Source organism: Onychostoma macrolepis, chromosome 11 (genome assembly GCF_012432095.1).
Source record: "Onychostoma macrolepis isolate SWU-2019 chromosome 11, ASM1243209v1, whole genome shotgun sequence".
Lineage (NCBI taxonomy): Eukaryota > Metazoa > Chordata > Actinopteri > Cypriniformes > Cyprinidae > Onychostoma > Onychostoma macrolepis.
In genome coordinates, this window is record NC_081165.1 from 25,789,854 (window position 1) to 25,997,511 (window position 207,658).

General features: G+C 35.3%; 14 protein-coding genes and 2 long non-coding RNA genes across 26 annotated transcripts in view; 7 read left to right on the plus strand and 9 right to left on the minus strand.

Moving 5' to 3' along the window:
* Positions 1-1,338, minus strand: part of ctns (cystinosin, lysosomal cystine transporter) — a 6,842-nt gene extending 5,504 nt beyond the window's left edge. Inside the window, exons 1-3 of the mRNA XM_058791108.1 lie at positions 1,086-1,338; positions 643-721; positions 452-539 (exon numbers count right to left, since the gene is read on the minus strand). Of these exons, the coding sequence (XP_058647091.1) occupies positions 452-539; positions 643-721; positions 1,086-1,149 (231 nt within the window). The 5' untranslated portion in view covers positions 1,150-1,338. The remainder of the gene's footprint in view (positions 1-451; positions 540-642; positions 722-1,085) is intronic.
* A 12,967-nt stretch (positions 1,339-14,305) lies between these two features.
* ccl25b (chemokine (C-C motif) ligand 25b) lies at positions 14,306-15,805 on the plus strand. Its single transcript, XM_058791698.1, has 4 exons — positions 14,306-14,373; positions 14,496-14,585; positions 15,099-15,213; positions 15,339-15,805. The coding sequence occupies exons 2-4, from the start codon at positions 14,501-14,503 to the stop codon at positions 15,433-15,435; spliced, it is 297 nt and encodes a 98-aa protein (XP_058647681.1). The 5' UTR covers positions 14,306-14,373; positions 14,496-14,500; the 3' UTR covers positions 15,436-15,805.
* Positions 15,806-22,000: 6,195 nt separating this feature from the next.
* LOC131549273 (serine/threonine-protein kinase NIM1) lies at positions 22,001-46,805 on the minus strand. Of its 3 annotated transcripts, none has more exons than XM_058791289.1 (4): positions 46,313-46,805; positions 29,195-29,485; positions 26,930-27,198; positions 22,001-24,647 (listed from the first exon to the last, which is right to left on the minus strand). In XM_058791289.1, the coding sequence occupies exons 2-4, from the start codon at positions 29,322-29,324 to the stop codon at positions 23,895-23,897; spliced, it is 1,152 nt and encodes a 383-aa protein (XP_058647272.1). In that variant the 5' UTR covers positions 29,325-29,485; positions 46,313-46,805; the 3' UTR covers positions 22,001-23,894. The 3 variants fall into 3 exon arrangements, with proteins under 3 accessions (XP_058647272.1, XP_058647270.1, XP_058647271.1); XM_058791287.1 differs by lacking the exon at positions 46,313-46,805 and adding an exon at positions 33,763-33,873; XM_058791288.1 differs by lacking the exon at positions 46,313-46,805 and adding an exon at positions 31,812-33,570.
* pole4 (polymerase (DNA-directed), epsilon 4, accessory subunit) lies at positions 33,789-36,598 on the plus strand. Its single transcript, XM_058791291.1, has 4 exons — positions 33,789-34,166; positions 35,617-35,701; positions 35,805-35,846; positions 36,327-36,598. Exons 1-4 carry the CDS (start codon positions 33,924-33,926, stop codon positions 36,338-36,340), a joined length of 384 nt encoding a protein of 127 aa, XP_058647274.1. The 5' UTR covers positions 33,789-33,923; the 3' UTR covers positions 36,341-36,598.
* Positions 40,631-43,557, plus strand: ccl44 (chemokine (C-C motif) ligand 44). The gene is made up of 5 exons (XM_058791292.1): positions 40,631-40,768; positions 41,126-41,255; positions 41,572-41,719; positions 41,830-41,862; positions 42,725-43,557. The coding sequence occupies exons 1-5, from the start codon at positions 40,708-40,710 to the stop codon at positions 42,731-42,733; spliced, it is 381 nt and encodes a 126-aa protein (XP_058647275.1). The 5' UTR covers positions 40,631-40,707; the 3' UTR covers positions 42,734-43,557.
* Positions 46,806-47,378: 573 nt separating the features above from the next.
* On the minus strand, positions 47,379-67,446 carry slc1a6 (solute carrier family 1 member 6). Of its 3 annotated transcripts, XM_058791285.1 has the most exons (12): positions 66,945-67,446; positions 62,540-62,797; positions 62,278-62,415; positions 59,975-60,182; positions 59,847-59,889; positions 59,041-59,354; positions 56,720-56,953; positions 55,218-55,412; positions 54,966-55,100; positions 50,981-51,016; positions 50,086-50,280; positions 47,379-49,342 (listed from the first exon to the last, which is right to left on the minus strand). In XM_058791285.1, the coding sequence occupies exons 2-12, from the start codon at positions 62,754-62,756 to the stop codon at positions 49,267-49,269; spliced, it is 1,791 nt and encodes a 596-aa protein (XP_058647268.1). In that variant the 5' UTR covers positions 62,757-62,797; positions 66,945-67,446; the 3' UTR covers positions 47,379-49,266. The 3 variants fall into 3 exon arrangements, 2 of the variants coding, with proteins under 2 accessions (XP_058647268.1, XP_058647269.1); XM_058791286.1 differs by lacking the exon at positions 50,981-51,016; XR_009273374.1 differs by lacking the exons at positions 47,379-49,342; positions 50,981-51,016 and having other exon boundaries at positions 50,146-50,280; positions 54,904-55,100.
* Positions 67,447-69,502: 2,056 nt separating this feature from the next.
* On the minus strand, positions 69,503-73,451 carry tax1bp3 (Tax1 (human T-cell leukemia virus type I) binding protein 3). The gene is made up of 4 exons (XM_058791483.1): positions 73,246-73,451; positions 72,329-72,448; positions 72,156-72,233; positions 69,503-70,410 (listed from the first exon to the last, which is right to left on the minus strand). Exons 1-4 carry the CDS (start codon positions 73,282-73,284, stop codon positions 70,270-70,272), a joined length of 378 nt encoding a protein of 125 aa, XP_058647466.1. The 5' UTR covers positions 73,285-73,451; the 3' UTR covers positions 69,503-70,269.
* A 946-nt stretch (positions 73,452-74,397) lies between these two features.
* nr2f6b (nuclear receptor subfamily 2, group F, member 6b) lies at positions 74,398-90,850 on the minus strand. Of its 2 annotated transcripts, none has more exons than XM_058791480.1 (5): positions 90,537-90,850; positions 88,264-88,614; positions 80,069-80,163; positions 77,642-78,217; positions 74,398-75,988 (listed from the first exon to the last, which is right to left on the minus strand). In XM_058791480.1, exons 2-5 carry the CDS (start codon positions 88,530-88,532, stop codon positions 75,714-75,716), a joined length of 1,215 nt encoding a protein of 404 aa, XP_058647463.1. In that variant the 5' UTR covers positions 88,533-88,614; positions 90,537-90,850; the 3' UTR covers positions 74,398-75,713. The 2 variants fall into 2 exon arrangements, with proteins under 2 accessions (XP_058647463.1, XP_058647464.1); XM_058791481.1 differs by lacking the exon at positions 90,537-90,850 and adding an exon at positions 88,693-90,136.
* LOC131549368 (uncharacterized) lies at positions 84,864-88,680 on the plus strand. Its single transcript, XR_009273387.1, has 4 exons — positions 84,864-85,430; positions 85,811-85,898; positions 88,327-88,463; positions 88,551-88,680. It is a non-coding gene; the product is annotated as an uncharacterized LOC131549368 (long non-coding RNA).
* A 4,095-nt stretch (positions 90,851-94,945) lies between the features above and the next one.
* ushbp1 (Usher syndrome 1C binding protein 1) lies at positions 94,946-114,895 on the minus strand. 4 transcript variants are annotated; one of them, XR_009273386.1, is made up of 15 exons: positions 114,755-114,894; positions 111,885-112,006; positions 111,699-111,808; positions 110,277-110,440; positions 109,979-110,188; positions 108,711-108,931; positions 107,498-107,638; positions 107,265-107,332; positions 107,055-107,166; positions 105,324-105,552; positions 103,953-104,111; positions 100,437-100,534; positions 100,231-100,353; positions 97,105-98,986; positions 94,946-96,964 (listed from the first exon to the last, which is right to left on the minus strand). XR_009273386.1 is itself a non-coding variant. In XM_058791475.1 (14 exons), the coding sequence occupies exons 1-14, from the start codon at positions 114,761-114,763 to the stop codon at positions 98,821-98,823; spliced, it is 1,929 nt and encodes a 642-aa protein (XP_058647458.1). In that variant the 5' UTR covers positions 114,764-114,895; the 3' UTR covers positions 94,946-98,820. The 4 variants fall into 4 exon arrangements, 3 of the variants coding, with proteins under 3 accessions (XP_058647458.1, XP_058647457.1, XP_058647459.1); XM_058791475.1 differs by having other exon boundaries at positions 94,946-98,986; positions 111,885-112,003; positions 114,755-114,895; XM_058791474.1 differs by having other exon boundaries at positions 94,946-98,986.
* A 32-nt stretch (positions 114,896-114,927) lies between these two features.
* Positions 114,928-123,096, plus strand: babam1 (BRISC and BRCA1 A complex member 1). Its single transcript, XM_058791484.1, has 11 exons — positions 114,928-115,038; positions 116,018-116,227; positions 116,993-117,391; positions 117,485-117,543; position 117,619; positions 117,992-118,111; positions 119,540-119,618; positions 119,732-119,756; positions 119,846-119,975; positions 121,038-121,124; positions 121,206-123,096. The coding sequence occupies exons 3-11, from the start codon at positions 116,999-117,001 to the stop codon at positions 121,404-121,406; spliced, it is 1,095 nt and encodes a 364-aa protein (XP_058647467.1). The 5' UTR covers positions 114,928-115,038; positions 116,018-116,227; positions 116,993-116,998; the 3' UTR covers positions 121,407-123,096.
* A 998-nt stretch (positions 123,097-124,094) lies between these two features.
* plvapb (plasmalemma vesicle associated protein b) lies at positions 124,095-128,773 on the plus strand. The gene is made up of 5 exons (XM_058791479.1): positions 124,095-124,617; positions 125,931-126,015; positions 126,098-126,786; positions 126,890-126,955; positions 128,246-128,773. The coding sequence occupies exons 1-4, from the start codon at positions 124,228-124,230 to the stop codon at positions 126,944-126,946; spliced, it is 1,221 nt and encodes a 406-aa protein (XP_058647462.1). The 5' UTR covers positions 124,095-124,227; the 3' UTR covers positions 126,947-126,955; positions 128,246-128,773.
* A 3,743-nt stretch (positions 128,774-132,516) lies between these two features.
* Positions 132,517-156,648, minus strand: gtpbp3 (GTP binding protein 3, mitochondrial). Its single transcript, XM_058790987.1, is given in 10 exon segments — positions 132,517-133,660; positions 133,663-133,925; positions 137,697-137,748; positions 137,751-137,831; positions 144,008-144,114; positions 147,269-147,345; positions 151,866-152,056; positions 152,361-152,447; positions 153,470-153,515; positions 156,544-156,648. Coding segments are annotated over 10 exon segments (1,041 nt in total). The 3' UTR covers positions 132,517-133,628.
* ano8b (anoctamin 8b) lies at positions 156,441-201,270 on the plus strand. Of its 3 annotated transcripts, none has more exons than XM_058791471.1 (18): positions 156,441-156,815; positions 165,325-165,435; positions 166,453-166,585; positions 168,180-168,318; positions 170,000-170,096; positions 170,326-170,442; positions 171,923-172,050; positions 172,142-172,303; positions 173,315-173,467; positions 174,034-174,160; positions 174,927-174,982; positions 175,074-175,148; positions 176,320-177,057; positions 177,691-177,702; positions 193,328-193,519; positions 193,628-193,759; positions 195,103-195,213; positions 196,266-201,270. In XM_058791471.1, the coding sequence occupies exons 1-18, from the start codon at positions 156,647-156,649 to the stop codon at positions 196,956-196,958; spliced, it is 3,345 nt and encodes a 1,114-aa protein (XP_058647454.1). In that variant the 5' UTR covers positions 156,441-156,646; the 3' UTR covers positions 196,959-201,270. The 3 variants fall into 3 exon arrangements, with proteins under 3 accessions (XP_058647454.1, XP_058647456.1, XP_058647455.1); XM_058791473.1 differs by having other exon boundaries at positions 166,453-166,552; XM_058791472.1 differs by lacking the exon at positions 177,691-177,702.
* Positions 176,870-178,914, minus strand: LOC131549369 (uncharacterized). Its single transcript, XR_009273389.1, has 3 exons — positions 177,936-178,914; positions 177,685-177,801; positions 176,870-176,992 (listed from the first exon to the last, which is right to left on the minus strand). It is a non-coding gene; the product is annotated as an uncharacterized LOC131549369 (long non-coding RNA).
* Positions 180,441-189,859, minus strand: LOC131549363 (tripartite motif-containing protein 16-like). The gene is made up of 6 exons (XM_058791478.1): positions 188,042-189,859; positions 187,632-187,727; positions 183,271-183,504; positions 182,762-182,912; positions 182,577-182,624; positions 180,441-181,869 (listed from the first exon to the last, which is right to left on the minus strand). The coding sequence occupies exons 1-6, from the start codon at positions 188,618-188,620 to the stop codon at positions 181,349-181,351; spliced, it is 1,629 nt and encodes a 542-aa protein (XP_058647461.1). The 5' UTR covers positions 188,621-189,859; the 3' UTR covers positions 180,441-181,348.
* Positions 201,271-207,658: the final 6,388 nt, after the last annotated feature.

Genomic DNA, 207,658 nt, shown 5'->3' on the forward strand with positions numbered 1-207,658 from the left:
TATACACATTTATATGATTATATTTTATATTATATATAAATATATTTAATATATAAACATAACATTTTTCTTAAATATATACACATGCATGTGTTTGTATTTATATATACACATAATAAATATGCACAGTACACACACATATATTATGTAAACAAATCTTTTATTTTGGATGCGATTAATTGTTTGACAGCACTAAATATATATATATATATATATATGAGGTGTATGATATATGATTGCTAATATTATAAATCCAAACATAATAAATAAGATTATAAGATCCAATCCAGAATTTAACATGTTCCATATAAAACATCAAAACATACTACAGTAATTCCTATCAGACTAAACTGTAATAACAACAGAAACTTTGTATTCAACATCAAATTTTGAATATGATTAAGTCAGACGGGTGTATTAAAATCTGATAGGTTGAAATAAGTGCACATACCTCATCAGGCAGCAGAATTATTGAAGAGGCATTTTTTGATTTATATGTGATATTGAAATAAACCGTTACAGATGTGTTCAATGGTGAACTGTGAAAATAAAAGTTATATTTAAATGATTACCAAACCATATATTTAATGTTTGCATAGAGAGAAGCAGTGTGAATAGTCCAATCATGGCTTACAATCGTACCTCAGTGTAATGGTGATGTTTTCTGAAGATTGTTCTTGTAGATTCACTATTGCAGGAGCTATGATAGTCACTTCTGCATCTGTAAATATAATGCTATTAACTTTCCTTATTCTTTTCTTGGTAGCACTTTAGACATTCTACTAACAGTAAGTAACTTTGCAACTACATGTCAACTAGCAGTCATTAGAGTGTTAGTAGACTGTCTGTTTAATATCTTCAAACACTTTATTTTGATGTGTCCACAAAATACTGACTATGAGAAACTTTGCAATTATATGTCAACTTATTCTACTAACTCTAAACCTACCCTACTGAGAGTTAGTAGACATGTAGTTGCAAAGTTACTTATAGTTAGTAGAATGTCTAAAGTGGACTCTCGAAATAAAGTGTGACCCTTTTCTTTGTAATCTCTTATTTTTGTATATATAAAACATCATACATACCAGCAAACGCCGCGCGAGCACAAGCAGACAGCGTTATGATAAACAGTAAGACAGCCTGCTTCATCTTCACATTATATTTATAATCCTACACTGTTCGCTCAAGAGCTCTCATTAAAAACAAAGCGAAAATGCGTCCTAACACGCCGAGTAGTGTTTGAAAGACAAATCTGATTAACTACAGATCATCAACTCAAAAAGCGTCAACTCTATTATAGTTCCGCGTGCATTCGACATTTTGGATCACATGACATGGGTCAGCTGACTTCGTTCAATGCGCGCAGTCATAGATATGTAGGTGCCGCCGATAATGCTTTGTGTACTGGCCCCCACTGAAATAATATGTGACCCTGGACCACAAAACCAGTCTTAAAGGGATAGTTCACCCTAAAATGAAAATTCTGTCATCATTTACTCACCCTCAAGTAGTTCCAAACCTGTATGAATTTCTTTGTTCTGCCGAACACAAAGGAAAATATTTTGAAGAAAGTTTGTAACCAAGCTGTTTTGGGGCACCATTGACTTCCATAGTAGGGAGAAAAAAATACTATGGAAGTCAATGGTGCCCCAAAACTGCTCTGTTTCCCACATTCTTCAGAATATCTTCATTCACACAGGTTTGGAACTACCTGATGGTGAGTAAATGATGACACAATTTTCATTTTTGGGTGAACTATCCCTTTAAGTGTAAATTTTTTGAAATTGAGATTTATACATCATCTGAAATCTGAATAAAAACGCTTTCCATTGATGTATGGTTTGTTAGGATCGGACAATATTTGACTGAGATACAACTATTTGAAAATCTGAGGTTGCAAAAAAATCATAATATTGTGAAAATCGCCTTTAAAGTTGTTCAAATTAAGTTCTTAGCAATACATATTACTAATTTTTTATTTTATAGAAATTTACTAAATATCTTCATGGAACGTGATCTTTACCTAATATCCTATTGATGTTTGGCATAAAAGAAAAATGTATAGTTTTGACCCATACAATGTATTTTTGGCTATTGCTACAAATATACCCCAGCGACTTAAGACTGGTTTTGTGGCCCAGGGTCACATATGGTTGGCCATGCACCCAGATGTTTTGCGGTTTAATTGTTTTCATATTAGTCAGTTTATGACAGTTAGTTACGAGAAACGTCATCACATTACATTATCAAGCTTGGAGAAATGCAAAAAAGCCTCTGTGTGTGGTTTAATATGTAAAAGATAAAGCACAATGATGGGTGATTCGTGGCGTTTTGTAAAACCATGAAGGGGTTTATTTTGCTAAATTATAAAGACCATGTGGTTGCATCAGATTATACTCATCAAATAAATACATATGTTGACATTAATACTAGTATGAGTTTAAATTATTTCAGATGATCTGGATATAATCCCTGCTAAGAAAACAGTAGAACCCTGACCAAAACACAATAGAAAATGTAATGCTTTTAATGGTTATAATGGGAATTGTATTGGTTTTAATGGAAACTATAATGGTGTCTACTGGTATGTGATGGATTCTATTGGGGGGGATGATAAATCGTATTGGAAAAATGCCCAAAACACACTAAAAAAAGGAATGTTGTAATGGTTTTACTGGAAAAAGCAAATGGTTTATTTTAACGGAAACCATTGGAATTTCTGTTATGGTTTCTCTTAGGCTTCTATTGTTTTTTTTAGCAGGGATGAAAAGAAAAACTTTTGAGATACAATATAATTAAAAACATTCATACATTAAAACAGAGCAATTTCTCAAATATTTATTAAAATATATATAAATATGTTAATATATATATATATATATATATATATATATATATATATATATATATATATATATATATATATATATATATATATATATATATATATATAACTGCCACCAACTGAATTGCAGTCGTCAAATTAAGTGAATTGAGCTACAAACTCGATCATAATGTACAATATTTAAATCTAACATGTATTTTGAGGTGCAGCTCATCATATTAATGGAGTGTGTTTCACTAGTTAGCAGTAAACTGGTTACCTCACCTGAATTGGTAGGTTTGTGTTGGATGTTATCTTTGGAGTGGAAATATTGATATTTTATTAGTAAACATCATACGTTTTTCACTTATTTTAGTTAATGCCATAAAACTAGCCAGATAAGCCACACTGAAAAAAAAAAAAAAAAAATTAAGGTAAGTGGTCGCAAACAATTTATTTTAGCTATATTTATAGTAGTGTTGGATTACAAATTTATAAAATGTTAAATCTAGGTTCCAATGGCAAACAGTATATAAACTGAAGAAGTTATATACATTGTATTTAGCATTTATGGTGAAGATGATGACATCAGATGAACGATTCTGTTATACAAAGTTTGCACTGGTGTCAAAAATATTCACATTCATTACTCAGGTAGAAGTATAGATACTAGGGTTTAAAAAGACTTCTGTAGAAGTTGAAGTATCAACTCCAGCTTTTTACTCAAGTAAAAGTGTAAAAGTACTGGTTTCAAAACTACTTAAAGTATAAAAGTAAAAGTAATGTAAGGAAATAAATGCCATTAAGGACAAAAGCTTAGGCCGCGCCACAGGGGCCTATTGTGCACTACCCCACCTCCTCAAAAAAACATTTTTCTAAAGGCCATAATGACTATAATGTTATATTAAAATGTTAATGTTGAAAAATTTGGGTTGCACTAGGCTACCTGTTTCAGCCGCATATATGCCCATTAAAAATTAACGCATTTTAGTACAATGCAAATACATTAAAGAACCATATATGTGTACTACTGAGCATTAACGTGTTTCATGGAGCGGAAGATATGATGACTAGTTGCCTATAAGTATTGTAATGGTGCAAAAAGTCAAACTTCAGAGGAATGTCATCATTAACCTTTATTGGAATGTAAATGTACACCCAAGCTTAGCTGCAGGAATCTGTGAGGGCAACGGACAAGAAAATTGCTGTACCCAGGGCAGGCTTAGTCACACTTACCCTTGTATGGTTGTCTATATACAGGGGTGCACATAAGTTTTTCAGCCTGGTTCTCATATGAGAACCTGGAGATTTGGTTTGGTCCTCACACAGGCCATGGCATGTAGTGTGACCCATAAACTATAACTATAAAAAAAATTAATTAATAATAGTGATAATAATATTATTGCACTTTATTTATATATATATATGAATGAATGAATGAGGCATTTATATAGCGCTTTCATGTGTATTGCAATACACCCAAAGCGCTTTACAATCGTGGGGGGTCTCTCCTCAACCACCACCAGTGTGCAGCATCCACTTGGATGATGCGACAGCAGCCACAGGACAACGGCGCCAGTGCGCTCACCACACACCAGCTACAGGTGGAGAGGAGAGAGAGTCATAGAGCCAATCAAGTGGATGGGGATTATTGGGAAGCCATGATTGACAAAGGCCAGTGGAGGGAATTTGGCTTTGTCAAATGTCTCCCATCCAGGTACTGACCAGGCTCAGCCCTGCTTAGCTTCCATGGGCAACCGGTCTTGGGCTGCAGGGTGATATGGCTGTGCGAGCTTTTATTTTGGCGGGTTGCCGGCAAGTAAGTATTATGCGCTTCCGGGTTTAGCGCTGCTGATGGAATGAGACACCCCTCGCTGCAGACTGTAGCGCGGTGACGTCAGGTAGCTACGTCAGGTATATGTTTACCGCGCATGCTCAAAGTGACGTATGGTATGTCTATGACACGCATGCGCATTGCGTGTGTAATTTGCATTACGTGGTGACGGTAGGTGTTTTTGCGTCGTGCGTGACGTAACACGTCATAAAAACGCATGCGCATACTTAACAGAATACTCTAATAAAATGTAAAAGTATTAAGAACCCTAAGGTGGAAAAAAATAAAACAATAAAATGTAATACAGCACATATCCATGATTTTAACCATGTTTCATCTCAGGTAAAATGATACGGAATTACAGAGTTTATTCTGTAATATCTGTGTAGTATTTTATTTACAATTTATTAACATTCTGTTGCACTTTACTTCACTGTGTATATTGTAATATTACCCTTTAACGGCGCCTTATATATTTCTTATTAGACTAGTCAACATTACAAAAGATTACATCAGTCGTCAGCTCTAGTGGCGCAGATGGTAAAACGCGTAATTTTCACATTTTGACGCGATCGACGCAGGTTCGAATCCGCCTTTTAGCAAAGTTTTTTCTCCCTTTTCAAATTTCAAATCACATCAAAAAAGCATTTATTTTCAATAAAAATTAAAGAAATAATCAAAAAGTTGTGAGGGAGGGCTTTATTGTCCCAATAAGGTGATATCCATTTAATAATTTGAATTAAAATTATAATTTACACTCAATACGTTATTATTGCATAACGTTAATGTTTTATAATGTACTACAATACTGAGGTACAGGTAATTACCACTGTTTGCAATAAGTAGTTTAAATAGCAGAAAATCCTGCTATCACGTAGTGCAAATAGCTGCTGCCTTTCTTATTTTAATCTGTCCTCTGTCATGGTTCTTGTTTATTTATTTATTTTGGATAATTTTGGACATTTTCCTTTTGCATTGGCAATTCTGCATGTGAAATATTTAAGACAATAAAGTAGTTTTAAATTCAATTGACTACATACAGTATATTTTCAGTGTCTGCATCCCATTTTATGCATGGTGCCTCCAAAAAAACCAAACTGATAACAGTGATCTTTTTATTATTATTTCAAGAACAAAACAGAAAATATAATTGTATATACAAATATAGATTAAGAGTATATACTATAAACATGACACAGGAGAAAGAAAAATCTGCTCTACTCATTCTGAAATTCACCTCCATCACTGATAAAACAATCAACCGAGCAGTAGCCCTCAAATTCTTTGAATGAATAAAACCCACACAGGACTCCCCTCCTGTCATTCCTGACATACCTAGGTGTGCAGTCTTTAAATACAGTATCTCACTGCACCGTAGGCACTGGGTCAGTGAATACGGCACCCGCACTCCTGTCTGTATTGTGCAGGAAATGCACTCCAGTTCACGACACCTAATTTACATAAAATAGCAAACAATATTAAATCATTTTGAGGAAAGGCAAAAGAGCCATACAAGGAAAATATTTTAAATGTATTTTTAAATATTATAGGATGGTGTTAGAAAAAGAGTGTTGTTTGCTTTGTCTGTAAAGTACCTAAGAGGTTTAATTTATAATCAGCATTAACCAACTAAATTAAAAAAGTTTGTCAAGTCAAAATTTAGGTTGGCTTGGCTTGAGAAAGCATAGCCTGGAACAATTTGAAAGTTTTACAGTTGAGGGCAATACAGTCTATCAGGGGGGAAAAAAAAACAGATAGTTGAGATGAGACAGACAGAAAGATGAGAAGAGACAGACACTCAAATACTTTTTACAGTATTCACTACATGTTAAGGAGTTAAAGAACTATCTGTCTAGACATATGAAGTGGGCCTCTTCTCTGAATTTCGTCTCACTGATAATGTCCCTAAAAGTCATATGAACATGAAGGTAAATTTAAGAGGTAACACTTTACAATAAGGTGTCATTTGTTAACACTAGTTAATGTATTAATTAACATGAACTAACAATGAACAATAAATTTGTTACAGTATCTATTAATTTTTGATAATGTTAATGCAAAAGATGACAAATATGAGAAACATACATACATACACACACACACACACACACACATATATATATATATATATATATAAATGTATGTATGTATGTATTTATTTATTTTTTTGCAATGCATGCAATTCATTACTTTATTAATATAAGTATTTCTGCTCTATTTTAATACATCTTTAAAGGCTAATTTTAGGCGAAATAAGACTTTTAAAGACCAGCAGAATTCCTGTCACGTCGAATACTAACACATATCATAAAACATGTCATAAATGTTTGAAATCGCACACATTTGCAATGACACTCTCTGTGATTATGACCAAAGCATCCTTACAATTAAAAGCCAACACAAACGCACATTTTTAAGAAAACAAAAGTAAGTAAATGTTCTGGAAGTGAATGAACCATTATTGAACCTGCGTATTTACGGTAAATACATAGGTAACGTAGGTACGTGAGGTCACCGCGCTACTGCGCCTGCGTTTTATAGATATACCATACGTCACTTTGCGCATGCGCGGTAAACACATACGTGACGTAGGTACCTGACGTCACCGCGCTACTGCGCCTGCGTTTTATAGATATACCATACGTCACTTTGCGCATGCGCGGTAAACACATACGTGACGTAGGTACCTGACGTCACCGCGCTACAGTCTGCAGCGAGGAGTACTTGGATGGAATTGCGTCACCACTTATGTGCACCCCTGTCATACAATAAACATTAGTGCTGTCAAAATGAATGATTAATCCAAGTGATTAATAAACTCAATCCTGATAACTTCCTGGTTTGTACTATGCTCAATTCTATAGCTAATGGCAACAATGTCACATTTAACTAGAAGATGTAACACACACTTTGGACTCAATGCTGTATGTACAACAACAGGGTAATGTACATCAGTTACATTTCGCTCGAGTTCTCTTCTTGAGTCTCTGCCACAGACATCTTACCTACATACGTCTGCTGTGTCCAGTGTTGGGGGTAACGAGTTACAAAGTTAGTATAGCCTACTTATCACAACATTGTCAATTGCAAACACTAATTTATTCAAACGTCTCTCTACCGAACTACTTACTGTAGCTTAATTTGCGGAGGACGAAGAGAAAGCACCCGTTTGATAAATGAGCCAGTAGTGGAGAAATAATAACTTTAAAGGTGCTGTATGTAGGATTTTGACTCTACTAAAGCATAAAAATACCATAATATGTTTGCAGATATTTAAGAAACATGCTTAACATACTTGTTTATCTGAAAAACAATTCTACAGTCAGTTATTCTCCTTTGAAAATGCGCATTCCGGCCCGGAATGTCTGTGTTTGTTATGGTTTGTGAAACCCGCCCACTGCCAGTTTACCCAATTGTATTTCGGCACCCCGGGTTGCCAGTTGTTGGAAAACACAGCGTATTTAATTTCATTCATTGGCATGTGCGCTCGTTCCTGTTGGTGTCGTTAATCTGGCAACCTGAGTCTGAGGAGGAGGGGCCGGGTGAAAAAAACCGTCTCCAATATTTTGAATTTGGACTGCAATACCTAGTTCAACCACTCGGTGTCAATCCTACATACAGCACCTTTAAAGAAATAATATTTTTTGAGTAACGACCCCAGAGTCCTTGCTAAAGTGTGAGGTGATTTGTGTCATGTGCAGGTGAGATGGATCGCCTACAAACCAATAGGATGTCGGAATGGTATATGTTTATACTTCTCATCCAACCACAATCAAATTCACTCGATCCGAATGGCGCGATTTATCTGGATAGGTTTTTTTTTTTTTTTGAACGATGACAAGCCAAAATGAAATAGGAGTAACGAGGCTATTTTTAAAATGTAAGGAGTAGAAAGTACAGATAATGGCGTGAAAATGTAAGGAGTAGAAGTAAAAAGTCGGCTGAAAATAATTACTCCAGTAAAGTATAGATACCCAAAATTTCTACTTAAGTAAGGTAACTAAGTATTTGTACTGCTACTTGACACCTCTGAAAGTTTGAAATCGCACACATTTGCAATGACACTCTCTGTGATTATGACCAAAGCATCCTTACAATTAAAAGCCAACACAAACGCACATTTTTAAGAAAACAAAAGTAAGTAAATGTTCTGGAAGTGAATGAACCATTATTGAACCTGCGTATTTACGGTAAATACATAGGTAACGTAGGTACGTGAGGTCACCGCGCTACTGCGCCTGCGTTTTATAGATATACCATACGTCACTTTGCGCATGCGCGGTAAACACATACGTGACGTAGGTACCTGACGTCACCGCGCTACAGTCTGCAGCGAGGAGTACTTGGATGGAATTGCGTCACCACTTATGTGCACCCCTGTCATACAATAAACATTAGTGCTGTCAAAATGAATGATTAATCCAAGTGATTAATAAACTCAATCCTGATAACTTCCTGGTTTGTACTATGCTCAATTCTATAGCTAATGGCAACAATGTCACATTTAACTAGAAGATGTAACACACACTTTGGACTCAATGCTGTATGTACAACAACAGGGTAATGTACATCAGTTACATTTCGCTCGAGTTCTCTTCTTGAGTCTCTGCCACAGACATCTTACCTACATCGTCTGCTGTGTCCAGTGTTGGGGTAACGAGTTACAAAGTTAGTATAGCCTACTTATCACAACATTGTCAATTGCAAACACTAATTTATTCAAACGTCTCTCTACCGAACTACTTACTGTAGCTTAATTTGCGGAGGACTAAGAGAAAGCACCCGTTTGATAAATGAGCCAGTAGTGGAGAAATAATAACTTTAAAGGTGCTGTATGTAGGATTTTGACTCTACTAAAGCATAAAAATACCATAATATGTTTGCAGATATTTAAGAAACATGCTTAACATACTTGTTTATCTGAAAAACAATTCTACAGTCAGTTATTCTCCTTTGAAAATGCGCATTCCGGCCCGGAATGTCTGTGTTTGTTATGGTTTGTGAAACCCGCCCACTGCCAGTTTACCCAATTGTATTTCGCACCCGGTTGCCAGTTGTTGGAAAACACAGCGTATTTAATTTCATTCATTGGCATGTGCGCTCGTTCCTGTTGGTGTCGTTAATCTGGCAACCTGAGTCTGAGGAGGAGGGGCCGGGTGAAAAAACCGTCTCCAATATTTTGAATTTGGACTGCAATACCTAGTTCAACCACTCGGTGTCAATCCTACATACAGCACCTTTAAAGAAATAATATTTTTGAGTAACGACCCCAGAGTCCTTGCTAAAGTGTGAGGTGATTTGTGTCATGTGCAGGTGAGATGGATCGCCTACAAACCAATAGGATGTCGGAATGGTATATGTTTATACTTCTCATCCAACCACAATCAAATTCACTCGATCCGAATGGCGCGATTTATCTGGATAGGTTTTTTTTTTTTTTTGAACGATGACAAGCCAAAATGAAATAGGAGTAACGAGGCTATTTTTAAAATGTAAGGAGTAGAAAGTACAGATAATGGCGTGAAAATGTAAGGAGTAGAAGTAAAAAGTCGGCTGAAAAATAATTACTCCAGTAAAGTATAGATACCCAAAATTTCTACTTAAGTAAGGTAACGAAGTATTTGTACTTCGTTACTTGACACCTCTGAAAGTTTGTAGCAAGAGGTTCCTGCCAATTCCTGTTCTCTTATTGTAAGTAACCGGCCCCAATCTTTGGGCAGTTATGCTGATTGGATTAGGAGTGGTTAAATGGGGCAGGTTGCTATACCTTAATACTTCATTTGCATGCTTTGTTTAAGGTCGTCACCCAGGTGCTTTGTTTCCATTCCTAAGCACTGCCCTCTAAATGTATATAAACTACAATGTATCACTGCTTTACTTAGACTTGGATAGTCTAGAGTAACTTCTATATGAAAGATATCCCAACGTCTCCTGGTCTCTGTTTCGACGAGGAAAAAGTTTCCTACAGTAGGTATAGTGATAATGGGTGAAATGAAGCTTTTCGAAACTCCGAATCCGAGCCATTGCATCTGAAAATGATTCAAAGCGCTCCGAGCTGATCGTGAATCGTTTGATTCAGACCGGGACTTCGGAGTAAAGCCCTGCGTGAGACTGTTTTCTTTATCCTGCTCCCCCTGAATTTCTGACCGCTCCCACAAACATACATACTAATAATGTATAACATAAAACTGTAAATGATTTTCACGCATCAAGGAGCCACTATGCGGGGTATTTAAATCGCTTTTGAATGAGCACTCGCTGTTTACTTTCACTTTTGATTTTGCAATCTCCCACAATCTGTGTAAAGGAAGCATATCTTAAAAGATAAGGTACACTCTCAGAAATAAAGGTACAAAAGCTGTCACTGGGGCGGTACCTTTTCAAAAGCTACATGTTTGTACCTAAAGGGTCCATTTTGGTACCTTAAAGGTACAAATTAGTACTTAAAGTGTACATATTTGAACCTAAATAGGTACAAAAGTGTACCTTTTGAAAAGGTACCGCCCCAGTGACAACTTTTGTACCTTTATTTCTGAGAGTGTATTTGTTATTTGTTGTGTTTATGATTAATGTACATTACAGCGACTGTAAAATATGTATTTTAGGTATGGAAATGACATGAGTTTTTTGGAGCACTTTGGCGTGCTTTGGACTTTGGAGCACAGATTGCAAATCTTTTTATTCAGATCAGAAATTTGGAGCATGGATCATGAATCATTTGATACTTTGTAAATCATTTGATTCAGATCGCAACTTCGGAGCGGGTTCGCTAATTTTTCTTTCCTGATTTTTTTATTTTTTTTATTAACAGAAGAAAACATCAAAGGCAGTAGAGTTATAAAAACAAAAAAGAAAGAAAGAAGGTATAATACAAATCCCTTAAGAAAATTAACTGTTGTTTTACTATTGTAAAAATGTAACCATGTTTGTCTTTTTGTATAAGCACAGTTTTGCTACAAACTATGGTTCGTGTAGCAAAACCATGGTTAATTTGTGGTTACTAAGTTTGTACTAGTAACCGTGTATTGTGTTGTTGTTGTTTTTTTTGCTTTTTGTTTTATTGGAGTATAAACCATGCTAATTTTCATAATCGTTGTGTTGCCAGGTTAACACACACAAAAAAACTGTAATAAACATTTAAAATATAAATATAATAAAACAATTTAAGAGGACACAAGATGAATATGGATGCAGTTTTCACTTTAGGATTAACAGAGCTTTAAATGGTTTCCACGTACTTGTCTAGATCCATTCTGATTAAAGAAAAGATAGGTTTAGAACCAGATTTTTGTTTATGTATGTGAAATTTAGCTAGCAGGAAACACAAATGAATCAAGTTATATTTTCCTATATTCGCTTTTGAGTAAAACAATCCAAAGAAAATATCTTTGAAACAGAAGAAAAGTCACTTACAAAATGAGATTAGATGAAAACATAAAAATGTTAAACTTAAGTTTGCAGATTAACCATTTTTAATAGTGTACCATAGATTTTCATAGTTATTATTTTTGTCTCTAGGGGCCACCCTATTTTGAGGCAGTGCCCCAGCATAGAAAATGCATTGAAAATGCTCTAGATAACTCTAGATGTAACCTAGAAAATTATTGTTTTCCCTAGAAATGCTGTTATGTACATGTATGTACTGTATGTATTTTAGGTGAATTGTTGTTGTTGATGATGATGAATATTATAACCGGAACTTATAATACTTTGATATTGATGTCCATGATTTATATGACTTCTTGTTCTTTAATAAAATAAAAAGTAAAATTAAATAAACACAGTGTATCCAAAAATGCATGTGTTTTAATTCATCCCACGCTCTTTAAATTACTTCAAAATTAAATCAGAATTTCACAATTATTTGATTCCTGATCAGAGTGGAAGTTTGATTGGTTGGAAAGCTTAATTTGAAATTTTGTAATTTTGTAAAAACAGCACAGTTGTTTGTATTTAACACTATTTAATCTTGAATTTCATTAAATTTTGGGAAATGCTGTTATTTATTTTTTTTTTTTTTAATTGTTCTTGATTAATATTATAACTACAACTACAAGTGTATGTATGCTTACTTTGATATTGATGTTCATGGTTAATATGATTCTTGTTATAATAATAATTAAAAGACTGTGTAATTTCTTGCACATTTAATCATGTTTACAGATTTTACAATTGTATTTTATTCGATTTTTGAAGAGTTTACCACAAAAACAAAAAATGAAATATGACTGTGCCTTTAAATGCATTAATTTATGAGTATAAATCCTTTGCATTACTCAGCTCGAAGCAATGCTAAAATAATATGTTCACACTTATTGGGGAGAATAGAGTAAGATGTTTAAATTGTCACATAAATTCTACTGTAGGCCTCAGAAATTAGAGACAGATGAAATCAAGACCTTCTGCAACATAACGACTTAGAAATATGACTATTATGAATTGACTGATGGCATGTCATGAAGAAATAAAATATGCATATCTCTTTTTTGCAGTGTAGTTTGATACTTCTGCAGAATTCTAGAAAACATGGGGAGAACTTTCTTGTGACAAAACAACAAAAAAGGAAAGTTTGCTAAAAGATGAACCAAATGAATCAAGACAACAGTTCTTCATATGGGACTATTTAACATTCCAGCCATCAGTTTTGCTGGGAAACATAAAATGTTGGTCCCCAAAGAAGAGTCTTCTAACGTTCTTTGAAAGCAAAGGGGATGTTCGCTTTGCTAGTAACGAAATCTGACCCTTGCTTTATGCCCTTAAGTGTCAAAACTTGGTCAAGGAGTGGAACTTCATATGAAACACTGCACTTTCTGCAGAATTCCAAGTCTAAAGGTCATGGAAAGGGCCTGGAAACATCGAAGTAAAATGCACCAAAATATGGGATTCTTCCGGTTAAATGCTGTTTATTAAAAATTGGAAATCCCCTATATGCAGCAGAACCGTGCTGTTGACACAACATGAATTGTTGTCAGTCTTACTGACAAAGACCTGCAGAAGATCACTAGCTGTCACAAAAGCAAAGACATCTACATCTCTTCTTAAAGACAAAGACAAAATGCTGCAGTTTAGGTCAGATTCACGGAGGTCAGGTCAAGACCGAGACAGTAAATGGTCATCAGAGTTGAGACATCCATGAGGGAGGAAAAAGATTCAGTCACTTAAACACATACATGTAGCCCTGGATATTTTCAAAAGTGTGCTCAATTTAGGGGAATCTTGTTGCACAATATTGCATTTCATATGTTTGTATTGGCACACAGGCCATAAAAAGTCCTAAAGCAGATGTTTTTTTCGGGGGGGATTTGGCAAAGATGTTGTATTGTGCAATACTAAGCAGGGGTGAGAAATGGGGACCTTAAAAAAAAAAAACCCTCCATTCCCTCCTTCCCCCATGCTGAAACATCTCACTGCTGACCAAATATAGAGGTCTGTCTTTTGAAATATTAGAGATATCGCTTCAGGCATCCTGTTTATGCTTGTCGTGTGGGAACTCTTAAGTCAACTGCAATTTGTCAAAACAATAAAGTCAATCGACGGGATCCATTTTCATATTAACATCTTCATATGCAACAGAATATAAAATCTAGGCAAAATGTGACGGGGGCGTGGCAGAGTCTCAGGTTTTGTTGCTATAAAAAGAGAAACGAGCGAAGCAGAGGAGATGAGAGCAGCTTCAGCCGTGAAGAATAACCTCATTCTTCTGAGAATCACTGAGGTACAGATGAGACATGCAATCTACAGCCATTATTCAGCACTTTACAGCCACGTGTTTTTGGTTAGTGGATGCTCATTATAAAAGGAAAATTGCACTAAACATTTCCCTTTCTTTTCTTGCAGCTCACATGGAAACACAGCATTCAACCATGAAGTTTCAAGTCCTGTTTCTTCTCCTGCTGCTGACTTGCATGTATCCCAGTGTGGCACAAGGTAAGAATTTGGATAATTAAATGAGATGACTTAATAATGTGATATTAATGATGTAATATTAAATATACCATTTCTTTAAATATAACATTTTAATTTTGCACATTTTTGCAAATGTACATTTTTGCTTTTAGATCGTTTTTAAAACATTTCAACATATCTTTTTGTTATTACTGTAAACGCAAGGGTTTAACAGGACAAATAATAAATAAATGATGTATGAAGAAGTATGCATAGATAAATACACTGGGGGAAAAAATTCTAAGCATCTAAATTAACTGGTTTTATTCAAGCCAAAAATATTATTTAAAATCACTGTTTCACCCTAATGTGAAAATAGGGTGCAGGTTACCATTATTTTGATAAACAGCAAAAATAAATTGATTATTGGAGCTTACATGAAAATACGATTTTAGTCTTTCTACTTACAAAATTCTTGATTCATCAATGTGTTCCATACCACTTTTTCAGGGTAGATAGATCAAATGACTAAATATAATTGCGATTTATTCCCAGGTTCCTATGAAAACTGCTGTTTGAAGTATGCGTCTGCAAAGAAGACCATCAGGAGACATGTCACGAGTTACAGAGTGCAAGAAACAGATGGAGGATGTAACATTCCTGCTGTTGTGTGAGTACGACATAAAACACATCAACACAAGCTGGAAGTCCTTTAAACAGCAATTCAATTAAACCGTCACGGTTGTAGATTTATGGATGTCTTTTTCTCATTTTCTTTTTCTGTTTTCCAAACAGCTTGACGCTGAAGAAAACAAGGCTCATCTGTGTTGATCCAAGACTACCTTGGGTAAAAAAATTTATACAGAAAATGAGTGAGAAAAACACTGTGTGAGTTTCAGATGCAGCTCTGACCACGTCACCGCAGACCAAACTGTATTTCAATGCAAAATATGTTTATATCACCCACGCACTAATGTAACAGTATGTAGTTTATACCACTATCAATCCTGCTGATTCATATTTTCTACACCTATGAATTGCTATCTTCATGCAGAGGTTCATAATGAACTGTATTGTATGGTCTGCTTCTGTTCATTGTATTAGAACAATATGAATGTACGAACTGTGAATATTTGCTCTCTTTGCTTCATAATGAATCTTTTTACACTTTATGTATATATATATTTTTCTTTTTTATGTTTTAGTCAAATATAACCTGTGAACAGCATAGCTTACATGTAAGTGATTGTGTGTGGGGGCGTGTGAGAGAGAGAGACTGCATGGGTAAGAGGGCAGTACATATACATTTAATGCATTTTTTATAATAAAGTGTTGCAGTTGTGCATTTAAATTGTCTTGTCATTTTCTTTTGTGTGTTAAAGCCATCTGAACTACTAATCTAGCAAGTGATATCAATTAATAGATCAAAATTAATAATGAATAAAAAATAATAATTGTTATTTTGAACAACAAGGATGCTTAATTGAGCCTATAAATGAGATATTAATTGCTTAATGAGAAAACCTTGGTAGTAAAACAAGTTTGCCTTTCATTACCTCAGAAAATCCATTTGCTCTGTTGGTTCGGTGCCACAGAGCACGTGTTTGTTCTTGTTTAAGCTCTTTGTGATTGATTTAGAGGAGTCTTATCTCTGTATCTTTAAAATGCCAAAGTATCAGTGCGAGGTGTGACAGGTGATGCCTAAACTTGCTGGGATGAGATGAATTACTGAGTCGAGTTTCTCCATTTCACGCCAAATAGCTGCGATTCAAATACTCTGGGTGTAAACCTGTCATCGCATCCATTTAATCTTGCTGTGCGGGCGAAAACCTTATTTGTTAAAACATAATGCATTTCACTATACTATTAAATTCCAATTCCACACGTGACGAGACAATACAAGTCATCTCAAATCATTTGGTCTTTTAATGAAAAAAGAAACCCTTGTGAATAATAAGTGCACTTAACTGTGCTTAATGTGCACTTGCAATGTAAATTATTTTGATGTACTTGCAAATAATATAATATTAATAAAATATAAGTTCACTTACATCGTTAAACTTTCATGACTGTTTCACAGTTAAGTAAAGTGCACTTTGTAATAATGTCAAATTAAAAGTCGTACATCATGATGTTTTAATAATCTTCTGTCATGCTTTAAAACAGCACAATAATTTTGCTGACTGATATACTAGTATATACTGATATACCAAGGCAAATGCATTGTAAAATATAGGCTTTCGAGTTTCAGAAAAAGCACTAAAAAACACTATAAAAGTGTTCCAGGTCTTCAAATAAAAAGATATATGTTGTTTATTTTCTAAAAGCAAATGCATACCAACCCCCCCCATTTGAACTGTTTCAAATTACGTTTTTAGTTATTAGTCCACATCTGTTTTAACAATTTCTCAAATCCATGTGTTAATGTTGGCTCTAAAGCTGATTTTGCCTGGAAATGAAAAGAAGAATGGAAACCAGACAAAGTCAAAGTGTATTGACTTTGAGTGTGTGGGTGCAAAAGTGACCATGCACTGTAATTTTGTACAATCGTAACACAGAGAGAATGATAAATAGTGTTGTTGTTCCAAACCTGAATGACTTTATTTCTTCTGTGGAACACAAAAGAAAAAACCATTACAGTCCAAACAACATCGGTCAGCACAAACTTTCATTCTATGTACATAAACACTGAGACATCTTCTTCATCCGCATCTACACAAGAGAAAGAAAATCAGGTTTGGATCAACAGGCGGGAGAACAAATTATGTCTAAAACATTTTCAGATGTGCTTCTCTCACTCTTTTTTCCATTGTGATCTCTCATACACACATGCAATTAATTGTCATGCTTGGTTCTTCATTAGACGCCCCATACAACGCACAACTACGTCAGTGGCTAAGATTAATCAGAAAGGCAATTAATCAACCATCAGTGAGCATGTCACGCTCAGCCGTCCAAAACTGCTGAATTTGCCTCAGGATAAAAGATATATTTTATAATCTTTGAAATAATTGCACAGTGTACACAGACTGGTTGTACATTTCGATCTGTTTCTCACACACAGCTACCGTATGGCTTTAGGGGACTGGTGTTTATCCATAGTGTAAAATAGAGTTGCATGAACATGTTATGGAACTTTAATGGATTTTTTTTTTCTGGCACTTTAGAGAACCTGGTCACCATAAGCTTTCATTTTATAGAAAATAGTATTTTGATATTGAAAGCCTGTGGTCAGTGTTTTTAAGGAAAAGAGTTGGGTCAATATTCAGCTATACACTTCTTTTGTTGTGTCCCAAGGACAAAAGGTAAGTCAAGAAGCGTTGGGACATAATTGAAAATAATGATTAATAATTACAGAATTTTAAATTTGGGTTTTTGTTGTTGTTGTTGTTTTGTTTGTTTGTTTGTTTGTTTTGTTTTTTAGAATTATCTCTGAAATTATCCTGTTTTTATACACTTTTGCGGCATTAGTTATGGATGTCTTTTTTCCAGTAAAGATTTTTAAAAAGTCCTCATTAAAGACTCATAAGCCAAGAAAAGTGTTTCAAAAATGGACAAAAAGGTACAAAACATTAAACTCCCAAGAAGCATTGCAAATTGTATAATGAACCGAATGTATAAACAAAGGAGAAATGTAACATTATGGATTTAAAAATGTTTATAATGAGACCCGTACATCATCCTCCACTGCATGCAGTTGTTTAATTCGTTCTTGAATGAATCAGCTGTTTGAAGGAATCGGTTGAATGAATGAATGACTCAGTGACTCACTCATTAACACAGTGACTTTGCGCAACCTACTAACGGTTTTTGTTTTATATCGATAGTATCATTTCATTTTTAAAAATATATCACCATTCTTTTTTCTTTTTTTTTTTGTTAAACAAAACAATAATACCCATTAATTTTCATTATTTACTCAATCAAATTATTTCCTTAGAGCAACTTTATGTCATGCCTTTTTAATGTTTGTTTTTCATCAAACACAACAATAATAACTTTATCTTTTGGGAGGTAATTTGGGAGTAATTAATATGATTAATTAATCAGCACATCATGCAATTAATTAGATAAACATTGTATTCGCTTGACCGCCCTTGGAACCTTTTGTATTTCCATCCACACCAAAAGGTGTCAGTATAAAACTGAAGACAACTTTCATATCGGCCATTGTAACATAAATAAACAAAGCCTGAGGCGGGTGTTACGATATATATATGACATGATTCTGTGACTAAGCGGCTTTTGTCACTAAACTGCAAACTTTGCAATGTAGCGTTACCTTTCTCACACTGATATTCAGGGCAGGGCAATATGTCATTAGCGTGTACTAGTTCCACCGACAACTCCAAACTTGTCATTTGCATCATTCATGACTAAGACAATAAAGCGGGTTCTGTTGGCCAGTAGCCATGAGAAATGTTACAAGTGCTTGGAAATGAATAGTGTCGGCCTGTAGCATGGTCTATTTCACATGCTCTTAGCTTGTCTGCGATTACCGATAACAACAGGACCTGTGAACACTCAGACTTGCTGTAACATTTCACTTTTTTAAGTCTTGATATGTGAATTCATTTGTAAAGCATCAACTTTGGATGATTTGCTCATTATGTTCACACAAGGGAGAAAACCCCTAAGATAACTACTTCTCATAAGGGAAATTACATTTGTATGAGTAATGATGGGTACTTTTTCTCACGTTTTGCAGACTCCTGTAGGTCATCCAGATGACACACTATAGTTATGATAAACAATCTCTCATTTATAAACTGAAATTTCCTTTTAGAAAAACATGAGATAAATCACTGACTGAGATAAATGTGCTGAGATATTTATGAAGAAACCATTGCATTCTATTCAAGAGTCAAAGCAGCGACAGCAATCGGATTCAATGAAATGCAGCAATATGCTGAGATTGTTCACCGATCTAAGCGAAGAGGAGACTTTAACCTTGTGCAAAAGAAATACACTTTAGTATCCTCTGAAAAGAGCAAAAAGAATATACTTGCATGTGAACCAAATGTAATGTTTTTTGGATAATTAATTGCATGTCATTTGCAATTAAATGAGTTTAAATTTATATTAAATGCATTTATTAATTAAGAGTGCTTTTTGAATCACGTAGGCTACTTAAGTCTTCTTATGCAGTGTGATAATTACTTTGAAATGGTTAAAGTGTACTGCCAAATACACTGACAAGCATTTATGAATTGCACATTTGTAACGGTGGAATTTGGATTTAGAACAGTTAGAATATATTGACTTTAAATGTAATGTTGAAAACTTACTACAGTTCAAAGGATAAGTATGTGCTTTAGTATGTTATAGTCAAGACATCAAAGGCAACATGCAAGTAATTATTTTTTAAATTTGAAGTAAAAAATGACCGTGATTTTAACGGTAAAAAACTGTCAAAAGGCTACGGTAAAAACCTGTTAAATGGTTAACGGTAAGTTCCCCTAATATATACGGTGAAATACTGTAATAGACATTTCAGACAATTTTACGGTGAAATAACGCTTTTGGAAGTGAAAAAGAATGTAAAATTTACAGGGAAAAACCGTAAATTGACGTTCCCAGAATTCCCTACGTTGCATTTCAAATTTTGTTTGAATTTTATGTTTTTTTCTTTGAAATAACTAGGTTTCTTCTTAGTTTTTTCTTATCAGTTATGTTTATTAGGGTTGTATGTTACATCTAATGTTGTTAAATTAATGTTTATTGCACATTTCAGTTCAATTAGTCTCACCATGATGGTGTTTAGTGCTTGTGTTAATGACACTGTGCACCTTCTATTTATGTTATTATTTAAAAGCTGCTTGTGATGGGCTTTGGTTCATCATGTGACTTTCTCATCACCCTCTGCATTTGGTGGTTATCAGTGTATTTCAAAGGTACAAAACAGATTTCAGTACTTTAATAGGTTGGTATATTAACATTATATCGGTTAAAGAAATTACGGTATTTAACTGTAAATTTAAGTTAAAACCGTAAAACCTAAAATGTTGCTACCGTATTTTTTACGGTAGAATTCCGGCAACCACAGCTGCCAGTTTTTTACCGTAAATTTTACAGAATTTAAAAGTGCACATTTAATACAATTAAGTGCACTTCTTTTCACAAGGGTATAGCTAAATCCCAATGTGCACACTATGTGTGTTGGAGTATGCGATTAACAGATTGTGATGAAGCTAATGATAATGATAAGAGAAATAATAATAAACATATATTATGATAAAAAGACTAATACTGTGGATTAACACTTTGGTAAGCAAATTAGTGATTTTTTCACTTTCTTCAGTATCATTCATAAATAAATAAATAAAGCAGTATGAGGCCCAAGTTTATAAATATTTATTTTATTTATGGTCTATATAGTCTCCTCAGATTTTAGAGAAAGCGCTCTCTATCAGTGAGGTGGTGGAAGTGCATTGTGTTTGAATGTGAGCACAACCAAACAAATCTTATTTTAAGTTCTTATTTTAAATTTGAGGCATCCTATGGTTCAGAAAGGCAGTTTAACAGGATAGAGATCTTGCCCCTTACATATAAGTAGGTTGCACACTAATATCTAAGGATATATCTAAATGGAAAAGAAAAGCTGAATTGTTAATATTGTGAAATATATGGTAGGTGGCAGTTTTGATATCAAAGCACATCAGTGTTCTTTTGTGATCTTCACAAGTCATTGATTGCACTTTTTGGTGCCAAAGCATGTGTGAACAAGTCTGGAATGAGCGGCCAAGAAGAGGATTGCAAAATCCATATCAGACAGCAAACTGCCAATCACTTTGAAGAAACCATGAACGCTGCAAGCACAAACTAGTAGCGTGCAGGAAGTGCACAAGTGTTGCGAAATTGAGGCCAAATGAATTCACAAAGACAGGAAAAGAAACAGTTCGTACCGAGGACAATAAATCTCTGGCATGCTTTGAGCGTCTAAAAAGATTTGAAAGGATGTTTACTCAAGGGTCCTGTTGCTGTGAAGATAGGCTGTTATATGAGAGATGTTTATGATAAGAGAGTCTAAACTTTACATGCTTAACAATAGCCAGGAACATTAAGCCTGTGTTTTTGTGGTTGACTGGGTCAATATAATGCTTGGCTTGAAAAATCTAAGGACAGTTAATCCAGTCCCACATGTATTTGCACTGGAAACCTTATCCAAATTGAGCAATTCAGAGGATCCAGTTAAAAATAAACTCCGTTAATTGGCTGTTTGGATTGGATAGTCCGATGTGTAATTAATCACCAGGGTACATATTTACTATTTGTTTTGTTTGTTTTCCCAATTCATCACAGAACAAGATGCATTGGATTACGTAAGAAAATAAACAACTCTGTGATATACTTTTTGATCAGATGTTGCTCAATGAGATAACCACAGTTTTCATGCATTATAGAGATGTACACAGGTGATATACTGTATATATTTTATTTAAAAATCCAGGTTACATTTCATGCCAAAATAAAATGAAACAATACATGTATTGCATAAAGCTCCTTAAGTTTTTTTTTTCTATGACATTTTCTCATATTATTCTCATATATATCCATATTCAATATACAAAAATATAATACAATGTATTTTCAAGTGGCATCTGAAATTTATGACATAACATTATATGAAATGTTACATATCATATTAGCAATGTACAATACATTTGTCTCAAACAAAAAGCTGTTAATATTAACATGCAATCATGTAACAATAAATCACATGCAATGCTTGACTGTAAATTGATAATTAAACATCATGCTGCAAATGACGCAATGGTATAGTAACAATTTCACATCTATGTCATGTCATTGAGTAATATAAGGTTTAGTAACATGAAATGTATCTCTAAATATGATTTAGAAAGTCGAAGGCATATGTGTGTATCTACAAAACACTATTATGCCTGTAAAAACAGCATCTTGGCAGATCTCCTCCATTCCTGATATGAATGTGCCATGGCTTGTTTCCCTTATCAGGGAAAATAAAGATGATTAATTCTATAGAATACGAAGTAATCGCTGATACCACAAGCTTTTTATAAAGCACCACGCTAATTTAACAGCTGATTAGCGTTTAATCCTTTACATACAGTGCATACATTCAATGAAAACACTGCCTGAGATCAGCTGACGGTGGAGTCCAAAAAATAAGCATCAAATCTGTCAGGCTTTTGTAAAAATACATGTGAACTTTGTTACACAAGCCCAGAACAGCCAGTAACCAGTTCATAGCAAATATTTACTACACTCAACCATCAGCTGTGGCTCCGAAACAAACAACATCTCAAACATTCAAGCATTCAGTGATACAACAATGTATCAAATGTTTTCCTAACCGTTAAGTATTGGCCACATCTCCGTATTCAACTTGGCAACAGTAAATGACCACTTACGGATCGACTGCAAAATAAAATGTGTGCTGCTTATATAAAATGTTTTTATTTGTATATAGGCTGTTGAATGAAAAGCAGCTGTATCAACATATTTCAATGAGGTCTAAAAGTCTGAGACCTTTGTGAAAAGAGTTTATTGTTGTTGAACAAAGCGACATGCAAAATAAACAAGAAGTATTTCAAATTTAAGCAAGTGGTCTCAGACCTTTGGTCCCCACTGAACCCTGCAGATTTTGTAGAATAGAATAAAAAAAAATGCAATGCAACTGATTTATTCTGATTAATTTGAGTATTTTTTTCTATTATAATGATTCAGGCCAGTCCAGAGCTATTCCTTAAAAAAAAAAAAAAGATTCCGCTCATGAGAGCCATTCATTTCAGGAATCAAGATGTCGCACTGTATGATTAATTTCAGGAATTGGGCTACACTTGTTGTGCTGTATTTTGATTTACTAAAAGAAACTAACTCATAAGAGTCATTTGTTTTGGGAATCAGGCAACACACGATTCACTATGTTCTTGATTCATTCAAAAGAACCATCTTGTAAGAACTTTTTGGGAATCGGGCTACATTTGCTGCGCTGTATTTAGATTAATTAAAAACAACAGACTCATAAGAGTCATTTGTTTTGGGAATCGGGCTACAATTGATGCACTGTATGTTTCTGATTCACTAAAAAAGAACCGACTCATCAGAGTCACTCGTTTTGGGAATCAGGCTACACTTGTCGCGCTGTCATTAAATCACTTACAGTACTAGATTCAGCAGCAGATAAACACCAAATAAAGGGAACCTTTTAATTTGGTATATTACAAAAATATGATCAAATGTAAAAGACTGATCTTAGTAATTTTGGTCAATTTGTAATTAATCGCAAAAAACAGCACAATTTCATACATGTAAATTCATTACTTCCTAGAGCATGGCATCAAACCATGAACCATTAAAAGGAGGTCTTCATAAGACGTTACACACTGCAGAAGGATTGTGCTTAGCAGTTGCGTTGTTGGCCCAGTATGTCTTGGTACCAAATTCCTCCGGGTACAGGGCGGAATATCCTACCGCTTCCACGGATCTCCTTTTCTGGATGCGGTGCAGCAGGATACGGTAGATTCCTGTTATTGGGCTGCGACAGTCAGTGCAGGTGTTATTCTGCAGGTGCGTGCCACTGATGCCCAGCTCGCTCAGGGCCGACTTCACTTCCTGTTCCTCCACGCACAGACTCTTTGCAGGGTCCGTCAGGTAATTGGGCGTCGCACTGAAAGCAGGATAGGGTTTGGGGTATTCGATGCCCCTCAGCCAGGAGCATACCATCAGCTGTGACACAGTGGTCCGGTCCACAGGCACAGGTCTCAGCATGCCTTTGATGGCCAGTTGGCAGGAATCAGGGACGTAGGGCGGGATGCTGTACGCCCCCTGCAGGATGCAACGTTTCAGTCGGCCTAAGTTGTCGGCGTAGAAAGGCATGGTGGCGGTTACCATAAAGTAGAGTAGGACGCCCAGCGCCCAGATGTCCACATAACGGCCCACGTAGCTTTTGTCTCTGAACAGCTCAGGGGCCGCATACGGCGGGGAGCCGCAAAACGTGCTCAGAGTTTCAGTCGGCTCACTGACAACACTGAAACCGAAGTCACCTACTTTGATGCAGTAGCATGTGGTGTAAAAAATATTTTCTGCTTTCAGGTCGCGATGGACGATGTTGATTTCATGCTGAAAAACAAACAATGAAATATAAAGATCCATTAGACTGAATTATACCTTGCAAAATGATGTGTATACATATGTATGTGTGACCCTGAACCACAAAACCAGTCATAAGTCATTTTTTGAAGGCTGAATAAAAAAAAGCTTTCCATTGATGTATGGTTTGTTAGGATCGGACAATATTTGGCTGAGATACAACTATTTTAAAATCTGGAATCTGAGGGTGCAAAAAAAATCTAAATACTGAGAAAATCGCCTTTAAATTTGTCCAAATTAAGTCCTTAGCAATGCATATTACTAATCAAAATTTAAGTTTTGATATATTTACAGTTGGAAATTTACAAAATATCTGCATGGAACATGATCTTTACTTAATATCCTAATGATTTTTGGCATAAAAGAAAAATTGATAATTTTGACCCATACAATGTATTGTTGGCTATTGCTACAAATATACCCGTGCTACTTATGACTTACGACTACGTAAATGTAATTCAATGAATTTTGCTGATCAGTCTTAATTAATAACTATATTTATCATACAGGGTTTTGATCTGTCAGTAAAAAAAAAATGTGCATGCATTACAGAATTTAATGAATTTTTATGTTTCTGAAAAAAAGTCACTTCTGCTCAGCAAGGTTGCATTTATTTGATCAAAAATACAGTAAAAACAGAAAAATTGTGTGAAATAATATTACCATTTAAAATAACTGTTTTCTATTTGAATATATTGTAAAATGTCATTTATTGCTGTGATCAAAGCTAAATTTTCAGCATCATTACTCCAGTCTTCAGTGTTACAAAATCCTTCAGAAATCATTCTAATATGCTGATTTGCTGCTCAAGAAACATTTCTGATTATCAATGATGAAAGCAGTTGTGCTGCTTAATATTTTTGTAAAAAAACGTGATGTAGAAACCTTTTTTTTGTTATTTGATGAATAGAAATCTTTTGTACCATTATAAATGTCTTTACTTTTTACTGACACTTTTTATATATTTAATGCTAAAGTATTAAAGGGGTCATATGATGCGATTTCAAGTTTTCCTGTGTTTCGTTGTGAAAGCTAAACTACTTTGTTTGGGTTTCCAAAAGAGGACACAACTAGAAATCAGTGGTTAAGTTGTATTTACAACACTGTTCCAGAACAGTTCAACCCAAATATTAGAGTGTGTGCAGCGCATTTTACAGAGGACTGTTTCCTGAACCTGGGAGTAGCTGCCAGCTGCTCAAAGGCTGTTTCTATAAAGTGGAGCAATTCCATCTTTGCAAGGACAGTCTGGCACTTCTGACTCACAGCCTGTAAGTATGTTTTCTTATTTAAAGAATTTGCCACTGACTATTCAAACACGAGTTTTGAGCTGTGTAGAGTAGTGCTTGTTGTTTGTCGTTTCTCCGATCACAAATGCAGACATGGTAAAAAGACAGTATAAGTCATTATAACCAGTAATTATGTCCCCACTGGATGCAACAAATGCCTCGTTTGTAATGGGTTTTATTGTTTTTGTGTCATCGCGCCGGGACACGGCATCACGATATGGTAAGTGGCGTAACATTTCCGTCTCACGCTTGAGGTATTCAGCCAATCACAACACACTGGATAGCTGGCCAATCAGAGCACGCCTCTCTTCTCATAACGATGAGCTTTGTAAAAATCGGCGCGTTTCAGAAAGGCGGAGCATAGAGGAGCAACAATAATGTACAGTATGTGGAAAATAATGAGTTTTTTTAACCTTAAACCGCATAAACACATTGCATTACACCAAATACACAAAATAATGTTATTTTTAGCAACGTCATATGACCCCATAATATCATTTGAAAACTATCGATCAATCTAAAATATAAAAATTTAAACGGTAATGTAACGTTAGTTAAAATCGGTGAAAATACAGTTGCAATTTTCAGTTAACAAAAACTAGACACCCAATCTACCTCTGACCAGAAATACTGGTAAAAACAAGTTCACCAAAATAATCGAATTGAATTGAAAAAAAATAAAACGACATGTCTCATAATCTATGTTTATACGATTTTTCAACCCATTTAATTAAAACTCAGAAGTACAATTGCTTAGAAAAGTAACAGTGCACCTATTCTCAACAAATCACTGGTATAATTCACGTTTGTAGCATGTGCAGGATGAGTAATGTAGTTTTAATACGGATTTTGAGGGATTTGTTCAAATTGTGAGTGATACAGGAAGCGATGCTTGTCCTCACAAGCAGCATTAATAAACAGGAGCTGTTGTCAGGTCGGACGAGGACAAGGCTGTGCTGCTCTCACCATGTATTTGATGGCTGAGATGATCTGGGCAAAGATGAGCTTGCTTTCCAGGTCTGACAGGCGCCCCCTGCTGGTGATGCGTGAGAACAGGTCTCCTCCGCTGCCGTACTCCATTGCCAGGTACAAATGCTTACTGGTCTCAAGCACCTCGTACAGACGCACAATGTTCGGATGGGAGAGTTTTTCCATGCAGATGATCTCTGAGGTAAATAGATTCTGCGACTTCTTGTTGAGACGCGCCTTATTGAGGATCTTTACAGCAACACGCTCTGTGAGACAGAGAGAGGGAAGTGTGTTAAATCACAGTGAATTATATTTGGAGAAATCCATGTTATTCAAACGTAGCAGGGGAGCTAGTGAAATATTCAAGTGGCCTTTTTACCTTAAAATCTTAGTAAAGGTCTTTAAAAAATATGTGGCAGAATGCTAGAGAGGCCTCCCTGCTGTGCTGCTTTCAAAAGGCATCTCAACCAGCCCACCAAAAATATTAGAGCGATTCACAGAGGGGGTGCTGTAAATCTGATGGATTACATGAGTGGATCAACTCGTGGTCACTGACGTCTACAGACATAGTTCGACTGTGCCGCCTGCTGTCAGGAGCTGCAAACTGACAGATCACAGCAATCCAGAGGGTGTAAAGTAGCAATGAAGCATTGACAGATATTTCTTTTTTTTCCCCCCATATTGTTAAGTACATCTGAGTGTAATGGATTCTAATGAAAGACAAAATGTAAAACGGGGACTTGGTTCTAAGCATTGGTTGTTAACTGGATTTTGAAAATTCATCTGCCAAAAATTGAGTCAGATGAATGACAGCTTGCAGAGAAGAGGGAAGACTGAGTTTAAAGGGATAGTTTACCCAAAATGAACATTTGCTGAACATTTAAGGTCATCAAATATGTAGATGAATTTGTTTCTTTATCAAAACAGCTTTAGAGAAATGTAGCATTCCGTCACTTGCTCAGCAATGGATGCTCTGCAGTGAATGGGTGCCGTCAGAATGAGAGTCCAAACAGCTGATAAAAACTTCACAATAATCCACACCACTTTAGTCCATCAATTAATGTCTTGTGAAGCTAAAAGCTGTGTGGTTGTAAGAGACAAATCCATCATTAAAACGTTTTTAACTTCCAACTAAAATATGAGTCCTCTCTCCACAATATTGCTTTCTCCAGCTATTTGGACTCTTATTCTGATGGCACCCATTCACTGCAGTGGATCCACTGGTGAGCAAGTGATGTAGTTACATTTTCTCATGAGATCAGGTTGGAATTTTCATTTCATTCCAACTATAAAATATCTAGTTCAAACTAAGACTATTTAATGTTATACAAAATAGATACAAATCACTTTTAATACATTTTATTAAATAAGTATCTGATTTACACCTGCAGTGGCCCCATAAAGTATTTGGACATTTTAAATGTCCCTAACATTAAAGATTCAAAATACAGATATCAGTATTATATCACTTATTTGCCAATATGGTCTTGTTTTTACATTTAGACACCATTTCGATTGTTCAATGCACACTTAAAATAACTTTATTAATAAAAAGCAAGCAAATCTCAAAATTGATATATTATGCATACTGTACTTTATGTTGTGATCTCTATTCACTTGCAGCATATAAATGATTAATTATTTATATTAATGATTAATAATATGTCTAACATACATGGCACATTATTTAATTAATCATATTTATTTAATTATCATTAATTATTGAGTAATTGGTATCAGACAGAATTTCAGTAAAGCTAGTACTAGCACACTTTTCAAATAAAACATTCTGACTGCAAAACAAAGGTTTGAGCATTTGCTTTATGATTTGAGCATTGAATTATAGATTTAATTATGGCAGGTTTATACTGGGTTGATAATGAAAATACAAATGATGGGGTTTTTTTGACACTGTTCATGCTTCCCCGAATGAAATTGAGCATTTGATTTCACATTTTAGAAGCCATTTTGAGAGTTTTATTTATTTGGTAATTTGAGCATTTTAATTTAATTTTAATTTTTTTTAGGAAAAAACTTCCATAGTAACTAGCCTCGTATGCCCATTAAAAATGACCTTGCCACTTGTTGGTTAAATGTAATTGCAAACTGCAAAGTTAGCTTGGGAACCGGTATAACTTGTTTCCAAGTGCCACTTGATTTTAATTGATTTATAGTATTTCAGTTCAGATGTTATGGTATAAGTGTTCAAATACTATCTGTGGCCACTCAATGTAGAGTCATTCCACACACTGATCGTCTCACCTTTAGTCAAAGCGTGAACACCCAGTTTGACCTGGGAGAAATTTCCAGTCCCGATTTCTCCTCTGAGTTCATAGAAAGCAATCCTGCGGCCCAGCATAATGTCACTGATGACCTGGTCATTGTGGGACATGTCATACAGGACCCTCTCGAAGGCCGTCTGCTTCGCTCGTTGTTCAGGCGTCAGTGCTGGAGCTTTGCGTGTTTCTGCTTCCTTCTGGGCAGGTTGGGCCGCTGGCTCATTCTTTCCTTTTTTCCCGTGTCGCTTCGCCCAGACATTTAGTGTTTTGGTACCTTGGATGGGACAAATAAAAAAAGAAGACTTAAAATACCAGTCAAAATACTGAGGTTAATAAAAAAGATTGATTAAATGTAATTTTATGGATCCTCTATGATAAGAGTCGTGAAGAGTGTTTTAGGGTCAACTGAGTTCATTTTTAACCTTTAACCTTTCGTACCATTTTGTATTTCAAAGACAACAGTTGAACGCAATTGAGCATATTTTTCAAGTACATGTCTATAAAGAATAAATAATGAGACAATTCATTATTGCAACTAATAGGAGGTTTTGCATGATATTAAAATGGCTCTGGTACTGGCCTCGATGTTCGATTTTCCAGACTATTACAAGCAGATTTCCTACTTCAGTGTCATGATCCCTGTTGACCCCGTCTTTGAAAGGTTAAGCTCCTGTAAACCTTTCCTTCAGCATGGAAGGTCAATGAGAGGAAGTGTCTCAGTCTGCGGAGACTGACACGGCTATTGCTTCACATTTACATTTACCAAACAAACGTCAGGGCCTAATGGTTTTTATTTGTCATTTATTTTAAATATAAATAGTTACTGCATATAAACACTGCATATAAAATCGGTCTTGAAAGCAAAGATTACATGTTATCTTTAGGATCTATTATTTTTATTTAACCAAAAAAGAAAATGAATTTTTAATAAGATAATGTATTTAGGTTGATTCTGTTAAAATATTTGTTTACCTGAATAAAGCTAGTTCATTTAAATGCTACCATTTTTTTTCTACCAAAATCTAGTCACTGTATAAGTAATTTTTTGAGAGAAGTTAAAAATCTAATTCAAATTGATGCATTCAGGTTTTTAAGTTCTCTCAACTATTGTCTTAATAATCAGTTTGAGTTTGTTTGTTCAGTAAAGGCACAATGCCTCATTCAGCCAACAAATTCATCAAGACAGCAACAGATTTCTTGTTCAGCAAATTTTCATGAAGTAACAGTGAATTAATGTATTGTTTTGACAGCTAAGTTAGTGAAGTGAACTATATCTTTCTTTGTTACGGAACAGTAACTAAAACAGTGACAATCAACAAATGTCAAAAATGAGCTCTTACAACAAATAACTAACTATAATGACAAAATAACAGCAAAGGTTTAAATGAAGTTAGCACACAGCAAAACAATAATCTCCTCTAAAAACCATAATTTATTCATGCTGCAATGCATGCTATTAACTTACAAACCCTTAACATTTGTGTTTTAGTTGGGAAAAAATTTGGGGAATTACATCTGTCTGACTCTGGCATGGTTTTTTTAATGTAGTTTCATGAAAATTTCATGTCTTAGTATTTGGGACTCAAAAGGTTTCATAAACTGGAAAATACAGTTGCTTTTTTACAGAGTAGGTTGGTATATTGACATTATGGACCTTTTTTTTTCCTTTTTAAATGTAAGTTTAAATCTAAATCTAATTTAAACACCTAAAATGTTGCTACTTTATTTTTTACAGTGAAGTTCTTGCAACCACAGCTGTTTTACCATTAATTTCACAGATTCTTTTCATTAAAGAACTAATACTAAATGTGAGACTTGCATGGCACCAGCATATTGAAATTACACGTTGAACACCCTTTTGGAATATCACATTTGTCACAGAGTTGTTCTTGTATAAGCCTAATCCATGACTGCATGTCCTTTCTATTTTGGTTAAAATGTCCAGTATGTCTGCGCTAGAGGCGAGATCAGGCTTGTAAGTCTGAATAGGAAAGTCTTTAAGAAGGGTGGATTAGGAACCTCTTTAAGACCATGCATCACAGTTTGCAGACTCAACACACTTCTAAAAATAAACAGGATATCCACTGAACTACTTTCAATATCAGTAACACCAATGCTGCAAGAAAAATAAATAAATAGTTGGGAACGCATAGGACTTCACTTAATGACACTGTTTTCATTAATGACTTTTGATACAATGTTTTGCATTGACGAAAAAAAAAATCTAAATAAGTGTCTTAGATATCACTTAAACTGTACAAAATTACAAATTTTTTTAATGTATCTATTGGACACATGTCTATGAAACCGTTCAACATATTTAACAAACAACAGTGTTTAAGCGCAAGCGTTGACATTAAAGATTTAAAACTTAATATTCAAGATCAAAGAAAAAATGATGACATCTTATGCATACTGTAATTAATATGCAGTTAATATAGGATCACATTCATTTGTAAGAAAAATATCTTTAGAATTGTCTTTTGATATATTATTCATAATCTATGCAACTTAACATAACATGGTCCTACAAGGTGGTGTATTTCAAAATAATTTCAAAACTCTCCCTATACTCTATTCCATGAAGAAATATACTTTACCTGGTAGCTGTGGATCCTTCATGCTGGTGTCTGTATGAATGGACGTAGACAACAGCACGACAACCTCTCACTCTACAGTCTTCAATCCTCCAGCACTCAATCCAATTAGATGGACGTAATAATATCCATTGTAACACACCCCAGTGAAGCTGCGCAAAAGCTGTGTGCAGACAGCCGACTCGTGCAAAAGAATACTATTTTGATGGTAACAACAGCACGGCACTCGATACAGGGAAGACCTGTTCAGTTACGCAGTGATTTTAAACATCTAGTTCAAAACTGTTTTAAACTAATATTTAAACTAGATGATTAAACTGTGTTCAGACGACAAAATATTCTTCACAAAAGTCAGGTTGGGGCAAGCTGTCACATTTTAATTGAAGTCATGCAGTATGAGTATTATATGTTGAATTACACTTGATTACAATGGTTTTATATTTCTGTATTTACCTCATTTATAATTTTTTAATTATAATATTACTGTTTAAAAATGAGCTGAACAGCCCATAATAAACTGAAAAAAATAAATAAATAAATAAAGTATAAAGGCAGGTTCCCATTTTGTGACAGCTCACATATATACTCCAGAACTGTCTTTTTGCTAACCCTTGAATTCCACAAATTCTTCTAAAACTTGTTCTCAGTGTCATATTTCTTGGTCATACGATGGTGGAAAAACGCGTATCACTGCCCCAAGAATGCATAAAGCAGGTCAAATCGAAGGAAAGAAAGGGGGCAAATAAACATGTTTGGTAAATTAAAACGTTTGTGTATCACCCATTATTTTCATTTGTACATTAAATAAATAATTAACCTTAAATAATTAAATGAATAAAAAATCTCTCATGATTTAATCACCCTCAAGTTGTTCCAAACCTGTACGAATTTCTTTCTTCTGTTGAACACAAAAGAAGCTAACCAAACAGTTTCTGGTCCCAATTTATTTATGTATTTTTTAGTGCTGTCAAACGATTTTTGTTTACATAATATATGAGTGTGTACTGTGTATTTATTATGTATACATGAATACAAACACATGCGTGTATATATTTAAGAAAAATATAATGTTTATATATTAAATATATTTATATATGATATAAAAATACAAATGTATATTCATGTAAATATTTTCAAAATATATACTGAATGTGTGTGTATTTATATATACAGAATAAATAAACACAGTACACATGCATACATTACGTAAACAAAAACTTTTAATCGCAATTAATTAATCGCAATTAATTGTTTGACAGCAGTAGTATTTTTCCATACTATAGAAGTCAATGGAGACCAACTGTTAAATGATGGCACACTTCTTTTTTTTTTCTTTTGAAAAACTAATTCCGATACGGGTCATTTTTACCACTTTATGCATTCACGTATGTTTTTGTTGGTTTGTTTGTTTGTTTTTCATTTTATGGTTAATAGCTGTTTTGCAGCCAAGACTACAGGCTATGCACAAACTGACTTTCAAAATAAACCTACGAAAAGAAACCTTCACTGGAATAAAAAAAAAGTGACAACTAGCCCCTATCTCCCATTTACCAAACCAAATAGTTGCCACATCAAAAACGAATTATTCAAAGAATACCACAGTATTCAATGATACCATGGTACTATAATGACAACAAAGCAATGAAAATGAATTCTGGGGAATAATAAGGCATGAGATTAAGTGTACAGTATGGAATGGAATTAAAATAGGCCTTAATCCATTACACTGTTTATTTACTCCAAATTTTACCTTTCCCCTTATCAAATCTTTCTTTTCTTCTTTGTATAATCTTAAGTAGCCTATTAGTGGAGTTTTTACAGAATGTACTTCCTCTGTTGTTACTTAATCAGTTTATCTGAACTGAGGAAACATGTCATCTGTGATCAATTAAAAATCAACCTTCCTTGAAGTGTTTAATTTGTCAACAGCGCTGTTTAATGGACTTTACCTGACCTTTACAGAATGGAATGAGTTGACCCGCGAACATGACGTAGCGCTGTGACGTCTGTTCCGCCGTCCGCCTCGAGCTTGTGTTTACAGTCAGATTTGGCGGGAGAAGATTAGACGCTCCGCTTTCGGTTTGGAACGCGTTCTATTGCGAGCCGCGTGCGTCAATGGCGGCGACTGCGTCTGCAGCTCCCGCGGAGTCGGAGTTGGACCGCAGCGGAGCTGAGGACGAGCCCCGAAGCGCCGAACCGGAGGAGGACGGAGGAAACGGGCAAGCTGGGCCCACCGCGGCCGCGCAGCAGCACCGTCTCGCCAAGCTACCGCTGTCGCGCATCAAAACCCTGATGAAAGCCGATCCGGATGTGAGTCTGGCCAGTCAAGAGTCTGTGTTCATCATAGCTAAAGCCACGGTGAGATACACACACAAACACGTGCTGGATTCATCGCTCTCCACTCCCTTCTTCTGTCTCGCTGCCTATCAGGTCTATTCCGTCTCATTTCTGTAATGCCCATCTTTAATTATTTATATATCTGTCATATCAATTTCTGCTCTCTCAGTTCTGCCCGTCTCTTTGCATGTCAGATACATCAATTGATTATTTAGCATGTATTTTTAATATTTTCTATAAATAATATTGATATATTTTCATTAAATAGTAAGTTTTGTTTATATTTGTTCTAAATTTACCACATTTTCTCTATTAAAATATATATGGATTATTTACACACACAAAAAAAGAACCAAAAGCTGTAAATTAAAGGATTAGTTCACTTCCAGAATAAAAATTTCCTGATAATTTACTCGCCCCCATGTCATCCAAAATGTTCATGTCTTTCTTTCTTCAGTCGCAAAGAAATTAAGGTTTTTGAGGAAAACATTCCAGGATTTTTCTCTTGTGGGCTTCAATGGCGACTAATGGGTTGAAGGTCCAAATTGCAGTTTCAGTGCAGCTTTAAAGGGCTCTACACGATCCCAACCAAAGTGTTCTAGAGAAATAAAAATGTATATATTTTTTTTAACCACAAACAGAAAGAAATGAAGACATGAACATCTTGGATGAGATGGGGGTGAGTAAATTATCAGGAAATTTTATTCTGGAAGTGAACTCTGAAGAGAACAGGTAAAATGTTACTTTTTTAGAAAGCATTACTGATAGTTTGTACTTTTTTTTTTTTTTTTTTTTTTGATGTAAAATTGATGTAATTTATTGCAATTTCAACAAAACCATTTGTATGTTAGCCAGCTAAATTACATGATATTGATGACAAACCAGCAGCATTTGGAACAGAAATACAGAATCGATTACAGAAATGTTTTTAGGGCATAAAAATGGATGTACAGGTTTAGTACTGTCTATCTATCTGTAGTTTTGTTTGTCTGAGGTTCTGGTTGTAAAATTTATATCATTGTAAGACAGTCTCGGGTCACATTTAAACAATATCCCATGAGCAAATGTAATATGACTAAATATTAATAACCAATCACTGCTTTATAAAGGGTGACATGCTCATTAACAGCCAATTGTCTGTAATTGCCTCGGCAATTAAAATTCAGATTAAGTTCTCACAGTGCCAGAAAAGTTTTGACACAAATATTATGTACATAATATGAGAGAGGAGATGATTTGTTAAAAACATTTTAATACTACCGTCTAGGCTTGTCACGTTCATGGACACAGTGCTTGTCTGTCTGGATATTCTGAATTCCAGTTCCAATTAGGGCAGATTTATTGATATATATAAACTTTTTTCACAGGGCCTAGGACAAAATTTATGGATGGCCCCACCTGTACACTCGGGTGGGTAAAGACGACTATAGTACCGTTTTGTTAACTGAGATAATTATTCTTCTGCCCGCAGGAGCTTTTTGTTGAAATGATCGCCAAGGACGCTCTTGTTTATGCACAACAGGGAAAGAGAAAAACCCTTCAACGCAAAGACTTGGGTAAGTTATACGGTAAATTCTAAAATGGTTAAAGTAGAATTTTAAGTAAAAACATCAGTGGTGTTGATGCTGTAATGACTGGTGCTTTTTTCTATTTTGGCAGACAATGCTATTGAAGCAATAGATGAGTTTGCGTTTTTGGAAGGTAAGGGAGTCATAATTTAATGTTATTTCCTGCTGGAAATGGTCTAAAGGAGTGGGAGAATGTTTTATGGATCATTCTGATTGCCTATATTTCTTTCCTCCCTTCAAACCTAATTTTCCAAGAACTGTAAGCCTAAAACCAAACGATATTCTGCCATGGAGTCAGATTATATGTGACCACGAAGACCTTTGATTCTAGGAATTCAGAAATGAAGGCAGTTGGTAATAACATGGCTGTTTCAATAAAGATATACTGCTTTGTTGTCGAGAGTTTGGTTCACTTGGTTTTTGTGAAAGGCCAGCAGTAACCTGCACTAAATCTACTCGCAAAGGTGGTCTGGATATAGTTGATGTGACGGTTCACAGTATGAATGCAATCTGTCCTAAATCATGAGTTAAAATGGTAAATGGTTAAAACTAGTAATTCATCCGTGTGTTTCTTTACATTCATCTATTTGCTTTCTTTGTCACTCTTGTTTAGGAACCCTGGACTGACAGAAAAGGTGCATAAATATGAATATAAAGACTGTCAACAAGTTCTGAATTTGCATTTGAGAACTCAAAAGAGAGGAAAAATGGCTGGAACGTGGGTTTTTTTTTTTTCTCCATTGTGATGTTGGTAATGCTGGTAATTAGCCGTTTGATAAAAATGGAGAGTTGTCTAGGTTGTAAAGTGACAATTGTATTTTTCAATATTCTGGGATTCTTATAACAATGTTGAGTGTTTAAATAAAGTAAAGTTCTTTTATCTTTTTCTAAAGAGTGTTGTGTGTTCATTGCACGAGAGGGGGAAAAAATGATTTGTGCTTCTTTGAGTGTTTCAAACTTTTAATTATTAGCAGTAAGGCTGGTCGGCAGATTATGCTGAATTCTGAATTGTTTTGCCCACTAAGACCAGAAAATAGGCCTTTCTTTTGACCAACATGTGGGGAACCTACAACAGTTTTTGTTTTTACATGCCATTATTCTGGTTGAGCATATTTTAATGATTGGAAATGGAAACATTTAAATTATGGCTTCTCTGTAAACAATAGTAAAAAGTACAGTAAAATGCATGTAGACTTGTCTAAAATGTATGTCCATCCAAAATTAATAACGATTATTCCATTGATAGCAAATAAACTATAATATATTTCATATATTTGATGGCACTAACCTGGCAAACTGCAATCAGTTCTTATTTGAAATTCCTTTTCTTACTGCAAAAACAATTAATTTCAAGAACTGTCGGAAGAACTACTTTTGTGTCATTATGGCACACTTGAAGCCTAAAATGACAAACGGGAACCCTACAGTCTTGTAGACTCGTGGACAATCCAGTGAAAAAGAATAAAAGTCCACAGCCACCATATGTAAACGGTAGCTGAATAGAATAAAATCTGACTGACGCTTGTGACTTGGCAAGCGCTTTGCAGGTTTGTCTTTAATATGGATCAGACGGTCAGTGAAAGGACTATGATCAGTGCGTCGTCTGAGGCTATTCCATAATCAGACTGCCAGTCTACCTCAATATCCAGGACGAAATGGGTATCACTGTTTACCTCTAAATATCTAGGACTTTGTCTTCAGGCACGCAGCTTTAAGACAAGATTTTACATGCCAACTTATCCAAAGATTTTTATGAATCACCAGGTCAGGAGGAACTGAGCAGCATGATCATCGCAGCATAGCATGTGTTTTTCCTGAGATTTAACTAAAGCATGTCCCCAGGGGAAAACAGTCTGACTTGAATGGATAGTTCTGGTGGTCTCGCAGTGTGAGAGATGCTGTCTATCCAGCAGAAATAAAAACGTTGCCAAAAAAAATCGAAAACCAATATTTGATGTTAGTTTAGTTGGCTTTCTGTCTTGATCCAGGACATAAAGTTAATTAATTTTAGATGAAGACAAGCAAGTATGCGAGTCATTACATGAGAAATTTAAGACCGTGATGAAGGACTCTAGTATGCATGCTGAGAATTCTTTGCATAGTTGTTTTTGTGTGGATGGTCTTTTGTAATTTGCTTCAATGACAAGTTAACAGAAGGACGCTGTACTGAAAAGGGACTGAACTCATCAGCTTCAATCTTTGAGATCTTTGTTCTCTGGAGAGCTAAAAGTTCATTAGTGTTCATCAGTATTGCTACTGCTCACACTAAGGGTTACGAATTTGAATAAACCCCTTAACCTGAAGTATTAAATATTCACATTGCATGTTCTTCATTGTTTGTTCTATATTGACACTGCAAATCGTACACTAAGATGCTTCACGATGCCATAGAAGAACCTTTTTGTCTAAATGGTTCCATAAAGAACCTTTAACATCTGAAGAACCTTTCTGTTTCACAAAAGGTTCTTTGTGGTGAAAGAAGGTTCTTCAGATTATATAAAGGTAAGAAAGAGGTGGTTCTTTAAAGGCAAGGCAAGTTTATTTATAAAGCACATTTCATGCACAGTGGTAATTCAAAGTGCTTTACATAAAAGGAAGTGAAATAGTCATTAAAAAAATAATAAAAACAACAATCAAAAATTTATTTAAAAAGAATTTAAAACAGTTAAGAATAGAAAATGATCACTTCGGACGTAGCACATTGCTCATTTAACAAATGCACAGCTAAACAGATGAGTTTTGAGTCTGGATTTAAATGTGGATTTAAAGAACCTTTGACTGAATGGTTCTTTGTGGAACCAAAAATGGTTCTTCTATGGCATCGCTTGAAGAAACTTTTGAAGCACCTTTATTTTTAAGAGTGTAAGGCTTTTGAGAAAAGGGGATTAATTTGTGTGTAATTTGTAATCCATAAAAGCAGACCAGAATGCACTCTTTTGATTAGATGCAGAACAACTTAGTATTCACACTGAAACCTGCTAAAGCATTTAGAACTGCATAGCCACGTCTCTGCATTGCGGCGAGTGTAGCTTAAGCAAAGACCACTTAAATTTTGTTTAGAATATATATAAAATGACACCGCCTGGGCAAAAACATTTTCACCGTCTGGATAAAAAAAAGCAAATACTTAAGATTTTAGAATTGCATTATTATTGCCGTTATTATTATGTTTCTAGCATGTTTTGCAACAATTCTTTTAATCCTAACTAATGCAGTGTGTAGCTTTTCATTTCTTAAACAAACATGCTGGAAGGCATACCCATGTACACATCCATGAAATACAAAGATTCATCAGGCTCAGACTATGAAAGATTGACCACCACATGTCCTGATATTAACCCCGTTGAAAGTCTTTGGAATGTGCTGGAGTTGACTTTACACTGCTGTCCAAATAAAGTTGCACACTAATAATTTGTTGGACTGTCTTTAGCATTGATAACATTTTGAATTTGTTGTGGCATTGTTTTGACAAAGTTATGCAACATCACAACACTTATTTCCATCATAAGTTGCATACATTTTTTGGCCAAGATCTTGAATTTGACAATGGGAGAGTCAAACCACTCTGTAAAGTCACATCCCAAAGTCTTCAAATGGGTTTCAGCTCAGGCCTCTGTGGTGGGCAATTCGTGCATGAAAATGATTCCTCATGCTCACTGAACCACTATTTTACAATTTGGGTCCAATGAATCTTGACATTGTGATCCTGGAATATGTACATGGGTACATCTTCTGACATGCTTGTTTAAGAAATGAAAAGCTACACACTGCATCAGATAGGGTTAAAAAAAATCTAAAGTTTACATCTTGTAATTCTGACACTTTTTCTCCGAACTGCATAATACAACTTTTTTCTCAGAATTGTGAGATTTAAGCTCGCAATTGCGAGTTATAAAGTCAGAATTACAAAATGTAAACATGCATTTGAGAGAAAAAAGTCAGAATTGAGAGACAAAAAGTAGCACAATTACCTTTTTTTTTTTTAATTCACTGGTGGAAACGACTTCCATAAGTTTGATATATTCTGAATTTAGAATATTCTGAATGTAGGTGTTTTCGCTTAACAAACCCGTTATCTGACAAGGACTGCTGAAAAAAACAAAAAAAAAACATGTAAAAGTTGTGTGCATGCCTGTGAACTTGTTCTTGGTTCACAAAATGATCAGAGGTTTCTTTGAGCGGCAGCTGGCATGTTTTCTTCGGTGTGATACCTTAATTGCCAACAAGAAATGCAGGCAAGACGACTGGCCCATGGATGCGAGTGAGGTCATGGACTGGGTATGTTTTCACAGCTGAATTCTTGCACGCCTTACACACCCACCTTGGACACGCAGATGGCATATTTTCAATCTAATGATCCCAGGTATGCCAAAACCATAAAGTCCCAACACAGTTTCTCCACATGACTCAAGAAATGTCTGCACATGAATATCCATATTGATTCCTGATGTTTTGTTAATTCAAATGTTTTCTCACACTCCTCCCTGCAAGTCAGACCTCAGGACTGTATTTCATCATGCTCCAACATTTTGGACTGCAATAAATCATAAGTTTGCAAAAAGTTGGGCATTTTAATGTAAGGTGTTTCCTTCCCTTCAGCATTCGACGTCAGACCCATATATCATTGTGGACTGCTGTTTTTAATCTCGTTTCTTGAAATATCGGAAGAATTCGGTTTGGATTCCTTAATTATTGAGTTGTAAATTCTCAAGTAAACAGGGACAGTGGGCTCGAAATTGCAGCGATTATGCTATGCGTCGCACCAGCGCTCGCACAGCTCAACGTGTTAATTGAAGAGAGTTGTGTTTTTCTCAACAGTGAGGGGAGATGCTACGACTGTGAAAACAGCACACGAGGGGGGGAGCGAGGGAGATTGTGGGTGTGTTAGCGCGTGAGAGAAAAAATAGGGGAAGGGAGGGAGAGAGGAGAGAAATAAAAACAGCACAAGAGGACAGCAGGCAGCACGGAGGAAAAAATCCCTCTGAGGTTCCACCATGTTCCTGCAGACTGTCTCCATCCTCTTCCTCTCGGCCGTCCTCTTCGGCTGCCTGGAAGGTAAGGTGAAACTCTCCCTCGCATCTGATTGCGATGTTGGAACGGGGCGGTTGGGACCAGATCTGGGTGGGAGGGAAAGAGGCATAATGCTATGATAACCAGACCGGTTCAGGAGCTTCGGATGCTGGAGTTTTCACGCATGTCTGAAGATTTGAGGTGTGTTAAAGCATGATGGGAGGCACAGGAAGCTCCAAAAAGGAAAAAAAAGGAGTCCAAATTTGATTACGACACACGATTTCCTCTGCAAACTGTTGAGCAAGCCAGTTGATGCACACAGTTTACCATACTTAAAGATGGGTTCCAGGTGTGTTTCTGTGTTGAATTCTTCTGCTGGTTTGTGATTTCTGTCTATGCCAGGGAAGGGTGTGCAAATGCAGCGAGATGTTCAGTGCTGCATGCAGTACTCTCACGGCAAAGTCCGGACCAAAGATGTCCTGAGGTATGAGAGGCAGACGGAGGGGCCGGATTGCAGCATAAGAGCCATCATGCAAGTATTCCAGGCATCCTGGAGCAATCACAGACATGGAAAATATGCCCTATTAAAGCTCACAGGCATTGCCGTCTAAGCAGGTCAGATTTTTATTACTGAGAGCAGTAATTGTCAGGCAAGTAGAGCAAAAGAATGCACTCAGGCTGGGTGGACAATGCCCAAACTGTTTCTTCACCGAAGCCAATTTGGCCTGGGCTGACTTGAAGCGTAGCAGATTAAGAGATTTGGGATTTGCCGTATGTAAAGAGAGAGGTTTTGGAGGGAGCTCTCGAGATCTTGGCGCTCATGTTCTCGCTTGTTTCAATCATGACAGATTGTACACCAAAAAGGCGGTGAAGTGCGCTGATCCAAGGGACAGGAAGGTGAAGAGGTTACTACGGAAACTGAACCAGAGGCTGGGAGCCAAAGCCCGCAGGACCATGTGGCTACATCCGCATATGAATCTGCCCGTCATGTCGGAGGTAAGATCTGCGTGGATTTAAGGAAGTAACGGCACCATCGGTGTCCAAATAAAACTCTCTATGGTCCAGAAACGGAGTGTCTCGAAGTGTCATTTTCTCTTTATTGACAGGTCGCTGTTGTTAACTCCCAAAAGATGAACAAGGTAAACAAGAATCAGCAGGATGCCATTTCAGTGCAACAGTTCTGGAAGTAAAAATCCCATTCTTTTTTTCCTTCGATAAACTGATTTCTAGCAATAATGTATCAACCCAACAGACCTACCGTAAGCTCAGAGGTTAAGCAGTTATATGATTCTGTATACAGGCACAATCAATATGATTTTAACTTAATATGAAACAAAATTTTCTAATTTGGTAAGTTCCTAGTGAAGAACTACACTACTATAATCCTGATGAGATATCCACCAATCAGTGAAGTCGCCGTTACCATGGAAACAGAAATTTCAATCGTCCAATCCCATGACGAGTTGTATATAAGAATGCATGGATTTATAATTATTCTGACCTAGCCTATATATATATGTAATGACCAATATCAATATCAAGACTACTCAAGCCAATATATTTCCGATATCACCCGATAATGTCTAATATCAGTCGATATGGTATCGTGTCACTAGCTGTGAAAGGCTTAATCGAGTCTACCTACAATTTCAATCAACTTAGATTTCTATATATTTCATATGCTGTGTTTTGCAATACACCTGGTGTTCCATAGGCGATTAATAATTAAGAACTTTATAGTCACTAGTTTTATATTGTACCAGTTTCTGATTCATTTACGCAATTCGTAAAGCTTCATGAGATGAACAGTTCACTCATTCAAAAAATAGTTTTTCTGTACCACTGTCCAGTTTTTTTATTTTTCTTTCAGATTTTCCCTTTTCTGCTTTGAAACTAATTTTATAATCTAGTCTATTCGGTTTATGTTATACTTTCATGTCTTTGTAATCTTTGTGAATAGCCTACTGAAGTAATCACAGTTGTTGTTTTCTTTCCTTTTAGACCAAGTGAATGTTGAAGGAAGACAGGTGATTCATGAAACTCCAGCCTTCTCGCGTGTCACTGTTTTCTTATATGTTCTTATAAGAAAATACATGTAGACTCATAGCATTCACTACCAAACAGTATGTTATCCAGATATATTGTGATATTTAGATGTCCTCTCAAATGACTGTTAATCTATATGCCAAAGTATTCTTCTCTGAGACTTGTCAAAGGTTGTTTATAATCTCTGCAGCTATGTATAGTCTCTATAACTTATACAAGCTCTTCTATAGAGTCCAGTAAGCTGGTATGACTGTTCTCGATCAATTTATAGTGCAATTACAGATTATCTTGTGTATGTTAAAGCACAACTAATTTTTATATATAAAAATAAATGAAAATAGTGAGTATGATTTTGTTTTTTATTAAAACTACTAAACCGCGTTTTTCGCCAGGGTAAAAGTAGGCCACGTTTCACGCCGGTAATTTAGAAGCTGGGTTATCTCAGCTTTTTACCCGGGTTATGAAAGCCTGCTCCGAAGAAGGGTTAAAAGCGCTTTTGCGCAGTGTTTGAATTGCGTTAAAGCTCTTGGGGTTAACCAGAACCCACCCCCCCCACACAAAAAAGTTCACAGCAGTGACAGAAATTAATCTTTTCCAACAAGTTTAAAGTGATTTTTACCTTTTATGGGCATTTCAAAGCCTTTTGTTTTTCTAGAAGTGTGCATTATTTTGCGTCAAATTCTTATATTTAATCAATAAAGTCAATTAGAATAATAAAACATTTGGGGCTGTTACCAAACAAATAAAATCATTATCAACAAAATTCATCTTTGCAATGCAGAGGAAACACAGAAGCTGCATCTGAAGAGGCATTTAGATGTATTTATTTATACACACACTGTAGGACATGAATGCATTTAACCTGCAGTTTACAAATTTTAAATGAAAAGGTACTTTAAATGTGAAATTAAAACCTCCAGTAGGTGTCAGTAAGACACTGTTAATAAGTGAGTCATTGCGACTGAACCGAATCATTTAAACGGTTGATTCATTCAGGAACAAAACACCATCATGTTGCTCAGAGACGAAAAACAGTGCAGTTGCTGTGTTTGGGACAGAGGCGGACAAAGTACACAACTTCCTTACTTGAGTGAAAGTACAGATACCACTGGTCAAATACTACTCCACTACAAGTGAAAGTTGTAAAGACAAATTTTTACTTAAGTAAAAGTACGGAAGTACATGTTTTTAAAAGTACTTAAGTATCAAAAGTAAAAAGTAAATGCATTGTTTTATTGTCGCATTGTTGTATACTTACAATACCTTATGCCACTAATGCAACCTACTGAATACACTGATTAGCTTGTATTATCTTTGGAATTAAGAGCTTTTATGTTACCAAACCTATAGAAATGGAACAACTGAATGAAGATAATCATCTTTATTTTTGTATTTAACACCAGGAGTGTTAACTACATTGAACTCATTTTAATACTTTTTTTAAAGTTACAAAGTTCTTTTTCAAAGAGATATTGAAGTCTATGATATGGTTCATTTTAGGCAAACAAAGCAAACATTGAAAAGAAAACAAACCTTTAGTCTCTTCAGAAAACTGGATCGTACTCTCTCAGTATGGCCACGGGTTTGCAGGTTGCACCAAATAACCATCTTTTGAATTTTGCCATCAACTGATCAGTGTTCATAAAATACTCAGAAATCAGTGAAGTTCACAACATGTGGCTAGGGTTGGGTATTGTTTGAATTTTATCCATTCCGATTCTGATTCTGCTTATTGATTTCAATTCTTATTGATTCCCAGTTTAGATTCCAAAGTTTTCATTTAACGTACTTTTTGATCATTTGTTTGCACAGAAGAAGAAAAAAAGCATTTATGTGCAGTGTTTTGACAATAAAATAATGTTCAGATTCGTATACTTCCCTGACCAGTTTTTAGCAGCAATTTACCAGTAGGCCAAAGTTTATATATATATATATATATATATATATATTAGAAAAGTGAGGGCAGCAATTTTTGACAGATATATTAGCCTACCATTTGTATTGCCATAGTTTAACTACAAAAATCAAACTATAGTTAATATAATGAAACTATGGTAAATTTGTGGTTACTGAAGTTTTACTACAAATAGCATATGGTTACTATAGTGAGATAATAGTAAATTTGTGGATACTGTGATTTTACTGCAAATACCATAGTTATGGTTACTATAGTAAAAACATGGTTAATTTTCCAAAGGGCTTTAAAGAGTTAACACATGCCCTTTTAGAGCGCTTTTAGCTGTACAGTAGCACGGACGTTTACATTAGTTTAGCGGGGAAGATCCCGAGGTTGCCAGATTTGCGCAAAAAAAAAAAAAATCAGCCAAATGTCCATTCAAAGCAAGGCGGAAAACTTCAGGCTTAGAAATACTGTAACACTTGGCAACACAGGAAGGTACTGGCAGATCGCAGGCCGGATTTTCGCAGAAAAAAAGGTTCAGTGAATCTGAAAATGCACACACTGTAAAAACTGCTAATTATAACGACTTTCTACTTGGTGACCTTGATATAAATGTAGTTGAGTAAAAAGTACGATATTTGTCTTTCAAAAGTTAAAGTCGCAAGTTTCCAGAAAAAATAATACTCGAGTAAAGTACAGATACTCAAAAAGTGTACTTAAGTACAATACTCAAGTAAATTTACTTCGTTACTGTCCACCTCTGGTTTGGGATTATTTTTGTTGTCGAAATAGAGCAAAAACAGGCAATATGGTGTCTAAAACGCAAGTCTATTGATATTAACTTGTTTATTGAACTGTTGTATAGGCTAAAATCAGTATCACATTTGTGATTTTTGTGAGAAATGTCACTCTTCGTGTGATATTGATTAACTATATGAAATGATATAGCCTAAATATATACATTTTCTGCCCCCATGTCTTGAATGCATTTTATTAGACTGAATCATGCCGTGAAAGAACACACTCTAAATGAGCACAGTTAGTATAGTTAAGTACTCATAACTCCTGTTATAATCTTTATGATAAATTAATCTCTTTTATCGTACGTCCATCTGCACTTTTGTTGCTTTATGATGAGGGAATTCGCGAGTTTCAGTCTAAACAAAATTCAGCGATGACTAATCTGAACGCCTCTGATTGGCCACTGCATTCCTAAACTCAACAGAATCGTGTGTGATTGGTTATAATGAGCAACGCTGTAAAAATAAAACACGATGTTAACATGAGCTATTTTTAGTCTAAATGTAATACAGCAATCGAATCCTTTCATTTAATTTTCATTCTCACTAGTTTCATGTTTCAAGTATTATAGTTTTATTGAAAAACTAGGGAGGGGACCCCCCAAGTATATTTTTTGGGATGTTATGGGGGGGTCCTAATGCATATGGGAGGTCCTTTTGCGTTTTCAAACGTACAATGTGAAAGGACATGTTAATGATATGTGAATGTTAGAATGGCTAATCCTTAGCAACTTTGGTCATTCATGGAAACGGGTGTTGTAGCCTAAACTAAACAGTCATTTCGCGTTTGAGAGGAAAATGTCAAATAGTTACGTGAAGAGGAGTGAAGACTGTTATTCTTACCTTTATAGTCCACCGAAATGTCCAGTCAGGGTAAATTTGATAAACATAATAGGAGGACAAGCAGTATGCCGTTGTAAAAAACGGTTGCTTGCTGTATTCGTCCAATCAGCAACACGGACCTTGGCGCGAATTTTTAAATAAGAACTTTTGCCGGGGTTTAGGAACATACAGTGTTAAAGTCACTTTATGAATACCCAGGATTAATTGTTAACCTCATGTAAATTATGAGCAGTGTGATATCCCTTTAGCAGGGGTTTAGAATGACCCAGGGTTAATTATTTCACGTGTGAAAAAAATACATATTTGAGCAGCTTTTAGGTTAGATGAGCTTAATGAGATGACTTCTTTGACAACATTAGCATCTTAAAATATTGAGATATAAGATTAGACTTGTTTTACAAATAATTATAATCAAGAATATTAACAAAAATAATTCTATAAGTTTCCAGCATCTCTGCAAAATATTGCAAATAGGCTACCACTACACAACACAACATTATTTACTGACCATATTCATGTGGCTTGTGTCAAAAAATATTTTTCTGTAATGAATAAATCGCTATTATTTTTCCTATAACAGAGCTGAGCTATTGCGCTTTCCAGTGCAAGTAAATTTATACTGAGAGCAACTATAAGGTCATTTTTGTTTGATCAAAAGAAAGAAAGAGAAAAGAAATGTCAGATTCTTTACATTTCATGCAAGTGGCAGACACTTTTATCAAAAGCAACAGCATTCAAGATACTCATTATCAGTTCTTGCTTTCCCTGGGAATCAAACCCATGACTTGGCATTAACAGCACTGTGCGCTGCTATTTGAGTTACAGGAATGATATAGAAAAGTTCCAGTGACATATTTCCAATTTCCATTTTCAAAAGATTGATGAATGATACACATGTCCATCTATCAATTCACAGACACATGCATTCAGGTAAAAATTCCTGAATCCATTACACACCACTAGAGGATGCTGTTTTGTTGATATGCTGTTATTCGGTGACAGTGTTTTGTGGTTTGTTTTCAACAAGAGAACACTGTAAACTGAGTAATTTTATTCCTGAGCCCTTTATTCATCTTAACACCTTCCAGAATTCAAAATACCAAATAATTCAAGTCAAATATATGCCCACACTAGACCATTAACTCAAAAGGGCAAACTCAAAATTAATAAGTGGGTAGTTGACATATCAATGTGTCCTATAATGTGACAGCAAAAATGTAATTTTTTGTGAAAAATTTTTTATTTGTATGTTGTTGTTTTTTCTGCATTTTTGCTGTCACACCATAGGACACAGTCCAATTTTTATTTGTCAACTACCCAAGTACAGTACAGTACAAAATGGTACCATATAAATACTTATTTATAAGTAATATTAAACAACATTACACCATTTTCACATAGTTTGCATTTAAAAGCAATCTCTACTAAAAGTATATACTGTGGATTCAAACTTAAGAGAGAGGATTTTGAAGTGAATCCATTTGACTAATACTGATATGAGACCTTTGGAGACTGTGGTAGATTCAAGTATTTCACACAGACACATGTGCAATACGGGCAGCACAATCTGAGGATATTTATAAAGCTGGCAAATAGATCTCAAAAAATACTTAAAACAACCAGCAAAGCACAACACAAACTGGCTGGAGAACCAGAACACACTAGAATAATCAGTCATATTCCACCACAAAACTAAAATATTATTCCTCATAAACCACTCTTCACAAAAACTTTACACCCTGCTGATGTGTGCCATCAAGAATAAATCCAAACAAATAATGTTAATAAAAGCCATTCTTAAAGGAACAGTACACCCAAAAATGACAATTCTGTCATCATTTACCAAACAGTTGACGGTAGCCATTGACTTCCATAGTATTTTTTCCATACCATGGAAGTCAATGGATAGCGCTGACTTCTGGTTACAAACATTCTTCAAATTATCTTCTTTAGTGTTCAACAGAAGACAGAAACTCATACAGGCCTCATGGAACAAGTGGAGGGTGATTAAATGATGGCAGAATTTTCATTTTTGGATGAACTGTCCCTTTAATAAGGGAGGAATTATACATATGTACTTCACAGTCCATCATGAAACAATAAGGCAAAAGCTAAATTCATCAAAGAAACATTACATAATATAAATAATTGATTACAATATCATATAATAAACATCTACAAAATTAACATCATTGTTAACCTAGATAACAAAACCACAATAAGAACATCAAAGTAACTCAAAAATGTTCCCTTTGTCTCCACATGTATCATCTATGAGTTTGGCATTGTGTGTATGAGGTAATACAGCATTAAGTAATAATGCATGTTTAATGACATCAACCAACTCTAAAACAATATTTATACTTTAAACAATTTACAAAGACCTTGATGTTTTTAACAGTCTCAAATCAGCATTATAAAACTAGCATAGTGTTGTTTTAATTGGGTGCTACTGTGCCTTGGATGTGATTTGTTTCAAAGTAAATTAAAATACTGATGGATAAAACCACAAATCCATCCTGATCTCACAGCAAATTTATATTTTTTACAAGGTGGCTAATTCATACAAATTCGTATGAGCTTGAAAAATCGTACTTATTTCATGAGGTGGCAAATTTGTACAAATGACCACCCCTAACCCCACCTTAAACCTACCCCTCACAGAAAAGCAGTGAGCGTGAGCATGTTCTAATTTTCAGAAAAATGTTTAATATAACAGTGCTTTAAGTGTGAACAAGTTTGCCTCGCATGTTCCAAAAAGTGAAGCTAAAACATTTTGATCGCCATCTGGTATACAGGTCATAAACCACACCCTCTCCATGTAAACAAATGGGATGTAAGCCAAACTTAAAAATCAAATAACACTTGAAATTAATTTTTCCCAGAGATGGTTTCCATCATTTTAGGTAGTTCTTATCATGCTGATATAGACCAATTTGGAGTAGATGTCACAGTTATGTCACCTGCAGCTGTGTGCGCATTGTGGTGGCAGAAAAACACTCGTCACAAGTGGAGGGAAATGGGTAAAATCTATGGAATAAGAGAAAAAAAATGTATTGTTGTAGTGCCTTTGGATGTCAGAATCGGAATGCAAATCATTTTTATAGAATACCGTCGTCAAAGACTAAAGAGACTAATGTTTAAATGGACAGACTATGGACTATACATTTACCTATTTTATCTCAAAATTCTGACTTTTTCTCGCAAATGCAAATTTATATCTTTAGAACTGGATTTAACTCATCAATATCGAGTTTGTAAATTCTGAGGAAAAAATCCAGAACTGTGGGATATAAACTCATGACTTCGTATCAGAATTGTGAGATATAATCTCGGAATTGCGAGAATAAAATCAGAATTTTGAAATATAAATTCAAATATACCTTCTTTTTTTTTTGCTTTTTGTCTTTTATTCCATGGCTTCCATAAACTGCTACTTGAAAACTGTCATTTTCTAGCACCAGATAGTCTCTGCCCACAAAAACCATCATCACTGTTTGCAAACACCGAATTGGTCTATATGTTCAAGTGTTTGTTTTTCTAAAATGGTTGATTTTAGTTAGTTATTTGATGCTATAAAAACGGGGTGTGGTGTCATGATTGAGGGCTTGTGATTGGATCTGTGGGAGCTTGGGTGGGATTTTGATACCGCAGCTCCACCTCATGATCACTACTGGCGCGGGCTCCAACTGAATCACTACTGCACACACTTGGGACCCAAATCTTTTTTTACAGTCCGTTGGTGTGAACTATAAAGATTTGAGGATAATTACATTGTGGTTTCACTGTTGCGATGTTTGAGAGAGTCGTTCTCCTGACAGATCAGCTGGTATGGCTTTTCATTCTCCTCGATCACAGAGTTGCTGATTTCCACATCCTGGTTCTCGAGTTCCTGTCGTGACAGATGCTCAACGATCCCAGCACCGAATGAATCTCCCAGCACGTTGGTGGTGGTCCTGAGTCGATCCCTGAACAACCACACAAAAACATTTACATTAAATCCGTTTTCTTCAGGTGTGAGTGGTGTTTGACCATGAAAAGCTCACCACCGCAATGCTGCTAATATGTTGCTAAGGTGTTTAGAGTGGTTTTTAGCATGTTGCTAGGGTGTTGTGGGTGGTTGCCAGGGTGTTACTATACAGACACTAATGTGTTCTGATTGGTTGAGGCGTTATGAGTGGTTTCTAGCTTGTTATTATGCAGTTTCTAGGGTGTTACTTTGCAGGTGCTAAAGTGTTCAGATTGGTTTTTTGTTTGGTTGTTTGTTGCTATGCAGTTGCTAGGGTGTTGTGGGTGGCTGCCAAGGTGTTGGCAGGCAGTTGCTAGGGTGCTGTATTTGCAGGTGTTAAGGTGTGCTGGGTGATTTAGCATGTTGCTTTGTAGTTTCTAGGGTGTTTCCAAGGTGATGCTATGCAGATGCTAATGTCTTCTAATGGTTTCTCTCATGTTGCTAGGGTGTTAGAATGGTTGCCAAGGTGTTGCTATGCAGGTGATATGGTGTACTGAGTGGTTGAGGCAAGGAATTTTGTACAATGATGTTATGCAGTTGCTAGGGTGATGTGGGTGGTTTCCAAGGTGTTGCTATATAGTTGCTGTTGTGTTGTATGCCATTGCCAAGAAATTCTCTAGGAGGCTTCTAGGGTGGTTGCCAAGGTTTACAAAAAGTACCTGCACTGTGGAAGCGGTCTACAGTGGTTCCAGTACCTAAAAAGCAAAATGTACAGGGATTGGACGATTTTAGACCTGTGGCGCTGACATCCCTAGTTATGAAATGTTTTGAAAGATTAGTTAAGAAAGAAATTATGCAAAGGACACAGAGTTCTTTAGACTCCCTACAATTTGCCTATAGGTCTAAACGAGGGGTAGAGGATGCAGTAGCGACTCTCTTACACTTAGTACTTCAGCATTTGGAAAAGCCGAAAACATTTGTTAAATTACTTTTTATTGATTTTTCATCTGCTTTTAATACTATTCAGCCACATATTTTAGTCGAAAAACTCATAAATGAATTTGGGCTGGATCTTAGTCTTGTAGGATGGATTTTAGATTTCCTCGTGCAGAGAACACAGAGAGTTAAAGTAAATGACTGTTTTTCTAAATGGCTGGTGTCATCTACTGGGTCACCTCAAGGATGTGTCCTTTCTCCTTTATTATTTATCTTGTACACAAATGATTGTAAGAGTAGTTATAGACATAGGCATATTATAAAATTCGCTGATGATTCTGTAATCGTTAGCTTAATGAGTGAGGAGGACTCTATGTATGGTCCTGTGGTTGATGATTTTATTATGTGGTGTCGGAACACCTTCTTACAACTTAATGTTTCTAAAACTAAGGAGATGACTATTGATTTTAACTCTAGGAGGAAATCTACTCACAATAAGCAAACAAGTATAAATGGAGTAGGTGTTGAGATTGTTGAACAGTATAAGTATTTGGGTATTGTTTTGGATAATAAATTGTCCTTTTCTCCCAATACTGATGTTTTGTGTAAGAGGGGGCAGCAAAGATTGTATTGTCTGCGGAAATTAAGGTCATTTAATGTGGACAAAACATTGATGTGCATGTTCTACAGATCTTATATTGAGTCACTGTTATCTTTCTCACTGTTGTGCTGGTTTAACTTTCTAAATGTGAAAAATAAAAATTGTCTTGAGAGGATGGTAAATCAGGGAAATAAAATAACGGGAAGTAAGCAGATGTCTATGGCCCAGTTATATCATAGACAGGTTCTGGGTAAAGCCCAGAGCATTTTGTTAGATGATTCCCACCCAATGTATTATGAGTTTAACCTTCTCCCTTCTGGTATTCGTTATAGAACCCCGACTAGTAAAACAAATCGGTTTAGACATTCATTTATCCCCTCAGCTGTAAAATTTTTAAATTTAAGATAAGGACTTTTTAGGAAGGAAATGGATGGACTTTTGTATTGTGTGTTGTTTATGTGGAATGCTTGTGTGCTGCAACCAAATTGCCTTCGGGAAATGAATAAAGATGAACTGAACTGAACTGAACTGAACTGAAGGTGTTGCTAATCAGTTGCTGGTGTGTTGTGGGTGGTTGCTGAGGTGGTCCCCAGGTGGTTGCTAAAGTGTTGCTATGCAGTTGCTGGTGTGTTGTGGGTGGTTGTCAAGGTGTTGGCAGGTGTTGCTAAGATATTGTTTTTCCAAGTGTTAAGGTGTGCTGGGTCGTTTAGCATGTTGCTATGTAGTTTCTAGGGTGTTATAGGTGGTTTCCAATTTGTTGCTAGGTTGTTGCTATGCAGATGCTAAGGTGTTATGGATGGTTTTTCTCATCTTGCTAGGGTGTTTGGAGTGGTTGTCAATCTGTTACTATACAGGTGCTATGATGTAAAAGTGTTTTTTAACATGTTATGCAGTTGCTAGGGTGATGTGGGTGGTTTCCAAGGCATTCCCTAGGTGGCTTCTATGGTGGTTGCCAAGGTGTTGCTATGCAGTTGCTTGTGTGATGTGTGTTGTTGCCAAGGCATTGCCTATGTGGTTTCTAGGGTGGTTGCCAAGGTGTTGCTATGAATTTGCTTTTGTGTTGAGCTATGGCTAGGTTAGGTTAGGCTTAGGATTAGGGTCACTGCCAATGGTCCCCAGGTGGTTTCTAGGGTGGTTGCCAAGGTGTTGCTATGCAGTTGCTGGTGTGTTATGGGTGGTTGCCAAGGCATTCCCTAGGTGGTTTCTAGGGTGATTAAGTCGGTCTCTTACTGGTCCAAGTCAAAAGTTTTGGGCCCTCCATCAATTACATGGCATGTTTTAGCCTGTTTTTACCAACTGTAAATCACCCTACTGCTTAGAAAAGTAACAGCACACCTTTCCTCAACAAACCACATGAGTTTGAGGCATCATTTGTGTCTGATGCACATTAGCAGGACTGGTTATGTGACTAAATTTAATACTTAAAAGTGTATTTAGAGTTTGTTTAAAGGAGTCCTATTGTGCTTTTACACTGTTTCAGCTTTAGTTACTGTGTAAGACCTGCAAGGCTATACAAAGCTCAAACTCCACTCTAAAAGGAGATATTCTCCTTAACTACAACAAACGGCTTGTTCAAACTACAGCACACTTCTCATTTAAATAATTCCCACCACAAAATATGCAAAAAAGGGGCGAGGCCTTGTTGAGCTGCACAACAGAATATGGCGAAGAAGAGTTGCTTTAGTAGTGTGTTGTTGCCATGAACTGGGTTCATACTGGTATGCCAAAACTGACACCATCGTTAATATTCACAGCTGAGCAGAAGAAACTCGCAGTTATGGTTAGGGGCGTGACATTTTCGGAACGCGCTGTAAGTGGTTTGCCAGTCACAAAACATTGGGTCAGCTAACCAATAAGAGCACATTTCCTATTTCGGAAGGAGGGGTTTCATGAAAACAAGAACTAAACAGGGAAGAGACAGGGAAGGTAAAATATGTGAAAAATAATGTGCTTTTGGAACAATCAAGCAAAAACCTATTTTAGTATCAAGACTTCGCAAAAGAGCATAATAAGACCCCTTTAAAGGCTTATTTCACCAATATATGAAACTTCTGTCATTAATTACTCATCTTCATGTCATTCCAAACCCGTAAGAACTTCGTTCATCTGGAACACAAATTAAGATATTTTTGATGAAATCCAAGAACTTTCTAAAGGTAATAGGCTTTCTTAAAGGTAGTAAAGACATAATTAAAATAGTCCACATGACATCAGTGGTTCATCAGTAATTTAATGAAGCTACGCGAATACTTTTTGTGCACAAAGAAAACAAAAATAACGACTTTATTCAGCAATTTCTTCTCTTCCATGTCAGTCTTCGCCGCGCATTCACAAGAGTAGCACGACGCATACACGTGATGCTGCTGACGCAGAAGGCAGTGTTCTGACATAGAACCCGGATGTGCTGCGCCTTGTTTACAAGCAGAGGAATGCACAGATAGGATGACTTGCAATTTTTTCGTCCAACCTTACTTATTCGAACCAGAATACAGACGATGAACTAAGAGAGATAGACGTTCTATGTCAGAACGCCGGTTCCTGCGTCAGCAGCATCACATGTATGCATCGTGCTACTCTCGTGAACGCGCGGCGAAGACTGACCCGGAAGAGAAGAAATTGTTGAATAAAAGTTGTTATTTTAGTTTTCTTTGTGCACAAGAAGTATTCTCGTAGCTTCATAACATTATGGTTGAACCACTGATGTCACATGGACAATTTTAACCATGTCCTTACTACCTTTCTGGACCTTGAACGTGTCAGTTGCGTTGCTTTCTATGGAGGGCCAGAAAGCTCTTGAATTTCATCGAAAATATCTTAATTTGTGTTCCGAAGATGAACGGAGGTCTTACAGGTTTGGAACGACATGAGGGTGAGTAGTTAATGACAGAATTTTCATTTTTGAGTGAACTATCACTTTAAACAAGCATCAGTAATAGTAATGCTTACATTAGCAAACATCATTAATAATCTGTTAAGTAAAGGAACTTTCTGCATACAAGTCACTGAAGAGAAACGTTTAACATATTCAATACAGTGTTTAGCAATATGAAAGCCGAATGTGTCAACACTCCTTTAGATTAGCGGTCTGCATTATGTATCAATAACCTTTGAGAGAGTGCTCTCTACTGGAGCCGCATGCTTCAGCGTGACATTTGAGAGAGACTCACAGGAACCAGTCCACCGCGATGATCAGTGTAATGTCCTCTGTGGGCAGTCCCACCGATGTCAATACTATCACCATGGTAACCAGCCCAGCCTGAGGGATGCCTGCTGCTCCGATGCTAGCGGCGGTCGCCGTAATGCTGCAGGAAACATGAGGGCTTTTTAATTTGGAGTTTGATGGGAAATAGCCCACAGGAGATATTGTTTGCAATAAGGAGATAAAGACTCCTTCAGAACTTGTGCTGGCCAAAACTAACCTGATGGTGAGGATCTGCCCAAAGTTCAGGTCCATGTCATTGACCTGGGCAATAAAAATGGCCGCCACTGCCTCGTACAGAGCAGTGCCATCCATATTGATTGTGGCTCCAACTGGCAGCACAAAACGTGTCACTCGTTTGTCCACATGGTTGTTTTCTTCAAGACAACGGAAAGTGATGGGCAGGGTGGCAGAGCTGAGGAAGACAAGAAGGTCAACTGAAATTAAGAGTTGAATTACTAAGATGTAATCATCATTGTGCTTTCGGGCACATCAAAAAATTGTTAGATACTTTACATATTTAGGATGGCTAAGTGTAAATAGCTAAATGCTGCAACCTCATGGATTCAGAATGAGAATCTATTCATTAAATTGTGTCTTCTTAAATGTCTCCTAAATGACAAGCAAACTATACAAGGGCAAATGGGGGAAATTAATAATGATATTCAGTACTTGTTATTCAGATCACATGCCAAATATTTTGTTGATGTTTAGCTTTGAGGTCATTTATATGCTAGTGAAGTGTTATTTTAGTATCACTGAGATGCTATTAAATTTTTTGGTAACATTTTGAATTATATATTATTATATTTTATTATATTTTTATATTTTATGATTCCTTCTGATTCTATATTATTTTAGTAATTTTGTTTCATTTTCATTAGTTTTTGTTGTTCTAAAAGTGTCTATATAGTTTTTTTTATATCAGTTTCAGTTTTAGTTATTTTAGCACATCAAGATCAACTAAATGATAATACGAAATTTTGCCTCAGAAACAAGCAGAAATAAAATAAGCTTCCGTTTTTTACATTTTATTTATTTCAGTTAACATTTATTTAATTTAAAAAATGTTTAGGTTTTTACTTTTAATTTTAGTTTACAATAATAACTCCGTAATGGCATAGCGCTAAAATATGACAAAATAAACTTTTAGCTGATATACACAATTAAAATATGAGAGAATATAATTTTATTGATATCATATCATATTAAATTAATATTTACTGTATGTATAATCAAACTATATTATAATAAATTAATAAAAATATGGTTAATCTTGGAAATATTTTTCTAATAAAATGCTATCTAATTCTATAAACTATAAACACTACATACGTCTGCCCAACAATAGCTATAACAAATATTTTATTTACAGATGTACTTTATTCCCTTGTCCAGTCATCAACCGGTTGTGAAGGAAGAAGCTAGAATTTTATTCATCAAATGGCTTGATTTTGTCCTTCAATCAATGTTTATTAAAAGCTACAGGATCCCCTTTCATATGTGCTGTACTATATTGACACATTATTGATACACTATATTGATAAAACCATTCCACGGGGTCTTTAATGTGTATCAGCTAGAAACACCATCTGGTACTGGACCAACTGATCTACTCAACTATCTGTGAGAACAACAACAGACGATTTGCTCTGTATTGTTGCTGTAAGATGTGTAAAGTATACTGAGTTCCCTACATGGAGGTTTACAATACGTTTATACCTGGATGAGGTGCCTAGAGCTGTGATCAGAGCCTGCAGCAGCCCAGCGATGAAGGTGAAAGGGTTCTTCTTGGTCACCACAAAGAAGAGCAGCGGCAGAACGAACAGGCCGTGGATGAGGAGTCCGACAATGACAGAAACCGTGTACATCCCTAACTGTCCGCCCACCTGAGCAAGATCTTTCATCTCAACGATCTTCCCTGCGATCAGGAAGAGGATTCCCACTGGAGCATACCTGCTCAGAAGAGACATTTTACAGCAATTATTTCATAAATGTGACCCTGGACCACAAAACCATTCATAAGGGTCAATTTTCCGAAATTGAGATTTATGCATCATCTGAAAGCTGAATAAGTAATCTTTCCGTTGATGTAATGTTTGTTAGGATCGGACAATTTAAGGCTAAGATACAACTATTTGAAAATCTGGAATCTGAGGGTGCAAAAAAAATCTAAATATTGAGAAAACCGCCTTTAAAGTTGTTCAAATGAAGTTCTTAGCAATCCAATCTTTACTTAATATCCTAATGATTTTTGGCATAAAAGAAAAATCTATAATTTTGACCCATACAATGTATTTTGGTTATTACATTATTTACAAATATACCCCAGCGACTTAAGACTGGTTTTGTGCTCCAGGGTCACAAATAGTACATTTTATACAATTTTGATTTTTTTATTAACTTTACATTTTATTGCATGATATTTGTAATATGCGATATGTGCAATTTGTATTTTAATGTTAACATAAATCCTCATAATAATGAATTTGTATATCATAATAATCAGAAACTTTCTCATGATTCCAAAATAATTTGCCATGATATTTAGAAAATAATATTTAGAAATATACTCATATTTTAACTATAAAAATTAGTGCTGTCAAACGCTTAATCGCATCCAAAATAAAAGTTTTTGTTTACATAATATATGTATGTGTACTGTGTATATTTATTATGTATATATAAATACAAACACATGCATGTATATATTTCAGAAAAATATGTTATGTTTATATATTAAATATATTTATTTATAATATAAATTATATGAATATAAATATAGACATGTAAACACGTACATATTTTCTAAATATATACTGTATGAGTGTGTATTTATATACATATTAAATATACACAGAACACACATATATATTATTCAAACAAAAACTTTTAATCATTTGTCAGCACTAATAAAAATATAAATAATTATGACTTAGCACCTGATTATTTTAAGAACATTTGTCATAATAAAGATAAAGAAAAAATAATAAATAAAAATAACATTTGTCATAATAAAGAAAAATATAGTAGGCTATATTATAATAATGAGAACCTTTCTCATAAAAATTACACTTCCTATGAAACTATATTTATGTCATAATATTTAGGGAAAAATCTCATAATTTCATTATAATGAGAAACTTTCATAATAATGAGTTAGTATGTATAAGTATAAACTGTATAAACTTTCTCATAATTCTCAGTTAAGATGTCATAATGTTAAGAAAACAATTATGATGTAATAAGAAACAATTTCCACTTATTGTATGTATATTAACACTACTAAGACAAAGTTTCTTATCATTATGAGATGTTAAGTCATTATTAGTAATTATGAGTAATGTTCTCATTATTACAAGATACTGAGTCAGAATTAAGAGATGCTTTATTTTATTCTAAATATCATGACATACTGTATTAATGTGTAATTATGAGTTTCTCATTAATATGGCATACTAATCCAAGAAAAAAAAGGAAAAATCATAAAAATAAAACTTTCTTAAAGTTTAAAAAAATTGTATTTACGTTTCATGTCAAAAAAAAAAAACCGTTCATATAATTTTAAGAAACGTTCCTTACACCTTGAATATATTAGAGAGTACACATCTTAATCAGTATTATATATCAAGTTAAAAAAGTATTTTTAACATTTTATTAAATTACATTTTTGGTGAGTCACACCAAATTAATTTTACCATTAATTTCATGTGGCAAACAAGTTTTTCAAATAATAATAAGTAGTAAAACAGTTATGTTTAAAAATTTCAAATTCTTTTATGTGACTTATTTTATCATTATAATAATGTACAGTATCTCACTGGCATCTTTACTTTTTGTTCCCCCAAAAAATTCTAAATAAACTGTACTACAGAAATGAAAAGCATGGTTACTGAAGAGGTGTATTACAGTAAGTTGCTTTTTTTTTGTTTTTTTTAAATAAATTAATAGACAGGACAAAATGCAAGCTCTCTTCTAAATGACTGCCTTACTGTCAATGATTCAGCAGGAAGGTTATCAGAACATCATAATCACACACTAACCAGATAATGATGGCCACCAAGCGCATTATGGCTTCATTCAGGCAGTCAAAGAAGTCCCGGAGAGCCTGGCCCTGCTGTTTCATGTTTCCAATCACTAATCCAAAGCACATGGAGAAGACCACCAACCCTAAGGCGTTCACCCCATTCGAGGAAGCGGAGACAGGCACCACCTCTTCCACCGTCTCCTGGATGGTCTGCAGGACTGTGCTGAAGTTGGACGCTTGGCTGAGGTCCGTAGAGTTAAAGCTGTCTGTCGCATTGACCACGATGGTGACATTTTTGGTCAACACGGTTTTCTTGTATAGTGTTTTGTACTGCAAGAAAAATGGGTGATTAGCATGCACGATATTGGAAAAAAAATAATGTTTGTATTGATTTTCTGCAATATATATTGCGATATGAAAAGTATTGCATTGCTTATTACTAATTACTTTCTAAATCCCATATCAACCTTGACCAGTTGAACAATATAAGGATAAACTGCACTTTTAATTCTTTCAAATATATAATATAAAATTGCATTAATTATTCTTTAACTGTATTTAAAGGGAGATGGTTACATTAAAAGCTTACATTTTAACATTAGATGATAAATTTTGATGTTAACTAGAATTGTTCTATTGGTCTACACAGTATTACATCAGGAGTAACTGTAATTAAATGAAGAATAATCCCTTTCTTTTTGAAGGGAAAGGTACTTAAATTACAGTATTTAATGCATTAGTAATGCATCACACTCAACGCTGATTGTGATATCAATTTTATATCAAACAGCCCTAGTACCAAATCGGAGAGGATTCACAAACCTGTTTAAAGCAGGCCTCAATTAAATTTGGTGGAAACATATTTCTGTAAGAAGAATGAGAAAAATTAGATCCCATAGCATCTAAAAGACAAACAAGCAGCACATCAGTCCAACTAAACTTTTTCCCACCTTATCAGGTCCAGAAAAGCGTCAGCGGCCTGCACCGGCTCAATGCTGCCACTAGAGGCCAATGGACTGTCCCTGCTGCCTTTACCAGGCCTGATAATAATCACCATTACAATACCGATGAAAACCGCTATAAATGTGGTCACCATGTAGTAGACGATGGCCCGGATTCCCATCTTCCCAGAGGCCTTGCTGTCTAAAGAGGAGATTCCTGAAGGCATGCAACAGCAAGAGACAAAAGACCTGTTGTTCAACATTTCTGTGACAATCACACTGTAAATCACCATTTTGATTAAATAGTTTATGGTTAAATAGTTTAACATACTGATAATTGGTCAGTGTTCATTTTTACATATGTGACCCTGGGCCACAAAACCAGTCTTAAGTCGCTGGGGTATATTTGTAGCAATAGCCAAAAATACACTGTATGGGTCAAAATTATAGATTTTTCTTTTGTGGCAAAAATCATTAGTATATTAAGTAAAGATCATGTTCCATGAAGATATTTTGTAAATTTCCTAACATAAATGTATCAAAACTTCATTTTTGATTAGTAATATGCATTGCTAAGAACTTCATTTGGACAACTTTAAAGGTGATTTTCTCAATATTTAGATTTTTTTGCACCCTCAGATTCCAGATTTTCAAATAGTTGTATCTCGGCCAAATTTTGTCCGATCATAACAAACCATACATCAATGGAAAGCTTATTTATTCAGCTTATTTCAGAGGATGTATAAATCTCAATTTTGAAAAATTGACACTTAAGACTGGTTTTGTGGTCCAGGGTCACATATACTGTTTTTTTTTTTAAAGATACTGCATGCATTTCCATTCAAAAGTTTGGGAGCAATAAGATATTTTTTTAAAAGACTTATTTTCTGAAATGTATTTTATCACAAATATAGTAGAACTGTAATATTGCAAAATATTATTACAAATTATAACTGTTTTCTATTTTAATATATTTTAAAATTAATTTATTCCTGATGTAAAGCTGAATTTTCAGCATCATTACTCGAGTTTTCATTGTCACATGATCTTTCAGAAATTATTCTAATATGCTGAAGTGCCGATCTGAATAATGATTCGCAAACCATTATTACAGAGCGTGCATCGCGAATCATTCAGTTCACGAAATGTGATTTGTTGCCATGTTTTGTTGCATAACCAGTTTTACTACAAATACCATGTTACACTATGGTTAGTGTAGCAAAACCATGGTTAATTTGTTTTGTTTTGGAGTGGAGTTGAACTATAGTTTCCAAAGTCAAAGTCCATCACTTGTTATGATTTTCAAGGGTGTAGAGTTTAGTAGAGACGCTATTATATGTCCCCACCAATATGCAGCCACTACTAAATTGTCCCTAGCAATAATTTTGATCAAACAATTAAACATTTGTTGTCTGCCGTTATGTCCCCTCCAATGCCAAAATCAAACCTACGCTCCTGGTGTAAAGTGTTATATATTTTTAGGATTCACTGATGAATAGAAAGTTTAAACGAAAGCATTTATCTGAAACAGAAATCTTGTGACATTGTAAATGTCTTAATGTCTTACTGTTTTTCTGTTACACTTTTGATCAATTTGTTGCATCCTTTCTGACTTAAAAGTAAAGGTATATATATATAGAGAGAGAGAGAGAGAGAGAGAGAAAGTTCATTTAACAATTTTCAAAAATCATGTTTTTTTCATTGTGCATTCCAATTAATCTCAAACTTATTATTTTGTTATTTTGATTAAGTAAAAATAACAAGAAAAATACAGCGAACTAACACAATAAAAACATGATAAAAAACATGATTTTTGAACATTAAAAAAAAAAACTGAGTTATCTGTTTTTCCAAATACACTCTTCATATACAGTGTATATATATATATATATATATATATTTAAATTTGACTAACCCCAAAGGTTAACAGAACTGATTTATATAGTAAAATTGCAGAAAACAAAACCACAGGAAACAGAGACACTGAATGCATAACAATAGTTCAAATATTCTACGCAAAAGAAGAAATTTTGAAGAATTGCTGGTAGCCAATGACCTTCATAGTATGGAAAAAAATGACTATGGAATTCAATCGCTATATTGTCAACTGTTTGGTTACCAGCAATCTTCAAAATATCTTCTTTTATATTCAACAGAAGAAAGAAATACAGATTTGGGGGTGAGAATATGATGACAAAATTTTCCTTTTTGAGTGTTAGCTCATGATACCTAATGCATGAACTAATGTAAAGGAATTTAAAGTGTATTTATAGCGAATGCTCTATAGAGAGTGAAGTGTTTTTCTGGTGTACCTGTGACAAGGCTGGAGACGATGAGTGGTAGAACGAGCATTTGAAGCATTCTCATCAGCAGCTCTCCAGGGAAAGAGAAATACTTGACCTCCCTGATGGACAGGTTATGAGGCCTCAGCGCGAAACCCAGCACCACCCCTATATGCAGTCAAAGAGATGAGAAACGTCATACTTCCCTCCTAAACAATGCCACTATCAACAAAAAACAAGCCCAACATTATGTGTTTTTCCTGCTGTTTTGCCCGTTGGTTTACCCCTTCACCTAAAGCCACAGCAGCCACTGTGAAGATCACAAAGGTGTTCCTCCGCAGGAACTTCTTGACGCTGTCTCGTGTGATGCCGCCCATCTTTCGTCGACTTCCTGACATCTGCTTCTGTAACACTCGGCACAGACGGTGGAGGCCCTCCTCAGCGCGCTGTGGTTTCTCAGAGTCTTCACTCAGAAACAGACTAGTGCTGTTTGGAGGCTTCTCGTTCATAATCAGCTCTAACACATGGTCCAAGAGGGTTTCGTGGGAAACTGTGGCCGAGAAGTCAGAAAGAACGATATCAAGGCTAAAATTCATTCTTTTGTGACTTAAAGTTCACCATCTCTCAAATTGTATCAGTTAAAATTCACACTTTGTGTATTCTACTCTACATCACGATGTGATTCAATGGCAAAATACGAATCGGTCATTGCAGGGTATGAAAAGTGAAAATTCTTTGGTTTTTTGGAACAAAATAAGAAATTTTGAAGAATGTAAGTTGCTCTTTTCCATACAACAAAAGCATAGACTGTATGCTTATAAAGTTTATAAAAATGAAAATATTAAATACAATTATTCTTATTAAATTAAAGTAATATTTAAAAATATTAGTTTTATCATGTTCTCATATTTATTTCATTCATATTTTATTTTACTTTTGTAAAGTCATAATTTTGTTATAATATAATACTGTTTTGATCTGTTTTTCCCGTGGTTACTATTTATGGTGTGATTTTTGTCAATTGTATTAAAACCAGTTAGGATCAATAAACATCACAATATTTATTTATTTATTATTATAATAACAGTAATACTACAGTATACAGAACACACAACAATAATAAAAAAAACACACACACACACACAAAAAATATTGTCCCTGTTTTTTAATCATAGATAATGACAACTTTCAATATTTTGACCAATAAATTAACATACACATTGTTTACATCTTATGGCTATATACTTCAAAAACACTGAGCAATTTAAATCTTAGGAATTATATGCTTTCACTGCCTCACAGTACCCAGATGTTCACTTTCTTTTAAAGAAAAGAAAACTGTAAATTATTTTTTTTATTGTACACAAATACATATTTTAAAGTGCCCCTATTATGGATTTTTGAAAATGACCTTTCATGCAGTGTGTAACACAGCTCTAAGTGAACATGCTGCAAAGTTTTAAATCTGAAAGTACACCATGTATAAAGTTAGTCACTTATACACTTATTATAAAGTTAAAGTTAAAGTTATTTTTTAAATGAATCCCAAGCCGTTTCATGTTGATGTTTCATGGTTTCCCCGGTAACGCTGTACACAAAGCAGCTGCCTCACAAACGCTGCTTTAAATGAAATTGGCCAATCAGACCAATCACCGCAGATTAGCGTCACGCAAAGGAGGGTTTGGAAAAATGAATCGTTAAAGGAATCGTTTGGGAGTCGTTGAGCAAATAAGGTAAAAATAAATGCATATTATAAGACAATGAAAGTGTTTTTGACCTTGCATGCATGTCAGCCTGTTGTTGGGGACTCCCAAAACCAAAATATGAACCTTTCATTACTCATAATAAGGACACTTTAAGAATATAGGTAACCGACCATTTGATGAACCCCACTGAATTCCATTCTATGGAAGTTAATGGGGACCAGCAGCTGTTTGGTAACCAACATCTTCAAAATCTCTTCTTCTGTGATAAAAGCAACTTGAAGGTGAATAAACGATGACAGAAATGTCCTTTTTGGGTGAACTACCCATCACAATTCACAGTTAAGCACTAACTTTGATCTCAACTCGTTTAATGACGTGCTGATGCCATACTGACGAGAGGCTACGGTAATGACATGCTCTAATTGATTATGAAAACTGTAAATGCAAAATAAATGTCATATTGAGGCGCTCACCCAGAAGACAACAAACAAATATCACGTGACTTCCAGATAAGCAGTACACAGTGTCTCCACTGAGACGGTTTCAGACGCACCCCAGGATGGAAGTGAAGGTGTGTAAGCTGCAGGGTTACTCACCACAGCTGACTTGAGCACACATGGGTTAGGTTTTGCATTAGAGGCTGAGTTGGATAATGAACAAACAGCCAAAGAATTCACCGGTGAGGGTCGTAGTGGTTCAACCAGTGCAACTGATACTGATGGTTTTACACCTTGTCTTTTTAGTATGGAAGCACATTTTGCCAGAATAATTTTCTTTGTTTAATATAGTAAAAAAAAAATAAGTAATTTTGACTTCATATCTAACAATGAGACTGTATATCTTGGAAATATAAGCTTAAAAATTGTTACTTTATATATCACAATGTGACTATATCTTTCAGTAGAATCTTTTGTTTCACTATCATGACTATCTCGCAATGTGACTTTATATATTACAATGTTATTTTACATCTCACAATTTTGACTTTCCCATAATATCAACTTTATATTTCATAATGTGTGTTTATATATCACAACTACAACCTTGAAATTGCGTCTTTATATCTTGCAATTTCATTTTCTCAGCATAATTTCAACTTCATATCTCACAATATGACTTTAACACTTTTGCAATTATGACCTTGAATTTGCATCTTTACATCTTGCGATGTTACTTTGTATCTTGCAATTAATTTTCTCTGTATAATTTCATATTCACAATGTGACTTTATATCTTGCAATACTTTTTTCGGCATAATTTCAACTTTATATCTCACAAAGTGACTACATTGTGCATTTACGATCTTGAAATCGTGACTTCATATCTTGCATTACTTTTTTTTCCCACATAATTTCAATTTTATATCTCACCAGGTGACTTTAAAATTTTGAAATTATGACTGAAATTGTTACTTTATATCTTGCAGTTATGACTTTTTCACATATTTTTAATTTTATATTGCATAAAGTGATTTTACATTTTGCTATTATGACTTTGAAATTGTGACTTCATATCTTGCAATATTTTTGCACATAATTTCAACTTTATGTCTCACAATGTTACTTTATATTACATAATTTCTCGCAAAGGCTTTCTTTATTATTTGAAATTGTGACTTGATTTCTCATAGCTGTGGCTATATTTCTCATAGTATTTATTATTTTAAACTTTGTCTGGCAATCACCTTTTTATTTATTGCTCTGATGCAGAAACAGCTTTGCATATTTCAGAAATGGAAAAACTTTTAAAGCAGTTCTATCAAAAATCCAGCAAGGGTATGCAAAATTACTCAGAAAACAGTTTAAAAAAAAGTTTACAAAATTAATATTCCATCATGGCATTCTATCACCGTCATGTCATCCCAAATTTAAATAGTATTTTTTTCCAGTGGAACACAGTATGTTTATCAGAATGTCCAGGTTGCTCATTTCCATACAATGGAAGTGAATGAATATTGTGGCTGTCAAGCTCCAAAGAAAATTACAAAAAGCACTAGAAAAGTGACCTAACTATATGACATGTGCACTATATTCCAAAACATCTGAAGCCATGTAATTCTGCAAAACATCACTGTTTTTGTTCCAAGAAATAAAATAAAATTTGGGTGCATTATTGTTTCAAATCTCAGACCCTTGTGACTCTAGAAAATTACACTGAAATTATGGACTGGCTGACAAAATAATCAACCATCATACAGACCGCTGACCCCAATTAGCCTACTGTTTGTCTAATGTCAGAAAACATTAAAAAATAATACACTCCATAATACACCATCAAGCCAAATTAAATTTGAGTAACTAAATTACTTCTCACCCAGCTCAGAGTTTCCTTTCTAATCTACAGTATAAAACCTCGATATGGGTTCACTCACCACTCATGGTTGCTCTGCAGTGGGTTAATGCTGGAGACTGGACTAAAGTGGTCACAGGTAAAGCTCAACTCGAGCCAAACACACATGAAACAGTTTTTTATACGGCCTGACCTTCTCTCACCCTCCATGTGACCCCATACTGAGTGACAGCAGAGGTACACAACGCACCTTTGGACCTGATCTAGGGCCAGTTTTCCCTCCATTGATCCCTGCTTGATGGTCTGATCACTGATCTTAAATCAGCATAAATACACACATCAACAAACACCCCAGGTGAGCACTACAAAGCTGACCCGCACCATAATCTTTCCACTTTCCAACACTGAAGCAAAAGGTCCGCCCTTGAACCAGAACCTCACACACTCAGGAGAAAACAGAGGCTTGATAACATGTTTGTGAACAGAACAAGTTGTTTTCTGACTACAGGGTTTTTTAGGCATAGCATTAATGTTTGGATGTACATTATGGAGAGACAAACAAACTAAAAGAAGGAAAGAAAGAAATCATATTGACAGTTTGATGCCTCATCCAAAGAGCTAGCTCAGTTAAATATTAGATTCTAATTTAAATAAGGGTGTATTAATGCACTTTGCATTTTAAAACAATAAAACACGACTTACCATGTAGCAGCAGCTCTTCTTGTATCTGATCTCCAGTGCGCGTTCTGGTAAAGTCGCGTGCAGCAGATACGCTATATTCTGCGCTCACAAAGATTTAAGGAAAAGGCGGAGAAAGTGATTTTTGCGTGGGAAGAAGAGGTTACGGATTTTTCCAGTAAGACAAAAAACAACGACCTACTGCCCGACAGCGATAAGAATCGACACGTTAATAAAGTATCATTGGGGGAGGCGTTTAATACTGAGCGATAACACCCGCTGAGCTGGATTCATCTAATGACTGCTCAATGCCAGGGACGCGTTGTCATTTAACAGCGCCTGAAGTTATTACACGTGAAATATGATCTTCATTAAATGATAAATAAGTATGCATTTAAGGTCAAAATGCTTTGTTGCATTGTAGTAGGCTACTACATTGGCAAGAGACAAATATTATGCGTATTTCATTACTATGACAACGTGATTGCTCGCGCGCGCGTGTGTGTGTGTGTGTGTGTGACCTTCTGCTCTGCTCGGATCTACCCACTCACCACCTACACGTGTCTTAGGTCTGTATAAACTCATCTCGCTCTTTTCCTTGCAACTTTCCCCAAGGAATCTGCCATTTTTTGGAGCACATTTATTAAGGGTTCGTTTAATTTTTTATTGTACGTTTGCATTTCTAAAATGATGAAATGCCCAGGTTTTTTTTTTTAAAGGTTATAGGAACGTGTCTTATATTTTTATATTTTACCCAAAATGTAACATTAGCCTATTTGGCGTTTATTTATTTTTATTTTTTGAACGGTCATCAAGTAGCTACAAATAACATCGTTCTGTTTTCTCTCAACATTATGAGAACGTTTATCAAATATTGAGATAAACGTTCCATTAAGAATGTTTCGTAATAGGCCTATAACTTTAAAAAAACAAAAACAAAAAAAAACTTAGTGAAAGTTGTAAGAACGTTCCCTGACAACTTGTAGCAAAACATGTTTTAAGACCATGTGAGAATACATATATGCAAAGACATGTATAGAGCTCTGTGCTCTTCTGTCATAACTTGACATGACAACTAATAAAAAATGTAAATGGAGTTTGGCCTCATCCAATACTCAGTTTTACATTAAAAAAAAAAAAAAAAAAGTATGTTTGCATAGAGAATGGAGAACTGCTTTAATTTCAAATGTTAATGCATCCATTCTTCAGCGAGTGTAAGGACCATAAACATGCCTTTAACATAAAACAGCGCATTTTGCATTTGTGAAAGGTGACAGCAGCAGATTGCATCGCTATGGTAACACAATGTGGCCTGCCAGAGTGTGGGTGGTATGTTGCATACATGATCTCCATTTAGCTACTGTAATTACACACTCAGCTGCTGAGAAACAGGCATGAAACGCATTAGACACAGTTAATATAATTATTAAAAAGTTTGGGTTTACTATTGTAAAGTGTACAAATGAGCTAAGCAGTGACAAATTATTTTCTCAGGAATAAATTACATTTTAAAATATAGTCAGTTGTAATATTTCACAATATTTCTGTTTTTACTGTAGGCTGTTTTTGATCAAATAAAGGCAGCCTTGATGAGACTTACTTCTGACAAGTACTTCAGTTTTAAAGTAAAGAAAAGTTCAAATATAATGTTTTTTCTTCTATTATAAAACTACCTGCATTATTTCTTCCCTCTGACTTGTTTGGCAGTGGGATGTCTTTTATTTTTGTGTCCAAAATGGTGGGGGTTTTTTTTCTTATTGTAGGACCGATTAAATGCAGCTGAATTGATCGGAACATTATATTTTATTCATCTATAATTTCTAATATTTTGCATAATATTTTAATTATCAGTCTTTGTTCACTGAAGTATTTGCACAATAAAAACATTTAATTTTCTGTATGCAGGTGATTACATAAAATCTTGATGCATATTTGAAATCATTAGCAGACTGCTATTTGTTTGCATATGAATACTGAACACTATCAGAAAAAAAAAAAAAAAGGGCAAAAGCTGTCACTGGAGCGGTAACTTATCAAAAGGTACACTTTTGTACTTTTTTTACCCCTAAAAATGCATACTAGTGTCTTAAAAGTACATATTAGTACCTTTTGAAAAGATATTGCCAGTGTGAAGGCTTTTGTACCTTTTTTTTTTTTCTAAGAATAAAAGAACACGTCATAGCTAATTCTGTTTTATTATTTATATGATGAATCCTGTCTAATATGCACTAATATCACACTCTCACCAGTTCCCTAGAATATGGAATGAGTGTTTGAAGACGTGCTGCCCTGTAATTATCGGCAGCCTCACTTTTACAGCACTTTGTGAGTTGCATTATGAGCTACCTGGTTGTATGCTCACCTTTGCCGGCTAACATTAAAGAGATGAAAGTAGCCTGAAGTACAAAACTGCCTGGACAAACAGCAAAAGGTCAGGAAATAGATTTGTTGCTCTGAAATGTCACCATTTTCAAGCTTAATGTGAAGACACAGACATTTACAGCCTGACAAAAGAGACTCGTTAGACAGCAGAGCTGAGACAGTAAACACTCCATTTAGATCATTAAAACACACAAAGCATGTGCAAGAAGATTCCTTTATTCGCTTATGTGAAAATAGATCCTCATACAATCAAACGCCCAAAAAAATCAGTATCAAAAAACACTCAAAAACAGGAAAAAGTATCGCTAAATACAAAACTGCAGTGTTCTCAATTGTGCCAAATGCAGATTCATTTTCTATGGTCAGAGGATGATATTTTGATAGGCTAACATTGTGTTAATTAAATACAAAATCAAAGTTATAAGATGAAGAGCAACAAAAATTCAAAAAGGTCTCCCGAACTAGCAAAATTAGTGGTCATTAAAGTACAACTATATGCTGGCTGTTTCCCACATCACTTGATTCGATAATTAACAGGTGTATAAGTATGTGTACGTGTTAACAAAAAAAAGAGGTGAACAAAACTCACTGTAGCCCTTGAGATCTGTAAATTAAATGATAAGTTCACAGACTCATACATTCAAGAGTATATGTGGTAAAGAGTAGTATTTGGCATAAAGTGTAGCTAAATTTAAAGTAATGTAGCAATTTATGGAATGCAAACCACAATCTTTAGATTGTACTCAGAGCAATCATTCACACATATACTGATTCAGTTAGAGTTCAATACGTCAAAATCATCTTTAACAGAAGTCCTTGTTAGTCCATACTGAGTGTAAAGGTTTCTTGGCATCACTCTTTGGCTGAGGGAGGCTGTTTGTTTTTTATTAGTTAAAACATGCTCTGAACATGTGATTAACCAATAAGGACATTCAATTAGCTCAAATGAGCGCATTTCAAATCTGCATTAGTGTTGCATCATGGACTGTCGGACTACGTTCTCCAGAGATTTTCTAGTGACGAGAAGCCTGACCACATCTTCATTCTTCCTGGTGAGTTTTTTTCGTGCCTGATCATGCGTCACCATGGTCATGTCCCAGCCATTCACCTGAAATTGACGGAGTAAAATAAAAAAATTTCTTTTTCAGAAGCATTCGTGGAACGCAGCCAGACTTTTGATCTTTTCCACATCTTTTAGGCTACGTTTTTCGATTTTGTGTCTATGCATAGCTTAAGACAGAATCATCATTTCTATTCATTTTCCGCCGATTTATGCAATCTGATGAGCATTAGCTGCTTCCAGTGTTGTCTGCCTGCATTTTCTCTTCTCAGAGGAAGCTCTTTCGCTGCTCGTATGCCGCTTTAAAATTACGCATTCATAACCCGCCCTGTCTCCGATGACAAACATCCATTACACTTCCACGTTACATTTCTACAGATGAAACACGAAGCTAATAAACACAATTACGACAGTATATACTTTTTATGTGATTTTCATGAGATTCTGCCTGTTTTTATAGCGATACAGGGGGTTTACAGGAGAAATGCCAAGCAGGTATAAAAGATATACAAGGCTACAAATAACCATTTCATTGACATTATATGACCAAAACACACTTAGGCAAGGAAATTTGGCATTTTTGTTGTTTATGTTCAGATCAAAGTGCAAACAACGTAGAAAATGTATCCGCGTGGATAGCATATGCTGTTTACGTCCAGTGGATACTCTCCATAATGGCGCTAGGGTGACGTGGAGGAGACAAATTACTGATGTCCTTGCTATGTTTCTGGACCTTGATTGTGTAAGGATCCTTGCTGTCTATGAGAAGGTTGGAGAGATCATGGGATGCATCAAAAATATCTTAATGTGTGTTCTGAAGATGAACGAAGGTGAGGGGGCAACATGAGTAATTAATGACAGAATTTTTAATTTTGGGTGAACTATCCCTTTAAGTGACATATCGTTCACAAGCAGTTTTATTGACGTCCTTCCATGAGTGATTACATGAGAGATGATGCATTTCGGTAAGTTTTACTGTATCTTTCAACAATGTTCATGCATGTTTATTTCATGCAATAAATTAAATTAGGGCTGCATGATAAAATCGCATGTGATTGTCATGTGCATCTCATCAGTAAAGCCAGATCTGTGATTCGCAGTAAATCTCCATCACGTGCTTTCAAATGGAGCGGCATTTAATACACAGAGCCGTAGATCACTGACAAGCTACTCAATATCGCATTCATAATCGCAGATGAATCCCCTTAGGACTTAGCTTGTCAGCGAACTATGGCTCTGTGTATTAAATGCCGCTCCATTTGAAAGCACGTGATGGAGATTTACTACTAATCACAGAACCAGCTTTACTGACGAGATGCGCAAGACAATCGCATGTGATTTATCATGCAGCCCTAACTTAAATTAAAAAGTGGAAGAGATTCACTGAAGGAAGTTGGTTCACTCAATATAATTAGTACCTAAAGCAGTGAAAATTGAAAACTTAGAATATATTGCATGAGTCATTGACTACTTTTATGTTGCTTTTTGTTTTATTTTGATGCTTGACAGCATCAATCCTCATTCACGTTAAAAAAAAAAAAAAAAAGAAGACGACGTACAATTTAAAACAACATGTAAAAGTAAAATAAGCAATTGAAAATTGTCCTTTTTTTTTGGTGAACCACTGTTTTAAGAGTCACAAAATGAAGAAAAAAAATTATGATGCCACAGTGCCCTCTAGTGGAGATTAATTTAGTAAAATCAGGAACAGTTTTGTTTTGTGACCTGGACAAACCTTTTCAAATCACTGTGAGAATGTCTTCTAATACGGCTGACAGGTTTGCATTTCTCACCTGCATAATTTTGTCTCCCATCTTGAGACCAGCCACCTCTGCAGGTCCACCTTTAGATATGCGTGTGACATAGATTCCCTGTGACGTTAATAAAGTTAGAGTCACTTCTGAATGACAGAGGAGGAAAAATGCCTCTCTAAATAGAATTAAATGCACCAAACATGATTTTTCACCTTGTCTGTCTTGTCTTCAGAAAACGGATTCTGGCTTGAATCTTGGTCAATTCCCCCTCCAATGCTGAATCCTAATATTAAATTATCACCATCCCGTAGTTTGTGAATCTCAATCCGTTGCTGAAATACAGAGGAAAACATAAGACAGCTGACTTACAAGGCAAGCATAGTAAGTAAGTATGTATATATATAAAAACGTAGTTATCTATATACATAGGCAGCATTTTTGAGAACAATGCACACTAGGTGCTGTCTAGGTAGGCTGCTAACTAGGATTTAGACACATCCTATGGGCAGCAGTTTATGACCATATATGGCAGCACTAACGTTACCTGAACAAGAACATAAACCACACCTACTCACTTCACACCTGAGTGACATCAGAACAGACTGAATATAATACAAAAGAACAATTAAACCCCAATTAAATTCATCATTTAAAATTAATTGGATCCCAAAAGTGACTAGCGTTGTATAAATAACATTTCATTTTAGGGATGCCAAATGAACACATTGGTTTTGCTCTAGTTTACAAGTAAAACGTTTGGTTTCGTTATGTTGTGCCCCACGATAATTTTCCATAATATAAATAAATAAACAAACAAATTGAATAATAAATAAATAAATTATTAACTATTGTTCACTTTGTTCGCCCCTGCTGGCTAACGTTAGCCTAGCATGCTAACCCTTTCCATTACATCAGCTGTTAGCTTAAACTCAAATAAACTTAACCAAACTATCCTGTCAGATTATTGTTGAGAATAAAAACATTTTAAACTAACCTCTTTCCCAGTCAAACGATATAAAATGAATCACTGTCGTTGTAAAAACACTAAAACACCGTACACAAAGCTGAAGGCACTGATGCTAGTAAAGCTTTCCATGCTAAAACGTTCCCACACTAAACGCAAACTCACCACAACAGCTGTGACAGGCTGACCAGGGATGAACGACATTTTCTGCTTCTTATAAAACTTATATTCCCTGTTGGGGCTCTTCGGTGTTTAATTCAGTGATTTTCAGTGATAATAATTCGAGTGGGGGTGTTCGGTTCCTCCCCTTTGGCTCTGTGTCATATTGGGGCTGGGCTGGGCTGGGCTGCGCTACACACCCTGCCCTCGAGTCTACATTACACTTCACTCGTTTTATTCATCCTATTCATTCATTTAATTAATCGGATTTGTCAGCTGACCATGTTTAAATGTTGATGTGACTTATTTATGGGCGGATTTACGAGAAAAACACTGATTTCACTGTCGTTTAAACAAGCACCAGGACTGACTCACCAGCAGATGACGCATTCTGATCAGTATTACGTGACAGTCAAAATATTATTTTTTTTTTTATTAGGCCTTTTTTTTTCGAAGCTGTAAATAAAAATATTTTGGAGTATATTTTGCAAATATATTTTACAAAATATTTCAGTACTTGAAATATTGTACTTGTACTTTATTACTTGCATTGTACTTGTACTTTATTTTCACATTACTTTATTAATTGTGAAACTTGTTGATCTTCTTGTGAAACTTCTTGTTTTTGCCTGCAGTGTTTCCCCTTAAGTTTACTATATAATATCTGGATTTGTATTTAATACTCCCTTTTTATTTTAAAATATTTAAAATTATTTATAATAGCATTATCACACTTTATTATTTTGTTCATTATTCTATTTTTTTTAAACTAACTAAATAAAGTGTAATAATATTATCTCTATTATTTATTAGTTATTTATAGTTATAATATTATATATATATATATATATATGTGTGTGTGTGTGTGTGTGTGTGTGTGTGTATGTATATATGTATATATATATGTATGTATATGTATATATATATTTAATGGGTCACACTATGTGTATCTCCAGGTTCTCTTATGAGAGCCAAGCTGAAAAATGTGCACCTCTGTCTATGACACATGCACAAAGGAGCCACACGTTCGACTTTTTCAATGAACACAGAGAAATTATTTTCATTGAATTCATTGAACTTAATTGCAATGCTTTAATTAACAGAAAGTAATAAAACTCAGTCAAACTGAGTAATATTAACAGAGCAGAAACAAATGAGTAAGATGAACGTAATTTTACTAAGTTAACAGTGCATCATCTTTTACAGTAGTATGACCATTTCTTATAAAGGAACTAGCTTTTTTTTTCTTGGACAGCCTCATCATTGACTGTAATACAAAATTTTCTCCACAAAGCTCATTCAACGTAGATTTATATTATAGATGTAGGAATATATTCTAATATTTAAAAAATGCAGATAATATTATATTATTAAACAAAGGATTTGTAATCACTATTAATTAGTAACAAATGCATAGATGCCTTTTTTATTACATAGATGCCAGTTTTATTAATCTTCTAAATACAATAATCATAGACTTCCGACGAAAAAGGTTGGAACAAATATCCTTTTTTCTTGTTTGCAGTTTTTTTATTTGACAAACACTGCTGAAAATGCAAGTGTGTGGTTTTTTTCATGAACAGTCTTCTTACATAAGAGCTTGTTTGTTTATCATTCTTTTTTATTTTAGTATGCAAAAATACTTGATATTTCCCACAGTCGGCAATGTAAATGTTTATACCATTTCTCCACCCCATTGAAAAATTCACCAGAACTGTTTAAATAGGACAATCAAAGACATGGTCTATGTTCAGAATAGCACACTGCCATACTACTCAATGTTTTTGGTATATAGTATGTATACCGTGCATAGTGTGTAATACCTGGAAGTATTCCGAACACAACCAAAGCACACTGCACAGAATATTGTATCCCATAATGCAGTGTGCCATATTTACACGATAAACATGCAATATAATGAGATCAAAATGTAGCATAGTACTGTTTGGGGTATGTAATATTGCATATTTCATTCTGTTTCACATACTATTCAATATAAAGCAGTAATGTGCAGTATGCAAGTATTCCATTCTAAACATAGCCATTCATTGTTCACCACTGATTTTTCAAGTATATAACCCAACATTTATCTCACAAATGCAGTCTGTTATAAAGATTCTTAATGTGCATCTACACTAGCTTTAAAATAGTTCACTATGCTCTGAAAAAGAAGTTATTATACACTCTTCTTTAAAGCTTTGCATCTGCGTCACATATCAGCTGACTTCTTCAAAATCAGTTTCGCGTCAAATGTTCTTGACAGAATTTGTTGATGCTCATGATGTGAAACATGAGGTATCCTGGTGCTGGATGGCTCATTTAAACTGCATAGGAACATACGTGTCAACCTCTTTTAGACATACAGTATATACACAATCAACAAAACCCAAAACACAACATCTATCCACACGGTTACTGTGGAATCATGGGAGCAGCCTGAGATGGGACACGGGAACAAGTCTCTGATTGTTCATCTACTGTCCAGGCACGTATGGCCAGCTGATAGAGCTTCCAGAGAGCTGCATGTCCCGGATAAGCGTCTCAATGGGTGTCTTGCCAACCAGCCGCATGAAGAAGAGTTGAGAGATGAGGTTGGCGGGAACGGCTCTCAGGGCAGGCAGTCGCAGCAGGAGTCGTCCGAAGCGCTGCGGCTGACCTGGATACTGCATGCGCTCGTACTCGGTCAGGGCCACCTGTGCTTTCTCCTGCAGGCTCTCGATGTGCGCCGGATCTGACAGCCCACACGCGTCTGCAGGAAACAGGACAAAGAGTTTACAACACAGCTGCTGGTGAAATACAAACTGCAAATGCGATGGATATTTAGCAATGTTATTTTCTCTTTGAAAAGCTCCCACTTTGCTTCCTGTCCTCTCTACGCTGTCCTATCAAAGGCAAAAATGCCAAAAAAAAAAAACTTGAATTTTAAAAAGAGTGGCTGTACAAAACCCACTGAAACTAAGGCATTCTGAATTTAGCATGTTGCTATGCCTTTACTAAAATATTCTGAGTGGTTTTAACGTTGCTATGCATTTACTAATGAGTTCTGAGTGGTTTTAGCATGATACTATACTGTTATGAGAGTTATTAGTATTTTGCTTTGCCTTCACTAACATATTCTGGGAGGTTTTGCGTGTTGCTATGCCTTTACTGATGTGTTCTGAGTGGTTTTAGCATCCCTGTTGAAAAAACCAGCATAGGGATGGTATGTGTTTAATAATAATATGAGAGGTTTTAGCATTTTGCTTTGCATGTTCTGAGTGGTTTGACCATTTTTAATGCCTTTAGTAACATGTTCCCAGAGATTTTAGCATTTTGCTTGGTTTTACTAAAATGTCCTGAGTGGTTTTAGCATATTGCTATGTAGAACAATTTAATCATGTTTAGATAGTTTAGATTTTGCTATGTGTTTAATAACGTGTTTTCAGAGGTTTTAGCATGTTGCTATGCCTTTGCTAATATGTTCTCAGAGATTGTACTATACCTTTACTAACATGTTTTGTGAGGCTTAGCATGTTTCTATGCCTTTATTATTGTGTTCTAAGTGGTTTTAGCATGTTGTTATGCCTTTTAATGTGTTCTAAGTGGCTTTAGCGTGTTGTTTTATGTTTACTAATGTGTTCTTAGAGATTGTAGCATGTTTCTATGCCTTTGCTAACATGTTCTGAGTGGTTTTAGCATTTTGTTGTGACTTTTAATGTGTTCTAAGTGGTTTTAGCTTGTTGTTATGCCTTTTAATGTGTTCTAAGCATGGTATGTGTCTAATAATGTTATGAGAGGTTTTAACATTTTGCGTTGCCTTTACGAATATTCTGAGAGGTTTATAATTTTGCTATGCTTTTACTAACATGTTCTGAGTGGTTTTAGCATGTTGTTATGCCTTTAATAACATGCTCTCAGAGATTTTAGCATTTTGCTATGCCTTTGCTAACGTGTTCTGAGTGGTTAGAGCATGTTGCTATGCAAACGTTTTCTGAAAGGCATGTTTATATGCATTTAAGGAGTTCTAAATGGTTTAACTCCTTTGCTGTGTGGTTAGAATGGTCTTAGTGGTTTTTAGTAAGCTACTATGCAATTTCTAGGAAGTTTTGGATGGTTTCAGTGTGGTTCCTCATTGTCTCAAGTCAAAATATGTTACCCTAAAAGTCCAAGTTTCTATGATAATCATAGGCATGGTTATTGTCCCTCTTTCAATATAAGTCTTAGGGATTTTGTTCCATCCAGCAGGCAAAAAGTGTATATTTAATAACTTAAAATATTAGCAAAACTTTCCTCAAATGCATATTCTGTTGTTCAGATTTGTAACCCCAAGTATAAACAACGTAAAAATTATGCATTACTTGATAAAATATTAATTTGAAGCCAGTGCTTTGGAATATATATTTAACACAGGCTCATCACTCACCTGGTGAGAACAGAGCGATGGCTTTCAGACAGCTGTATTCGGCTGAATCCACCTGCAGTCGTGTCAGCTTGTCCACCTGGTCCTGGAAGACCCGCACCTGGTCCATGAAGGACACAACGCGGTCAGCAGGCATGGGGGAGGAATGAAAACCAGCAGCTGCCAGCAGGGGGGCCGTATGCAGTGGCAGAGCAGATTGAGCTGCATTTAGGATGAACAGTTCACTCCAGCTGAGCCTCAGAAGGGCCACCTGCTCCGACACGGGCAGGTCAGGAAAGTAGGGGATATTCCGCACCCACTCGATGGTACTGAAGAGCAGCCGAGCCGCTAGCTCGCATATATTGTCGATGCCCATGACAGAGCTGTTGCCTCCTGAGAGCTGCTGGCCGCACTGGGCTCCGTAGCGACTGTTGGGGTACGGCTCTGCTCTCAGCAGCTGAGAGATGAGTTCAGACACTGGCTGACCGTTGAAGAATTCAGCACCCATGCCATGACCTCCTCCAACATCACCACCTGCTCCAACCATGGAGGCTGGACTGATGCCGGCATGGGAGGGAGGGATTCGACCACGCTGGACCGCTGGAAAATACAAGAAAAAACAACAGATAGAAAGGAAACATCAATATAACGATACAAACAGAAAAAGCCCTTCTGAATGACACAAGTAATATGAAACTAGCAAAGTTATGTGGGAAACGTTTGTTTGGGACAACGTCAGAAATATAAATAAATGGACTACAATACACTGCAATGGTCATTATACACTACAAGTCAAAAGTTTTTAAACAGTAAGATTTTTGAGAGTAACAGTAAGTCTCTTTTGCTCACCAATCTTGCATTTATTTCATCCAAAGTACAGCAAAAAGAGAAAAAAATTGAAATATTTTTACTATTTAAAATAAGGGTTTTCTATTTGAATACATTTCAAAATGTAATTTAAATGTGATTTCAAAGCTGATTTTTTTTGCATCATTACTCTAGTCACGTGATCTTTCATAAATCATTCTAATATTCTGATTTGCTGATCAAAAAACTATTATTATTACTATGCTGAAAACAGCTGAGTAGATTTTTTTCAGGTTTCTTTGATGCATAGAAAGTTCAAAAGGACAGCAATGATTTGAAATAGAAATCTTTTGTAACATTATAAATGTCTCTATCATCACTTTTGATCAATTTAAAGCATCCTTGCTAAATAAAAGTATTAATTTCTATAATTTCTACCCCCCCTCCCCCAAAAAAACAAAATTAAATCAAAAAATAAAATAAAATTATACTGAAATTATACTGATATTTGGATCTTTCTATTTATAAAAAAATACTGAAAAAATTTACTCAACTGTTTTAAATATTGATAATAATAATAATAATAATAATAAATGTTTATTGAACATCAAATCAGCAGCAAATTAGAATGATTTCTAAAGCATCATGTGACACTGAAGACTGGAGTAATGATCCTGAAAATTCAGCTTCGATCACAGGAATAAATTACATTTTAAAATATTTTCAAATAGAAAGCAGTTATTTTAAATAGTAAAAATATTTCATAATTTGCTTGGTGAGCAGAAGAACATTCTTAAAAAAAAAAAAACATTAAACATCTTACGGTTCAAAAACCTTTGACTGGTAGTGTACAATTTAGAGTACATTGTTGCAGGTCCATTAATGATAATTAATAATCATTTCTTCAGAAATATCATATTTATCCATTAGGAAAATACATACTTTAATTTCACAAGTATATTTTCTGCACCGTTTTTTTTTTAGTTTGCTTGAAATTGCCTTACTGTCCCTTAAATTACAGTTTTTACAATGTCCAGTTTTTGAATTGATGAGTCTTGAGTTCAAAATAATGAATAAAAATGTTAGTAAAATGTATTTATAGAATCCAAATACCTTAGAAAAATAGACTGAGTTTAAATGTAATTGTCTTTCAAATGAGAAAATATTTAATTTTACTCATGTCCACAAATATTCTGTCAACTGTTACTAACAAACACCACCCTGAAAACTAACAAATGATTAAATGGTCACAAATGGTCATAAAAACACGTGACCAGCATCATGTGATGCAATATTCTGCTGCAGCAGACATATTGATCACATTATGATGAATGTCTTTCTAATTGTCTTTTTTATGTTATGATATAACAAGGCCAGTTAAGTCTTGCCATTGAAGTTGAGTCAAATATTGTTACCTGTCAACCCACATAGCTTCTACGTAACAGTTGACAAACATTTTTTTCTTTGTAATATCAAAATGGCATTTAATAATTAAGCTTAGCAACTAGCAGATATGTTACACTGATAAAACGTTGTGTTGAGAAAGCACATTGTTTTTACACTTTTCTGATGTGAAATGACTAGAATGACTCATGTATGGTAAAATATTTATTGGTTCATTATTATATTCACTGGTTTGCTGACCTTCTTTCCTCATACCGACCCGGAAACACTTCTTCAGACGGCAGTACTGACACTGGTTACGGTGGTGCTGATCAATCTGACACTCTCTGTTTGACCTGTGAAGACAGTTTAGACACCTTTGAGCCGAGAGAATACATGAGATCATTTAAGATTTATCACTTTTGAAAGATAATGTGCGATCAGTGAAAGGTTGCCAGGTGTGAACATCACTATTTACAGATTGCATGATTAAAAAAGATAAGAATCTTTCAATAAAGTCATGATCATTTCTTTCCTGAATGTTATATGTGAACAAATGTGACCCTGGACCACAAAACCAATCTTAAGTGTACATTTTTCGAAATAAATAAGCTTTCCATTGATGTATGGTTTGTTAGGATCGGACAATATTTGTCTGAGATACAACTATTAGAAAATCTGGAATCTGAGGGTGCAAAAAAATAAAAATATTGAGAAAATCACCTTTAAAGTTGTCCAAATTAAGTTCTTAGCAATGCATATTACTAATCAAAAATGAAGTTTTGATACATTTACGGTAAGAAATGTACAAAATATCTTCATGGAACATGATCTTTACTTAATATCCTAATGATTTTTGGCATAAAAGAAAAATGGATAATTTTGACCCATACAATGTATTTTTGGCTATTGCTACAAATATACCCCAGCGACTTAAGACTGGTTTTGTGCTCCAGGGTCACATATCATAATCTCTGCAGATACTTAACAATTAGGGTTTACATACCAGATTCAAAGTAATTAAAGACACAGTCACCCTTATAAATGAATTAATAAATTATAAATGCATTGTATTGAGTGTCTCCCAATAAACTGACACAATCCCTATAACGAGTACAAATGCAAACTGACAAGAAAAAAATATAAAAAGGCAAGAGTGACTTAACTTCATTGAATGTTGATGAATAAAAATAGAACTGTGAACAAAAGTGAAACCTGTGTGCTTTAAGTAATTTGTGTTATAAAGGTACAAATTCAAACTCAATAACTCTAATAGAAATATATCAGTTGGGCATTTAAATCAAACCAAAAAAGCTGAATGTGAATTAATCTCCGTCCTTTCTGAGCTGTCATGTGTGAAGAGCTCTCCAGTGATTCTCAGGTAAATTATAATCACTTGCGTAACCTTGGCACAAACACAAAGGACACAATTCTGTTCACTCATTCCTAAAGTTCCCATGGCAGCCAGGCTAATGTTAGATCTGCTGTAAGAGGCCAATTATACACAGAACATGCACAATTGTGTTTCGACAGCCATGTCCACATTCAGCTGTAATGGCTGGGTATTCTTCTGGATCGGGAAATGAAAATGTAGCATGTTGCTATTATTGCACACTGTGGATGTTTTTGTCATTCTGTTTGCTCCCAGAAAATCTTATAAATAAGTCAAGCCATCATTAAATCTTACTAACTTAATCAAATATGTGACCCTGGACCACAAAACCAGTCTTAAGTCTCTGGGGTATATTTGTAGCAATAGCCAAAAATACACTGTATGGGTCAAAATTATAGATTTTTCTTTTATGCCAAAAATCATTAGTATATTAAGTAAAGATCATATTCCATGAAGACATTTAGTAAATTTACTACTGTAAGTATATCAAAACTTCATTTTTGATTAGTAATATGCATTGCTAAGAATTCATTTGGACAAATTTAAAGGTGATTTTCTCAATATTTAGATTTTTTTGCACCCTCAGATTCCACATTTTTAAATAGTTGTATCTCAGCCAAATATTGTCCGATCCTAACAAACCATACATCAATGGAAAGCTTATTTATTCAGCTTTTAGATGATGTATAAATCTTAATTTCGAAAAAATTGACTGGTATTGTGGTCCAGGGTCATATATGGCTATGCTTAAAGAAATGGTTTTGACATAAGGTACACATACAAACCATGACCTTCAAAATGTCCTGCTGCGGTCAAAAAGAAACTGATTCATTTGATTAATTTGTTGGTGGTCACCAAGTCATTGTTCTGTAGACTCTCAGCTTCTGTATACTGTGATACATCTTGCTGCTGTTTATTTAGGCGACATGCATTTGAACTTTGCTCAACATGTCACATCGCCAACAGTTCCTGTTACTCGTCTCAATTTTTGAAGAAAATGACAGACTGAAGGTTGCTTCTGTTGCTGTTTGTATGAGTACTTCTAACCAAAAAAAAAACTACTTCTAACCAGCTTGGGGAGGGCTTGTACTGCAAGTTTTTCAAGTTGTACCTGGACAATATGGACAACTGTGTTCAACTAAAAATGTTTTGATGCAAAGTGAAAGAAATTCCTCTTTACTTGCAGGAAACAGCCTACATTTTAACATTAGTAGTAATGTTACCTGATTAACATTATAGCAGGGTTCACAGTGCCCCACTCGCATTTGCAACTGTGTGTGCCAAATGTAAAATGTATTTAGGAGCACGTGTGCCAAAAAAAGAAAATAAAAGTCTAAAAAATTTCTCAAATTTGGCGACAAAATAAATAAATAAACTGCAAAAGAGACTGTTATATATATATATATATATATTCAAAAAAGGCTATGATTTCAATGATTAAATATGTGCACTGCACGTTTCAAAGTCAAATCACGGAGCTGTCACGCGGTTTCAGAGCCGCTTGCAATCAATAACTCGCATTTATGCCAAACTGACTGCAAATGATCTGCTTTTGATTAAATTATGTCAGTGTTCACTTCATTATGTTTATATTGTAATATGTTGTAGAGATGGTTAAGAATTTGAATCTCCCTCACCTGTTTGAAAAAGCAGCCAGCAATGGTAAAGCATTTCAAAATAAGAGTCTAATTTCATATCGTACTGTCACCAACTGAATTGCAGTGGTGAAACTATTTAAAATTTATTAACCGATTTTAATGTGAATTATATTGTATTGTGATGGATGAAATTGAGCTTTTCGAAACTATTAGTTAAACCATTGCATTGCATTGATTCACTGTTTTGAAGCACTCCAATCGGAATTGTGAATCGGAGCGGGTTCGTGAATCATTTGATTAAGATCCGAACTTCGGAGCGGCTTTGTGAATCATTTGGCTAATTGACTAATTGGGGGAGACCAGGTGTGGTTGTAACATGGGGAGAGTTGTAATAACACCATTTCCACCTATCAGGGATAAGCTAGGAGTCCTATGATAATTTCATTATTTACCCACTTTCACCCTGATCTTATGGTTGTCAAGGCTGTAAATAGGTATATGCAGATTTTATAAAGAAAAAACTGAATTTGATGTAAAAATCCATTTTTTTTAACCAAAATTATATTTTACTTAGTAGGCTACTTAAACTGTTGCAGATTAAATCATATAACTTACATTAGAATAAATTGTAGATTCTCAGGCAAAATGTGATGCATTTTTAAACTGCTAATTTCAAACCATAACGCTAATACTTTTACTTTTAGTCATTTAGCAGACGCTTTTATCCAAAGCGACTTACAAATAAGAAAAAGTAACTAAAACTAAAAGTTAAAACTCTATAAATACTACACATGTAAGAAAATAAAGAAATTAAATAAAAATGACAAATGCAATAACATTTCAAAAACTACACATTTAAATGAAAACAAAAAATAAAACTAAAAACAATTAAAATACTAAAACAACAAAAGGTATGAGTATAATAATGATTCTAACATAACATAAAAACAACTACATGTGTATGTACAGCCACACACATATACATATACATACATACACATATAAATAAATTCTATATATATATATTATTTCATTTCCATTTAGTATGTTGAAGTACTAAAATAACTCAAATTAAATAAAACTAAAACTTAATAAATTAAAAAAAAACCTATGCAGACATAATTTTTAAAATGAATAAAATGACAACATTACTATAACTAAAATAGATAACAAATACAAACCAAACTGAATTAGTTTATCAGTAATACTAAAAAAAACACTGAGCCAAAAAAAAAACAGCAGTAACTTACACATAGTAAGAAACGGTTATAAAAACCGAAACAGAAGTGAAACAAGTAGGAAAGAGGAAAAATAAAAAGCGATACTCATAATACAGCTTCTAAACATGGGGTGGGGTAAGTTGTAACACATTTTAGCATTCCCTTACATAGAACTGAGAACTTTCATGTTGTCTATATGTAGCTTTTTTGGTGGAAGTGTTGGTTAAATGTGCCCAATGCAGTTTCTGGATCCACCAAGTCTGCACTCTAGGGTTAAAAACATTGGTTTGTCACCATTGTGACTCTGATTGAGAAAATTCATACATAGACACAATCTCACACACAAATTTGCACAGTTTTTTTGTTAGATCTACATATTCTTTACTTCAGTATGAGTTGAGTGTTCAGTAAGCATAAATACTGTTAAGGAAGTTTCTTCTAGTAGTCTAATTTACACATATATACGCACACACTCCTGCATCGAACAGAAAGCGGTTTTGAGCTGTGGTCATTCGTTGAAAGTACGACATTGTATTGCATTGTTTTTTTCAATAAACCTGTTTTTGTCTGACTGTTACAACTTACCCCAGTATGTGTTGTAACAAAGGCACTCCATGTATTTGATATCAACTTATAAGGGCTGTGATGTTTTTGCAGAGGTTTGAATTGGTGCCTTTTGTAGTGAACAAATGTGACCCTGGACCACAAAACCAGTCTTAAGTGTCTATTTTTCGAAATTGATGTATGGTTTGTTAGGATCAGACAATATTAGGCTGAGATACAACTATCTGAAAATCTGGAATCTGAGGGTGCAAAAAAATCTAAATATTGAGAAAATCACCTTTAAAGTTGTCCAAATGAAGTTCTTCCAGGGGCGGATCTACCGGGGTGGCACGGGTAATAAAAAGCTGTGCCACCCCAGAATTATCACAGAATAAAATATACATGTAAGCAGTGTTTCATGTGATGCTTTTCAGCCGCGGCGATGACAGCGTAATGGAAGATAATGGCAAAAAAAAAACAACAACAAAAAACACGCCTTTCACTAAAGTGTGCACGATGGTTGCACGCGCACGCAGCGCGCCCAGTGTAGTCGGCTTCATTAACAAATGACTCTTATGAGTCGGTTCTTTTTGAGTCAAAAACACAAAGCGCAGCCCATTCACTAACGAATTGTTTTTACTTTTGTTAGTGAATCAGATAATGCTTCTCGGTTTATTCAGAAGTCCTCTGATAAATCTAATCCCGTCCAGATATGTCTGAGATTCATCGTGTAATTGTTTGGTGATCGGTTCTCCGACCGCTCGCTCCACTTTCATCATGGATATAGAGGCCTTTCTGCCACATCGGATCAAACAATAACATGAAATCAGTAAGAAGATGCCGATCACGAAAACTAATAGCAGAGTTAGGTAAGAATTTTGTATTGCAGTTTTCTCGATTGTTAACATAATATAACTGATTTTAGTTGGCCCATTTTCCCAAACCATTAATTCAGTTCTCAAAACAAAGACACATTTCTCAAAAAGTTTAACAAAAAGTATAGGTAGCAAAACTGATGATACCAATCAGAATCTGCATCCTAACAAAGGAGAGAGGAGATAGCTGAACAAATAATATACATGGGTTTTATACTTACACATTCAGTATAATTACAGTACAGTACCAGTACATGATGGAAATTTCACTATTCTATATGTACAGTAAACTGTAACACATGTTGTACACCTTTAAACGTGTGACTGTCAAATTTTATTTGTAACCATTTTTTATGTGTACTGCTTGTTTGCAGAAATGAGATATAGCTAGTCTTGTGGCAGGAGACCAGGAAACTGGGTAACACTTTATTTCGATAGTCCACATTAGACATTCTACTAACAGTAAGTAACTTTGCAACTACATGTCAACTAGCAGTCATTATAGTATTAGTAGACTGGCTGCTTAATATCTTCTAACACTTTATTCTGATGGGTCCACAACATACTGACTATGAGAAACCTTGCAAGTATATGTCAACTTATTCTACTAACCCTAAACCTACCCTACTGAGAGTTAGTAGACATGTAGTTGCAAATTAATGTGAATTATTTGACATGTAGTTACAAAGTTACCTGTAGTTAGTAGAATGTCTAAAGTGGACTATTGAAATAAAGTGTAACCGGAAACTGCTATAGTACTGTATACTGTAATGAAATTTGATCAAATGTGCAGAGGATGCTGATTTCATTTTAAAAAAAATTGTAACTGTACTGTATTGTGGTGCATACCAAGTTCATATGCAATTATTTGGTATTTGAAATTTTCTAGTGTTTTTCATCTACTGCAAGATTACTTTACAGTAGTAAAATTAAAATTATCTGTTCCCAAAATTCAATGCTGAATTATTATTATCATCTGTAATTTAATTTAAGTTGTATACTGTAATAGACATTGAGCTGCAAAAATAATTCCTGAATCCTAAGAGTTTTTGTTAAGCGCTAATGATCTCATGAGTGTTCACTGGGCAGGAAAGTCATCTGTGTATTTGAATTGTGTGTAAGCATTTAAGAATACCTGTAATAAGTAGACTGAAAAGTTTGAAAGATAAATGTATTCTGGCTTGTCTTAAAGTGTTGTTTAAGAAACATAAATAGTTTGGTCAGTTAGATGTTCTAGATGTTTGCTATAATGTTGCTAGTTGGTTGTTAGGATATTCTGGATGGTTGCTAGGCTCTTGTTATGCAGTTGCTGGGGTGTTGCTAGACTACTGATAGTGTGTTCTGGGTGATTACAGACATTCTCACCTCTGGTAATAACAGAAAATCAAACATTGTTTTCAAAACTGATCCAGTTTCAATGCTTTGATATTATTGTATTTCTTTCTAATGTTAGGAAATTCAAAAGTGTTACTCTTAAACTTGCACTAAAACGTGATTTATACCATCTAAGTAGCCTATGTAATATTAATAGAACCGCATGTCTTCTTTAGTGATACAAGCTCAGAAACATTTACATCCTGTTGAAGTTTTTTTATATTGTGTATTCACTTGGTGCCATGATGGATATTGAAATGTTGTAATTTATTTTTCATTTTAAACAGTATAGATGATTACTTAATGGTAATGCAATATTTGTGAACAACTGTGCATGTCAGACAATAAATCCCCCAAAAATATGCAAGGGGGCTTGCTTTGGTGTTGCCACCCCTCATAGACCCCATGCCACCCCTTTGCCACCCTAAAAATTATTTTCTAGATCCGCCCCTGTTCTTAGCAATGCATATTACTAATCGAAAATTAAGTTTTTATACACTTACGGTAAGAAATTTACAAAATATCTTCATGGAACATGATCTTTACTTAATATACTAATGATTTTTGGCATAAAAGAAAAATTTATCATTTTGACCCATACAATGTATTTTTGGCTATTGCTACAAATATACCCCAGCGACTTAAGACTGGTTTTGTGGTCCAGGGTCACAAATGTGTGTATAAACGTGTACTATGTATAAAAGTTTGAGCACTCTAGCTCACAAATTCAGCGAGTTACAGATGTTGGAACAAAAAGTGTTACAACCATACCCGATCTTCCCCTACCGATCTGAAATGATGGTTCACGAATCATTATTCAGATCGGAACTACACAGCGTGGATTGTGAATAATTTAATTTAGATGGGAACTTTGGGAGTGGGTTTGTGAATCTTTTGATTCAGATCGGGACTTCGTTGCGCATATCGTGAATCATTGAATGTGGGTGTGTGAGACTGAAACAAATATTTAAAAAACTAAAGTACTTTTTTTTTCATTGTGCCCCTAAATTGATTTAGGAGCACATGCTCCTTGAGAAAAAAAAGTCAGCGTCAAGCATTTATTATAGCATGATTACTATGATTTATTCATCTCCCTTATTACAGGCTCTGATTCACGAGTATGTAAATGTTCACTTACATACACTGTAATTTATATGTCAGTAAGAGGTTAACAGAGTTCATAGAAAGTTCAGCCAAATTCCTTTGCCAAGCTGCATCTGGAAACAAGGCGTGTGATTGGCTGTTGAGCCTGAGCAGTTGCAAATCTTTTTGCTTATTTAAATATAGATGGCATTGAGCCTTCAGTTTCTTGCTAGAAAACTGACTGTTGTGTTAGTTTGTGGTAATCAAATTTTGCATTTAATTAAAAAAAATTAAAAATGTAAGTGGAAATCATGAACCCGTTTGCTAACCAATGTAAGACAGTGTGATGGATAATATGTGTGTGTCTCACCTGCAGGTGTAGTTGAGGTTCCGTCTGATGCTCCTCTTAAAGAAACTCTTGCACCCTTCGCAGGTGAAAACGCCATAGTGCTTGCCGCTGGATTTGTCCCCACACACCACACAGTCCACCACGCAGGCCTTGTCCTCCTCGCCACCTTCTACATCGCTGTTTCCCGCCCGGGGCGAGCTGCTCTCCTCCTCCCCCCGCAGGTAACCTTTCTCGCCGAGTCCATTAGCGCCGCCGTTGGGGTTGGCCCATCCCCCGCTCACCATGGCCATCTCTGTGTTCACCAGCAGGAGCTGCTTGAGAAACCTTCCCACGTCGAGAATTCACAGCCACCCCGGAGCGAATCCCTAAAAGCTGCAGACAGTAAGCCGAACAAGTCAGACTCGGAGGAGAAACACGCTTAACAGCCCTCTGAAGACCTCCGAGGCTTACCGGGCTGACATGTTTTTGTCATATCACAATCCCTGTTGCTTTTCTTCGTGTACCCTAACCACAAAACGCACTGAAGATCTCAAGATCCCTTTGATTCACAGAGTAGTTCAGAGTTGTACAGCTCACCTCGCCCTTTTCACAGGAAACAATAAATTACACATAAACGCACCCAGACTTCAGGGAAAAGACAAGCTCATCCACATGCTGCACAGCTCTGAGACGTGGATGAAATGAAACTCCTTCTCAGCTCCCAGCCGCTGTGACATTACACCAGGAAAACCTACTCTACATGCCCCCTAGTAACCAACAAGTTAAACCAGTTCCTTCGGTACTGAGAAACATGCGCTCATGTTTAGAAACGTTGAGGGTATTACAGGTCACTTGGGTAGGTTTGACTCAACCTGCCAGTGCGTTTCGTATTTACTAGTTCATGTTTTGGTTAGAAAAATCACAAATGAGATCACTTAGTATCTCTGTTGTTTCTCCTGGACAGCAATGAGATTAAAGGGAGAGCAAATGGAGACTAAGTTAAGCCTCCTGCTTCTCAGATTTTTGCTTCTGTGCAGAACTCCCCTCTAATCTCATAAGTGTCTTCTCTAGTTTCTCAATAATGTGCTCAGAAGATACCACAGTCTGTGAAGTCAAACATTTTCTCATCTAATTCTACCAAGAATTTTATTTTATGGCTTTATGGTTTTATTGTATATCAACTATGGTCTCATTTGTGTAATTTTACCCCTGAGCTAAGGAAGTACCACTCCTGAGCAATAAAATGATCTTCTGAGGTTATCTAAACGTCAAATAATCCAAAAGAAACTGCTTCCTTTAACCCTTGTGTATCCTTAGAGACTTTTTTTGTTGTTGTTGTTGTTAATGCAAACAGCATCAAATTTGCCAAAAATGTGTATTTGTATTGAAATTTTAATATTTAATTGTTATAAATCTATTTTATACTAGGTACAATAAAAAGTTACACTCAGGACCTTAAGGACACAAATATCTCCATTAAAACTGCAATATTTAATCCCAGTGCCATTTAGCTATAAAATCATGCATTCTTTGATTCTGTTGGCAATGCATCGAAATTTGTATTATTTTTATATTTTTTTAAATGTTGAATACTTTCCACCTGACAGCACCATTTTCTGAGGTTTGGCCTATATATAGCAAATACTCATGTTTTTCCTGTTTTCTGCTTAAGCTGAAAAAAGGCCAACTGAAATTGTTAAATGTTAATATATGTTATATATGTTAATATGAGATTATGTAATTATAATTGTGTGGTTGCATTGCTATCAATATCAGGAATGGATTTTTTTCAATGTGACATTGCACACAAAAAAGTAACGTGAAACAGTTAATTAATCACTGACACATCCAAGACTGTAATAATGCATCAAAAAAGCATTTAGTGTGTGGAAAATACATATATATGCATGCTCAGGACTGATGTTAATAAATAAATAAAAATCTGTAAAAAGTGGAAAACAATTGAATAGAATATTTTTATGACTATTTTTCACACTAACATTTTTGTCCTCTAAGGACCTTATATAACTTTTTTATAATTGACACACAAGGGTTAAACTGCTAATAAAGAGCTGCTTCCAAACAGCAGAAAACCACAATGCCAAACATGCAGACAGCAACCTGGCTAATGATAAACAGAGCTCAGCCCCCACCCTGCTCCTCAAGGAGCAAAGTTCAACAAAGTTCCTTGCTCTTTCACTTGGTTAAACAACACAATCCTGCAACTTAGCAGAGAAGCAAGCACCTTTTGGTTGAGCCTCAGTACACTCTGTGCAAATATGAGAGAGAGAGAGAGAGAGAGAGTCCTTCTGTACCTTGTTTCGTCAGTGCCGGTTAGTCCAGCCGTATGGTCTCCGGGGCCTCAGCATTCCCAGGAACCGACCTTAAGCTCTTTTAGCCGTCCGCTGCTTCCCGTGCCCTGCTTTTCTCCATTCATCAGTAAATCATGAGATCCAACGGTCAGGAGAGACAGCTGACCCGAGCGTCTGTGGTGACTGGCCAACAAGCCTCGCTCTGTTCTCTGTGTCTCTGTCTCTGTCTCTCTCTCTCTCTGAGTAGTGGAGGGCGAGCGAGCGTGTGTCTGTGTGTTCAGGGATTTGACACTGCTATTCAAGCCCTCTGGTTGCCATGGTGCCGCCTGCCTTATAAGGGTAATAGAGTCAAAGAGCAGTGAGTGGGCTGTAGCCACTCTACACAAACAACCAGGAATGTGTTACCACACACACGGTTAACCCCTCCAGGGTTGACCATAGGTGCACTTAGCATGCCTCTGAGGGCGGAAAAGACCTACTTAGTGGAGATCTAAATATTAGAAGATGTGTCAGCGTGATTACAATCAAAGAATATGGCAGTTTTACAACTGTAGAAAGTTCCTCACCAAACACGAGCTTGAAAAAAACACTAGCATTTCATCCTGTTTCACCAATCATCGCGTAATATTCTGAAAGAAGTCATTGTTTCATGCGGATGTGTTTTTGTGCTCAGCTGGTTTTAATGTGCTGTATTGAAGAGCTTTGTGCTGTTTTGTTAATCTGATTTAGGGCTGTTTTAGATCACTCTTTTTGTCTTCTCATCTGATTGTTTTGGCTTTTACCCTGTCTTAAAGCAAGCAAAGCTGGTCTTAGTTTGTTTAGGACAGTCTGTGGCCCGAAACTCATCTTAAACCAGCAAACTGCTTCAGATGGTAAAATGTCAGGTGGTACAACCTCCCAAATTTTTATAATTTAAGTATGTTTAACATAAAAAAAAGTTAAACTTCTTAGACATAATGATAACGCTTACATTCAAAAGTGCAAAGAAAATAAGTGTAAAGAGTGTAAAGTGCAGAGAAAATACATTGATTTTTAATTTGATATTATATTAACTTGATACATTATATATTTTTTGTTACTAAAGTTTGTTAAAAGTGGTATAAACATGCATTTTTCATTCCTTTTCTTTACCTCAGACACTCTTAAAAGGCTTCCGTAAGTTATATTCTCTTACACAAACCTGTAAACCAAAATAAGTTGCCAAAACTCATTTACATAAGAAAATGTAAGATTTTTATTCTTATAGATTTTTATTTTGTACTCATACATGTCAATTGCTCCTATAACTTGAAATAATCTTGCGCGTACACACACACAAAACATTATATAATTGATTTTAGCCTTTTAAGTGCCATGGCAAAGCATGCTGGGAAATAGACATCCCAGCCCACTTTCAGTTAAATTTAGTTTAAATGAAAGAAGAAGAAAAAAAAGGTTAATTAAACTCAAAAAATAAGACAATTAAAATTAAGAAGTTTACTTAAGTCAGTTTCATGAACTCAAAGGAAAAATAAAGTTGTAAATAATCATAAAAGTTGATTTGAACTAATTTGTTTAATTCAAGTTTGCCTGACTCAAACCAATGAATTATTTTGAGCATGGAAAGTTACTGCTTTACTGATTTGTTTTATGTATGTATGTATGTATATATATATATATATATATATATTCATATATTATTTTTTCCTTTCCTTTCATTTACACTTAATTTAGGTTTTCCCTATATACTCAAACCAATGAATTCTTGTGAGCATTAGGGTTTACAGTGATTCTTTGTATATTTTTGTCTTTTTCAAGTCATGTTTATTCTTTTCAACCATATGTTTTATCAAAATAACTCACTGCTTTACTGATTTGCATCCTATCAAATCCAGATGGCAGAGATTTTGAGCTGTTTGTCCTGTGCTCTCTGTTTGTTTTCACTCTCTGTGTGTGTTTCCAGGTTTCTGGGGTTGAACTGGTCTTTGATCCGGAATGCAGTCCTTCCTGGATTCTGATCACTTAGTATCTCTACAGTCTCTCTTTCCTACAAATAAAAGTCAAATTATCATAGATGATTTATCTAGTACAGACCATGCAGTCGCAATTCCAGCCCTTTTATTTTAAATTCAATCTTTAAATTCTATTCTGCCCTCAATTCTTTGCTTTTATCATCCGTATTATAGTATATGAGATTACAAAGGTTTTATTCTGATCTGATTTTTCAGGAAAAGGCTTAGTTTCAGCAGTGCTGTGGCCTTACGACATTAGTAGCCCAGACGGCCTGAGCTCTTGTTTAGGTGTCGAGGAATGTTGAAAGTGGGTTTAAACTTTAACCATTTCATAGGTGCAAAAGCATTTGCCCGAGCAGCATGCACTGAACTCTCTCGCCTCTATTGCTCTCTGACCCGTGCGAGAGGTCTGTCTCTCGACGTTGTGGACCTTTGACCTTAACAGAGAGACGGAGCGTCAGACACTGACCAGCACGCCGCAGCGAACATCTGTTGGGCCGCAGCGGAGCACAAATCAACATCCTCCACCCTGAGAAAAACACAGCAAACTGCCCTCATTTGGTGGGAAAGTCACACTTGAGCAATTGTTATTCAAATGAGCTGACCTTAGTATTGATTTCCAGGCTTTTAAAGATGTCTCGCACCAACTAAACATTTAGTCAAGTGTTCTTCTCAGCGTTATTTTAGTGGCTCTGAGATACTATTATAGTTTTTATATTTATATTTTCCATTATAAATGATTTAAGTTTTAGTCGTTTTGTTGTGTCATTTTTATGTCTACATAGTTTATTAATTTTCATTTGAGTTTTAGTTATTCTATTTTAGAATATCTCATTAAACTGAGAAACTGTGCATTGGCAACTAGCTGAAATAGAAAGGTTTTTATATTTTATTTCACCTAAAAATATATTTTTTTTTTATTTCAAGTAACATTTTTTTAATGGTTTTAATTTTAGTTTGTTATAATAACCCTGGTTTCACTAGGTTAAACAAAGGTGGAATAATTTAGCTAATAACTTGCTAATAAAAGCATATACAATTATTATTTAATATATAACCACATTTAAAAAATATATATTTTATTATTAAAATAAAATCAAATTTATTTACATTTCTTCCCTTCTTCTACTTTCCTGCAGTTTTGCTCTTCTATACTGTAAAAATAAATTAATGAATTAAAATACATAAAAATAGGACACAATGTGCTGTATTAATATTAAAGAATTTTCCTTATTGATTTGTTACAGGTGTTTTACCTGAATTTTGCTCTTCATTGTGTTGTTTTTTTAATGGAAATGTATGTAAAATTAATGGATAAACTGGCAGAAGATTATGGTACATTTCCCTTTTCTTTTTTACGGTATAGTTTACGCTTCGTAACAACTACTACAACACTTTTTTCGAACAAACCGTATTTGTTAAATTTGTCACCTGGATGGAATAAATGTATATAAATAGAGACCGATTCTGTTGCAATATTGAAAATGCAGCTGTCAGATTAGCACAAGTGAATAATACCTCACACTAAAAGTACAAAACTACCATTCTGCAGCCTAGACAGAGAAAACAGGGGATGGAGAGCAAAAGGGGAAAGAAAAGGGGTCAACGGGGGTGATAGTATGGGCTCTAATACGCTCAATGAAGACATCTTATTGGGTAAAGGGATTACAAACCTGCTCCCTCCACTGAGAGCCCCGCTGCCTGCTTTCACCTCTAAGATTCTTACTCTTTTAATCCGTCTCTAACTGGAAAAGAGCGTTAGGCTTTTACGTGAGGTCAGTGATTCGGGGTCAGTTGAGGCTGCGTGTGTTTTCAGTCTAAGTTATTTGAAGGGTTAATTCACTGTCAAGATCCAAAAAAGCAAGCTCAATATGAGAGTCATGTCATGTAATTTAGGGTACATTTCACATTAGGAAGAAAGTGTAAAAACAAAATGTTTTTTCAATAAAACAGCCATTGGTTTCAGTGTAACATATTTGCTAGTTGCCAAGTTTAATCACACCATTTTGATATTCACCATTTTGACTCATAATTTCAAAGGTAGGTCTTCTTTGGCCAACCAAATGTTATATTCTTGATGTTATAAATGTTATATGTTACTTGCTATGTTGCTATATTCCTCACATTTTAATATTCATTTGAATTAAAATCATAAAATTATTGCAAACCGGAACAATGCACTCAACCAGCAATTAATAAACACCTTGACAATGGGTCAGTGGAAATCAAATATAGAAAAAATTACATAGTAACATAGTCGACATGAGCAAAATAAAATATTTTCTCGTGAAAGAAAATGAAATGTAAAATTTGTCTATTTTTCTAAGGCATTTAGATTGTAGAAATACATTTAATATATATAATAATTTAATTTAGATAATGTTGACATTATTATTTTGAAGTCAAAAGACTTATCAATTCAAAAAGCAGGCATTGCAAAAACTAATTTAAGAGACATAAAGCCAATTTCAAGCAAGCTGGGGAAAAAAGGGTATGTTTTCTCTTAATATGATATTTCTTAAGAAAATTGTTATATAAACAATTTGATTATCATCAATGGACATGAAAGGTTCCCTAAATTTTAGAATAAGCTTGTGTACTGAAATGATCGGTTTGGACTTTTTTTGCTAAATGTCTCCATTTGAGCTCCATTATAGAATGAAAGTCAAACGGGGTTTGGAACGACATGAGAGTAAGTGCATGTTTCCACTCATTTTTCCACCCTTTAATAGTCTGTTGGACAAGCGAAATGAAAGAGAGAACAGAAAAACCACGTTCAGTCATTTGATCAGGGTCAAACGTCTTTTTTTATCTGAATAGCAGCATGTTATACCACTAAATGTGGAGTGTGAGAGGTTAAGAGTGAAGAAAGGGAGGGCTGGAGGAAACAGAGTACGAGAGGAAAAAGAGAGCATTGACGTCTGTGAGAAAAAGAGCATCGGCCTGCTACAATCCACTCACGCTGTTCAGGGGGAAGCGTATTTAAATGTGACATGATGTTTGGGGTAAATGAGCTGACCTTAACCCTGCGGGTCAGAGCCTGCTGTGTGTGCGTGTGTGCTGTCGAGGAGGGGGCGGGGCCTAATAACCCATCCCCCTGCTGTGATTGACAGCTCCTGTTTTTGTGAGTTTTTTCCCAGGGATCGGAGCATCCCAAAGCTCTTAAAACACTTTACACCACACAGATGCTGCTGGGTTTGCGTGACATGCTCTTCTGTGACATTTGCCTTCACTTTCCATTTCACAGATTGTTGTATTTGAATGAGGGAATTAGTTGATTAGTTCTGTGAGTTAGTTATGAATAACATTGCATGTAAACAGTGCGCATTAAAAGTGCACAATTCCTGACATGGCGAGCATTTACAAAGAGTTATGTCTTAAGTGAGTGGGGAAAAATTATGTATCAATATATTTCTTGCATGAAGAATTGAGGGCTGGATTTGAGGGGTCTAGTTTTGCTCTGGTCCTGACTAGACTTCTGGTTTTAGATGGTTGCTAGTTGTTCGAGGTCAGTGATTTTTTATTTTTTTGACTCCAAGTCCCACTCCCATTTTTTTTTTTTTTTAATTATTATTTTAATCTATTCCTAGTTTCTGTAGTGAAAAAACTACTAAAATAATTCTAATTAAAATTAATTACATTTCAGTTTTTATATTTTCGACCTCTTAATTTACATGGCACTTCTAGTTGTTTGTGATTTTATGGGTAGGGATATATATATATATATATATATTAGGTCTGTCAGTCGATTAAAATTTTTAATCTAATTAATTACATGATGTGTCATAAATTTGACTGTGAAAATACCCACAAAAAATTAATTAAAGCTATTGTTGTGTTAAATGAGAAAGTATTAGACATTACAATTTGTAACTGGCAGGGCCAGTGCATATATATATATTTATATATATATATTTCATTTATTTACATGACTTAGGTGTAGAAATCACACTTTTTAAATTAGTTTTAATCTTCCTCGTACATTCTCAGAAAAAAAGGTACAAAAGCTGTCACTAGGGTTGTACCTTTTTTACCAATAAAGGGGGCATATTAGCACCTTAAAGGTACATATAAATACCTAAAATGTATATCTTAGCACCTAAATGGTACATATTAGTACCATACCGAGATGCTGACCTGTATACCTAAGTCAACAAGACTTTTTTTCACACATTATTTTGTCTCCCAGGTGAAAAATGTGAGTGTGATCACCACAAAATTGAGGGTAATATTTATTAATGATTATGGAGAAACAAGAATGATTATCTCATCATTCAGCATGACGTTTTCATATCACTTCAGCAGTTTGTTGAGGATATAGGAGACGTAATCATTATCTTTATCCAAACGATCACTAAAACTCGGATCTTTCCCAGCAGGCGTGTTCAGGACAGAGTCTGTGTTTATCGTGACCCTGTGACCCCCTTTATTCAGCAGCTCCTGCAACAGAGAGCAAATCCTTTAACCCCGGGGGTGTGACACTCAACCTTTGCCACAGCTGCAGTCAGCTGGCCCAGGCGGCACTGAAAGACATGGATCAGTGAAAGAGAAGACAAACGTGTGAGTCAGGCTCCTCTGACCTCTCTCTCTATTGTGTGTCCCTCCCTTCCCCCCCGTTTCCAGTGTGAGAGCGACGGCGAGGCCGAATCTTCACAGGAAGAGTGATCCGCGCTGGGAAAGACACACCACCTCTGGCACACACTGACCCATTTTCTGTGATCTCTGTTTTCCTGAGACTCACAAGAAAAAAATGCTTTTAAATGAAAATGATTATGCAGCTGCTTTGATCGTGAAGAGGGAATGGACAAAAGGAGGTCAGCATTACAACGCAGTGTTATTTTAGTATCATTGAGCTACTATAATAGTTTCTTCATATTTCAATTACATTTTATTTTTATATTTTCTGATTTTGTGTTCATTTTAGTTCAAGTTTTAGGAATTCTGTTCATTAAAATAAAGTTCCTAATTTGTATTTCAGTTTTAATGCTATGTGTAAACAACGATGTTGTACGTTATGAAAATTGTTTTCTTTGCATTTGTGGAAAGTTTTGTGTACAGATGACAGACGCAGCAGTACAATCCCAATCTTTTTTGCATTCTGTTTATTTTACTGGCGACTGCTTCTTTAATCTCAGGGAGTTCAATGTGGGATTCACAAAACGCTTGCCCTTTAAAGATGGCTCAGTACACAGTTTATTTGGACCAGCTGACTCACAACCTGTGAATATGATAAATAATAGATATTTATATTTTCTATCTAGCATGGCAATGGGCGTATCATTTCTGACACATTGTACACAGTAGAGACCAATCACAACAGAAAGGGCCATCTGACCAATCAGAGCACAGTAGGTTCACAGAAAGGAGGTGTTTAGAGAGGCTAAAACTTTGAACTGCTTCGAAAAAATCATTTGAGAATCGTTAGAATGCCAGGTGATATTTAAACATATTTTGAGAAAACGAAAGCGTTTATGATTTTGCATGCATGTAAGCCTATTATAGGAGATTCCAAAAACAATATTAGGAACCTTAAAAATGGCATAATAGGGGCACTTTAACTAAAATACAATGTTTGTATAGAGATATCTGTCAATGTAATAGCGAATTGTGTTAGATGGACAAAACTGATATAATGTTTTTCTTATGCACATACACCTGTTGTTGTTATTGCTGCCTGCTCTCATACAGCAAACTACCAGGTCACAGTAGTTTTTAAACTACATCAAAACTGTAACTGTTTTATTCATCATAATTTTTTATTTTTTTTTAAATATAACTTTAAAATGATAAACAAAATTTGCATGCAATTTTTCACATATAGGCCTATATATCTGTACAAATAGAAAGGAATAATACTTAAAAGTAAATATTTGTAAAATTATGTACACTGACATGATGATATAGAGATATATTAGTAATATCAAGGACTAGAATAGCTGGCCTTTTCCAATAGCTATACTTACAATCTTTGCACTTGGCTTCACAGCAAAATGGCTAATAAATATTCAGTAAAACTTTTTCACATGGGTGAAAAATATGCCTTCGAAAAGTATTCCTAGGATCAGGTCAGTAACAAAACTTTTGTGTGATGCTGCATCTACACTAACAGAAGTCAGTATAGCCAGCAAACCTATTACCTTATTGCCAAATGGTGCATCCTAGTGCTGCAATTTTAGTTGCAATTTTATTTTTGTAGGTCAATGATGCTAAACCCAGCCTCTCACTCCAAATCAATGTTCATCATTAGCTTTCAGAAATGTTTGTCAATAAAATAATACTAAGAAGGACTGCAGTGTCTAGAGTATTGTCTCCTCTCTCTTCCACTCCATTGCTTCTAGTGTAGCACTTAGCTCGGCCTCTTCTTTAGCATGACGCTCGCTCATGACTGCGATTTGCTTCTCCAGTCGCCACAGCTGCTCCTGGTGCTTCTTTCGAGAACTTCTGTAGGTGCTTGAAGCTTTACTGTTGGAAAAAAATGATTGTGATTATTCTAGCATACATGGTTTGTTGACATATAAGTGTACACAAATAAAGCTAACTTTTTGTAACTATTGTCATTGGTCTTATACAAGTGTGAGCAGGATACAAACCAGCGTCAACTGGAGTTGGACACATTAACAAGGATGCTAAAGACCTCGCTCCCATCCGGGTCACGGCACCAATATAAATTGGTGGTTTTGCACCGTTCCAAATAAGATTCAAATCAACATCGACTGACATGGGAATCAGGCTCACTAACAAGGACTCTAAGGACTGTAACCACTTGAGGCCAGGTGAGTGAGGTTTACCTGCATAGCTTTAATTAAGGCTGCACAATAAAGATTAAATGGTTAATCATGATCATCAAGAGAACATCAACTCGCATAGTTTGCGCACAGATTTAGTCAAAGCGAACAGTGCAAACAACTGTGTCAAAGAAAACACACTGGCTGTTTTACACTTTAATTTGAGCAGAATATCTCAATATAGATCGATAAATGATTGACCAGTGTTTTCAGCTCATCAGCGATTTTTCCTTTATTGCAGAGAGAGTCCATGTGCATGGTTGCCAGGGTGGGAAGATTCAGTTAACCACTGAGCAGGAAGTGTATCGATTGATGAAAAAAGGATTTAAACTCCTGAATCTGGCAACCACACAAGCTTACAGAGGCTTGTTACAAATGCAAGATAATGCAAAGGCCGAATTAAAATTAAACGTTTTTTTAAGATAAATAAACAGTAGACAAAAATCACAAATGATTATGTTTAATAAATCGAGAGATTTGATCTGTACTGAACCAACATTGAACTGACCTGAGTTAAATAATGACTCTATTATGTCTTGCTTATAGCTTATAAACAGCTCAGGACCAACTAAGGACCCGCTTAAACCAGCTCAAACCAGCTACCATGCTTCAAAACATACATCATATGCTGGTCATTTCAACATGGTTTAGAGCTGCTTTACAGCAGAATCTGAACTGTCTTCATAATTGAGTTTCCATAATTGATTCTGCTATTTCCTATTTATCTCTGTGAAGCTTCTTTGACAAAGTCTTCTTTTGTATAAAGGTGACTTGACAGCTCTTATACCAGCTAGCCTCTGTTACATATTTGTCAGAATTGTTGATCATGTGACTATACAAGCTGTTACTATGACAACCATGTGATTATATATGCTCTACTTCTTATGCTAATGATAGCGTTGTGATGTGGTTTTGGATTACGTGTAGTAGCGGGAGAGACGCGCAATCTCCTCTCTGTTGATCCTTCTCTGAGTAGTGCTGTCTGTGAGCGCCGAGTCTAGCGACTCACGTAAAGCTGCCACTCTCTTCCTCAAGGACTGTTCCCTGCAACAGGAAGTAGAACATCCACAGGTCAAGCAATGAGTCTTTTTCCCAAGTGTCTGATGTAGTTTGATGTCTTTTCCTACCTTTGCAGTGCTGCTTGTAGTTCTCTTAGGATAGAGTGATTCCGAGGACCAGGAATTCCCCCTCCACCTTCTAGTTTTGCCAAGTTTTCAGCAATTCTCTACAAACAAGAAAAGGTATACTTTTCAGTGTTCCCGAAGCTTTAAACAGATTAATCATCTGGTAATTTGACACACTGTAACTCACACTTTTCTGTTGACCATCATGCAAACATAATAGTACATTTCCAAACCCAGGGGTGTCCAATTCTGCTTCTGGAGGATGACCTTCCAGCAAAATCTAGTCCTAATTAAACACACCTGTACCAGCTAATCTTGCTGGAAAGTGACCCTCAGGGTCCTAAACAATCAAGAATGAAGATATTACAATGTGCAGGCTATTAAAGTAATATCAGCTTTAAGCTCATTTATGTTATCACTCATAAGTATGATTATAAGTAAATAATAAGTTAAGACATTAGCCTGTAGCCTTCAAATATTGTTCAATTATGTAAACGTTGTTTTATGAATATCAAAGAATTACAGCATTACAGGTAACAGAACAAGTTACAGGTCTATTGCATTTACACTGGTAGACTTAATGCACAGATCTGTTTTAACTAGTGCTGTCAATCGATTAAAAAAAGTAACTAATTAATCGCACATTTTTCTGAAATTAATCGCGATTAATCCCCCCTAACATTAAAGTTTTTAAATATACTTTTATTTTGCAATAATTTCACATTCAATCTTCAAATTAATGTACAAACAACATAAAGACAGTATATTTTTTAATATTTGTTTAATGGCATCTCTTTTTCATTACTGAAGGCCAGTATCACTGATACCAATACTGATTTCTCTATTAAATTGCCCCCCCCCCATATTTACCTATTGACTATAGCCATTCAACATTACAGTATAATTGAGAGATATCAATTTTAACATTTATTAGACTTTTAAAAAATAACTTAACTCTTAAACTTAAAACAATCTTCACATAAACCCATTATTATAAATGTCATATTTACCTGTGCCTTTCAGCAGAAATATACAGAAATTGAAATTGAAGTTATCAAACACTATGAATACTCAATTAAATTTAGATGAATCCTTAAAGCTATAAAAGTAATTTTTTCCTCTTTTTTTGTTTTTGTTTTCTTTGTCCTTTGATGAACAGACATCACAGCAGCTGGTTATTAGGTTATTTTGGCTGTTATTTCTTTAAAAGCTGTGGCTGCTGAACATGACGCGGATCTGACACGCAACGTATTTTCTCTCAACTCTCATCACCTTTTCTGACACACTTCAGGTCTTAAAGTCTCTATTAATGAGCTGACGAGTTGAATCAGGTGTGTTAGATGAGGGAGACAGTGCCTGGGCTGCTCCAGGACAGTTTTGAAAACCATTTTAGAGACATGTTCTTAAATGTGACTCATATAAAATATATTAGGCTACATGCACGCAGCCACGCACAGTTTTAAGGCAGTTTTAATCACCTTTTTGCTAACATCATGACTTAACTGACCACAACATTGCATGCTCGTAGTTTATTTAGCGCTTTGATATGAAATGATACAGGGCACGCTACAGCGTGCAGGCACCTTTGTGCGTGCAATGGAAAAACAGTACCTTTTTAGACTGAATAAATGCACTTCTTGTCAAGAGAAAAAGTGACAGAAACAGCAGTTGTGAGAGGGGTGGCCAACCCTAGCTCGGCCCCTGCGTTAATTGCGTTAAATATTTTTAACGCGTTAAACTGAAAAAATTAATCGCCTGCATTGAGGCTTTCCTGTAGCTCAAATAGTAGAGCATGGCGCTAGCAACGCCAAGATCATGGGTTCGATTCCCAGGGAAAGCAAGAGCTGATCAAATGTAAAAACTGTAACTTGAATGCAATGTAAGTCGCTTTGGATAAAAGCGTCTGCTAAATGCATAAATGTAAAATGCATAAATGCATTAACGCGCTAATTTTGACACCACTAGTTTTGACACATCAGATTGTTTTTGCCCTGTCAGTTGCTGTGGTTATTATGTCAATCATCGCAATTTCAGATTCAGCATGAAAAATAAAACTTTTATTCAAATTATGAATGGGTTTATGCAGAAAGCGAGCAAAGAACGCTCCCTTTATAATCAAATCAGTTCAGCCGCAGCAGGAGCTCATTGACTGAGTGAAAACTCCCGTTTATACTGCACAATAAATCTCTTACTTATATTGTGTTTATACTTTGTTGGTTATAGTGAAACAATTTGTAAGCAGGCATGCTGAACAAACTCAATGGATTCTGACTTAAACACCTCTGATTGGTCATTGGGTTCATGCTCTCAACAAACATGTCTATGATTGGCTACAGAGCTCAACCCTGTTGTAAATAGAAACCATTGATGCTCTTCACACAAGGGAACATTTAAAAGCAGACGCATATAAGCAGGTACCAGATTGGTACTACACTGTAAAAAAAAAAAAAAAAAAGGTGAGCCAACTTAAAATTTTAAGGCAACCAGCTTCAGCAGATTTTTGAGTTTTCTCAACTTGTTGTTTTAAGTTTATACAATAAAAATTTGAGAATCTCCCACAAAAATAAGTTGAGCAAACTCAAAAATCTGCTGAAGCTGGTTGCCTTAAAATTTTAAGTTCTCGCAACTTTTTTTTTTTTACAGTGTATCAGTAACTGTAATCAGGAAAGGCTGTTATAGTTACGTTGGTAACACTTTACAATACGGGTGCACAAATATGCATTAAATAATGCTTAACTAATGTACAGATAATCTAAACTAAACTATATATTAATGATTCTGCATCAGCAACTAATGAACATTCGATATGATTCAAAGATTAAGTAATCAATAAATTGTTATCAGTTAAATGCATCATAATATATTAACTACCTAATAACTTATTTTATTAACTAATGAAGTAAATGCATATGTTAATTACCACATTGGGTCGAAGCCATGCTTTTAAACTTCCAGTTGTCTGCTTTAATTAATCATTAGCTAATGATTTGCTAAGGTATCATTATGTTATGACTTTACTTGTTGAGGCACATGACTATTAACTAATTGTTAAGTAATATGTCATTGTGGTTATAGATTTTGAATTAGTTAGTTAGTCATGTGCCTCAACAAGTATAGGCACACCATAATGATACCCATGCATACTGTATCATAAGCTAATGATTAAAGCAGACAACTGGAAGTTGAAATGCACGCTTGAACCCATTGTGGTAATTAACATTCATTTACACTATTAGTTAATATAATATGTCATTAGGGAATTAATACTTTGACACATTTAACTAATAACAATTTATTGATTACTTAATCTATGAATCATATAGAATGTTCATTTTTGCTGATGCAGCAATTGTTAATAAATGGTTTAGTTCTTCATGAGTTATACATTAACTCTTGATTATCTGTGCATTTGTTAAGCATGAATTAATGCATATTAGTGTCACCATATTGTAAAGTGTTATCGTTACATTTTTAAAATATATCAACTTTTGACACACTAGTCGACACATTTCAAAGCACCTGTTGAGTGGCTCTCCTCTCCCCCAGCTCATCTCGCAGACTGTCCAGGATCAGAGCACCAGCAGAATCCTGGGCACTCTGGACCATCAGCGCCATGTCCAAACACCGCCTCTCTTTCTCCAGGAGCCGCAGATTCCCACGCATCTCTGACATCTCCTCCTGTACAAATTAAATCATGTTATGAGAAACCGTACATTTCAGCTGTAAAGTAATCATGATAAAACTGCATGGCATCACATTCATAACATATATGATTGCATCGTTTGTCCATCCTTAGGGACATTTTTGTCTTTTTCATTTTTGTTTGCCATTTTGGCTGTGTTAACGCAAACAGCATAAATTGTGTAAAAAAAAAAAGTATAATTTTAATATTTCATTTTCTTTCATACATCTCTTTTACACATGATACTGGGTGTATTTTTTGTACCTAAAGGACAAAAATGTCCCCTTTGAAACCCATTAATACTGTAATATTTAATCCCAGTGCTATTTAAGCATATATTCATGCATTCTTTGTTAATAGGCTTTGATTCTGTTGGAAAGGCATACTTTTTTTGCTGTTAACTGCTTCTGCTAAAAAGGCAACTGAATTGAAATTATGTAATTATGATTGTGTGGGTGTATTAGTATCGATATCAGAGTGTGTTTTGCATGTTTGTAAGGAGAAATGTGTGTGTGTGTGTGTGTGTGTGTGTGTGTGCATTTTTGTGACATATGAGGACACAAATTTGTATAATGACATGGGTATGACATAGGTATTACAAGGAGAAAGTGATTTATGAGGACATATCCCCATATTTCAAAAGGCTTATAAATCACACAGAATTAGTTTTTTTTTTTTTTTTAATCTAAAAATGCACAAAGTTTCCTGTAAGGGGTAGGGTTAGGTGTAGGGTTGGTGTAGGGCGATAGAAAATACGGTTTGTACAATATAAAAACAATTAAGCCTATGGAATGTCCCCGCAATTCACAAAAACAAACGTGTGTGTGTGTTAATGTTTTTCCTTTAATCTGACACTGCAAAAAAATAGCCTAATAATGCATCATAATGTTTTTGCTACCCCAGAAAAAAAACTATGCCATAATATATTTAAAATACATTTATTTCATACTAAGTATACTTTAAATCAATTAACATATTTATTGATATATCACTTAAAACTGATATAAATGATCAGGACTGATGTTGGTAAAAAAGATGTCAGTGAAAACAGAAAACAAAATGTTAATATACAATATTTCATGACAATTTATTTGGCATGGAGATTTTGTCCTCTAAGGACCTCTGTGTAACTTTTTTAAACTGACATGCAAGGATTAAAGCTGGTTCTGAATATATAAAATAGGGGTAAACGTTTCATAATGGCTCACCCTGACTGTCACCAGCTCATACAGCAGAGCCGCTTTCTCTTCTTTGGTGTTTTTGGAAAGTGAACTGGTGCGACCTCTGACCCCTGCGAGCGTGCCAGTGTCAGGACTGATTTTGCCCTCTCCTGCTTCGCCCCGCTGCGGGATACACACAGCAGCCCTGTCCTGCTTCAGCCTGGAGATCCTTTGGAGAAGTACGCCAGACTTGTCCTCAAACTCCTTCTCTGACAAGCTGCAGTTTACGGAAAAAGGGAGAGAGGAAGAATGAGAGAGGCTTTTCAGATCTAAGATGACGTCTGTTTCATTATCAGACCAAAATAAGTGGATTGATTGAATTGAATTGGTTTGGGAAGGTAATTACATGTTAAGCCAGTGTAATTAATCTAATTGGGACCGAAAAGCTTTGTTGAGATAATTGAACTCAGATTCAAGCTGCATACCGGTGTCCACTGAAACTAGTAGGTGTGCAGATGAGATATTTATCCATGTAATGCACTAAAGAAACAGAGGGATTATAAAATGGCTACATTTTTAAATTAAGCTTAAAGTTAAGAATTTAAAAAAATATTAATTTTATGCTTTAAAAAAATAACTAGTTGGTAACACTTACTCATGCAAACACATTTTAGTGTCCCAATACTTACATACAGTACTATTCCAACTCACAAGCATGTATTTACTCATATACTCTCAAAGTACTTAGTGCATAGCAGAAGTATGGAATCGGCACACAACCTATAATTTTCAATGCACTAACCTTAATATTGCATGCAACATGGGACAGATATCAAGCAAATTGAGGTGCAACCCCGGATATCTCTGTCTGATTAAGGCCCTTTCTCAAATGCCACCCTAAGCTTATGAGATCCTTCTCAGAGTACTTTGGTGACATATACAGCACCTTTCTGAAACCTAAAATGTCAAATGGGACACCTTACAGTCTTGTGGACATCAACGTGACAAACAAGTTATCTTAAACATCAAGTGCGCAACTTGAGAACGAGCCTGAAATTGTGTCACATTTACTGTTGCTTGATGAAATTTGGTGTGACAAATTATGATGAATGAAATATGGAATAATGCTGCCAAAATAAGCATCCAAAGAAACAAACAAACCCTAAATAACTGCTGTCCAAATATTATAAATAACTGTTTGATACAAAATTTACATAGAAATTCTTCACTGCACTGATTCCAATGGATTACTTGCACTGAGTTTTGTGACACCCTTCCATTTTCAAAGAATTTAATATGCATAGTTGTACCCCCGTTAATGCATTACTGTCTACAATTAAATATGATTAACATTGTTGCATTTCTTTAAGGTAGGTACTGCATTCATTCAGTCTATTTTAAAAGTCTGAAATAAGAGCAACACACACAAGCAAATCCTGTTTATCTGTCAAACTCATTTATGAAAAATTCATGTGAAAAACAGTGTTAATGAGAAGATGAGCACTAGACTGCTGCAGGTTAGTAAGGAAATTCATTTCATTATTATTCGCACATTTGGAAAAGGTTCAGAATCATTCACGTTAATGCAGAGAATGTGATTCATTGCTTTAATCAACTGACAGCCCCAAAACAAAGTAATCTGTGTTCTCCTATGTAACTGTTGGTTTGCATTTAACGCCGTTATCGGAAACACCTAAGCCTTATTAAGAAAGAACGCGGAAATAGTCCATTGAAATTGAGCAACATTACACCTAAAGAGATTGCATATACAACAACAACCTGCTTGGTTTGGTCTCAGCAGTGCCATCTGGTGGACTGGAGGATGACTCGCCTTTGTCCAAATTCTCCTCAGTTGATTTTGAGAGGTCAGGCTGGGGTGTGCTAATTGTTTCTGAAAGAGAAAAACATTGTATTTACACGTGCGTGGTTACAGCTCATGTGCATGTGTTTATGCGCCACATGAGCTGTAATTCAAAGAGTGTGCAGCACCTGCATTCTGTTGTTTTCTGGTTTCGCACAGGGACAGCAGGTCACCGTAAGCCTCCTCACACTCCTCACTGTCAATCAAAGAGCCATTGTCAGCATACCACTCACACACGCCAAAGGTCAAGGTTTACAATGTCAAAAAAAACACTTTCAGGATCAGTTTTAGAAACGACTGTGATATATATAAGAGACAGTGCAATGCAGTGTGAAACAGAGGTGAAGACAGCAGCACACACCAGTATGCCAGAGCCATGTGTAGAGCCGAGCCGTCTGCCTCCTGTCGGCTAAGACTCATGCTCAGCTGCTCCGATTCTCCTTTCCTTCTGACCAGTGCAGCATTCAGTCGCTCGTTCCTAGCTTTCAGACGCTCCAGACACCTGCTCAGAGAAAACACACCTGTCAGAAGAGATCCAGCATTCAAACGTTATTCAATAATTAGGGTTAAGGGGTCGGTGAAATAACAACCAAATTTTGCAAACTTCCCTGGCTCAAACTTTTGAGTTAGTTCGTTTTTAATTAACATAAATAGTGATGAAAGCCAAAATATTACAGTTCACAGAAGTATATTTTTATTTTCTGAGTATCTTCAGAAAATAATCTTCAGAAGAAAAAGAGCCCTTATGGTTCATTTGCAGAGATACAGGGATTTCAATGTGGCTCCTTGAGTAAACTGTTATATTGCACACATTTATAGTGGTCAAAAACCAAATGTGGGTCACTTTGCAAAAAGGAGGAATGTCTGAAAAACAAATAATGTTGAAACTAGAAATGCATCTTTTTTCCCCTCTACCAAACAACTGCATTGAACACACCTGTCCGAGTGCTATAAATATTATTTTTCCAAAGTTTGTGTGCCGGTATTAAAGATATCTTAATATGGTTTGGTTCTTAATACATTTTCCTTTTGAAATTTTCATTTTAAGGCCCTATATGGTTCAATCCCGGAGATATAGGAATCTCAATGTGACCATTTTCAATGGTCGTAAACCAAGTGTGAGTCACTTCCCATACAGCTGATACTTATTGTACATAAAGAAGAATGTCTGAAGAACTAATCATATTGAAAATAGAAATGTAGTTTGTTTCCCTCAATCAAAACAATTGCATAGAACATACTTGTCTGAGTGATAAAAATGCACTGAAATGGTGAACTTGCTCTCATTCATAAGATTCTATATTTGAATCAGTTTCAGGGATATTTGGAAGGGATTCTGTTCATTTTAACAGCTTCTGAAGCTACCAAGATTTCAAACCAACCAGGTAACAACCATCCAGAACACCCTAGCAACTGTATAGCCAATGAGAACACCTTATCTAGACGGACTCAAACCCGTGTCCCCTGCATGAGAACCACAGCTCAATATTTTAGGGGGGGGTTGGTGTTGTTGTCTTTGGACGTATATCATAATCCGAGGTCAGTATAGAGGAATAAAACTATTAATCTCTCACCTCTGCAGCTTTTCGATCTCAGCCTGAAGCACAGAATCAACGGTGCAGGGAGATGAAGGGGAGTCCGGCCTGGAGCTGGGTAGTTTGCGGGACAGCAGCGGGGATCCAGGATATGGAGGAGAGGAAAAGCAAGGGCTTGAAGTTCGACTGGAGGGCAATGACGGACTAACAGGAGGAGAACGACTCACTCCATACAGCCATTTCCTCTTCAGGTCCACCACCTGCCAAAAGATGAGTTCAGAAGAAGTTATTGATTGATTATATGACTCAATAAAAAAAAAAAAAGAAATTTTATATATATATATATATATATATATATTTGTAATAAAGTGTTTTAAGTGTAATAAACATTAAAGGTTTTTTTGGCTTATCTGTTAATTAATATAAATACACATTATTCTATTGCTAAAAAAAGATGCACAATATAATGGTTAAAGCTACTATTTGATATGAATAAATACAGTATATAATCATATATTAATTAATTTTATATTATTTAATATTAATAAGTAATGATATTATTACTTGAGGTGTGTCACTGATATACAATTTAAATATAATTTAATTTAATGTTGGTTGCATATGGACTATGGAATATGAAATCATATTTTAATATATTTTTATTAATTAACTATATGTTTGTTTATGGCACCATTAATTTATGTCCTATACCAGATGGAAATTCTACAGTTTTTCTTAAAATAAGAAAATGATCGTTATTATTCTTTAGTATATTCTGTAGAAAAGCTATTTTAATATATAATAATAATAATAATAATAATAAATATTATTATTATTACATGTTTATATTATTATAATATCATTTAGGATATAATATCATAATTAATTATAATTAGATGTTTATACTTCATTATGAAGAAAACTATTTTAGTGTTATTTTTCTTCTTAACATCCATATCCATTTTTACAAAAAAAAACTCATAAAAAAAAAAAAATTAATTGGAGGTGTTTTGCCAAAATATTTTCTATTTAAATTTGTATTATTAAAAATAACATTAATAATGATTATTATTCACATTCCTAAAAATCATGATCACTATTTTATAAAAACAGTAAAAGTATTATTGTTATTATTAATAATAATAATTAATAAATCACATTTTAATATAATTTTATTATAACATATTTCCATATATTTTTCTATTTATGGCACCAACAATTTATGTCCTATAGCAAACCGCAGTAGATTTGTAGTAGTAATTGAGTTTATGAAGGATTAATGATTGATTAAGAATGTCCCCATCAACCTTTTCCTGTAGCCACTTTTTCTCGTCCTCAAGATCCGTCAGCGTTCTTTCAGCACCCATAAGCTCTTCCTGACGGCTCTCCAAGGAGGCGTTGAGGTCTTGGTTGTGTTTGTAGAGTGAGAGAACATCCCGCTGATACTGACGTCTCTCATCAGGGGGCAGAGCAGAGGGGTACGAGATCCCCAAGTCCCTCTCCATCTCCTCCAGCACCTGGGGCAGATCACACAGATCAGAGCTGGAGGAAGTTCAGACTGAGTACAGCACATGCAGCATCCTACAGCGGGGACTACATGAGCACCTGTGTGGCCTGAACCCAGCTGTCCCGGGCTGCACAGAGGTGCTTTGCCCGGATCGTCTCAGCATTCTGAGTTTGCAGCTTGAGCATTTTCCTCCCCTGACCACTAGATGTCTCAAGAGCAGAGAGAACCTTCTGCAGCTCGTTCCACAGCTCACTGCTGCCCCCTGTGCAAAAACAGTGTTTTTTTTTTTTTTTTTGTTTTTTTGTAAATTTCAAAATTGTTATTGGAATTTTTAAATTGTTCAAATACACTTAGTAAACAAATACATACAAAATATTGAAGTAGTTAGGGAAAATGTGACAAAACTTAAAATTGTATTAATATTTTTATTATAATTATAATTATTTTTAGTTATGAGCCAAATTCCTTTGATTTATTATTGTATTAATAAAATAAAATAATTATAATTCTTTACTTTATTCTGTAGAATGTTTTTTTTAATGATGAATATTATTATTAAATACATATAAATTTTAAAATGTATTTAAAGTTATTTAATAATAATAAATAAGTTATTCCTAAATAACTTTTATATGTTTACATGCACTCCATTATGAAGAAAAACAATAAGTTTTAATTTTTAGTGTTATTTTACCTCCCAACATGCCTATTTATTCTTACACAAAACTCATCAACAGAATATGTGGCAAAACACCACTAATGACATTGAATGCTACTATTAATAATAATTTTAATAATTAGTATTAAGATCCAGATTCCTAGAAATTATGACTATTATTTTATTATTAAAACATTAAAAATGATAATGATAATGATGATGATGATGAATACTACTACTATTAAAAATAATATAATAATGAAAATGACAATACATTTCATTTTAGATGTTTGCACTCCATTATGAAAGCAACTCATAAATTATTCACTACGTTTTTGTTTTTTAGTATTATTTTTTATTCCTGACTTCATCCATATTCATATTCATAACAAAACAAAAAAAACATAAAAAAAAGATGTGGAAAAACACTAATAATTAGGTTGAATATTAATTATTATGTAAAAAAAAAAAAAAAAAAGATTAGCAATATTTTATTATTACCATCATCATCATCATAAAAAAATAACTTTTTAGTTGTTTGCACACCGTTGTGAGCAGATATGAACACCATTATGAAAACTCATGGATTTTTTCCAAAGTTTTTGGTTTTTAGTGTTATTTTTCCTCCCAACTAAAAAATTCATACAATTTCTCAGAGGAGTCTTAATTTAGAAAAAAATTGCTAGCATGTGTAGGAAACGTTACAATGTGCCCAGAGAAAATAATTTTAAAGTTTAATAAGTAGCTTTGCATTTGGAAACAAAAGTCTGGCAGAACCGACAGCGCAGTAAATAGCAGGCTGTCCGTTCTGACACAGCATTTACTGTGATTGACGATGAGGCATTGTATAAACACAACATGCCTTCTGAGTCCCTGCAGACGTTCTTGGTCTTGGACTCCACTGATGCTGTGCCAGCGTCCACCATCGAGCCCTGCTGCGGGACGCACCCACTGACCCCGACTGGACTTTCTCTGAGAGAACACAGACCTTTTCACTTAGTGTAGAGCAATATATATATAGTTTGCAATTGTTTGAAGCCGAGATTACCGTGGTATTTGTAGGGAGTCCATCTTCCTGTTGAGGTCAGAAATGATCTTCAGTAAAATGTTGACCTCCGTCTCACACTGCGCCAGTTCAGAGTCCGCCGACACCAGACTGTCCGATCTCTGCTGGAACGTGTCACTTATGTGAAATATTGCAAGAAAATGTGCAAAACCAGTCTTTACTTTAGATGAGACTTGAGTTAGGTTGGGCTGACACTCTACAGTGGTCCAAAAAAGTATTGAAATAGTTCCATTAGATACAAAATGTCCATCCAAAGGGCTTTTCACGCTTCAAGAAGTTAACCCCAGGTCATTCTAAACCTCTGGTATAGGGAATCCTGGGTTTTCTTGTTCACTTTTCACACTGCTCATAATTTGTTTAAATATTTGCATATTTGAGATGTCAGTGTTACTGATTGCATAGCAGTTTTGTTGCTAGATTTAGCAACTTTTCAGACTTTCAGAATTTATTTGGCAATTTTTAGCAACTGTGACTCAAACGATCAAAAAGCACACATAGAGTACATAAGAACATAAAAAATGTTTAAACTTAGAAATTTAACAATTTTATGCCCAAAATGAGCTCATTTCAAATTTGATGCCTGCTACAGGTCTCAACATAGTTGGGGCGGGGACATGTTTACCATGGTGTAGCATCTCCTCTTCTTTTCAAAACAGTTTGAAGACATCTGGGCATCGAGGTTATGAGTTTCTGGAGTTTTGATGTTGGAATTTGGTCCCATTCTTGCCTGATATAGGTTTCCAGCTGCTGAAGAGTTTGTGGTCATCTTTTACGTATTTTTTGTTTATTGATGCGCCAAATGTTCTCTGGACTGCAGGCAGGCCAATTCAGCACCCGGACTCTTCTACTACGAAGCCATGCTGTTGTAATAGCTGCAGTATGTGGATTTGCATTGTCCTGCTGAAATACACAAGGCCTTCCCTGAAATAGACGTCATCTGGAGGGGAGCATATGTTGCTCTAAAACCTTTATATACCTCTCAGCATTCATAGTGCCTTCCAAAACATGCAAGCTGCCCATACCGTATGCACTTATGCACCGCCATACCATCAGAGATGCTGGCTTTTGAGCTGAACGCTGAGGACACGCTGGAAGGTCTCCCTCCTATTTAGCCCGGAGGACACGGCGTCCGTGATTTCCAGCAAGAATGTCAAATTTGGACTTGTTTAACCATAGAACACTTTTCCACTTTGAAACAGTCCATTTTAAATGAGCCTTGGCCCACAGGACATGACGGCGCTTCTGAACAATTTTCACATACGACTTCCTTTTTGCATGGTAGAGCTTTAGTTGGCATCTGCAGATGGCACGGCAGATTGTGTTTACCGACAGTGGTTTCTGGAAGTATTCCTGGGCCCATTTAGTAATGTCAATGACAGAATCATGCCGATGAGTGATGCAGTGTCGTCTGAGGGCCCGAAGACCACGGGCATCCAACAAAGGTCTTCGGCCTTGTCCCTTACGCACAGAGATTTCTCCAGTTTCTCTGAATCTTTTGATGATGTTATGCACTGTAGATGATGAGATTTGCAAAGCCTTTGCAATTTGACATTGAGGAACATTGTTTTTAAAGTATTCCACAATCTTTTTACGCACTCTTTCACAGATTGGAGAGCCTCTGCCCATCTTTACTTCTGAGAGACTCTCTAAGTCATCCCTTTTATTGCTAATCATGTTACAGACCTGATGTCAATTAACTTAATTAGCTGCTAGATGTTCTCCCAGCTGAATCTTTTCAAAAATATTTGCTTTTCCAGCCCATTGTTGCCCCTGTGCCAACTATTTTGAGACCTGTAGCAGGCATCAAATTTGAAATGAGCTCATTTAGTGGATAAAAAAAATGTCTCCGTTTAAACATTTGTTATGTTCTCTATGTTCTATTGTGAATAAAATATTGGCTCATGTGATTTGAAAGTCTTTTAGTTTTCATTTTATTCAAATAAAATAAAAAAACGTCCCAACATTTCTGGAATTCGGGTTGTATTTAATTTAACTAAGATATAATCCAGAAAAAGGAAAAAAAGAAGAAGAAAAAACATAATACAGAAAAATTCAGTTCCAATAGCATCTAAGAGTAAAGCATGTGCTTAATCACTGTTATAATTATGAGGGGTCCTTCTAAATTACCAGTGTGAAATGCACCTAGGGTTAAAAGCTTAGAATGAAGATAACCTGGGGTTAAGCACAGTGTGAATAGCCCTCAAGTGGCAGGTACAAACAAATAACGCTAGTGCTTCCTCAAACCTAAATTCACTTTTTGCAATGACAATTTAAATGTCACAGTGAATTTCGTTAGAAAATAAGAGGAGGAGTTAACATTGAACATGTTAACAACTAAAAAATAATTCATTTTGAACAATATATCTATTGTTGTATAATGTAAAAAAAAAAAAAAAAAATTCTCTCCTTATACATCAACTCATGAAGATGCCATATAAAACAGGGTGTTGTTGTTTTCTACATCACCCTTTTGTTCTGAGGGGAGGAACAGGAGGAAACAGGCACATCCTGTAACTGCACTTCCTGCTGCTGCATGATGACGCTCAATGTGAGAAAATCAACTCTCAATACTGTTCTTCTCAGTATTCAGCTAGAAATATAATTTAACTATATGGTTTTAAGAACCGCGCTTACTGTAGTAGATCTGCCAAAAATTGAGGTCGGTTAGAAAATGGTGAACTATTATAAATTCTCAGCACAAAATACAAAGTCTCCTCAAGATTTGTGCTGAAAATATGCTGAATGTTTTTTACTTAAAAAGCAATTCATTGAACTGGTTTGCACTGCAAAGTTTGAGTTTAAAACAAAGCTATTGATTCAGCATAAATCACATGACTGTTCCAGAAACTCACCTCCATCATTCGCCTGACCTCGGTTCAGGTTCTGTCCTCCTCTGCAGAAGCTGACTGAAAGAGCGTTCCAGTGTGACCCACTGTCAGAGGGTTTGTGTGTCTCCTCCTCTGTCGACTGGGCATGTGAAGGCAGCGCTGAGAGCTCCAGCTCATCCAGATCAAACACTGCTCTTCTCCACTTCACTGCTAAACCTGCTCTCTGCTAAACACGTCTCTAGATTGTCGTCTCCACCCACTGTCTTCTCAGATCTTTTCCTGTTTGGATTATTTTGGACTCTATCTCTGTAAGATGTTGTTTGATTAATCTCACTGTTTATAAATCAATTATTTATAAATCCTCTGATTTGAATGATCATTACTGCAGTGCTTCTATTTTGGTGACATGGCTTTAGGAAATATTCTTTAAAAAGACTAAATATACTGTATCAAACTCTGGAGAATGTGTACACACTGTAAAAAGTGATAAATTGACTTAACTTTAAAAAATTGAGGAAACCTGTTGCCTTAAAATTATTAAGTAAATATTAAGTGAATTGTCAAGTTCACTTAACTTTTTTTTTTTTTAATTATCATTTACTTAAAAATTTTAAGGCAACAGGTTTCCTCAATTTTTTTAAGTTAAGTCAACTTATCACTTTTTACTGTGTATAAATGAAACAGTTATTAGATACAACCCGCACAGCTCAGGGATTATTATTGTGTTTATTTATTAAAATTTTTAATTTAAATGTTAAATTAAATTACATGTTTTTACAGAAATGTGCATATTTACAAAACACACTGTTAATTTTACATTTCAAACTGCAATTTACAAATATATATTAAAAATATATCCAACTACTATATATATATATATATATATATATATATATATATATATATATATATGTATACACTATAGCAACTATTAACACAATCATTTAAACAAAATACTATCAAATGTGCAAATGTCACAAAGAATTGTAGGATATGGTTTTTCACCTTTTATGATGACAAATGACTTAGGCTACTGTTTAACAGTATTTTATTGTAAAGCATTAAATCTATGGTTAGATCTATAACAGTTTTTCACCATATATAGTAAGGGAACGTATCATTAAGCAATTAAAAGGTTTTTACTGTTGCATTTTTACAGTCTTTTATAGGCTAAAATTGCACAAAAAAAAATTTACAGTATGATTTGTAATTCAGACTTTCAGTTGATGAAACCAGATGTTTATATATTACCATCTGACTCTCTGACTTGTTTTCTATTTAATTTAGTTTTTGTTTTGTTGTTGACCTGCTCGTCTGCAGCGCTGCAGCCGCAGTAACTCTCCAGTCCGCCAGAGGCGCTCTTGATCAGAAACACTCTTCAGTATTTGACTCTGAAAGACACCGACACAGAAGCGAATGAGGAAGTGCTGGAGAATAATATTGTGAAATCAAATTTACATCATTTTACCTCACTAAACATCTTCTGTTGCATGTTTGGTAAGTTATTTTTATACGATATTTCGCTATTCTACCTGCGCTGCCTGTACAAGTTTCTTGACGTTACGTTCTTGAGAAATCACGACTGTTAATGTTCTGCTTTTGCTTCATACAAACAAATACTTCAAAATGTATTTTTAAAAGCTAATTTGTGACCCTGGACCACAAAACCAGTCATAAGGGTCAATTTTTTTTAAATTGAGATTTATACATCTTCTCAAACTGAATAAATAAGCTTCCCATTGATGTATGGTTTGTTAGGATAGGAAATTATTATTGTGCTGAAATAAAATTATTTGAAAATCTGGAATCTGAGGATGCCAAAAAAAAAAAAAAAAAAAATATTGAGAAAATCGCCTTTAAAGTTGTCCAAATGAAGTTCTTAGCAATGCATATTACTAATCAAAAATTACGTTTTTATATATTTACAAAATGTCTTCATGGAACATGATCTTTACATAATATCCTAAAGATTTTTGGCATAAAAGAAAAGTCGATAATTTTGACCCATACAATGTATTGTTGGCTATTGCTACAAATATACCTGTGCTGCTTAATGACTGGTTTTGTGGTCCAGGGTCACATTTAGGTTTAGATTTTTCAAATAAGACCTATATTGTAATTTTTGCTGCTGCTTGCGAGTGTATTTATTGTTTGCTTTTATTTCCTCCTTATTCAATCACCATTAAAATATTCAGTGCAAATTGGTTTCTATTGTTATTCTTCATTATTTGTGTGATTTATGTGGCATTCTGATGCTGATAGGTTGTAATGGAGACCCCTGAACCCGGTCAAGCAGATGGAGAGGAGCGGATGGTGGAGCTGAGACCCAGGACCCGGTCCAATCCGGAGGGTGCGGAGGACCGGCGCAGCAGCACCGGGAGCCTGAACAACAGCCTGGCGTCCCCACCGCAGCCGGCTGTGGGCAGCCGTGTGGAAGGAGAGGGAGAGGCGGCCAGCTCCGACAGCCCTCCGACTTCTGCCTCCGCTGCAGCTGCACCTGTACCTGTTACTGCCACGGGAAGCTGCACCGCCAGCCTGCCTGTGATGGCTTCCACAGTGAAGGAACGACCCAAACCCCCTCAGGTGGCCATCAGCACCCAGATCCCCCCATTAGCCGAGTTACACCTGCGGGCGCCACGAGTCAACTGCCCCGAGAAAGTGGTGCGTCTGTCAATAAACACAACTTCAGGATCTGAAAACACTTTTGTCAGTGAAATTGTCTTGCAATATCTTTTCTTTTTTTTTTTTTAACAGATCATCTGTTTGGACCTTTCTGAGGAGATGTCTCTACAGAAACTGGAGTCATTTAATGGGTAATTTTACAGGTTTTAAATTAAACGGTTGGTTTATCATATTCAATTAGGAAAGACAAATTTATTTCATATCAGTGTTTCGTAAATGATTTGCATTTTTAGATCCAAGATGAATACCTTAAATGTTTGACAGAAAATAATAATAATTGTATCTTGAAAATTACATTTTAAAACTTAAAAAATTATTAAAAATAAAAATATATAATTTTACTTGATGGTTACACCCAATGTTACTTAGTATTGTTATTATTTCCATATACAATTATTCACTGTGCATGGAAAATATGAAAAATATTTATACTTTTTACTTGATAGTTACAACCTGGGTTATTATACTATTATGACAGTAAATTGATTCCTTTGGTTAGTCATATTCTTTTAGAAAAGACATTTTAAAGAAAGAAAAGGCATTTTAAATACATTTTTTGTAAATGATTTGCATTTTCAGATCCAAGACAACGCCTTGAATATTTCACAGAAAATGATTGAGATGTTTGTGAGAACCAAGCACAAGATTGATAAAAGGCATGAGTTTGCTCTGGTGGTGGTGAATGATGACGCCATGTGGGTGAGTGGACAAAACCGCAGGTCCAACTACACTGTCATTTTGATTAAAACTCACTATAATTGAATTACTCTGTCTTTGAGTAGCTGACAAATGGGTCAAGGATCAGAAATATTAAAATATTCCAAATTATTAATTTTCACTAAAATATTTTTTTAACATTTGCTTTTATATTTAGATTTTATAACTTTAGTTTGTTTATTAATTTTATGTGCTTTTCTAATTTTCATTTTCTTTTGTTGTTTTTTTTTGTATTCGTATATAGGTTAATTTAATTCGTTTTTAATAATTTTAGTAGTTCAACTTATTTCAGTTAGATGCCAATGCAATGTTTTTGATTTTCATGTAATATTAATTCATATTTTTCATATATTTCAGCATTATTTCAATTGCTGAAAACTAATTTTAATAGTTTTAGGTTCAGTTATATGAAAATAACAATAACACTGTTCATTGCTTACAAATATTTGCAAAACATGAGGACACTCATGACTGTGCATAAAGTCTCTTAAAATATCATTTTTATGAGGCATTTTATCACGTTGTAAAATGTCATGTGGTGCAACTTCCCAAAAACAACAATAATTATCATGTTTACCTTGAAAAATTTATATTAAAACTTAAATAATTAAGATGCTTGCATGTACTTAATATTTATTTACTATTACAACATTTACTAATATTTTCAATTTTTATATTTGCACTTTTCATTTGAATTTTGTTAAAGTTTTAGTAATTTTGTCATGCGCTTTTATTTATTTATGTTTTTGGTTAATATTTCTCTCTTTATTTTTATTTCAGTTTTGGTTTTAGTCATTTTAGTACTTAGACTTTATTTCAGTCAGTTACCTAGGCAACATTTCTAATATATTCATTGGTTTATTTTTTGGTAACACTTTACAATAAGGTGTCATTTGTTAACATTAGTTAATGTATTAACTAACATGAACAAACAATTATCAATACATTTATTACACTATTTATTCATCTTTGTTAACGTTAGTTAATAAAAATACAGTTGTTTATTGTTAGCTCAGCACAGTGCATTAACTAATGTTAACAAACACAACTTGATATTTTAATAATGCATTAGTAAATGCTGAAATTAACATTAATATTAATAAATGCTGTAGAAGTATTGTTCACTCTTAGTTCATGTTAACTAACATGTTAACTTCATTTAATATTTAGGCCTATATTTTATTTCAATTTAACCTTCTGTTGAAAATGTATAAATGTATTTCAAAACCACATGAATATAAAGAGTATATTTTTCAGAACCTGGCACATTTTTAAATGATTTTTAATTTTCTTTATTGAGGACACTCTTATCTGTCCTTTATTCAAATAACATATCCAGGACTCAGTGGTTTTGATTGAAGTATATCATGTTACACTGCGTGACATTCATGTAATCTCTTTCACACACAGTTATCAGGATTCACGTCTGACCCGCGAGAGCTCTGCAGCTGTCTGTACGACCTGGATACCAATGTCTGCGAGTCCTTCAGTATCCTTATTTAGAGAGCTAGGCTCATTTTATGTGCTTGTGGAATCAGGTCGGTCCAGATAAACATTGATAATTCATCATCACACTGATAATTTCTTAACTCTTACCTGTAGATCTGGAAGATCTCCTCAATGTCATGTGAGCAGTTTTTGTCTTCTGTGTTTGATAATTGGACTGCTATAAATTCAAATTCCTCTGTTCCGTTGTATGATTTCCTTCTCTTGTAGTTTGCAGAAAATTGAACTTCCTCAGATGGAGAACATTCAGACCATCCCGCCTCCTTTCGTAGTCCGGACTCTCCTCGTCTTCAGCCGGCATGCTGGCATGCTTCAGTTCAACCCTTCTGATGCTGCCAAAGTGAGTTTGTTTGACACATTACTACACAATTATGGGTCTATGACAACAACTCTATGATTGCCACTTTAAATTATAATTCATACTTACAGTGATTTCAAAATCTGTGGGGAGATATTTCATGCAAAATTGCCCTTTGCTTGGATTCCTGTTGAAATTACTGGATTTTATCTGTGAAAGTTTGCAGAACAACAGTAAATGTGACCTTACCTTTTGTCCACCAAATCAATGTGGTGCAGCCAACAATGTGCAGAAATAACAGAAAATAAAACAAAACACGAAGTGATTTTAGGACCCCTAAAAACCACCATGACTGTCTTTAAGCCAGTTTCAGGATGTAAAATGTCATATGGTACAAAAAAAATTGAGATATATAAATTAATAATTTGTAAAAAAAAAAAAAAAAATGTTTTGATATAAACATTAAGATGTGTTTACCCACTTAAATTAATTTTTAATTCATGGTTGAGGAATCAAATTTAGGAAGTCACTGAATTTAAACAGAATTTTTATTTATAACAGTACAGTATAATGTTTTTCAAAGCCAAATGAAATCAAAATGAAAATTCTTTCAGCTTTAAAGAAAAGTAATCCTTTAGAAATTTGATCCAAAACAGGGTTATTAACGTTAACAAAAAATAATATATATATATAAACGTGCTCATTGCTTGAAATAAAATAAATGTTAACTGAAAATAAAATAAAATACAATAAAATAAAATTCAAACCTATTTTATTTCAACTAGTTTCCAAGGCAAAATTTCCCATTTTCTTTGTTCAATTTGATGTACTAAAATGATTAAAACTGAAAAAAAAATAATAATAATAATAAAAACTATACAGACATATTTAAAAACTAGTAAAAATCACAAAAGCAATATTAAACTTAAACTAAACATTAAAATTTAAACTAAAATTCATTAACATTAAATCATAAAATATACAAATAAAATCTAAAATAATAACTAACACTATAATAGTATCTCAGTGATACTTAAAATAACAGTATCTTCATTAAATGAGTAATCCTGCATGTTCCTAATATTCTCTTCTCTTTTTTTCCAGAAAATGCTGCAGTCTCCATATTTTTTCTTTGATGTTGTTTATCTTCATAACGGCACTGAAGAACAGACCGAAGACACTAGCTGGAAGGTTTGAGCGTCCTATGATTCCCTCAAGTTATACGTTTCAGTTTTTATAAAGAGGATACTGAATGTTTGTGTGTGTTGTCAGGACGTGTACGCTTCCTTCAGTGAGCTGGACTCTAAGGGAATGTGTTATCGCTTTGAGGTGTCACTGTGTGGTCCTGCTATCGAGCTGCACAACTGCATGGCCAAACTGCTGTGCCACCCGCTGCAGAGACCCTTCCAGAGCCACGCGTCCTACAGTCTGCTGGAGGACGACGAGGCGCCAGAGAACGAAGCCACGGTGTGACACTCACATCTCCTGGATGCATAACCACAGACTGATCAACTCCAAAATGGAGTGACCTGTGAATAACTGCGTGTATGTGGGCTTGTCTGCTCTTTCTGTACTGGAAATGCCTCTTTTATTCCTCAACTTCAGTGTCTTAATTTAGCACAGCAGACATAACCACACTAGCTCAAGACCCTGTTGTTGCCCAGTCGATTAAAGCTAACCAATTAGTTTTGAGAATGTCAGCTATCAACGTCGTGTGAAGGGATACATGATACACCTCTCAAACGTCCGCTTGTTATGTGATGGCCATAGAGATCCATTGACTGGATTTTTAATGCGCTAATGGTTTCATCTAGACAGCAGCTGATAAATACTGTTTGTTTGTTCCTGTCGAATAAATGAAACATAAATGCTCTGTGGGACTCATTTGCTACATGGGTGCCTTACATACAAACCAAAAAACATGGTAGAGAAACAGTGTAGCTGTGGACAGATTGTTTTAGAAGACAGCCATATTAAGGCATTTGAACGGAAGACATTTTTAAGTTAAAAAAAAAAATTAGTGGGAACTAATTTTGACTGGATAGTGAAAAGCAATCTATGATATTATTGGTTAATATATTTATATATATTTCAGATTATTCCACAAGATTTTGTATGGATGTGTGCTACACTGCATTATTATATACTGTACTAAATGTATATCCAGTAAGTAATTTTACATTTGGAGAAAGGGTTTGAAAAAAAAAGTGCATTATAAACAGCATGTACTGATGCATTTAGAACTAGGGGAATTTTTTTTGTTTTGGTGAAGAAGATGTAAGATACTGTATACCTTTTATATATGCAAAACAAAACTCTTCATAGAAAAATTAAAGCAGCAATGCAGTTGTGTCCACAAGAGGGCACAAGAGTACAGCTGAACAACAAAAAAAAGTCATTAGTCTTCATTATGAATAATGTTGATTACATTGGGGAATTTACTTGTGGGATTATTGACTAGAATTGTTTGTGTTTTTAAAGAAGAATTAGCTTTGTTTTGATTCTTGTAAACTGAACTCGTATGAATCAGTGACGCTGTATCCTGCTGTTGAGCGGCACAAAGGTTCACAGATAATAGTCGGAAGAGCTTTCAGGTCACATTTTTTCTCCTTTATTGTGTTAATAATCATTAACCTTTTTCACCCTGCAACCTCCTTAGTTCTAGGAAGAATTTAGTTCCAAGCTGTAAACAAAGATGGAGGAAAACCTAAATCAAGATGCTAAATTCTTAGAAAAGGTCTCTTAAAAATAAGGATTCCATTTGTGATGCCATAGAAGAATCATTTTTGGTTCCCTAAAGTATCCCCAGTGCACAGCTCTTTAAAAAATAAATAAATAAACTTTTTTTTTCTGAGTGTGACGAACATTTGAATAATCTAAGGGACGTTCTGTGGAATGGAAATTTTCCATGGATGTTAAACATTCTTGTAACCATAAATGCCAAAAAAAAAAACTTTTATTTTTAAGAGTGAATACATACTAATATGTGATTTACTGTTTGGCTTTAATGCTCAACTTTTGTTTTCCAGAGACGACTGACATGACAGTGAGTAAATTTAGCTTGAAATTAAAATACTGTCATCATTCACTCACCCTCAAATCCTTCCAAACCTAAATATTTTTTTTGAAGAATGTTTGTACCCTGCTAGTATTGGGAAAAAATACTATGGAAGTCAATGGGAACCAGCAACTGTTTGGTTAACAACAATCTTTAAAACATCTTCTTTCGTGTTCAGCAGAAGAAAGAAACTCATACAGGTTTGGAACGACTTGAGGGTGCATAAATGATGGCAATTTTCATTTTTAGGTGAACTGTCTCTTGAATATTTGATAGAACCAAAAATCTTGGAGTAATGGCTAGATGTTGAGCTCAGACTCTGATGCCCTATAATGACCACAGCTCTTCTGTCTTTTGCAGAATCAGCTTCCTGTTTTTGTCTTAAAGCTCATTTGCGTTCTGTAAGGGAATTTTGTGAGAACTTTCAAAAACCCTCTGCAAATGACTTTCCGCTGAGGATGGATTGGCAAGGAGACAATGGCCTGCAGGAAAAGCCCTGAATTACTTTACGTCCCCTCTTCACACTCTCCCAGACACGACTGTCAGCTGCGAGCGTCATCGCCAGCCCAGGATCAAACGTGCTGCCGCCTCCTGGACTTCTGGGAGAGTTTGTTATTCGTCCTGCGAGGAGGATGACGGGTCACTATTGTTGACTCCACCGATGCGGCTCTGCAGGAAACGGTTTCAGGTGGCTTGTTTTGATCATATGTGTTATTGTATCTGATCCAGGAAGAGATGGAAGGACCATCATTTGTCCTTTGCAGGAACATTGTTTTTCTTGGCCAAAGTGGGTGATTCCAAAATGACAGCTGATATTAAGTTCATTAACTCAAATTGAGAAATACCAATGTGGATGCCAAGAACAGCTAAAGACAAATCCCACAGTGAGATATTGATATAAGTGTTATCTAGATGTTTGACGGTGGTCTGCATTCCTTGACAGGGTTTGGTGTGATTTATGAGGGAAAGTAAGGGAGGAGCTCCGGCCCTCTATGGAGATCTCCGTAGGTTCAGCGTGAAGTACCGCTAACCTCTGGAGCTTTCCTGGGGAGGGTCCGGAAAGAGTCACGGCATGGGAAGTGTGTCTTATAAACACAGCTCCCGCCCCGAGTCCTGGCAGAAGAGTTTACACGTCACTGTCCACAAGAGTAACCTCTGACCATTGTTTTTCATAACAAACCTCTAGTATCACAACCGTCCGAAGGTCTGTCTCATTCCCACAACCAGACCTCAGACATGTACAACAGCAGCTACTCCCGGGCCACTCTCGGACTGGAGACGAAACAGATCCACAAGGCGAAGAAGGGGAAAAGCTGCGGCTACTACATGAGGATCGTCTTCTTCTTCTCGTCTCTGATCCAGTCCCTCATCATCGCCAGTTTGGTGCTCTTCCTCGTGTACGGCCAGCCGGAGAAGACGGCCGAGGAGAAGAGAGTGGAAGAGCTGGAGCTGGCCTTCAACAAGCTCTCCTCAGACAACACCAAACTCAGAAAAGACAAAGCTGACCTCACCGGTGCCCTCAAAGCAAAGACTGGAGAGAAGGAGGCGGCGGATAAAGAGATAGCAAAGCTGAAAAATGACTTGAACGCAACAACGCTCAAGAGCAGCAACTTGCAGAAATCACTTGTAAGTCTTTCATTTGCTAGTAGAGTGCCATTCAAACGTTTGGGGATCAGTAAGATTTTTAGGTTACACTTTATTTCGATAGTCCACTTTAGACATTCTACTAACTACACATGTCAACTAATTCTCATTAATTTGCAACTACATGTCTACTAACTCTCAGTACACTCTCAGAAATAAAGGTACAAAAGCTGTCACTGGGACGGTACCTTTTCAAAAGGTACACTTTTGTACCTATTAAGTTCAAATATGTACACTTTAAGTACTAATATGGATCTTTAAGGTATCAAAATGGACTTTTAGGTACAAACATGTACCTTTTGAAAAGGTGCAATTTAAAATAACAGTTTTCTACTTTAATAGAAATAAATACTTTAAAGTATGAGATCAAAGCTGAATTTTCAGCATCATTATGCAATTTTCAGCATAATATGCTGATTTATAATCAGTGTTGGAAACAGTTGCGCTGCTTAATATTTTTTGGGACCTGTGATACTTTTTTCAGGATTCTTTGATAAATAAAAATAGAAATAGAAATTTTGTCTTACAACATACACTACTATTCAAAAAATTGTGGTCAGTAAATTTGTTTGTTTTTTTAAAGAAATTAATACTTTTATTCAGCAAGGATGTTAAATGGATAAAAAGTGATAGTAAAGACTTATATTGTTAGAAAAGATTTCTATTTTGAATAAATGCTGTTCTTTTGAACTTTTTTATCCATCAAAGAATCAAAGGAAAAAGTTACAGCACAACAATTTCAACACTAATAATAAATCAGCATATCAGAATGATTTCTAAAGGATCATGTGACGCTGTGTGAGTATTGGTTGATAAATTCAGCACTGCGTCACAGAAATAAATTATATTTTAAAGTATATTAAAATAGGAAACCAATATTAGAAATTGCAATAATTTCACAATATTTCTGTATTTTTGATCAAATAAATACAGCCTTGATGAGCATAAGAGACTTGAACGGCAGTGTATGTCATCCTCACATCATTCCAAACCTGTATAACTTACTTTCTTCTGTAGAACAAACAAAAAGATACTTTGAAGGATGTTGCCATTGTTTTGGTTAATGGGGCTCAAAATAATCTGACATTGTACGGACAAATAAAAATCTTGAGACATTTTTTTTTAAATAACTATTTGCTTCAACAAAAGAAAGCAAGTCATACAGGTTTGCAACGACATGAGGGTGTGCAAAGGAGGACTGATAAGTTTCATATTTGTCTTGATATTATGAAGTGTGATTAATCTTGAAACCCTAACAATAATTCCAAGCTTGATTTTGACTGCCTGTTTTACAGTCTCTTTGTGAGGCCAGTAAAGCAAAGATTCCAAGCACTCGATATACTCCACTCCCATGTCCACCGAGCAACAACAATCAGAATGGTGAGTGCAATCAATGAATCAATGAATAATCAATTTCACGAAGAGACTGTCTGGGTGACATGGCTGTCTTTTCTCTTCTCAGGTGAAATCAAAACTCTAAATACTCTTCTGGAGCAGCAGAAAGTTCTATATGGAATCCTTAAGAGTAACTTCAGCCAAACGGTGAATTACATTAAAGCCGACTTGGACAATGCAGTGAAGGATAAAAATGAACATCACAGCCAGGTGATACAACTGAGACAAGAAAACATGAACTTGAAATCCCAGCTTGATGTGTACACCACGAAATGCAAAGAAGACTTTGCAGAGTCCCTCCAAGGCATCCAGACGGTCACAAGTGCCTTCCTGACCAAAATCGACAACTTCTTCACCAACTCGGTCACGTTTCACCTCACCTGTCTGAAACAGGAAGAACAGATGGAAAGGATTCGCTCCAACTGCTCCAGCCTCTCTCGACAGGTGGAGGACAAGTTCCAGAGCTACCTGGACAACGTGGGAGCGAAGGTCTCCAGCATTCAGAAACAGAGCAGCCGGCTGGAAGTACAGAACGCGGGACTGACTTCAGAGCTGGACAAGTGCAAAACGGACCGGGAGAAAGAGACTGCGGAGAGCAGCAAAAAACTGCAGGATGCCCAACAGAAGCATGACAAGCAGCTGGAGCAGCTTCTCAAGGAGCAAAGCAGACTGAGGGATGCCAAAGACCTACTAGAAGCCCAGCTTTCTGTGAATGACGCCACCCTTATATCCCTGCGAAATGGCTGCACACAACAGGTGGGAGTTGAATGATGATGCTGATTTTTAGCCTATAATTGCATGTTTGAAAGCTGTAGAGCGTATCGTAATTAACTCAAATCAATCTTCACTGTTTGTGCAGCCCAGACCTGCTGGTCTTCAGCCCCCTGGCATAGCCATACCTGGTAGAGGCCATTAACCACTAAAGGTAAGTGGTCTTCATTCATGTGAAAGTCAGTATTCACTTGGCCCTACCCAATTTGAAGGGCGCAGGGCATTACTGTGCATTTGTTACATGCTACACCAGGGGTGTCCGATTTTCACAGGGATAGTTCACTTGAAACTGAAAATTATGCTATCATTCGCTCCCCCTCAGTTGTTCCAAACCTATGCAAATTTCTGTTGAAAAATATGGGTTAACAAGCAGGTGTTGGACCCCATTGACTTCCACAGAATGGAAAAACTATGGAAGTCAACGGGGACCGGAAACTGTCTGGCAAAAAAACAATGACGTGAGGGTAAGTGAAAACTATGACAGAATTTTCATTTTTGGGTGAACCATCCCAGGTGTGTTTAATTAGGGCTGAAGCTAAACTCCACAAGCAGGATTGGACACACTTGTCCATCACAAAGACGTACGTTATTGTCACTTTAGCTTTGCATCGGAATGTTACGTCCAGTCCTGATTCTGAAGGGCCACCTTCCTGCAGATTTTAGCTGTAACACACCTGCCTGGAAGTTTCTAGTAATTCTGAAGACCTCGTTTAGCAGGTGCAGGTGTGTTTAATTAGTGCTGGAAGGTGGCCCTCCAGAAGAAAAAGCTGTCACTAGGGTGGTACCCTTTAAAAAAAGTACACCTTTGTGCCTTATTTACCCTTACCCTAAGGGTGCATATTATTACCTAAAGTGTAAAATATTAGTACCTTTTGAAAAGGTACCACCTTAGGTACAACTGCTGTACCTTTTTTCTTAAGAGTGCATGTGATGATACACTGTAAAAAGTGACAAGTTGACTTAACTTAAAAAAAATCGAGGAAACCCGTTGCCTTAAAATTTTTAAGTAAATGATAATTAAAGAAATAAGTTAATTGAATTGTCAAGTTCACTTAACTTTTTTTTAAAAAATTATTATGTACTTAATTTTAAGGCAACGGGTTTCCTCGATTTTTTTAAGTTAAGTCAACTTATCACTTTTTAACAGTGTATATGGCAAAATTATTTCTGTCCACTGTATGTATACTTCACTCCTTCAATCTTGTTTGGAACGACCTTCTCATAGTGCTCTTAAAGGGCACAAAAATGCCTTTTAAAATTTGCCTAGAACAGAGGGACATGAGATTGATCACTGAAAACAAAATATTAAACATTACACAGAAGTAATATTAAAAAACCTCCATTTTTGAAGACCTTAGCCTTTGTTTGAGGTACTTGTGTTAATACCCATATCAGGCTGAGTGATTCAGAATGTCTTTTTTATTGTTTTCGCTGTTTTCCGCAGGCTGGGAGTGGAGAAGGGAATGATCTGAATCTCAAGGCCGGACTGAGTTTCTGAGTGTCTTGTGTGCGGGAGTTTCCTGATTTTGAGCCTGTGATCTCTTTTGTAAATAATGTTGTCATTGTGGATCACTGTAAATGTACGTGCACTCTGTTTAGTTCATTGTATAGTTGTATTTAATCATCATGGGCTGTGAACTTGCATGGCATGATGTACTTCTGAGGCCTGAATCGGTTATTCAGTTATTTAGAGTGGTGCAGACCTAAAAATGTGAGACTGCCTTTCCTACGAAGCACACAGTTAATATTAAATAAAAAAATGTTTTACAGCATCAGTTGTTAAATACTGAGAGAATCTGATTCTGTGAAACCTTGTGTTGTGATGTATATAATATTCTTTACACATTGTGTTGCAGCGATTGTTTGAACCAGTTTTAATGTCCTTTTTTACTGTTTTTGTTTTCTAAATATTTTGTTCTTTTTAATATGTTGATCAGTCTGTTTTGAATAAATAAATAGTCATAAAAATCAACTCCTGTTTTCATTTTTTTTTTTTTAATTAAACCTGTATTTAAAGTTAAAATGAAGAAATACTTAAGATTTCTAGCTCACTAACCAAATATGCTGATATATATATATACACACACACACACACACACTTTTGGATGAATGTCTTTATGAATATTCAGGAATACCCTGTACGATATGTTAATAGCCAACTAATTGTTACTAATAACAAAATGTAAAATATTTAAAATATTAAACATGCACTCTGATGATACAGTATATACTACTATATTTAAAGATTCAGTTTTTGGGTGTGGTGTGTTGAATATCAAGAGGAAGTAACAAAAGATAGAAAATTTGTTGATATTGAATGTGTTCTGTACCAAGATTGCTAAATAAATTTCTTTATGCAATCTCCATTAAATTTAGAACACCCTTCTGAAGGAATCTATGTGTTCTAAGGCAGTTCCTTTTGAACATTTTGGCCTCTCCATCAACCTCATAAAGCAGAGCAAAGGCCAGAGAGATTTATGGGAGCTTTTTAACCTCACTAATCAGCAGAAACAACAGCACAACAGCGTCATGAATGAGAGGAAGGCAGAAGGTACAGCGTGCTGCGCACAGCTCCTGGCACCTCGATGTCGTCAAACGGGTGAAGAGTTCAGCAAGCACACATAAATATTTAAATGAATGTCAGATTGACAGGAGAACAAAGGGCCGTGGGGACCATTTCTGAACACCTCCTTCCTCAACAGCCGGTACAGTTGAACACAGAGAATGCTCAGCTGCATCAGATCGCCGCCAGCGTGTTTGAGCTCAATGCGGCCAGAACAAATAAGAAATCCTCTGCCAAGGCTAGTGTGAAGTCATCCTTTTCAAAACAGCCATTGGGAGGAAATTTAATTGTTTTTGGGGATGCCGAGATTTGAAACTCTGCCTATTATATGCAATAAAAAAATGACTGATTTTTCTGGTTACAGTGTGCTCTTCTGGACTGGACTGATCAGGTCAGATTTGTAGATTTTTTAACTACATTTTTTTTTAAAGATTTTAAACAGTCTATCAGGTAAACCTGTTATCTTTTTTTTAGTACTGCCCTCTAGAAGCTATGTTTAAAATCTTTACACCTTTTGCAATAACTGTGTACAAGTCCCTCTGTTGTAAGTGTGAAAAGCTGGAAATTAACATTATATACGTACGTGTGTGTGTATATATATATATATATATATATATATACAGTCATGGCCAAAAAACACCCTTGGTAAATATGATCAAAGAAGGCTGTGAAAAGTAATCTGCATTGTTAATCCTTTTGATCTTTTATTAAAAAAATTCACAAAAATCTAACCTTTCATTGGATAATAAGAATTTAAAATGGGGGTAAATATCATTATGAAATAAATGTTTTTCTCAAATATACGTTGGCCACAATTATTGGCACCCCTAGGAATTCTTATGAGTAAAATATCTCTGAAGTATATTCTCATTCATATTCACAATTTTGAGCACTCCAGGGTGATTATGAACATGAAATTATCCAGCCATGGCTTCCTGTTTCACAGAAATATAAATAAAACAAAGCCCAAATTCCCTTAATCATCCATCACAATGAGAAAACCCAAAGAATATATTTCTGATGTGCAGCAAAAGATAACTGAGCTTCACAAATTAGTGAAGTGGCTTTAAGAAAAGAGCTAGAGCAGTGAAAATTCCCATTTCTTCATCAGGGCAATAATTAAGAATTTCCAATCAACATAAAATGTTAGAAACTGCCTGGAAGAGGACGTGTGTCTATATCGTCCTAATGCACAGTGAGAAGGAGAGTTTGAGTGGCTAAAGACTCTCCAAGGACCACAGCTGGAGAACTGCAGAAAATAGTTGAGTCTCGGGGTCAGAAAACCTTAAAAGAATTTGTCAAACAGCACCTACATCAGCACATGTTGTTTGGGAGGGTTTCAAGAAAAATTCTCCTCGCTCATCCAAAAACAAACTCCAGCATATTCAGTTATCAGACACGACTGGAACTTCAAATGGGACTGGCTTCTATGATCAGATGAAACTAAAAAATGAGCTTTTTAGCAGCAAACACTCAAGATGGGTTTGGTGAACACAGGGATAAAAAGTAGCCCATGTGTACAATGAAATATACTGCTGTATTTTTGATGTTGTGGGCCTATATTTCTGCTGGAGGTCCTGGACATCTTGTTTAGACACATGGCATCATGGATTCTATCAAATACCAACAGATAAAAATCAATAAGTGACTGACTCTGTTAGAAATCTTATAATGGGCCATGTTTGGATCTTCCAACCGGACAATAATCCAAACACAAACCTCAAAACAACACAAAATGGGTCACTGAGCACAAAACCAAGCTTCTGCTGGCCATTCCAGTCCTCTGACCTGAACCCTGTAGAAAATGAGTGAACTGAAGAGAAGAAGCAGCAACATGGAGCTGTGAATCTAAAGGGTCTGGAGTGATTCTGGATGAAGGAATGGTCTCTGATCTCTTGTCAGGTGTCTCTAACCTCATCAGGCATTATAGGAGAACATTTAGAGCTGTTAAACTGGCAAATGGAGGTTTCAAAAAGTATTGAATAAAAGGATGCCGTTAATTGTGGCCAATGTGTATTAGAGAAAAACATTTATTTCATAATGATATTTCCCCCCATTTTAAATTCTTATTATCCAATGAAAGGTTTGATTTTTGTGAATTTTTTAAATAAAAGATCAAAAGGATTAACGATGCATATTAATTTTCACAGCCTTCTTTGATCATATTTAGGGTGCTGATATTTTTGGCCATGACTGTATAAAATCCAGTGAGATTTTTGTCTGACAGCAGCCAGTGCTCCACACAGAGATCTGATCATCATCAGTCTGTCTGCAATGACATGAAAAAACTGAACAAACTGAGACAGACTAAATCCAGAAGAACTGTGGCAACGTCTCCAAGACGCTTCAAGAAACCTTCCTGCAAAGCTCCTGAGAAACTCTGCTCAAGTGCACTGAGGGCAAAAGCTGATTTAAACGCAAAGGATGCTCACACCAAATGTTGATTTAATTTAGTTAATAGAAGTTAATGGATAAATTAATTGCATTTATGACATTATTTTTGACAGCATCTTTATTTTACGGAATTTTTACAGTGCCTAAAACTTTTAACAGTACTATAGCTTTGCAGGAAGGTTTCTTGAAGCGTCTTGGAGACGTTGCCACAGTTCTTCTGGATTTAGTCTGTCTCAGTTTGTTCTGTTTCTTCATGTCATTGCAGACAGACTGATGATGATCAGATCAGATCTCTGTGTGGAGCAAACAAAAATTTCACTGCATTATTACAATTACTTGCAAAAGGAATGTTTGGAAATGTGAACTGATATTTCCTACTGACACACTGCAGCAAAAGATAGAAATAACTGACTTAAAACCATTTTTTGTTGGTGAAAATACTAATGGCCAAGACTTCTGCACAGTAGTGTACCTTTGATTATGAATAAAAGTATTAATTTCTTTACGAAACAAAAAAATCTGACCCCAATCTTTTGAACAGTAAAGTGTATGTCCGGAAAATAATCATGTCTTTAAATGACTTCAAGTTTGATTTTGATTTTAGAATTACAAATGAACTTATAAACACATGAACATCTTTTTACATTTAGTCATTTAGCAGATGCTTTTATCCAAAGCGACTTACAAATGACGACAATAGAAGCAATCAAAACCAACAAAAGAGCAACAACAAGAAGACAGATAAAATAGAATTAGAATAGAGAGTGCTAGAGTTAGAGGGTCAAATAAAGATGGAAGAGATGTGTTTTTAGCCGTTTCTTGAAGACATGGGTCAGAGTGGGTCACCACATCTGAACAGACAGGGATATAAGACTTTATGAACGAGTCATAATTAGGTTTGTTTTAGTGATGCACCAAAATGTAGGCAACCAACTGTGTCAGTGTCTATTTTGTTACACTGTGGTTGAACAACAGGTAAACATGTCAGCTGTGTGGACGCTAGTGCTGGATTAACAATATCGATTTCTTGTTTTTAATCAATATTGATATGGTCTCTTAAATCTCTAGATCAGTCTTTTATTTTGAGCTGTTTTCTGCTGATGCGTGAACTTCACTAAACATTATCTGTACGCCTGCCATCCGATAATCACTATAAGCTTTCAAAGTCTCAGCTTTCAAATTCTGGCGATTTTATCACAGAATACACACAATAAATGTGTCTGAACCGCAGAAAGACATCAATAAAACAGCTTGTAAACTGTCACGTAACATTTACCTACCCTTACTAAAATTAACCATGGTTTTATTATAGTAAAAGTATAGTAACCATGTTTTTTGATGTATTGATTAGCATTTGAATAACCACAGTTTTACTACAAATACCATGGTTAGTGTAGCAAAACCATGGTTAATTTGTGGTAACCATGGCTTAATTATAGTAATTGTTTTTTAAAACCATGGTTAATCTTCAAAAGGGTCAGGAAATGTCCATAAACTCAATAGTCAGCAAGAAAAAATGACTCTAGAAAGGAGCATTTTGCTAAATATTTCACATGCATTATATTTCTACTTAATATTCATTATTTAATGTACTGTATGTTTGAATAAATCTGTCATGAAAACAAACTGAAGTAGAAACATAATTATGTTATTTAAAAATGGATATAAAAACGACCTTATGTGCAATTTAAATGTCAGTACAACTCAAAACTATATTTGATTATTGAGCAACATTTATCCAAGTGCATGCTGAATTTTCAGTTTTGGTTTCGGCCCAGAATTTATATTTCGGTGCATCACTTCTGTTTACAGTATCTAAATAACATACAGTATTTGAATAATTATACAACTGCTTTCTGACCATTTCCACTCATAGTGTCTTTAGTCTGTTCTGTAATGCCGATCCTGAAGGCCATCTTTGGTGTGACATGACAAAAAACAAGCAGGAGGAACATCAGCAGCCTCCTCGAGGGCCGCCTGCATGCTGCGCTTGTGCTCGGCGGAGATGAGGTCACTTCAGTTGAGGATCAGGATGCAGTCCTGCCAGTGAGATGAGCGCTCAAGGATACTCTTCAAGTGTCCACTGAGGAAGACGGGCACAAGCTGGGGCTCTGAAGGAAGCTGCGGCAAGTTGACGACCACAAGAGACAGATCTGCCTGCTCCACCCTGTGGGCAGCAGCGGAAGGTCGTTTCTTAAGCCTGTTTCCTGAGCCTGGTCAGCATCTTACAACCTCTGACCTCGCAGAAACAAACTGGTCACTTCCTGTCTATGCCATCACTTTAGTAAATCACAGCATACTATACAGGCAGAAAAATATCATGCACTGCAACACACAAAGGTAAACTGTGACAAAGGTAATGCCTAATGTGCAACGATGGCATTTGGACATGTGCATGTTTAAAATGTTTGAATTGCATTGCATTAGATAAAATAAAACTTTAAAAGATATCTACAAATAAATGATGACAGACCTTTTTATATAATTATTTTTGCTATATTTTTCAAAAATAATAATTTGTTCTTAAATGCAGGAACAATTTTTCTATTTTTTTTTTTTTAGAGAAAATTGTTCTTAGTCAATTACAGAGTTTTTTGGATCAAAATGCTGTGTTAGAGTCTTTCCAGTCTGGCTTTAAAGCTTACCACAGTACTGAGTCTGCGTTGTTAAAAGTACTTAATGATATTTTATTATTAAGTGATTCTGGCCATTCAGTGGTTCTTATGCTATTAGATCTCACTGCAGCTTTCGATACGATCGATCACGGGATCCTTGCTTCACACCTTGAGGAAGCGGCAGGTATTCAGGGTACCGCTCTCAAGTGGTTTAGATCATTCCTATCGAATAGAAGTTTCTCTGTCAATTCAGGTCAAGCATTTTCTTCTTCTGCCCCATTGATGTGTGGTGTCCCGCAAGGATCCATTCTTGCCCCTATTTTATTTTCCCTATACATTTTACCTTTTGGGACAATTTTTTGAAAGTATGGGATTTCCTATCATTTTTATGCAGATGATACGCAAATTTATTTGCCTTTGAGGAAAAATCATGTGAATGCTTTGGACTCTCTTGTGAATTGTTTGAAGGAAGTTAAAGCCTGGATGTCAGCAAACTTCTTGAATTTTAATGAGAGTAAGACAGAACTTATTTGGTTTGGAGGTCCTAATTCACCTGAACTGTCAAATTTAGTTGAGTTGACCCCTTTTTGTAAACCTGTGGTCAAAAATGTAGGGGTATTATTTGATAATACCCTCAAATTTGATAAACAGATAAACTCAGTCGTCAAATCGGGTTTTTTTCATTTACGACTGGTGACGAAGGTTAAACCATTTCTTTCCTTTAAAGACTGTGAGAAGGTGATCAATGCCTTTGTGTTTTCGAGGCTTGATTATTGCAACTCGTTGTATGTAGGTGTCTGTCAAACGACTCTAAACCATTTGCAACTACTACTGAATGCTGCCACCAGGCTTTTGACAGGGACTCGTAAATGGGATCATATTTCCCCTATTCTGTCCTCTCTGGGCTGGTTGCCAGTCCAGTATAGGATTGACTTTAAACTCCTAGTTTTTGTTTATAAGTCTTTGAATGGGTTAGCTCCCTCCTACCTGTCGGAGCTTTTACTGGTACACAAACCTGTTAGGTCTTTGAGGTCTGCTGACCACTCTATTTTAATTGTTCAGAGGACAAAGTACAAGCGAAAGGGGGATCGGGCTTTTGCGGTGGCGGCTCCAAAACGATGGAACAGTCTTCCCTCCAACATTAGAGTTGCTCCTACTCTAAATATTTTTAAAAAACGTCTGAAGGCTCATTTTTTATGTGTAGCTTTTGAGACTGCAGCGTGTTGAGGCACTGGTTTCTGGTACTGTCCTTGATGTTTTATTTGGTGTTTTGTTACTGTTGTCTTCTATTTGTGGAATTATTTTTACTATTGTACAGCACTTTGGTCAACACTCTGTTGTTTTAATAGTGCTTTATAAATGAATAAATTAAATGAAATGAAATGAAATGAACTTGGAACAGTGGTGAACTTTCCCAGGAGTGGCTGGCCTACCAAAATGACTCCAAGAGCACAAAGACGACTCATCCAGGAGGTCATAAAAGAACCCAGAACAACATCTAAAGAACTGCAGGCATCACTTGCCTCAATTAAGGTCAGTGTTCATGATTCAACAATAAGAAAGAGACTGGGCAAAAACAGCATCCATGGGAGAGTTCCAAGGCAAAAGCCATTGCTGACCAAAAAGAAGACAAAGGCTCGTCTCACATTTGCCCAAAAATATCTTGATTATCCCCAAGACTTTTGGGCAAATATTCTGTGGACTGATGCGACAAAAGTTGAACTTTTTGGAAGGTGTGTGTCCCGTTACATCTGGCGTAAAACCAACACAGCATTTCATAAAAAGAACATCATACCAACAGTCAAACATGGTGGTGGTAGTGTGATGGTCTGAGGCTGCTTTGCAGCTTCAGAACCTGGATGACTTGCCATAATTGATGGAACCATGAATGCTGCACTATATCAGAAAATCCTGAAGGAGAATGTCTGGCCATCAGTTTGTGACCTCAAGCTCAAGCGCACTTGTGTTCTGCAGCAGGACAATGATTCCAAACACAGCAGCAAGTCCACCTCTGAATGTCTCAAGAAAAACTAAATTAAGGTTTTGGAGTGGCCAAATCAAAGTCTGGACTTAAATCCAATTGAAATGCTGCGGCATGACCTTAAACAGTCCATTCATGCTTGAAAACCCTCCAATGTGGCTGAATTAAAACAATTATGCTAAGATTGATTGCAAATGCTTGATTGCAGTTGTTGCTGCAAAGGATGGCACAACCAGTTATTAGGTTCAGGGGGCAAGTACTTTTTCACACAGGGTCATGTGGGTTTGGATTTTGTTTTCCCTTCATAATAAAAAACTTCATTTAAAAACTGCATGTTGTGTTTACTTGTGTTATCTTTGATTAATATTTAAATTTGTTTGATGATCTGAAACATTAAAGTGTGACAAACATGCAAAAAATTAAAAAATCAGGAAGGGGACCAACACTTTCTCACACCACTGTATATATATATATATATATATAACATAATGGATATAATGCAACATATACTCTTGGCACATGAAACTCAATCAAGTTAAATTTTTGGCTCTTCATATATTTTGGCACCTCTGGTCTAAATGACAGAAATACATTTTTTGGGCTTTGCCTACAATTTGTTGTGTTGCTCACTTGTAATTGTAGCTAGTTGTATAAATTAATTAAATAGTTAATATGAATGAATATCAGTAAAAAGAACTGGTTAAATGGATTATTTATCTCTTTTTAGTCAGTTATCTTTTGCCTTTAGAGGAAGACATGACTGGAATAGACTCCCATCAAAATTAAAAGATATAAAAAGCATTGTGGTTTCTCGAAAAAAATTAAACATTTAGTTTTTTGTCAAATCAAAATTGTGAAAATGTTGTTTAGGTATTGATAGTGTATTTTCCCTGATATAAATAAACAAATGAAAATTCTAGTCGGTTTTTCCCCCCCGAGTTCAACTTTAACAACCATCTACAGTTTCTTTTGCAAACTGTTCTTTTAAAAGACATGGTGCTTGTTTTGATATATTTGTAAATAACTGCATCATTATTAAACTGCCACCTCTTTTTCTGCAAACATTATGTAACTAAACTCTTTATATTATTGCATAACCTCCCATGTCTATTGCAGTCGTAATAGTCGTGAAAAATGTGCCACACACCTATATCTAAATCTGTGAATAAACAGATCATTTCCCCTCACACGGCACAATGAGTTGCAAGAAATCTTGAGAGATATTTCCCCTTCTATGGGCCATTTTTAGGATGGCAATATTTATGACTTTGGATTGTTTGCACAAAAATGCCTGAGTGTTTATTCTAGCTTGATTTTCCCACACGTGTCCGTAAATACATACCGCTGATGGGCGCGCCGGACACTCTCCTGCTCCACGCTGTCTGCGGTGTCACATACCCCCCGATGTCCAGCGGGACCTCCACCACATCTCTGGTGGTCCCGGCTGTGGGAGACACTATGGCAGCAGGACTCTGAGCTATACAGAGTGAGAGAAGATACGACAATTAGTTCAGAAACTAACAAAGAACAGCACTATTTAACCCTTCAAACATACTAGTGTCAATTTTCATGCTACTAAAACTTTTTACTAAAACTAAATTATTTTGCTACACTTTTAAAAGTTTTTTAAAGATACCAGTACTTATTCATTAGATATTAGTACTGATTGTTAGACACAGGAACTAATTCACTAGATACTGGTACCTATTAAATAGATACTAGTATTTATTTCAATAGTGACTAGTAAATATTCAATTGTTACTAGTAACTCATTTCAAATGTTTGACTTAGAACTGTCCAGTTCTGATTAGTATATGGCAAGCCATTTTAACATTTAATTTCTAAAACGTACCAGTACCTATTTTGATTCTACTAGTACTTTTTTTTTAGCTAGTAGTATCTATTCCATTAGGTACTAGTACTTATTTATTGACTAATAGTGTTTATTCTTAAGGTACTAAAACCTTTTTAAAAGACACAAGTACTTATTTATTAGATACTGGTATTCATTCATTAGACACTAGTACCTACTAAATAAACACTAGTACTTATTGTAGGATACTAGTAGCAGTTCATCAGATACCAGTACTTATTCATTAGATGATAGTACTTTTTATTAGACGCTAATATATATTAGATACTATTACTTAGTGACTAGTAACTATTCTATTTCAATTTTTTTATTGACTTCTATGGGGATCTGTCATTCAGATATCAACTAATCAGTTTAGACTAGTATGTATTCCAATTGTGACTACAACATATTTTTTTTATATTCCAGTAGTTACTCATTAGGTACTACTACTTATGTTTTTAGACACTAGTATCTATTATTATACACTGTTATTTATTCATTCATTCATTCATTATTCAAAGTATTGCTAGTAAGATTTTTAAATGAACTCTACAATGGCCATTCTGATTATAACATGAGTGACTCGACTATAACAGTTGTGACTAGTAAGATAGTTTCTATCTATTAAATAGGAACTAGTATCTACTGAAATGTAATAGCATTTAATAAGTAATGAATGCTTTCAAGCAATATTTAAAAAGACATTAGTCACTTTTTAAATAAGTATCTAATAAATAAGTGTTAGTATTTTAAAAAAGTTGCTGGCCAAAGAATAAACACTGAATAGCACCTAATGGAATAGACACTAGTAACAACAAAATAAGTACTAATAGCATGAAAATAGATACTAGTACGATTTAAGGAATAAATGTTAAAATGGCTTGCCATACAGCAATGCACATATTGCACGTCCAAGGACAATAAAAACTAGTTCGCTGAGATGTTGGAGGGCCCATGAGACATTTTGTTCTGAGACTCAGACTTCTCTGAAGTCTTTAATTTCTCAGGATGGAGGGCAGAGGTATTACCAAGGGAGATGCACAAGGCTTCAAGAAAACCAAGATTTACTATATTTAAAATGTGATGATTACAAGCACAAAAAAACAACACAAAGTTCACATCCTGTAGAAACGAGGCATCTGACAGACCAGTGTTACAGTGATGGGCAAATAATATGCATGGGCAGGAACATATGCATTTTTTTTTAGATGAGATAAGGAAACGTCTTCCTAAAAATGGAGCTTAAAATAAGATCAGAGAGCGTGGTACAAAACAAAGTTAATGTGGTGAACTTGCCCGTGTTACTGAGGTTACCGCCAACAACAACTGCTGGAGTTTCCAATTGTCCAGTTCAGGTGAAGGTGAGGCTGAATTTTCACATTAGAATAAAGATTCTGGATGATTTGGGACACCTGGTCCAAAGCCAATAGTTGCTCATTTGCCCAAGTCACTCTTAAAAATTAAGGTTCCAAAGGGGGTTTTCACAGCGATGCCATAGAAGAACCAGTTTTGGTTCCCCAAAGAACCTTTCAGTTCTTAAAAGAACCATTTTAATAATCTAAAGAACATTTTTCCACTTTAAAGAACCTTTTGTGGAATGAAAAGGTTCCATGGACAATAAAGGTTCTTTGTGGAACCACTGATGCCAATAAAGAAACTTTATTTTTAAGAGTGTATTTGAGTTTTTTCTGCACCCATTTTAGCATCGACCAAGTTAACATTACATCATCTTCATGGTCTTTTGGATATTTTATGTTTTGGTTAACTGGACTTTCAGTGGAGGGACAGAAAACTTCATTGAAAATAACTTCAATTGTGTTTCGAAGATTAATGACATGAGGGTCAGTAAATTATGGATTTTCATTTTTGGGTGAACTATCCCTTTAAAAAGTTGTATCCTCAATTTATGCATCAATCCTGTTACCATCATAAAATCCTCTTAAAATTAACAGGAAGTGAAGGGACAAGTAAAAGTCTTCTCTTAGTTCATGCATGAACTAATGTTAACAAATGAGACGTTATTGCAAAGCGTTACCGGTCTCCTTCTATATATATATATATATATACAGGTGATGGTCATATAATTAGAATATCATCAAAAAGTTGATTTATTTCACTAATTCCATTCAAAAAGTGAAACTTGTATATTATATTCATTCATTACACACAGACTGATATATTTCAAATGTTTATTTCTTTTAATTTTTTGATGATTAGAGCTTACAGCTCATGAAAGTCAAAAATCAGTATCTCAAAATATTAGAATATTTACATTTGAGTTTGAATAAATGACCATCCCTACAGTATAAATTCTGGGTATCTCTTGTTCTTTGAAACCACAATAATGGGGAAGACTGCTGACTTGGCAATGATCCAGAAGACGAACATTGACACCCTCCACAAAGAGGGTAAGTCACAGAAGGTCATTACTGAAAGGTGTGGATGTTTACAGAGTGCTGTATCAAAGCATATTAAATGCAAAGTTGACTGGAAGGAAGAATTTGGGTAGGAAAAGGTGCACAAGCAACAGGGATGACCGCAAGCTTGAGAATACAGTCAAGAAAAGCCGATTCAAACACTTGTGAGAGCTTCACAAGGAGAGAACTGAAGCTGGAGTCAGTGCATCAAGAGTCACCACGCTCAGACGTCTTCAGGAAAAGGGCTACCAAGCCACTTCTGAACCAGAGACAACGTCAGAAGCATCTTAACTGGGCTGTGGAGAAAAAGAACTGGACTGTTGCTCAGTGGTCCAAAGTCCTCTTTTCAGATGAAAGTAAATTTTACATTTCATTTGGAAATCAAGGTCCCAGAGTCTGAAGGAAGAGTGGAGAGGCACAGAATCCATGTTGCTTGAAGTCCAGTGTGAAGTTTCCACAGTCAGTGATGATTTGGGCTGCCATGTCATCTGCTGGTGTTGGTCCACTGTGTTTTCTGATGTCCACAGTCAACGCAGCCAACTACCAGGAAATTTTAGAGCACTTCATGCTTCCTTCTGTTGACAAGCTTTATGGAGATGCTGATTTCATTTTCCAGCAGGACTTGGCACCTGCCCGCACTGCCAAAGGTACCAAAAGCTGGTTCAATGACCATAGTGTTACTGTGCTTGATTGGCCAGCAAACTCACCTGACCTGAACCCCATAGAGAATCTATGAGGAAGATGAGAGACACCAGACCCAACAATGCAGAAGAGCTGAAGGCCACTATCAGAGCAACCTGGGCTCTCATAACACCTGAGCAGTGCCACAGACTGATCGACTCCATGCCACGCCGCATTGCTGCAGTAATTCAGGCAAAAGGAGCCCCAACTAAGTATTGAGTGCTGTACATGCTCATACTTTTCATGTTCATACTTTTCAGTTGGCCAAGATTTCTAAAAATCCTTTCTTTGTATCGGTCTTAAGTAATATTCTAATATTTTGAGATACTGATTTTTGACTTTCATGAGCTGTAAGCTCTAATCATCACAATTAAAAGAAATAAACATTTGAAATATATCAGTCTGTGTGTAGGCTAATGAATGAATATAATATACAAGTTTCACTTTTTGAATGGAATTAGTGAAATAAATCAACTTTTTGATGATATTCTAATTATATGACCAGCACCTGTATATATATATAGATAGATATATACAACCTAGGGGTGTTCGATATGACGATTTTTGATCGTGGACGATAAAAATGTCTCCACGATCTGCTTTTGAAGAAATATCGTAGTAGTGCTACAGCGCACATTATATCAATTACAGTTCTGGCGCCGCTGTACAACACGACATACAGCGGTAGAGTTACTCTGACAGGACACTGCACTTATTTGCGATCGCAAAAGTACATTATTTGCATACAAGCCTTGCCGGTTAATTGTTTCATTCAAGCGCTGGTCTGACATGCGCTTTTTCTGAGCGCATTCACCAGAAGCACGCGCGCTAAAAAGCCTGTCTAACAGCGCCTGATTACTGAACTAAGTTATCTTTTGCGCTAATACTGTCAAAACACACAAGGTTTACATATAGACTCAGTTGATTATGTCTAAAATTAAAGTAAACGGATGAGAGAGAAACGGATGCGTGCCTGTATATTAGATGCGTTCAGGTCTTAAAGGGACAGCCGACTGTAATTAAAGGGATAGTTCACCCTAAAATGTAATTTCTGTCATTATTTACTCACTCACATGTTGTCCCAAACCTGTATTAAGTTATTTCTTGTGCTGAACACAAAAGAAGATATTTTGAAGAATGTGGTTATCCAAACAGTTGCTGGTCCACATTGACTTTGATAGTAGGAAAAAAATCATATGTAAGTCACTGTGGACCAGCAGCTGTTTGGTTTTCCATGTTCTTCAAAATAGCATTTATGTTCAGCAGAAGAAAGAAATTCACTCAGGTTTAAAACTAATTTTGAGTAAATGATCGTATAAAAATAAAACACTTTGACAGAATTGACAGACAGATGACAGAATTGTTATTTTTGGGTGAACTGTTCCTACTATGTTAATAAAACAACAAAACACAAAGAGAAAAATCACTCACTACTCTTGACTGAAAAACTTCAATACAGTTGCTTTAGGAATCAGTCTATATAGTGTTTTATTATTATATTTGTTCATTCACGCTAAATACACCTGTTGTACCTGAAAATAAATGACTGTTTGTTTTATTTGTATATTATGTGTAGTTATAATGTGTATCTTTGTTCTTATTTTTTTAATAAGAAAGATAAAATAAAGACAAAGATTTTTATCTTCACCCACTTTGGCCTAAATATCTGCCTTTTTTTTTTTCTTTTTTTTTACCTTAAAAGGCTGTCTTTATAATAGGGAAATTAGTTTGGCTGTAATGCTCAGATAACTTGCAAAATAGTAAAACCAACATGACAAAGAATCGTGATAAAATCGTGATATTTCTAAAAAAAATCGTGATATAATATTTTTTCCATATCGCCCACCCCTAATACAACCATCTTCATATAACCATATTGCCAATTAATCTTTTGAATGGCATCAATATTTCATGCGGATTTATTTATTTGCCAAGTACCCTTGAATTAATTATTTCTTTATAATATTAAATCACCATAAATCACCATTAAATAAACAATAAGAGCTGCTTAAAGAGACCACAGTGTCATATTATGGTCTGATGAGGTTTTATTTTTTATTTTTTATGTAGGCAAGTTCTTAAAGATGTTATTTTCTGTAAAATGTCAGTGTTACTTTAACATTGAATGCTTTTATTATCTAAATATCTGATTTTGAACAGCATGTTAGCTATGATCTGTCTGGAACTGAATAATTACATAAAACACCTATAAATAAAACCCATTGAATACCTAAATAAATACTTGAATAAAACAACTTCAGCATCTCTTGCCCTTTTGTCTTTTGTTCTCTGCTGCTCAGCGCTGAACTAAAATAACTGCACATACATCAACACAAAAAAAAATCCGCTCTAAACCAGTGCTGCGCTCTGCAGTTTCCTTGAGCGGATGAAAGTTTGAAGAAACGTTTCTCTGTTGTTGCCATTCTGGTACAGTCTGGAATTAAAGTATATCTCCATATGTACACTGGAAGGAAGAGGCCAGTTTCACTCAAGTGCTCTTTGTGTGAACTTCCTTTAGGAGCTTATATACATTACCAATCCTAAAATCAATACTTTTACATTTCTAAATCTTTTCACATTTTCAAATCTCAAATGTTCAAGTGCAAAATTGTGCTACATTCTTGAAATTCAATTTTTTTAGGTTTAAGCATAATTGAATTCACAAAATGCTTAATTAAATGATACTACACAGGAACTGACAGCAGAGCACAGCGCTGCAAGCTGGACCGCAAACAATAACAGGGCTGATGAATGTGGGGTAATTCGGGGCAGGAAGTGTGGTGATATCCAAACATCCCCTTCTGCTACTGGAGAGCACAGAGGTCAGAGATAAACGTCATTAAAGGCCATACAGTGTCACTTTATGTGCATTTATCACAACCAATAACCTTCTGTCATAGGACAATGTGACTCATTTGCCCATAAAATCTGTTTAACCGTTTTAAGTAAAACATGATATTCCCATACATATGGAAACCTGATCTGATGCAATGTTTTTTTCACTCTAGTACTGACTAACTTGCCCAGATGAATAAAAATGATAGTGTGGACAAAAGAAAATATCTTTTCTTTTCTTAAAAGTTGAAGAAACAAACAATAAGGTCTAGGAGGGCAGCGAAAGATGCTATAGGATCCACTAAAAATAATAAAATATTTAAACAAAAAAATATTTTTAAAGCTGTCAAAGCTAACACTATCAAAGTTTGGGGTTTGTCTGATTTTTTTATGTTTTTGAATGAAATATTTTATTCTTACCAAGGCTGCATTTATCTGATCAAAAATACAGTAAAAATTGTGAAATATTATCAAAATTTAAAATAACTGTTTAATAAATGTGAAAATATTGTAAAAAGTCATTTATTCCAGTGATTTTCAGCATCATTACTCCAGTCTTCTGTCTGATTTTCTGCTCAACAAACTTTTCTTATTATTATCAATGTTGAAAACACATGTGCTGCCTAATATTTGTGTGAAAACTATAATACATTTTTTTCAAGAGTCTTTGATAAACAGAAAGTTCAAAAGAACAACATTTATTTGAAATAGAAATCTTTTGTAACATTATAAATTCCTTTACTGTCACTTTTGATCATTTAATGCATTGCTGAAATGTATTTTTAAAAAATGTCTTTAATAAAAAACATCTTACTGACCCCAAACTTTTGAATGGTAGTATATTAAACCATTTGAATTAGCACAAAATGTTTCAGATTATTTAACTTGGGGGAAAAAAACAAAACATTTAATTTGGTTGTCTGTTTAACGGTAATATTTGTCACACAGTCACCAAGTTTCATACATGAACATACAAAGCTGGCTTTATATTTGCAACAATATTCTATTTGCAGAACCTTGACATCAAAAAGTTTGAAACCCCCACATCTGGGACAGCAGTATTTCAGTTCTGGATCCCGACCTATTTCTTCTGATAGAGTCGAAGACATCTGGAAGAAACTATTCTTAATGCAAAAAAAAAAAAGAAAAAAGAAACAAACTATATAATACTGCACAGTTTTAAGCAAATAATAATGCATTAGGGAGAACAAAACACTTCCCACATCCTTTACTTTGACATCAAACGCTGTACATGCAATAAAATCTTTCAGCACTGATTCATCTGTTGTTTTGGTAGAAGCCAAATTACGCAGATGAACAAAACTGTGTGAAATAAACGAACATACAATCCAGATTAAATGCAAGTTCACTTGCAGCAAAGCTGAAAAGTTTGTACTATAATAATAATAATTATTATTATTATTATTAATGTATAAAATACATTTCAGTGTTTGATTTTATGAATGTTTATAGTTTTATTCTAGTATGATAACATGCTTCTGTTGGGTCACCACACACACAGTATCAAGAGTAAAATCTGAGAACCACTAGTCTGTATGAAGCAAGGATTTTGTTCGACACTTACCCAAATACACACCCATCATATTTGAAATTTATTTAGCATAATTGAATATTTGACACAGGTAGTAGGTCTGATCTGAGCATGTTAAGCAGGCTACTCTTGCCGGCGTTAGTGCTTCCAGCGATGTGCACCTGCGTCAGGGCTGAACAGGCTCTAACAAATGTATGCAGGTTATTGTTGATGTGGTAATTTTACATTTTGTGAAATGAAATGCACTGTTTTTGAAAAAGTTAAAAAAGACTTACTCGGAGGACAAAAATGTCCATGTGAAAAAGATTATACAAATACTATATATTAATCTATTATATATTATTTTCCCACTTTCAATGACAGATTTTTTTAATGCCGACATTAGTCTGTCATAACTAAAAAAAATGCATTCATTTTCAGAATTTTAAATGCCTTTAAATGCCAGTTTGTTTACATAATCCCACTATTGTTGTTTTTTTATGAAAAAAATTGTTCCATATCTTAGCAGAATTTAATTATTTATTTATGAATGAATGATTGCTCCAGCCATGATCAGAAACATTATTAATTTTGACGCTTTATTATTTTTGTGCAATGTTACATTTAAAAAATATATTTTCGTTAAACTAATTCAAACAAACAGTACACACATACAAGCCACACTCTTATAATGATACCAATACATTCATGCAATTCTGATTACATAACTTCAATTCAATTGGCCTTTTGTGAGTAGAAAAGAGGAAAAAAATTTAGTATTTTCTATAAAAAAAAAAAAGTACATATTTGAAGCCTTTCCAACAGAATCAAAGCCTATTAAAAAAAGAATGCATGATTATATGCCTAAATGGCACTAGGATTAAAAAATGCACTTTTAATGGAGACATCTTTGTCTTTAATGTCCTGGGTGTAACTATTTTTTGCACCTAATGTAAAACTGATTTATGAAAAGAAATTAGGGTGAAATAGTAAAATGCCACATTCCAGATTAAGAAAAACACATTTTTGGCAAATTGCATGTTGTTTGCATTAACAGAGCCAAAATTATTTTTTATTTCTTTTAATGAAAAAGTCAAAAAGTCCATAAGGATGCACAAGGTGATAAATAGCAAAGGGGATTTAACTTTAAAAGACAAAGATAGAAATAATTTGCACTGAACATATAAAAATTCACAGAGCTTTGGCACACTAGAAGTGTGTCAATGAGGGGAAACGCTATTTTTCATGACCTCTGTTAGTGACTTTACAGCCTGTCTGTAACTCTCAGAGGAAGGAGGTGGTCAATGACAGACTTGTTCCTTGACGCACAATGAAATCCCTCAATTCTCCAGAGGAACTCTAATGTAAATATAACACCCAAACATCTGAATAAAGTTAGACAAATGATGGCATGTGCATTAACTGTACATGCTGTATTTTTAGGCACTACCAAAAAAATCTCTCAATGAGACTTGCAATAGTCTTGATTCCTTCTCACAACATCTGCTGTGGTTTCTCTGAGGTCAATACTAACAGGAGTTTCACAAGCCATTCTGGAAATGAATCAGTGTTGATAAGGATCCATGTGAGGAGACGTACCGACATTTAATATCTCGTCCTCTATGAGTTCATCCTCACTGAATTCAATGAATGCCTCTACATGTGCCAAGCACTATAACACACACAAATACAACATCTTAGTCATAATTCCACAGAATGTCGGTAACAGTCTCACTAAAGCTTGAAAAATGTGTACTGATGTCTTTCCGTGGTTGAAACTAGATACCTTCTGATGTTCATTTATGTTTATTTCATGGTATAACTAGTAAAGAGGAAGAGATGATCAGTCAACTGGGGTGCTACAAGTGAAACATTAAAGAGCCACAAAACCGTATTTATTGCTTGAATTTCTTAAAACATGACAAAGCCGAGACTTTGTTTCATGCCAAAAGTAACCCGCGCTGTCTTGTCTGTCAGCCCATTGTCAGTGTCCTCTTTGCTCCGCGATGTATTTTTGATGTGTGGCATGAGGCATGGCTTGTTGGAAGTAGCAACAGTAATGAAGGGGGGCGGGACTTTGCAAAGGGTCAATTGCTTAAAAGTGACAGTAAGGCTTTCACATTGTAAAAAAAAGATTTCTATTTCAAATAAATGCAGTTATTTTGAACTTTAATCAAAGAATCCTGAAAAATGCATGATGGTTTCTACAAAAATATTAAGCAGGCTGGAGTAATGATGCTGAAAATTCAGCTTTGCATCACGGGAATAAATTACATTTTACAATATATTCAAGTAGTAAACTGCTATTTTAAATTGTAATCATATTTTACAATATTACTGTGTTTTTGATCAAATAAAAGCAGTCTGGGTGAACACAGGAGACTCATTTTAAAAACATTATCTTACTGACCAAACTTTTGAACTGCAGTGTAAATTTTAGACAATTTTCCCAGTTTCTGGTTTTTTTTTTTGGTTGGGGGGGTTTTTTGTGCCTGAATGAATCTACGGAGCCCCTAAAGGGACATTGGCAAAAAATAAAAAATGAAGACTTTTGCGTCACTTCTGCCATTTTACAAAGAAGAACACAGGAGCATGCATGTGCATGAATTAGCCTAATTGAGATCTATTTTGGCCTTCAATACTAAAACATTGTGTCTGTTCTTGCATTCGGACACAGATAAATCATCACTGAACAGCATAAGAACAGCTTTTTCCCTCAGGCTATATTCCACCTGAACAATACATAGCCTAACATCTCAGGACTGTCCATCTGTACATAACTTCTCAAAACTTTTCATCTGTAAAATAGCACATTCATAATTCTTTCTATTTTCTCTATATTTTGTACATAACCTCCTAAAACATTTGCACATTCATAATTCTATTTTATCTATATTTTTATTACCATATAGTTATTATTTTTGAATACATTGTCTGTTCTGTTTATTATTAGCCTCATATTTCATTCTATTACCTTAAATTATATACATGACTGCACTCTCTCTGTACTTTCTCCACTGGATGCTCCTGTCACCAAGACGAATTTCTTGTGTTTGTGTGTGTGTAAACACACTTGACAATAAAGCTCTTTCTGATTCTGACATTTAAAACGCATTTTGAGGTCTAGAAGGACTGGTAGCTACAGTATAGAAGCTCACATTTTAGATTTCGATATGGCAATAGCCTGTTGTCCCACATAAAACGTTAAAAGCAAGTTAAATATGTACATAATCGAAAGCGATTTTTTAAATTTTGATAATTATTACTTTACTTCAGTTTGGTTTTCAATAACTGCTGTTAGTTTTGTTTCATTTTTGTTTTTTATTTCTTTGACATTTTTCTTTCTTTCTTCGCCTAAAGGCCTTTATTAATAAATAATAATTAATTATAATGTTTTTTCCCAAAAATTTTGAGACCTTGTTTATTTCCAGAATTACATTTAAAAAATCCTTGGTGCTTGTTACCAAAAACCAATAACACAAACCAATAGCCGACATCACATTGGGTCCTGAGGGCTCTGTCGGCTTGGCGCACACCATGCTCAGGATGTCCTGTCTCCTGCTCTCTGCTCCTCACGGACTCAAGCAGTCAGCACACTCTTACTCACAAACAATAGATGGACACCATCCCTGACTAAGAGATGACACTGCCCAATCTAGCAGTAAATTCTGGAATTATTTAATAGACCTTATATAAAAAACAATAACCTCTCATATGAAGACACTTATGACAAGTGCTCTATTGGCTTCCACAGTAAATCACATTAACAGACCATTCAGCCTCACACTACAACAGCTTTTGCCAATAATAGCACATGTGCAATTTTGAATGTGTTTAGTTAGAGGTGCTCTAGTGTTTCAGATCTCTCAAACTGCTCAAAATCAGTCTATCACTCAAACTCATTTTATTTCATGCATTACAAAATCAGGAGAAGAATGGGAAAACTGGGTGTTTTGTTCCTTGCAGCTGGTGTACTGTATGTGGTTTTCAGGGAGTTGCTCCAAGTCAAAATAACCCACCCTTCAATTCTCTCAAAGAATATGATATTCTGATCTCTAGATATGACTTGGGTCCCGCCTTCTAGTCTCTTCTGCTCACCAGGGCTGCATTTATTTAATCAAACATCCAGTAAAACAGCAGTATTGTGAAATATTATTATACCATTTAAAATAACATGTAAATACAATTTATGCCTATGATATTTATGCATTAACTCCAGTCTTCAGTGTCACATGATCCTTCAGAAATCTTCCTAGGGTTGAGATGTCCCATTTTGGTGTTTGGTGTATATACACACCCACCTCATGTCGTTCCAAACCTGTAAGACCTTCGTTCATCTTCAGAACACAAATTAAGATATATTTCTCTGACCCTCCCATAGACTGCAAGTATTTTCCGACGCGCTGTTTATTTTGTTTAATAAAAAAAACAAGGTATAGACCTGTTCTATAGGAAAGGTAACCTTAAATGACTTCTGTTGTGATCTGGCGCTATATAGAAAATAAAATTAAATAAAATTAACTTGACCTTCAAGGGTGGGGGCGGGGCGCCCCCTAATATAATGGCAGGGGAAACACTGCTGTTCTTACTAAAACATGTAAAAGAAAAAGTAATCATACTAAATTTTATTCTATTTTAAATTAATAAAAACTTCTTGCTGACAAATGGGTAAAACCTAGTGGTTTGAAAAATAGTGTCAAAGATTGCTAAAGATTTAAAATGATTATTAATTTGTTTTTGTAGTGCACTGTGATCCTTAAATTGAGTCTTTTAATGTATACCTTGATTTTTGTTCGAAATATTACTGTAACAGGATTTTTTGGTATATAAACTATTGTTACACTGCATAACATTTTAGTTGTGTCTTTCATAAATCATGGTAAAAATGTACGGTAGTCGATATCTTTTGATAATGACGAACAGGACACATTCTAATGTACAAAAAAAAGTAAAGCTGTATTAAACTTTTATTGTTTTGATGCTTGAAAGCCTCTTTTGTCTTTTATCTCAATATGCAAATTTTCTGCTGAAGTAACATTTCTTATTATTATCCATGTTGAAAACAGTTGTGCTGCTTCAGATTTTTTGGAAACCATTTTTTTTCTTTGGATAAATATAAAAAGTTCCAAAGAACAGCATTTATTTGAAACCAAAATTGTTTGTAACATTATAAATGTTGTTACTGCCGCTTTTCAACAGTAGCGTATTTTACATTTTTTTAGTATCAAGAGTAATATGTGACCCTGTACCACAAAACCAGTCTTAAGTGTCAATTTTTTTCGAAATTGAGATTTATACATCCAACTGAATAAATAAGCTTTCCGTTGATGTATGGTTTGTTAGGATTGGACAATATTTGGCTGAGATACAACTATTTGAAAATCTGGAATCTGAGGGTGCAAAAAAATCAAAATATTGAGAAAATGGCCTTTAAAGTTGTCCAAATGAAGTTCTTAGCAATGCATATTACTAATCAAAAACGACGTTTTGATATATTTACAGTAGGAAATTTACAAAATATCTTCATGGAACATGATCTTTACTTAACATCCTAATGATTTTTGGCATAAAAGAAAAATCTATAATTTTGACCCATACAGTGTATTTTTGGCTATTGCTACAAATATACCCCAGCGACTTAAGACTGGTTTTGTGCTCCAGGGTCACATATAGCACACTATAATGGCGGTTCTCCTGGAGCGATCCTAGTGTTCTGCTCATTAAACGCACTAGTGTTTTGTTTGCAACACTGATTCCTATCCATTAGGAAACCATCAAACACGTACGCCACTTAAGGAGTCATTCATACGGAATGCATCTTTGCGCCTAAAAACACATGGAATGGTTTTAAAAGATGCGAGACATGAGTGCAAAGATGATACATGTCCGTCTAGCGTGTGTTTATATAGAAAAACAATGGAAAAGTAGCACACTGGAATGGAAAAACGAGTTCTGTGTGAACGGCCCCTAACAATTCCCACATTATGCATGTCTATAGCAACTGTCTGGAATTTCCTGCCCCCTTTACTGATAAACATGTTAAAGTAATTTAGGTTGCTGCTGCTGCAACATTTTTGTAACACAAAAGCAGCAACTGGAAAACAATGTTAATATGTGGGTCAGACGACAAAGTATAGGGTCATAAAGAAGTTCTAAAAAAATGAGATATTTCCTGATCAATCCTTTACTTACCCGTTTTAGCCGAACACTCCAGTCTTGGTAAATGCTGCCCAGGTCTCCTGCCATCTGACGCCTCTGTGCTTCTGTCTCAGCATGGATCAGGTCACCAAGACCCTCTACTTCAATAAGGTCCAATTTTCCAGCACAGAACCCCCGTCGGGTAAATTCACCCGCTTCTGCAGGCCGCAGACCTGGCAAACTGCCTGAAACACACACAAAATAAGATATCTTTAATATAAAATGAATTTCCAACTCTTCACATCACTACAATTAATTTGCATTCTATAATATCTTCAGATAAAGTCTATAAGTTAATAAAGCACTACTTCACATAAAAAGAGAAATTAATGAGTAAATACTTCTGCTCAAGAAATATCCAAGCACGAAACAAATGCTGCCATCTAGTGTTAAAATGCTGATTAAAAAACTAGCTAAATTTATCATAACATGAACATAAAGGGTCATATTTCAGAACAATTTGGGACAATAATGGTTGATCACACATACCAAGTGCTTGTAAGACTCCACTGATAACAGCAGGACCCCCGTGAATGTGAAACTCTGCACTGTCCTCTCCTGTGAAACTAGCAGGACCTGAAAGAGTGAAATGTGTCAATAATTTCTCATTTATATACTCGTTTTATATCGTATATATATCGTACTTCTGTTCATCAAGGTAAATGTTAAATTGAAATGTCAAGAGTGACAATAACAGCATTTATAGTATAATGTTGCCAAAGTTGTCTGTTTCAAATAAATACTGTTCTTTTGAACTTAAGAATTCAGAGAAAAAAAATGGTCAGTTTCCACAAAAAAAAAAAAACATAAAGCAGCACAACAATCAGCATCATGTGACACTAAAGTAATTACTGCTGAAAATTCAGCATTGCTATCACAGGAATAAATACTATTTTAAATCTATTAAAAATCAAAGCTACGAGAATATTTTTGTGCACAAAGAAAACTAAAAGAAAGGGTGAACTATCTCTTTAATATTTATTTGGCACCTGATAAAGATGCTCTCAATTCATAATGCACAAATATTACAAAATTAATGACACTTCTGGTCTTCAAATCGACGCTTTTGCTGGTAAATTATAAAGTCTGGGAAAAGAACCTAAATGTGACCCTGGACCACAAAAGCAGTCTTAAGTCGCTGGGGTATATTTGTAGCAATAGCCAAAAACACACTGTATGGATCAAAATTATTGATTTTTCTTTTATGCCAAAAAATCATTAGGACATTAAGCAAAGATCATGTTCCATGAAGATATTTTGTAAATTTCCTACTGTAAATATATCAAAACTTAATTTTTGATTAGTAATATGCATTGCTAAGAACATCATTTGGACAACTTTAAAGGTGATTTTCTCAATATTTGGATTTTTTTGCACCCTCAGATTGCCAAATATTGTCCTATCCTAACAAAACAAACATCAATGCAAAGCTTATTTATTCAGCTTTCAGGTTTTTTTTTTTTTTAATTGACTCTTATGACTGGTTTTGTGGTCCAGGGTCACAAATATTAAAATCTATCCTTAGAACTTATGTTGCCTTTTTTACAGTCATCATAGGGCCCCATGTGAAAACAGGCTATTCTCTGTTTAAAACTTGCCATCAGATCTGGAAACAGCCTTTAAGTTTTCACTGGAAAGGATCTGCTAAACACAAACCGCTCATCATGTTTACTGTAAAGGAAACCTAAATGAGCAAACCCAAGAGACCTTATAGCAGTTACGACAGCGGCACTTCTCCAATAACTAATAATAAAGTGCATGTTAATGACCTGATATACAAGATTAACGTGTCAATAGCTCGGCTGAATCATTATTATTTACACTGTCGTAAACGAGCGCACCACGTGAATTTAGGAAAGCTATTTTCCAGGCGGTTTGTTATTGATTATGTTCAGATGAATTTCATTGGTCCGCGTCGATACACGTGGGAGCAAAGATGCTTGCTATTCGCCAGCTTCGCTGTCAATCAAATAAAAGTCTTTCCCCTTGTGCGCCCTACAATTCTGTCCGTGAACCATCTAACACATCTATTCAACTACTCAGATTTTGAGACTTATCTGTTGTTGTGTTAAATAGAAATAGTTCAATCAACATTACAAAACATTAACAAAACATTACAAGCAATGACTGTTGATGCTGCCATACAGTAAAAGCTAATAGGGACTTGAAAATGTGTGATTGGTTTCATGCAACATTTTCTAATTCCTGTCTAATTGCTATAGGCCTACAGTGCGTGTAGTTTTTAAGACATTATACTGAGACTGCGTGATATTTGTACCTTTTAAAATGCATAGCCTAGTTAGTAGAGCTATTTAAACCAACTGCAACTTTAATAATGATATTGAACATGTTTAGGCTAAATACACCTACTAAATATGAAGTTTCCATTGGCTTTTTTAGAGGTTGTGAGGCTGTGAAGAGCTGCATGTAAACGCTTGATGAGCAAGCAGAAATGATTATTGCTTCGTTTACTGTTAGCTGACGTGACTGCTTTTAAAAGCAATAGGGCAAGACTATGTCTAGAAACCCTTGGTGAAGCTATTTCATATAATTGTCAATTATTTTTATATTTTACACTATATTTCACAATGCAGAGTATTTATCATTTTAGTGATAAATAATGAGACCATCTGAAAATGTGTTGTGACAATTACAGATAATATATGCTTGGATCACAAGGGTTTTATTAGCCTACACATAGCCTATATATTTATTCATTTAATATCTTACAACAATTTAAATGCAAAACTGTATGTATTATGTATTTCTGGTTAATGTTAATATAAATCACCATTAAATATAAATCATATTTTAGATTTTATGTAAATACTTACTTTTCGACTGTACATCTGCCCAGATTATGGAGAAAACCACCCTGTTATATGTCTTCAATTATATGCTCTTTTGTTCAGAGAGAGGTATAATAAATCACGTTAAGCCATTCTGAAATATTCAGCTGGGAAGATATTTTTTGCATTAATTAATAAATAATACCCTGCTTCATCCTTTCGGACAGTGTCTCATTTTAGTCCCACAGAAATACAGAGGGAGAAATATATTCACAAATACTCTTCTACATGCAAGGATTGAGTTAGTATGTAACCAATGATACAATTAAAAGCAGTTTTACTGTAAATCATGGGTAGTTGGATACTTCGGGATGTTGACAAACTAGAAATATTTTTTTAATGAACTCATATTAACTGAGAGACTATGTGATATTTGTTCTAAAATTAATTTGTCACCTTGCAAGACTATTTAAAATCAAATAATTTGTTTTATATAAACTGAAACAAAAAACTTTGTTGATAAAAAGATTATGCCTTTACACAAATGATTGCATTTAAGACACAATTTTCACTTAAAAAATTATTATAGGCTACATTTCACATAATTAGCTATAAAGAAAAGGCAGGGTGACACTGATAAGAGATTTCTTGCAAACGTGCTCCAATAATATTTATGTCAATCTTGTTATTAACAACTATGAAAAATAAGCCTGCATAATCCTTGAATTTGCAAATACAAATTACAGCAGTCAACTTTAAAACTTTATTATTATCATCATCATATTTTATTAATTATTTTTTAAATATTTATTTGGCACCTGATAAAGATGCTCTTAAATCATAATGCATAAATGCTACAAAATTAATGACACTTCTGGTCTTCAAATCGTTGCTTTGAACCTAAATGTGACCCTGGATCACAAAACCAGTCTTAAGTCGCTGGGTTATTTGCAGCAATAGCCAAAAATACATTGTTTGGGTCAAAATTATAGATTTTTCTTTTATGCCAAAAATCATTAGGATATTAAGTAAAGGTCATGTTCCATGAAGATATTTTGTAAATTGCTTACCGTAAATGTATAAAAACTTAATTTTGATTAGTAATATGCATTGCTAAGAATTCATTTGGACAACTTTAAAGGCGATTTTCTCAATATTTGGATTTTTTTGCACCCTCAGATTCCAGATTTTCAAATAGTTGTATCTCTGCTAAATATTGTCCGATCCTAACAAACCATACATCAATGGAAAGCTTATTTATTCAGCTTTCAGATGATGTATAAATCTTAATTTCGAAAAATTGACACTTAAGACTGGTTTTGTGGTCCAGGGTCACAAATGAATATTAAAATATCCTTAATACTAGAATATGTTGCCTTTTTTTTACAGCCATCATAGGGCCCCATATGAACAGTCTATTATCTGTTTAAAACTTGCCATCAGACTGAAAAATATTCATCATATTTAAAAAAAAAAAAAAAAAAAGATTTTTACTGTGAAGTTTTTGGGAAAGGTTAAAGATAAAATACTGCAATAATATATTGCTTATCATAACATACATGTAAGCAAATTTCTGTAAAACCTTCAGCCCAAAATAATTATAGTTTACCATCCTAAATGCTGAGGTTAGATTTCTAATGTACAGATCAATTCATCAATATACACTCATGCTGAGGTCAGCCAGCTAATGCACGTCTCCTGTGAGAGGGTGGCAGTGTGAGTGGACTATATCTGGATCTGAGTGTTTGAAAGCAAAGGCAGACAGAGAGAGAGAGGCGGTGTATAATATCTTCTCCCCTTCTTTGTCCCTCCTCCACCATAGTACTCCTCCTCACGCCGCAGTCGGTCTCTCCTCGCATCCCGCCGCAAACAAGATGACTCACAACAACCTTCACTTCACCCTCACCTTCATTTAACCCAGCCAGTGTGTATCCACACACACTGCGCCCCATTTCTGCATCCATTCCCCGCTGAAACGGCAGCAGCATGATGCCCGACACGGCGGCCGCTGCTGCATCATCGGCGAGCAACATCAGCAGCAGCAGCAGCGACAGCGAGAGCTCGCGGCACAGACACCGAGCGCAGGGAGACGCGGAGCGGCCAGAGCAGCAGCAGCACACCGCTGCCCCTCAGACCACATCAGCGGGCGTTTTAGGTGAGTCTGGAGAGGGCATTTACGGACGGGACAGGTGCATGTGACGCGGGCATAAAGGACAGACGGCATATCCTTCTAGCAGATTGAACAATGCGGCGCTTTGTTATGCTGTCTGCTCCTTATGTTCATTATGCATGCATTAAACTCTGCCTGCTGATGTATTTGTGGCCTATAGAAGGTCATGCGGCAGCATCACTTCAAATGCGAGAGTCGAGCTGTAACGTTAGACTACATAATATGGGCCGTGCGCTACTTTTTTCTTTGCGCTCGATTAGTCCTTTTTCACGGGCCTTTGGGCAGGTTCAAGTTGTCTGAGGCGCTATAGTTGCTGAAATTATCTTCTGTTTTGGGGTTTGTTGATGCTTGGATGGCCTTCTTATTGTGGCTTGTTGTGAAGCATTATACAACAGTTAGTTCTGGTCCTCGAATCTGATTGGATGAACCCTGTTCCCAGAGTGCTGATATTTAGTCCAACAGCATTGGGACTTTTACATCATGTTTACATGCACAATTTTTGTTTCAATCAGACTGAATTCATTCCTGATTTATGAACGATTTACATGAATGTTAAATAAAGTGAATGGGTTTATGTATGCGCGTTTATATGTCCCAAACTTAAAATCGGAATTGATTTTTTTTTTTTTTTTTTGACATGCCACACTGCACAAATATAGAGTTTCCCACTGTTTGCACATAATAACCACTCTCCTACACTGCTTTTTTATTTGTTTTAAACAGCAGAATTAATATTTATCCGTTACAAACCTCTGTGCCGTCATACGTCATTACGCAATTTCTACGTCATTGCGCATGCACAGTCATTTCCGTTTCGGTTTTCAATACGATCAAGCATTTACATGTACTCTCAATCGCATTAGAAAAGGAATAAACCAACCCTTTCAATCCGGTCAAAATTTTGTTCGGATCGAGCTCAATCATATTTACATGAAGGCTTTTCACAAAACAACTAAAACGCTGTATTATGCATGCCAGGCCAGTAGTTTGCATTGTCTTTTTGTAAAGAAACTCGCGCATGCCTATCCACCTTATTTTTTCTGTGTATGTGCGAGACTTCCGTTTCATTAGCCACTGTAGGAAAATAAAGCGAAGAATACCAATAAATGGTAAAACTGTTTGTACTACAAACCAGTGTGTTCATAATTAAGATAATACATTAAAATTATATGGTAAGACATTCCAGTTTGCAATATCAAGCTGCAAAACGAGCTGTTTTGTACAGCTAAAAGTAGCTGGATGTGGATGACACCGGAAGCCAGACATATTAAATTTAAAAATGGCCGCGCCCGCTCCTACGTGAAAAATAAGGTGGATAGACCTTATGTTCCAGAGAAACAAGTGCTCAGCCATCTTTAGAATTCTGTCTGAATTTACGTATTAGTACCACTGGGGGTGAAAACTTTTGAACAGAATGAAGATTAGTTAAGTTACATTTAACCTGATCTTTAAATTCAAAAAGTTTTCAATGCATTTTATTAATGCATCGTTTTTCCTTCTGGAGCATTGGTTCTGAAGAACAGCAGGCAGTTTAACTGTTCTGAACAACTATCACTAAACAAAAAAACACAGCTGTGGATCGTTCTACACTGTAAAAAGTGAAAGTTAAATTAACTTAAAAAAAAATTAGGAAACCCGTTGCCTTAAAATTATTAAGTACATAATAATTTTTTTTTTTTAAAGTTAAGTGAACTTGACAATTCAATAAACTTATTTTTTTAATTATCATTTACTTAATGATTTTAAGGCAACGGGTTTCCTCAATTTTTTTTAAGTTAAGTCAACTTATCACTTTTTACAGTTAATAACAACACAGTATTAAGAATCAAGTAAACTTTTGAATGGGGTTATTTTTATAAATTCAACTATTACCATCTTTTAACCGTCTTTTATGTGAAATATCTTATTCAGGTCAGCACTAAATAAACAATAACATGCATTTTGTATGATCCCTCTTATTTTGGTAAAATAATTAACATTTTGCAGATTCTGCAAGGTGTATGTAAACTTTTGACTTCAACTGTATATAGTATATCGGGGCCTTTATTTCTGGCATTAATCTTTCAAAAAATTTATTCAAACATTTTCTCTTGAAAATACTTAAATTCTGAGTACATATCAGTTCTTTTGTTTAGTGTAGGCTACTTCCCTGTTATGTTTGCCATTTAGATGCGTCACATAATAGTGAAAAAGCAAAGTGACTGGTAAGCTAATAAAGTCGTTTAGTACTAACTTCTTGTTTATTGAACTTTTGTATAAAATCATTATAAGACCATCTTGCTAAAGTGTCTTGTTCTCTTGGTATGAAGAGAATAGGTTTGTTTGTGATGATTTATATGTTGGATTTGTTGCTTTTGGTGTATCCTGGGTGGGCTGTGTCTTTTTTAGGGTTATGCAGTAGGTTTAGCATCAGTAGTGGAGCAGACAGAGCTCAATAACCATTAGCACTCACATGATATCAGTGCCTCAATTGTTATTTCATAAGCTAAATGAAAGGCCAGCAATTTGATGATGGATGGCAGTTTCAGAAACTAGTTCTGGTATCATAAATCGTGTTTTTTAGAGATCTGCTGTTGTAAACCGGTGCAAATATCTCACCTGAACACCGTGGTAAAACGTTAAATGGATGTTGAAGCTCTGACATAGTTTTAGTTGGAGCCTGGAGGCAGTCATTATGAAGAGGTCCTGTGTTGTAAAGTTACACGTTACATTATGATTTATGAGTCTGAAGAACACATTCCTAAAGCTTGGATATAAGTACCGTAAAGCTACATATTAGTACCTAAAATGTACATTTACAGTTTTTTTCAACTGATTTTCAAATCTTTGCCTCTTTTTTTTCCAAACTTTACATACAAATCCAAGAATTGCACACACAAAATGCAAAATGCCTCACATCTCTTGCAAAATGAAGCACTGCATTCAAAATATCACAAACACATCTCAAAAGCAAACATTTGCAAACACCTTTGCATAATATTAATTCCCGTTAGATTTTTGTTTGTTACATAGAAAATTGTGTTGCAAAAAATGTTTTATGAAATTGAAAATTTAATCAAAGGCTGAAAATTAGTGTATGGTTTTGCAGATTTGGTGTGTGGCTCTGTTTCAGAATTTCTTGGTTTCAGAAATTGTGTGACAAGTAAAGATTTTGTGTGTAAGCAGTTGAAAAAAACCTGTAAGTACCTTAAAGGTACATATTAGTACCTAAATATTATATATTTGTAGCTTTTAAAAGGTGCTGCTGCAACAGTGACAGCTTTTGTACCTTTTTTTCTGAGAGTGTGCCAAACATAGATTCGAGTTATTGGGTTTTTTTGCACTCTTACTTGTACTGTATTATGTGGGTTAATGGCAAACCCAAGCCAGTATGTTTTGAGATGATTTGCTTCCCTGCAGTACAAGTCTCTGTGAAAGTTTACAGCTGTCTTTAACAGCTAATGATCTCCTGTTTCAGCTCCAGTGTTTCCAAATGACACATGCTTACATTTCAAGTCGACTCTCAAGACTCACTCGAGATGAGGTTTCGCTCCTTCAACATCTCATAATAGCAGCTGTTGTTATAGCTAGGTTCCTCGCATTCATAAACAAATACAATGTTCTCCAGAATATGTATAAAACAGAGCATGACAGGCTGAATGTTCTGCTTTTTTCTATTCAAATTATGTCATAGAGAGTGTTTAGTAGATTTCATTTTTGGGAACGTTGCACTGTAAAAAGTGATAAGTTTATTTAACTTAAAAAAAATTGAGGAAACCCGTCGCCTTAAAATTATTAAGTAAATAATATTTTTTTTTTTAAAAAGGTAAGCGAACTTGATAATTCACTCAACTTATTTTTTTTAATTATCATTTACTTAAAAATTTTAAGGCGACGGGTTTCCTCAATTTTTTTAAGTCAAGTCAACTTATCACTTTTTACAGTGTGGACAGAAATATATGAAATATATCAAATTTGTCACTCTTGGATGACATCTGAAGTATCATCTCAGCCATTCCTGTGTCTGGCACTTTTAAGAGCTGACAGATAAAACACACTATATATGGAAATACTGGATCTTTCTGCACTGTAAAAAGTGATAAGTTGACTTAACTTAAAAATTTTTAGGAAACTCATTGCCTTAAAATGATTAAGTAAATAATATTTTTTTAATATTTTGAACTTGACAATTCACTTAACTTATTTTTTTAATTATCATTTACTTACAATTTTTAAGGCACCGGGTTTCCTCAATGTTTTTAAGTTAAGTCAACTTATCACTTTTTACAGTGTATAAACAGATTTACAGATTTATACAGCATAAAAACATTTATAATGTGACAAAGATTTCTGTTTTAAATTAATGCTGTTCTATTTAAGAGTCCTGAATAATAAAAATAATAATGCTAAATGTTTCCTGGGCAGCAAATCATCATATTAGAATGATTTCTGAAGGATCATGTAACGCTGAAGACTGGAGTAATGATGCTGAAAATTTGACTCATATTTATGAACATGCATGGTAACTGGCTTTAGAGCTATTAGGACCACTTCCATTTTGAGTGAATATAAAATAGCACAAGTATGTTTAATATCTGTGTGAAACCTGTGAATGGCCCATTTAATTGGAACTCTTCATTTCATGTTTTCTTCTTTTATACACTACTTTAAGACAATTGATGGGACTGGTTATTAATCAGCTTGTTGTGCCCTGGGAAATGACAAAGCATGTATTCAAATTCCAGCTCATTCAGTCATTCATAATTTCTGCTTTCCTTCACAGTGCCTCATTCATATGAGTAGATGAGTATCTACTTCACAGGAATTGCTTTATGGAAACAGTAATATATTTCTCATTTGCAGATGAAATATTTGTTTTTTTAATATACCGTATCAACATTTATATTAATAAATCACTTTTTGTGCTATTGTTGTCCACCACAGTGTGACTCCAAACCTGCCCATGCATTAAATTCTTCACTGGCTTTGTTCATATGCTTTAGTAGTTACCAGAGTTTTTGGCTCATCAGCAGTGTGAAATATTGCTATTTTGCAGTAATTTCCTTTTCAGCACCCTTTTATTTAGAAATAAACGTTTGGAGTACTTCATAATGTTTGTCCTGATGACCTCTCTGATAGCAGAAGTGCTAAATCACTGCTGCGTTTGAAAAGAATCCAAAAATAAAGAGGATTTGCCTTTGCTCGTGTAGTTTTCATGCTGCAGCCTCCATTAAAAGGTTCACAGATTTCATTGCTTATTATTTGTGAAGCGTTCTCTCTGCACGTCTAACTGCTGTCTTCTCTCTCGCTGATCCAGGGCTGGAGATGTGTTGCATTATGACAGCATGGCATCATTCATGCATTCGGCTTTACACACCGGGTAAAAATAAAGCTTAGAGAGTTCTAGGAAACCGAGCCAGCGAGCGCTGACTGATGATTGGCCAGATTGCGTGTGTCTACTAGTTTGATGATGATGCTTTACTTCAGACAATGTAGTAAAGCCATCTGTTCTGACTTGTTTTGTGTGGATTAGAGTGGGAAAGGAAAAGAAATAAAAAATCCACTTAAAGTTACTGTGAAGTCAGACAGCTGTGGTTTGCTAGATAGTCATATTGTTTCAGGCATTATTAATATATATTATTTTTATATAATATATTAACATTTTGATGTAGCTTTTATACAGAAGCAATTGAAATCTCTTTGTGGATGTCATTCCAAACTTTTATGATTTTCACCACAAAATAAGATATTTGGAGTTTTTGAGTCCATTCTTCCTTTCTTTCTTTGAGCCCACTGAATTCCATTATATGGACAAAAAACAGAGACATTTCTCCAAATATCTTCTTTTATGTTCCATTTAAGAAAGAAAGTCATACAGGTTTCAAAGCACATGACTGTGAGTAAATAATGACTGAATTTTCACTTTTGGTTGAACTATTCCTTGCTAGAAGCTACATTATAACTTATAAAAAACAATGACAAATGCATATGGTATTAACAAACAAAATACTATCGGGGAAACACAAATGATATAATAATGCAATAAACGTAAAATAACACTGATGCACAAACTATGTATATGAAATCAAATACAATTGTTATGCATCATGCAAGGAATTATGAACACAGTAAAATTTACTTACTAAACTTTTAAATAATAGTAATAGTTTTCTTTATCCTTTACATAAAGGCTCTTATTGCAGATATCAAATGCATATATTTGCGCTTTGGTGAAAATCTGATTGTTTTTTTAAGTGCTGGATAGTGACCTGAGATTGTGTTAGATTCATGTAGACTGTGTCCCATTTTCTGAAGGTCATGCATCAGTGAGCATGAAGCCACTGTGAGCAGCTGAACATTTACAGAGCGGCCACTGCCAAAAACACTACGCAACTGACCACAACTGCTTTACTTGGGGTTTAATGCATTTGAGTCTGAACTCGAAATATATAACAAAAATGTTCCAACCAGGAAAGAAATTATGTGAGATGTGCCTCTAGCATCGGCAAATAGAAGTTGCAAAAAACACTTTCCTGCCTGGCGTTGGTCAAAGGCAATGATGCAGTGCCAAGCAGGACAATGAAACATGAAAGAAACAAAGATAAAAGATACATTTGCTTAAATGAACAAAAAAGATCTTCAATTAGTATCCCAGTTATTAAAGAACAGCATCTCAAGGAATAACATTTTCTTCTGAGAAAAAAAAAAAAAAATCACGGTTTTGAATGTGAATCATGCTATTATCATTCTATCATCATTTTTTTTAAGAACCTTGGTACGATGGTGAATATGGTAATCATTGCATATACAGAGAGAGAGATTTAAACAATTCAAGTTTGTATGATTTTTTAATGTTTTTGAAAGAAGTATCTTTTGCATTTATTTGATACTAGTAATATTGAGAAATATTATTAAAATTTAAAATAATAGTTTTTTTTATTTTAATATATTTTATAATGTAATTTATTCCTGTGATCAAAGCTGAATTTTCAGCATCATTACTCCAGTCTTCAGTGTCACATGATCCTTCAGAAATCATTCTAATATGCTGATTTGCTGCTCAAGAAACATCATACTTTTGTGGAAACCATGATACATTTATTTTATTCAGGATTATTTGATAAATGGAAATTTTTGATTTTTAGGCTCAGTTTGGCCGGACGGCCAGCTCTAGGAAGGGTTCTGGTCGTCCCAAACATCTTCCATTTAAGGATTATGGAGGCCACTGTGCTCTTAGGAACCTTAAGGTCAGCAGACATTTTTTTGTAACCTTGGCCAGATCTGTGCCTTGCCACAATTCTGTCTCTGAGCTCTTCAGGCAGTTCCTTTGACCTCATGATTCTCATTTGCTCTGACATGCACTGTGAGCTGTAAGGTCTTATATAGACAGGTGTGTGGCTTTCCTAATCAAGTCCAATCAGTATAATCAAACACAGCTGGACTCAAATGAAGGTGTAGAACCATCTCAAGGATGATCAGAAGAAATGGACAGCACCTGAGTTAAATATATGAGTGTCACAGCAAAGGGCCTGAATACTTAGGACCATGTGATATTTCAGTTTTTCTTTTTTAATAAATCTGCAAAAATGTCAACAATTCTGTGTTTTTCTGTCAATATAGGGTGCTGTGTGTTTAATGAGGAAAAAAATGAACTTAAATGATTTTAGCAAATGGCTGCAATATAACAAAGAGTGAAAACTTTAAGGGGGTCTGAATACTTTCCGTACCCACTGTATATACATGAATAATATATAAATAAGCTTTCCATTGATGTATGGTTTGTTATGATCGGACAATATTTGGCTGAGATACAACTATTTGAAAATCTGGAATCTGAGGGTGCAAAAAAATCTAAATATTGAGAAAATCGCCTTTAAAGTTGTCAAAATGAAGTTCTTAGCAATGCATATTACTAATCAAAAATTAAGTTTTAATATATATTATGGTAGGAAATTTACAACACAATTTACAAGACAATATCTTCATGAAACATGATCTTTACTTCATATCCTAATGATTTTTGTCATAAAAGAAAATTTGATCATTTTGACCCATACAATGTATTTTTGGCTATTGCTACAAATATACTGGTGCTATTTATGACTGCTTTTATGGTCCAGGGTCACACACACACACACACACATATATATATATATATATATATATATATATATTCTCATTCCATCTTCACTTCCATATTTATGTTTCGTATTTATTAAGAAAAAAAATTTTTTGAACATTTTCCACAAACACCACACCACAACTAGTCATGCTCTCAGGTGTTATTGTTCATATTCAGACACTGGCCGCGGTGGACTCCAGCGCTGGAGCATTCGTTTATGTCTCCTCTTCTCATGTTTCAAGGGGAAGGACAGTGACATTTAAACTTGGCACCGTGAGCGAGGGTGAGAATGAACGGCATGGAGCGGGTCTGTTTGTTCAGAGCAACATTGCAAAGTGACTGACGTTTGTTTTCTTTTCTCTTTCTCTTCTCTCTCCTTGTTGTGTTTCTCAGATAAGCTATTTGGGAAGCGGCTGCTGCAGGCCGGGAGACACATCATGTCCCATAAATCCTGGATGAAGACGGTGCCCACGGAGAACTGTGATGTCCTTATGACGTTTCCAGGTGGCGCAGATGTATTTTTTCCTGTCCCTTTCTTTCTATATTTCTTACAAAACACAGAATAAATACCTTTATTAATCCTTACAAAAATACCTTTTTTTTTTTAATAATGGTATGATATTACTGTGGAATTTGAATGTGGAAATCTTTGGTTGCAATGATATATCTTAATATAAAATATCATCACAGTACTTTTGACATGTATGATGCATAATTATTTGTCTATTTGTTAAAAAATATATAGCTTAATAACAATGTGGAGTAAAAAGTGGGTGAATCTAAGGAAATGTCACCCCGAATTCAAAGAAATATGTGTGTGTGTGTGTGTGTGTGTGTGTGGCAAATTATCCCAATGTAGTCAGGTTGATCATATTAATTAACATTTTTTTAATAAAACCAGTTAATTTAGATGAGAGTTATTATGATTAACTAAAACTGAGAAATAAAATAAATGTTAACTGAAATAAAATTTTTGTTTCAGCTAGTTACAGGACAGCATTTCTCATTTTCATTTAGCTTAACTTTATTTAATAAAAACTAAAACTGATGTAAAAATGAACAAACTATACAGACATTTTTTTTTAAACTAACAAAAATGACAAAAACACAACAAAAAATGACTAAAACCTTAACTAAAATTAACATGAAAGCCAAAAATATAAAAAATGAAATCTAATTCAAAATATTAACAAAAAATATAATAGAATCTCAGTGATACTAAAATGATTGATTTCGATATCAGGATTGTGCTTCAATCAGAATGCCCTTTGAAGTCCATTATAATTGCTGAATTTATAATTAATAAAGCAAACAGGATGTACAACTGTAATTTCAAATATAAAATCATGTGTTTTTGAGTGATTTTACATATTTTTGAATTGGTATTTTATGCAAACAGACACATTGTACCTACAGTACTAGCTGCTGAAACAAACAGAACATTCTGTCGTTTTTTGCTGTGCATCTCAGTTTAATAAATAACATATAGGTGATGAGGTGTTTATTTTTGTCTCCACACAGACACCACAGATGACCACACGCTGCTCTGGCTTCTGAACCACATACGGCTCGGCATCCCAGAACTCATTATCCAGATCCGACACCACAAACACACCAGAATGTACGCCTTCTTCGTCACGGCCACATACGAGAAGTGAGAGGGAGCTTTTATCTTTCCTTTAGATTATTCTCCTGTTTATGAACGGTTTCTTCAGGTGATGTTGATGGAATTACCATGAGATGAGCCATTAAGGTCAAGAAAATACTAGTTTGATGTTTATTGTCATGTTCAAACATGAGCCTCTAAAGAAGAAGTTGTGGAGCTCATGAGAAACAAAATACACTACCGTTACACTAATAAAAATGTAAAATACACTACATGCTAGCGACATGCTAGTAACATGCTAATCATGCTAGAAACATGCTAACGACATGCTAGTAACTTGCTAATCATGCTAACGACATGGTAACATGCTAGCAACACCCTAGCAACCGCATAACAACACCTTAGCAACCACCCAGAGTACCCTAGAAACTGCATAGAAACACCCTAGCAACCACCCCGGGTACCCTAGTAACCACATAACAACACCCTAGCAACCACCCAGAGTACCCTAGTAACCGCATAGCAACACCTTAGCAACCACCCCAGGTAGCCTAGAAACTGTCTAGAAACTCCTTAGCAACCACCCCGGGTACCATAGCAACCGCCTAGCAACACCTTAGCAACCACCCCGGGTACCATAGCAACCACATAGCTACACCCTAGCAACCACCCCGAGTACCCTAGCAACCAGCCCGAGTACCCTAGCAACCATATAGGAACACCCTAACAACCACCCCATGTACACTAGCAACTGCATAGCAACACCTTAGCAACTACCCTGAGTACCATAGCAACTGCATAGCAACCACCCAGAGCACCTTAGCAAAACCTTAGCAACAACCCCAAGTACCATAGTAACCAACTTTTCAAACTTTTTCTAACTTTCTGGTCCGGCTTTCTCAAGCCAACTCAAAGTTTGTCTCAACAAACTTTTTTATCTAGTTATAATTTAAAGTAGCTGTTTTCTGTTTGAATACATTTTAAAATGTAATTTATTCTTCAGAATATTTCTAATATGCTGATTTGCTGCTTAAAACGTGTTGAAAACAGTTGCTGCTTAATATTTTTGTAGTGATACATTTTTCAGGATTCTTTGATGAATAAAATGTTCAAAAGAACAGCATTTATTTGAAACAGAAATCATTTGTGACAGCAATAGATCAGTAGAACAATAGATCAAATAGTTTCACTTTCTGATCAATTTATTCAGGGTTATTACATAAACCACATAAAATGAAATAAACGTTAACTGTAAGAAATATATAAAAATAAACTTGTTTTATTTCAGCTAGTTAAGGCAACATTTCTCATTTGTGTTTAGTTTAACGTGGTGTATTAAATAAACTGAAACAAAAATTAAAATGACAAAACACACAGCTTTAACTAAAATTAAAAAATGAAAATATAAAAATAAAATCCAACTCGAAATATTAACAACTTTAACAACAACAGTATCTCAATAATACTAAATTAACACTAAATTAAATGTATGCTTGCTGAAAGTACTGACTTCTTCTTCTTACTGACCCCAAACTTGTTATATTTTTCTTTGCTTTATCATAGGTGCTTTTCATAGTGTTAATAGAGGCTAGCTTGAGTCTGACATTAATGCTGATGTATTTTTTTTTTATTGTGTGGCCAGTCTTTTACGAGGGGCTGAAGAGATGGGTCTGCAGAAAGCTGTGAAGCCGGAGTTTGGTAGCGGTTCTCGCAGTTTCTCCTGTGAGGAAGATTACATCTACGAGAACATTGAGAGTGAACTCTGTTTCTTCACCTCACAGGTCCTTCACAATATTGAGCATAAAGGTTTTGATGCAGCATTAAGTTGGTTTTTTCGCTTGTTATCAAGAATGCTGATGACATCTCATGAAAACAGAAAAAGGCTATTATAATTTGGAGTTGCATGCAGTAAAAAAGTGGTAACCTAAAATGGTAACATGTAAAAAAAATATATGGTATATTATTTATACCAACAGAACAACAACATTGGGTTAAATCAAGTAGAAATGGAGGTTAAACTGCAGGTTACGGCTTTTTACAGTGTAATTACAAAAACACATTGATATATACATAACTGACAAAGTTTACATATTCTGGGTTAAATACAACCAAAACAACAGCATTTGAGACATATCGACTACCACAGAAAAATATTTTGACTCTCAGTTTATAATAATTTGTACCTTAGTTTGTAAAAACAAAACAGAGTATGTGTAAAAGTCAAGTAAAGTTTAAAGTTAAAAAATATGCAATTTATATTTTATAATATTACTGCACTGGTTCATGCTATAACATGCTGTTAGCAATATAATGTAATAGCTAGTCTGAATTGCTAAATAGAACCTTGTAAAGCTTCTTTCAACCAGTTTTGTTATTGTTAACTAAAACTTAAACTATTAAAAATATTTTCATTTTTGAACTGAAATAAAATTTAAATAAAATAAAATAGAAATACTTAATGAAACTTAAAAATAAAATTGAATAGAACTTAAAAAACTGGCAAATAACTGAAATAAAAAAATTTGAAGTACTAAAATTAAAATGACTAAAAGTGAAATGAAAACTAAGAAAAAAACTAAATTACTAGAACTTAAACTAAAATAAAAAACACTAATTCAAAATATCAATAAATAGAATAATAACTAATAATAATAGAATGTAATAACTAATAATATATGTGACCCTGGACGACAAAACCAGTCTTAAGTGTCAATTTTTTCGAAATTGAGATTTATACATCATCTGAAAACTGAATAAATAAGCTTTCCGTTGATGCATGGTTTGTTATGAACGGACAATATTTGGCTGAGATACAACTATTTGAAAATCTGGAATCTGAGGGTGCAAAAAAATCAAAATACTGAGAAAATCACCTTTAAAGTTGTCCTTTAAGTTCTTAGCAATGCATATTACTAATCAAAAATGAAGTTTTTATACATTTACGGTAAGAAATTTACAACATGATCTTTACTTAATATCCTAATGATTTTTGGCATAAAAGAAAAATGGATAATTTTGACCCATACAATGTATTTTTGGCTATTGCTACAAATACACCCCAGCGACTTGAGACTGGTTTTGTGCTCCAGGGTCACATATAAATAAACCATTGGTAAATCATTGGCAAAATTGAAAAAGTAGTACCACCGCAAAATGATGATTTAGATGACGTCACACATTACATTTTATTCATTTTTATTTTTACTCATTCATGAGGGCTTTAACAAAAATGCAATTGTCACATTTCTACTTTTAATATCTTGCCCTATAAACTTCCATTGTAAGCATATTACAAGTTTGTTTTTCCAACAACACAGACATTGTCAATACTGCTAAGGTTATATTTAATCCATTATATTCCTTTAAAAAAACAAATCATTCATTTCATTGAGACACCGGGTTGGGTTGTACATTTTTGTGAACATTATTATAGATTGAAGCCTATTCTTTTCCGTATCACAGGAACGACAAAGCATAATCAAATACTGGCTGGACAATCTCAGAGCTAAACATGGGGAGGCCATTCACAACATCCACTTCCTGGAAGGGCAGCCAATCAGTGAGTTCTTCTCTTTAGACTTCCTGAGAGCCCTGAGAAGTGTGTACCAGTGGCCTGTATCTTGATGGTCTGTACCTGAAAGTAATTGCACTGTGCAGACTGAGGATTTATATGTTGCTGGTGACAGATGTAGTGAACGATTCTGGAAGGAAAAGTTTTACCCAAGTTTTGAATACCTGTTCATGTTGTGTGTGTGTTAGTGAGCGTGAACTGTGTGTGTATGTTCCAGTTCCTGAGCTGAGGGCGCGAGGTGTGATCCAGCAAGTCTTCCCGCTTCATGAGCAGAGGATTCTGGGACAGCTGATGAAGTCGTGGGTGCAGGCCGTGTGTGAAAAACAGCCACTCGGTTAGTAGTTAGAAGTGGAAAGTCAACACTGAAATATACTTTTTTTCAGTTTGTTGTTATTATAGAATTGAAAAATAATGTTGCTAACAACCCAGCATAAGCTGGTCTTAAGATGGTCTCCCAATTTTGTCCAAGCTGTACTAAACAATAATTTAATCTGGGTTAATTAAGCATATTTATAAAGCACATGTATGAAAAAATAATAGGCTATGGTTGCATTAATGAAAAATGAAAAAGAAAAAATACTGTGAAGAAATGCTTTTTTTAGAATTTTGTATATACAGTGTGTGTGTGTGTGTGTGTGTGTATATATATATATATATATATATATATATATATATATATATATATATATATTAGTGCTGTCAAACAATTAATCGCATCCGAGTTTTGTTTACATAATATATGCGTGTGTACTGTGTATATGTATTATGTATATATAAATATACAAACATGCATGTAAATATTTCAGAAAAATATGTTAGGTTTATATAATAAATATATTTATATACAATATTAATTATTTGAATATAAATATATACATGTAAATATTTTCAAAATATATACTGTATGTGTGTGTATTTATATATACATAATAAATATACACAGTACACACGCATATATTATGTAAACAAAACTTTATTTAGGTTGCGATTAATCGCTATTAATCTTTGACAGCACTAATATATATATATATATATATATATATATATATATATATATATATATATATAATAAAACTTGGTAAAAAGTATCAAATTAGTTCTTAGAAATGTGGCTGAAAAAGCAAATCGTTTTACAAAATTTTGGCTCTTAATTTTTTACACTAAAATTTTTAAGAGCCTTAAAAAAACTAATTTTTAAAAATCTGTTGAAAATCAGATCAAAAATAAATCAAATAAATTAAAAATATATATATATTTTTATTTTAAAATGTATTGATTTTAATAAATTATTTATGAAAATGTTATTCCACATCCCTTCCAATGCTGTACAATTTGAAGGCTACAGAAACAAAAATAGTGAATGTATCTATAAGCTATGCCTACATTATGTGCAAAAAAAGGGTTAAAAATTACATTCTAAACGACTAATAACAGCTTGCCATTTTGTTATTATTTATAATTTAAAAATGCTAGTAAACAAAAACAAAAGCACAGACTAAATGTTAACTGCTACTAGGTACACACACTCTCATCTGGACAAAGTAATCAAATTTATACTCCAGTGAAGTCCCTTTACTGTTTCTTTTGTCATAAAAATACAATTACTTGTGAATTTTAAACCTACGTTTATTGTCTAACAACAAATAATTTAGCAAAATGTATATTTTAGTCAAAATTACTGCACTCTTAATCTGTATGCAGTTAATCAATAAACAAATTTGCTGCTGAATCTTTTATTACCGATTTTATTGATTAGTTGCTGCAGCCCTACTGAGATACTTGTCTTTGAGTCTTTGTCTTCTTTGTCTTGTTAGATGATATTTGTGATTATTTTGGCGTGAAGATTGCCATGTACTTTGCCTGGCTGGGTTTCTACACCACTTCCATGTTGTATCCAGCCGTTATTGGCTTTGTATTGTGGATGCTCACAGAATCCGATCAGGTATTTGACCACTTAAACACCAGAAAAGTAACTTATCTGTGGAAATCTACTATTGTTCATGTGATTGATATTTCTGTCGATGTGCTCTCAGACCAGCAGGGATATCTGTTGTGTGGTGTTTGCTCTCTTTAATGTGGTGTGGGCCACGTTGTTCCTGGAGCGCTGGAAACGCAGAGGAGCGGAGCTCGCCTATAAGTGGGGTACACTGGACACCCCAACTGAGTCACTGGAGGAGCCCAGACCTCAGTTCAGGGTAATGACTCGGGCTGTCAAGCAATTCAAATTTGAATGCAATTAATCACATGATGCTCCGATTAATTCATCTTATTAATAGCATATTAACTGCACATCAATGTTGGCTGAGAAACTACCCCCAAAAAATCATTTAAAGTCATTATTGTGTTAAATGAGAAAAACACTGAATAGCCATTACAAAAAAAGTAACTTTAGACAAAAGCAGTGCTGTCAAACGATTAATCGCATCCAAAATAAAAGTTTTTGTTTGCATAATATATATGTGTGTTCTGTGTATATTTATTATGTATATATATATATATATAAATACACACACATACAGTATATATTTTGAAATTAATTACATATGTCTATATTTATACTCATATAACTTATATTAGAAATGAATATATTTAATATATAAACATAACCTATTTTTCTGAAATATATACATGCATGTGTGTGTGTTTATATATACATAATAAATATACACAGCACACATACCTATATTAATATGTAAACAAAAACTTTTATTTTGGATGCGATTAATCGCGATTAATCGTTTGACAGCACTAGAAAAAAGTATTTTTACATTGCATAAATAATGATAATAAATAGCTATTAATGTTTTTTTGGAATTTAAAAAAAAAAAAATAATACTCTAAATATGAAACTAAACCCACCAGTAGGTGGCGACAAGTTACTGTCTTAATGAGTGAGTCATTCAGAAACAAAGCAAGTGCTGCTTCTAAAATCGAATGCTTCCCTAGTATGTGAAAACAGTATGTAACGTGAGTAGTATGTTCGAATTCATAGTATTCCAAAAACGCACGTACACGAGAGAGTTGGGTTCCAGCGGATGACATAGGGCTGTGTGTGTTATATGCATCAATCATTTTAACGCATTATTTTTTCCAAAATGAATTGCACCAACTTAATGAGTTAAATCGATGGCCCTAGGAATGACATCTGATGCATGTGAAAACACATCTTTTAAATGAATTGTGCTCTCTCTTGCTCTTCGGGTCAGGGTGTGAAGCGGTGCAGTCCAGTGACGGGCTGTGAGGAGTTTTATTACCCACCGTGGAGGAGGAGAGTGTTCAGATGGCTGGTCAGCTTTCCTGTCTGTATATTATGCCTTTGCTTTGTATTTCTGGCCATGCTCGTCTGCTTTGAGCTTCAGGTGAGTTACACACTCTCTCACACACACATGTAAAGCCAAGAAGGTGATTAAAAATAATGAAGATACCATGTTAATAAATAAAAAAGGGAATTGTGACTTTTTATCTTGCATTTCTGACACAATTATGAGAAAAAAGTAACAGTTTTGAGATATACACTTACAATTGCGGGATATAAACTCACAATTCTGATATTGTATCACAATTATGAGTTAATATCTCACTTTTTTTTTTTCCATAGCGGAAAAACTAATTGTAAATAATTGTGACTGTTTATCACATAAAATTGCAAGCTTATATTTCACAGTTCAGACTTTTCTTCTCACAATTCACACATCTTTCTTCCAATTGAGAGTTTCTAAGTGTGAGATATACACTCAGAATGGCAAGAAAAAATTCTGAATTGTGAGATTATACCTTTTTTATCCCATGGCAGAAATGGGCTTCCATATGCTTTACCGTAATGTATGATAAAAACAAAAGTAATGTAATATAGATTTACATATTACTAAGTGCAAATAGAAAGCAGTTCTTGTAATGTGAGTTGTAATGAAGTGATGTTTGGCAGGAATTTGTGATGGGGATTAAGGAGCTTCCACGTGTAGCAAGATTCATCCCTAAAATCATGTTGGCCATCACTGTGACGGCGTGTGATGAGGTGTACAGAAAGATCGCCTGCTGGCTAAATGACATGGGTGAGTCACAGGACATATGGGAGTTTATATCTGGTCATTTATCATTTGAAGTGTTCATGAACACTGTATTCAACAAAACAGAATTTTAGGAGGGAGTTAAGCAACTCAGGAAATTTTGATTTAAAGTATGTCAGTAAGGCAAGGCAAGTTTATTTATATAGCACATTTCATACACAGTGGTAATTCAAAGTGCTTTACATAAAAGGAAGTGAAATAGTCATTAAAAATAATAAGAAATAAAAAATAATAATAATCACAACAATAAAAACAAAGTGATTTAAAAATTTATTTTAAAAGAATTTAAAACATTTAAGAATAGAACGTGATTATACATAGTGCAATCTGTTCAGACGTAGCACAGTGCTCATTCAACAAATGCACAGCTAAACAGATGAGTTTTGAGTCTGGATTTAAAAGTGGCTAATGTTTTAGCACATCTGATCTCTTCTGGAAGCTGGTTCCAACTGCGGGCGGCATAATAGCTAAAAGCAGACTCCCCTTGTTTTGTGTGAACCCTTGGTATTTCTAACTGACTCGATCCTAATGATCTGAGTGGTCTGTTAGGTTTATATTCAGTGAGCATATCTCCAATGTATTTAGTAGAAAGTAACAAGGTTGAAACAAATTGTGGTCTGGATTTTGAGAATACAGCCCTCGAGAAGCTAAACACAGGACAGGAGTAAGAAGGAGAAAGAAGATAAACACTGGCTAGCTGTTAGGCCCCTGTGAGATGAATACTAATGACTGAATCTGCTGTTTCCCACAGAAAACTACAGACTCCAGAGTGCCTATGAGAAAAATCTCATCATCAAAATGGTTCTTGTAAGTAATAAACAGATAAATAAATAACTTTTTGAACCTTTTCCTACCACTGTATTGGTTTTGTTCCAAAAATGTTCTCTTTCTTTCTCAGTTTCAGTTTGTAAACTCTTATCTCAGCCTTTTCTATATTGGATTCTACCTCAAAGACATGGAGCGTCTGAAAGAGGTGAGTCTCTGACTGGACCAGCTGAACATCTGCTTTACACTTCTTACTAAAACCACACCACAGAAACATCAAAGCTGCATGCATTCTTTTTAATTCTGTAGTTTTTTTTTCTTTCAGTCAAGGAATATTGTAATAAAATACATTAAATGTAATTTAGATATGTACTAGGGGTGTAATGGATCTCAGTAAAAAAACTAAAAAACTAAATCAGACTCATTATATTCATTTCCAATGGAAAATAATTGAAATAAATGTGCTTCTATACCGCAAACAGTTTGTTTTACCAGCAAGCAAACTTAAAAGACCTCACCATGCATGCATGTGCCGGGGGGTAAAAACTTTTGAACAGAGTGAAGATGTGTTCCTTTTTTTCTTATTTTGCCTAAATATCACATTTTTCCATTTAGTACTGCCCTTCAGAAGCTACAGAAGATACTTACATGTTTCCCAGAAGACAAAAAGTTAAATTTACCCTGATCTTTGAATTCAAAAGGTTTTCACCATCTTGCTCTTAATGCATGGTTTTTCCTTCTGGAGCATCAGTGAGCGTTTGAACCTTCTGTAATTGTTGCATACGAGTCCCTCAGTTGTCCTCAGTTTGAAAAGGTAGAACTCAAAATCTTACAGTCATTGTTGGAAAGGGTTAAAATACACAAAAATGCTGGAAAGCCAAAGAATTTGCAGGGACCTGAAGGGTTTTTCTGAAGAACAGCAGGCAGTTTAATTGTTCAGGACAAACAAGGGACTCTTGAACAACTATCACAAAAAAACACAGCAGTGGATCATTCAGGTAACAACACAGTATTAAGAATCAAGGGCATGTAAACTTTTGAACGGGGTCATTTTTATAAATTCAACTATTATTTTCTCTTGTGGACTATGTAAACATCTTTTATGTGAAATATCTTATTCAGGTCATATGTATGATCCCTCTTATTTTGGTAAATTAATTAACATTTTGCAGATTCAAAAATTTTTTTGACTTCAACTGTAAATGTATTTGTTGTACACTTAAGCATGAAATAAGTGTGTCTCAAATACATTTAAGTGTATTTATTTTTCACTAGAGTAGAGAGAGCTAGAATTTATTTAACATGGCAGTCAGAATGCACATGTTAACCGAAGCATGCACAGTTGGGATATTCATATCAATCTGTAACTGTTGCTGCAGATGCTGGCCACACTGCTGATTATCCGGCAGTTTGTGCAGAATATGAAGGAGGTCCTGCAGCCCTACCTGGCCGAGCGGCACCGACTGGGTGAGCTGACGCTGAGGGCCGTTTGGGAGCTGCTGGTGTCTGCTCTGCTCAAGTACGGGCGGCTCGCAGCAGGACGAGCGCAGGTCTCACCCAGCGACCCCACCGTGCTCGGCTCAGGCCTGCGTGGGCCACAGATGGGTGAGGAGGGCCCTCAGGAGAGACGAGAACGCAAGTGTCTAAACGGCGGCTGTGGCGTCCCGGATGAGGATGTGGAGGAGGAGCCTGGCGAGAGGCACAGCGAAGAAGACAACGAATCAGAGAGCCTCATCGATTGCGGCCTGAAGCTACGAAAAGTCAGCTTCATTGAGAAGGTGGAGCGCAAGTCTGCAAGCTGCGTCAGTCCGGTGGACGACAGCTTCATGGAGGAGGGTAGCCCCACCATGGTGGAGAGGGGCATGGATCCTGCCTCGGTTTTCGAGATGTGCGATGATGAGGATGAAAACGGGGCTCCGGAGATGAAGGAGCTGACAGCCGAGCCGCTGCCGGCGGGATTGGAGAACAGCACGTCAGTCAGGCTCAGGAAGAGGGGACGGAGCTTAGAGAGGGCTGACAGTAAGACCAAGAGAGATTCGTGGATGGATCCTCCTGAGGAGCAAGAAACCACCACGCTAACACAGGCCGAGATGGAGAGCTGCATGCAAACCTACCAGGTCAGAAGACACCCCATATGTGCTACTTATATTTTTACATTTTTTTAAGTTTAAATTTTTTTTTTTTTGAAACGTAAAAACTATAAGTGAATTTGATTATATTTTTAAATATATTTTTTGTTTAAAGTTGCTTTATGTCAATTTTGTTGGTTAAAAATGATCCAAAATCAATTATTGAGCAAGTACTGTACATCCCTAGTAAAGTAATATATTTAAAATACATTTATTTCATACTAAGTATAGTTCAAATCTGTTAACATATTTACTGACATCTCATTCGAGACTTATTGATATAAATATTATAATTCAACTTTATTTGGAGTACTACTTTTCTTCAAATCATTTCTTAATATTAAGCTTAAAATGTGTTTTAATGTCACTATTGATGAGGATTGTATAATTTTTGAATAATATAAGCCTTTAAATGCAAGATATTTAAAGTGTACCTGAAGTATACTTGCAATAGTTCCACTTTAGCACGATCAGATATACTTCAGTATATCTTTAGTTGGACTTCAGCACTACTGCTGAAGTCCAACTAAAGATATACTGAAGTATATCTGATTGTGCTAAAGTGAACTATTGCAAGTTCACCCAAAAATGAAAATGTGATGTTTATCTGTTTACCCCCAGAGCTTCCAAGATGTAGGTGACTTTGTTTCTTCAGTAGAACACAAATGAAGATTTTTAACTCAAACCGTTGCAGTCTGTCAGTCATATAATGTCAGTCAATGGGACTCACGGCTTTGAGAGAAAAAAAAACATACACAGACAAAAACCAAATTAAACCCTGCGGCTCGTGACGATACATTGATGTGTAAAGACACGAAACGATCGGTCTGTGCAAGAAACTGAACAGTATTTATATCGTTTTTTACCTCTGATCCACCACACTGTCCAGCAAAATATCTGAATAACAAAAAAGCATAAGAAAAGTTAAACATTACCCCTCGGTTTCACAGACAAGGCTTAAACCTAGTCCTAGACTAAAATGTAAGTCTGAGCTATTTCTACTGAAAGAAACTTGCACTGCCTGATCTTAAAATATATCAGTGCCTTTGTTTTGTCTCAAAAAGCACACCAGTAAAGTTTTTTTCTAAGCACGTTTATAAAAATTACTTAAATGTCCTAATTGAACTATGGCCTAGTCCTGGCTTGGTCTAAGCCCTGTCTGTGAAACCAGGCCTATATGTATCAAGCTGTAATCATTAAACTTTTCAAAGGAATGAGTACCATATTTCATACACACTGACATACTGTACATGTATTGGCAGGTTTTTGTTGTTTTCTTTCTTCTGTTGTCCTATGGTAGGATCCAATCCATTGTGGAAAAAGTTGTTCAGTGCTTGTTCAGTACTCACACACACACACACTGATCTTACTGTCTATATGAGGATTTATTGCACACATTTATGCTGACATGATATTTCACTGACAGATGTTCAGCTGCAGTATTAATGTCATTAAGAGAAAAGAAGAGACTCTACAACATCTCACTTTTACTGATTTATCATGCAGCTCAAAGTATTATTTACATTACATTTACATTTAGTCATTTAGCAGACACTTTTATCCAAAGCGACTTACAAATGAGGACATTAGAAGCAATCAAAACCAACAAAAGAGCAGCAACATGCAACTAGTCTAGGTTAGCCTAACGCAGTACACATAAAACGTTTTTTTTTTTTTTTAAGATAAGAAACAAGTAGAATAGAAAAAAGAAAGCTAGTGTTAGTTTTACAAGAAAAGCTAGCAGTTAGAGAATAACTATTCAATTGATAGAGGGTCAAATGTGTGTGTGTTTTTTTTTTTAAATAAAAAGAAGACCGATAGATAAAATAAAGGTAACACTTTAGAATAATGGTCCGTTGTTAACAAGTAACTATGCAGGAAGTAATAGGTAGTACTACATTAACACTTAACATAATACTGTTAACTAATAGAGAAGCAAGATTAACTAAGCAGTAAGTAGTAACAATTTTAGGACAAAGGTAGTTCCTTATTAAATATGTGATAATTATTAAATAAAAATATCCTCATTGAGAACTACTTGTGAACTATGACCAATTAATAAAGAACAACCAATTAATTACTGATCACAACAGTAAAGTCTTAAAAGTGAACAATTGGGTTCTTTGTGGAAACTAATTTATGAATATGATTTCCCCCAAATAAGTCAGCTACATTTTGAAATTGTGACTACTACTCTTACCAAAGGATGCATGTTTTCTGTTTATTTCAAACAAAAACACAGAATAATAATAAAAACAATAATTCACTTAATAATTTTAATAATTAGGAAGTGATGCTGACAAGCTCATGATTTAATTAGTTCACAGTTATGAACTCTGTTTTATGTCAGTTCAATATGTATCACACTCCAGATGATCTACTGGTAGAATATCACTAGTGCTTCACACAAATGTATGACCGTACAGTATGTGTCAGATACACAACGTTAAATAACTTATTCATTTACGTGTGAGTAATTACTGAGGGGTTAACGTGTTTTTCACTTTAAAATAATGGTCCAGATCACTAGTAGTTCCTTAGTAGCACTTTAGCTTTAAAGTGAAAAATACATGAACCCCTCACTAATTACTCAAAGGTTAGCTTGTCAGCTTGCAGGAGCTACTAGTGATCTGGACCATTATTTTAAAGTGAAAAACACCTTAACCACTCGGTAATTAATAAGTAATTTAATAAGTTATTTAACATATTTAAATCTGACACATAGTGTACAGTCATACATTTGTGTGAGGCACTAGTGATATTTTACCAGACACTGTAATCTGGAATATGCAGTTTTGTGCTTAACACAATATAAATGCAGTCGATGCCTTCATTAAGGATGTGAATTGTTTTTTTATCAAGAGAACATCATTATTTATATTAAAGAAAAGTCCTCCCCAGCCTACTGTCACTAAAATACTGAACTGACACAAACTAGAGCTCATAATTGTTAACTAATTCAATCACTTCCTAATTATTAACATTTTTAAATTTATTATTTGTATTATTATTCTGTGTTTTAGTTTGAAATAAACAGAAAACATCCATCCTTTGGTAAGAGTAGAAGTCACAATTTTAAACTGTAGCTGACTTATTTGAGGGAAATCATATTCATAAAAGACGTTACTGTTGTGATCAGTAATTAATTGGTTGTTCTTTATTAATTGGTCATAGTTCACAAGTAGTTCTCAATGAGGATATTTTTATTTAATAATTATCACATATTTAATAAGGAACTACCTTTGTCCTAAAATTGTTATTACTTACTGCTTAGTTAATCTTGCTTCTCTATTAGTTAACAGTATTATGTTAAGTGTTAATGTAGTACTACCTATTACTTCCTGCATAGTTACTTGTTAACAACGGACCATTATTCTAAAGTGTTACCAAAATAAAATTAGAATAGAGAGTGCTAGAGTTACAGGTTCAAAGATGGAAGAGATGAGTTTTTAGCCGTTTCTTGAAGATGGGTAAGGATTCAGCTGCTCGGATTGAGTTGGCCAGGTCATTCCACCAGATGGGAACAGTTAATGAAAAAGTCAGTGAAAGTGATTTTGTGCCTCTTTGGGATGGCACAATACGCTGCGTTCCAAATTATTATGCAAGTGATATATCAGTAGGATTTTGGTACAATAAAGAGTCAGATTTTTTTAGTTAACTGGTATCAATCTCAGACAGGTTTGTTCAATAGTTTGCCAGTTCTTCTTAAGTAAATGGAAACCCTACTTAAAGAGGTTGTTCCACATTATTAAGCAAGTCACAGTTCTCATGAAATATGGTGAGGAAGAAAGATCTTTCTGAAGATGAAAAGTATGAAACAATGCAATGTCTTGCAAAAGGCATCAAAACAAACAATATTTCATGAAAAGCAAATAGAAATTTTTTAACTGTCAAAAGATTTGTGAGTGACTTAGAGCACAGAAGATCTTGGTCAAATAAAGATTTATTAAGGAAAGTTTTTGTCAAAAAAAATAAACTGTATTGTAACACCAGCTGTAAAAGGTGTTTGAAGCTACTGGAGTCTCAAGATCCTCTTCATGCAGACTGGCAGTTGTGTGTAAAGCTGCGTTTCAGTCACTGCTAACTAAACCTCACAAAGAGAAACCTGCAATAAAAGATGCCATGTAGACGGAAAAGAGAAGTGGTCCAAGAACTGAGCCCTGAGGCACCCCAGTAGCTAGATGTTGCGACTTGGATACCTCACCTCTCCAAGATACCTTGAAAGGTATTGAAGGGTACCTATTATGGGTAGAATCTCTCATCAGTCTATTCTGATTCATCAGCACAGTTTCACTGATGAGTCAGGATGAACATTAAACCCAAGATAGAGTGGCTGAGTGAATGTGGTCTGGACTGTGTGGATGAGGCTCATTGTGTCAGAGACGTTGTAGAAGGACAGAGTTCCTGCACTGTGATCCACATACACTCCTATTCTACTGCTGATGGACTTAACAGGCAAATTAATATTTTTCTTATTGTGTATCAATGTGTATCTGGAGGGAGAGCAGGACAAACTCCAGGACTGATCATTAGATCCAAACCCACACTCTTTACCCAATCCCTTCCTGCTGATGCTCTTATATGACACTGATATATACACACCATTTCCACTCCACTCCAGCTCCCAGTAACAGCGTCCACGCACACTCTCTCTACACAACACCTGAGACCACTCATCAAATCTTTCTGGATGATCAGGATACAACTGGTCTGTGTAAGTGTAAGTAATCATTGTGTTTCTCTCAGACAGACAAAGGCGATTATATGCTGTGTTTGGATCCAGAGTGAGCTGATGGGAATCTGATGGAGATAAAACATTACAAAATTATGAATCTGATCTCTTTGATCTCTTTTCACGTAGCTGAAATTTTCATGTTCAATTTATCATCAGTGACTCAGTACAGATTAGGGCTTGGTCGGTGAGCATGACAGCATGCCCCAAAAAACCCACAAATAAATGCACGTATAATAGTTGCTGTTTTATATAGATATTAAGACATGAGTTAAGTACAAAGCTTCACTGATGTAAGAGATTGAGTTTAATTTTAAATCAGTTTCTGGAAACACTTGGATTCTTGCCGAATTGGACGTGAACATGAGCCCATTTGGATTAATCCCTATGCTGGCTTTGTATTCTGTCTTGTGGTCTGGATGTATGGGTTTATTAGCAAATATTACTGGTCACACTGTCTGGTCTTCATCTCTCTCTTCATATTCGATTCTAACACAGTTTGTGTTCATTAGGTAAGGGAAGGAACTCAAGTTAATTTGCATAGTGCATTTCACACACGCCAGAATTCAGTTTCACTTTTCTGTGAAAAATATAAATTAAATATAAATGTCTTGCCCTTGCAGAAGGTAAGATGGTTCTTCCGACATTTTACTATCATTGTCAGTTGCTTTGGAAGAGAGCAGCTCATCATTTACATCATCAGTTATAAAACCTTCTACAGGAAGAACATGGACATACTCAGTGAGTTTTTCTGCTTGTTTCCTTACTGACTTACACTGCAGGAAGTCGTTCCTGGTCCAGAGATCAATGTTGGTGAGTGTGACTGTGGAAATCAACAGACATGAACAGTGTGATTCTCATGATCCTCATCCATTCCTGACATTTCTAATATGATGTTCTCTATGATATGAGATGATGATGGATTTGTTTCTGAGAGCAGATGAGTCTCCAGGACTTTACCTCTGTCTGAGATCTTCTTGAGCTCCTCTTTGCAGAAATCCTCCAATTTGTCTGTCAGCTGACAGACAGATTCTCTCAGGCCATAAGAAGAGAAGAGAGAACAGACATTTACGTCTGTTGATTTAGAAGGTTCTGAGAGAGACTGGAAACTCTACAGAAAACAGACATCAAATCTCATTAGCTCCACACTTCACCCAATAGCCTACACGAACATCAGATTTGACTTGACTGATCTTTACTAACTCCTCAATCCAGCACTTTCACAGCATCAGCTTCATTCTTTTCATATTCATTAAATCATATTAGAGCTGCAGATTCTAGTATTTGCCACTTAAAGTAAAACTATATGTGATTTCCAAGTGATCCCAATGATTCATTCACAACCTACACATCTGTTGTCTTTTGAAACAAACGAGAGAGACATGACAAGCAATCAATTGTCTTGTTTATATTTCCGTGTTTAGAACAACATGAACGTTTCTATACTCAAGCTTCTAGATCTCTGTTACCTGCAGGAACTGGATGTGATCCTGCGTGTTTGAAAGCTGCCCCAGCTCAGCTTCTCTCCTCCTCTGATCATTGATCTCCTGCTCCAGCTGCACCAGTCGTCCTTCAGCTCGACTCACTGCAGTCTTTTCCTGATCTCTGATCATCTGTGTCACCTCAGATCGGCTTCTCTCAATGGAGCGAATGAGCTCAGTAAAGATCCTCTCACTGTCCTCCACTGCTGTCTGTGCAGAGCGCTGTTAGGACACATTCATTAGTAGAAGATGGCACCGCTCACGGCAGCCATGGTGCTTTGCTATCCAGTTGTTTTAGTGTTTTTGTTAGTTTTTCCTGTTTTTTTGTTTCTCAAACATGATCAGTTTTACCAGAGAAGAACTGCTGAACATTAGGCAGAACACACCACAAAATCTCCTACCAGTTTTCGATTATTCGGATGTTTTGCTGGACATAGTAGTCGGCGGAGCTGCGGCGCTGTTCAGACGCTTCAGGACGCACAGACGGGGGAAGCGAGCCGGCGCGCTCGTGAAGCTCTAGTCTCGCGTAGCCAGACCTTCAGACTGACGGCTGAAGGTCTGGAATCTATCGTAGCTTTCATTGGCCAAGGCCCGCCCACGAGGCCATTTGACCGTCATGTCAAACAGCCAATCACAGTTCATTTCGTTCAGCGTCACGTTTCGGGGCGTGGAAATGTCGCCACAATAACAGACTGTTTACACAAGTGTAAAACTCTCAGACGTATTTTAAAGATTCTATGTGGCAAACTTTAAATATTTCACATACTTTTGAAAATCCAGAGTTTAAGTTGATCCTGATAAGCATTTGTCGTCACAGTTGTAAACACGGCGGCTTTCTTCTTTCGTGGGGGGGTTTGGCGTCACGGCAACTTTGTTTCCAGGCAGAACGTTAAAGAACGCGATATACACGTCTCCCGGAAATCCTGTATAATTCAACAAATCAAAGGACGACTTCGAAACTCCTGGGGCCAGTTGCATAAACTTATCAACCCTGTTAAGACTGTGTCTTAAGAACTAGTTTAACCAACTAGCAGCTGCCAAGGGGTAATCAGTCTTACTTTTCCAATACAAATAAGACCAATCTACCTTTTCATAACTGAATTTAAAAGTTATGACCAGTCTTGAAGAAAAAAATTAGACGACTAACTTTTTAAGACTAGTCTAAACAGTTTATGCAACTGGCCCACAAAAGTGTTTCCACTTCACTGTTTCCACTGTTTCCACTTTTGTGTGCCATATGCATCAGACGTTTAGCCAATGTTCCATGGGCATTGAGACTAGTGAAGCTCAGACAGCACGGATTTAAAACGGCGTTTCCTAGCATTCATCTGGCAAATCTCCGCTCTCTACCCAACAAAATGGATGAACTCCTTCTGCTCTCTTGGACAAATAAGGATTTCTCTACTGCTCTGTGTTTCACGGAAACCTGGCTGAACGACACCATTCCAGACAGCTTGGTTCATCTGCCGGGCTTTCAGCTGTTTAGAGCGGACCGCGACGCAGAATCAACGAGGAAATCGCGCAGCGGCGGGACATGCTTCTACATCAATGAGAGGTGGTGTACAGATGTAACAATGATAAAGAAGATGTGCTGTTCAGATCAGATCTAGAAGCTCTCTTCATTAACTTTAGGCCTTTCTACTCGCCGCAAGTTTTGCTCGTTCATTCTCGTGAGTGTTTACATTCTTCCACAAGCGCACGTGAGCTCAGCTTTACAGAAACTCGCTGATCTGATCACAGACACAGAACAATAACACCCAGACTCTGTTTTAATCATTCTTGGGGACTTTAATCAAGCAAATCTCTCATGTGAACTGCCAAAATACAGACAGCATGTTACATGTCCCACCAGAGAAAGTAATACATTGGATCACTGTTACACCAAAATAAAGAATGCATATCACTCTGTCCCACAGGCAGATTTAGGACTCACTGATCACTGCCTGGTTCATCTTATACCAACCTACAGGCAAAAACTTAAATCTGCTAAACCTGTGGTAAAGACTGTAAAGAGATGGACCAAGGAGACAGAGTGGGTTTTACAAGCCTGTCTCGACCTTACTGATTGGAGTGTTTTTGAAGCTGCTGCCACCGATCTGGACAATCTCACAGAGACTGTAACTTCATATATCAGTTACTGCGAGGATATATGCATTCCCACCAGGACTTTTTTTTTATTTATTTTTTTATGTAGGACTTATGTAACATTCAACAATGATAAGCCATGGTTTACAGCAAAACTCAGACACCTTCGTCAGGACAAAGAGGATGCCTACAGAAATGGGGACAGAGTCTTGTACAATCAGGCCAGGAACACACTGAATAAAGAGATTAGAGTGGCTAAAAGGACCTACGCTAAAAAGCTGGAAGATCAGTTCACTTCCAATGACTTCGCTTCAGTGTGGAAAGGCCTGAAAGCCATCACCAAGTACAGGACACCATCCCCCAACACTGAGGTGAATCAACAACCTTGCTGAAGACCTGAATGAGTTTTATTGTAGATTTGAAATCCCCCACATCCATCCTGACCATCTCTCTACACAACCGTTAACACCTCCAGCGACCCCCCTCTCCCCCACTCCTGTGCTTCAGATCAGTGAAGAAGATGTGCGCCAGGCCTTCAGGAAGAACAAGAGAAGGAAAGCACCAGGCCCAGACGGTGTGACACCAGCCTGCTTGAAAACCTGTGCTGACCAGCTGGCCCTCATCTTCACACAGATCTTCAGTAGATCTCTGGAGTTGTGTGAAGTCCCTTTCCTGCTTCAAACGCTCCACCATCATCACTGTTCCAAAGAAACCCAAGATACCAGGACTTTATGACTACAGACCTGTGGCTCTAACGTCTGTCGTCATGAAGTCATTTGAAAAACTGGTTCTGGCTTATCTGAAGGACATCACTGGACCCCCTGCAGTTTGCTTACTGAGCAAACTGGTCCATGGATGATGCAGTCAACATGGGACTGCATTGCATCCTGCAACACCTGGACAAATCAGGGACTTATGTGAGGATCCTGTTTGTGGACTTTAGTTCGGTCTTCAACACAATCATTCCTACACTCCTCCAGACCAAACTAACCCAGCTCTCTGTCCCAAGCTCTGTCTGTCAGTGGATCACCAGCTTTCTGACAGATAGGCAACAGCTAGTGAGACTGGGGAAATTCATGTCAAACAGCCGCTCCAGCAACACTGGTGCCCCTCAGGGTTCTGTCCTCTCCCCACTGCTCTTCTCCCTGTACACCAACGACTGCACCTCTAAAGACCCCTCTGTCAAGCTCCTGAAGTTTGCAAACGACACCACACTCATCGGCCTCATCCAGGACGGTGACGAGTCTGCTTACAGACAGGAGGTTAAAGAGCTGGCTGTCTGGTGCAGTCTTAACAACCTGGAGCTCAACATGCTCAAAACAGTGGAGATGATCGTGGACTTCAGGAGAAACCCCCCTGCACTCTCCCCACTCACCATCATGGACAGCGCTGTGACTGCAGTGGAGACATTCAAGTTCCTGGGATCCATCATCTCTCAGGACCTGAATTGGGACACTCACATCAACTCCATTGTAAAAAAAGCCCAACAAAGGTTGTACTACCTTCTCCAGCTGAGGAAGTTTAACCTGCCACAGGAGCTGCTGAAACAGTTCTACTCAGCCGTCATTGAGTCTGTCCTGTGCACTTCAATAACTGTCTGGTTTGGCTCAGCTACAAAATCAGGGATCAGAAGACTACAGAGAACGGTTCGGACTGCTGAACGGATTATCGGTGCCCCCCCTATACATCCAGAGTGAGGAAAAGGGCTCAGAAAATCACTCTGGATCCCTCACATCCAAGTCATCCCCTTTTGGAACTTTTGCCATCTGGCCGGTGCTACAGAGCCCCAATTACCAGGATAGCCAGGCACAAGAACAGTTTCTTCCCGCAGGCAATCCAACTTATGAACAGTTAAATGTCCCCCCCACCCCATTATGCAATAAGCTTATATCTTTTTGCTACCTCCTCCATCCTAGTACATCCCTGCATCTCCTTCTATTCTATCACACTATATCATCTATAGCACAACTGTATATACAATCATTTATGTTTCAAATTATTTTTCTTTCTCATTTTTTGTTTATTTATATTTACAGATGTGTATTTTTTATTCTCATCTTATTTTTAATGTCTGTGTCATTGTTGTGTCTGTGAACTGGAAGCTTATGACACTAAAACAAATTCCTTGTATGCACAAGCATACTTGGCAATAAAAGCTCTTTCTGATTTCTGATTCTGATTCAAGTGATTCAGGCTTCAGTGGGACTGAAAGAGGAGAGTCTGATCTGAGACTGAGACAAACTTCTCTTCTTCTCCAGACTCACCTTATGAAACTCCACGGCCTCTCTCAGCTGTTGACGATCTTTCTCTCTCTGCTGGATTCTCTGCTGGAACGTCTTCTGCATTTTCTTCAATTGCTTCTGCAGGACAAACATGTGGTAAACTACTGGCACTAAATCCTCATGTGAACAGATGAGTCCAGTAAAAGTGGAACTGATAATTAATGGATGTAAACTCCAGAAGGGATGATTGATCGTTTACCACCATCGTACATGAATTATCCTGTTTCACACTACAAGCATAAGTATTATAAAGGTGAAACTGACACAGATGCAGAGCTTCAGACTGACAGTGTTTCTGTGTTCTGTGTAATTAAGCTGCAGCTCTACACAGAAAATAAACAGACCATTGGATCCCTGCACTGAGTATTAACATGAGCGCTAATTTTAAATACCTGTTTCTCTGTCCTCTGTACTGCAGCTGATACAGTGTTGTGGTTTTTATGTTCATCCATCATACACTGCATGCATATACATTTCTGGTCAGTTCGACAGAAAACCTCAAGGAGCTTCTCGTGTTTCTGGCAGATCATTTCCTGCAGTCGTCCAGTGGCATCAGTCAAATTGTGTCTCTTTCCTTTAAAGAAACTCTCATGTTGTTCAAGATGATTCTGACAGTAAGAGTTCAGACACACCAGACAGGACTTGACGGCTTTGTATTTTCTTCCAGTACAAACGTCACACTGCACATCTCCAGCTCCAGCGTAACAGTCAGCAGGAAGTTTGGTCTTCTTCAGTTTCTCCACCACTTCAGCCAGCATGGTGTTTGTAGCTAAAGCAGGTCTTGGACAGAAGGTCTGTCTGCACTGAGGGCAGCTGTAGACTCTCATCTGATCCTCCTGATTCCAGCAGCCAGTAATACAGCTCTTACAGTAACTGTGTCCACACTGGATGGTCACTGGATCCTTCAGGAGATGCAGACACACTGCACACATGAACTCATTTTGATCCACCGAAATTCTGGCTTCTGCCATTTTACTGCTTGAATACAGAGACACAAACACACAACAGCTCAAGCACACTTTCAGTTTCTCTTACCCTGAACTCATGCGATTCCTGTATCCTGGTTCTGTGTTTGAGTGATGTGTGTAAAACAGGTGTGTCTTCAAGTCTGTAAAGTACGTTGCTCAGTGAGGACATTTGGCCCGCACAAGTACACAAACAAGTACACACACTCACACGGGTTTCCATCTTTTATGGGGTCATTCCATAGGTGTAATGGTTTTTCTACTGTCCAAACTGTATTTTCTATCCACTAAGCCTACACCAAAACCTACCCCTCACACAAACCTAAAGGCATTTTTAGATTTTCAAAAAACTTTTTTCTGTATGATTTATAAGCTTGTTTCCTCATGGGGTCCAAAAAAAAGTCACACGGTCAAAATTTACTGGGATTACTATACTGGTGGGAACATTTGGTCCTCATAATGTAGGGAATACTAGGTACTCTCTCTCAGTTTTCAGTTTTAGATGCTTTATTGGCATGGCAAATATTAGTACATTTGTATTGCCAAAGCATTGCAGCGTTGATGCATACAATCAAAACGTGGAATTAAAGAATAGAATATATTCACAAATAAAAGTATATATAATAATACAGTATGAAAGAGTGTTAAAAAATACTAATACTAATTTTACCTACTCCTAACAAAAAAAACTGTACTGTCATTCATGCACATATGCTTTGTATTACCACACAGTACATAAACAACGTTCTGATATTTTATCAACTTAATTCTCATTGCTTAGCACATTATAAACATCAACATCAGATAGTATATCAGTAAACACTGATCTATACATTCCTAGACTGTAACATTCATCATGCTGCAGTCTAAATATTCACATTAATTTATATCTATATCGTATTATAAATCATTTTTATTATCTGATAGCAAAAAAATAAATACATCCTCGTTTCGTACGACATTTAGGCTATATGCAATAAAAAAAGTTGCCTATTTCAGCATATTGCCAGAGGTGTAAAAAGTACTCAAAACTTTTACTCAAGTGAAAGTACAAATACTCAGTGAAAATTTTACTCAATTAAAAGTACAAGTATCTGGCCAAAAACATACTTGAGTAAAAGTAAAAAAGTACAACTTTAAATTGTACTCAAGTATTAAAAAAGTAGAAGTACTTTCTTTTCTGACAGACATTCAGAAGTTTGGTTAAAGGGAGAAAACGAAACAAAATGCAATGGTGCAGGTCAAACACGTATATCTAGTGCAACAACAACAATTCAAATGCAGCACGGCGGAACACCGGAAAAGAAAATACAGGGAAAGGGATTAAAAGGAAACTCCATCCTTTCCACCCTCATGCCATCCCATGTGACTTTCATTTATCAGATGAACACAAACTAAGAGTTTTAGAAGAAAAACAATCATGTGTATGGGACATCCAAAAATGACACTTCAAAAACTACACAAAGTGAATATGACAGTAATGCATGCAACCCCTGTTAATGAATCAGTGTCTTCTTAAGTGAAATGATAGGCTTATGTAAGAAGGATACAAGTACTAATATTTTAAATTTGACCGTCGTGTTCACTTGGTGTGGGTTCTGAAGTGGTTCTGTTTTACATTATCTGGACTAAAAATCTTTGCTTGTGTTCGTCTGAAGAAAGAAAGTCATAAACATCTGGGATGACATGAGGGTGAGTAAATGATGAGAGAATTTTTGTTTTTGGGTGAACTATTCCTTTGAAGAGCAAGATGTGATGCAGAGGCTAGAAACATATTCCAGACAGAATACTAGAATGTGTTGAATTAAAGAGGAGAGTCATAGAATTAAAACATACAACATTAACATTTTGAAAGGCCACTTTTTGTGTGTGTTGTTAATCTTTTAATTATTTATTTGGGGCTTTTAGAGATGTTTTGTCTCAGCAAATATTGATAAATAATTATTTGTTACTATTTAGATTAATTAATGAGCAAATCATGTAATTATTAAGATAAAAAGAAAACAAAAAAACATTGGCAGTCCTGATTCCTACTCAATGTGTCATATAATGACATATTATAAATACAGCGTATCCACTACCTGGTGAGAACATCACTAAACATGAATTACAATTAATTTAACAAACAATGCTTATTGAAACACTTTTGGAGATTTTTAATTAATTAAGAAAATATTTCCACAAAAATATTAATGGTATTTAAATTCTCATCTCTGATTTTATTTGCACTCAATCTTGTGCATTCAGCTAATATATTACTCAGCTAATGGCTCTATCAAAACAATGAATGAATAAACATTTTTTGGGAAAATGCAGCTTTGCTACCTCAATATGCTTGCTCGGATTTGATGGTGAACTTTTGATGCCAGACATTTACCTGATGAAAGTCATAAATGAAGTAGAAATATGTGTGCTTGATGCGTGAAACAATGATCATTGCATCTCATGTCAAGCACACACGTTTGAGCTTCCGTTTACCATATTTAATGTGCATAAGATAAAATAAAAATGTAATGTACTTTTCAAGATGAAATAAAATTGTAAGGAGTAAAAAGTACTGTTTGTTCTTCAGAAATGTAATCAAGTAAAAGTACAAGTAGTCAGTTTAAATTGTACTTGAATAAATCCCCCAAAATAATACTTAAGTAAAGTAATCAAGTAAAATTACTCAAGTATTTTACACCTCTGCATATTGCACTCACTTGCACACATTTCAGTTTGGCAAGATGTTTAGGAAAAGTTAAAAAAAAAGTTAATGTAAAAATAACACGTTTACTAATGTAAGTAAGAATAAATTACAGAAATGATATCCTCCGCTGAATAAAGCCGCGTCAGATCGTGTTATTCTTCTCAGGTAAATTCCGGCTTATTCCTCATAGCAGGTCTTCTTCCTAAAACGATGAAAATTAGATGAATCTTGATTTTTTTTTTTTTTTGTTATCTATTTTTTGTATCTAGGTGACGAGGGCGTTTGCGTGCAGGTATGACTGCGGATAATGAGCTCAGAGACGGGAAAGACTGCCTCGCTTTAGTTTCATACAGATTACATAATCAGAGAATATTTGTTTTTTTATTTGAATTGTTTCATTTAAAAGCAGACACTTCAAGCTTTCTATAGACATATTTCTCATGTCTGTGTGTTAAGTATTCGCTGAGTTTCGGTTCATTTTTCTTTTTAGATTCTATTGATTATAGTCTTATCTGTGTCTGAGTATTTTAGGTTCTTTTATCTGTTGTCAGGAAAAACTGCAAGTGAACGTCTCGGCACGCAGAGGGTTCAAGACGCTGCATTAAATTTTTCATTTAGACGATACATTTAGATTTCAAATTCAATATTGATTTTAGAACTGTTGAAATTATTTGCAGTATGTAATGCAGGGTTCCTCAAATCTTTCCCTGGAGGGCCAATCTGCTGCAGAGTTTAGCTCCAACCCTGATCAAACTCACCTACCTGTGACTTTCTAATGATCTTGAAGACTCTGATTAGCATGCTCAGGTGTGTTTGATTAGGGTTAGAGCTAAACTCTGCAGGAGTGGGCCAGATTTGAGGATGCCTGATGTAATGCAAGTACTTTATAAGTAACTAATTAAATTACCTAAAAATGAACAGTAATCCCTTACTTTACTTTTTCAGGGGACAAGTAATTTAAATACAGTAACGGTAATTTGTAACAACAGTTTATTAACAACAGTTACACTCAAAAACATGCGATTACTGTACATTCAATAGATTTGTATTTCAAAGAGAACAAGTTCTAAGGAACATTAAATTGATTTTTGAGGTTAAAATAAAAATTTATTTTGATGACATTCGAATGTTATGACATTTAGAGATTAGACTGTACAGAGATTGAAATTTACAGATAACACCTAACGCTGATACACATTAAATACATGTAGTCATGCAATGTTGATGTTGTTAACATTAACAATTTGAGAACAAAGTAGAACAATAATAATAATTGCATGTTTTGAAGTGATCTGGGCTAACTTTGCGGTTGTTAAATTTAATCTCCATTGGTAGCACAATTTTTTTTTAAACTTTTTATTTTAAAACTGGCAGACATGTTGCTAACTTGTTTTCTGCATTGTAAAAATAAAAAAAAAATAAATCAAATAAATTCTGTTCTTTTGAACTTGATGTGAAAAGCTTGAAAAATAAGCTTGAAAAAATTCATCATAGTTCCACAAAAATATGAAGCAGCACAACTGTTTTCATTATTGATAATAAACAGAAATGTTTCTTGAGCAGCAAATCAGCATATCAGAATGATTTCTGAAGGATCATATGACACTGAAGACTAGAGTAATGATGCTGAAAATACAGCTTTGATCACAGGAATAAATTACATTTCAAAACATATTCACATTGAAACTACTCATTTTGATTTGTAATAATATTTCAAAATATTACTGTTACTATTGCTGTTCTTATTGTATTTTGATCTAATAAATGCAGCCTTGATGAACATAAGATACTTTTTTCAAAGCCCCAAACTTTTCAGTAGTCTAAAATATAATTTCTATAATATTTTAACAATATTTAAAACAGAACACAATGGTTTCCAGTTGAAGTACTCTTTCACAAATGTCTCTGTAATGTACTTGTGTTCTAGATTATGGATGTTCTATGACCTGCAGGCAGGCAGATCCTTCTGGCTGACATACTTTCTCTAAACCTCTAAAACAAAATGTCCCTAAATTGCTTTCCAGGACACGTTTCAGGACTACCAGGAGATGTTTGTTCAGTTTGGATATGTGGTGCTCTTTTCCTCTGCCTTCCCATTGGCCGCCATGTGTGCCCTCATTAACAATATCATTGAGATCCGGAGCGACGCGTTTAAACTGTGCACCAGCCTACAGAGACCCTTCGGCCTGAGGGTGGGGAGCATCGGGCAGTGGCAGGTTAGACTACTCTGAGTACTCTGAAAATCATTATAATACGCAGCTGATGCTGTTCTAAGAGTGTCTTCATACAACGAGGTTGTGTAAAAGTCCTGTGTCATTGCGCAGACAGTGATGGAAGCCATGGGTCTGATTGCCATCATAGTGAACTGCTATCTGATTGGTCAGTGTGGGCAGCTCCAGAGACTGTTTCCCTGGCTTAGTCCTGAGATGGCCATTATCTCCATCGTCATCCTAGAGGTACATACACACACTCAAGCACATACACACCAGTGCTATTTTACTATCATTGAGATGCTATCAATGTTACTATTGTTTTTATTAATATTTTGAATATGTTTTTATTTTATTTTCTGTTTTCATTTAATTTTAGGTAAAGTTTTAGACATTTTGTTGTGTGTTTTTGCCATTTTTAGCACTTATTAGGGATGTCAGTTGTTTTGTAAAAGTTTTTTTTTTATTATTACTTTTTCTATTTTCTTTTTTAATTTTTAATTTTGGGTGAACTATCCCTTTGGTGAACTGTCCATTATCCATTAGTTTTTATTAATACAGACTTTTTATATTTATTTTCAGATTTTTTTATCAATATGTAAATATGACATTACTTTTTAATGAAATGATACTCTAAATAAGAAACTAAAACTGCCAGTTAGTGGTCTTAATCAATAAGTCATTGAGTCATTCATTCATTCATTCATTCAATTGATTTGTTCAACTGGTTGATTCATTCAGGAATGAAGTAAATGACTCTCTTTATGAATCAGCCTTTGACACAATTCGTTCAAAAAGTAGATTCATTCAGAAATTGTATGTTTCTTGAAGATGCACAACAGTTCTGAGCAAAAACAGACAATATTCTGTCTAAAATATTGAGTTCTTATTTATTGAACTGTTGTATAAAATCAATATTTTACAAAAACAGACCTGGTGTCATATTGCACTCGTTGCTCGTGTGATATTGCTTAACTATAGATTATATGACAGAAATATAAGACAAAATTTTATGAGGCTAAAATGTGAGAAAAAAAACTTTTTCTTGAATTTTACATTCAGAGCAAAGAAACAAATGACAAGCACTAGAACAAATAAACAGAATAAATATACAAATGAAATAAACAGTGCTTTAAATTGTTCAGCTAAGTCTGTCTAACTGTATTCAGTTAAGAAATGCTACAGAAATCTAATAAAGTGATCAAATGTAAAATGCAACACTGTATAAATGAACTTTACATTCAATTAAGACAATTCAGAGTTTATGCCTATTATACACTATGTGATTTTCTGCAAAATATGCAGACTTGCTCGGACTTCAGTAAGGAAAAGAAAAGCTCCTTTCTGACCGTCTGCTTCCTCAGTGAATCACATGAGATTAGCTTTGTCATTCACACTCACTTTAAACATGTTATCATTGACACTCTCTATGCTTCCAAAACAATCATAAAGCATACCTATATTCAGTTCTCAAACCATGCCTTCTGAACTGACCTCGTTCACTTTATAGGATTTGCTGTTGTATTGTAAGGACTTGTTGTTTTCTAACACATAACACTTTTACTTTCTCTCTTTCGTCTCATGAGCAGCACTTTGCAGTACTCTTGAAGTATATCATTCATGTGGCAATACCAGACATCCCCAGCTGGGTCGGAGAGGAAATGGCCAAGCTGGAGTTTCAGCGCAAAGAGGCATTTAAGGTAATACCCATTCCACCGCTGACCGAAACCATATTTAAGAAACCGAATATTATAAATGCTGGGGTATAGACTCTTTTGACTTGAACCAGTCTGCAACCACCCTGCATAAAACACGCTAAAACACAGTAAACACCCAAAAAACTACATAGCAAGATCCTGACAACTCTCAACTCTTTTGTATTAGAGTATTAGTATTTTATTATTTCATTAACATAAAATAAAAAAAATTAAAAATCAGCCAATGCTTTTTTTAAATTTTTTAAATCAGCATCTGAATCGGCCATAAAAACTCCTGATATGTGCATCACTAATTAAAATACTAAATAAAAGGCCTCAAATTGGAAGTACAATCTGGGCTGTCTTTTTCTATCAAATCTTCTATAGGTAGATCTAGATCAGGGATCTTGGGCTTAAAAATATTGGTGATCACTGGTTTAAAAAAAAAAAAAAAACTCTCTATATACAAAATTTCTCTGTTTTCATCAAAAAAAAAAAAATATCTCCACTAGTTTTCACGCATGTGGTTGTTGCCAGAATTTGACATGCTTTTTCCCCACAGAAAAAAACGTTCTATTAACCAATATTAATAATCATTATTACATAATCAAGAGCAATAAGTGACTGGTTAAATTTAAGCGTTTGAAAAAACAAACAAACAGATACATTTAATAAGGTGCATAATAGTGTATAATAGGCATAGACTCGTCTTAATAGACTTGTCTTAATTGAATGCAAACTGTTCAATCAGTGTTGCATTTTATTAAATGTATCTGTGTTTTTTTAAAACGCTTAAATTTAGCCAGTCACTTCAATTAATCATAAAACTATATACTGTTACAAATCAAAATGTTTGCATTTAATAAGGTAATTATAAAAAATGCCCATAGAAAGGTAAAAAAAAATTCTCCTGGAAATCAGTTCTAGGGGGCAAATATTTACCCTTACCAGAAAATATCATTTCTGTATATAGACTGTTTAAATGTAAGCATTTTAAAAAATCATTAGCATTCTGGCAGCAGCTGGATTCATTGCTGTTGTACATGTGTTTTCAGAGGCATGAGCGTCAGGCACAGCAGCATTTTCAGGAGCAGCAAAGGAGGAAGCGTGAGGAAGAGGAGCGCCAGCGGCAGGCGGAGTATCAAGCCCGGCGTGATCGAGACGATGGTCGCTCGGACTCTTCGGGTGGTGACCACCACCATGACAAGAGCCACAGTGGCAAATCCAGACCGGGGGGTGGGGGAGGCGCTTCTGGGGGGGAGAAACCCAAACGTCCCAGCTCACTTCTTGGAAACAACAATGTCATGAAACTGAAGCAGATCATCCCTCTACAGAACAAGTTTTCTTCCGGCACGGCCCGTTCCCCGCAGTCACCCACGGGTAACGAACCCAAGCTACCGGGTTTCCTTAGTTTTAAGTTTCTGAAGTCTCCTGAGAACAAGAAGGAGGCAGCGATGGCTTCCGCTAGTGCAACGCCAGCTCCTCCAGTCCAGGAGAGGGCGGAAAGGTCCCAATCACCCAACAAGTCCTTCAATCCTGGGAAACTCTTTAACTTTGGGAAATCAGAGGGAGGGGCATGTGTAAATGGGGCACAACTTTCAAAACCAGGGGATGGGGGACAGGTGCAGGACAAGCCTCCGACAAAGTCCGACCTCAACGGGGTCCCGGATGAAATCCCATCCCCTTGTGGAGAGAATGGGGAGAATGCATCCTCATCCGATGCTGATCCATCAGGCCCTAAGATGTAACACACAAAAAAAAAAAAAGTAAAAAAAAACAGTGTGAGAAACTACTTAGTAACATTGAGGGCGGGAGAGTGGGAATGTTTTTTGAGGTGTGCAAGACCTGGAAGCTGTTAAGTTAAAGACATAATGGGGAATTCACTAAAATCCCAGGTGTACTTCATTTTCCGCGTTCTGCTACGTTTAGTGCACGAAGTGCAAGTGTGCTCTGTTGACACTGAGCATAGATGGACATGTTTGGTGCGTGCGCCACCTAGTGGACTTTTATTTTTGAGTGCTGAAATCACACATGCACTGTTGTATGTGCAAAAGTTCAAAAATTGGGCTGCAAGTGGATGGCATACACAGCAAATAATGAAAATTGTCACGTGGACTGTTCGCAAGCCAGAGCGGAACACAGACAAGGGAATTTTATTTTGGCTTTTGAATACATTTACATTTACATTTATGCATTTAGCAGACGCTTTTATCCAAAGCGACTTACATTGCATTCAAGTTACAGTTTTTACATTTTATCAGCTCTTGCTTTCCCTGGGAATCGAACCCATGATCTCAGCGTTGCTAGCGCCATGCTCTACTATTTGAGCTACAGGAAAGCCTTGGGTCGAGCTTTGTGTATTTGCACGTGTTGCGTGCTTTGTTTTAGCACCCGATTCAGGTAATGGTCTCACTAGAGGTCAACCGATTTTACCCATTACCGATAACAGATTAATCAACCAGTAGTTTTTAAAATGGATACTGCATGAAAACAAACAACACTCCAAATAAAATAGTGCTGAGCTTTATTACAAAAACCAGTAACAAATCTGTACTTTTTAAATGATATATGAAACAATGATTTGGGTCAAATATAATGTAATGTAATTGGAAAACCCCCTTTATATTGATGATAAAAAAAGAACTGAATTGGGATCTGTTTCTGATTTGTTTATATGTTTCTGCCAGCTGAATGAACATATCACTTTGCTTTCTCACATCACTAGTTTTAAATATGCAACTTTGCTGGCTAACAAATGCATAAAAGTGACCAGCTGGATATGAGTAATGCAAATAGATGGTAACAGCCCTGACATTAAACATTTGGGTCAAAGTTTGTCACATTGTTTTACCGCTTGAGGTACTGCTTACTTTATAATGTATTACTTTATAATGATATAAAACATATACTGCAGTGTGGTCTATACAGTGTTTTGTTGTCTGTTTTAAATCGGCATCTGAAGTGTCCCGCTCTGTGCAGCGTTCAGTCTCACGTGTCAAAACAAACAGCACATGGTTCGCCTCTAGAGGCCGCTCTCGTTCTGTATAATGACAGTGAATCTTTTCAGCCACTCCAGCAAACAGACCCAACTTGGAAAATCTATTGGCATGGATTTATGCCGATAACTGATTGTTCCACCCACCGATTATCGGTGCCGATTAATTGGCAAAATCTGCAAAGATCAGTTGGCCTCTCGTCGCCACAAATTTAATGCTGAGGGTACTTGCGACTTATTTCCAGACAATAGCTGACAGACAGCAAGCGGTAAAATGTTAATAACCTTTGCCAATTTGGCGCATTTTATAATGCGCTTCATTTGCATAGAAAGTAAGCTGACAACAACGACGACTCCTTCATTTAAGTACGCATGGTGTAGTGCAGTATCGGTGCATATACAACTTGGTTAAGTTGGATTGCGGCTGGTAAATGACGCATGGTTTCGGGCAGAAACGCTACACGCTACAGTGGTGCAACTGTTTAGTGAATTTGCCCCGTAATGGTTAATGCTTTGCTATATTTCAGAAAAAAACTTTGTAGAAAAGACCCCCCTCCACACATACGCACACTTATTCACACACACATTGCCTTTTCTGCAACCCAAATAGGAATGCATGAGCTGCGTTTCTGACGGTTTGTGCAATGTTTAATTACTAGTCTGATAATTGTAACATTTTATTGGGTTGCCGGTAGAAAAAAAACGGAAGATCAGTTACCGCACATTTTATACCAATCTCACAGTATGACCTCCAAAATATCGTAACAACTATAATCTCACAAGCAGCTGTTCCAACTGTGGGTGATGAAAACTTTTGTATGTGTTTAAAACAGTTGGTTTAGTAGAGCAATAGCAAACAAGCAAAAACTACTGGTGGTTTAGTACATCCATACTGAATAATAGGCCCCGAATGGCAATATGTTCATGTTAATTAATAAGTGAAAATCAATAATGAAAACTGCAATGGAACAAATGCAAAGGGGTGTTTGATGTTGATTATTTATTTGTCTGAAATTCATATATCCATTTCACACTTTTCTGAAGCGCTGTACACAAAGGCAGCAGGAGGGGCCACCAGTATCCTTATCATTATAGCACTGTTTTGAACCTTCAAGCTGATATGTTTCCTATAGTGCAGACTTTAACCCTTCTTAATTACATCACATCAGATTGGAAACCACCCTAAACTGTAAGATAGTATTGAAACATTTCATACACCTCCAGTCAAACGACTGAAAAACCTTTAGGTTACTGCTTCAAATTAGTTTTCCAGACAAATTTTACAAAACTTTGAAAGAGCTTATATATAGTTTAACATTTTGGTCACTACAGAAATCATATACATTATTATGTATATGAATTATACATATATTCATAATTTGCATACTTCCATTTGTATTATTTCATAGTTTTGATGGCTAAAAATTTGGAAATGTGTTTCCAAACTGTTGGCTGTAATGATTAGCTAATAATGATTAGATAATTAAATATTAATGAATCATTATCCCGCAAGCCAATTTAAGCAGCCTCATCACATACGAATATTGTATTTTGTATTAATACACTACTGAAATAATCCACTGTCACTACTATTAATCTACTTGTTGCCAATTTTAATTTATTCATGCCTACCTGTGTTTGTATTTTTATTTGTTTTACTGAAGCAAAAGTAATATTTGCCTCCTCTTTGCACATTATTTTAGTGTAAGTTGCATTGTTTTTGTGTAAAGCTGCTAAGCACGTGCTTCGGTTTGGAAATGTGAAGGAAGACGTAAATGTTTCTCAAACAAACCGTCTCTGTCTTTAGAGGCAGTTTGAATGTGTGTTTTTCAAAGAACTTCTTTGAATGACTAAGTTTGTCCTGAGCAACTAAGGGAGGGTCTTATCTTAACACAGTTGTGCTCAGTTGTTGCTGTCAAAACCCGTTACAGAAGTCACAATGTCACACTCTTGAAGGGTTTCTATGAAGCAGTTGAATCTGTGTAAAGCTGTTTATATTCCAGCGTAAGGTCACGAAGAAACAAGAGGTGCCTCAAGTCATGAAATATATAACATTTTTACTTTTACGTTTTTAGAAAACAAAACAAACTATGCATTTAGTTCTTTATTTGGTTGAAAAGATTTGCTGAACAGATGTTGCTGCAATAATATTTGGGCCTGAATGGTAATTTTAATCTGTTTTATGTTCTAAATTTGTCTAGTACACGTTTATCAGTTGATCAGTTTTCGATTCATTTCATTGACAAATTCATCCATTACTACAACAACCAAGAAAATATACTTCCTTTGGGTCTTTTTCCACCAAATATTAATTTTACTTCACAAAATATTAAATTGCATTATTATATTATTATATCCAATATGCATTGCATATGCAAAAATTGGATTTGATTCTAAAATAATTTCTGTTTTGTGAAATGGTTTGAAAATTTCAGTGTTAAAAAGAGTAAAACATGTTAGTCCCTGCATTTATATAATGAGGTATCTGTCACCTGAATAGATTTAGTCTTTTATTTGCTGTGATATTCCCTTGATGGAGTCTCTGACTGATGGCCTGTAAGAATGTCTGTGATTATAAATGAGCAGCAAAAGTCAATAACTGGTGAAGGATTGCAAGAGGCATTTTTTTTGGTTGGTCGCTTTCTTTTTGAACCAAACTCTACAATATGATATATCATAGTCATTTCTGTATCATTCATTCACATCATGTAGTCAGACCATCGGCTCTGGCCTAATAACATTCAAGCTTCTGTTATTGTTGTTTAATTGAATTATTTGAGTAGTTAAGCTACCGGTAGCTGGAAGCATCACGAGGCTGCATAGGCTTGTTGTCTAAGAACTGCTTTACATTGGGTCTAACTGTGAAATATGAACTGATTGTGATGAGGAGCCACAGAAGTCCCTCTGAAGGCAACCTCACAAACCTATCATGAGCTCTTCCAATGTTCCACTGTAAAACTTTTCTTTATTAAAGAAACAATATTAGGGAGTGGGATTATTTATTTCTTTTATTTTGTCATATTTTTGTAAGAATTGAAATGGGATAATAAACAGATTTAAATTTATTGTTTTTCTGAGTTGTCTTTCGGTTTCTCTTTCGGTTAGAAAGTAATTTATTCTAATATACTGCTTTAAAATTTTCAACACACTCATAATTCATAGCTATTTTTTACGTTTTGGCAAATTGGTGGCCAATTCATATGAATTTACTTTAAGAATATGAATTTAGTTAACTAAAAAACTGAAATAAAAAATAAAATAAAAACAATAAAATAAAATAAAAATAAGTTTAAAAATATATATATATATATATATATATATATATATATATATATATATATATATATATATATATGAACTGAAATAAAGGTTAATCAACAAAATTAATAATCTAAAATGAATCAGAAAATATCAAAATAAAAACCTATTTTAAAATATTAATATTAACTAATAGTATATCTAATACTAAAATTCATATGATATGTTTTTATTATGCTATAGGTCAGTTTGACCTATTGAATTGTTGGAAAAACTTTGAAAACTTTTTAATTTAGGGGCATAAATATGCTTGCAAATTGTCGAAAATGATGTGTTGTGGAATATGAAGAAATTATTTTTTCAACTCTGTTTTTATTGTTATAGAACCCCTATGAACAATACAGAATATAAAACTATATATCGTTAGAGAATACAATTTTCCCACCCCAACATGTATCATTAAAAAAAACACTAAACAAGCAATTATTATAAATTATGAAATAAACAAATAAATTATGAAATAAATAAATACAAAATGTTTATATATGCAGGTTGAATGAACTATGATAGCATACCCTTAAAAAATAAAATAAATAATTTCACGTTTAATTTCAAATTACAGTCATCACAACTTTAAATTGTACAAAAGGGGACCATATCTTAAAAATAATTTATATTACAATGATGTTTGTGAGAAAATTTGACCATCATATTTTATTGTTAAAGGCAGCTGCAGAGATCCCAAATTGTATTTTATTTTGTTTTCAATTTCTCAACTGCCCTCTTAGGGTATTTCCATTTATTTGCTTGATGCATTTGGTTTATCTGAAGAAACACTGAAGGCACATATTTTTATCAGTTCATGCATGTTTAGTATCACACCTATGGTCTTGGCATTACTAGAGCCACACTTCTGTTTAAATGTTAAAAATGAGTCATGATATTGTTTAGAATATTCACAGTTTATAAAAAATATAGTGGTTATATATTATGTGAATTGAAGAAAATGTTTATGATACCCTCATATTCGTGAAATCTTACCCAATTTTTTAACCAATGAAGAGAATCAAGTACTCACTGAAAAAAACAAGAAGTTAAATTTACTTAATTTTTATTTTGCAAGTTTTTGCACCCATATTTTTAAAGTAAAATTTAAATACGGAATTAAGTAAAATCTACTTAACTAAGTTATCTAAAATTAGCAATTAAGGAAAATAAGTAAATTTAACGTGGCCAGGTAGAGTTTGATGAGTAATTTCTACTTAATTATTTTAAGTTTACCCTACAATACTCAAGTACATTTCACTCAGTCACGGTTTGTAAACTTTACTCAAACAACATAGCACTGGGGGAAAAAAGCCTATAACGCATGTGGTTAAGTTACAATCACATAATTAAGCAAGTAGAAAGCTCGTTATTCATTTTAAGGTAATATGTTGACTCAATACAGTTATTAACTAAATGAACACAGAGACCTGAATACTTGGCACACGATACACAATGACGGTGACAATCAGTGAATAGTGTTTGAGTATGAATGGGTCATTCTGAGTAAAAAATTAACTCCAGATGTCACAAAAGAGCAAGTTACTTAACCTAACAACAAAAGCAACCATAAAACAGTGTAAATACATCTCGAAAACAGCAAAAATAAAAAAGTGCCTTATTAATTATTCATGCCCAAGTGCATGATGGGAACAACGGGATCATGACGTTGATATTTACTTAAACAATCTTTGTAAAAATAACAAACAATACTTATAAGTTCAAACTTTAAATTCTACAAGCTTAAATTGAGTACTAATATTGAATTTACTCTTTTTTTATTCTTGCCTGAACTAAATTGTTTAATGTACAAATTACATTTGTTTTTCTGTAGTATTTACTTCACCACAAAATCATTTTAGACTAATTAAAATTGTGCTACCATAAAAAATAAAATAAAACAATTTAATTTTAATTTATTTATTAACTCATGAATGTATTTATTTTGTTTATTTTTAATTTAAAAAATGTATTTTCTTTCTTAATTTGATAACACCTGTTTTTAATACCAGTGCAGTTTTTGTTATTATTTTGAATTAGATTTTATTTTTTTTATATGTTCTACTTTTTATATTAATTTCAGTTAAAATTTTTGTAATTATGGTCCGTGTACGTTCATTCGTTTTTTTATTTAAAATTGAAAAAAGAAACATGAGAAAACGGCACCATTTTCGTTTTTCATTTTTTCAAAAAAAATTTGCCGTTTTTACATTCAGGGGTAGAAAATGGATAAACAGCTTGAATGTTCGATTTCCACGTGTGGGCGGAAATGAAACGCCCCTTTCCACTGATTGGTCAAGCAATGATCAAATGGTGCCGTCATCATGTCGTCTTCAGTTTTGTGCAACAGAATAAAAGTATTTATTGCAACTCCTGCGTTCATCTCCCTCTCATCAAACAACCAGACTAACAAATGGCTTGACACAAACCATGGGGCAGCGCCTAGACAGGGCTTACTTCTGTGTAGGCATAGATTCTCTATGGCAAATATTAGGTGCTTATTGCAGAAATGCCAGGCAAAGCCATCTTTGCACTGTGGCACAGAAGCTGCATCTTAAGTTAATGTATTTACACAATTAATGCTGCTCAGACAGCAGTAAATGCATTAACGCAGCAATTTCATTATGGAATGAGATTAATGTTTTAAACAAAAACATTTTGAGTAGCCTACAGAAATATGAAATGAGTGACAAAATGAAACAATTGGATAGGCTACTTGAATTATGAAGGTTGCATCGCCAGTAGGTGGCGGCAAGTCATTGTGTTGATGAATGAGTCATAGAGTCATCAATTCAGCCTATTCGTTCAAAATGCTGATTTGTTCAGGAGCAAAGCAAATGGGTCACTGAACCACTGACTCAAATGATTCATTCAAAGACTCTGTTTTAAATCAAATAAAACAGACTGTTTTGTGTCTAAAATTAAATCAATTTATACTCATTATTAATGAAACTGTACTGTCTAAAATAAAAGTTAGGACTGCTGGATATACTAAAATCAATACTGCTCTGTGCTTCACTATAATGTAAATGCATTCGCCCCGTGTTGTCCAGTGCATCACACAGCTTTGCCTTGCCACACAGATTTTGATAACTGGACAGCTAAATAAAATGTGCGGTGAGCCAAAGAAATAGACTAAAAGGGTAATGTAGCTGCAGCTCCTGAGGTACATACATATTTCTGCAATAAGCACCTAATAATTGCCATAGAGAATCTATGCCTGCACAGAAGTAAACCCGTTCATTTGTTAGTCTGGTTGTTTGATGAGAGAGAGACGACATGCAATAAACGCTTTAACAGCGGAGGACTCTTATTCTGTTACACAGTACTGAAGAAGACATGATAACGGCACCGTTTCATTTTTGGCATGACCAATCAGTGAAAAAGGGCGTTTAATTCCCTCCCACACATGGAAATCGAACATTGGAGCTGTTTATCCATTTTCTAACCCTGAATGTAAAAACAGAAAATCAAGGCGATTTCTTGTTTTTTTATTTTTTTGACAAAACGAAAAATTAAAATGGTGCCATTTTCTCATGTTTCTGTTTTCAAAATTTAATCAAAAAATGAATGAACGCAACGTACACGGACCAATTATGAAGTGTTGTTGTCATTTTTATTACTTTTTGCTGTTTTTAAATGTCTATATAGTTTTTATTCATTTGTATTTTAAGCCAGGCTAAATGAAAATGAGAGATGTTGACATGTTAATCTGAATATATATATATATATATATATATATATATATATATTTTTTTTTTTTTTTTGTAATATTCTATTTTATTTAATTCAAGATTTATTTTATTTCATGTAATGAAAACATATTTTTATGGGCTTAGTTTCAGTTTCAGATTACTGTAATAACCCTGATTATATTGAACAGCTGTGGAATACTGTGTTGGGTTTAAAATGATTCTGGGACCTGGCAATTTAGAAACTGATTGAAAGAAGGTGCACTTTCGTATGACTGAGATGCAGCTCCTGTGACGCTCCACCAAAGACCTTTTGAGACTTTTTTCAACTTTTAAAATATCCGCAAACCAACAATTAAGCCACCATGGAGATAATTAAAATAATTGATACTACTGACAGACCAGCAGATGCCAAAGCAGAAAGCACCTATGCTCAAGTTGGAACATATGTAGTAGGTCCTGAAAATGAACCAGGAAAGAGGATTCCCAAGGTTGGAGCCTTTGCAGAAGCAGTAGTTGGACGAGCTCGTGCTGAATACAGTGTATTTGAGGCAGAAGCCAAAGGTCCAAACGCCTCGGCTGGTGCTGAAGCCAGTCTGACTGGAGCTGCAGCAATGGCTCGGGCTGAAGTTGCCAGTGCATCAGCTCAAGCCGGTCCAGTTGCTGTGAAAGTTGGGCTTGGAGTCGACACGGGTGCATCTCTTAGTTTGGTGGATGGGCTGGAGGTCAAAGTCTTCGGAACCGGACTCACACTTGGACCAAAAACCAGTGTATCTGTTCTGGGTTCAGAACTGGCATGTAATCAGATAGGTATTAATTACCTTTGAATATTCATACACTGTAAAAAGTGATAAGTTGACTTAACTTAAAAAAATTGAGGAAACCCGTTGCCTTAAAATTTTTAAGTAAATGATCATTAAAAATAATAAGTTAATTGAATTGTCAAGTTCACTTAACTTTTTTTTTTTTTTTTAATTATTATGTACTTAATAATTTTAAGGCAACGGGTTTCCTAAATTTTTTTAAGTTAAGTCAACTTTCACTTTTTACAGTGTATGCAACATTTTACTACCAGATCATGAAGACAAAGGGAAAAAAACTAAAATAAATAATTTAAAAAATGTAACTTTAACCAGTTTCAAAGCAGAATTAGTATTTCTGTTGAGCTATAAATACAATATGAAAACAATCTTTTATTTTAGATTTTGTAATTCTACAATAGTTGAGATGGTTGTTTCATTTAAGAATAAATATTTGTATTTGGTTATGTGTTTAATTAGATTATGCCAGCACCAGTTTGGATCCAACAATTGCAAAGATGACGACACCAAAAATTGTGAAGACTTCAGATGATGCTGGATCAACATACAAAACTGTCACATATTATCCTTATATTGTAATCATTACAAGCTGTTTTTGTGTGTATAAAGAGCAGAGAATAGTCTTAGCATTTGATGTCTAGTTGTAGCCAATACACTTTTGACATTTTAAATATCAGAGCTGTTCATCTTTTATATCGTGAGATTTTGGCCAAATGCATTAACAACAAGAGAAACTGAGCGCCCATATAGCTACAATAAACTCTATAATCCGCAAACTGATGAAAACATGATGCTATTAATTTATTGCCTCAGATGTGGCTGTTCTAATGATGGACAAAACACAGATCTCCGTCACTCGCTCGTCAAAATCCTCATTAAGTCCAAGTGAGTATGATTTTCAGAAATTAAGTGCAAGTGTCTGATCATATAAAGCCAACATAGCTACCAACTCTGATGACGCAATGTTTAATTATTGAAAAAAAAAAAACATTTCGCCTTTCCATCTTTTTTTTTTTTTTTTGTAATGCTTAGTGGTGTGCCGTGGGATTTTTTTACATATCAAAACTGTGCCGTGGCAGAAAAAAGGTTGGGAAACACTGGTCTAACACATTTGTTGTGACTGCTTAGCTGAATACATTATGTTAACCATATATTGTGTTATAGGCCTATGTTACTGCCATATGGACATTACTTTGATTTGTGGCTTATTACAGAATACTTTCTAGTTTTAACATTGAAACAAGAATTATCTTTAAAGCTGCTTAGAAGCAATATGTATTGTGAAAGTGCTACAAATAAACCAGAATCGAATGTTTATTGCTTTTCTCTTCAGTACTGTCATTCCCAGTGTAACTGTGTGTTCATAGAACTTTCTGGAGACTTTTAATATCTGCATCAGTCCTATTACATTTATACAATAATTTTAAAGAAAAAACAACATGAAAGCAGCTGTGTTTGTCTCTATATGATTTTCCAAAAGATATATGCATAAGTGGGCTTGGGCAATTCAATAGCTCTTCAGAACTTACAGAGATGTTGTTTAATAAGTATACTTCATCAATAATACACTAACCTAATTTTTATTGCATTAATTTCAATGCATTATTTTCATGAAATGACACAGCAGGTCTGTGTTG

Excerpts from the sequence above, each read along its gene's own strand:
- tax1bp3 (XM_058791483.1), bottom strand. The coding sequence starts at position 73,284 with ATGTCGTTCATCCCTGGTCAGCCTGTCACAGCTGTTGTG. Across the intron at positions 72,234-72,328 it reads CTGAAGACAAGACAGACAAG|GGAATCTATGTCACACGCAT; the intron begins GTGAAAAATCAT and ends TTAACGTCACAG. Across the intron at positions 70,411-72,155 it reads TGGGAGACAAAATTATGCAG|GTGAATGGCTGGGACATGAC; the intron begins GTGAGAAATGCA and ends CGTCAATTTCAG.
- LOC131549363 (XM_058791478.1), bottom strand. The coding sequence starts at position 188,620 with ATGGCAGAAGCCAGAATTTCGGTGGATCAAAATGAGTTCATGTGTGCA. Across the intron at positions 183,505-187,631 it reads AGGCCGTGGAGTTTCATAAG|CGCTCTGCACAGACAGCAGT; the intron begins GTGAGTCTGGAG and ends GTGTCCTAACAG. Across the intron at positions 182,625-182,761 it reads CAAGAAGATCTCAGACAGAG|TCACACTCACCAACATTGAT; the intron begins GTAAAGTCCTGG and ends TGATTTCCACAG.
- ccl25b (XM_058791698.1), top strand. The coding sequence starts at position 14,501 with ATGGAAACACAGCATTCAACCATGAAGTTTCAAGTCCTGTTTCTTCTC. Across the intron at positions 14,586-15,098 it reads GTATCCCAGTGTGGCACAAG|GTTCCTATGAAAACTGCTGT; the intron begins GTAAGAATTTGG and ends ATTTATTCCCAG. Across the intron at positions 15,214-15,338 it reads TGTAACATTCCTGCTGTTGT|CTTGACGCTGAAGAAAACAA; the intron begins GTGAGTACGACA and ends TTTTCCAAACAG.
- pole4 (XM_058791291.1), top strand. The coding sequence starts at position 33,924 with ATGGCGGCGACTGCGTCTGCAGCTCCCGCGGAGTCGGAGTTGGACCGC. Across the intron at positions 34,167-35,616 it reads TCATCATAGCTAAAGCCACG|GAGCTTTTTGTTGAAATGAT; the intron begins GTGAGATACACA and ends TTCTGCCCGCAG. Across the intron at positions 35,702-35,804 it reads CCTTCAACGCAAAGACTTGG|ACAATGCTATTGAAGCAATA; the intron begins GTAAGTTATACG and ends CTATTTTGGCAG.
- nr2f6b (XM_058791480.1), bottom strand. The coding sequence starts at position 88,532 with ATGGCCATGGTGAGCGGGGGATGGGCCAACCCCAACGGCGGCGCTAAT. Across the intron at positions 80,164-88,263 it reads AACCTCAACTACACCTGCAG|GTCAAACAGAGAGTGTCAGA; the intron begins GTGAGACACACA and ends CTGTCTTCACAG. Across the intron at positions 78,218-80,068 it reads GGTCGGTATGAGGAAAGAAG|CGGTCCAGCGTGGTCGAATC; the intron begins GTCAGCAAACCA and ends TGTATTTTCCAG.
- LOC131549273 (XM_058791287.1), bottom strand. The coding sequence starts at position 33,796 with ATGTTCGCGGGTCAACTCATTCCATTCTGTAAAG. Across the intron at positions 29,486-33,762 it reads ACTCATTCCATTCTGTAAAG|GTACCAAAACACTAAATGTC; the intron begins GTCAGGTAAAGT and ends GTCCCATCCAAG. Across the intron at positions 27,199-29,194 it reads TGTTCACGCTTTGACTAAAG|AGCGTGTTGCTGTAAAGATC; the intron begins GTGAGACGATCA and ends TCTGTCTCACAG.
- plvapb (XM_058791479.1), top strand. The coding sequence starts at position 124,228 with ATGTACAACAGCAGCTACTCCCGGGCCACTCTCGGACTGGAGACGAAA. Across the intron at positions 126,016-126,097 it reads GAGCAACAACAATCAGAATG|GTGAAATCAAAACTCTAAAT; the intron begins GTGAGTGCAATC and ends TTCTCTTCTCAG. Across the intron at positions 126,787-126,889 it reads GAAATGGCTGCACACAACAG|CCCAGACCTGCTGGTCTTCA; the intron begins GTGGGAGTTGAA and ends CTGTTTGTGCAG.
- slc1a6 (XM_058791285.1), bottom strand. The coding sequence starts at position 62,756 with ATGAACGAGAAGCCTCCAAACAGCACTAGTCTGTTTCTGAGTGAAGAC. Across the intron at positions 55,413-56,719 it reads GCTCTAGGCACCTCATCCAG|CTCTGCCACCCTGCCCATCA; the intron begins GTATAAACGTAT and ends TGTCTTCCTCAG. Across the intron at positions 50,281-50,980 it reads AGACCGCTTCCACAGTGCAG|GGATCGACTCAGGACCACCA; the intron begins GTACTTTTTGTA and ends GTGGTTGTTCAG.
- ushbp1 (XM_058791474.1), bottom strand. Across the intron at positions 110,189-110,276 it reads GCTGGGTTCAGGCCACACAG|GTGCTGGAGGAGATGGAGAG; the intron begins GTGCTCATGTAG and ends GATCTGCCCCAG. Across the intron at positions 100,535-103,952 it reads AGAGGAGAGCCACTCAACAG|AGAATTGCTGAAAACTTGGC; the intron begins GTGCTTTGAAAT and ends TCTTGTTTGTAG.
- ano8b (XM_058791471.1), top strand. The coding sequence starts at position 156,647 with ATGATGCCCGACACGGCGGCCGCTGCTGCATCATCGGCGAGCAACATC. Across the intron at positions 172,304-173,314 it reads AGCCCAGACCTCAGTTCAGG|GGTGTGAAGCGGTGCAGTCC; the intron begins GTAATGACTCGG and ends TCTTCGGGTCAG. Across the intron at positions 174,983-175,073 it reads TCATCATCAAAATGGTTCTT|TTTCAGTTTGTAAACTCTTA; the intron begins GTAAGTAATAAA and ends TTTCTTTCTCAG.
- ccl44 (XM_058791292.1), top strand. The coding sequence starts at position 40,708 with ATGTTCCTGCAGACTGTCTCCATCCTCTTCCTCTCGGCCGTCCTCTTC. Across the intron at positions 41,256-41,571 it reads TGCAGCATAAGAGCCATCAT|ATTGTACACCAAAAAGGCGG; the intron begins GCAAGTATTCCA and ends CAATCATGACAG. Across the intron at positions 41,720-41,829 it reads ATCTGCCCGTCATGTCGGAG|GTCGCTGTTGTTAACTCCCA; the intron begins GTAAGATCTGCG and ends CTTTATTGACAG.
- babam1 (XM_058791484.1), top strand. The coding sequence starts at position 116,999 with ATGGAGACCCCTGAACCCGGTCAAGCAGATGGAGAGGAGCGGATGGTG. Across the intron at positions 119,757-119,845 it reads GAAGATCTCCTCAATGTCAT|TTTGCAGAAAATTGAACTTC; the intron begins GTGAGCAGTTTT and ends CTTCTCTTGTAG. Across the intron at positions 121,125-121,205 it reads CCGAAGACACTAGCTGGAAG|GACGTGTACGCTTCCTTCAG; the intron begins GTTTGAGCGTCC and ends GTGTGTTGTCAG.